Source organism: Chlamydotis macqueenii, chromosome 2 (assembly GCF_036417535.1).
Source record: "Chlamydotis macqueenii isolate bChlMac1 chromosome 2, bChlMac1.mat, whole genome shotgun sequence".
NCBI lineage: Eukaryota > Metazoa > Chordata > Aves > Otidiformes > Otididae > Chlamydotis > Chlamydotis macqueenii.
In genome coordinates this window covers 62,725,063-62,984,464 of record NC_141557.1, presented here as the reverse complement: position 1 = coordinate 62,984,464, position 259,402 = coordinate 62,725,063, and the positions used below count along the sequence as shown (strand labels likewise).

Below are 259,402 nucleotides of genomic sequence, written 5' to 3'. Positions count from 1 at the left end.
AGCGCGGCAGCTGTCTCGTAGTGCTTGTGGAGTGATTCCATACATGTAAAGTTTGAGAAGCTTTGCGGTGTGAAAGGCTGTATCCTTCCCAGTTTTATTTTGTGGCTGACGCATTTGGTTTAACTGGTGGTGTGTGTTTCTGGGCAGGAGTCCTAAAAACGATCAGCACTCCACTAGACCCAATATCATCTGGACTCCTGTGTAAACACCGAGTGCAGGCTCTCCACCAGACTGAGAGCTGCATCTACCTAGGGGTCTGGTGCCAGTGAAGACCCCCTGCCTCTACGGGAGCTGCCAAAGCCTGCACTTAGCACTGCACACAGGGGCCCAGGGAGCAGGCAGCAGGCTGCCAGAATTAAAGCCAAGCAGTTCTCTAACAACATGAATTTTGACATGAATTTGACATGAATTATTCTGTTAGCTTTCGTAACTCTTGCTCTCCAGTCCTCAGGGCCAGGGGGCACCTAGTACAGAGCGGTTTGAAAGGCACCAACGCATTGCTCACTGCCACAGCAACCCAGCAGGCATTGAGCTTGCTTTCCATCTAGAAGGAAACTCCTGCTCCTTCGGGTGGCTGTATCTAGTAAACCCGTCACCAGCCTCTCTCTCTGCACAGGCAGGAGAGACGGAAACTGAAAATTTAATTCAATGCCCTGACTAACCTGCCAACAAGAAGTCTTTTGATGTATGAAGTTGTCATTCACTCCAACTAACTTAGCTTTTTTCAAGATGCAGGAGCATCCTAGGAAAGGCAACAAATGTGCTTTGTGAAATGGCTTTTAACTCTTTATTAAGTGACCCACAGCTCTTGACTAGTTGTTTTATCCTATCTTCTTGACCTGCTCCTGTATGCTGGGTATCTAGCAAGAACCTGCTGCCCGGAAGGGCTGTCTCAGAGCAGAAGCAAAGACTGGGCTCCGACTGAGGCTGTGGAACTTACTGGGCAGTGCTGGTTTCTGATGGGGCACCAGGCGTGGAAGTGAGCACAGAAGGGGCATACAGGGTGTGCCTTGCTTCATTAAGCTTTCTTAGTGTGTATTATCGCTGCTGTCCAGGAAAGATGGCTCCTAAGGTCTGGCAATTGTTTATAAACAAGTAAAAGCAGACATTTCCATTTAAAGATCAGCAGTTTTACTTTTTCTGTCTCAATTTGCCTTCAGCAGTTCTTAAGAGAATGGGAAGACAGCACAGCTCTGTGTAGGGGATGTAGTTTGAGCCATGGTAAAAGCAAAAAGCATCATGGCCAAGCTTTTCTCTTTGTGCGTGTGTGCTGGGAAGGGGGGAAGACGAGGGAACAGTGTCGCTTAGTGCTGAGATGTGAAAAACTCCAAGCACGCAAATACTTCCACTATCAGGTTTTGCGCATATGTGGAGTGGGCCCCCGAGTCTTCTCAGTGTTAGATAGTAACATCCTCTGCGGAGGGTGGAAAGTCGCAAGTTTCCTTCTTGGCACTACTGCTTGCAGAATAGGTGACTGTCTTACAAGCGTGAAAATCCACAGACACACAAACCTGGAGCTGTACCTAAAGATTTCTCAGCTCTGCCTATTTTTACTACAGTGAAGATTGCAGTAGATGACAAGTTGAAGAATGAATATATAGCGGTCCTGTTCAGGAAGTGGATCTCTTCATGTAGCTGAAAATTCAGCATAAGAAGTCTCCCATAAATTATTAAATCAGGCTTAGCCAAAAGGAAAACATTTGTGAATTATTTTTAATTGAAAAACAAAAGCATACATAGAAGTTCTTAAAAACAGATTTTTTTTTTTTTTTAAGTTGGAATGTTCCCTGGTAGCTAAGCCTTCAAGTCAAATTGATACCGCAAAAAAAAAACAGGTGTGTTTAAGTGATGATACAAAAATTAAAATGGGAGGAAGGCTGTGCATGATTTCTTTTGCTTCTCTCCTCAGCAGAGCCTCCAAATCCTCTTTCTTTTCCTTCTCTAATTCAAGTTTATGTGCACCATGTGGGCCACTCCCACATGGGCTTGTCTCCTTCATTTCTTCACTGAACCCTAGCCATTGCGTGCCCAATTCCGTCGCTGAAGTAACATTTTCCCATCCTATCCAGTAGGTCCCAGTTCTTACTACCTGCACACAAGCTTTTTATACACTTGTTTTTCCTGCCCAATATCACCTTCTGTCGTCATTTCAGAAGTGTTTGGAGCCCAGCACCCAGCACAGCCTCTTCCCCCTCCCTCTCAGAGGAAGAGGAGGCAGCAGTATCTGATCCCCCAAGCAGCATCACCTACAGCAGGCTGGTTTGCTGCAGCTGCATACCCTAGGCTCTTCCTGTTGATCTGGCTGGATTTTGTCTCCATTTTCTTCCTAACAAGATCTCCCTTCCTAGTCACACATTGTTAGTAGATGTTATTTGTCATATTGTTCTGATCATACCAGCCTTTCCACTCCGCATCTAAAGCACAGTGAAAGAACATGCAGCTTATGCAGCGCCTCTTCTTGCAATCACATCACCTATCTGATCTCCCCATAAAAATTCCAAAATCAGCACTAGATGTAAAGTTTTCTCCCCCAGCAGAGCTCCATCAACAGGATTCTCCTTATCCTGGTGCACTGCTGCTCTCCCAGCTGCCAGCCCAGCAAAAGCTTTGTGTTCCCCAACCGTGAACCCTGCAGATACACAGGCAGCTCTCAGGCATGGCACACAGGTAAGGTATAGAATCATAGAATGGTTTGGGTTGGAAGGCACCTTTAAAGGTCATCTAGTCCAAGCCCCCTGCAAGGAGCAGGGACATCTCGAGCTAGATCAGGTTGCTAAGAGCCTCATCCAACCTGGCCTTGAATGTTTCCAGGGATGGGGCTTCCACCACCTCCCTGGGCAACGTGTTCCAGTGTTCTACCACCTCATTGTAAAAAATTTCTCCCTTGTATGTAGTCTGAGTCTACCCTCTTTTAGTTTAAAACCATTACCCCTTGTCCTATCACAACAAGCCTACTAAAAATTCTGTGTCCCCTCTTTCTTATAAATCTCCTTTAAGTATTGAAAGGTAGCCTTGCTCAGGAGCAGGAGGAGTATGAAGGACCCAGTGCTCTACCTGTTGTATACACAGTCATTACCTGTGGTGCCAGAGGCTTCACAAAGCTCATTTAGGTAAGTCTCAGTTTCTTCCAGGTGGGAAAGTAGCTACCACAGTTGTTTTAATCAAGAGTCTTTGACTGGCTTTATTTTATATATACAATCTATAGTAACAGAGCAGTAACATATAGCGCAGATAAGTGAGACCACTGCCTTTCTGCAGGCTGGGTGTGAGTGCTTCCATGTGGAGGGAGGAACATCTTTCATCTAGGGAAGCTTTATTCCTCAGTGTCACACAGCTCATAACCATAAATAAAGAAACTCACCTTTGATTCTGGTCAGGGCTCCCATGTGAATCGTTTGGCTGGCTCATTCCCAGCAGCTGTAAGATCATTTTCTCCAAGAGCTAGGCCAGCTGCTTTCCTGAATCTCCACTGGGTCCACATGTCCCCCTGTGATCTTTCTCCTCCAAGGAAAAAGACTGAGTCTGTTTTCATTTAAACAGAGAAATTCACAGAATTGCAGAATGGCTGAGGTGGGAAGAGACCTGTGGAGGTCATCTAGTCCAACCCCCTGTTCAAGCAGAGGTGCCACATACAGCTGGTTGCCCAGGACCATGTCCAGTCAGGTTTTGGATGTGTCCAAGAATGGAGACTCCACAACTTGTGCTCGGTCACCCTCACAGTAAAAAGATTATTTTTTTCAAGGGAATCGGCAAAGGAAAAAAGAATGAGCACAAGGAGCATGATTGCTATTGTGTATGTCATACAAGCTCCTTAACTATTCCATGCTGGCTAAGACAGAGACATAAGGCAGATGTGGTCCTCACTCTTGAGTTTCTCCAAGAGCTGAAGCTCTTGGATCAATGATTGCCAGAAGCCTGTTGTCTTCCAAGTCCAATACTAGCCACTGTACTGGAGAATTCCCCACCATGTGTTAAGGAGAGTGTGGACTTTAATGTATATGTGATGGGGTTTTTTGAGCCACTTGAGATTTTCATATGGGAACAAGGTTTGAGAAAGATACCAAGCACTTGGAATGTAGGAGAAACAGAGATGGCCAAGGCACTGTTTCACCCAATCTCTGCTTCTGGTACAGCCAATTATCCCTCTTGTACTTCTAGTTCTTCATCACTTTCTCATTTTGCTAGAGGAGCAGAGATGATCTGTGGTCTGATCCCAGGGTATGATGGGGTTGTTCATATACCCCAGCCCCAGAGCACTAAAATAACTTACTTGGCAAAGTGGGGGCTGATTCGGACACAGATTCTGTGCAGTGCGTGCTGAGTAGAGGACGGGTTGGATGTGTTCACATCACTCTACATTGCTGACATGCACAGGCACTTTTTAACCCTCCCTAGAGTTCTATCACCTCTGCAGGTCTCTTGCCCACAGAGCCTATGCTGCCATGTTAATGAAGCCAAGCTGCCCGCGTGATGCAGAGCTCCCTTGGCAGAGGATGTCTCCCCACTTTAAAGGTTGAGCAGATGCTAACCTGTAACACCAGAGGTAGGAGAAGTGCATTTTGCTGCCATACCTGTGGGATGGACAGTTGTGCCCACCGCTTGCTCTATCCATCGTCTGCTGAGCTCTCCTCTTTGAGTCAATGTGTCTCGCCAGGAGACCGAGGAAGGGAAAGGAGCCAGGCGTTCCTCCTGAGTCAGCCTTCTCCAGCCTGCCCACTGCTCTCTTCCTGAGCCAAACTCTAGCTAGAGTTGGCAGACAGTAACTGTAAAACCCCAGCCAATGGGTTTAGCAGGCAGTGACAAAACATCCACCCTTCTCTAAGTTTGTTGTGAGACATGAGCGATGCAGATGTTTCTCCTCTGTGCCTTCCACATCTGCTACAGAACTCTTGAGAAAGCAAATCGCAGTGACAGATCTGTGCTCACAGGAACCATAAGGAAGAAACCCTGGCCCAGCCCTCAGAAGGGCTGTGTCCTCCTCCCTTTCCCTTCTCTGCAGGAGACCAATGTCTCTAAGCCCCCAAGAATGTTTGCCTGCCTTGTCTGTCAGATTTTGGATGCTGTTGCTCTTTCACAACAGGCAAGCTGTTGTCGCTAAAGCACAACCTACCATTGCTGTTGATCAACTGTCAGCGGCAGAGCCCGTAGGCAACAGCCTCCTCCTCATCATGCTGCCTTCAGACCAAGCACCCGTGCTTTTTGGCAGGGAGTACAGCAAGAAGTCAAAAAAGCTTTTTATCTTTTCAGATCTACCGCTACGGATACGTATGACCCTTTCAGGACAGAAGTATTAAATGTGTCATTTAGTGCCAATATAAATGGTCCTTGGGAAGTTCTCTGTTTTAATTAAGCAGATGCGTTTGGTCCTCAGAGAGCTCAGCATGTACTTGGGTGAATAAATGTTTTCATAATTCAACTTTGTCTCTCCTAATCTTATAGCTGCAACCCACAGAAAAGCTTTCTTTTCCTTGACACTGAATACCAAATAAAGAATGCTCCATTTTATTTTTCTGCTTTTTTCCTTTCTGTCCTTGGATCCAAGTTCTCAGCCACCCTGAGAGACCACAGGGAAGCCCCACCACAGGACCCACGTGCTCCGCAGGACGTGGCCATCAGCCGGCATCCTCCTTGGCTTTCCCTCCAAGGGCTGCCTGAGGACGCTGTGCCACCTCAGAACATATCTCAGAGGCGTCTTCCAGTGTCTGTCTGCTTCACCAGCCATCACCTTTCCCTCAGTGGTGGAAATGCCCTTTCATCTTGCCTGCGTGAAACCCTCACAAGCTTCCCCTGCAGCTGGCTCCTCCTGTCAGTAATTGAAGCCATTTTTCTGCACTTTGGTTTTGCATTGTGTTTTAAACCTTGCTTCCTTTTTAAAATCCAGAAGGCAGCTGAGAAGGTGAAAGCAGGCCCCAGGTGGGCTGTGGGACGGAAAAAAAAAGAAACTCCACAGTCTAAAAGTTGTGCATTGCCAGAAGAACTCATCTCTCACAACGGAGGCTGTGCTTAGCATGCATTTAATATGAAATACCCATCAGGCAAGGAAAGGTGTCAGTCATTTTTCCAGCTCACAGTACAATCTGCAGCTGTTCCTGATGGCCCTAAGATGTGCATTGGATTTAGCACTGCCATTTTGTGATGCTGGTGTTATTCTGTAAGGTTGTAAGGCTGCAATTTGAAACAGCCTGTCTGCACAAACTGTGCTTTTTCTGGGGAAATATGGAACGCATGCCCTACTCCGCCACGCTATACCCACCTGCATTTATAAGACACCAAAACACAGATGTGTGGTCCCATGTTACAAACCTGGGATGCTTTTAAGGATGGGAGGAGGAGGAGAAATCTGGCGTGGTGAACAAAGGCTGGACTGTTTCATTGTGTGAGAGGGTCATCGATCTGTAGAAGAGCAAAGGAAGGAAGGAGAAGTGAAGGAAGGAGAAGTCTCCAGGGAAGGCGGGAGAGTGGCAAACCAGCAGTTCATCGGATGAGAAATTGTCCTCTACAGCACGTGCCCAGGGCTGCTTGCAGCTCAATGAGACTGCACCAGCCCAGCACTGATTGCTGCCCTTGTGACTTGCACTGGAGCCCGTGTGCAGGCCACCATCGAGGAGAGGCCCCTCATTTGCTTCATTACGGGAAGGTGGCTCCGCTCGCCTGCGTGCCCCCCACCTGCAAACTGCTGTGCGGCAGGGGTTAATTTCAGCTGGAACCTTACGTAACCTTCATTTTAATTGCCTGCATTTGACATCTGTGAGGCAAAGGCACTAACAGCTGCAGTGGAAGAGCCAGGAATAAGTCCGTGAATAATTCCTGGTTTATCCCCAGCTTATATCATCTACCTCATTATGGTACTGCCTGCAGCTTTCAGCTGCTCCTTGCTTACTCAGAGTTAATAGATTTCACATGCCTCTGTGCCACGTCCCTCTCCGCTAAACTCACTCTCCGTGTGGGCACACCAAATAACTTCTCCTGTGTCCGCTGCTGGTGGGTTAGGGTGAAGACAACCCCAGTGCTCTGTAACTGGGATGCAGCAGCAGCGCACTGAGAATCTGAGGTGTTCAAAGAGCCACCCCTGGCCACAGTCCTTTGGCGTGACAGAGCACACCCTGTGATACAGGCAGCAATGCAGAAGCAACTGCTGCTTGTGGAGAACAAACACTGAAAAGGCCACCCGTGCAGGAGAGGAATGGATTGCAACTGAGCTGCACCTCGGTTACCTTGGCCTGCAACTCCCCTGGAGCAACCCCAGAGCAGCGCCATGCGAACAGAAACTGCCATGGCTCCCTTGACGTGAACCTTGAAGCCCTCCAAGGAGTCCACACTGCATGAGGAGGTGCTTTCTGGAATCTCTGGAAGCTGTCATGGACCATATTCTGGATAAGAAGTAAGAATTCAGAATGAATTCAGGATCCTCTTTGGTGTCACTGTGGAAGCATGCGGTATTTGGAAACCTGGAGAGCACAAAGGAGAAAACACTTTCATTGCTCAGAGTTTCCTGATGCGACATTGAAGACTCAGTGCTTGTTGCTCTTGTGTCATGATGTTCACTTGGCTTTCTTGGAAGACATTTAGCTAATCAGTATAATTTAATAAATTTGTATCTGTAAAAATAGCTGCACAACTCTTGGGACGCACTTTTGCTACAAAGCCAGCTGTTATCAACCCTTGTTCCATTTAAAACTGTGGTTTCTGGAGTCTGCTAACTGCAGGAATTTCAATTTGCACTTTAAGAAAATGTAAATTTTTTTCTGTTCTCCTTCAGGTTGTGAAGCAAAGTTTGAAAGCCTGTCTTGGCTGCACTGTGAAAAAGCACAGGAAGAACAAGTAATACCTGGTGATTTTTAAGCTATGCTTACAGCTTTGTGAGGGGTTACCTGCAATTTTGAATGCGAGGGGCTGTGAATAATAATTGTGGTCTTGAGGCAATGAGGTGTAAAGGTGTAAACAATGTGAGATTTCCCCACTGGGCTGAAATGAGACTCCTTCAAGTCTTTTGTGAAATTTCGACACAGCTCAAAGAAACGTTTTCTGAGCAGCATGTGGGCTGCAATATTGGGAACAGGTTCTTCCAGTTTTAACGAGCCAGCATCCTGCCTCAGAAATTACATCCAAGCGTTTTCAGAGCAGAGTATCTTATATATTATGTTCTGATATGTGAGATTGGGCACTGGAGGATGCATCTGTTTTCCAGCAGAGAGGATCTGAACAATGTAGTTCGAAGAGAAGAGTTAGAGCTGAAAAAAAGAAAGATACTTTTTGCTATGAAGTAGCCTACAAAACAAGAAAGCTAGACCAAGATTCAGAGATATTTAGGATGAGGTGCATGCAAATCACCCATGATACCAATGACTTCAATGTAGTGGCATGAATGAGAGTCCTTCACAGAATTCATGAGCATCTTTCATATTTCAGGCAGTTTTTGTGCCAGTAAAGACTACCCAAGAAGCAGACTCTCAGTGAAATTCATTTAGGGCAATTAGACAAATTTTCACTTGCTATTTGGTATCCACTACCCAGGCCTTTCAGGCCAAATGTTTTAAAATATTTTTAGTGTCTCATCTTGAAATTGTCAATATGCAATTCTTCATCGGTACTTTCAAGAGGTCCGAGTTAAGCTGGCTAGCTGTGTGCACACAAAGCAACTAATGAAAACAACGGTATATTCTTGTTTGCATCTGCTGCTCGTCAGTCTTTTCAGGCCCCAAACTGGAAATCCAATGTGGCCAATTGTGTTAAAAATTGTGCAAGGTTCTGCACCTGGGTCAGAGCAACCACCGGTATCAATACAGGCTGGGGGATGAAGGTGTTGAGAGCTGCCCTGAGGAGAAGGACTTTCTTGGTGTTGGCTGATGAAAAGCTCAACATGAGCTGGCAACGTGTGGTTACAGCCCAGAAGGTGAACAATATCTGGGCTGCATCAAAAGAAGCGTGGCCAGCAGGTCAAGGGAGGTGATTCTCCCCCTCTACTCAGCTCTGGTAAGACCCCACCTGGAGTACCTCCAGAGCGTCCAGCTCGGGAGCCCCCAACATAAAAAGGACATGGACCAGTTGGAGAGGGTCCAGAGGAGGACCACGAAGATGTTAAGAGGGCTGGAGCACCTCTCCTCTGAGGACAGGCTGAGAGAGTTGGGGCTGTTCAGCCTGGAGAAAAGAAGGCTCCAGGGAGACCTTACAGCTGCCTTCCAGTACCTCAAGGGGGCCTACAAGAAAGATGGGGAGAAACTCTTCAGTAGGGCCTGTAAGTAGGACAAGGAGTAATGGTTTTAAACTAAAAGATGATAGATTCAGAGTAGATATAAGGAAAAATTTTTTTCACAATGAGGGTGATGGAACACTGGAACTGCTTGCCCAGAGAGGTGGTGGATGCCCCATCCCTGAAAACATTCAAGGCCAAGTTGGATGGGGCTCTGAGCAACCTGATCTGGTTGAAGATGTCCCTGCTTCTTGCAGGAGTGTTGGACTAGGTGACCTTTAAAGGTCCCTTCCAACCCAAAGTATTCTACGATTCTATGAAAAACATCAAGGCCCTGAAGCTGAGCTGCTGCACCAAGTTGATTTGAAGCCTAAATTTTGAAAACATAAAAATAGGCTTTTAGCAGCCTGCCTGACAGAGGCAGAGACACTGTGTGGGCAAGCTGTTCCAGAAGACGGCTGTGCAATGGTTATTAACAGTGCTGGGAGGTTTCCTTAGTAAAGAATGATAAGCAAATTTTGACTTCTTCCTCACTGAGACCTGGAGGCAGCACTGTGTTTGGTTAGCTCTGGTGCATTATGCTTTAATAGCTAAGCAATATACTTCACTTGAAGGATGAATAATAGGGTGTTTTCTCTCCCCGTGCCCCCCCCACCTCCATCACCACTTTACTTTCAGAATAGTGTCTTCCATTGTTGGTTACCGTCATTATCAACTGATTTCCCCAACCACTGCGTTAACAATCATTTCCTAGCTTCTGGGCATTAAGCAAAGATCGCTGCAGCATAATTGGATTAATTTAGAGACTGACTTTGAACAGCATAATTGATTTTAATTTTATTCTGTTTTCTCTAGCCACTTCTTTCACTAAAATTCACAACATGGCAAGGCCTGTGAGCCCGGGCATGGGCTCTTCTGCAGGTAAAGCCCTTGAGAGCGGGAGCCCCTGCTTGCTAAGTGGGTATCTCCAGTCATGCTCCATGCACCTCACCTCCGCCTGAGGGGTCCCCGCTGGGCTTCATCCCCTTCCTTCTGCCTGCCTTTGCAGGGCTTCGGGTGCCAAAGCACTCATGAACGGACTTGCTTCTCAAACATCACTGCAGGGACTGGGTTTATTGTTGCTTGCAGAGGAGAAAACAAACTGCAGAGGAAGTGAGAGCCAGGGCCAGGGTGGCCGCAGTGTGACTGCAGTTACCTTTTTATGATGAGGACTGCAAGTCCCTCAGGCACAAGAAGGAGCAGCCCCATTAGCATGAACATTTCAAAGGCTCCTCTTCCAGCACCACCCTCACCATGCTCATCCCAGCACTGCCCTTCACTTCCTGCTTCTGCCTCAAGCTCATCAGTTCTGCTTTCAGGGCAGTGAGGGCTCTACAAAGTCCCAGGGGGTGAGTGGTGCCAGTATTGCCAATGGTAGTGCTCATCAGAGGAGGAAGGCCACAGAGTTGAAGAGAAACACTTTTATTTTTTTTCCCATCTGCTGGTAACTACTGCCATGTGCTTGCGAGCTGGTGGGACTGAGGTGACCCAAGGCCTGTGGGGCTCTGAGGTACCTCACGCTGCATAAATAGTTTTGTTCTCCGGCACAGTAACGTCATTACTGTGACACGGGGCACGGGCGCTGCTACCCTCAAGGAGATGCCTTGCCTGGCTTTCCCCACGTGGAGACTGCTTCAGGGATGCTCTGCAGTAAACTTGACTCTAACATCACAGCAAGCTTTCCAGGCATTGAGCTGTGTTGCTGCTGTACCCAGCAGAGGAAATGCTGCATTTTGCCACGATTCCTTACTGGGGTTTGATGCCCTCTGTCTCCCGCACACAGTTGTGGAGCAGGGGTGCCCTGTGGATGCTGCTGAGGGCCCCGCAGGTGCTTCATCAGGTCCCTGAAGCAGCACATGCTCACCAGGGATCCCCAAAACAAGCTTCCCATTTCACTCCCAGAGCTTAATTTTTCTGTGTACAAACTCGGCTCTTGATTTTTGTCACGCATCTTCACTGGCTGTTAGAGAAGAAAAAGCTTTGGGGTTTTAATTATAAAGTAGAATAACTATGAAAATGCCAGCCGAGCAGCATGGCTGCAGCCCGTCCTCCCAGGTAGCTCTGAGCTCCCAATGCCATTTCAGCTCCTCTTGGCTGACTGCAGAGTTTTGCAGAGATGCTCAGCCTGTGCCCTTCCTGCTATGGGAAGGGGCTCGTCTGGGACATCCCGGTGGTGGGATCCTAGCATGAGTCACTCAGGTTTGTAATATTACATGTCATGATTTAGTGGATGGGACTTTTGAATTCCCACTAAGCCCAAGGCTGCCATCCCACTAATTTCAGCAAAGCCGGGATGTCCCTGCCATGTCTTCAGGGAGTTAAATGCCAATACTTGCAGCCTGACAAGCTTTGCACTCACTGCAAATTGTTTGTTTGTTTTCCATCTCTGTTTTCTTTTCTTCTGTTGTTCTCTTAAATATTTTTATTAATCTCAACCCATGAGTTTTGCTTTCTTTTCTTTACCAATTCTCCTCCCTATCTCCCTGGAGAGTGCAGAGAGAGAGAGAGAGACTGTGTAGCTTGGTTCCATGTAGGGCTATGAGACATCCTATTTTGAAATACATCAGAGGCAGCAGGGATGGAGACAAGTCACCCCTCCATCATCCAGTGATGCAGGGCACTCTCTTACAAAGTCAGCTGCTCCTCAGTTGTCAGTAGCTCCTGCTGCAGGCATCAACCTCAGGGTGCATGCATCCCACCTGCACTGCTGCCTGTAAATGCCGCAAGACAGAAAAACGCCTGTCCTGGTGTTTTTACATACCAAACTGCATATGTGCATCCACAAGTGGAGTTCATATCTTTTAGCTCATAAAGGCCAGGATCGTTTTAGAAATGCTCATAAAAACATAGTTACTACAAGGCACATAACTTTTTACCTACTCCTTCTCCTGCTCAATATTCTCCTGTAATAAATTTCTTAATAGTTTGTTGAGTTAGTGGAAAGAATCCAGAATAACGACATTAGCCATTTCCTTAGAGTAATGTTTTGCTGGGGTGGCCTCCAGCAAACTGATGTCCAGGAAACTTTGCCTCCCAGTATCTAAGGGGTCAGCTTTGCCAGCTTTTGCTAACCTTACTGCTTGCAGTCCTCAAATGCCAAGAATGCCACAGCCACAAACACTGCAGTCTTTTGTGGCTCTTCAGCTCTCAGACTTTGGTAGGAGACACACCTCTGTGATCACGTTTAATCACTTGCCTTTTAACTTTTGCTTCCAGCTTTCCAGCTTCTCCCTAGTAGCATAAAGCCAAGAAGAGAAAGGAGGACTCCAGAAGTGATACTGCTGGGCTCATGCAGCATCCCTCCCTTAACTCCTCTTCCAAGTAGTTAATGTAGAATCATAGAATAGTTTGGGTTGGAAGGGACCTTTAAAGGTCATCTAGTCCAACCCCCCTGCAAGAAGTGGGGACATTTTCAACCAGATCAGGTTGCTCAGAGCCTCATCCAGCCTGGCCTTGAATGTTTCCAGGGATCGGGCATCCACCACCTCTCTGGGGAACCTGTACCAGTGCTTCACCACCCTCATTGTAAAAAAATTCTTCCTTACATCTAGTCTAAATCTACCTCCTTCTATTTCAAAACCATTACCCCTTGTCCTACTGCAACAGGCCCTACTGAAGAGTTTCTCCCCATCTTTCCTGTAGGCCCCCTTTAGGTACTAGAAGGCCACTATAAGGTCTCCCCAGAGCCTTCTCTTCTCCAGGCTGAACAGCCCCAACTCTCTCAGCCTGTCCTCAGAGGAGAGGTGCTCCAGCCCTCTCATCATCACGTGGCTCAGCCGTGCTCATGCCACCTGTTTGCCAAGGCAGAACTGGAAAGGGGTGGGTTTAAATCCCTGAGACAATGCTTCTCTTTCTGTCACTGGGTAAGCTGACATTTCAAGCATCCAGCCCATCCTTGGCTGTTGCTTTTTAGCATCTCACTGTGCTCCAGCAGCTGCCCCCATCCCAGGCTGCCCTGCTGACATCCAGGCCCTGCATTTTGTCAGGCCATCTCTCGGCCGGTGCTTTCCTCCTGCGGCATGGCCTCAGCTGGGTGCAGGCACCCCACAGTAGGTCAGGGTGCTTGTGCCCATCGCAGTGCCTTTCCCAGTGCCTGGAAAACTTTATCACTCCCCTGTGTGTTCCTCTTTCTCCTCTGCCTCAGTTAGTCATGCTCCCCTTCTCACATGCACTCTCTTTCCATGCCGATATTACGATTATGCAGGCTGTAACGCACTGGAAGATTTCTTTTCCCTCCTCCATAAATATCTAAACTTACCCCTACCTACCTAGCTAATCTGTCTGTCAAGATCCAAATGTCCCCAGCGTTTGGGGGTGTTTGGGTTTGGGATTCTGATTCAGGCTTATCCAGAGAAAACATTGAAAGGTCGCTGCATTTTACTTCATGCAGCAAATGAAGCTGAAAGCCGCTCAGTGCTACTGTATGAATGCGCTCCCTGAAACCAAGATCTACCTGCAAACACAGTGTGACTAATTTGGGACTGAAAGAGTTTTATGTAAGTATTGTTTTACTTTTAATGTTATCTTTACTTTTCATCACTTATTTAAATCCCACCGAAGGCAAGCTTTCTCCTGAGATGATGTCTTGGCATTTTCACTCAATGATACTGATTTCCTAACGGCAGCGAGGGAATAAACCAGTAGATTAAACTGTCCAATCAATTGCCCTCCTGCCTCTATTATGTGCGTTATTTCCCACCGCACATATTGAACATTACACGCTATGATCATTAACACAGTGGGTGCTGTTAGACAATGAAAGCCAGCAGCATGCTAGTAAAAGGTTTAATGAATAACACCATAACCTTACCAATAGCTACAGAAAAGTTGTTTTAGGGAAAGAGGAACTGTGTACCGGGGCACATCGTACATGAAATAAGGTTGTCTGCGCTAATAAGTGAACACTGCTTTATCACAGGACTGGTGCTGAAATGCCAGGCCAGAGAGAAAACCGAGTTTGAGGGAAATATCCCCTTGGATCAGAGAAGTGGACAGAGCAGACATTACCTCCCAGCAACTCCCTTTCTATGCTATATGGCTTAACTGCTCAGCAGGATATTAACACCAAGAAATTTAACAAGCATTTTTCCAGTTTCAGCACTGCCAGGTTGCTGAGCCATGGCATCACTCTTTGCTCCCTAAATTTGTCATTTAAATCTTACCTGCTGCTCTCCTCTGCTTTGTGGAACAGGATACAAAGCAGCACTTCTTCCCAAAGAGAAGGTCAGCCTTGCAGCTGCCTGGTTAGAGCTTCTCATTCCCAACTGACATCCTTTCCTACCGATGCTCTTGCACTTGCCAGGCTGAGAAATCCCGTGAGCGTCTGCTGGACAGGTTGGCTTTGGCACGGCTGGATTTGCACAACAAACAGTGCCGTTCTTCCAGAACAGACTCATTGTATGACTGAGAAACAGTTGAACCAAGGAAGGCGAAGACTGACTTCTGGTGGGATGGAGGTTAATTTATACCTGAAAGGGTCTCACAGAGAGTGAGAAGCAGTTAACCAGCTGTGGGCGGGGCTGTGACATAGGGATAGCATCGACCAGGGTCTACATATACGACTGACTTGGTACTGCCTTGTGATGTCCCTCTGGCAAGAACCAAGGGGCCAAGGGAGGGCAGGGGAACATCAGTCATTTCTAGCTGGGCAGCTGAATCTGCACACTCCTGGCTGTCTTCTCTCACACATATTTTCTCAGGTTTTGAATGGCCCAAGTGAAGTTTCTTTCATTATGTCTCCTGCAAGGTGACTGCGCAAGCTAACAGAATGGGCTGTTATGAAAGGAACTGTTGGCGTGCAGTCTGAACTCCTCCTTTCTTAGTTTCACCTATTTATTTATGTTTGCTTTGAATTTGCTAGTTAAGTCCCTTTATCTACATTGTTTATAGGTTTTATGTATTTCAAGACTGTTCCTTTGTTCCCAGGCTGTACTTGTCTCTTAATCTAACTCATCTAATATGTTTTGAAGTCTCTTCATTCTTCCTCATAAATCAGAATTTGGTCCTTGATGAATCCGTTTGCTGAGCTGATCTGAATTCTCTCCCATTTATCAGATCTTCTTCATCTGATAAAGAAATAAACAGCCTATTCCAGGTGTGACTGTGACAAGATTATATCTGTATATTCCAGCCTCGTTATATGTTGCTTTGGCTATTTTACATTGCTATCCTGTATTGCAAATACAGTCCTCTAAGATTCTTTCCATGTCATTTCTTTGCAGGTTTATCTGATTGTGCATGTCTTAGATTGTTCTTTCCTCTTGTGAATTAGAATAGCTTTTCATTTTGATTGGGTTTTATTCCATAAATGGTATCTCATTTTCTCACTTTCTCCTGTATTTTTTATCTGAGTCAGTTATTTTGTATTTTTTTTGTGTCTTTTTTGTATTAGCAATTTCCCTAAATTTAATATATCTGGGACTTTCATTAATATGTTCTTATCCTCTACTTTATATAATTATTAAAATCATAAAAGAACAGATGCACGTTATTTAACAAATATCTCTGCTAGTGTCCCTGCTGACCTCTAAGTTGTTACTTCAACTATTTGTTTATAATGTTTAATTTTATTTTTAAAAGACATATGATCATCTCTTAACTCTAGCAAATGATGCTGAGATGAAGATTCAATGGAGACTCTCATAACAAATTCTACAAATAACTCCCAATATAATAGTAGGAAGAACTCATAGGAGATGACCATTGCAGTCTCTTTTGTCTGCAGAGTCTGTGTTACATATGTTGTTTTCCCAGAGCTGTTTGTTTTGGAATTTTGCTGTTATCTATTAACCTTCACAAAAAAGGGTGCTCATAAAGACATGACATTTCTGTGCTTTGCATTATTGACTTTTTTTTTATTATTTTAAATTAAATTCTGTAGCTCTGAAAGGACATTACCTTTCAAAGGAAAAAAAATAGATTGTCTTCCTTCTGTGACCAAACTGCACCAGACTACTGGAAACTAGGAATTACTTTTTCTGGCTTCAGAAGCTCAGCAAAGCCTTTTCATGAGTATTTGTGTTTCCAGTGAAATGAGTCAAAAATCAAGCCCAATACTGACTGCATATGGAAATCACCCTCATGAAAGGTAAAATCCTGGGTTTTACAGCATAAATCAGGGTCCTGTTTTTTTAAGCATAATTCAGTTTTCCAATAACTTATTGGAAAATGATTGATGCCCTCTATTTTTCCCTGTTTCAAATCTTAGGTACAAGAATTTAAAAAAAAATGTGCAATGCACTGTGAGCATACTGTCCTAGAACTGCAAAAAGGGTATTTAAATCCAAGTGCTTCAAGATGAATAAATTATTCCTGTTTCCCCATTTACCTTTGTATTTTCCTAACTGGTGGACAAGCACTCACTCTTAGATTGCTCTAATTTCCTCTCCTTGTGTTTTTGTGGCACTCCCTGCTTATGACATCCCCGCATTCATGCTCCCAGAAACACTCTCCAAGGATTTCAAGACCTTCATGCTTGCATGCAGAGTGGTTCCTCCTCTCCTGGTGTTCACACCAGAACCAGGCCAGAGCAGGAAATGAGACCTCTTCTGAAAATCCTGTATGGCTTTTACTGATCTTTAGCCTTCTAGAAATCCTTGGGCTGTGCCAAATTTAAAATGTTTAAATCAGTGATGTTGGCCAATACTAGCAGAGCCCAGTTGGGTTTCATTGACTCTTACTGTTTAGTGGGAGAAGGATGACACTCTCAGACGGTCTCTAAGACACTCCCCCCTCTGACAGTGGAGGACTTCTGCAAAATCTCTAGGTGTTTGCAAATCAATTCCTTATCAATATTTCTTTTAATAATGTTTTTCTCCCTGCTCACTTAGAAACAGCCTAAAATAGCCCACACATCTCACATTACCATAGTTTACTTATTTAGAGATCACACCTGCCTTTTGTGTAAGAACTGTACATGTACCACACTTTTCCTTTGTTTGCTTTTCTTCTTTGTGATGGAAGATTTTTCTACACAACTATTCAGCATCTCAGCCATTCTCCATTCATCATTAATTTCATATCCTTCATAATCCGTAAATAGCATTGCAGAATTGCTTGTAAAACAGAATGTTTAAAGTACATAAATGTCTCAACTGAGTAATCTCTGACTATACAGATAGTTGTAACAATGGTAGCTTTGTAGGCCCTACAACTGCCTCAAATATTTCCAGAGAAGACTTGATTTGTTTCTGCAAAGTCAAGCTCACAGCAAAACCAGTGTCAGAAGTGCCTTGAATTAATAAAAAATAAACAATGACACTGAAAAAATGTCATAGTGGTACATGATTGGCAGTATACAACTAAAGTGCTCCACAGGCAGTGAGTGGCTGTTGGTGTACATAAATTCATTTGAGCCTGTAATTACATAGACTATGTGGATTGTGACAAAAACCCCCAACCTGTTCTCCCTCAATCCAGTGAATATTTCCTGATGAAGAGGGATTATTAAGTGATAGTGCATAATTTGAAACTTGAACTTCGTGCTCATTTCTCAGTAGTAATAAGCAAAGCCTATGAATCCCAAATGTTGAGCTGATGAGTAACGGTTTCTTTTAGGAACCAATGATGTCATATGCCCCTACACATGCCAGCACTCTCTTAATCTCTATCAATCTCTATCAGACAGTTGACTGAATTTTGTTGGTCAGCAAGGTCCACATCAAGTAACTTCAGGTGGTTTAAAGCAGATGTTACACAAGACGGCAAGACTAAACAACAAAAACTCAAGACTACTCCATCAATTAAATCTCCAATTAAATCTAATTATTATACAGCACTAGTGCAAAAATGTAAAAGAAAGCTTCATCTTAGCCTTGAAAATTGTTTTTAAATTATGTTAGCTGTATTTTATAACACAAAAACCTTAAAATTTTTTCCACATTGTAACTGAAGAAAAATATGTACTATAAAATCACAAGCACCTATACCTACAAGACATTTTCCTAAGAAGAGTTTCTGAGGTTTATTGACATTTTCTTCTATTTCCCTCACCATAAAACACAAGTGAAATTTTAAGGGTACTACAGAAAGAACATCAGAGAAGAGTGTTGTTCCCACTAGATTGAAAAAACAACTCCCTCTATGTCACTTTGACCAAAGCACATCAGCATGCAGTGCAGATGGGATTGCAAATAGTTTGGTCTGTGCTCTGCTTCTTCACAGCTTTGGAGCTTTGGGTCCACCCTAAGGTGATGCCCCTGAGGAGGTTGGCACACCCTTCGGGGTACCCAAAGCTGACCACGACCTTGCCATGCCTTTGTTCTGGCTGGATCAACTCTTGTTTAAGGGCTTCCTGAGCTTCTGGTTGCAAATCTACTCTTGTCCTGATGTGTCGATGCTCTGCTCAATGTGTTTCTACTCCAGTGCTAGTGCTGCTCTGACTCCTGGCCAAGCCCTCGCCTGCTCTGGCTGACCAATGAGCCTTGCTCCCAGCTCCCACGTGCCTTCCTGCAGGCCCGCCACAGCTCCCCAAATCCTCACCCCAGTCCAATCTCCACTCCTTACTCTGGTAGCAGGAGCATCTTCAAAGCCCAAGAGCGGCAGGTACTGGGCAGCCCTGCACACCAAGGTCTCTGCCTGTGCTGGGTCCTGCCCACAGCTTCATGAACAACCCAAGCCTGCTCAGCCCGGCGCCCCATAGCCCTGGATTGCTAAAACATGGCTTGAAAAACAAAACGACACTGTAAGTTGAAGCACTAGCTGGAAAATGAGCCACGCTGCATGCAGACCTGCCTAAGCAAGCCTGTGTTGAGCTTCACTCCCAGCTCCACGCAGCTTAATGACTGATTTGATTGGAAATCTGCATCCATCTGCCTCTGAGGTGCCATCGCACCCATCTAGAGGCTGCCTTGAGAATGTAAGCGCTCTCCTTCACACACAATGTTTTTATTGCTCACATGCTCTCCTTTTGGAAAATAATAAAATATTTAAGCTAGAAGAAAGAAAAGAAGTGGAAACGCATTCATTAAAACTCCAGAGGCTGGCATGCTTTGCCTTGTACGTTGGCGGATGAAATTTCTCCGCTTAGCTCTACTGCAGCAGCTCTGGTAGCACGCAGCAGCCTCCTCTTTTCTCTTTTCAAATGTGAAATCCTCTTCTGGATGCAGGGTACAACTACTGCTAGTATTCACTTAGATAGCATTTTCTGACAGAGCTGGCTGCCAGGATGTGCAAACGCCAAGACAGAAACACACGCTGGACCTCAGCATGTGCTTTAAAACAGAGCACGTGTGCAAGGGCTCTGCTGACCCGAGACAGGGGAAGGAGAGTAGCAATCACAGAAAGCAAGACTTTTAAAACTGCATCGGTAACTTGCATCACACTGCAGCCCGCTGCACAGAGAAATGGCTGGTGGGTCCATGGTTCCCCTAGACCATGTTGTGAGCTGCTCAGAGGCAGCTGCCTCTCAGAGCTCCTCTGTGACCAGCAGCGAGCAGCTGTGGAAGTTATCAGTCAATTTTCTGCCTCGCTTGCCCTGGCAGTCTGGTAGTTACGATGGTGAAAATCTGAACCAGGGAGGCCAGGAGAGTTTCTGAAACAGGCAGGCAAATTCTCTTTCCACAAGTTTCTGGCTCCTATTGTGGAACACCTTTGTGGTTCACAAAAGAGCTCAGCAACCAAGCAGTGACCTAATTATTAAACACCACTCTCTCAAAGGCCCTGTCTCCTGTTTGCTGTTTAATGTGGTTTTGGTGAATTCTGCTTTAAGGGCATTTGCTTTCCATTTTCTTGACTCGCTACTCCGGCTTTGTGCGTATGCCAACAGCCCTGCAGCTCTGTCTATACTGAGACTGGAAATCTTTCTTCCCTTCTCCCCAAGCCAACCACGTTCAAACACAGTGCTTGTGGAGAGGTGCTAATGTGTTTCCCCTGGCCTCTTCACACACAATTTAAGAGCTGGTAGTTAAAGCATAATGTAGAAAAATGCATTTGCAAAAGGATACTTTTTTCTCCAACTTATTTTTTTTTAAGCAGAACTATCTAATTTTCTCTGAGAAACTGAGCCAGAATTCATTTTACTTTGTGCATACTTGGTTATAACTGAGTTACAATTTAATTGCAAATGTGTTTTATCTTTTTTTTTTTTTTTTTAATTTCCATTTCACTGCTGTTTAAAGGTCTGTGATGGCTCCTCTTCAGACTTCACCTGGGTCACCTAATGTCCTCTCCACCATGGATCAGTAATATGAGTAACATGTGACGCATAATGAAACTGCAAGGGGTTTAGGTTCCATTTGGAAGATGGTGCCTTCCATTTTAGAAATAAAATAGTTTCCTGATGTTTCACTGGCAGTCCAAGATTTTCTGTGATATCCAGCTCTTCAGACATTTTGATCTTTCTTTTGATTAACTCTTTCAGACCATATATTTTTCTGTCTGTAACTATAGTTTCCTGTTTAGCTAATATCTTGGTATTCAGTCTTCTGCAGAAGAATGCTACTTTACGGTCAAGTTTGCAACTTTCAGAGATTAAATAACTCATTCTCTCTTAGTCCATCGAAAGCTTGGCATTTATTTAACTCCTTTCTTTCATTCTGCACCGTAGCCCCTTAATGGCATTTGTTTTGGTGATTTTTGTTATTTTTGTACCTGCCTTTAGCCTCCAGACATAGACCACTAATTCCTTTGCTATCCAGCCATTTGTGTCAAAGCGTTGGTGACTCACTGCTGTCTTACGGCTAATCCAATGGACTGAATACAGCTTAGGCTATGCTGGAGGTTGGCTCAGTGCCTGTCAGAGCACAAGCATCTTGCATCGCCACAAGCAAATCACTTATGATGAAGAAAATAAGCCACCTATAAGTTTAGGTGTCTCGATCCCAACCTGAAATTCATCAGCTTTCATCCTTAACTCAGCCCTCACTGAAACTCTTCCTGCAAGGAACAGATCTGAAGGTAACTTCCAGGGTCTGTGGTGAAAAGCTGAGCTGCAAATGTTGTTCTAACACTTTGCCTGAGACTAGTTTGATCCAGGTTCTTGAATATGTTCAGCCTGGAATAGAATAGGTTGCACTTGCATATTAAACACTTTCTAATGTAAAGTGGAACAGTTTGGAGTAAGTGCCATCTGTACAGCCTAGACTGAGAAGTGAAGGAGAAGTATCTTCTTGCAGTCCCTGTTTCTGTAAACTTGTTAACCAGACTTGCCTGACTGTGTGTGAATTTCCCAGGGTGGCCTCATTAGGCACGTGCTTCCACTGTCCCTTCTAAGGTGGCTACATGCCGCGTAGGTGAGCAGATATTTCCTACTTGGTAGCTAATGACCCATAATTCATCTGCAAGAAAGAGCTACTACAAAGTATTGGCAGATAAAAATTATTTTCTTGTATGCTGTAATAAACAGCATGGGTTTGTATCACAAATAACGTAGTGCTGGGGAGGGCGCCTTAAGTATAGGCTTTTCACACAGGTATCTTTTGTTTGATGATGGTTCAGAAGATGTTATTCTGGGAAAAAAAAAATTTGGTTTGTTTGTTTTTGTCAGTAATTTGCTGAGCTAATTTTGCTTCCTGCACATAAACATGTTCATGCTCCTAGGCAATTGCTGTATTATAATAAATTGAATTAAGTAGTAGGATGAAAAAAGCGTTTGGATGAATGTTGCTTATATGTGCAGAACGTATAACAATCTTGAGCTTTATTATGCTGCATTTTTTTAATTGATATCCAAGCTGAAAGTGTTTTTTCATTTTTTTTTTTCCCCATTGACAAGCTAGTTGCTAGATGCTGTAGTAGTGTAAGGGTTAAGCCTGTCCAGTAACGGGGCTCTGGTACACGATGTTCCTTGATTCACAAAGGTGGTTTCTCTCTAGAGCTTCTGGTCAGGGGGCAGCTTATCAGCTGGCAGACTGACAGTGGCACGAATTCCTAGTCAAGACAATTGACTCAGCTCCAGCTGTGGGAGCTCTTCTTTTCCCCTATGATAATGTCCCAGGCAGAATGACCTGTAAATTAACTGAGGGGGAAGGGGTAAGAGCTGGTCACGTGGAATTTATTTATTTGGTGTTTGAAAGTTATACAGAGTGCAGAGAAATAGGAAGGTTTTAGCAGCAAGGGGAACAGCACAATAAGAAATGGACACAGAATTGGTATAATTCCTTGGTGTAAGCTCAGAAAAACCTATTGACTTCAATGAGATTATAGCAGAGCATGGCATTTTTCTCAAAAACAGAACATGAAATGAGGAACAGCATCTTTGGTAATATCATAAATGGAAAAAAAAAGTAAACATATTTCTTTTAAACATAAACAATTATAATTAAATGTGACTCTTCTTGGAATAAGCCTAGGGAATACAGGTAGAAGGAAAATAAGCTCTGAACCTCAGGTCTTTGTAGTAACTTCTGGAGCATCATCATCTCCCCTGCACCTCAAGGACTCTGTGGGGCATATGCTGAGCAGAGAGTGTCTTTTTTTTTCTGTGCTCCATCAGGGTAGTTTTTTCTTATAGTAAAACTTCAATGCTTTGTTTTCTCAGTATTTCAGCTTAAAAGACAGTGGGTACCAAGAGGTTAAAATGCAATTGTTTGCTACAAAAAAAAATAAAAAAGCCTGCAAAAAAAAAAGGAAACTGGGGAAGAAACAAGAAGATAGACCTACTTGATCTACAGCCTGCTTTGCTTACAGCTCAGGATCCCCATGGAAAATAAGATAAGGGTGCCTGACTAGGACAGCCTTGATAAAATAAGAGAACTACTGTTCATGTTTTCAGAAATGTTACTGTTATCCTGAAAGGGTTAGATTAATACCTTTTTTTCAAAAATGCTAATGAAGAATGCACCAAGGGAATGATCATAGAAATTACAAATATTTGGAGGATGGATGAAGAAAGAGAAACACTGTCCTTGTCCCGCTGTACTGACTTCCCTAGCAACACAGAAAAGTTATCAGTACTTCAGATGGCTTTCTATTCTGCATGGACAAGACTACTACTCTCTCAAAATCACCAGGGACAGCACTGCTGTCCCAATGGAGCCTGCAGCCCACTAGCTAGGAATTGGTTCTCTCTAGGGCTTTGACCTGAGAGATCTAGCCATCCAGTTTCATGCGTAATGTGAGAGTGAAGCTTGCTTAGACTTCCTAGCCAGCATCTTTGTAAACAAGGGCGTCCTTCCTTTGGACTCTCCTAGGCGTACAGAACCTGTTATTAGAAGACATCTTTTTAGAATAATGTTTCTAGCTTCTGAAGCTACTCATGCTCAATTTTCATGTAGCTTTTGGCAATGTACTGGATGTTTAATCAATTTTAATTTCTGTTTCGGTTTTGAAAGGATGTTTTGTGATGTGTCCTGTAAGGAAGCAATAGCACCATTGAACTAAAACAGTGAAATAGGATTTCATAGCAAATTACTCATAATAAAGATGAGTCTTATGTGTCTGCTGATTCACTCAAAAAGCTATTAATTAAAAGGAAAAGTGCAAAGGTTGTTGATGGCACTTAATCTGTCACCTTGGTTTTACTGAAGACAGATAGCTAGGAGAAGGAGACTGCTATAGGACAGACATCCCACTACAGCATGACCTTCTTCAGCCAAGCAAACTCCCTGCTTTCACACTGTACCCAGAGCTGTCTCAGCTGGAACTCATTTGAATGTTTCAGGCATGCTCTTTGGCTCAAAATGAACTGCTGCTTCCCCATTAAAAAAAAAAAAAATTCCTGGCAAGACCTTTGTGAACCGTTTAGCAAAGATGCCTTCTCAATGTGCACTATCAACCAAAAAAAGCTTATGGGATGCTAATTTCTAAAATAAGAGCTAAAAAAAACCAACGTGAAAAGGATTGTTGGCTTCTGTTTAAATTAATACAACTGCATCTTCAAAGTGTCTGAAAGAGAGCAGTAGAAAATGAATGAAATCTTTGCCTGCAGTGATTCAGTGCAAGAATGCCCCAGCACGAAGCACAGTTTGATTGGGCTGCTGTGAATGCTGTTGGTCAGGTTATAACTTGTACAAGCAAGTTAATTTTGCACTTCCCAGCAGGTTCATCTCTGTCATGTCTATTATATGACAATAAGCATTTTACAAAGAAGCAGCCTCATCTTCTAGCTCAGGTTAATTACTGATTGAGGAGGGGCAGCCTGCCAGCTTCCAAGCACCCTAGCACCTACTTTTTCCAGAGAAACCTTTTTCCTCTTTCCTACATTTTCCTCTTTCCTACTTTTCTCCTCTGAAACTGGCTGCACTTCAGCAAATGAGCCAAAGGCAGCCAAGACGGCTGCAGCTCCTTGACAAACGGCCTCCCTCCCTCTCCTTGCTTGTCTGTCCTTCTGCTCTGCGACAGTTCCCCCACTGTGGAAGTGGAGAAGGTTCCTTCATCACAACGAGGGAGAAGGAGCCAAAATCAAACGGCTCTTTTGTGACACCTCCCGCTGATGCAGCACCCACTGGTGCTTCTGAGTGATCGCCTGAGTCCTGCGAATACTGAAAATCCTTGGTTTTGGTTGGTTTTTTTTTTTCGAAAAATACCACTGGCAACTCTGGGCATTCATTACGTGGTAATGCAATCACTCGACTTTCCTGACAATTTTTTGTTTGTTTCTTTTCAGCAGCTCCATTGCTATTAAGCAGTAAATGTGATAAGCAGTGTAGATAGGACATCAGTCTTGTTCTCATGAAGACTAAACACTGTGAGAAAAGCCCCAGTTATCACACAAATCTGCTTAAATAATTCTGCAGGTACCATCACTGGAATTACTCATGTTCTTCACTGCAGGGGCTTTGTTCTGCTTTGTGCTATAGCTCAGCGACTGGCATTTGCAAAAAAAAAATAATTTAAACATCATTCAACTTAACAGCTGATGTGACATACATCAGATCTTCCTTTACAAGTCTTAGCAGCATCCTATTTTGTTTTCAAAGACACACTGCTAACGTGAGCCATGCCAGAATTAATGGAATAACCGCATTCCCTCTCTCTCCTCCAAACCACCCTCCTCTGGATGTCAGCATCCACACTGTCATCCGCAAATTCTAACTCTCCCTTTTATTTAAAATCCATAACTGATGGGGTTCACAGATGACACAATGTGCATCTTGCTGCCCTAACCTTCCCTTTCCAGCAGCCATTCCCACCTCTCTCTCATGTGCTATTGTCATGTGTAGGAACAGGCTAGTATCCACGTGAATAATTTACAAACAGCTCACTGGTTGTTCAAAAGCCACTTGAATCCCAAAAGGTGACTGTGCCATAGGTGGATATTTGAGGTTTGTGTACAGCTACTTGGGATCCATCTGTGGCCATCTGTTTCTCTCCCAATCTTAATTGCTATGTAAAGAGCAAAAGCACACTCGCCAAACCTCACAGTTTTTCTCTAATTTATGTAATTTACGTTGCAAGCTGCTGAAACAGTAGGTCTGTTGTTTTCTTATGAAAAAGATGCCACACATATCAGCAAGATGACATTAATCGCAACACGAGCAAATCATTTACCTGATTCTTTTCTGTTCGGTGGCAAGTGGATCCGAGGCCAGAAGATGATACTCGCGGCAACGTACATAGCTAATAAATGCAACACTGAAGTCAGGAATAGCACATCCCTTCCCAAACCCTGAAATGTGTTTCAAAAGTTCTGCAGTAACTTCAGCTTGCACAGAGAAGTTGAAAATGTTATTAATAATATGAAGTCTTTAAAAAGACCCAGTCAAATTCATTAACCCCACTGACCTCTTGCTTAGTGAATCCTGTGGGCTGCATGGTCATTACATATAGGAGTCTGGCGTTTCTGATGCTATTTAATTTATTGTTTCTCATGGCAAACAGGCTAGGGGAAGAAAAGCTTCAGGGCCAGTTCTCAATGCAGTCTTTCTACTGTGGTTTTCGTAACAGAGTGCTGTGCATGTTCTGAACAAAGTCGCTTTTACTTCTGCATCAAGTGCTGTGACAGTCTGAATGGTGCCATAGGCATCCAGATGAAGAGTGCTTTTCTGCACCCTTTTTTAACATAGAATGGAAAATACCAACCTCTCTGCTAACTTAGGGAGTCTCCCAGCCATCCTTTAGCAGGTCTCCAGAACACTGGTCATCCCAGGTTCACAGTGCACCCGAGCTGGCATCAGAGTGGCCCTTCTGTGGAAGACATGCCCTGCTAGGATTGCGGTTCAGATTAGAACCATGCTTTTGAGATAGTTTCTTGATTCTCCCCATTTGCTGTGCTTGGGTTCACACTGCCCGACCTGGGGTCCTGCTGCAGGAGTTAAACAGAAAGATGTGCTTCAGCTACTAATGGACACTGAGTCCACGGGAGCATGCTACAGCTACTGTGAGAAAGTTTTTCTGAAGTGAAAACTCTCGAAACACACAGAGCGCAGATGTTGGGCCCTCAGCACCATTTTGCTCCATCATTCCCTGTTTGCGCTCTGATCCGTTTTGCATCCGAAGTGCTGCAATGTGTGCAAAGCAAGCTGAATAATACGTAAATTCCACCTATCTGGATGCATGTCTATAGAGGAAGTTACTGTGAAGTTAGTGAGTGGGACTGTAAACTCACTGTACACTAACTCTTTCTGTAGGCCGCTCCTAGTGGTAGTTTACTCTTCCCTGAAATGGGCGTATTCTCCTTCAATGAGAATTTAAAAGCTACTTTACAGCACATTAAGTTTCCCGTGCTTGTAAGCCTTCAGATGACAGGAATGCTGGATGATTAAATATTAATCTGAATCAACTTTCAGAGTGGTTTTGTTAAATTGTTTTAAATTTCTGTGTATTGACATTCAGAATTAAAGGTGATGTACTTTTTTTTTTTTTCCAAAATGAACCACAATTTACTGAGAAAACCTTAGTTTTTAGTTAGAGAGTCAACACAGGAGCTTAGCTTAGTTTAACGATCCATTTAAAAAATCTGAAACTAGTCAATTTGGATATTTTTTTTTTCTGAGAACCACAGTGTAAATAAACTCCACAAAGATCATCCTGATATTATTCTTCTCTCATTGTCCTTGATTTTCATCCAAATGGCTTAGGAGAACCCTTCAGACCGCAAAGCCTGTAATACAGCAAATATAATACCTTTAGGTGCAATATTGAATTTACACAATGAATTGTATTTAAGAAGCATTAGCCCTTGAGGTTTAAATTTTGACCAAAGCAGGACAGGATCAAGCTTAACTGTTGGATTCTTTTTCCATTTGTTTGGCTGCTTGACCATGTCTTTATTCAGCAAGTACGGTTTCATCTCAGAGGCTTCGGTGCTTATGTTCGGTTTGAAAGACGAAACCTCATTTCCAAATTGCTTGCAGTTTATGCTCTGTATTTCTTCCCATTCATAGAATATTTTCTGCCTCAGTATTTTGAGTGGGCAAATCCTGACACTAGCAAAATATCTTTTCAGCCTGAGCATGGCTGCTGGGATTTGTTATACTAACGTGGAAGCAGACATATGTAGATTTTTACATACAAACCTTTTGTAGACAAGCAATTTCTGAATATGTGGTGTGGTCTACAATCAGGAGGATAGCGTTGCTGCCTGGGTGTGAGGTACACTGCCAGCCACCTGGGTTTGGCAGCTTGATCAGATCTCTGCAGAGGGACAGTTTACAGTGTAAGTTTGCATCTGCTCTGGAAAAAGTAGTTGAAATCTATACCTGTTGATTTCATAAGGTTCCTGTTTTGATAAATGCTGTTAATATGTATGCCTGGGTCTCATTTTCAAATCAAAGAGCCAAGTAGCTAACAGTTTCTTGCTTGGCAAAGTTACTCTCCCCTCCACTGCCCCCATGACTCTGGAGATAAACACAACAAGAAGAAAATAAACACCTTTGTACATAACAAGCTTAATGAGGTTTCTGTTTCAGGGTAGATTTGCATATACTACCTTAAAATTGAGTTTAGCTTTAATTGGAAGGTGGCTTGGATGCTGTTCATTATGACTGTGCTCTTGCAACCTGATTCAAGAGATTATAGAGACCCAAATTCATTGCTGTGATTCTCAGCAAAGCTGTAGTAACATAACCTGATGTCTAATAAAAGAGGAAATACCAGAGCTGTAACTCTCAACAATATTATTGCCACACAAAAAGGATACAGACTGTTTATAAGCCATCACCACAGGAGCTCTATGATGTCTTCTGTGACTTTCTTAATTTCCCTTGTTTATTTAACTCTTGTGATTTTCCAACCTGGGTAATTTTCCCCGAAATAATTTGAAAAATTGTCTTTAATATAAAAAGTACATCCTGCTTGCAGCAGGTTATATAATTTCTATATATAGTTTGCAGAAAACTCTAAACACTTCTTCTTATACAAAAGAACATAAATACACAGAAAATGTTATATTTATGTAATATATACACATGGCCACTGTTATAATAGATCATTAATATCTTGCACATGCACACAACCACTTTACTCACAAATAACTCGAAGGGAAAGCTCCTGTATTTTCTCCACTGCTGTCATTGATACAATTACATTATCCTTCCCCACTGCACTGCTATCTGCAGTATAATTTCTTAGCTCTGAGAACTTTGTTTGTATCAGCTGCCCTGAATGGAATCGGTTGCAGTCACGTAAATAGAAGTTCAGCTTAATCATTTCCCTGTTTGAAAAATCACTCTTACCTCAAGCAAGCGATGCTTCATTTCCCTTTCTTGTTTTTCCCCCATCCTTTTCCCTCCCTACAGCTACAAAAATAATTATCTCCATGACAGGTACCAAAATTTTTGCTATCTGAATCTCTCCCTTCAAAAGCACACTCAGCAATGCTTTGTGACAATCGATCAAAAATATTACAATAATAGTTTTAAACACATTCTTCACAGACACATTCACTTACCCATCTCTGGGATTTCTGTTTGCTTTTAGAGCTGAGGAGGGGCACTCAGGCTCCCAGAGGCTTTCTTTTATCCCTGCCACTGATTCCGAGGAGTGAGTTTCTATACCCATCTCCACAGTCTACACACACCCCAGACACTCAAAATTCACCGTCACCATCACCTTCACTCCCTTTTTTTGATTCCACTTTTTACATGGGAATAACACATAAACCTCAGCTCCTGCCTCCTGCCACTGTTTCTAGGCACGTCCCCTCCAAAGGCTTCCAATTCACCAACTCATTCCCTTCCAGACAGATGGAGACAACTCTTTTATAACCCAGTTTGCAGCTAAAACAACTTGGCTGACTGGCAAACCACAGTGAAACTACAAAATCACAGCTTCAGTACAGGTTCTTACTGCCTACAGCGATGTTCTGTTTCTTTGGTCACCAGTGAAGTAATTTAACCATGATTGCTCAGTTTTTCCATCTGTAAAACACAGGTACTGATACATACATAAACCCTAATCCCTAATACTGCTTATTGTAAAAGAGTCTCAAGAAGCTGAATATATTTGAAGACTGCTTTCCAACACCCAGCTGAAACATCTTACTGACCTGTAAAATCCTTTCTGGGTTAGATGACACAAATCATAAACCAAACTCATCATGACAGTAATAACAACTGAGATGACAAAATAATCCAAAGAAACCAACAAAAAAGGAATGCTAAGAGCCATTCTATTGTAATTCTAGAGGAAAGAGTAGCATTTTCCGCTTCACAGCTCTGGGATAACAGTCCAGCTTTTCTCAGCTTTCAGATAAAAAACCTTTAGGTATTGCACTTAAAGCTACTTTTTTTTTTTTGCTTTATGAAAGTACCTCTCAGTGAGCACTGCAAGCATGTGAAGTCTAAGTGCTTTTAAGTTTATTACTTAAAAAAAAAAAATCAAACATATTTAAGAAATTTTAAACTAATTGAACAAGTTAAACTGAGGTGTTTGGGCTGTCGCTGCCATCTGTGGAACAGAAGCAATGGCAGCACTAGTGCGATGGATCAGGAAGAAATGGGTAAACACACCTGCAAAGCATTTAATCATACTGTCTTTGACACAGTTGGGACTTCAGATGGTGATTTCATTAGGAGTAGGACCAGGTCCAACTAGAAACCGGCATTTTTAAACTAGAAGACTGATGAGGCTCTGCCTACACTCCCATATGAAGACCACTCCTTGCAGAAACCCATAGAAATGTCTTTTTAATTGCAGTAGGAAGGCTTGATTGTCAACCAAAGTCAACTCCATTTGCTCCAGGCAAGCCCAGGAACAAGAGTAAGAAGGAATGGTAGCCATGCTTTCTACAGGTATGGGCATGAAACAAAGCTGCCGTTTTACCTTTTGTGGCCCAGTTTTGCTGTCATGGTCTTCAGAAGGATTGGAAAGGAGCCTGTAGCCTCACTGCTGCAGCTGTGGGTGCTGTGTGAGTCAGGGAATGGCACACATGAGGTGGCCTACAAGGAACATGAGCACAAAGCAGCACAACAGCAACGTCACTGCGTGAAGAAGCCTGGAGCCAGAGTCTTGGCTTTCTATGTCAGTTTTGTCAAGAATGTACAAATATGATCCTGTCCAAAGCACTTAACTGCTCCAGGCAACCTTTTCTCCATCTGTTAGAAGAAGTAGAATTGTATTATTCTTGAGGGTAAATGACATGGACCTCATAAATAGCATTCTGCTGTTGATCTTCACTATCCCTCTTCACCATCAGAATTATTGCATCTAGTAAAGAATCTGCAACTCAGTGGAACTGGGGGTGGGAAGGGGGAAATATTGTTTAATACTTTTTAGACATATTCAAAAGTGGAATTACATCTGTGCAGTCATATTCACTTCTGGGGACATGCAACTAACCACACACAGCAGGGCTTCATCTAGTGCAAGCAGAAAGGTAACCCCTGAAGAGAATAGTACCACATCAGTCTGTGAACGGAATTGGGCTCCTAATGTCATAACCGTGGCAAATTACTGCTTAGAAATTAGTGGGTAAGAAAATAAACAATAAAGGTATACCTCAGTGGATTTTAAGGCATCTAGCAGATAAATAAACAGGACAGGCACAGAAAAGTAAATGCATTAAAATCTCATGCCAGTGGAAATATGTCCCAGGCTATGTGTGCTGTCGTGCAGTAAACAAATTAAAATAAAAAGATCTTGCTGTACAAGAAAGGCAAGTGGTTTCAAATAGTTCTTTAGTATTGGTAAAAACAAGGTCGGGTGAGACAGGATGCGTGTCTCACTTCCACAGACTTTAGTGGGAGAGCTGAGGGGAGTGATTCACGGAGAGCAGGCAAGAAGCAGTGCCAAGACAGAGCTGAGAAGGACATAAGCAAGGTTGAATGGGTGGTCCTGTTTGTTTTCTTTTCATAATGCAAGAAGAACAGAATATTAAATGAAATTAGAAGGCAATATATTTAAATTGACAATTACTTCTTCAATGTTATCTTGAAAATCAAACAGTTCAAGAGCAATGAAGTGTTCCCTTGAAATTTGACAGATTTTGTAGTGAATGTAAGCAATAATCAGTAAAAGCATGAGATGTGTAGGTACATACAAAGAAACCCTCCCCAATATCTACAGACAGTATCAACAAAACTACATGCTGCTTTCTCTGAGACGTGCAGAGTTGGCTCCTTGCAGAGACAAGGGGCTGCCTGGGATTGGCAGTGCTTATCAAGCTTGACTTGAGATATTCCTGCAGCTGATCCACTAACTGAGAAAAGACACTAACTAATATGTACCTAATCTTTGCTTCAGTCTTAAAAGGCAAAAATCATGACAGATGCCAGAAGTTTCCCCAAAAAGGGGAAATGAAATGTATTTTTTTTAAATGGAATGAATGCCAGAATATATAGTAAATACATTCAAGGCCCGGTTGGATGGGGGTCTGAGCAACTTGATCTGGGTGAAGATGTCCCTGCTCCTTGCAGGGGGGTTGGACTAGATGACTTTTGAAGGTCCGTTCCAACCCAAACCATTCTATGATTCTATGTAGAGACTAACAAAAGCCTGGAACCAGATACTAGCCACAAGCATTTTGAAGAAAGTGGTAAGAGATAAAGGAGACACCAGAGAAAATTTATTTATTTCAGTCTTTGCAATTAAGTTGTAACTTGATGTAGTACCCCGGGTGGCAGTGGGCGGGGAAGCCCAGCAAGACATCCTCGTTATTAAAACCATGGAAGTTACCTGTGCGGGCAGGCCCTGAGCACACGCCAGCATCCAAAGGCTTCACTTTTTCCCAGGTGCCCGCTCGCAGATCGGAGACACCTGGCAGGGAACGGGCCGTGGGCTCCCCACGGTGCCCGCCGACGGGGCCCCGGCAGGCTCCGGCACACGCAAACCCCACTCGCGTCCGGGCGAAATCCCCACCTCACACCGGCGGCGGGGCTGTCGGGCACGGCGTCCCGATGCGCCCCCCGGCCGGGCTGCAGCCGCGCTGGAGTTCGGCAGAAACCGGGTAGAAGCGCTCGCCCCGGCCGGAGCCAGGCTGCGGCTGCCGCCCTGAGCCGGATTTTGGACGGGTACGCTTGCCGGGGACCGACAGCGCGGCTGGGACAAGCCCATCGACCGGGAGAGCGCGTTCGCTGTGTGAAAGTGCCTTAAAATTACGGCTCGGACTTCGCTTTTGAGGGGCAACTCACGCCGGCTGCTTGCGGGAGGGGGCCGCTGGCCCCGGGGCGCCATGGTGCACGCTGCCCCGCGGAGGCGCGGGGGGGTTGTTAGATACGTTAATAACGTTATGGAGGTCGTTACCTCCCCGGTGCCCCGCTGCGTGCACACCGCCGCCCGGCGGGAGCTGGCCCCGAAAGAGGCGGCTGCCCCCCGGCAGCTCCAGCACCGCGCAGGGTAGGGCCGCCCCCAGCCCCCTGCCCCCGGCGGCAGGCGGCGCTGGGCGGCCGGCGCTGGGCCTGGCAGCGGCGGCGGGACCGAGTCGGGCTGGGCAGCCGGGATGGAGCGGGGCGCAAGCCGGTGCTTTCCCCGCTCCCGGCGGAGAGGAGGCAACGCCTGAGGTGAGTGAGGGGTTGCGGGCCGGGCGGCGGGGGGTGCTGCGCCGGTGCCGGTGCCTGCGCCGCACGCCCGCTCTGGGTGGTGGCAACTTCGCCGGTCGCCGGCGGCACCGGCCGCCAACTCGCCGGGTCCCCTCCGCGCCCCGGGCCGTGCGGGGGGCGAAGGGCGGCCGCCCCTTTCCGCCCGGGCCCCGCAGCCCCTCCGCCCGCGGCAGCCGAAGGTAAGGGGTCCGGTGGCGGGGGGTGCGGAGGGGGCGTAGCGCCCGCCCCTGCCTGCGCCGCTCGGGAGCACTCTTTTTGTTTGCTGCCTCGCTCGGTTTTTTAGGGTGACGTTTCGGCTTAGTTACAGAGAACAGGGGGTGCTGAGCTCATGATTTCATGCTGGCATGTAACAGCACGGGAGCCCCAAATCCTGTAGTTTTGCTTAGGCAGGTTCCCGCTGGGTTCTCGGGTCTTCCTCCAGCTTTACACAAAATTAAATCTTTAGTCAGGTTGCAACATCTGCGAAATAATATGTATGGCTAACGTGATTATGGATTTCGGTGTGGATCCTAAGCAAAATTTGCTCTCAATATGCATGTCAGTCATAGTTAATGTTTGCTAAATGCATTACTAAAAATTAGAGTGCATATGCTCAGTAAGATCGGACCACAAATCGTGAAGGAATATCAGGGGTCTGTCTTGATCCACTACCACACTGTACGGTTCTTATACACCAGCTTCAGCACTGGCTCTGAGAACAGGGGTTAAGGTTTGTCCCGAGGAAGAAGGTTCTTGTCCCCAAGACTCTTGACGACCCTGATCGCTTTTAGCAGAGTCTTTCTGAAGAGGCAAACTGTCCTTTCTGGGCAGTGCTTGTGCTGGAGTTACTTTAGCAAAAAGAACTTCTTACTGCATCTTTCTCCCTGGAGGAGGACTGGCTGGGTCCATAAAAAGTGGCAAACCTCCACCTGAAGATGTGTTTTTAGTTCAGCCTGCAGCACCAAAGTTATTTCAGAAGGAAGGGTGTCTTTTGAGTTTGCTCATGTCCCCCACGGTTGTTTCCGTGGTTCTGAAATGACTTCAGGATGACCTTCAGAGAAGGAAGTCAGCTTTGCTCGGAGGATTTCAAACCTCTTTTATTTGCTTTTCTTAAGGCTTCCCTAAAACAAACAAGCAGAGCATTTGGAAGGAAACCTATGATTGAATATTCAGCACTTCCTTTCCCTTGGGTAAAAGCCGATAGGTGTTCCCACTTGTTTTGGAAAGGTTTCTAGCCAAGCGTGAAAGATCAGATTTGACACTGCTAAAGTAAAACATGAGGTAAGGCAAAGGAGGGTAGTTGGGTTTTTTATACATCACTCCTTACGTGGGGAAATGGGGTTAAAAGCTAGGCAAATTATCTCAGTTTTTTTTTTTCCATGACACTTTTATTTTGGTGGATTAATCAGTGTATCAGTTTCTGTGAAAATCCAGGACTTCTGCCTTTTTAAAAAAATATTAGCAATATCACCGGCTATTTTCAGGCACTATATATCTGAGACACTACTGGATTCACTAGGAGATTAACATCACTTGGCCTTGTGCCTCTGGTCTTGTGCCTAATAATACATCGTGGGAGCACTGCCATTAACTGTCAATAAGTGTCTATCGTCTCTTTAGGCTTAATTATGGAATGATTTTAACATAGCACACAAAGGAAAGTTTCGGCTCAGCTTTTAAATATGATACAGCCCTGTGTATGAATAACTCTTCGTGGTGTCCCAGTTAATAAAGCCCTGCTTTGTTTAGGTGGCTTCAGTTCTGAAGCCCTAAAATGTATGAGTTCTTTTTTTTTTTTTTTTTTTTTTTTTTTTTTCCCTTTTAGCAGCTCCATCTTGATAAAACAGATGAGAGAAGAGTTGCATTTCTTCGCTGAACACGAGACTTAGGCAGGATTGTGATGGTCTTTGGATGCTTCTCATCTTTCCCTTTTCTTTGTCGTCCTTGTGTTTGATTCTGGGAGAAATCCTTTTAAATGCCTGACTACGATTTCAGGACAGTCTAAGAAATTGCTCCCAGGTAATCAGACTGTGCCTTGCACTGAACCCAGTACTGTCTGCAGTCAGACAGGATCAGTAATCAAGCTGGTGTTGGATGGATTTTTATACGCTGTGGAAAGCCTTGTACTTCTGTAGCACAAGACCTGTCTAATTGGAGAAGCTAGAGCCAGAAAAGCTGGTGGGAACTGACAGTGCAGTAGCTAACCTCTGCTAACATCATGCACAGGCACTGCTGGTGCAGGGTAAGAGTACCCAGATGGTGAGTTACTCCAGAGTGCTGTCTTCTGAGTGCTCGGCATAGCTTCTAGCTTGTGAACTTGCATGTAGACAGCTATTTGATTGCTTGTTTGAGCAATCGTTGGAAAGATCGAACTGGATGTGATCACTGTGTCCTCAAATCGTTTGCAAGGCAGAAAGAGAAGCAGCATTTTAAGACTGAACAGATGATAAAAATAAATGTTCAACTTGAATTATATTAAGGGAAGAAATGGAAAACTGGGAGTAGTGAAAACTCTTAAACGTTCTCTGAAGGGCTAAGTGATTGAGGAGCCTTTCTCCTATTTTAAAAATGACATAAGCAGTCAAGGACTGGAGTTTTACATTTGTGACACAGCTGGGTCTCAGTAGGCGATTAAAAAACTTTATCAGATGTATATAATCATAAGGATTGAGATGATTTCTTTTCAAATTTTTTGTAGCTCTACTAAAAAATGAAGAAGCCATATCAGCTCTGGCCAGGTACCTCTTTAAATATTTGGTGTGCCTTATGTTGCATCAAGTAGCTTGTTTGCTTAATTAAGACATCAGTTTTGAGTTATGTGACTTGCATGTTTCCCTACTCGGATTAATGTCTTCATCAGATTGATTATGACACCTTTTATAATCAATGGACCTTAATGCTTTGTTTGCATTGGTCAGGCATTTTTACATACCTATTAATCAAGCCCGACAGCTTCAGGTTACTTTGTATTGCTTTCCTGGTGTATTCTTCTTCTGCATCGCCCCTGAACCCGTGTCCCATTTCATAAGGCCTTTTAGCCATACAGAAGGTCAGACTCTTGTTTGCTTCTGTGCCTCTTGTGTAGCATCTTGCCTGTGGAAGACCTTTTCATTGCTCCTTGCTTTTGTCTTTTTCAATGGGACTAAGATTTTAAGGCAAATTAAGATTCTGTGCAGTGTAGTTAAATGGTAAGCAGAATTTAAAAGTAACTTTTTTTAAGACTCTGGTGCTGGTCGTACTGGCTGATGCTAGAGGAGTGGCTTTCCCCTGACTTCCCAGCGGAATGGCAGATGGTCCGGTGTTACTCTGGATGAGAGAGGGGCTAGAGTGCCTCTTCCTTCTTCATACTGTCCTTCTGCCCTTACCAACTCAGAAATCATCTGTGATGTCTTACTAAAAGCTGATGTGCTTTGGGATGAGTGCTTTATATTTTAAAACTTCCACTAACCTTAGGTGCATGTATTCCACTGAAGAACAGTTTCTGGAGCGTTATTCGTTTTATTAAATATTTAAAATCTCATTATGTTTTTTTCACCCTGGAAGAAGATGAGATGTATACTGTCTCCCAGCTTCTTAACATGAACTGACATCTCTGGTAGTTATTCAGGTTATAGCAACAAATCTGCCATTTCACAACCATTTGGTGATAAAATCTGAAAGAGGTTTGTGGTATTTTTTCCAATAACAGATAACTACAGGAAGAGTTCAAGTTACTGTAATTGAATCAAGTCACTTTAATGTGTTCCTACTGCTGAGTAGAAAAGGTCCCAAATGATCTCTTTTTCATTGTCTTTCAGGATTCTAAATAGCTACATTAAAAATAAGGATAATTAAGACTCTTAACTGTGATGCCAGCTATTGGTAAAAATAAATGTAAAGCCACTATGTTTACAGGATATCTACACAAATAATGGTTCTCCATGCTCTTTGCTACTTGGTTAACTAGTGTCTTTCGTTTTCTGAGCTCTCTTGGTAGCACTCATGAAATTTGTTGAAAACAAGGGATCCAACTTGTTAAATTAACAAGTTGATCCAGCATGTTAAATTAAGAGTTCTACGCACCTGGCAGGAGGTAAATCAATGTTAGACAAATGGGAAAGAACATGAGCATTTAAAAGGAAAAATGTTGTACTCAAGATTCTAGGAATATTAAAGCAACTGAAATGAAACAAAAATAAGACATTACAAACTCATCCTTTCAGTGCTGTTTCAAAAGATGAAGAATTACACACGCTGGTGATTATGGAGATTATTCTTGTCTTCTTTTTCACAGCTTTGTGTTTCTTGAATAAGCAAATAGTGTTTAGACTGAGATGGTACCTACAAGAAACACTTTGTAAATATTAATGGTGTGGGGTTTTTTGACAATTGAGTTGAAACCATTTGTATCAGTCTTCTATAAATGGCTCCATTAGCAGAATAAATAGGCAGATATCAACCGGGGAGGGAATAACAGGTAAGATTTGGCATTGTCTGTGTGTAGGGTTGTCTTGTGTTAGGATGTCCACTGCTCATTCCTTCAGTGAATGGGAGCTTTGTGGGAACAGCTGTGGGCTTGCTGGTGATGCCCTTCTCTGTCTGAACTCCATTGTGCTGCAGGTGGAAAGGTCTGCTGACGCATAGTAGAATCATAGAATCATTTAGACTGAAAAAGACCCTTAAGGTCATCGAGTCCAACTGTTAACCTAACACTACCAAGTCCACCACTATGTTGGCTTTGCTTGACACACCTGGGATTTGAGCATGGTCCCCCGAGAACTTTGGAGAGGAATGATAAACGTGTTTATTTTCTGAGAAGATCCTTTCTGAATGTGTGTATCTCTTACCATCCTGTGATTTTATTTTTTTTTAATGTTTCTAGTCAGACACATTATTGGAATGAGCTGAAAATGAGGTTTCTCAGATGTACAGTAAAGCAGACATGATGTGTCAGCTGTGAAGCAAATTCCTCACACATGTCGTCATTTTATGCATATTTACCACACTGTCTGAATTACAAGACTTCTGCAATTTTAAAATGTTTGAGGAGAGACTGGACAGATGAAGGAAAAGGGAGGAGAAGTAAACCAGTCAGATTTAGGATAATCTGTCCTCCAGGGATTTGGCACAGCTGTGAGAATAATTTTTTGTGCCAAGCCTTGTACCTCTGAAAAATATACCTAACTTCTTCAAGCCTGGTTCATTTCTGAGACTTTGGGATTTTATCTGTCCAAGGTGTTGAATGGAACTGGATCCGCATTTCCACCCACTTTTTAATTTTTCCACTTAGAACTGGACCTAAACTATTGCTTTTAAATCTTTTCACATCAAACCAGCTTTGAATCAAGTAAAATACTGCTTTGTTACTGGGTCGACTGAGAACAGGTATCTCATAGGGCAGATCTGCTACTGTGGTAACTTTGAAGGTGTGACAATTTGCATCTATCTCAGTCTCTGTCTTCCGCCTCCTCCTCCTCCCCTTCAGTCCCTCCCTTGCCATGGGGCTCAGCAGCACATGGATCATGAGCCCTGGTTTCTGTACCTTATACTGCTGCTGGTTCAGGTGGGTTTGGGATTACTGTGCTGCTACTGGCCTGAGTTGGAATGATTTAGTTCACAGCTAAACTCAATTTGGTTACAGCTGAAGTGATACTGAATTAGGTGAACAACAATATAAGAACATCATATTCAGCATCAACAACAACAGGAACCTGCTGGTTTAACCACACAAGTGATGTAGATTACTGAGGGAAATGATAGGTGATCCCCATGATTGAGATGAGGTCATGTTGCTTGCATGGATGGTGTGAGGCAATGTCTGCCAGGAGCCCAGCCCGCTATCTGAAGTTGGTTGTCATGCTGATGGATGGATTTTTCATGCTTTGGAAATGAGGTGGAAGGAATTGCTGGGAAGAAAGTGCCTTGTGAACACTGGAAGTCATTGAATGGTCAGAATAATAGGATAAAGGGTAGACTAAGTTCGAGGGAAGACGAGAGGTTTTTGAACTTCTTGGAGTGAAGTGCAGGAATCCTAGATACTCCATGCTGAACAGAATGTGATGGACAGCAGGAGAAACAGTTGTTCCTTCAGATTATCTGTGCAGTTTTTTTCTCCTGGTAAAGCCAGGAAGCCAAAGCTTCTATGGAGACTCTGCAGTCACAATACAAATTCATTTAACAAAACTCTGAGTGAAACCCAAGTCTCTTTAGCTTAGAGCTTTTCAAATATTATTCCAAGGCTAAAGTCTGAATGGGTTAGGATTCTACTTTATTCTGACCTGCCAGGATGAAATTTTTAGTTGGCTCTCAAGAATGAATTCTCTTTCCTCACAGACTGCCTTTGATAGTGTTATTGAGTTAAGGAGGAAATACTTTTAAAAGGAGATATTTCCTAGGATGTGGAACACATCCTCAGAAATTTTAGTTTCTAATTCTGACATCAGAAATGATTGCTTTTGGAGATCACTGTAACGTGCTTCTTGTTAATCAAGATTATGATAGACCATAAAGATTGATACCATCTTTCCTTATTTCATCCTTCCTTTCCTCTTCTATTTTTTTTTTCTAGTGAATCTGCAGTTACATTTTGGTGGCAGAAACTTGCTATGTGTCTCCACAGATAGGCTAGTACCGCTTTGTTACCGTTACTGGACCTTTTGCTATCTTTTCAGGCTGCAAGACGTTGTTCAGCTGAGCTGTTAAACTTGTTCACAATAACACACGTTGAGCTATTTCTGAGCTTACTCCCATGCTCAGAATAATGACCAGTCTTACCTGCCAGACCTAAGCAATCAGTGAAGCCGCAAGAGGCTTGTTTGTGGTTTCTATTGATGTGTACGGGTGTGCTTACTTTGAAGGACATCATTTATATGATGTCTTTCAATACCCAGAAGCACACAGTGAAGTCTTGACCCTGTTACATTTTATCGCGGAGACAGATCCTGTGGCAGTACCCACGTTAATATATTCAGTCTTAGTTCCCAGCTAAGTTTTATATATCTTTTCCAGCTTGTCATTTAGCTGAAGTTGTGTTCATTGATTAAGGGAAAGTCATGGTACCTCAGTGCCTTAGGGACATCTGTGCTCTTCAGCCTACCATAAGGCAGGAACAACTCCAGTCATACCAGTTCCAGTTCAGATACAGTTAATTTGCTATAGGTTCTGTACCTAGAATGATTTTCTTGCAGTATTCTTGTCTCTCTATGGTTTTCAAGGTAATTTGTTCAGGTTTGCCTTTGAGCTCTAGTTTTTAATGTTACTGGATGTCTGTAAAGTCATCAAAGGTGTTTCAGGAAGGACTTTTCTGAGTATGACTCTAAAAACTGTGAAAACCTTTAAAATATATATGGATAAGGGAAGCTGATCCATAGACGTCTTTTCACGACAAGTTGAAGTAGTCTTGAAGCAGGTATAAGGCTCTGTTTTAAACCAGCTGATTTAGAAACAAAAGGTTGGATCCTTTGGGGCTTGGAAATGCACAGTGCACAACCTTTTTCTTTATCTGCAGAGAGCAGAAGCAGCATAACCTCCACGCTTTTGAAAGTCCCTGCATTTGGTAATTGTAAATTGCAAATCTTCCCTTTTGTATGTATATTCTTCAATGTAAATGTCACTAAAATATTTCTCGGTTTAGTATTAAATTTAGTGTTTCCTTAAAACCTGTACTCTGAGTTCAGCCTCCCCTGGTGTTTTTATGAGGCTTCATGCTGTGAAGGCTTCCTCTGGCTGTGGAAGGACTGGGATTTGTTCTGCAGGCTCCTGTTAGGGGCTCTGCAGTGGGAGCAGTTTTTGGATAGGTGGCAGAGGAATGTTCTTCCTGGCTATGCAGGGGTGAATCAAAGGAGCCTGTCCGGATCTGCTTTGGTATAAATGAGAGCACATCTCCGTCCTAGATGCTTGTTCTTGTATTTCTTTGTACTTGAGGTGTGGTCTGGAGTTCAAACCCCCAGTTATAGATTAATAATACATTGGCCTTGGGCTAAGCAAGAGTAAAAACTTCTGATTTTACTTCTTTCCTAACTTCAAGATAAAAAATTGTGAAAAGAGCTTATATTAAGTGCCTAATCCTGCCAGACTTTACCCTGTAGGGGGGCTGGACTATGTGACTCTTAAAGGTCCCTTCCAACCCTAACTATTCTGTGATTCTATATGAGTAATTCTTATTCACGCAATCATACTGCATATATTGGTTTTCTGAAGCTGATGGACTCATGTAAGTAAGGGGTTTCAAGAGTGGGTCCTTACAGAACATTTAATAACCTTTTATTTATCAAATATCATACATTCTGATTACTAGTTCACAGTTTGTATGCTTTGTCATGTTAATAAGTGTGGTGAATCATTTTTAATAGCTGTTGTGTTTCTCTGTAAGCTCTGATCACGTCTGTGGTAAACTGACAAATAACACCTGTTCAAATGCTGTACATGTGTATGTGCATGCTTCTCAGAAAGATGCTTTTTTGTTTCATATCAAACATGGCCCTTTATGCAACAACCTACTACAATTCTAAATGCTGGACTTTTTTTCTTTTTTTTTTTTTTTAAGATTGTCTAGAATTAATTTATTACCCAGTTGAAGGGATCCACCTTTAGCTTAAGTGAGAGAAGACCGGTGTATGATCCAAGACTCATACTTCAATATGTTTTAATGAACCAGATTAATTGAGATGCTATTAAAAAGTTTTAGAAAGGGGGCACATTGCTATATGCATGTATCAGTGTAAAAAAAAAAAACCAAGGTCACGTGAAGGTTTGTCATGTATGATGGCAGCAGCATGATTCTTTTCTGAAGCCTTCGGAGTCAGCATTTCCCTGGGCTTTTCTTGCCTCCTTCTTGATTGAGAAGATTTTCAAGCATGATCTAAAGATCAAAGACAGTTGGTGATGTGATTTTCTTCCCTCACTTTTTGCTTCCTTGGCATCCTTTGTTTTGATTATTCCTGCTTGAATATCCTTGCAAAAAGGACAGTGTGTATTTGTTCTTCTTTTACCCCTGGAAGTATGGGTAAATTAACCAATTATAACGGTAAGTTAAGGGTACTGTTTATTGTGGAAGGCGAACAAGCACAAGGAGTGAGATAACTGGTAGGCTCAATGGTGGCATGTGCAGTTGGTGAGCTGTGCAGATTAATACCTGTTTAAACAATGATTGCATCTCCCTGGAAGAAAGAAAGAAGACAGTTACCACCATCCTGGCCTTCATGGTGTTAGCAGTAGCTTAGACAGGATAGATTTCATCTATCTTGCCAGTACTCTTCAGCACCAACACTTCAGACATCTCTGCAGGGTCCTGGCATCGTACACTGCAGTCCTTGCCTTGAACTTTGTCACATGAGCTATATGAGGCCCATAATGACCTACTTAACGGGATTTTGATAGTGCCTTCCTTCTCAATAACCTAGTTATTGCCTGCGTACCTTCCTTAGCTCAACCAGCCTCAATTGCAGGAAGAACTGTTGAGGAGACAGAGTACAGATCTCGGAGGAATTCACAGAAATAATTTGCAATCCTAACAGAGAGAAATATTTTCTTAATTATCTTTTTCCATGAATCTTGAGAATCCACTGGAGTATGTCAGTTTATACCACTCTTGGCATTCTCAAAAGTGGACCATTATTAAAAAGAAAAAAAAAAGAAAAAAAATAATTATAGCACAGAAAGATCCTACTCTAGAATTTTTAAGTTATTCTATGCATCACTGGAGATTTCAGTGCAAAATAATGAAGCAAGAGACACAGCTGCAGTTATATTAAATAGCATAGAAAGGTATACAAGAAATCGGACCCCTTATTTTCAGAATATAAATGAAAATGCAGTGTTTGGGTTTAGGAGCAAACTGCTCCTAAAAGCAGGATATGTCATGATCCTACATTATGAGGTTTCTTGAACCTTCTGCTGAATTTTGTTGTATTGGCCACTGATTTTTCCATCCTATTTCCATTTATGAAAGCTAGTAGAGGTGGTCTGACTTTGAGCCATTCATTGCTGGCATTTCAGCTGACCATTAAATGCATTCAAATAGTCACAATATAAGCATAATGATCCACTTTCACTGATAATAAGTTACTGTGAAATTGCACAGATTAGTATTTTGACTTAAAATTGTACCAGGTCAAAGTAGAACAACAGTGTTCAGGCTGTTTATCCAAACATCTGGCATTATTTTCTGTCCTCTGTTGTTGTAAGCATTTCCCTTCATTTTGTGCATTCACTTACCTCTTATCCTCATGAGTGGGTATCTCCAAGAGCCACCTGAAGCGGCTTCACAGTCGTCAGCTCCATGTTTGTAGAGCTGCCCCTGGAAAAAAAGGTGTAGGTCCTTACAAGTTAGGCTCAGCAATGCCTGACGTCAGCTTTCTGAATGAACTCCAAAGTCCCAAGTTTGCTTTCTGTGCTGACCACACCATGTGCATGTGCTACAGATGAGTCCCTGAATAGATCCATTCTGTAACGCCCTCCCGTCCTGCTCCCCAGTTACTCAAGAGTTGTGTAGTGTGACCCAAAGCTTTTCTGCAGCCTGCACAGTGGAGCTTCCATTCTCTGGAAACCAGAGAACGGAAAAGTGAGAACAGACAGGAAAACAGGCATCTAGATATCTTTAGCGTAGATTCAGGATATGGCCAGATTTTGTGCAGTGCTCTGGCTGAGCGTTCCCTTCAGCTCCTATGCTGAAGCTGTGCCACCCATGCTGGAAACTCTTGGGGTTGAATTGAGAGGGCAAAGGTGAGAGGGAGCATGATACTGTGCCCTGTACTGGTGGTTGTATGTAGTTTAACATCTCATACAGTGAGAGTGAGGATGAAATGCAATGAATGAATGTGATAATGAAAGGGGTGTCCCTCTGCCACTTCCGTAATTTTATCTGAGCCAACTGGTAAGTGTTGGAGTGCCAGGAAACAACCTGTGGGTTTCCAGGGATCCGAGGATGGATTTAAAAACACTTTTATGTTGCTTACTCACCCGTGTTACATTTCTGCTGGACCAGGGGGTTCTCAACAGCACAGCAATAAGTACGGTATTAGTACAGTTATGGTTAGGTTTTTGTAATTATGTAAAAGCAGTTTCATTTATCAGTTTTTATTTCCTACCCTCATTTTCACACTGTGTTCTGAGATGCCTTAAAGTGTCTCTGAGACAAACAACATGGTAGCAGTAGAGGTTGTTAAATCCATAGCCCTAAAGGGAACAAAACATTTTTAACAGAAAATGAGACAAAGCTCGTTAATTAAATGTGTGTTTGTGTGTCAGACTTTCTTCCTTGCAGTTTCTGCTTTCTTTCTTGCAGTTGGACTTACTCACTCTGATACAGTTATGGCTGCTGCCATAGGACCATCAGCCTCTCTGCTTCTTGGGGGAAGAGAAGGAAGAAATGGACATGGTTTAGTGGACATGGTGGTGTTAGGTTGATGATCTTGGAGGTCCTTTCCAACCTTAAAGATTTTATGATTCTATGAAATATGAGACCTGATTCCTGACTTGCATCCTTTTTATTATTATTATTATTTTCTCGAGTGCAGTGGCAGACAAGGATTTGAGAGAGAGAGAGAGGCAAGTCCCTTGGAGCTTTGTGGAGGCAAGATGTGCGCAAAGTGATGCTGAAGTCCCTTTGGAGAGGCAGACAAGACACACAGGACAGGGACGTGGTGTTAGGACTGCCTTCTGTGACCTGACATGCAGGACCTGGTAGGAGTGGAAGCTTAGATGAGGTTGCAAGAGGGAGGTCTTGACTGGAGCTTCCGTGTCAAAGTTTTGGGAGGGCAATAGGTTTATTGCATCTGGGAAGGGCTGAGAAGCTAGTGGTTGGGTGCATGTGTGGCTACAGAAGATAGGGACCAAACTATAAGAGCTTTGAGTATTACTGCAGTAGAGAGTCCGGACTCCTTATGGGCATTGGTGTTGTAGAGCACTTTGAAGAGTCAGTCTTTACACAGAAGGTACTGCTCAGCCTTGATGACACTTAGTGAAGCTGTTGTTTTATAACACATATTACAGGAATAGATTTAGGCAGGGCCTAGCAGAGCTTTAGCTCTTCTCTCACTGCCTCTCTCCCCTGCTCCCTTGATGCAGTGCAAGGGAATCAGAACAACACCCTGGCTTCCGTCCACCTCCTCAACCTCATGTGCTACTCACAAAGAATTGGAAACAAAAAGACCGTGTCACACGCAGAGCGAGGAACTGTCACTTCTCCCCATCAGCTGCTTTGTGTCTGTCACTCAGCCTGCCACGGACCCTCGGAGGAGCCTGTGTCCTCGTTGCATCACTGGGTGCAACGTGTGTGGAAAAGATGCATCTGCTCCTTTCAAGGGTACCTAAAGCACTGAAAACATATTTCAGCACTTTGGAGTGGGGTGAGAAGACCTTAGCCTGCAATAGATACTGGTTGTAAAGCACACACGACTTTGGGGAAGAGTTAGCTAATGGATTGAAAGTACACAGAGCTGATTTCCTCCAGAGAAGATGTGAGGGAAGGAGGGGTAAACAGCAGCATCTGGCAGTTCGGCTCTGAAAAGACGCTGTGCAAAATGGCACCTCCTTATTTAGTGGATCAGCTTTCTCTGTGGGTGCCCTTACTTAATCTTGTAGAAGACCTAATTCTTTCTTTGATAACTGAACGGATTTGGTCTGGAAATAGAGAATCTCATGGTTTCTCTGGCTGAAGTTTTTTCCAAAGTGGAAAGACACTATCAACTTCAAGGGAAATAACATATGTTGGAGGAGAATTTTAGGAGGCAGCATACCAAGATTTTAGGCCAAACCTTGAGAAAACACTTGGAAGGCATTTCAGAAGTAACTAAATGGAGAAGAAAGAATCATGGGGGGGAAAAAAAGTCCATTTACTTTAATCCATTCCTGATCTGGTCAAAATCAAAGGAAAATCTTTGCTTGATCGTGGACACATCTTTGAGACATCTGCAGGCTGATACTTCAAATAACCTTCTTCCTCCTGCTCTGAAAGATCTGCAGGCTGGGAGGGGAAGCACAGGTAGGAGGAGACTGGAGCTTAGCAGCAAGAGAGGAGAAGTTGTGTTTGTTCTGGCAAGTTGCACATTTTATTGTCATTTGAAGCTACCTTAAGCTCAATCTCGTGCTCTGTGAATCACCTTGAAGAAGTAATGGAATACTGCCATGAGTTGGTGAGCACATGGTAGTAAGTCACTGACATAACTAGAGTGATGTGGTTGGAGTAGAGCCAAAAGGCCAAATTCGACAGAAATAGCTCAATGTAACTGACAGATTTTGTTTTCCTATATATGTGGCCCTTTTTTTGGCCACACACTATTATTTCTCATCTTTTATATCAACATAAGAAATACTAATTTTCAGACCAAAAGTTAAAGCAGGAGGAGTACAGAGTATTTGTTAAAATTTTGACTTTCCAGCATGTTGGTAGTCTGGTATAAAATTTGCTGGCCTCACCCTCCTGAAGAAAAAAAAAAAGAAAATAAAGATATGTTAAAATAATATGTATCCATCTACCTTTGGGAAAGGTAGATTGGTGTGATTTCACTCAAAGTAGTTGGAGTATTGTGAAAGTGATGAGGAGAAGGAAAACTTAGAAACATTTGTTTGTTCATTGACTAGGAAAGGGAAGGAAATGCATATTTTTCTAGGAAACGAATGCACTTTTGATTTTTATGGTCTGTGTAGTGTGCCCCAGGTATACTGCTGGGCATTGAATGACAGATAAAATAAGACTAGTCAAGGCTAACTAAGATATGTGCTCAAAATTTGTCATTATCTCTTGTCAAGGTTATAGACTGTCCCTATGTCATCTTGCACTGGTATTGAATTTCAGCAGACCAAATTTTGAAAGTTTTTAGAACTGGCAAGGGTAATGAATTGAGATAAATCTGCAGCGTGAAAAGAAGTTGAGAGAAGATGAAAGGTGCTGACAATGAGTTAACTTAGTAAACTGTAAGCCTAAGGGTTACATGTGCCATGTAGCAGTAAGAAAGAAGCCTAATAAAAAGAAAGGAAATGTGATACCAGTCTTTGTCCTAGAAAGTAAATATGAGAAATAAGGGCATATGGAAGGTTAAATGTAACTGTTGCAGGTACTTACTGGATGTTTCAAGCAATAAAATTTGCAGAATTAAACAAAAAGAAATGGGAGGATTTAAAGTAACATTTATTAGAGCCTAAAATAATTTATAGGAAAAGATTTTAAGAACAGTAGGAATGTAAGTCAGTAAAACAAAATGACTGAAATAAATTGTGAATGCACCAATTATACAGGTTTGCTTATTCTGTTTGTGGAAGCTTTTGCACATTCTGAATTTCATTACAGTCTCTGACTAGATTTATTTCCAGTGAATCAGATGTGATTCTTTTCATGCAGGAACTGCAAATGCATAAAGGGATACCATAACAATAATTTACAATATTAAAACTTAGAATATTTTACTTAATATGCAATATCCACTAGATTAAATTGCCTTCATTGGGCTTCTGGTTTGTGTGTTTACAGTCATTCAGATATGAACAAATCTACATTTTAGCATATACAGCTGCACTTGAAAAGGCATGTGAATAGCTGCATATCTAATTAGTTAAAAAATTTTATGTGAGTGCATTTTGTACATACAAATAAGGAGGTGGTGAAAATGTAACCTTAAATATCATTTATTTTTGTCACTGTTTTGATAATGAAAAAAGCTGTTAGTCATTGCTTATTGAACATTTCAGGAAAATTTCATTTGTTGCCCTCGTGTTCCGCATGTGGTAACTCACCAGCCCCCTTGCGTTACAGCATACAGCTGTCAGCAAGGACAGAGAGCAGATTACATCAGTGCGCAGAGCAGTACGTGAAAAGACAGGGTGAACCTCAACTTCTAAACCAAGTACCTAAGAAAAGTTTGCCAGATGAAAAGATGATTTAAGCATTGTTTCAAAAATCAATTTCAAGGCCTGTGGGGATGAGATCACAGTAGCTTTGAAAGTAGGACTTGGGTAAATAAATGACAAATTACTGTTTCCAAAACCCAGCGTCAGTAATCCGTATTCAGTCAACTTTTGACTTTGCAGCTTAGATTTGATGGCTAGAAATAATTGGGATGCAGTTCTGCAGTGGATAACAATTGCAGGTCAATTTTTTTTAGAATATATGACCATATGATGGGTGATTTTTGTATGCTATCCTGCGTAAATGTAATTATGCATTCCTCTGTGGAAGAGAAAATGGACTTGGGAATGAGGAGCTGGAGCTGATGCGTGGTGAGTTGATACTGTGAGACACTTATTTGGGGTGAATCCATAAAAAAAGGAAAAGTATGCTGCTCTAGTGGAGAATACGTTGGAGAGAGAGTAAAGAAACTACTTAAACGGAGAAGAGGTTTGCCAGATAATGAGAATGAAGAAAAGATATCACAAGCAACTCCTTTGCCTTTCCATTATTAGGAAAGTAGCAGAAAGGAGGCCAATAAATGGTGTTTCATTCACGCTTTAGTAAAAGTGGAGCTCAAGATTTGGTTGAGAGGAGCGAGCATTAAACACTGGCAGGGGTGTAAGAGCAGATGTCCATAAAGGAGGTATTCAGCAATGGCTATGATACATCCAGGAGAATTTGGAATTAAAATGTTGGTAACATCTATAAAATTCCTCCTGGCTGGCTGGCTGGGACGGCTTGGCTGGGGGTAGTGGAGCTTCTACAGGAGTCTTTCTCCTGTGGAAGTAAAGGCGTTTAGGTGTGTGAAGTGGGGTAGAAATGAGGATACATGTTGTCTGTTCTCTCACCTTATCCCCGTCTTGTCTCTAGAATTTTGGACTCGGTGTTCAGGAAGGCTCCTTTGTAGTGGTTTCCAATTCTTTGCTTTCTCTTCTTCCTCTCATTTGGTGCAACCACACAGGGTCCAATAGGTCTGCTGGAGATGAGGAATTGCTGGTTCTCTGTGTGCAAAATAACAAGCAAGCTGAAAGTCTTAACAGGTTTGCAAGCAAAAAGAGCGACGACGTTCTACACCATTCTGTATCCAGAATTAAAACAAGCCTTCTTAATTTAGATGGAAGTAGGCTGTCCATATTGCAAGACTGCATCTACACTTTGGGCATCTTTATTAGCTGTGTATTTATAACATTTTATGACAGTGTGACAAACACACAATATCCAAGCATTCTGAAATAGCTACCAGTTGATGCTCATATGATGCCTGTAAATACGTACCTTGCTTTACTGTCATGGACTGGTGAATTCAATGACCCTGATTTTCCTTTCACTGTAACAAATTCCCAGTTGTCTGAAGTCAGTGGGAATGCAGAGTATATGTAAAACAGGCAGAGGCCAGAAGTGTGAGATCTAGTATTATGGAAAGGGCTATCTAGGTGATTAGTTTTACTTTTTTTTTTTTTTTTTTATAGCTGGGCTTTGGTTTTGTTTAAATATAATGAATAGTAAAACCTCGATGATTTGGAGGAAACTAGCATTTTTGTGTTATGATTCCAGGAGCATGCAGTTTTCTTTGAAATCCTTCTGCCTCACTTTACCAGTCCAAGATCAGGAAGACTGTTTACTATTTTTAGACAACAACGTTTATCCAGCAGCAGAAGAGGTAACACCAACTGACATTGTTTGACCCTTTCACTGGCTTCTCTTTTGCCGTTTGGCTCTCCGGTGTGTGCCTGTGCCTTAGAAGGAAACGCATGAGTATTCTGAAAGGAAAACCACAGCCCTTTTGTTGCATGAGGACCATCATGTTTTCTATAACGCCAATGTGTGACCAAGGTATCTCCCCTCCAAAAGTAATGTGCTCTGTCAACTTAGATGCACGTTGATATTTCCATCTGGTTCCTATCACAAGTACCTCTGTATGAGCAGGCACCTGATCAAGCTACGGACATCAGAAACGAAGAAAAGAAAAAAAAAAAAAGAAAACAAAAACTGCGAAACCAGTATCTGCAGTGATCACCTTTAACTTGAGAATTAAGGAGTTAGGCTCAGTAATACAAATTGTTTAATGTGTTCAGCTTGGGTAAAACAGGAAGCATTTAGTAATAAGTATGTTGCCTAATGTGATTCTTATGGAAAGCTTCTTCCAGAATAGTGCTTAACTTTAATTACAGATGTTTCGGGTTTCCATCATCACAACACAGTAGAAATCCATTTATTTTTTTAACAGCACTTCTGCTGTTTCAGTGAGTGTCTTATCTCCATGGAGAGATCAGTTGATATGCAGTGCTGACTTTTGATGTAAGAGTGCCATACTTTAAAAAGTTATGAATATGGAGGATCTTTTGTTGCTGCCAAGAAATTACAAATAAATCCTCAAAGGCTCTGTGTGCAAAGATTTTTTCGAAGAACCTAAAGGACCCTGCTTACTTAGGACAGTTTTGGTTGCCCAAAGATGGGCATCCAGTGCTTTTTTAGATGTACTAGCACATCTTGCTTGGCATCCAGCTGTTGCCATCGTGTCACATCTGCCATCCTCAGATATCCTAGGGTGTCTCAGATTGCACTAAGTGCCTCTCTGCAGGCACCAGATTGCAGCTTCTCATTTCCACTGGAAGCCAGCGAGGGCTGATGGCTGGTAGGAGCCTTGGTGCTTCCTGGCTCTGCACCCCTGAGGGTTGTGCTTGGAGACTCACAAGCATTTCACGTCTCAGACCTCATGTCTGTAATTTCCCTGCCTGTTCAACAGAATATATATGTATATACATATGAGATATATATAGGGGGAGAAATACGAAATTTTATAGAGGAGTGTTTACATATGTTTAGATATAGTTAAGCACAGGCTTGGTACCAGTTACGCATTTACTTGGTAATGCCTTTCTTTAGTGATATTACTGACTAGAGTCCTGATTCTGAGAGAGGCAGAGAGCTTCTTACAAGCTGCTTGGCACTTGCGAACTTACATGAACAGTGCACAGATTCAGCTTGTGCTTGGCTTAGGTTCCAAAATAATGAAGTATCTGCTTTATACCATATTTGTCTCTATTCAAAGCCTTTTAGCCTTCCTTCACAGTGTTTCAGGAAATTACTTATTTCTTTTTAACTTAACTAGTTGTTATAAGCATAAAACCCGCAAGTGATCTTAGTTTATTATCATATTTTGTCTGAAAACAGTACAATTTACATTTCTTAGCTGACCACAAGAGGTTTAGCTAAGTGCTTTCTCTCTCCCACTCTCTTTCTATAAACTCTTCTGTGTTTGCTCATGTCTCATATTTATTTCACACTTTGTTTCCCTTCTAGATCACAAAGCTATCTTTTACAGCCACAAAAACATCCCTGTAATGACTGCAGAGACACAGAAATTTATATTATGGACTCGCTGTATAGTATTGGTAGGATTTTTCTTGCCAACTCGTTCTGTCCAGCAAGCCTTCCCAGGGGTCCCCTCTGCTCCAGCTCCTCAAAACCCTGAGGATTGTCCTCTCTAGGAGCCAATTTCCATAGCCACTTCAATTCCTGCTGACTCAGTTGAAGCTAGGGCCTGTGGAGTATGACGATACAGCATTTCTGAAACCAAATGGGGCTGCAAGTTCCTGTCAGCATATAGAAGTATTTGGCAGCCAAATACTTTTTTCATGTAGTTGTACAGGATTAAGTTTGGAGAGCAAATTTTTTCTCATTGGGAAGGGGACTGAATGAACTGGAGAGCAGCTGCTTGATCAGAGCTTAAGCTAAATGGTTGTGTGCCAAAGTGAGTGACTGAGACTGCTGAATGCATGAAATAAAATGAGGTCATTTAAAGTGTAAAATAAATAATACAAAAAGAATTATGCAGTACAAATCAGATTACATGCTTTCCTTTCAAGCATTCTCATTAAGGAGCTGTTAGCTACTTATTTACTGATCTTTATTCAGATTTTTAGATGCTGATACCCATGTTTACTTTTTACTTGATGAGAAAGCTAATGGGATATGAATTCATATTTTATGAGATGTTATTTGTGGAGAATTTTCAGGAGGAGAGAGAATGAAAGTTATTTTTGTGCATGTTTCTTCAATGGCTCTTCTGCGTTAACAGTAGAGATTGGCTGTTAGCAAGAGAACAGTAAACAGTAATAAAATAACAAAGGTTTATTTGGAAGTAATAGGATAACTAAAATTGAGGTAGCCAAATCTGGGATGTTCTATTGTACTGCATGATACAAATATCACAAAGCTGTTGAGCACATAAGCCTTGTGCCTTAGAAGCACTTCTACTCAGTGCTGTCACTATGGAGGAAGAGGAAAAGGTCTGTGTAGAGACCAGGTTTTAGTGCACCAGACATACCAAATATTTAACAAAGTGCAAACTTGAAAGTGAGCTGGAGCCTAGCTTTTTGTTAGTACTTGTGAACCTCCATTATCTTTCTCATTTAGCCAAACATCAAGCTTTTTGTCCCCAACAATGCCGGTAATGCAGTGCTCCAGCAGCCATGACCTGATGAGTTAGATAGGCTTATTCAACTGCAGTCGGGAAGTGTAGTCTGAAAGAAAAAAAAAATGTGCAAAATCATTCCTACACTTGGCAGTCTCCCGCTTCTTTGAGAGCCTGTTGGAGCTTCTGGCAATGCAAGAAAATGAGAGCAGTGTTCCATTGCTGAAGCTGACATAGTCATACATATCATCTCAGCCGCATAATGGACTGGCTAGCTACTATGCTGGCCCATCAGGTAAAGGTGGAATGGAGGAGGAGCAAACGTCCTGGAGCTGCAGAGTGGGAAGAGGGAACTTAGAGAAGAAACTTTCTTGACTCTTCTGGCCCAGATCACCATCTTGGTCACTTTCCTCTTTTCCACTGGTAATGGAGTTGCCCCATGGGCCTGTTAGCCTTTGTAGATCTAGTTGTGAGTCATCAGGGCAGGTGCTCAGAGTGACAGTTCTGCACAGAGAGACAAGGTAATCAAGATGCAGGGTAAATTGGTTTGTGTGATAAAACTGCTTCTGCTGATGTAAAGCCTGTTGGTGTGTCTACGCAGCACCACACAATAAGCCTACCTCTACAGAGCTACATGATATGAACGTTGCAGTGTGTCCTGGTTTTATTTAGTGAGGGAAGCCTAAGGTGGCAGCTTCTGCAGGAAGCTCCTAGAAGTTGTTCCCCTTTGTCCAGTGGACTCAGCCGGGCCTAGGGCAGACCCACTGCTGGCCAGGGCCAGGCCAATTGGTAGCAGAATGTTCCCTGATAATGCCTCTGTGATAACTTATTTAAAAAGGGGAAAAACAGAAAAGAAGAAGATGATGTGAAGAAGCTGGAGTGGGGGCAGAGAGGGGGAGGCGCGAGCCTTGTGGGCCTTGCAGGCCTCACCCTCTGGCCACCTGTTGGGTGGCCGACTGGGCCCGAGTCAGCCCGGCCTGGCTGCAGGGAGAGGAGATGAGATGAGATGTGAAGAGATCCTGAGAGGCATCTGCGTGCCAGTTGTGAAGAATTTCTTGTGAGAGGAACGGCTGCAGATGCCAAGTGAAGAAAGAGGGGGAGGAGTAATGCTGCTCCCAGCAGATATTCCCCTGCAGCCTGTGGTGCAGACCATGGTGAAGTAGGTTGTCCCCCTGCAGCCCATGGAGGTCCATGGAGGAGCAGAGATCCACCTGCAGCCTGTGGAGGACCCCACCCTGAGGCAGGCAGATGCCTGAAGGAGGCTGTGGCCTGTGGAGAGCCCATGCTGGGGCAGCTGTTCGGGAGGGACTGCACCCCATGGAAAAGGACACCACGCTGGAGCAGTTCACGAAGGACTGTAGCCTGTGGGAAGGATCCCACGATGAAGCAGGGGAGGAATGTGAGGAGTTCTTCCCCCGAGGAGGAAGGAGTGGTGGAAAGCAACGTGTGATGAACTGACCACAACTCCCATTCTGTATTCCTCTCCTGTGCCACTTGGGGAGTGGAAGGAAGTAGAGATAATTTGAAATTAAATTAAGCTTGGGAAGAGGAAGAGGTGAGGGGAAGTTGGTTTTTGTTCTCTTTCTCATTATCCTGCTTTGGTTTAATAATAAAAAAATAGTTTCCCCAAGTGGAGTCTGTTTTGCCGGTAACAGTAACTTTAAGGATCTCTCCCTGTTCTTATCTCAAACCTTGAGCATTTTTTTTTCTTAAATTATCTCTCCCTATTTCCTTGGAGGGTTGGAGGAGTGAGAGAGAGACTGTGTAGATTGGTCTCGAGTGGGGCTAAATGATGACATGGTGAGAGGTTAGAACGAAGTGAAAAAGCTGCTCCACTGGCAACGCTGGATGAGCCCTGGATGCTATAGTGAAATCTTAACATACCTCCTGAACAAAGCCATTGGGTTAATTAACTCCTAATTTTCCATTTTTAACTCATGGGCACCACAGACTGCAGCTCGTGGAGCCTTCCTCATGGGAGGGGAAGGCTGGGTGGCAATGAACTGAAGTAGCTTGAAGTTTCTGGTCATTTTTCTGATGGTAATAAGATTTAAAGCATGACAACATACAGGAAGAAACCGGCAGGCTTGGAGTGTGCCAGAGATACTGGGATCCGGCAGAGTGATTTATTGTTTGTAGCACTTGCAGAATAATGTATGCTTTATGAGTAACAACATGTCCTTTTTCAGCATGAAAATAACTGCTCAGAAACAGAGCCCCATCAGTAGTAGTGATACTGTAAAATGAACTCCATAGCTGTACTTTATCCTGATGTTTCTGTGTATCTGCTGGCATAGCAAGTAGAATGATCATGAGCAATTTGGCAGATGCTGGAGGTGCTCTGAACAGAGGAGAGCTTTCATGGAGAGAATGAACTGTTCATTTGCTAGCCCAATTGCAAAAAACAATTAGTAAATAAATAATGTCACTAAGCATCACCCAAAGGCCTGGATTATTTTCTTCATGTTGATCCTATTTTCTTACCCACTTTCATTGCCCCAAGAGCTTGCCTCATTCAGTGGCTCATACAAACCTATTGGGTCAAAAACTTCTGGACAGAGAGGGGACTCTTGTTAGAGTTGAGCTTCTGCCATTTCTATCACTGAAGCAGTTCTCTGGAAACGTTGTGGCAAAGCATGTGATCCTGACCTCTGGTCTACCAGTGTTCTCCAGGAAGATGTCAGTGAAATGTTTTCATCTATTGCACATATGATTAATTAGCCTGTCAGCCTACCTCTTGTATCTGTTCCAGTGTTTTTGAAAGGGGAGGTGTTTTTTGAAGGATTCAGCATGATTGTTGAAGATATTGCACGTAACTAGGTCAGTCATAGTTTATTTTAAAGCCATCATCTTCACTGTGGGACCCATTCATTGCCACTGCATTGTATAGGTAAGTTCACTGAAAGTACAAATTTATAGAGAACAAGGTCTTAAAAATGCTAACACCCTTGCTCTGTGAGCTGACTGAAATAACTACACTAGGGAGAGTGCAAAGTTTTCTAATCCTTTAGATTAATTATTAAACATTAAAATTTAATTCTGATAACATCAGATGATCCTTTAAGTGAGCATGTGTGTTCAGTGAATTGAAGAGTTTCTCTGCTGAATACAGCAATGGCAGTTCAGTGTAGGGGAAGTGGGTTGCTGGTGAGAGAAATCACAGAGATGCCTTAGACTATTTTAGGTCATTATCATCTTCTGGAATAGCAGGTCGGGAGTGGGGGATGCATCTGTAACTCCAAACAGCAAAAGGCCTCTGCTATCACTTGTTTGAGGGGAAACATCCAAACCATCTGCCTTTCCAGGAGCCAAAAGCCTAAGTGCTCCTGCCCAGAAGTTCTGACTTTGTCCTGTCAGCTTTTTTTGGGAAGGCTGATATTACCAGTACAGGCATCTGGCTAGGAGGAATTCAGAATAGAAGATGTCATGAAATTGAATGACATTTCAAGAGAGAATTGTGTTTTAAAATTAATATAAATACATGAAGGGCTACTTTGCTAGTTATATTACTAATTTTCATATTTAGTTTAGCAAAAATGTTGTTTTTTAAATTTAGTCAAGCTCCTGCAGAATTTTCAGTTCAGCACACCTGAAAGCTGCAAAATACAGGTGTTCCTGGGTAAAGACTGAGCAGAATAGAAGTGAAGGGCTCTGGGGTTTTTCTCCTCCCGGCAGGGAAGCTTGTTCATTGTGGAAATGCAGCTTGTGTACAGGGCGAGATCTGGAGCACCTCCTCATTTATAAACATGTCTGGAGGAGAAGATTCCTGAATTTTCCCCACAGAGTAGGACAGGCAATGCTCCCTGCATCAAGCAGCAGTTATTAGCCTTTGTGATTATTCCCAATGCTCAGTGTGTGGCATCATGCTGTAAAGTTAAGAACCCCCCTCTGTTTAAAGGTGACCTCATCCAAGGGCTCTGAAACTGCAGCCTTCTTTATCTTGTGCCAAAATATGTGTGTCCCTGTAAGCATGGATAGGGTTATTGGGACAAACAAGGCAGAACTGAACAACGAGCTCTGGAGACAGAGGAGTCTAATCCCAGATTTTTTGTTTACAAGATTCAGCTAGTGTGCATGTGCAGCGTATGAGCATGCAGGTCTCAAGGTTAAAATAGTCATTTGGTAGTGTACCGATGGTTTCAGCTGCTTGAAATGTCACTCAACTAGTACATGGGGTTCATTACCTCTAAGGGCAGTGCTGACATTTAAAACACGTTTGCTCCTGTGACAAGTATGTGCCTAGCATAGGTGGCCTAAGTAGTGTATGAACCATCTGCCAAGCTGCAAGGGCTTCGACTTAGCTTTTTTTCTTCTGAGCTGGCTTCCTTAAAGTGATGTGTAGTAGAACTTGTACCTGCTGTGTGTTCCATGGACGTTGATTTTGACTTTGTCAGACACTGAGTGGTTAGACAGCATCTAACTCCAGTCTTCATTTGTTGCTTTTTTTTTTTTTGTGGGGAAGGAGATATAATCTGCACACAGCAGAAAATGTAGAAAATACTCGTATTCTCACAAATCACTTGAGAATGCTTGCTGGGAAAAAGTGTGAGAGGGAGAGAGGGAAATGGGAAAGGGATTGGTACAGTGAAGAGAGTAAACAGAGATGGGATGAACAGAAAGACAGAGTAGAGAAACTGGGAAGCTTCATTAAGGTCAAGGACATAATACAGGGTCAACACGTGGATGAGTTAGGGCAAGTGGAAGAGCTCACTTTTCAGCTCCTGCTTCTCCTTTTGTCAGATTTGGGATCTGGCAGGTCCTATTCACCAGAAGCTGTTTGAATTCCCTTCCAGCTCCCCAAACAGCAGAGGATTTCCAGCATATGTGTTTTCTGGAGAGTTTTATCTGCTCCTTTCTCCTTTCTTCCCTTTTTAAAAAATGTGTTTTAAGGTTCCCTGCTCTTTTGGCCAGGATTTGGAGGAGGGAAGGGCTTACCATTTCACAGTGTCTCACCCTTCTACCTAAACACATTTGGGTCTGGGAACCTTCTATCAGCCCTGACATGAGTCAGTGCAAACCTAGCGCTTCTGGACAGGGAATTGAGACCCAGCATTGTGGAAGCATGCATCCAAACATGCAATGCAGAGGCTGGAGCGAGTAGCTGAGACCAGGCATACATGATGTCTATATTAGAGGCCCTGGAGTGCTGGCACAGAATTGTGGATTGAAAGTCCCTGGAGTCTATGTCTGTCAGACAGATGTGATCATTTCCGTAGCCGGTTGTCATTCAGCAAAATGGAGCACTGAGGTGAATGGGCTGCTTCAGCAGGATCCCAGTGGCAGATATGTCAAATGTCAGGTGTCTTCTCCAAGGTTTCAGGTTATCTTTTTTTCTCCCTCATTTCTGCTTTCTCTTCCCCTCTGACAGAGCCTAGCTCTTCTCTTGAATCTACCAACTATAACTGGATGGATGGAAACTATTTTGGCAGTAGCTTTTGGTCCCCGAAGGCTTAGTAATTTCTGCTGCAGGACTAGATCTCTTGATTTACCATGATCCTTTTTGTGGTGTCCATAATATAAGTTGTCTGTACCCAGGCTTGAATGAAAAGCTGAGGCTAATAGGACAAGTTCTCAGCAGGATCTTTATGCTGTATAGCTGTAGGCATTTGATTTAGCAGTTGGAATTCAGAATGCAGGCCAAGCCATAGAGGCAATGGTTGGGCAGTGACTTGCCCAAAATCAAGTTTCTGAACACATAAGCTGAGAGTTTGCTTCTCACTGACGAATTGATCGCTCTGATATTAGGCTACTGAAATACGTGTCTGAAATCCAGAGGGTGTGTATAGCTCCATGTGACAGTAGAAGCCATTTGTATATTGTAATGTTTTGACATCAAAATTAAAACTTATCATAATCACCTTTGGTTTTATTTTGCTTTCTCTGCTTGTTTTCCATCTTGCCTATGCTTGAATTGTATGTGGTATTTCTCTTTTGTCCCACTTACTTCACTGTTTTTTCTCTGGCCTCTGTTCTCTTCTGTCTGTGCTCCTCTGCATTCGTAGTGGTCAGAGAAATGAGAGCAATAGGATTGCAGTCTTTTTGTCTCAGGAATCTCCACTTCTCTCTCCTCTTCTCTTCATTGGAGGGAGGCTTGATACAATAGAAAGAGGGGACTATGTGTACTCATGGGGTGGGTTCAGTTTGAAACAGCTGTGTGTCACCCCTATCTTGCCTGTTTTGTCTCTGTGCTGATTTGACACCCTGTTCAAAAGGCTGAATTTGAAGAGTTCACAGTGCCTTAAAATTTGAAGTGCTTTTGCAGTGTGTTTCAATGAAGGGAACTGACTGTATCCTAAGCAATAAAAAACCAGCAGAGCCTGCAAAGATCAGGCAGAAAAGTTGTTCCCCACAGAATTATTATTACTTACAATAAAAACAGAGCAGCATGTTCAAACCATGCTTTATTTGATTAGGTGTATTAACCTTCATTTGGTTACAAGAAAAATGCATGTTTGCTTTCATGATCAGTTCATATTTCCTGAATATCTGAGCAGAGACATCAGATACGCACAAAGCAAGTGATGGGCTAAAGTGGACAGATTTTGGACAAGGAGCCGTACTTTAACCAGAGTCTGAGGAGGTTAGATTGTACTTGGAGATCTGTTTGATCCAGTTCCTGTTAACTGCAGCCATGGATTAAGTATACAGTCTTAAGAGTCTAAAATTAAAAGGCATTCTATGCAATGATGTTAATAATTAACTAAAATGTTGAATTCAAAGGGTAGACTTACGTTTAAACAGAGATGGGAATATTTTTTAGGTCAATGCACAATTCACATACAAAACACATGAGAGCAAGAACATCATCTGCAAAAAAACAATGGAGATGCATAAAATCCAGTGCTAACTAGTTAAAGCTAACAAAAAGGACAAAAAGCAGTCTGTATACAATTCATCTTCTCTGCAGAAGATTTCATGTAGAAGCTAAAAAGCCTAGCTCTACATCTTCATGAGCCCTTGATAAAAGTGTTTATTCATACAATCATAAAATCATTTAGGCTGGAAAAGACCTTTAAGATCATTGAGTCCAACTGTTAACCTGACACTGCCAAGTCCCCCACTAAACCATGTCCCTAAGCACCACATCTACAAGTCTTTAAATACTTCCAGGGATGGTGACTCCACCACTTCCTTGAGCAGCCTGTTCCAGTGCTTGACGACCCTTTCAGTGAAGAAATTTTTCCTAGTATCCAATGTAAGCCTCCCCTGGTGCAACTTGAGGCTGTTTCCTCTCGTCCTGTCATATTTAAACATGTATATTGAACAGCTATTCATACAAACCTGTGAACGGCCCCCAGAAGAGACGTAAGGACAAGTACACTCATCCATTTATTAGGAAAAGTGCCCCAGTAAATCATCATGAACATCTGACTGTGAAACTGGGCCAAGAGTGGCATCACACAGACAAACCTTCTTATTTCCAGTCAGAACTCTCATTGCTACATTTTATACTAAATCAGGCATATTAATCATCTGGGTGGGAAGCTGCTAAGTATAGAATTGCAAAAATCAGTAGGATAGATCAGAAATAAAAGATACTGGTGTTAGAGAGGGAGCAGAGCTCATGCTAAAAATGTCTTTCCCCCCCTGCAGTGATTTGCAGATCCATCAGAACACCTGAATGATAATTCTGTGATTTTCAAAGACTTCATAACTTGTTTGGTTTTTCATGCTTCCAGAATTTTGGCAACAGACATGAGACAATCTGTTTAATTTCCTGGGAGAGAGGAGTAAACAATGCTCTTTTAACGTGCTACAGTCTGTCAGTTTTGCATTTGATAGTGCACTGTACCTTAGGCCAGCTGTGGGTGCATAATCATGACTGGAGCAGGTATTTTGAAAGCTAGATTTTGATGTTTGGTTATTCTGAAATACAGCAATCTAAGGACATGGAAATAAGTATTTCAGATTGGCGACTAACACCATCATGAGTAGTGAAGTTTAGTAGCATATCTGAGTCTCTTAGACTGGTTGATTAAACAGGATACTAAAAGGATTAGTTGTTAAGTCTTCTAAAATAAACTTGTGTATGATTCATGGAGGGGTAGAAACTTCACCATCTCGTGGCTGCCAGTATTTGGGGTCAAGGGTACCCTGTTAGCAGGGTTCAGTCACTGGCCAAGCAAGTGCAGACGGAACACGTTTTAATTCTGGGCTTTGAGACTGTATACTTAATCCATGGTTGCAGTTAACAGGAACTGGATCAAACAGATCTCCAAGTGCAATCTAACCTCCTCAGACTCTGGTTAAAGTACGGCTCCTTGTCCAAAATCTGTCCACTTTAGCCCATCACTTGCTTTGTGCGTATCTGATGTCTCTGCTCAGATATTCAGGAAATATGAACTGATCATGAAAGCAAACATGCATTTTTCTTGTAACCAAATGAAGGTTAATACACCTAATCAAATAAAGCATGGTTTGAACATGCTGCTCTGTTTTTATTGTAAGTAATAATAATTCTGTGGGGAACAACTTTTCTGCCTAATCCTTGTAGGATCTGTCTAAACTTTGCAGGCTCTGCTAGTTTTTTATTGCTCGGGATACAGATAGTTCTGTTTAGTGAAATACACTGTGGAAGTGCTCTGTGTTTTAGGATGTTTGTGAAATCTTGAAGCTCGCTAGCCTTAACAGAATTCTGTAATTCTGGGGAGGATTTGAAAGCAAGGAGTGCTTCCTCTGTCTGTCCTTTATCTAGCACAGCTACCTTTGTCTTCTGGGCCACAAAAGTGTGCAAAGACCTTCATAGAAACAGTAGTTAAATTCTGTTTAGAGTACAAGGATAAATGGGGACTGAAAGCTTGTGAAAGTACAGAAAAAGACTGTTTTGTGCTATGAAGATACAAGTAAGGGTCCTATACCTTCAGGTGGTTAGTTGGACAAAATCTCTCATTTCTTAAAGATGTCACAGTGTTAATACTTTCACTGTACAGCTCTGGCAAGTGCAGTAACACTAGATAACTTACGATCTAATGTAGACAAATAACTATGGACGCATGTCAGAATAATTAGTGTTGAGTCACTTGAGTTGATTTGTTCATTTAACAAATTGAATTTTTTCAGCTAATTACAAAGCATGGCATAAATGCGATGAGGGATGTTCACTGAAGAAAACTGTTCCTTTTTTCCTCCACTAAATTAATGAAACTGTCAAGGAAAATGTACAGAGTATGCAAACAATGTCCAGCTTCACATGCTGAATTTTGCAACTTCCCTTATGGCATGACTCTTCCTGGGATTCTTGTCGGACTGTGCAGCATCCTCCTGATAGCCCCAAACTACTTTTTGAAGAGGCCTATCTTAGCTGTTCTGCTCCACTGTTACACAAGGAGCCTGCCTTTCTCTGTTTGATGGGGACATCTCAGCTAGGTGTGTAAGATTGCATCCCTGCCTCCTGTAACTCTGATGAAGAAATGGACAAAATGAAGGACTGTTCAAAATTCTAGTACCTTTTTAACTTCTTGGCCTTTTCTAAGCAGGAATGATGGTGGTTTAACAGGTTAGGGATATTAAAGTTTACTGATAATAAATACAGAAATATGTAAAATTCAGTTGGGGTTACATAGAAAATACTCTGTGTGGAATCAACCTGACTCCTTTTTGTCCTTTGTAGTGTATCCTTTTATAGATTATAGCAGTTTTACTCTGCTCTAATTTTAATTTGTAGGATTTTTTCCTGAATATTTTGAGAGTGAACCTGGCAACATACATAGTAAACAAGTTATATTTACATGTCTTCATAATTTTTAAAATCTAGACTCTTTCCAAAATGACTTTCAGCACTGCTTCCTTTACTTCAGAAAGCTTGCAGAAGAATGGTTTGATGCTTCTGGTGTAACCAATGTCACTTATTCTCATTTTCATTCCTTATGAAACAACTTTCATAACATAAAAGTACAAAGCAACGGGCAGAGTTCAGATTCCTGTTGTGCTTGGTCGGGCACAAATATACTTAGAAAATTTGAAACAAAAATTTGAAGCAAAAAGTGAGATAAATACTGTCCATATCTTTGTATAACGATGCTTTAACATAGATTGGAGCACTGAGGCAGAAAGTCTTGGATCTGTACAGCTGTGGTTGACCTCTTTCTAGTTTTGTGTCCAAGCTGTAGGCACCTGTCAGCCTCACTGCATACATCTTGGTGTGTACTTTGGTGCTACCTGGACACATATTGAATGGTTCCCTTAGCAAGGGAGTTTGAGTATAGACGTGACACGGTTGCCAGAGGTAGCGTAATGCATCCTTTAAAGTTATGAGTCCTCTATCTGCATGGGAAGGCATCAGGCCATGCAAAGATGTCCATGTCAGATCTAAATGTGTTAATGTGAGGGCAAGAAGCAATACAGTTGGATACTGTGGTGCCCTAACTAGGCTAGCACAGCCTGCTTTTTTTGTGTGACCAGGAGGAGTAGGGAAGTGGCCTTCCCTTTGTACTCGGCACTGGTGAGGCTGCACCATGAATACTGTGTTCAGTTTTGGGCACCCTCACTTGGTGCTGGAGTGTCCAGAGAAGGGCAACAAAGCTGTTGAGGGGTCTGGAGCACAAGTCTTACGAGGAGTGGCTGAGGAAACTGGAGTTGTTTAGCCTGGAGACAAGGAGGCTGAGAGGAGACCTCATTGCTCTCTACAACTATCTGAAAGGAGGATGTAGTCAGGTGGGTGTTGGTCTGTTCTCCCAAGTAACTTGTGATAGATGAGAGGAAATGGCCTCAAGTTACACCAGGGGAAGTTTAGATTGGATATTAGGAAAAATTGCTTTACTGAAAAGGGTTATCAAGCATTGGAACATGCTGCTCAGGGAAGCGGTTGAGTCACCATCCCTCGAGGTATTTAAAAGACATGTAGATGTGGTGCTTAGGGACATGGTTTAGTGGTGGACTTGGCAGTGTTAGGTTTACAGTTGGACTTGATGATCTTAAAGGTCTTTTCCAAGCTAAATGATTCTGTGATTCTATGGTAATGAGTATGTAGGGAGCCATATTCGTGTTCAGTGTGCACAAACTCAGAAGCTAATTCCCCTGAATCAAGTGAAGTCTACCTTCTTGCTAAGCTGAATTTGGGTCTGTTTTATTGTTTCCATATCCTCCCAGTTTCATTTTCTTTTTTTTTTTTTAAATCAATGTGTTGATTGCACCCCATCTGTTCCATATTTTGTGAGCCTCATGGGGAGGTGCTCTCCTCTCTTCATGTTTCCACAGTGCCTGGCAGGGACTTATAACTGAGTTTCTGGGTTCTACTGAAATGTAATAAGTACAAGAGTAACCTAGATCTCCTGAACCTTTTTGTCCAAAGCATTAGCTGTAATACCACCAAATGTATGGTCAATTGCATGTGTAAGCTTTACTATTAAAATAATTGCGTGCCTTGTAAATTATAAATCATGTCACAATAAGAAGCGGGAATTGCTCTGGTCCTAGGCAGCAGTGTCAGGTTCCAGCATGTCTCTGACTGGAAATGGCTGAGCACTGCAGAATGGATTCACTGACTCAACTCTCATTGGACTTGAGAGAAAACAAAAGTCACCCTAATCTATGTTTCATGTCTATGGCTTTAAATTATGACAAAATAACCTGTCTTTGTCAAAGTGTGCTTCATCTCACAAGGAAAATCTTAAAACATTAATTGCTAAAAAGCCTCATGACTTCTTGCTGCTGTAGCACAAATGTAAACCTTCAGTACTTTGTAACTTACAGCAGCAGTTAAAAAGAGACTATTCACAAAATCATGGAGTTGTTGAAGTAGGAAGGCACCTCCAAAGTTCTAGTTTAACACCCACTGGTCAAAGCAGCATCAGCTTGAGCAAGTTACTCAGGACTGTGTCCAGATGGGTTTTGAATATCCCCAAGGATGGAGACTCCATGACCTCTCTTGGCATCCTGTTCCAGTGTTTGACCACCCTCATAGTACCAGTTTCTTCTGTGCAATTGCACACAGACCTGTTAATTCCTCCTGTTTGCTACCTAGCCTGCATGCGTTCGTGTACAGGCACTTCAGAGGCACCTAGTCATGATGATTTCCCAGAAAAGGTATAAGTGCTCTGCCCATGATACTTTCCTGAAGGCATGCCCTCATTTAGGTGCATACGCTTGATGTAGTCACCCTTCAGCCCTCTGCTACTGATCACGCGGTCTCTTCTGGCCATGTTGCCCTGCACTCTCCGCTGCACTGCTTCCTCCTCATCATCACTAGTTTAAAGTCCTCCTCACCAGGCCTGCCAGCCTGTTGGCAGGGTTGCTTTTGCCCCATTTTCCTTCTTATTCAAGGCAACTTGAGACCAGTGGAGCCACATGCAAAACCATCTATGACTTAGATGCAAGAATGCTGATAAAACAGGATGATGAGGAATGTTTGTGAGTAGAAGGGTGATGAGAGCAGGCAGGGTGAAAAGGCAGTAAGCAGGGAAATAGCCCCCTTTCCTCTGAGAAAATAATTTAACAAAAAGGAGAATATGAAGTGTTTATATTCTTCTGACATTCATTTAATCTTTGAAACCTTCAGAGAGTGTGTGTGTGTGTGTGTGTGTGTGTACACATATGCATACATAGATGGCCAAAGAAAGTACTTCTTAGTGAGTAAAAATTGTTTGACTCTACTTAAAAAAGAAAATAATTCGTAATATGTGTGACCCACCCTGTGTATGATCATCAAACTGAAACATTTATGCAGCACTTATCCCACAGCGTTTCAAAATTATGAACAACACATATAGAGTCAAAGTCTGTCCTGTGTCCCTGCAAGGGGCAGTTTTTTACAAACTGTGTTTTAATAGTCTTTCGTGCACCCATGTGTCAGATTAAATGGTAGAAATGCCAACTGGATGATAACGTGGTATCATTTCTGGAAGTATTGGCTTTTAAAGTTAATATTGAATGGGATACTTTACTGTAGGCATGTGCATACATTAGATAACCTTGGCATGCAGAGAGTATTTTAAGACCCACATAATTTTGAAACACCCTTTAATATCCAGTGAAGGTCGTGACACATTCCATGCACATAAGATCAGAAACAGACCTTCCAGGCTTATTTTACTTCTCAGGATAGATGCCAAATTGGGACCCTACAGTGGTGTATTCTGTTTTTCTGTAGGACAGTTGAAGTGGCATGACAAGCTTTTCTGTACTGTTCCACTGAGCCCTGGTGTAGGGTAACCACCTCAGAGGTGCCAAGGAGAATAATACACACAGTTCTCTTTACATGCTTATCTTTCAGCTGAGATTTCCAAAACAAATGCTGCCAACCAATAATGTATATTATTATGGATTCTGGGATCTTGGAGTGTTTGCCTGCAAACAAGATCGAGGTCAGAAAATTCACTTTAGTAACTAAACTCCAGCAGTCTGATGCTGCCAGTACTGTCCAGAAGCAACCTTTTAAACCAAAGGTAACACTATCCATAACTACTTCTATTATCACTTTCTATTTATCCATTGATAAAAAAAATTAATATCTGCTTCCTTAAGCTTTACGTTTAATCAGCATCATTTTATATCCACAAAATAAAAGGCTATTCCTCTACAATCCAGAGAGTTTGTAATAAACAACATGCTTACAGATTTTCACACTGAGTTAGCTGCTTCTTGGAAGAAGTGCATGTAAGATGAGATTCAAAATAATTCTGTGAAATGTATCTGTCCCCTTTATACAACAACCTGTGACACAGGGGAGAGGAGAAAAGCAAATCTTGGCATTGATGTCAAAACAATGTAAACTACTTTTTGTATGTTGACTTGTGTTACAAGTGAGGCATGAAAACAGAAGTGCAGTGCCATAAGTAGTGGCAGTGAATATTTTATCTTACCAACAAAATGCAACAAGAGACTAAATCCTTAAAGCATATGCTGTGCTGACAGTGCGCTCTCATTGTGACAGTAATGGTATTTGCAATCCCAGCTGCACTCAACCCTGTGCTGTAAAAGCACCCATTTCTCCGAATGCACGTTGCTGCATCTTACCCATTACTGGCCCTCAGCCAGACAAAGGAGCTGTTGTTCTCTGTTGTTCATGTTGCGCCGTATAAACTAGTGTTTAAACAGTTCTTTTGCCCAAAGTGAAACTGGGGACATTTTGGCATCGTTAGTTCTTCTGAAATTGTCACAGTGCCAAAAAGTATCTTCAGATGACTTTAGGTTTTTAGTATGTAAACCGGCCTTTCTCTGACTTTTTACAAAAACTGGTTTTTATCTCAGCCCAGGAGTTTGCCTTCTTTTATTTACTGATTCTCCTCCCTGTCCCACTCTGGGGGGCGGTGAGATGGGGCAGTGAGTGACTGTGTGGTATTTTAGCTGCTGAGTGGACCTAAACCGTGACAGTTCTTTTGGTGCCCAATATGGGGACACCAAGGGTTGAGGTAACTACAGATCTCACCAGAATGGCTAAAATTTGCTATACACACTTATTATTGTATCAGTTATTAGTTGCTGGTCATGATGTTGCAGTGGTTGGTTGTGTTGTGTTATATACACTCTAACATGTACTATGTGTTCCCAGTGGTGCTGTTTATCACCTCAGGGAAAATGATGACAATTATCATTTTGTTGTACTATGCAATATCAGTTTATGGTATGGTAACATCAGTTTCCTTAAAGATAAGCTGGTGTCTCTATGCAGATGATTTCCCCCCCACTTTTTCACCCCCAACGTAGTTACAACAGTTTTTGAGAACTTTGAATATCCAGGGGATATTCAAGCCAGCATGATGTTTTCGCTATGTCTCTTGAATGTGTGCCAGGTCTTGTTTAGGGTTACAAAACCACTTTTTAGGAATACCACCCAGAGGTTCACCCTGAGACAGGATAGTAATGTGTGGCATGGCATGTGGGAGAACATGGGCAGGTATCTAGAGAACTTCTCACCTCCCATGGTTTGGAGTTTTAGTCCTGAACAACTAAAGTACACTGATAAAGTGACAGAATATTTGAAGAAAAAATGTTGTGGCTATTCTAAAGAAACACAACTTACTGCACTGTTCTGGGCCCTGGCTAGTATCTTCCAAACACTGCTTGATGTTATGCAGCACCCTCAAGGGAAAGAAAGGGAAAACAGACTGACAGGCACTGTGGCTACTCAAACCCTGGTGACAGGTGCTGCATCTGAACCGGTGAACGAACCTGTACTGGTATCAGTTGCCCCTGTACACAAGAAGAAAACTTGGAAGTGGAAGTCAGCTTGATTAGTAAGGGATGAAGAAGCTGCTTCTAAGAGGGAGCAGGAGGAAGAAGCATACTGCCCTATCAGCAAGGAGGCAGACTACTCTGAAACAGGGACATCACAAAAACAGGAGGAGGAAGAGGAAGAATTACTTGCTTCATGCCAAGGAAGAACTCAGCAGGAGGGCTCCTCCTCTTCCTCAGAGGAAGAACTCATAAATGAGGCTGTACCCACACGATCTCTATCCCTGAGTGAGCCGCAAGACATGCGAAAAGACTTCAGCCATCATCTGAGTGAGCATATTGTCAGCTGCCTGCTCTGGTGCTGGGATAATGGAGCCAGTAGCCTGGAATTAGAGGGCAGAGAAATTAGGCAACTGGGATCTATTTCTAGAGAAGGGAGTATTGACAAAACAATTGGAAAAGGGACACAAGGCCTCAGCCTCTGGAGGCAACTCCTGTCAGTTGTGAAGGAAAGGTATCCTTTAAGGAGGATGTAATGTGTCACTCAGGCAAGTGGGCTACCATGGAGAAGGGTATCCAGTACCTGAGGGAATTATCTGTGTTGAAGGTCATTTATGATGACCTGAACAATGAGCAGTTATCTAAAAATCCAGATGAAGTCAAGTGCACACAACCAGTGTGGTGGAAGTTTGCTTGAAGTGCACTGTCGTCATACGCCAGCTCATTGGCAATTACGACCTGGAAGGACGGAGAGGAACAAAAAGTGGATGAACTGGCTGTCCAACTCTGGCAATATGAAGAAAGTATCACTTCATAGAATCATAGAATCATAGAATGGTTAGGGTTGGAAGGGGCCTTCAAAGGTCATCTAGTCCAACCCCCCTGCAAGGAGCAGGGACATCCCCAACTAGATCAGGTTGCTCAGAGCCTCATCCAGCCTGGCCTTGAACATTTCCAGGGATGGGGCCTCCACCACCTTTCTGGGCAACTTGTTCCAGTGTTCTATAACTCGCATCATAAAAATTTTTTTCCTAATTTCCAATCTAAATCTAAACCCCCCTCTATTTTAAAACCATAATCTCTCGTCCTATTGCAACAGGCCCTACTAAACAGCCTTTCCCCATCTTTCTTGTAGGCCCCCTTGAGGTACTGGAAGACCGCTATCAGGTCTCCCCGGAGCCTCCTCTTCTCCAGGCTGAACAGCCCCAACTCTCTCAGCCTGTCCTCATAAGAGAGGTGCTCCAGCCCTCTTATCATCTTCGTGGCCCTCCTTATGGGCCTATGTCTCGACTGTGGAGAAATTGTCCTGGGAGTTCCAGCAATTCAAAGAGGACATGTCCTGTTCCCCATCAGTACAGGCCAATATTTCAGCTTTTAGGAGTAAATATTTCCCTGCTCAAGAGAGGTGGTACATGTGGTGAGGTAACCTGTGGTTTACCTTGCGTGACCAAGGAGAGGACATGAGGAAGTGGGATGGGAAACCTGCCTTGGCCCTAGAGACACAGGTATGTGAGTTGCAAGGAAAAACAATTGTAAATAGCAGTTTTCCATGGAAAATTGCTGCACCAGTCTCCAATAGGCAGAGGAGAAGGAATAGCCTTACTTCTGACTCTCTTGAAGGGACTTCTGATGCATATTTAAAAGAAATGAACAATGAATACTGTGGCCAGGATTAGAGGGGCCCTGCTTCCAGCCAGGTGGAGGAGAGGGACAACAGAGTTTATTGGACTGTGTAGATCTGGTGGCCTGGCATGTCAGACCCACAAGAGTATAAAGCTCTAGTGGACACTGATGTGGGCACCTTAATGCTGTCAAGGTATAATGGGGCAGAACCCATCTGTATTTCTGAAGTGAGAAGCCAAAGGGAGCCTAACTGGGAATGAGTGGTGAAAGCACCCTGTTGTGACTCGCCTGGATGCTCTATGCATTCTTGGCATAGACTATCTCGGAAGAGGGTATTTCAAGGACCTGAAAGGGAACCGGTGGGCTTTTGGTATAGCTCTTTGGAGATGGAGGAAATTACACAGTTATCCACCTTGCCTGATCTCTTGGAGGATCCTTCTGTTGTGAGTTTACTGAGGGCTGAAGAACAAGTGCCAGTTGCTACCACGACTGCGCACCGGCAGCAATATCGCACCAACTGAGACTCCCTAATTCCCATCCATGTGTTTGAATGTGTGTGCTCTCCAGTTTTCCTGTCACCCACTTGTTCAGTGTTCTCTCCAGGCTGAGGCATGAGGTTCAAAAGAAATTGGAGAATGTTGCTTATAAATTATGGAGCTACTGCCTCATGCTTACCGTCCTGTCATCAACAACATCAGACTAATCTTCACAGCTCAGCTTTTTCTCTTGTCTTTTGTCAACTTGTAAGATTTCTACATCCCCTGCTTAAGATTGTTCCCCATCACTGCATCCATTCTCAGTCCAGGTCTTCTGTGTGGAGCCCAAACAGTCCTACACCAATTTTTTTTTTGGTTCCTACTTCACATTTGAGCAATTCAGGAAGTTTTGGATGATTCACTAATGCAATTACATAGTAGCATTTCAAGACATCCTAGTACTGCTTTGGAGGGGCAGCTTTGGAGAACCTGGATGGAGAGCTTTAGAGAAAGTGAGGAAGCAATGTTGCAGGTGAAAAAATGTGTTCAGATCTGTGAATTGTGATGTGGTAAAGAAAAGGTAAGCAAAGGGCACAAATTAAATCCTGGAATTATGCATAACGTGCATAATTCCTGCTAAATGTGACCGGTTGGGTTCTGCATTACCTGGAAATAAGAGCAGCACACCAGGCTGCTGGGCACCCTGTCCACCTCCCACAGTCAAAACTGCAGCAGAGCCTCCAGCACCTCCGGGGCACACCTCCCTGCCGCAGATGTCACTAGCTTGCACGGCAGGCACCCCAGCATGAGTACAAAAGCTTTTCTGCCTTTTGGAAGTGGAGCTGTTCATGTAGACATGCCAAATAGATCTTTAATCCAGTTAGTTTGGGTACCAGTAGCAAGTGATTCTTGGTAGCACGCACTTTGTGCTCAAGCACCCAAACCTGCTTAGGTTGCTGGCTGCAGACTGGATTTTCAGCTCCCACGTGCTCATTGCTGTTGGTACCTAAGCTTGATGAATTTAAATTGGGAATGATCAGCATTGCTGCAATCATATTTCTGGCCATACTGTACACACATGTTTTATCTTCACACTATAGGCATTTTTGCAATAGATGCATTACACAGATGGGCCAAGATCATAAAAAACCCATTTGCAACTAAGTTGCGTTATTAAGCTGCTAAAATGTAAACTGCTAAAATGATAAAACACTGGTTTTGTTTCCGTTCATTCACTGACTAAACCCTCTAGAAGTACCAGCTTGGCTTCTGACCTTATTGCAGTTTAAGTTCTTTCCCAAATGACTATAAAACAAAGGTAGTCTTAAAACGATAGGGAAAACAATAACACCATGGAGAAACATTCTTGTGATTGAGAGGATAGAATTGCTTTTCATCTAGCAATGCCCTAATTTGTAATTTTAAATTTGTAATTTTAAAATTCTGTTTTACAGATTGACTCTCCAGTCAAGCTCCAGATGCATTTGTTTGAGTAGCCTTGATCTCCCTGTGGACTCAATAAATGTATCACAAAATGGCATTGCTTACTGGGAATGCAGATCCTGAGTTCAGCTCCTACTCCTTCAATAACTTGGAAAATCTCTGTGAAGTGCCAGCCAAGAAAGGGTTCTTCTACAAAAAGGCCAAACTTCTGCACCCTGGGGAAGACTTGTGCTGCTTAGCCCGCCTGGATGACCGGACCAGGTTTGTGATCATCAACGTAGGAGGTATTAAATACAAAGTTCCATGGACGACCTTGGAGAACTGCCCCTTGACCAGGCTTGGGAAGTTAAAATCTTGCAACAATTATGATGAGATAATGAACATCTGCGATGATTATGATGTTAGCTGCAATGAATTTTTTTTTGACCGTAATCCTAGTGCCTTCAGGACGATCATGACTTTCCTGACAGCTGGGAAGCTGAGGCTTCTCAGGGAGATGTGCGCTCTTTCTTTTCAGGAGGAGCTTGTGTACTGGGGGATAGAAGAGGACCACCTGGAGTGGTGCTGTAAAAAGAGATTGCGACAGAAAGAGGAGGAGGCAGCTGAGGCCAGGCTGTATGAAGGGGAGATGGTATTTAGTGAAACTACGCAATGTGCCTTCCAGGACAATAGCCGATTGAGTTTGTGCATGCGAAAGCTCAGGGATATGGTGGAGAACCCCCACTCAGGGATTCCGGGAAAGATCTTTGCTTGTATTTCGATCTCTTTTGTTGCCATCACTGCAGTCAGCCTCTGCATCAGCACCATGCCAGATGTCAGAGAAGAAGAAGATCGGGTGAGTGAAGCTTTTCTGAGAGTAAAGTGTGTTTTGCGTTGTTGTTTCCTCAGGGAAGGTGATCGGCAAAGTCACCCCAGTAATCATACAGGTATTGCATTCCATGTTTATGATGTGGAGGGCTGGCCAGGGTAGAGCACAGAAAGCATTATGTCACTTAATATTGAGGGAAGATTGGGTCAAACTCTGCCTTGCCAGCCCAGCTTCGCCATTTCACACCAGCAGGCAGCTTTACCCAGCGGATTTGTTTTCTGACATCTCTAACCAGATGACAAAATAGCTATTGTGGGTATAAAAATCAGCCTTTCTTGAGGCTTAATGTTTTGAAGTTAGATTAAGAGCTGACAGATCAGTTTTCCTTAAAGGTACTTTAACATACTGCTTTGGATGAACTCTCAGTACCCCACTGTAAAAACCACATCTAAAATATTTTTATGCTCTAGTTGAGGTAAAGGACAGGGAAGCTGAGGCAGGAGTTTAACAGTGGAAACAAAGCAAATGTCCCAATTTTCAGATATGCTTGGTATTCTCATGTGTAAGCTGTGGATGCTTCATGCCCTTGAAAATCGAGTCGTATGGATATTTTGTTTATTCTTTTACTTCAGTGGATTTCCTAAGGGTTTAGTCCCTTATTTGTGCAAGCAGTTCAGTTTCCCAGGATTAGTTGTATGTAGGCCAGTGAGGGCTCATCTGAAGATCAATAGAGGAGAACATTCATGTTTTTGTTAGATATGTGCTGAAGTGCAATCTAAGGAGTATGGGAGTTGGGGACTTTTTAAAAAGAGTTCATGCCCTCTTTATTTTTACTCAAATCCAAGCTTGACACTAAATATTTGGGCTTATTTTCTAGCCTCAGGGTCATTAAATGCAATTGTGAACTTCACCCTATCAGGTTCTGCCTTGCAGCTGAAGGCAAAGCTCACCTGAAAGCAGAGCCCTTCTTGTGGGCCATCACCTGGGTGCTGAATGGCTCGTTGCTCACTGCCACTAGCAGAAAAGAGAGTGGTCCTTCCACGACAGGAGGCATTTATTGTTTTGTAGAATCGAAAGTAAAAAGCATGCTGATGGAAAATGGGTGCAGCAACTCCAGAGAGACCCCTGCGTTTGAGTACCTCATTGTGTAGTAAAACCCACGCTTTGCTTGCAAAGTATGCTTTGGTTAGATACCAGTTGAGTTGTTTGATTTGGAATCAGACTCATTCAGTAGCAGCCAGGAAAAAAGACAAAACATTTGGTATGTTGTTTGATGTTTGATTTATTATAAGATCTTTATTTTAAAGGCTTTTTATGATGTAAAATCTGAGGATAGTAATACTAGGTACTAGTTAAAACTGTATTGCCCTACTCATTTTAAAGAAAAGATCATTTCCAAAACACTTGCCTTATACTGTAGATAACCAACAGTGCTCCAGTATTCTGGAATTTTAAGTGCAAGGGATATTTTACTGTTGAAAACTGAAATGTATTTAGTGTTTAAATGTTCCTAGGTTTAAGTGAGAGCTGAACAATTACTTTCAGAACTACCAGAGTTTAGGAGCCTTAGATTTTTACTAAAGATCAGAACATAAATAGAGACTCATAATAATAGGCTACTAATATTTGTTGGGTGGAGCAGGGTAATAATGAGGATAGAGCTAGCATATGAGAGAAGCCTGGATTTCTTGATAGGCTAGGGCCATTAAAAGGAGCACATTTTCATAGTTGAATGCAAAATTGTACAGTAAAGATTAATGTAGACTTACTCTTGCAAAAGCAGAGTCTGATTCTCAAAATGAGACTCTAAATAGGATTTAGGGTACAAGCAACTGAATGTAAGTTCCTATTGCAGCGTAAAGTCAGAAGGGTTAACGTGATCCATGAATATTGAAGCTGGGGAGTAGTAATTAGAAGCTGGAAGATTATTTTGTGCCTGTATGTGGCATTGGTGAGACTGACACTAGAATACTGCAGTCAGATCTCGCATTTGTATTTTCAAATGGTGTTTTGAAAAATTGGAGAGGGTGAAAAAACCTATAAATATTAGACACCTGGAGAAAATACCATACAATAAGAAACCCGAACATTTCAGTTTATTTAGATTATACAAAGGAAGGTGAGTGGATTAAGCAAATAAGTAATTTTTATAGAGGGAGGAGAACTGTATCATCTAAAAGACCTTTAAATTAAGTAGGGAGAGGATGCATGGTTAAAAGCTGAATCCTGATAAATTCATATGGGAAACTAGGTGCTGTTATTTAATACCAGAGTGATTAATTACTCGGGCAGACTGGGAAGAAAATTAGTGGATTTTGTATTTTTTTATGCTTTCAGTTCAAAGCTCAGTGCCCTTCTGGAAGGTAGCCTTCAGCTAAACACACTCTCCTTCAGTCGAAAGTAAACTGCTGGTTTCAGTTCAAATTAGAAGGGTGAAATGCTTGCAATACAGAGAAGATCAGAATAAATGATCTGATGTTTTTCTGTGCCCTTAAATTCTAACAGCACAGAGCTCCTGCAAATAGGCTTTGTTCTGCCCTTTGCACGGAGAAGCTCTGTGGACAGAGTGGAAATGGTTATTTTCTTTGAGACAAAGGTGGTTCTTTAGCGCAAGGGACAGATGAAGGATCACTTCTTACGTAGCTTAGTTCATCTCCAATGTTCCTCACCTGCTACTGAATCAGTGCAGATTAACACTCTATTTGAGTTGTAATTAGTCATGCCAGGAGTCATACACAGTGACTGATTTTGGTCCTGCACAAATGGATGTCAATACTCATGTAGGTCTTTTCGGCCTCAGTCGGGCTGGGCAAGGAGTCAGGCATCTGCTCACATGGAATTGCTTGTAGGATCAGAGCCCTAGGCTGCAGGCTCCTTGAGTGTCGTCTGTGCATGGCTTAGCCAGCCGATGCAGCTCATCAAATAACAGGTGTAGAAAGGACAGAGCTTATGTGAATTTGAAGTCACGTTAATCATCTTGAGGTGTATCCCTAGTACCTGGTTTAAAGTTCGTGCCCAGGGATAGCTCTTTGGTCTGGTTTTGCAGTCTCCTGACAAGCAGAAAATGTATGTGCATCCCTCCTGGCTAAGGAACAAATAAACAGTAAATATTATTTCAAGGACGCACCATACTTGGTGTGTACATTTTCCAGGCTCTCTGGCTGGCATTACTGCTGCTTGGGTTCCGTGTCAGAGGTGTCATAGATAGTCTGGCTAACAAGCAGTGGTCTTTTCCTTGAGCTGGCATTTTTCAGAAAACAAAAGGTTTATGTGCCACCTATCTGTCCTGTTATTGCTTCAGGGAAAGAGAGGGGAACCAATAATGAAAAAAAAAAAAACCAAAACAAAACATGCTGGAGAGCAGTTTTTCATACCCCAATCCTTTAATGCCATCTGAGTGGACCAGCAGTTACACCCAGTGATGTCCTGCAGAGATGTAAGTGACCTCAGACAGATGTAAACGTGGGACCTTAAAAGTTAGAAGTGATTACCAAGTGGATGAAGAAATTATTTTAGGTGCATGCCTATCTCTTTTAAAATATAGAAAAAGAATCAATCATACTTTTTAAAACTTTATTAACTGCTCTAGATGTTCTAGATGGCAGTGACAATTCCTAGTAGTTTACCAAGAGTGGGAAGGATCATGTTCCCATGCACCGTAGCTGTCTTGTTCTTACTAATGGTCACCCTGATTCGTCTCGGGTGTTACTCTTTTTTAGAAGTAGTATCATCTATTTCAGATGCTGTGCAATTGTCAGTTAAGCTAACAGAATCAGATCCTAAACAACTTTTTACTTGCCAAACTAGGACATATATTTTATCTTGTCAATTTTTTCTCGTTTAGCTTTTATTTGTTGATTAAATTAAATAATAACCACTAATCCAGTAATATGCATAATAGCTGCTTCTGGAAATTTCAAGAAAGGGACACTTTAAACGTATGAAGAAAATAAACCAGTGAAGAGAGTCAGATTCTTTCATGTAAAATAACAAAGCAATAATTAATTTATAATTTAAAAATTTTCAGAATAGGAGATTCCTATGCAAGATCTAGATTTAATGGTGAAAAGTCTCCCCTTAAGGCAAAACACTGCTGAGCAGGAGCCCTCAGGCACTGAGTTCTTTCAAGACCACCACAAAAATGATCTCCAAGACATAGAAATAGCCAGAGACATAGAGCATCCTTAAGGCATTTTAGGCATATGATACCTTTAAGTGGGCTTCTCAGTTCTCTAAACAAATGGAGTGACTCAAGGAAAGCAGCTAATACATCACAGGAGTCTTAAACCAGTTGGGGATACATTACAGCCAAAGCTTTAACAACGCAGCAAAAGCTGAAAAACCGTAAGACATTGAAAGATTCAACTGAAAGCTGGATGATCATCATACTAGATTCTTCCTTTTTCTTCTTGGTGAAAACAGAAATGTCAGCCATTTCTATCTGAAGAAGAAAGCTTCTTTCTTTTGTTAGACAATCTTCCTCATCACAGAAAAAGGTGGTCAACTCAGAGAGCATCAAGCATTTTGTCCTGATTCACAAAAGCGTTTATAGGCCTGAGTCCCACTGAGCTCAATCATTTGTAGTACCACAGTGTAAAACAGGAGAAGATCAGAGAGTGCTTCCTTCTTCACCAACTCTGCTTTCTAACTTACTGGGAAAAGCTAGTCTAATTAAAGATGCTCTGATAGGAAGTTACAGTTCAATAACCTTCAGCTGAAGAGCGTTACAACAAAGAGAGAGACTCATAAATAATGAAGTTAATAATAGCTCATAAAGAAGCCTGAAACTATTTAACCTTCTAAGCTTAATTTACACACTGTGCTTCAACTTTCATATTGGTGAGGATAGGGAATAGATAAATTGTGAATGTGCATTTTAAACAATCTTGTGACTAAGGATTTCATTTCACAAAGGTACACACCAAAGTAATTTCAGACAAGGTTGAGAGAGTCTTATATAATGATTCTCAGTAGCTTTTCATACACAAGCTATTGATGTAGGGGCTGGATGAGCAGTGAGATCAGTTGAAAGCTGACTGAATGGCCAGGCCCAGAGAGTGGTGATGACTGACACAGTCTAGTTGGAGGCTGGTAACTAGCTGAGTACTCCAGGGTTCCATACTGGGTCCAGTCCTGTTCAACATCTTCATTAATGATCTGGATGATGGGGCAGAGTGTATCTTCAGCAAGTTTGCAGATGACACAAAACAGGGAGGAGTAGCAGATAGGCCAGAAGGTCATGCTGCCATGCAGAGGGACCTCAACAGGCTGGATAAATGGGCTGATGGGAACCTCATGAAGTTCAGCAAGGAGAAATGCAGAGTCTTGCACCTGTCGAGGAACAACCACATGCACCAGATATATGCTGGGGCCACCCAGCTGGAAAGGAGCTTGGCAGAAAAGGACAAGGGGGTCCTGGTGGACACCAGGTTTACTATGAGCCACCAACATGCTTTTGCAGCAGAGAAGGCTGCCAGTCTCCTGGGCTGCATTAGGCAACGTATTGCCAGCAGGTTGAGGGAGGAGATCCTTCCGTTCTGCTCAGCACTGGTGAGGCCACACCTGGAGTCCTGTGTCCGGTTCTAGGCTCCCAGGACAAGAGAGACATGAGCATACTGGAGAGAGTCCAACGAAGGGCCACAAAGATGATGGACTGGAGCACCTCACATATGAGGAAAGGCTGAGAGAGCTGGGACTGTTCAACCTGTAGAAGAGAAGGCTCAAAGAGAGCCATAAATACCTGAAGGGAGGATGCAAAGAGAATGGAGTCAGACTCTTTTCAGTGGTGTCCAGTGACAGGACCAGAGGCAATGGGCACAAACACAGAAGATTCCATCTAAACATCAGGAATCACTTTTTCACTGTGAAGGTGACTGAGCACTGGCACAGGTTGCTCAGGGTAGTCAGAGTCTCCATCCTTGGAAATATTCAAAAGGTCTCTGGACATGGTCCTGGGCAACTAGGTGGCCCTGATTGAGCAAGTTAAGGGGGCTGGATTAGATGACCTCCAGAGGTCCCATCCATCCTCAACCATTCTGTGGTTTAACTATTAATTTGTTTAGGTTTGTAATCTAAATAAGTAGCTAAACAGGAAGAAATATAAGTATTCAGGGCCTCAGTGTGTCAGAAATGCCAAACATTTTGTTGAATGAATGATATCATCTTGTCTCAAAACTTGCAGTTTGAGGTACTTCTGGGTGGGGAAAAATGTCATTTTTATATAGAATCATTTACTTATTTCAGTGAAAAGTGATGTAAAGGAGTAAAACAGTTGTTATTGTTGGTGCTTTCCATCCTGAGATGGTACTCTGGTCAAGACTCTGGAATGAAGCTTTTCATTACTGGAGAGCTCATTTTTAGCACTTTCTGTCTTTTGTGACTCTTCAGCTGTTTTTCTGCATGTGATACTGAGACCTTCTTGATTTTAACTTGGAGCCACATGTTTATGTGGTGCATAGATGGTGTGTTTTCATGAATGAAAGTCTTCATAAAATTGCAGCTTGTGTTTTTCCTTTACTTGCGGAATAAACTGTTCTAGAAATTACAATACAGTCAACATAAAACATGTATTTTAAAAAATCTCCCAGCTGGTATTACAGATAACTATTTATAGTATACAGGCACTCAGGGTGACTTTTTATAAAAGGAATCTTGGGGAATTGGACTAATTTCCCTGGGGATCATCTGATAATTCATTATACCATTCTCTCAGCTCTGCTGTTTAAATGCAAAAGCCATGAGCTGTAACAATATCACCAGTTACAGCATCTGAACCGATCTCCTGATGTACTCATCCCCTGCGTTGCTGGCTTGCATTTTGTGTTTGCTTCAGGCAGTTCAGGCCACAGCTGGCTGGAGGCCAGGGGAAGACCAAATGACTCAGTAACAATTGTCACCTGCCTTTTCTACAACATTGTGCACAAGGACGTTCCTGTAGACACAGGAGATTCATGTTCACTTTCATATTCACATGCCCTTACTTAAGGGGTGTAGGATTCGCAGCAGTGCAGAGCTGTGTTTTAACTAACAGTAAGATGCTGCTTATTTTTTCATTCATAAGCTTAAGGTAGGTTTTCTGCTCAGATGGTACTTAAATCAAAATGGTAATACACAGTCCAAGTCACAGGCTTTGAGAACATCCTTTACCCACAGCTTTGGTCATCGGCAATAAGCAAAAGTTTGCTTTATTTATGTGCTCAATCTGCCTCCGGTAGTTTCATCACCTGTTCAGTGTAGTCCTGCACTTAGATTGTGAATGCTTTGGGACAGAATGCCTTAAACACAATGTCTATGACCATCATCATAACAGAAATAAAAATTACATCTACACTGCTATTCAGATACATGGACACATGCCTCAGGCTGTGAGATAGGTTTCTAAGCAAGGAAATTTTTTTTCATGCAAGATGCAATTACTGTATGATATTCTCAGAGTCCAAAACTGAGGAGTAAGAGCAAAGTTCTGCAGTGCAAGTCTGAGTCATCATAGTGTGGTCTCCCAGCTCCACAGAGATGGTCAGAGAAATTTGCTGTGCATGTTGCCTTTCAGACAGCTCAGGCTTGTCTGAAAGCAGCTGAAAGTTATGAGGTTTGAAAGATAAAAGTGATGTTGCTTTTGTGGGTCGCACAGAGAGCTTTAAAATCAAGGAGTCAAGAACCACTGCACTGCTCAATCTAAACCTTAAATGTGGAGTTGGGTGGGTTTTTTGAGTGGTGTGTGTCTTTTATCTGACTCGCATGGAATTTCAAATATAAGACTAATGGCAAAATGTCCTTTGCAAATATCAAGAAGTGGTGATCATGTCCTTTGATCATTTTACTGGGAACTGTGCTTGTTACAGTCCTTAATGTAAAAGAAATACATGTATTAATCTTTCCTTTGTGGATCTGAATCAAAGTCTTTCCTTCACTGGTTGTTGAAATCCATCTGTTAGAGCATATCTTGGTGTCAGTTTATTTTACTGAATTCAGGATTGTTGTATTCACACACTGGGGAAACACATTTGGTGTTATGCACCCTCAGCATCGCTGTTGCCCAATGCAGTGCCCAACGTACCTGCTCTACCCGCCGCTGCCCAGGACTCCAGCTGCCTGGAAAGCCCCAGGTCAAAGAGCAAACCACATGCCAGCTTTGCCAACTCTTTTCAAGTATAGTCCTTCCCCTTTGGAAGGCTACCTTAAGCTGCTAATGAGTAGAAAATGTTTGAAGGAGTAATTGGTTATTCTTGATATTCCTTGTGTGGGCAGAGTGCTGGATACAACTGGTTGTATTTAGTCGTGACTACTTTGGGAGAGCTCTTGTCATTTGTTCTCCTTGGCTTGCTTGCCTCTCTTGGTAAAAAAAAAAAAAATAATTACTTTCTGCAGTCCTCCCTCACTTGAAAAAAAAAAAAAATCCAGCCTTGTTGCTTGATTGAAGCTATTTAAACTTTAGCAGACATATCTAGCTGTTCTGTCATGGCAACCCCTTCAAAAGATAAAAGAAAACATGGTCCCAGTAATAAAATCTTTCTCTGTTTTATCAGAGGGGTTAGGGGGAATGTTGTATTTTCTCTCACTAAGAGGTGCCTTTGGATTGGTGGGGGAGGACACGGCAGGGTGAGGACACCTGTGGAACAGGTTTGCACAGAGACCCACAGTGAGCCTGCAGACCCTCTGCTCAAAATTCCCCATCTTGGCAAAGTTACTGCCTGAGCTGTTCATGCCTGGCTCTTACCAGCTTTGGGTCTCACTGCAGCATCTTTTCCTGAGCTGCCTTTCCCAAGTAAAGAGAGAAATCCTGTGAGACAAGGAGCTGCCCTGGAAGATTTTGAGGATAGTAGGTTGCAATATAGACTGTGGGAACCACCTGAGAGTCTCTGCAGTGTTTTAGGCTTAAAAGTCAAGAAATGGAGAGAGTATTGTTAGCTCAGGGATGAGCTGTTAGCTCAGGGATGAGGCAAGAGTTGGATAAGATAAAATTCCTGTTGACTTCTTAATAACTTTGTGCTGTGCTAATGAACTCTTTCAGTCTACAGAATATCTTCTCAGGAATAAATAGAAGGCTCAGGTCTTCTTTTAAATACTGTATATACATGCTGCAATTTAACATTAGTGATAAATAATTAAACAGCTAAGACTCTTCCATAAAAGCACTGGAAGAAACTGTCACATTCTTAACTGGTTTATGTTTGGTGCAATGTATCTCAACCAGCAAAACGTGCTCTGTATTTTGTTTCTTTTACTATTTCTCTGGTCCATCACCATAACTATTTATACCTACCATTGGGTTTATTCTCCTAAATTCCAGGTAAATAATCCAGGGAGTCTCTGAAGCAATGTCACAATAATAGTTGCTTGGCCTTCAGTTGTGTTTGTAAAATTGCTACAGCTACTCCGTATAGCCTACTTTGTAATATCCTGAGGGTACAGCACAGCTTCTTTATTCCATAGATTGCTCCACTGCCTTTTGCAAGAGAGCTTGTGCTGTATGGGCTTATTGAGTACTGTCCTAGTGTTCTGAAAGAGAGAAATCTTTCATTTATTTTAATAAAAATGTCATCTGGAAATTTCATCTCAGAGCTCCAGGATATGTTGCTATCAATTCTGGAGATCTGGAATGAAAGAAAGCAACCAGATTTACATTTGGCCAGACCTCATATAGCTAGGCTGAGGTAATGAGCTGATTCATGTGTACAGCACTTAGAAAAATTGCATTAAATCATTTAACATTACAAATGCTTACATTTTCATTGCTTAAAATGCAGTGATTGAGATGAAATATGGAAGTTTTTTAAATTGGGAACTTTTTGCATTGTCCATGGAGACATTTAGATTCAAGACAAATTAAGACAGAAGAGTGGTATAGAAATGAAAAAAAAAAAAAGGTTTAAAAGTTTTGCAATAGGTTTTTAACAAAGGCTTAGGAAAGAACTGTGAGAAAACGATAAGGTTGTTGGATTTTCTAAAGGTAAGCATGATATTAGTTCTAAGTAAAAACATGAAAAAGATGGTACTGATCAATCAACAACATTTTTGAGCACAACAGCATAATTAATTCTAGTCTATGTAGAATACCGCTCATTAGTCAAACTTAATATAATTTTTATAAGGTTATGAAGTTTTCTGAAAAAAAATAACTTCTGATGTAGGTACTCATACTTCTGTAAGATATTTGAATTAGTGCCATGCAACATCTTTCCTTAATAAAAATGTCATTTTAAAAAAACTTACCTCTCATTAAATGTTTTTAAAACTTCTGTTAGATCTTGAAGTGGCAGAAAACTAACCTGAGAGATCATCATCCAGTGACAGTGTACACCAAGGCATGCAAATGTCTCTGATGTTGGCCTAGAGCTACTTAGGTGTTTTGCTGGTGGTTTGGGGGAAAATACAAAACAATTGCAAATGAAATTTACAGGTAGCACAGAAATCACACACTAGTCAGGGACTGGAAGTGTCTGGCAGAGTAAGCTGAACTGATTTGAACATGGGGAGATAACTGCGTGTTCATCAGCAGAGTGCAACCTGTAAGTGTAGAGAGCACAGAGAGCCCACAGAAGACTTTTTTGGAAAGTAGGGACTAAGAAAGGATTTAGAGACCCTGGTGGAATATCAGCTGTACATGATTTCCCATCTGACATGCTAGTTAAGAGACAAAGCATGACGCCTGAGATACTGTGTCCAGATTGTGATCCTTAAGCAAGTCAATTGGAAAAAAAAGTTAATTACTTAAAATCTGAAAATTCTGCTTTATAGTGAGACACTAGAAGAGTTTTTAATGCAGTAAGCACCAGAAAAAGAGAATGTCTGTGGACAACAGTGAACAATAACTGAAACCTGCAGCTAGACAAACTCATGCTCTAAATAAGGTGTATTACAGTGTGGGTGATTAGCAGTGGAAACTGTTTATCTAGAGGTGCTTGAGTACCTCTCATAGATTTTAAATATATTCTGTTGGTCCTTCTGAACATGATGTTCTCAGCTCAGTTGAAACTGTGGGTGCAATTTATGAGCCGCTTGGTGAGGTCCTCTGCTCCCCAGGTGATGAGCTCAAGAGCCCCTTCTTACAGGTGGCAGAGCAGTTGCCATCCCCTCTCCAACTTGGTGGTGCAGGAGTGCTGGTCCCTTGTGCAGGAGGTGCCAGTGAGGATGCTGTACATCTGGAGCTTCCTTGGCCCTCATGTGTAATGAGACCTGAAGTCATCAGTAAGATGAAATGAGCAGTGGCAGTTCATAATTGTGATTAATGTGAGGGTGGCCAGAAAAACTCCGAAGGCTGGAAGCTTTCTGAAGAGCAGTGACCTGGGATGAGTCTGGCCCCATGAAGGCAGCATCCTGACCAAGGTATCTTGTCCAGCACTGGCTGTGTTTGTGGGGGTGCTGCCGGGGCTGAGGCATGTACCTGGCAGGGCTTAGCCCCAGTGTTAGCTGTGGTTCAGAGTCGAGCTTGCAGGTCACTCATGAGCAGGCTGGCTCAGCCGGAGTGGGCTGTTAACCAGGATACATGCCAAACCGGCCCTCTGGCCGCCGTTCACTGGCAGGGCCCTCATGCCCTCACCTTCCCATACAGGCACACACACACAGCCCCCCCGCCCCCTTTCCCTCTGTTCCAGCTCATTTTCTAAGACTGGATACAAATAGGAAATACAGAGAATAGTGTGAAGGTCCCAGACATCCAGTACATCCTGAGTCGTGTTGGAAACTTGGCAGACGCTGCACCGGGTAGAGATGATGACAGAAGAGGAATTGCAGCACCCTCCTGAAAGGCCTGCACACAGAGTGTCTGTGGGCAGAAGCTGTGGATATTTTCTCCCAGTCCACAGCCAGATACCTTCATACACAGTAGAAGTATTGGCTAATGTAAGGTAAGCCCTGCAGTGCTTACATGCTGCTCTGCTGTCACAGAAGACACTGTTACCATGGCCTTGAGCAGAAAGAGGGGAATATAGGAGAGTACAGGGTTTCGCGGTGGTCAGATCTGCCTTAGAAAAATTCACCCACGTTGCAAGCGCAGGAGTACAGCTTACAGCGTTTTCGTGCAAGGGCAATGCAGTAGCAGGCAGCTGGCTGCGACTGAGCCACTACCAGCGGGAGAGCAAATGTACCCACAGGCAACACAGGCGAATCCTTCACTTGCTTTCAGATAATAGGATAAAGGGAAAGAGAGGGGGGAAAAAACAGGTTTGGAAAAAAAATGTAAGAGGAAAAGAGTAAGCTTGACTCTGTCCTCCTTTCCTCCAAGCAAAAAAAACCAGACACTCACAACTTTTATCACGGGTTACAGGGTTGCCGGAACCAGTAAAGCTAATGTGGGTCAATAAAACAGAACTAGCAATAAGTGGGAGGGAGGCAGGAGGAGCGGAAGAGTCTCTAAAACAGGGATTAAAAGAAGGGGAAATAAGAGGGAAAATGTGCTTTAAAATGCTGTTAAGAATCACTTGTTCTTTTTAATACAATTAGAGAGAGAACAAGACTGAGATTCCTTTTTAGTGTGAGACAAGCTTGAGGAGAAGGAGAAGAAAAGAGGAGGGTGGGTTTAGAATGACCACAGCCCTAGACACTGTATATTGGTGTGTATCTGTGAGCACAGCCATGTGCCACCATGGCAGCATCTTTTCCCAGGTGTCGGGTCGGTGTGAAAGCATTGGGAATGCCACTGCTGTGTAACACAGCCCTGTCTGTCTTGGGCTCGTCCTTTCAGAGGAGAGCTTTGGGTCTACATGTTGTCATTCTCTGGGGAAACTGTTCCAACTGCACGTAAGTGCCCTTGGCAAGGACTCTGGTTCTGCAGTGTTTTAATTTATGCTGCCACTTACGGGAGATAACCCCCTTTTTTTGTTTTTGCGGTCCTGCCACGTTTATGAGAAGGAGGTGTGCTGTAAGTGCCAAGTGCCATTCTCAAGTTTTTTCAAGCAACAACTGAGTCTGTTTTGTTTTCAGAGCACTAGGATAGAAATTACAAGCTGGGATTGTTCTCCAGAAATCAGAAGATTTCTTAATTTGCAGGGTAACTGGGCTTCTTCACATAAAAGCTCAGGATCGAGCATTTGCTTAGGTTTACAGAGAATGGATTTTTGGAAAAAAAAAAAAGCATTGTAGTTTCCACACCTCGGGGGATATGATGCCTTTTATCAGAGCTAGAAGAGAGTGGGCTGAGGAGGAAGATTTCTAGTTCATGTGAAATCAGGGGGAGAGGGGGACACTTGTCAGCAAGGAACCTTCTGGTGTTCAGTTATTCTGTTGGGGTATTTTACTTTCAATTTCAGTGAAAAAGTGGGCCAAAACCAAGAAAAGCATTCTGGAAATATGGAAATAGAAAATTCCAAGGTAATTTTTACTCAAACACAGAGAACATCAGTATTTTTAAAGTGAAGCTGTTCTTTGGATGACATTATTGCTTGCTGAAATCATCATTCTTTTTCTGTGTTGCTGCCTCTGTCTGTGGCAGTGACTCTAATGAACACATCCTTTGTGCTGAGCACCTTAAGGTCAGGCTGTGCAGGTTCATGCCTGGTCCAAGCACGGCAGGCTGTGTGGGAGCCATGGACACACCTGAACTGCTACGTCACCCGCGGGTGTTTCCCTCAGAGAGGGTCTGCTGCAGGGCAAAGCTGCTAGAAAGAAAGCGTCGTGGGCAGCGGCCTGTGAAATTCTGCCTCAAATGCTGTGGGAGTTCTTGAGTTTCAAATATAACCTCTTGTTCTCGTGGACCTGTGTCTTCTTGTGAAGCTGTTTGTCTTCAGTTTCCAGATGGCACTGAGATCCTGTAAAATTGCCAAAGCAGACCCCAGATGCAGCTACCAGTGCTTTGATTCAGAGTATTTGTTCAAGCAGATGGCAGTAAACCTGTTCCTGTACATACAGGTTGTACTTCTCTATTATTTAGAGCCTACTTACCTCTTACACACATGCACAGACAAAAGCTGTGGACAAGCCAGGTAGGGATCTCAGACCCCACAAGGTCCAGCTCTAGCAGCATCAAGCGCATCATTTCCTTTGCTAGGTGAACATTATAGGAAGGTAGGACTTGCAGGGGTCCTCTGAGGTGAGTGGAGTCCCCTGTTGTCACGGGTACCACATCACATCACCATCACGGGTACCACATCACACCACCATTTCCAGAAACTGAGAAGCTTAATCTTAAGGTTTCTGGCCTTCCCTGTTCTTGCGGGGGGGGGTCTTTTGGAACCTCATGTGTCTTCTGGAGTGCAGATTCTGAAAACTGGTGTAGCTATTTCTTTTGCCAGCACTGTCCTTTCAATTAGTCATGGGTTCTCTTTGCAAATGGCTAGTGCAAACTGAGCATGTTAGGTCCCTCTCCTTCTCACTCCTACCTCACCTGCTGATTGCCATTACTTAGCTGATGGTGTTGCCCTTTCCAGCCACTACCGAACAAAGTCAGCTGTTGTAGCATGACCAACCAGTGAGTTATCATGTTGGACTTTGCACAGAAGAGAGCTGAGGAATTATCATATATCTCATTCAGTGGGATGAGCTGGGGACTGTAAACAGACAGGTAGTGGCTGGAGATAGCAGTACTTTCAGCATGTCCAGACAGACCTGAATGAAAACATTTGACCACGTCACTAAATAGTGCTTCTTTTCATCCCATCACAGTTTTGACACTGTCCAACATGATAGCCTTGTCTCTGAACTGGAGACACATGGATGTGATGGACGGACAACTTGGTGGATAAGGAATTGGCTGCATGGCCACATTCAGAGAGTTGCAGTCAACAGGACGATGTCCAAGGGGAGACCAGTGACGAGTGGCGTTCCTCAGGGGTCAGTATTGGGACGAGCCCTCTTTAACATCTTTGTCAGCGACATGGACGTTGGGATAGAGCGCATCCTCAGCAAGTTCACCGATGACACCAACCCGTGTGATGCGGTCGACATGCTGGAGGGGAGGGATGCCATGCAGAGGGACCTTAACAGGCTGGGGAGGTGGGCCCATGCAAACCTCATGGAGTTCAACCAGGTTAAGTGCAAGGTCCTGCACCTGGGTCAGGGCAATCCGAAGCACAAATACAGGCTGGGCAGCAAATGGATTGAGAGCAGCCCTGAGGAGAAGGACTTGAGGGTGCTGGTGGATGAGAAGCTCAACATGAGCCAGTATTGCGTGCTTGCAGCCCAGAAGGCCAACCACATCCTGGGCTGCATCAAAAGAAGCATGGCCAACACGTCAAGGGAGGTGATTCTGCCTCTCTACTCTACTCTAGTGAGACCCCACCTGGAGTACTGAGTCCAGCTCTGGAGCCCCCAGAATAAGAAGGACGTGGATCTGTTGGAGTGGGTCCAGAGAAGGGCCATGATGATGATCAGAGGGCTGGAGCACCTCTCCTCTGAGGACAGGCTGAGAGAGTTGGGGCTGTTCATCCTGGAGAAGAGGAGGCTCCGGGGAGACCTTACAGCGGTCTTCCAGTATCTAAGGAGGCTTAAAAGGAAAATGGGGACAAACTTTATAGTAGGTCCTGTTGCAACAGGACAAGGGGTAATGGTTTTAAAATGGAAGGAGGTAGATTTAGACTAGATACAAGGAAGAATTTTTTTTTTTGCGATGAGGGTGGTGGAACATTGGAACAGGTTGCCCAGAGAGGTGGTAGATGCCCCATCCCTGGAAACATTCAAGGCGAGGTTGGATGGGGGTCTGAGCAACCTGATCTAGTTGAAGATGTCCCTAGTCCTTGCAGGGAGATTGGACTAGATGACCTTTAATTGTCTCTTCCAATCCAAACTATTAGATGATCCTGTCCCCTTGGTTTATTTACAGACAGCAAACGTGTCTTTTCTCTGCCTTTATTTGATGATGGTAAAGAAGTCAAGTGCATTTAATTGTCTGTTTATAAGAAAGGTTTTCTATTTCACCAGCCATCCAAGTAAGCTTTAGTTACTCTCCCAAGTCATTCCAGTTTGAACCATCCTTGTTGAACGTGGGTGGTTTCTGAACAAATCTAATCCTTCACTTACATACTGGAATCTGTCAGTGAGCTCCAAATACAAGTGTTGGTTGTTTTGCATGTGTGTATTTGGGAAGCAAGAAGGAACTGATGTCAAGGCTTGTTTCAAAGGTGAAAACTGCAGGTTGTGAGAAGCTATGTGTGCTCATTGTAGTGAAGCAGATTACAAACAAGAGAAAACCAAAGAAATACAAAGTGTAGGGAATACTGGCCCATGAGGAGATCACTAGGCAGTGAGAATGCAGCAGAGCCTTAAGAAGTATCCTCAAAAAATGTTACCCAAGGTGCCTCACTCCTTCTTAAGTTTTACAGGATAGCCCCTCTCTCCTGATGTGTGGTATGATCAGATGGGGAGATAGTAGCAGATGGCTGCTGGAGTGCATACTGTTCCCTCAAGTTGCTCCCAGACGCAGTCACGGAGTCTGAGGAGTTTTAAGATGTTAGATGTCTTCACATCCCCCTAGACTCTCCAGGTGAGGTACTGTGCTGTTACTGATAGGCATCTGAAAATCTGCCAAGTTGATGGTGTTCTGTTTCATAGGCATTTATGGTCTGTTTTATTCTTTATGTGTTTCTTGCTTCTTGCAGATTTTAGGGTTTTGTTTGCTTTCCATAAAGTAGAGCCAGATAACATTTGTTTCCCTCTAACTAATACTGTTGTTTTTGGAGAAGTGTGTACTAAAAGTGGATGCAGGTGTGAGAAAAGCTAGTTGAGAAGACGATATTCATGAGGGGGCATTTTGTGCATGTCTAGCACTACCTAACCTGCTTTCCATTCTTCCCAGCAACTCTACTGGGGCAAAAGGAAGCAGGAGAGAGAAGAATATATCTGCATGTGGCAGGGACAGTAAGTGAAGGAGGCAGGGCAATGGAGGACAGCCTTGGGATCACAACAGTAGTCTTGCCTGGTAGGTAGGTGATTGAATCCCCCATGTCTGTGTCTTTCTCTGCAGTTCAGATATATATGCCAAATCCATGCAGTCAGAGTAAAGCTGTTAAGATATTTGTAGGGAAAAAGGTAACAAGACTCAATATTTATGGCTTAGAAACCCAAGTCCTACCTGGAGTATCTAATTTTGGTCATGCAGTTTGTGGCTGAGATGGCCCAAGCCAGCAGGCTGCTTTTGGATTGGGCAGCGTAACTCGAGGAGACACAGCTGGATCCTTCTGCAGCCTCTGGGCTCGTGAATGCCATCTCTTTCTCCCTCCTATTTAGTCTGCAAGGGTGGTCATAGGCTACCACAGTGCACAGGTAAACTTCTTATGCACTCCTAGTCTTCTTTTCCCTCCCATTGACTCCCAGAACTTTTCTGAGCTTTCCATAAATATAGCCAGACAGAAATGTAAGGCATGTGCAGGTATCTCAGTGACCTCTTGGCTGCAGCTGAATAGCACGGCATGTAATTTTACAAGCAGATTAGACTCTGGCTGTGGATTTTAGCACACCCTGAAGTTACCTTCTAGCAGTTGCCATAGTCTTTTGGCATCTCCCTTGTTCCTGTCCTTGTTCCATGTTTTTTTTGCAGCTTCACGGGCAGAATAAAAATGACAGGCTGAGAGGTTTTGAAAAGTGGTGACTGGGGCTGTGCTGTCTCGGGATCAAAGGAAATCCAGAGAGATAAGTCTAAAGTAGGTGTCCTGCTCACCTCCTTGTTCTTTCTCTTCAGCAAAGACAAGTTGTACAGGAACAATTGTATGAGAGCTATGCTGTGTCTGTAACAGGACTGCAAACCGTTAATGACAGCCCTCCCCACTGAAGGCAAGGCCCTGGTTACCTTTTCTAGCAGCTGGGCTGAAAGATGAAGCACGGACTAAGCTCTTCTTGCAGATCAAAGTGTGTACAGCAAAAAGCAAAGGGCTCTTTCATGGCCCCTTGGCAACTTTAAAAACAGAAACCATTACTTTGAATTCACAGCCAGGCAGCTTTAAGGACAGACTGTGCAGTAGCTGAATCATCTTTTCTCAGGAGCACAAGAAATACTCGGAGCAGGCTGGCTGCAAGTTCATCCTGACCCTGGCTTTAATGGTAGATGTACTGGATTGCTGTCACCGAGTCTGTAGGTGGTCAGTGGTGGAGGGAGCGTGCCTGCGCCCGAGGGCAGGGTGTGATGCTGCCCTTCCAACAGTGGGCCACATCGCAAGAGTCATGCACGCATCCTTACGGTGAAAATTGACTGGATGCTTTCATCAGAAAATCGCTTTTCATCAGAAAACTGCTTTTCATCACAAAGTGCCAGTGTGAGATCTTTGGGATTTGTTGGGCAGGCACATTTCTGGGAATGTTGCTGTTTTCCTGGAATTTTTCTCAGGGAAGGCTTCTTCATTTCACAGCGATAGCAGGGATGGGAGAGGTTGGTGACCCAGCACCCGGTGCTCCGGGCGCTCCCGCGGGCTGAGACAGAGCAAGGTACAGGCTTCCACCCTGCCTGCTTCGCAGCAGGGGCTGGGTCCCTCACAAGCCGGGCAAGTGCTCCAAGCGTTGGGCTGCTGAATAGTTGGAAGTGGGGGGTTTGTCCTCTGAATCTCTCTGCGGACATTCACTGAAACAGCCTCCAGCCCAAATCCGAGGGGACACCCTAAACTGCTGGGCTGGGGACTGTCTCCCTCGCTGCAGCACGGTGTCCAGGCTGTGGGCAGACCTTGTGTGGCAGCCTCAGGGACTTTGTCTGCATCCCTTAACACTGATCTCTGGTGCTGAGACCTCAGTTACATCAGCATTTCAAGTTTCACATTTTTGTTAAAAAAGAGTTTGTTCTAATGTGCACGGAGAAATACTTGAAGTACATGACCCAGAAGGCTCCAGTAAAAAGAAGCAATTGGAGGAGAAAAAAAAAAATCATTGTAGAAATGTCATGATTTTAAGGCTTATGTAAGTATTTTTGTATGCAGTGCCTCCTATGTTTGGTTGGGGTTTTTTTTTCTTAACATACACATTTGACAGGAAAATCTTCACTACAGGGGGGCAGTGGGCAGCATTGAAACTTCTTCCTTCAAAGTGGTGTGGAGCTGCTGACCGTACAAAAGTGTGTGTGCAAAGCAACACAAGAACTGAGGCAGTTAAAGGTGACCTGGCTTTTGACACCTCCTAATGCCAGAGGGGGAAGATGGCGTCAAAGTCTGCAAGAATCTAGAGGAGAGTCAGAATTTCTTCTCAGGAGACCAGAGGACAAAGGCAGGGTCAAGAAGTCAGTCGACACGCAGTGGAGAATTTTTCTGAGGTGCAGTGCAGGGAAGTACCAGTGAAAGGGACCCCGCAAGCCAAACCAAAACGTATCTGAAGGATGCCTGCAACTTTTAAAGAGAACATACAGAGCGATGAGTACAGCTGGATTTGAACTCCAGTGACACCGGCATTTCTTTTTGTAACTTTCCTTTTGCCAAATAAACCTTTGGCAAAGAAAATATTTCTCCAGAAGAAAGATACTGCAGTTGGCTTTTGGACAGCAAATTTCTGTATAACCTAGCGAAGGAGACTCACTTTAATTTGACTGCATAGAATTACTCACTGAGACCTTCCTTTGTTGCTTGTCTTGTGCCCTGAGTTGACATCAGCATATGACCCCAAAATCCTGTGCAACTGCAGATATTTCCCCACACTCAGGTAATTTGTGCCCAGGAAAAAAAAAATCTACTTTCTGTTTGAAAGAAACACACATACACACTTAAATAAACATATACATCTTGTAAAGAACTACTGTTTCCATATGTCTTTATTATACCACTGCTTTTTGTAATCAAAAGCCTAAGATATTGTTTATTTAATGGCATAGTTATTTGCACATTAAAAAAAAAAAGAATGTTAGTCTTAGTACGAGAGAAGTGCAATGGGGGTGTCCCTTATGATTCCCTTTTATGCTATTTTTTGTTTAGACCTCTAAAAGACAGAAAGAAATCAAATTGTTATGAAAACTACAAATGTTTTCCTGTGGCCCAGTTTCATAAAGCTAGATATGAAAATGTAATCTTAAAAATGTATCCATTAAATTACAAGACGAAGAACTCTGATTATTTAGTATGAGAGCTAACTATTTTGCTTACAAAAAGTAAAAAGCAGTATGTAGTTGTTAATGTACGTGTTTATGGCCATATAACTTGATCTTTTTTGAGAACATACAGATTTGCTACAGACCTATTTTGGGCAGGATGCTTAGGACTTGTTTTTCTCTTATTCCAATGGCTGATTAATTCTTGATTGCTTTTTTCCATCTATGTGTGTGTCTTTCTGTGCATTTTTGGTTTGTTTTCTTGAATGAAAAAAACCTCAAAACCCTAAGCATCCGGTTGGACTCGAATACATAGTTAAAAGTTTTAGAAAGAGAAGAATTGTGGTTTTTTACAATGCTGTAATCAAGGGGAAAAACTGCAAGGAAAAGCAGCTGAACAAAGCAAAGGGCATGGAACACGTTTTTGCTGTTACTGGTTTTGATTTCATGTGAGGATAATAATAGGTCATACCTTGATGATATTGAAACATGGTCCAGGGGACAGGAAGACATTTAATTAGTGAAAAAAAAGGCCTCTGGCAGGTTAATTGACACACAGGTCTGTTTTCTAAAAGCCTGTTCAGAGCCGCTTATTGTCAGGACAGCCTTCAGACAGAGCCGGGCTTGCTCAGATTGCAGTAGGTTAATAATGATGCTAAAGACTAGGACTTCGCTGAGGATAATTATGCATTAGCTAAAAGAGGGGATTGTTTCATCCTATTAAAGTGAACTCTGTGTAGCAGAGCATTATCACTCCACTCTACTGAAAGTAAACACTTCGGCATTCACAGTGCTAGCTGTCAGCTGCAGATAGTGGGAAGAGCCCACTAGAGAAAAAAAAAAGAGCCATTAGAGAAAAAAAAAAGAGCCACTAGAGAAAAGCCAGAGCCCACCATCAGCTCTGGATGGAGTGCATTTCAGCTCTTCATTACAGTGATGGGTAAAGATGCCAGCTTGGTTCTTCTGTGTTGGATGACCCCGGCTTCAGATATTTCCAAGCCTCTCGTGCTCAGCTGAGCGAAGCTTGCCGGGCTGCTCCTGCGCTTCAGTTCTTGATGTGGTTCTGCAAGCAGATTGGAGACACAAATAGCAAAGCTGTAGGTTTGTGAACCTACACAGGATAAACATATCAGAGTGTGGGAGGGCAGATAGAGACTTCCAAAAGTCATCTCCACTGGTAGTCTGTTAATGAAGAATGATTTTCACTCCTGTTTGCTCCCACACCAAAACTCATACACGGAAGGACTTCAGAGAGTTTCCTTATGCACCAAATAGAGAGTGCTGGGGAAATTAGGTGCCAAATTAGCTATTAAATGCCTTAATGTCTTTGTAGGTCTATTTCAAGGTTGAATTATCCATAGGCTTCACTGACTGTTAGTGGCACGAGAATGATATGCGTGCACCTCAGAATCCAGAATGCTTCCTGCTAAATTGGTCTCTTAAGGCAAGCTACATCCTAGTTCCTGTACATGGTGGTCCAGGTAGTAATACACCTTTCAGAGAAAGCAAGTCTTGCCATTGCTGCTGCTTTGCTCAAGCCGTATGTATTCTTCCATGGGTTGTCTTCCCAACGCTTGATCCTTTTGCCCACATGCAAGGACAGTATCAGGAGCTGCAAGTCACCTGCAACCTTAGGTGTGAAGTCAAGCATATCCTGATGAGTAGTTCCCAGGCAGCAGGGCTCTGGAGCAATATCAGTCTGATGGCTGGTTTCTTGGTAATACGGTCAGAAGTTACAGTGGCATAGGCTGAGTCCTTCCACTGACTTTGTGAGCTTTGGCTCCAGCCCACGGAGACAGATTTGTGCAGTGTGAAAGCATCTTGGTTCTGTATCTGATGGGAGATCCTGACAGCTTGCTTAATCATGCTGAATAGGCGTGAAGCCCCCAAAACAATATGTTTTGTCCTATGTGTTATGATTGTGACTAAAATACTTATTTGTGACCAAATTAGTTTGGTGAGGCAGGCATAAATTAAGCTTCTTCTAGTCTTCACACCTATCAAAATTAGGAAGTTAAAGACAGGCTATCTGAGCTACTACACTAGTAAAACAAGATCCTTCCTCCCTGCAATATGCTTAAGATCTTGTCAGCAGTTTCAATGGGACAAGTAATTTTTCTCTCTATATCAGCATGACTCCCTCGGAAACAGTGGGAGGTACATCATATGCCAATTGAAAGCAGAATACAAAAAAAAAAAATCTATAAATACAAGGCATTACAACCTTTCATCATGTTTAACAGAATCTTAGAATACTTTGGGTTGGAAGGGACCTTCAAAGGTCATCTAGTCCAACCCCCCTGCAAGGACCAGGGACATCTTCAACTGGATCAGGTTGCTCAGAGCCTCATCCAGCCTGGCCTTGAATGTTTCCAGGGATGGGGCATCCACCACCTCTCTGGGCAACCTGTTCCAATGTTCCACTACCCTCATCGCAAAAAAAAAAAAATCTTCCTTGTATCTAGTCTAAATCTACCTCCTTCCATTTTAAAACCATTACCCCTGGTCCTCTTGCAATAGGACCTACTATAAAGTTTCTCCCTGTCTATTGTGTAGGCCCCCTTTAGGTACTGGAAGACCGCTGTAAGGTCTCCCCGGAGCCTCCTCTTCTCCAGGCTGAACAGCCCCAACTCTCTCAGCCTGTCCTCAGAGGAGAGGTGCTCCAGCCCTCTGATCATCATCATGGCCCTCCTCTGGACTTACTCCAACAGGTCCACGTCCTTCTTATTCTGGGGGCTCCAGAGCTGGACTCAGTACTCCAGGTGGGGTCTCACTAGAGTAGAGTAGAGGGGGAGAATCACCTCCCTCGACCTGCTGGCCATGCTTCTTGGCCTTTTGGATGTGGTTGGCCTTTTGAGCTGCAAGGGTGCGTTGCTGGCTCACATTGAGCTTCTCATCCACCATCACTCCCAAAGTCCGTCTCCTCAGGGCTGCTCTCAATCCATTCTCCGCCCAGCCTGTATCTGTGCTTGGGATTGCCCTGACCTATGCGCAGGACCTTGCACTTGGCCTGGTTGAACTCCATGAGGTTTGCATGGGCCCACCTCTCCAGCCTGTCAAGGTCCCTCTGGATGGCATCCCTTCCCTGCAGTGTGTCAGCCGCACCACACAGCTTGGTGTCATCGACGAACTTGCTGAGGGTATACAAGGACCATAAGTGCTGTCTCTAAGGATTTCTTTTCACATTCTTTTTTCCTATTGATATCTCCTCAGTCATTGTCTCACTCTCTTATTAAGCATGAAATGAGAAGTGTGCCTTGGCATTTTTGTTATCGTATTGAGGCAACACAAGGCTTTATACTCAGTGTGATGACACTGCTCTTGCTGCCAGCAGTGTAGCAGCCCTTGAAATGTGTATCCAGTCACTCCCCCACATTTTGGGGAATGCTGTCGTTAGTGAAGAGGGCAAAAGTCTCATCACTCCTTTGCTGTTTTCTTTCACAACAGGGAGAAAAAGTGTGCATAAACACTTAGAGAAGGATGAAGTTAGGATGTGGTGCTGTGCAGTAAAAATTTCCCTGGCTCTGCCTAGCAAAAGACCTGTGGTGAGCGTGTGGGCAGAACTGTTTATAGATGTGCCAGATTCTCAGCTTCTCCAGTGATAAAATGGGGACAAGCTTGACGCAGCCTCGCCACTCTTGAGTGACATTTTATTGCTATAATTTAGCATAGGCGAGCAAAATGAGGTTTTACATTGGTACCTAATACCTGTTGCACCCAGTGGGAGTTACACAGCCCACCACCATGGGTGGACTCCTGCATGCTTACAAGAGTTTTCATGAACTGCTCAGACTGCCTCACCAAATAAATATACACTTCCCTTAAATAAATATACACTTGCCGTCCGCTCAAAGCCCCTGGAGCATTAACACTTTTATATGAGCGTTTAGAGAGGAAACAGCACTAGCCCTATAATCGTCCACATCAAAATTTGTTTATTTAGAGAAGCTGATTATTATTCAGCTGGAGTTACTAACAGCGATGTGGCAGAGAATTGCCATAGTGTTTGTGCTGTTGAATTAACAATCAGAGAGTGGCCATCCCCAGCATTATTGTTTATTGCTGTTCCAATGCACCCAGGCTGGCTTGTTTACAGGCACCGTAACTGGAGAGCCGGAGTTCTCTGTTCTCAGTGAGCCTGCAGGGAACAGCACCTCTTCCAGTGCCTCCGAAAGCTTGGGGAGGACATCGTGGTCATTAGTTGTTACAGGTGAGGTGATTAAAAATTCTTATAGCTCCAGACCCTCACTCTATCCTCGTGGTACTTTTTTCTTTTCAAAATACCTACATTTATTAGTACTTTATATAAGCTTTTAACTATAGGGCTATTATGTTAATAAATGTTCCCTGGAATATCAAAAATACTCTGTATTCTGTGAATAATAGATTATAGACGACACATAACATAAAATGCTGTAGGTGTTATGAGCCATTTATAAGCAATTTATTATTGATCAGAAAAGGAGGGAGGGATCACCCATTTATTAAAATCTGTGAATCCTGTCCTAATCCTTTCTAAAGGGTGTTAAAGGCTCCATTAGAAATGAGGTGTGAGCCACTGGCCTTTCAGCAGTGGGCTGCCTGGCGGATAGCTGATACCATCACACCAAATTCTTGGCAGTCTCAGGATCCTCCTGAGCGTCATTGACCTGTCCTGCAGCCAAACATGTAGCTAATAGCTCTGGTTTTAGTTATCTGTTCCAGCTGCTATTAGCAGCGATGATTTTTACTTTGGTACCTTGCAATTCGTATCGATTTCATGTGGTGGTTTCCTTTAAGAACTGCCACTCTCTGTTTCTTTGGTTCACTCCTTGGCTAAAATCTTTTCCTTCCCCTTTTCTGTGTTTCCTGCTCCTCTTCTCCCCAGGGTGAATGCTCACAGAAGTGCTATGACATCTTTGTGCTGGAGACAGTGTGCGTGGCGTGGTTTTCATTTGAGTTCCTGCTGCGATCCATCCAGGCGGAGGACAAGTGTGCTTTCCTGAAAACCCCGCTCAACATCATCGACATCCTGGCCATCTTGCCTTTTTATATCTCTCTCATTGTGGATATGGTCTCCACGAAAAACAGCAGCAAGCCCGGAGCGGGAGCTGGGAACAAGTACCTGGAACGCGTGGGCCTGGTGCTGCGCTTCCTGCGGGCTCTGCGCATCCTGTATGTGATGAGGTTGGCACGGCACTCGCTGGGGCTGCAGACGCTGGGGCTCACCGTGCGCCGGTGCACCAGGGAGTTCGGGCTCCTCCTGCTCTTCCTTTGCGTCGCAATGGCCCTCTTCTCCCCACTGGTGTTCTTGGCTGAGAGTGAACTGGGAGCCAAGCAAGAATTCACAAGCGTCCCCACCAGTTACTGGTGGGCCGTGATCTCCATGACAACTGTTGGCTACGGGGACATGGTTCCTCGTAGCATCCCGGGACAGGTGGTAGCCCTGAGCAGTATCTTGAGTGGGATTTTGCTGATGGCTTTTCCAGTCACGTCCATCTTTCATACCTTTTCACGTTCCTACAGTGAGCTGAAGGAGCAGCAGCAACGAGCAGCAAGCAGGGAGATGCGCCAGCTAGAAGAGAGCACCAAACTCCCAGGTGGTAACAGTACACAGCAGTTCCATGTTACCTTCCCATTGGATGCTGCTGGGCAGGAGGATCAGCATGCAGTGGGCCAGGAAACCAAGAGAAGTTGTTGACTCTGAACAGCTGAAGACATATGTTGGCAGCACAAGAAGCAGTGGACATTGGGGGGGGGGGGGGGGGGGGGGCAGTTCTGTAAGAAGAACCTCCTGAACTGCATAAATGAGGGGCAGACACACACAAGGTTGTCCATAAAGACGAACTTTTGATCTTGAGGGCCTGCTGAAAAGTGCCCCTAGGAATTCTACCAAGTACAGCTCTGCTCCATCGCTTTTCGTAGGGCTTTTCTTTTCTATTGAACAAGTATTTTTGGCAACCTGCAAGGAGCAGCCGTTGAAGATAGCCAGCCAGGAGAACGTAACGTGAAGGACAGCCTGTGCCAGGGTGCCATTTGGCGGAGCAGCCAGCGGAGCCACCTCCTCCCTGCTCGGTGTGGCTCTGCATGCGAGGGTCTAAAGGAGGAGGCTCCCTGTGCTGCGGTGCCCCACGCACAGGGAGTTTGTTTCAACAGCTCCACCAAGGAACACAAACCTCAGACAAGCCAAGGGGTGAGGGGAAGAGAAGGGCAGAAAAACATTCCTTCAGCTTTACTGGGGCTTGGTTTTACAGATCAAGCAGCACAGCCCGGGCTGCCAGCTCTGACTTGTGCGCTAGAGCAGTATGCATTATTTAGTAAATAAGCGTATTTACCACCCTAAGCTTTGTATCTTAGCCCTATGACAGAAATATACATAGACAACCTTCCTGCCTATGGTACTGAATGTTAACTTGTTTGTTTTTTCCTTTGCTAACAGTTGAATATAAGAAATACCTTTACAAATCACCCCATTTCTCCACTTTCTGTTAACTATTTCCATCTCTCGAGTATCAAAAAATGTGTTTATCAGGTGATTAAACCTGAACTACATGCATCCCAGGAAGGGGAGGGTGATGTTAAACCAGCAGTGACTGCCCGCTCTGCGTACTCTTCCTCAGTGGTGGTGACTGCACTCATGTGCAAACAGGCGTGGTCCAAGCCCGGTGAAGTCAATGAGACGCCTTCCGTGGGGTCTGGCTCAAGCTGCAGCGTAGCAGCTGTGCTGTATGCTAGGAGTAGTCTTTGTCTTTTTTCCTTCTAGGAAAAAGACAATCCTGTCATCAATTAGAATTATTGTTCTGGCTCTTCTTCCTAATTCTCAAAGGATTTAAGTCACTTTAAAGGGAAAATGCATTGTGGTGGCATCTGCATGTTTGTTTACTGATACCAGCCCCCTGAGCTCTCCAACCTCCTCCCTGGGGCAGCTGGGTACCCGGCCCAAGTCAGCGCCGTGTGTGGGTCTTTCAGTGCTCCTGCAGATGGAATACAATCGGGGATGGAGGGAAGTGGAGCACAACTGCCTCTTGAACGTATGCCCCCATTTGTATTAAAGCCGTGCAGTGTCATGCTCCATATTCTCCTCCTGCCAAGAAGGGAACAAAACATGATGTATTGAAGGTGGAGTTTGTCTGGTTTGGGTGGTGGTTTTTTGCTTCAGCATATGTTGTAACACCAACCCTGCATTAGCAAGCTCCCATATTAAGCCATTCCTTATGAGAATGGAGCAAGGGAAAAGAAAAGGTTACACTTTATTTTAATAAAAATTAGCAGCTTTATTGCTGAATGCTTGCCTCTGACGATTCTGGTGCGGGGCAGGAGGCGGTGTTTTGCTGTGCTGCTGTGAAACCACGCGTGCTGGTGCTCCAGCCAGGGTCCCATGCCATTGCAGGCCAGGCAGCCCCCAGCAGCTCAGCGGGGTCACGGGGCCAGGTACTGCATTTCGTTATGCAGCTACAAGCAGCCCTTGTGTTACACACACAGCGCACTCGCTGGCAAGTGCTGTGAGAGACGGAGGCAGCAAACCTCAGCCCCCTACCCAGCAGGCTGCGTCTGGGTCTCCCCACCCCCACATGTAGTGAACCGAACACAGCCGCACGCATCAGGGCTCTGTGCATCGTTCACAGTGCATCCGCTCCTTGTGCAAGGCGAAGAGGGCCAAGGGCTGGTGGATGGTGCCTGGGCTGACTCAGGCTCCTGGCAAAGCAATACCAGCACTGGGTTGCTGTGACTCATGAGAGATTTTAATTTCTTTTTTTTTTTAATCCTGATGCAGGCATTTCTTGCATTAAGGCTTATTACAGTTTGGCATCAGAGATAACAGCTTTGCAGCCAGCTAAATGCAAACCAGCAAAGTGAGCAGTGAGTTGGGGGCAAAGCGTGCATGGTGCTGAGGGGCAGCAGTGCATTTTATGGTGGCATTCGGGTGCTCAGTCTTCAGTTGGGACCCAACACATTCACCAGGTGAACCCACAGGGTCACCTTTCACGGTACTTTGGGTCATGCGCACACATGCTGTTTAGGGCTACTTCTCTGGTGGGAATGCAGTGATCACAGCTAGTGAGCACAGAGGGTGCAGAATCCATCTCCTTGGGGTGGTGAGGCTCACGAGTGATCAGCAGCATTAGCTTACTCGTAGAAGAGCCATCTTGGAGTAGACATCTGTCATAGTTCAGCCCTGATCGGGACCAGACTACGCAGTCTCTCTCTCACTCCCCCCACCCTCCAAGAGAATAGGAGGAGATGATATAAGGAAAAACGGCTGGAGGTTTGAGATAAGGACGGGGAGAAATCCTTAAAGTTACAATCACTGGCAAAACAGACTCGACTTGGGGAAAACTATTCGTTTATTACTACAAACAGCAGGAGAATGAGACAGGGAACAAGATAACATCCCTCCCCCCCTCCCTCGTCCTGGGCTTAACATTATCTCTACTACCTTCCCCCCCCCGAACGGCACAGGGGGGAAGAGGGAATGGGGGTCGCGGTCAGTTCATCACGCGATGTTTTACACCGCTGCATCATCGTCGGGAGAAGAACTCCTCACATTCCTCCCCTGCTCCATCGTGGGGTCCCACCCACGGGCCACAGTCCTTCGTGAAACTGCTCTGGCGTGGGTCATCTCTTCCACAGGGTGCAGTCCCTCCAGAACAGCTGTCCCAGCAGGCCCTCCATGGGCCACAGCCTCCTTCAGGCCTCCACCTGCCCCAGCGTGGGGTCCTCCCTGGGCTGCAGGTGAATCTCTGCCCCTCCGTGGACCTCCATGGGCTGCAGGGGGACAACCTGCTCCACCATAGTCATCACCACAGGCTGCAGGGGAATCTTGGCCAGGAGCCGCATTACTCCTCCCCCTCCTTCTGAACTGACCTTGGCGTCTGCAGCCGTTCCTCACAACAGGCTGGCAGACGCCTCTCAGGATCCTTTTTACATCTTATTCATTTCCCATCTCCTCTCCACTTCTTGCAGCCAGGCCGAACCGAGTCAGGCCCAGTCTGCTGCCCGGCAGGAGGCCAGAGGGTGAGGCCTGCAAGGCCCACAAGGCTCGCGCCTCCCTCCCTCTGCCCCCACTCAGCTGCTTCACATCTTCTCTCTTTTTTTTTTTCTGTTTTCCCCTTCTTAAATACCTTATTGCAGAGGCATTATCATGGAACATTCTGCTACCAATTGGCTCGGCCTTGGCCAGCAGCGGGTCCACCCTAGGCCCGGCCGAGCCCACTGAACAAAGGGGAGCGACTTCTAGCAGTTTCATACAGAAGCTGCCACCTTAGCCCCGCCCTCGCTAAACAAAACCAGAACAACATCCTTGCAGAATGAAGTTTCACACTGGCAGTGCTAGCAAATAACTGTCAATGAATGCCACTTTTGGCCCCGCATCATGAAAAAAAAACCATCACCAAGACATCGAACTGCAGCTCAGCAGCTGTGTAGAAAAACAGACTGATGACACACACCGTATTATTGCAGTGCTCCATCAAGTTTCTATTGTCCTACAATAGTGAGTTCTTTATATTTTCAAAAGGCACATAATTAATTCCAGCACGCACAGAGTTTTAATAAAGTGACAGAACCCACTCATTATGTGTGTTAGTCAAGGCCTGGCTTTTAATACAGTTTCATTTTATCTATTGAGATGACAGATGAGGAAACAAATATAAACCAGGAACCTTTTAAACAAATTATTTTTGGAAGCTCTATAAAGTTGTGATGCACACATTGCCAGACCAGAGGGGAGTGAGTTTCACCCAGTATAGCTGTTGTTATGAGTGATGCTTACCACTTTTGGTCAGCCACTGGAGAAGTGTTGGTTTTGTTGTGTATAGTGGTGGTGGTTTTTTTCTTTGACACAGCACATACATGCTTTAAGGCCATTTATCTCCAACTATAATAAATGCTACACTGCTGTCTGCATGCATGCTGGTGCCAGCAAGTAGTTATATCTGATTCTTTGAAACACAATCTAGGGCTTTGTGGTTGTGGCAAATTGGTTTTGCCCCAAGGAAAAAAAAATTCCTCTTGTATGGGACAGACTCAAAACACACGTGAGCAAAGCCATCTCTTCTACACAGCCGTCTCAGTGGCAGCACACATGAGCCTGGAATACAAATTCTGGCAGATGACAACAATAATAATCCGAAAACCACAGCTGTGTTAGAGCTAAGGATGTGGTAACTGGTAAAGGGAAGAGTTAGAGGGAACGGCACAAAATCAAACACAACTCCTTCTGCTTGTACGGCCCATGGGCACAGCCATCTTCTACCTCATAGCAACCTCAATTAAGAAAAAGCACTAATCGTTAAGAAAAACATGGCAGTGGTATCATCCCCTCAGCAGTAAGCCAGACAGAGGCTGCTGTCTCACGCTGATGGGGCCAGAACAGGAATGGTCTATGGCAGCCTCACAGCAGATGCTTCACAGGGGCAAAGTATCCTTGGCTGTCACAGGTCCTGGTGCCTACAAGCTACAGCCTTAGAGAAGCACGAAGCCGTGGTGCCGAAGAGGAAAGAGGTGGATGGAGGGGCTGATGGGTAGAGAAATCCAGTGTGGTTCTGCTGGCCCATCTGAGGCGGAGAAAAGCCCCTTGGTCTCCCAGGACAGCTAAGCCAGCAACTGCAAGAGCCAGATCCACATAAACTGAGACACAGAAGGGGCAGGATGGGTGTCTGGAAGGCCTAAGTCTGTGTCTGCCGTTGGAGCATTTCTGGATGCAGACGTCCACTCAGGACCTGGCTGCTTTACAAAGCTGTTTACGGGAGATCTGCCCCTGCTCCAGGGTGCACCTCACATTTTGTTCTAGTCTATGTCTCTTATTTACTGCTCTTGGCACAGGTATCCAGGCAGTGTGTTTATTTACTGGCATATTGTTGACTTGCACATTAATTTCTTCTTTCTGTTACAGAAAGCCACCAACAAAGCTACAGCTGTCAGTTAGGTCCTTGAAGCCTTCTTGGCACTCAAGCCTAAGCTGAGGATCACAACCAAATTTAACAAATAGCATCTGTGGGCCAACTTTTGCTTTACTATGCAGGTAGTGCTGAATTTGAGCTTTGCCTTCTGTCTCAAATGTTTTAATGCATGTAACTACCTATCTAGATACATGCACCCAAACATCTAACCATGAAATCTCTGTCTCTGTGGAGCACTGCCTGCCCTGCACGGCTGAGGGAGAGCTTTGCCCCGAGGCCAGGGCCAGCGCACCCAGCCCTGCATCAGCCAGCCCTGCACCAACCAGTGGGACAAAGGCCCTGCTGCAGTGTCCAGAGGTGGCCAGAGCTCCCAGTTCACTGAAGGGGCTCCCCATTGTTTCACTGAGGGCCAGTCCCACCATTAGCTTCCTCTCAGTGAGTGCCAGAGCAGTACTGAGTGCCAGTAACCAGTAACCGTCAATAACGTAGTAATCTGTTAGTAATTGATTTTTACTGTGAGCATCGCAAGCATAGAAGAGTTAAGTGGTCATAAGGGTAAGTTTACCTCAGAATGTATGGAAGAGCAGGGGACAGAAATCCAGAATCCCTGTCATGCACCATGACCTCAGGCCAATTTATGCCTTGTGCTTACCCACCCATCAGGAGGAAAAAGCACGCTAATCAACTCCTACAGACAATGCTCTAGACAAGATGAGTTATAGTAGGAGTTAAGAAGCACACATCTTGTATCTGAACAAAACAAACACTGCAATTTATATATAATAGTTAATTTTTATTTTAAAAAACATTGCAACTGACAGAGAAAATAAACTCCATGAAATGTGCCATACATTCAAAGAGATGTATTTAAAGTAATTGATTTCTTATTCTCTGAGGTGATTATTGATACAGATACTTCCTGACAATTAAAGAACAAAACCGAAGTTCTGTAACATTTTGTCCCTAAAGTATCTTGCAAGATGAAGTTCAAGCACTCCTGGCCAAGAGTCCTACCTTGCTAAATGCCACATACAGAAGATGACTTCAGACATGGTTTCACTGGCTTCTCTTCCAGCATTTGCAGCTCTGGTGTGAATGAGACTGGTCTGCAGAGCTCACTGGTTTGTGTACTGATGACAGACTCAAGAATCTGCCCAGAGAAGAGTCCCAAAAGGAAAAAAAAACAACAGTTGTTTTATCCTCAGTAATACCTGTAGTTCAAAGCCAAAGAGGTGGCCAAAAGTGTGCACTCCCAGGTGAAGCTACAACATACAGAAGTATATTTCTTAAGAGCCATTTATATCCCCGTTTCATAGAATATTAGAAAAAGACCACCATATACAAAAATCTTATCATTACAAGTTATTAAAAAAAAAAAACAACCAGAACTTCAGACCATTAAAACACACAAGAAAGTGTTTGTTTGCATACAGTAGAAATACAATCCTCATTAAAGCAGCGTACCGGAGAAGCCAGTTGTTAAGTAAGTTTTCAATTAAAAAAGACAAAAGCCCAGATGTTCCCGTAACACAACTAGAACATTGGAGATAAGAGAGGAACAAAACATTCATAGTCTGCCATGCCGAGTACATTGTCTTTGTAAGGTCACTTCAGGCCTAAAAGAGTACGGTATCAAAGAAAAAGCATGGAGTCAGTGCCTAGGCAGACCATTCTGTGCCCAGCCCTCGGAAACAGCAGCTCTCCTCAGCTCTGCTTTACTCATGCAGATCCAACTGGATCCTCCTGGGGCAAGAGGGACTTCCCAAGGATGTCCTTCCTTCCACCTCCAGCAGTGCCCCCACCAACAGGCAGGATGGCTTGGCCCCAGGGCAGAACTTCTGCTCGCAGGTTTGGCCCTCCGCCACCAACACGTCAGCTCCCAAACCAAACGGCACATGCAGTGGGAGTCCCAATGTCAGCTTGGGGCTACCTGGGGACTGAGAGGGGTACAAGTCTGTAAAGCAGCACAGGGACAGCCCACTCTTCCCTGTCTTATGATGGGACATTCCCAGCCGAGCATCATGCAACCACTGCCGCAGCCTGCTGACACTTCCCCTCCAGAGGACAGTTTGCCACTGATGAAGACAGTCCAAACTCAAATCATGAGGTTCCCAAATAAAACAATGTAGAGGAAGTATCTGATTTACACAGTGAAGTTATTAAACCTCAGACTTGCTGCCAGTGGTAAGAAACCATAAGCTCTTGGGCTAATCTTGGAGAAAAAATGATTCTCAAAAGTCTTGCCTGTGGTCAGATGGGATTCAGCCAGCAGCAGGGAGGGAGCCTCACGAAGAAGAAAGCAGCGCAGATAGAGCTGTTCTGGGACTAAGCATCTTGCTAGGGATGCCTCATACCAACCAGGGCAGTTTCATGACGGCAACTGGCAGAAGCCCAGGGGCTTGGTCACAGCCCCCTGTGCGTCCACACCACCTGCAGCTGCTAGACATGTGCAGTTCTCAGAAGGGGCACAATGACCTACGCTGGCAAACAGCCATTATAAACAACATCCCCATTTATAAATAAACTCTGTGCTTTTTCAGCTTTCTCAGTCCCTCTGTCTTAAGTACAGGCTGCTGATTCTTCTAAGAGCCTAAAAGATTTTAAGCAACAGAAAAAGGAAAACGTGGACTCCTTCCTTGTCGGGTCAATGCAAGAAACACCTCAAAACATAAACTGGTTCTTGTTTGGCATTGAACAACATGAACAATAATCTCAGCCTCAACAAATCAAGCTGTCAGATGCTAGTCCCACTCCATATGATACAGCTTTTTCTCTGTCTCAAGCTTTTTCACTTCCCCTTCTGAGGCAACAGAAGTGGAGTTGCTTCTACCTTTGTGGCTCAGTCACCAACTAGAAATACTTGCCTGGCAATACTGGCAACACACATTGGTTTGTGAAGGACGTCCTACAGCGCAGCTCTGTCTGGTGCACAGCTGCAGGACAGCTGTTCCCAAACCCCATCCTTTCAAAGCACAGCTACCTAAGTTACCCGCAGTCTCCTGTGAGCTCCTCCTTTCAGCTGACTGCTTGATTGGCTGTGCCTGCTCTAAACATGGCTCTAGCATCGCCAGTCCTCAGACCCCCTCCATCATCTCCTTGATGCGTCTGCCTGCCAGGCTGATCCCGCAGCAGGGGTGAACACCTGCCATTCACACTTTAGCACACTGATGCTTTACACTGTGCATGACTGGTTCATTTCTGACTGTTCACCTCTTTGCAGGGCCTCCTGCCCTCACCTTCTCTGCTTTTACCAGACACCCGTCTTAAAGAAAAGAGAAAGCTCCTGCATTTGCTCTTCAATACTTCTTCCTACATCGTGGAGATACTGAATGCTAGCATATGCCACAAACTTCCTGCCAATATACAGACTTTATATTATATAAATATGTAAAAGTTTCAGACAAAATATCCTATGATTTCTGTGGTGTAACATTTTAAATAGCATTAAAAAAACAAACCATCCAGCCCTTGTGATTAAATATACAAACATTTGTGAATTGATAAGGCTCATAGGTACCTATGCAAAAATAAAGTGCCCCTCCCCCCACCAAGAAATAGTTCTGTACAGCTAAGTCTGAAAACAGAGAGAGCACGTTTTTTAAAATGAAATCTCGCGAGCTGGAATTGCAGCCAGATTTTCAATCCTTGTTCTCATTTCTGCTTTCAGCTCGGCAACACAAGAGTATTTACAAGTGGAAGAGGAGCTGCCATGGCTGACTCCACAGCGCTGTTGACCTGCAACCTGTCCAGCTCAGTGCCTCACAGGGCCTTGGTGCTGGCTGGGTGTGCAGTGTGGGACACCGGCTTCTGAGGGTAGTAGCCGTACAAGTAAACCTGCAGCAGGATAGCGATGTCCACAAAAACCTGCAGGAGTCCACAAATGGAGAACTGGAAAGGGGCCTGATTCATGATGAAGTAAACTGTCTTGAACGTGTCCCCACTTGTCCACATCAGCACCATCTTGACACTAGAAGACAGAAAAGAAGGGAAGAGTATTTACTGAGAAGAACTTGGCTTGTGATTAGACCAGAGGATCCCACCTACTTCAGCGCGGGTTTATACTCAATGGTGGGTTGGGAATCCCCTCAATGAGGGCAGACAGCACATTTAGCCAAGACACGCAGCACTGTACTTGGAAAGGAGGATCAAATTCTCTACCCTACAAAATGCAGCACTCTTATCTCAGCAATTATAGCTCCAAATGCCTGTGGCTATGAATGTATCCAACATTTTAAAATATCCAGCTAGGATATTTGACTCAGTGGTGCTCTGTAAACATGACTGCCACATGCTGTCAGCCCTGATCACAAACCAAAGTAATACAGTGCATGGAAAACAAAGGCAATTAATCCCAGCAGTTACTTCTTGTGCGTGCAATTTTGTGTGCACACAAGGTGAGGTAACACATAGACTGCTCTCTCATGCATGCACAATTTTGCTGAAACAAACACTTCTAATAGATACAAGAAACGATTTCTTATTGTAGAAAATGTAAAAAAACAGGACAGATTGACCAGTAATACATGCCTGCAGCTGTTACTGGAAGGATGAACATCACTAGGGATTTTTATCAAGGATATATCAAGAGCAATGCTCAGACTTCCTTTTAACAGCCATCCTTGCTTTCATCTTGCTCTACTGCTGAGCCACCCCCTGTCCTGCAGCCCAGCTCCCCCCCATCAGGAGAAACTCTGGGGAATAGAAGCAAGTTCTTCAAATAGACCAAATTTTTTTCAGCGCCCTCAACAAAATATGAACAAACAGATCCTGAATGCTGTTTCCGAGCTTCACACACTTTTAACAGGAGAACTTTTTAAGCAGCTGGGTAAGCAGTGGTGGACAAAAGCTTTGTAGTTCACAGTATGAGCAATGCGCATGATTTGTCACAATTATGAGCAATTATGTTTTGCCAGCACTGACTCCAATTCATCAAGTGCAGTCAGGCCCATGCAGCAGGGTAGGACTTAATGCTCATTTCTCAAACATTCAGACAGGGAGCTAGCACAATTTGTATTTTGGACATAAGTACACAATGCTATTGCAAGCCAAATGCTGCAGCCCGCTCTCTCCCCATATGGGAAGGGTGGCCAAGAGCATCAGTTTATACTGCCACATCACATTACGGAAACACAAGCCTTTTTGCAAATTGTGTCACGTGACTGAGAGCGTAAAACAGGTCTACAATTGCATGGATCTTCCAAAAAGTCTCTGTGTGGAAGTGCAAGGAAGGACATGGGGTTGAGTGAGCAGTCATTCGCCACCCAAGGTCATTCTAAAAATGTAAATAAATAATCAGGGAAGGAAAACAACTGCTGAACCCACAATGTCATTTGTGCTCGATGCAAACAGCCTGCACTACCTGCCTTGTGCATGTGCCCAAGGCAGTCACCTTACATCAAGTTTACAGGAGGTTTACAGCCACAGGCAGTGGTGGGGATTGTTTGGGATTTTAATTAGGAAGGGTGATAAACTCTGCAGGTAATAAAACTGGCACCTTGCTTGCAGGCAGCCAACATTCCTCCTCTGATTTTAAGCTTACCACTGTTTGCTGCGGAACTGATCACAATTTAATTGTAAATCTGTCCTGGTGTGGTTGGGGACCTTCACTAAAAGTACATGCTAAACCTGACAGGTCAAATTAACTGCTGACTGTTGACAAAAGGGCAATTCAGGGATGCTACAAAATACCTGAATAGGAATTTAACATGCAAAAAATATTTGTCACATATTCCCCATGGAGAAAGCTAGCTGGGTTTTAAAAATGATCCCATGGTACTGTGCTGATGTGGAGGAGAAAATACATACTGTCAGAAGATGTACAGCCTACAATAGAGTTTACTCTCCCAAAGAAAGAATAATCACTGTGAGAAACCTTACAGACACATGCAGTTCAGAAGTGCTGTGGAGCCAAGCACTAGAAGCACACCTCTAGCTGTGTCACATGCTGTGCTGAGTTTGCCAGAGCAATTCTGGGTTTTGCCAGGAAGCCACCTGTGAACTCAAAACCCTGCAATACCGACTGGCTAACTTGGTGCATGCTCCAATAGCCTTTGCATGTTCCAAAGCCCTGCTCTTCAGCTCATACATCAGACACTCAAGGAAATCAGCATTGTGCCTGGGATTCTCGCTAGGACACAACAATGCTCTATACACAGGAAAAACGCAACTTATCCTCGGCAAAAATGATTTTTTTTTCAAATGTAATGGATAGTTTAAAGAGCTTATCCTACTCTGATTTGTACTGGCAATAAACTAAATTAATTTCCCCGAGTCAAGTCTGGTTTGCCCATGATGGTAACTGGTGAGTGATCTCCCTGTCCTTATCTCAACCCATGAGCCTTTTGCTGTATTTCTTCCTCCCCTGTCCAGTTGAGGAGAGGAAGTGACAGTGGCTTGGTGGGTACCTGGTGTCTACCCAAGGTCAACCCACCACAAGGGTGAAGCTAGGGAATGAGCAGAAGAGGTGTGCACCAGGACCCCCACCTCATTATTGTAATGTCTGCAAGCCTCCCTGAATGCCCCCAGCACTCTCTCCAATTTAGTAGGTGTCTCACTCCTCCAGCGCCTGCCATAGGGAGGCGGGAAAGCTACAACTGCTGTCGGCTCTTCCCGGTCTCAACCAGCACCCATTTGAATACACAACCTGGAAGTTTCAGCCTGCTGAGAGACCACTGAGTGTCTGCGTGGCATCTTGGGCGAGAATAGACCTGCCCCTGCCCCCACTACCGCATCACAGGCCCATGCTTCAGGAGGCCGGGAGAGGGGCTGAATGAAGCTTACACCATTAACATGGCTTCTGCCATGTCCTAATTTCCAGATACTCAGGTACAAGTAATGGTCCTTCCCCCTTATTTTGGGCTGTGCACTTGCCTTGTCCTCACTGCATACGCAGATACGATTCACAATAATGCAACGGTGCGTGCATGACTATGCGTGACTGACTGCATGGATACACCATCACTGCTCTCGTAATTCCAGCTACTGTGTCACTTCAGGACACCACACAGGATAGAAAAGTCAGTTCTTGTGTGCAGCTTCTCAACTCCACCCACTCACTTGGAGACGAGAGATAATTCTTGTATTTATTCTTACTTTTGGGGTAGAAAAGAAAGAAACCAACCAATCTTGGGCAGATAGCTGCCTCTTACCTGCCCCGCAGGAGAAAAGAGCTATGTTGAAGCAGAAAGGGTTTTATTGCCCAAAAGAAATGGAATTTTCAGTTGGTTGTGGGGAAGGAAGAGGAAAAAGGGGAGACCACACCTGAGCCCTTCTTTCACTTCCCTGCTGTAACCTCTATTTGCTGAATGAGGCTCCAGTCCCTTCCTATAAGACGTGTGAGGCTCATTTTTAACAAGCTACCAATACACCAAAGGGGGCAACCCTCTAGTCTCAGCTTTCTTCCCCTGTAGGACTCTGCACGCCACGTGATGGAAAATGTGTGGGATCACAGCAACAGCATGAGTCTCCCAGAGAGCCACATGATGCAGCAGTGGCTCCAATGCAGGCTGCCAACGGTGGTGAACAAGCCCTCTGTGTGCTTCTGCTCCTTTGCAATGCTAGGTGCCACCGGTTGGCAGGTCACAGCTCAATGCTGCACCTCTGACCCTTGGCTTCATGGTGCAAGAGAAAATGCTGTGCTGTTAACGTAGGTGAGTCTTTGCTGCAAGAGGCAGTCAGGGCCCACCATCAACTCTGCCTGAGACTGGATAGCACCGCGCAAGGAGGCTGCATGCAGCAGCCCAAATCTTTGTGATACAGATTTCCCAATCTGTATCACAAAGACCAACTTCATGCTGTATCTTCCTGACACCTGCAAAGCCACGTGAGCGAAGCTGTTCTGTGCAGCACTGGCTACACAGGAAAGCAGGACTTAGGAGCAAATAAACTGATATCTTTCCTGAAACAGCCTGAAACAGCTAAGCTGGGTAGATGCGGAAGGCAGAAAATGCTCGCCTTGTTGATATGAAGGATACAGTCTGGTAGGACAGCACAACTGCTCTTGGCACAAATGAGTAAGCGGGCTGGGGTGAGCAGTGCCACGGAACAATTTGGGGAGGCAGAAATAAACAAATGGTAGCATTTGGTTGTGTGACAACAGAGATGCCAACTGGAGGGGCAGGAGGCAGGAACTGCGCTGAAATAGCTGGTATTGCCAGAGGCTGAAGCAGACTTGCAGTAAAAATAGCACTTCCCAGTAACGTAAATCAGTGCTGCAGTATCCAATGACAACAAACCTCCTCAAAGCAAGCGCTTTCCTTACAGTTGAGCTCATTACAAGGAGTTGCTAATGTAGTAACAGGCAGTGTCAAGTTTGTGTAAATTGCAATTGACCACAAAGAGGAAAAACTGGTAGTTTTCAACTGCTCTTAAAATCTGAAAGAGCACTTATTTATTCTGCTGTTGGAATGAATTCTCAGAAAGACACCATCACTTCTGATCAGACACTAGACTAGGGGTGGGTTGCTAAATGCTATTTTTTAATATGGTAATAAAAAAATGCCCTACAGCACTGCTGTTCTCTACCACTGATAGCAGATTTCATGAAGACACTGTACAAATCTTCATTTGCTAAATAAATAAGTGGCATGCTGGAAAACAGCATTCACTTTTCTAAAGGAACAAACTCACTTCATCCACGTTCCTTGTATATTGTCTATTAATTCTGAAGTGAGAGCAACTAGAGGTCAAAAACACCTATTAGTACACCGTATCTGCAGTCAACCTACAAACTATAATTTTTACAAAATACTCCTGAAATTATTCAGATGTAGAAAGAGCTTGTAAAGTGCATTCAAAAATAAAAATAACTTTCTGTTGCTTCTCTTCAAGGAACTGTACTAGAGACAGAGTAATTTACAGAACAATGAGATTATCAAATATTTAAGCTCAACCTCCCATTATCCAGGACTTAATGCTACTTGAATCAAAGCTTTTCAGCATCTTTATTCCTTCTGCTCAAAACCTGGCTGTGACAGTCTCAAGTCTCTGATTTTCCATTGAAGCCTTTGCACACTCTGCTCAACATTAGTCATATCTTGGTCATTACACCTTTCTTCCTCCATCTGAAAGAGCAAGAACTACCAGAAAATAATGATCTTGTAAAAAAAATGAGATGTAAAGTCCTCTCTTCCTCCTCCCTGATAAATTAGTCTGTCTTAAGACTAGTTGCAATCATCCATCAAAATAACTTACAAACAGTAGCATCTTAGCAGAGCTGCAGAGCACTAGTGTGCAGAACATGGGCTGGTACTTAGCACAAAATCTACATGAGAAGAAAGAGAAGGCAGTACTCGCTTCCCGTTTGCACTGTAGAATTTCTCACATCAATGTTATGACTCTGCATGTTTGTAGCGTAACACATAAACCCAAAAATACCCTGCAAGCTGGAAGACACAAAGAGAATCAGACATTAGACAGTGACTTCCACTGAGAAATTCTGTAGTGGTTTGACCAGACATTTCAGTACAAATAGCAACAGGAGGTACGTGTTGCCCTGATGTAATTACATCCTGCTACAGTCACAAACTTAGTGCTAACTGTGCTCAGACAGTCAATGAACTCAAAAATACTAAGTTGTTTTCAAGAACAGAAAAATGAGTATAATTTATTGACCTTTATCTACTTTGAAAGTTGCTTTTTTTTTTCTTTCTATCCCAGACAACTGTAACTAAAAAGAGGAGAATTAACCTGGACTCTTTGTTCAAGAATCGGTAGAAGTTGACCACAACTTCCCCGCATCTCGGCCAAGTGCTAGACCAAGACACCGGTGACGCCAGATTCAAAAATCTGACTTTCTAGATTGCCACAGTTTCAGACATTTTTTCATATATTAGCACTTGACTTTCATAACACATGACTTTTCATATGCTAAAAAATAGTGACAGTTCTTTAAATTACTTGGGATACAAAAGCAGAATAAAATAATGGAAGAGCTGACAAGCTAATATTTCCTTCAGGAATAAGGTCCACATCGAAACAGCCTGTCAATGAGTATTTTGAACACTGCATTTGGTTTCGAGAAGCGAGGAAGAGGGTACAGGAAGTATCGTTCCTGCAACCTTTTAAGCTGTTACCTCCCACAAGCTATTTGCATGGGAATGTCTGGAAGAGAAAGCAGATTCAGTTATAACATCCTGACTTTGGAAAACTTTCAGCTCCCATTTGCAGCTCAAAAATAGTCTGCTTAGAGAAGACAGCAAGCATCCGTAACACTGCACTTCAATCAGAGGCTGGCCTGCCTTTAACAGTGAAACACAGACCAGAAAACATGAAACCTGAATGCCATGATATTTTTAACACTGCACCAAACAAACAAGAATTAATAAATAGAGCAATTGTTCCTAACAAAAAACCATATGGCTTAACAAAAAATGAGTTCTCCTGATGCTAACCAAATTGTTTAGCCTGCCAAAAATTATTAAAAGAAAAAAAAAAAGTTTGAAAATCTGGAAACTAAACGTGCATGCCCTGAGACAGGTCCTTCTGTGTGAGTAAGCATAGATCTTGTTTTTAAATACTGCACAGCCAGCTGAGAATCCAAGCATGAAACCGTTCACCAGTACTACGTGCTCTGCCTCAGCGAAGAGCGCTTTACCTCACTTCTCAACAATTCCTCTGAGGCTGGAGCAGCACTGACCATCTCCAGAGGGAGTCATTTGTCCAGCCCTGCAATGCTAGCAGGAGGCAAGAGGAGCGTGCAGCAAGAGAGATCCAGCATTTATTTTGGATCTCTGGAACTGAGCTAAAGCAGCTGAGTTAAAGCCACAACCATGACCAATGGATACCACAGAGAGCTCCAATACAAAAGGAAACTCTGAAAGCTCCTGCGATTTTCAAGGACCGTACACACGACACTGAGAAAAGAGGAAATGGAGGATTTAACCCTGGAACACCGTCAGGCACAAATCCAGAAAGACACAGTCTGAAGTTATTGTTTGTTGATGGCTTCTTTCTTAATATATGCATTTTATGCAGACTCACAAATAAATGACAAAGTTTTATGGAAAAATAGGGTAAACAGGTATTTGTCAATTATTTTTCCTCATGAACAGACCATCTGTTTTCTAAAATCCCAAGAGCTGCAGGGTGTTGGGAATTTTGACCCCACTTAGCACACCCACATGAAAGCCAGTATTTGTTAGCATGTCTGTCAAAGGAGAGTCAAGGGGAAACTACAAGACCTCCCATGCAACATGGGGCTGGGGCTGGTGGATAGTCCAGGATCACTGGTATGGCCTCTTGGTATATCAAGCAGCTATGCCTAAAGTATAGCCTGTACGGGTCCAGAAACTGGTAACCCTTAACAGCTACAAAATATTTCTAGCACTTTACAACTTATGCTGCAGAAAGAAGGGCAGCAGGTCTTAGCCTCAAACATCCTAAGTCTGTGCAGCAGGTATGAAAATAAATCTCTTCTGTGGATCAGAGGAAAGACTTGAACCACAATTCACATCAGCACCCTTCCTGCCAGGAGACACAAATGGATGCTGGCCAGACTGCAAAGCTCAGGTCTGCTCAGACGTGTGGTATAAATATGTAAGAGAAGGGCTCTGCTTCTGCTGCTAGAGGATTTAGAAGTTTCCAGACCTGCTGCCATGATAGGAAGCAGCTTTTCTGAGGTGGCAGCAAATCGTGCCCTGCACTGCATGCAGTAATACCGTCAGCCACCAACACACACCACACGGTAGTGTCAGCGTAAGGGAAATGACGCAGAGCACACCTGAATTGCACCACCCTTCAGCATCTCACTCATGAAGCTGTTCTTCAGTGTCTGTCCCCCTTTCCCTGTCTCTCACCTCCCACTCAAGGCATTACAGTCAATGGAGCTGTAGGCACAGCTGCTAGCTAATGTTGCTCTAGATGCTCTCATGCTGCCCATCTACCCTCCAGTTGCTTGACACAGCCAGCTGAACTGGTCACCTTGCCACCCCCCGGGGCCCCACACCACCCACTGAAAGGTGGGTGATGAAAGGGCCATCCCCACGCCCCTGCTGCCATGCAGCCAGCCGGCAGCAAATCCCAGGAAGCGGCACTGCTTCCCATGGCTCACCTCCATGGCAGCAAATCCCAGGAAGCGGCACTGCTTCCCATGGCTCACCTCCCTGTAGGGCGAACTGGACTCCCACGCCCCAGCTGCTGCAGCCTGCCCACTGCCAGGAGGGACACCACTGCTGCACCCCGCAGGGCCACTGATAAGAGATGGCAAAATAATGTCCCTGTGTAACACCGTTCAGTGTATTTCCTTCTCTAGTTCTAAATAACTTGGGACACGTTCAATTTAAAAGTAATGAAAAGACAGGAGGGAATAGAGCTTTGCTTCAGCGCAGCTGTGTATCCCAAGGCTCAAATCATAACACTTCTAAATCTTCCTTTCTTCCTCCTCTAGACAACAAAGAAATCATCAGACTCTTTACCCAATTTGACTTGAGGTAATTTCAGCACATTTTTAGCTTCATTTTCATATGGTAACGAGTACATAGCCTGAGCGCATTTTCAGTATTCCAGTTCAGTAACTGCAATTATCACTTTGGTCAACATACACAAGACCACAGTCCTAGCTCTAGTGCTTACTCTGTCCTAGATGCCTAGCGTTCAGTGGTTGCTGCAAAGCAAGCATCACCAACGACAAAATCGAATGATATTACAGCCATTACTTTTAATGAATTAATCACATCCTTCAGCTACTAAAAAGCTTCTCACATTCTAAGAAAACACGGGAGAAATGAAAACCTCAAACACACTACTGTGTAAATAAGAGTGATCACTCGGGGACAAAGTCCTACCTTCTAGTCAGCTGACTGCCTGGAAATAAGGTAAGATTTTTGCAAAAAACAAAGTTCACACTCTTCTCAAAAACCCTTTTATAAAGAAATCATAGAATTATAGAATAGTTTGGGTTGGAAGGGACCTTTAAAGTTCATCTAGTCCAACCCCCCTGCACAGAGCAGGGACACCTTCAACTAGACCAGGTTGCTCAGAGCCCTGTCCAGCTTGGCCTTGAACACTTCCAGGGATGGGGCATCCACCACCTCTCTGGGCAACCTGTTCCAGTGTTCTACTACCCTCATTGTAAAAATTTTTTTCCTTATATCAAACCTGAATCTACCCCCTTCTATTTTGAAACCATTACCCCTTGTGCTATTGCTACATGCCCTACTAATACGTTTCTCCTCATCTTTCTTATAAGCCCCCTTTAGGTAGTGGAAGGCCACTATAAGGTCTCCCTGGAGCCTTCTCTTCTCCAGGCTGAGCAACCCCAACTCTCTCAGCCTGTCCTCAGAGGAGAGGTGCTCCAGCCCTCTGATCATCATCATGGCCCTCCTCTGGACTTACTCCAACAGGTCCATGTCCTTCTTATGCTGGGGTCTCCAAGCTGGACACAGTACTCCAGGTGGGGTCTCACCAGAGCAGAGTAGAGGGGGAGAATCACCTCCCTCCACTTGCTGGCCACGCTTCTTTTGATGCAGCCCAGGATGCGGTTGGCCCTCTGGGCCACAAGAGCACATTGCCAGCTCATGTCGAGCTTCTTATCCACCAGCACCCTCGAGTCCTTCTCCTCAAGGCTGCTCTCAATCCATTCTCTGCCCAGTCTGTATTTGTGCCTGGAATTCCCCTGACCCACATGCAGGACCTTGCACTTGGCCTTTTTGAACTCCATGAGGTTTGCATGGGCCCACATGTCCAGTCTGTCAAGGTCCCTCTGGGGATGCCAATCCCTTCCCTGCAGCGTATCGACCGCACCACAAGTCCAGGTAGATATAACCTGGACTTGTAAATAACCCCTTGCAAGCTCTCTATTAAAGTATGTCAGTGCCTAAGTCTTCATGTGAAATGACAGGCTTTCCCCTTTCCTTCCACACACACATGAACGCACAGAGGTACATAAATGAAGTTCATAGTGACACCTGTGTGCTGTTTCTCAAAGCAAAGTCCAGCAGGAAGGCTGTGCTTTGTCAGAAGGTGCCACCACAAACCAATGCTTTTTGAGCCACTTCTCACATGCAGCACTACCGCTGACACACAGTGGCTGCAGACTAGTGCTTTAAAGCTCTGTTGTGGACAGAACTGAATGCTGTAGGGAGGAAATAAAAGCGTCACAATCACATCTCATACACAGTAGCATGACACAAAACTTAAAATTTCAGCGCAAGTAGGGTCTTTGCAGTTCAAAAAGGACAGACATCCCCTAGCCTATCTTTATTTCCAAACTCTTGCCATCTGCCCCTTTGCACACTATGAATCCTCTTTTAAGAAATTCTCTAATACAAGATTTAGTATCTGAAGGGACAGGGCTTCCATCATTACACTGAAATCTTACCCAGGATGTGTTGCTTGGCATATAATTCTATTCCCTTATGTGGACATATATCATTCTCAGCCATCCTGCCTGGAACAAATTAAAATCCTACCTTTCAGTCTTGTTGAAACAGCTTTTTCTGACACTAAGATTTGTTTCTTTCTACATCCCACTCAAGAATGCTACAAGCACTTCCTCCCCTGTCTCAGTTTTCGGGTAGATCATCCAACATGTTAGTCACTGCAGTTCCCACTCTTCTTCTTCTGTTTGCTAGTCCTTCCCTGTCTGAGGAGCAGGGGACCAAATGCACCATTGCAGGTTTTCTAACAGAAAATCTGTTGTCTTTCTGGACCAGCCTGCAAAATCACTTCCCAGCCTAAGTTCCACCAACCTCTTTCTCCTGCTGTTCTAGCTTATCTGTTAACCACATAAATTACTCACCACTCTGCTCACTTTACAGATCTTCATCACAGTCAGTATTACCATTATGGATGTTTGTATCTTGCATCTCAATCTACATTTCTCCAAACCCAAATCTCATGTTACTTCCATTCCATATTTATAATCCTACTCAGTCCTACTGCATTGAGGGAGACAATTCTGCAACTACATAAGTAGATAATTTATCCTTCTTACACAACTGGCTGTGGTGAACTCTGGTAAAATAACACAGGTGCTGGAATTCCAAGAATTGACACATTTTCCACCCAGATTTGTTAAGTAACAGAGGAAAAAGACATTTTTAGAAAACTTTAATCTCTCAGGTGCCTTCATTATAAGCTCAACTCTTGACTTTTTGTGACTTGGCAAGACCTGACCTTAACTACACATAATACTTTGCATGACACTTCCTTGCCAGCAGAAAATGGAGTGCCTGAACTTAATGGAATGTTTTTGTAACAGAAGTACAATAAATTTTCTCTTGTATTTCAAATTTTCAGGGCACAGAGAAAAGTACCAACTGAAGAGAGCACTGATTAGACATGCCAGCAATGCTTTATTCCTATTACTGTAAAGAAGCCTTGAACTATTTGTAAAAGATGAATGCTTTTGGTCATTTGCTTTGAATTTACATTTTGAACTGATGGGATGTGGAGTCAGGGGAAGAGAAATCAGAAAGAGGTTCAATATGTGAAAGAGCTTTAGTAGTCCACAATCTGAACGATACTTAAGGGAGGTGGATATTGCTGCTCACACTGTTAAAAGCACTGGAAGGGTGAAGGATGGAAGGTCTCCCACTCCCCTCCTGGGTTTTTCCACCTGCCTCTTCCTTCAGTTCCTGAAATTCTCAGATGTGTTGAGTGCAGAGGGCACAAAGAACTGTCTTTGGAGCCTCATACTGTGCTGCTGCAAGCCTTGAGAGAACAGCTCTGGGGAGACACAGCAGGCAAGCATGGAGGTGAATGCAGTGCTTCCAGCACAGCAACCCACAGGCCACATGTTTGCAGAGTGTCAAGCAGAAAGTGCAGGTCCTTGAACCTGGAACACCGAACAGGGAAGGGAAAGAACGTGGGATGAAAGGCAGAGAGAGCACACGTCTGCTGTAACTGAAAAGAGGGTGTGGAGAAGAGGAGAGAATCTGCTTCCTGGGATCAGAACAAAATGGTTTCAATCTGTCCACATGCTGACAGGACTCTGCCCTCATTCCAAGTGCACTAAAGAGAGACTAAGCCTGTTTACTTCCCTGATGTAGTAACACTTCAAAGGGAGAAGAAACTAGAAATCTTCTGAGGACTAGAGCCCACTTTCATCAACCTCTTAACTTTAAAACAGTGAGATTCAGGAAGGCAATCTGATGTTCCCGGAATCTATTAAAACAACAAATGAAAAGGGGAAGAGAGAAGAGAAGCTCTAAGTGGTAAGCTTTACAGTTGTAGCAAAACCTGGTCCATCCAGTCATGAAAATTATTTACTGACTACTCCCAAACTCCTGCAAACCTGGATGTGTATGCAAAGTCCAAAATTGAGAAACACCAGACATTTTATATAAAGGACAACAGCAACCACCTATCAGTGCCACAACAGTGCAAGAAGAAATATCCCCAAAGCAAAATAATGAAACAAGTAAAACTTCCCCAGAAAATTGTATGAATACTGGCTAGAGCCTCAGAAGCAATGACAATGATTTTGCAGACCCACAGAGAAAAATAAAGATCTGGGTACAAAGAAAGTGAATTTAGGAAGACAAATTAATACAATCACAGAACCACAGTAAATGATAAGAGTAGTTTAAAATAGGCAATTTGTAAGCAGACTCACAGACAGTTTTAATTAACTTAGTGGAATAGGAAGACAGTGAAACTAAGGAACGGCCCTTACAACATTAAGTATGAGTACAAACCATTTTTAAGTAGTGCTAATAATTTTGCATTTACCCATTGTATTTCTGGCTTACACTCAAGGCCTTGATTTCTCTATTTGCCAGGGTCCCAGACTTGCCTTTTAGTTCCTAATTATTCTCTTGAAAACCACTTTCTCTTTTATAACTTAGTCCCTTATGATTGTCTATACAACGTAATGAAAAACTGCTTCTCAGCTGGGTCAGATGATTTGAACCCACAAAGCCATTCTGCTTTTAATTCTTAAACTAAATGGCCCCCACTTCCCATACTTCTCTTCCACCTTCTCTATTTTGACTGTTTGATATATAAAGCAGCTACTATTTTAAGAATAAGAGTAGACACTGTTATATCAGCATCTGGAGGCTACAGTTCCAAAGTCTGAGAGAAATAGTTCTCTCTCTTCAGTAGCTTCCTTGGTGTTAGTCCCAGACCAGACATAATGCACTACTATCTCAGCTCACCACTGTACTGGCCAGTGTCTGCTTTATGTATATGGTAAACTCAGAAAAGGAAATCTCTCATGTAGGTATCCACTGTCCCCACTCCTATTTCTTTGATTTTGCTCTCATCCATGACATTTCTGTCAGTGAGAAACAAGAGCTGGGAAAACAAAGAATAAAAAAAATCAATACTGCCATTGCCTGCATCATCCTCTGTTAACTTTCCTTCTTTTTAGCACTTTTGAAGTCCTTTTCCAGCTAGTTTCTCTTTCTCCTTTAGGGAACCTCCCCAAAGAAGCACAGATATGTAACAAAGTTGCTCTAACAGGTGTCAATTGCATCTAACATCTCTTTTCAATGGAACTAAATTTATTCTTTGGTTTAGAAGCTAATGCGTAGTTAGTGCCTAAGCAGAAACTCTAGCTTAGGGTTTTGTTTTCTTTTAAACAGCAGAACTCCAAAGGAGTTCTGGAGCTGTTTTACCTATTCACTACTCAAAAATTCCCTCAGGCTAAAAAATCCCAAGAAACCACAGCAGTGGCATTTTTAGAGCACTTGCCCAATCTCCTTAAAGCTAAAATCTCACTAGAGGAGGTGGCCAGACATTGGTTAGCCATTCCTGAATAAAGCCTTCTACATCTGTTCATCACAGCACCTGGCTAATCCAATACAGGCAGAAAAATCTAGCAGCTCGCATTAATCTTCACAGAGCTTGAATAAAGCCAGGATTTGTGTCTGGGACAAACGCTGTGCTCAGAAGTCAAAAGCTTATCTTAAAAAATTTATATATAAAGAGCTGTATGTGTAATAAAGGAAAAAGCTATAGAGCAGTACTAAATAAAAGCACCCCACAACAAAATTTTATCTCCCTAAGAAATACTGTCTTCTAGTATTTTTAATATTATCTATAAGGGAAAAAAGGAAACAATATCTCAGGATATACATTTAATAGTATTTCTTTCTTTCATATATCTTTACACTGCGCTTACTTTCACTGGGTACATTTCACATAAATGCCCACTGGTAACTAGCTCACAGCTGCAGCGCACCTCATAAAACACTTCCGAATGGAAAAGCATTCTTAAAATTTGCAACTCTTGGCTCTAGCAGCTTCTGAGACAATAAATGCTGACTGTTTCTTCCTTCGGTGACTTGTGGTTTTTCAAACAGGATAATCACAGTGATCGACCCAGTACTGCCCCAGAAGGGACTTTATTCTTTATTTTACCGCACAATATTCTGATTGAATGGACTACTGAGATTTTCCTCATTCAGCCTTTTCAGGCTCGATTTCTCAGGATAGACTCATACCAACATACAAGCAGGGTAACTGATTGTGCCTGTTGTCTCTGGGTGGCAAAGTTTGAGCCTTTGACCCAATGTCAGCCAAACACAACAGACAGAGGATGTGCAGAAAGGGGGTTCTTTTTCTTGATAGGTATTAACTTGTACCATAGTTCATTAAAAAAGCACTTCTGTTAAGGTTAGTATCATAATTAATAGACCTATGACTCTACTGTTTAGGTTTACTGTTGAAGTACATTCAAATGTACTTAAATGCCTGAACAGAGCTCTACATTTCTATAAATCACTAATTCCAAAAGTAATCATGAAAATTTATGTTCCATTGACTGGCTTAGTTCTGTTTACTTTATCACAGGAAAATTTCCACCCTTCAACCATCAGCCCACCTGGACATACTACACTATCTTCCCTCCAGAAAAGCTTTTACTCAGCATGCATCTCCTTTCTGCTTTTATTGTTTCGATCTCTTTCCAACTTCTTTGGCAAAGCAGAGGCTCTCTGAGAGAACAGAGGAGGAAACTACAATACCTAGCAGTGATACTGCTACAAAAAGAAGGAAAATGGATAATTAGGGAGAAATTAAGACATAAATAAAAACAAGAAGTGAGAAGCTCTATCCAGCAGAGTAGAGATAGCAAAGAACTGGAAGACTCATTCTCAGGAGTACTACAATACACATAACTGTGATTCTTTCACTCCAGCCACACTCTGTTACAATAAACATTACAAAAACTCATCTGCAGATGAGATGCTAGTTTCCTGTTTGTCACGAAATGACTGCTACCTCAAGCATGAGATAGCCTCAACTTCTCATTTACACAGAAAGGGGTGATTGGGGTGTGCAGGCTGTAGGGTTATTTGTTTGCTGCCTTTTTACAGAAACAACACAACGTTTGAGGAGTCTGGCAAGATAACCTGATCAGATGTGGCCAAATATTGTAACCTTATTCTCCATTTCTGTCACTTCGCATTTAGGAAAGGAATTATTTGCTAAAGTAGAAATAGACTTAACGTATCAGCTGCTGTGTCCCATTCTGCCACAATTCAGAGACAGATGCATGCTGCTCCTTTTCTCAGCCAAACCATGAGGACCTCCAAACAACCCCTGCTCTACCAGTAGTAAAGGCTGTGAAGTTTATGAGGGACCTGGGCCCCACTCATGCACCACAGGTGACAGAACTACTGTGGTTTAAGAAGTTACTGCCTCCAACCAGGATGTGAAAAACATCCAAAAGGTCACTAAATAGAACAGCTTAATTCTCATTGCTCTCCCCATGAAGCGTAAAGCCACAAAGACACTTGAAAACCATCTATTTTACTTTGCCACTGAGGTTTGCTGAGAGCATGTCTGGCAGCCAGCCACTATGGCCCAGTTAATGGGCAGAGGATCGCCAGTTCAGTCGCTTCTGACCAGTGTAACCATCCACACGCATGTTATTTCTGCACTCAGCAGTAAATCGCTGCACAGAGCAGTGGGCATCAACTAGCCCCCATCTGGTAAACACCCATGCAAGTTCATAAGCTTAGTCCTACAAGTAGCCTGGCTGGACGGTTACACGCTCCCTTCAGTGCTGCCAAGACTGGGGCCTCTTTGATGTGCTTTTATACAGAAAAGCAGGCACAGGAAGAGAAGTTCAGAGGAAATGTTTCCAACAGCTCCTTCAACAGAAGGTAATATGCTAGCAGAAGTCACTTGCACAGTAGGAACAGCCCAGTAACGCTCAGAGACCATCAAGTCAACGCAGGATTGCATGGTGCTAGAAAGCATACGTGGTACCTGCAACATACATAAAACTGCAATATTACCTGAAAAAAAGAGAGTACTAACGTGCATTTGCCTGAACATACTCCAGCTGCAGTAAGGCAGCATAAGCTGTTTATTGTCTCATCAGTTCCCAGACTGATGAGTCCAGTCCAATGCCAAGCAAAGTACTTCATGAGTAGAACCAGAGAAGGGAATGCACTCTGGAAAACCTGTGGTAAAAGCCAGTAAGGAATCTGGTTCTGTTTGATGGCAAGGAAATGAGAGCTTTTATGCCATTTTTTCTTGACTAAACACAGCACTCTCTTGCCAAGCAAGTTTTAGATGAGAATTCTGCAATCCTATGCTTAATGCTTTACAAATAAAGTGTTGTTGTGAAGCACAAAGAGGGTTTTTCCCCTTTTGCATATATATATGAAATTGGAAAACTGAAACTCGGGTCCCAGAGAGGAGCTAAGGAAAAGCAAAACACTATCTGGCACTGGCTATCATAACGTGGCATTATGATTCACAGACAAAAAATATGAAGGGAAAAGTCAAACCAGAGCATAAGGAAAGTCTTGTAGGTAAATTGTCTTCTGGATATCACAGGTACAGAATTTTCCAAGGCACTGGTGCATAAAAAATACTCCAGTATTTTGGAAATAAATCCTGACTCACTGTACCAAAGGGGCTTCCAATCCAAAGAAAGGCCTTAAGCATCAAAGCAAATTTCTGAACACTCCTTCAACAACATTTCAAGCTAGAAAAGAACTTGAAGTAGCTAGTAGAAGTGTCTCCAAGCCAAACAAGTAAAGGGAACAATGTCAAAAAAGGACAGAATTGCTTTGGTTTAGGAGTGGTGGGGAGTGGTTATTTGTTTTGACCAAAATAAAAACTATCCCAGCAAGTTTAAAAGCAATAAAAGAGAAATCATTTCAAAACAATGAAAGAGAAGACAGTTAGACACAAATGATCACAGCACTCTGTGAACTGAATTTGCTGCTGTACTGTTTTTACAGACCAGTGCACTGATGTACCACAGTGAACATTTTCTCTCCTAAAAAGCTTTACAAGTTGCCTTTGCAATTTGGAAATCTTGGTGTTATGATTGAGATGAAAAGTTCAATATAGTTTAATGCTCCAACAGTGGGCACAAGATTAAAGTTTTCTGTCCCACACTTGTTTACAGAGGGTTTCCCAGTTATGACTGTAAACGTCTGGTTTGAGCTTCCTTAAATGTCAGTTACAAGCTTTTACATATAAATAAATAGTGATGTCATTTGCTACATAAATAATAATGTATTACAAAAAAGTTATGAGTGTGAGTGTGATATGTGAAAAAAGTTATGAGCTAATCTGTGAATTAGACTGAGTTATTCACCACAGGCTCAAAATATTTTCTTCCTCTTACTTTTGATATGCAAGATCTCTTTAGTCCATTTCTAATTACCAGTGTAGCACAGCTTGAGTTGAACTACAACATGTTGCTAATGGCAACAGCAGTAGTTTTACATGTTTATTTTACTAAAACATGTTTCACCTCAGAAATGTTCAGCTGGACTTGGACAATGGGTCAGACCTTGGAGGTGTAACAGAGCTCCCATTACCTTAAGCAGTGCTGCACCAGCTGCTACTGACAGAGAATCTGTTCAGACAGCTGTTGTATTTTCAAGAAAATTTAGAAAGATGACATAGCCTTGCCTAGAAAAGTATTCTCACACTACACAAAGATTTACTTCATGCACATGCAAACACTTACTTATTTTACATAAGACAAACACCGTACCTCATTCCTTCTGTAGACCTATTTTGGTAGTTACGGTAGAGCTGTGGAACTCCTAACATCGCCTCGGTGAACACTGCAAGGAAGCCCAGTGTTTCCACAAAGAGAGATGAGTCAAGCCAGAGGTAAGTGATGTAACCAGTCACACCAGTGAAGGTCAGGACACACTGCACGTAGTCTGTAAACTTGCTCCAATGCCAAAAATAGTTCAAGTCAAAATCTGCAACAGAATAGGAATGAAAGAAGAATAAAATATGTTTTCCCAACTGGACTCAAAGTTAATCAGGGTGGAATTGAGAACTGGGAAGCGTGAGAGTGCCACTATCAGCAGGGGAAGGCAGACAATGAGGGAAAGGATTAAAACAAACAAACAAACAAACAAACAAAAATCCACCAAACTGAAAATAAACAAACAAAAAAAAAAAAGGAGTTTTTATTTGGAAAACATTTTTTGGTGAGAGTGTTCAATAAAGAAACAATAAAAACATAATAATAAACCATAATAACAATAATAATCAAGAAAACTTGCAAACTACCAAAATATTTACAAAGATGACTTTTAAAGAGAAAGCATTGACCTTCAAGTATCAAACATGAAGAACTCCGGATATGACTCCAGCAGAGTTGGTATAGCAAGTTTTTCACAAAAAACTTTAATAAGTACAGGCCCCAAGCACATCAGAGCAAGTGCTCTCTCTCTAGGTCATTATCTCTACCTTCAAACTGCCTCAATCCAAGCTGCTTAGAAGGTCACCTGAAGTGCACAGCTCTGTTCCCTGGTGCAGTCCAAGGGCCTGCGGTGAAGGGCAAGCTGCCACGTGCAGCTGGTACAGGTTTACAAAGATAGGTGCAAGACTGTGACAAGAATCCTCCCTGGAACACCACCTCCCACAGACATCATCACTTTTCACTCCAAGGGCAAAATCCGCTTGGCTCTTGCCTTTGCCAGTACCAGTGAGTAGAGGGTGCACATCCATTTCTGCATGCATCAGAACAAAACACAGTATCACAAAACACAATATCCTCTCTTGAGAGAATGAGAGAAAGAACAAACCAACCGTGCCATTAACAGCATACCGCTGGAAAGTATGTAGCTCTCATTGATGAATAATACAACCCCATGACCATTGATGGTATAGCAAAATAACAACATAATTTTTAATAAGAACACTGAAATAACTGTTCATTAGCTGGTGCTGTTCATGTCTTCCTTTCTTAAAAGCACTTGAAGTTAAAAATACTCACCTCGGATGAACTGGAAGACGATGAACCATTGTTCTATCAGCTCAAATACGTGCAACACACCTGCACATCACTAGAAGATTTCTGGCACTGCCTCCTCAGCAGAAGTACAGAATGCTACCAAAAGTCCTACTGTTAACTCAGGCAAGGAAAACATTGACCTCCGCTGACTAACACTAACAACAAATTCAGTGAAATGGGAATAAATCTGTACAGGCACTCAGCTGCCTAAGGATATGTATGCATGCCAAATAATTGTTTCATTTTCTGCATCTTTTCACACTTTCCTATCATTATCAGTCTAGTCCTCACTCTTTATTCAACTAGTCTTCCCTTTTTAACATCTGGCAAACCCATGCCTCAAGACAACCACTTGACTGCACCCAGCTTAATCGTTTTACTTTGCTACACAAAGAAGAAGGCAAAAGTGGTCAGGAGCCATAACCAACCTGTAGCATTGTCAGCCAACACCCAGAACTGAATTAAATAATCTGTGGCAAAGCCACTGTCAATGTAATGTTGACCTTCGGTATTTTATGGCAGTGGCTCCTCAGCCTCAGAATTCAGGGACACAAGACTAAATAAAAGGTAGACCCAGTGCTGGCACAGCTCACACAGTATGTGAGCATCACGCATTTCTGGAGCTTTGTGAAAGCCTTCCTTTGTGGAGATGAAGGAAGAACAAAACAGAATGAAGCAGAAAAAAGAAGGCACAAGACAACTACAACCACGAAGGCAGGAAAAACATTATCCATTTTATCTCTATTGCATTTTCTGGAGAGGAGCAGAGCCAATGAGAACCTCTGACAAGGCAGAAGGAATAAGAAACACCCGAAACTCCCATTCCTTTCTTTCTGACTGACCTACATCTGCATAACATAAAATAGCAAGAGGCGTAACAGAGTAAATTCATACCAATTTTGCCTGCTTCATCAGCAGTACCAAGCAAATGACCTGACCCAACACAACAAATCTGACACTACACCACTGTTATATTACCAAGAGATACTCCTGGGACAGAGGCATTTGGGCTTACAATGGGGACACAATCATGAATAGCAGAAGAAAAGAAGATTAAGAGAAAGATGACGTTCGTGAGGTTACAGGCCATTTTAAAAGCAACCTCCATTCTGGAAAAGGAGAGCTATGGATGGCTTTTGAGTAAGACGTAACTGCTACTTTTACCAGATTATTTCTTTAAACCTTGAAGCTAAGATGTTCTCACACAGTCTTTAGTTTCTTCAGAGACACTTAAAGCACTTAACTAAACACATCTTAAAAGGGCAAGTGTTTCATTTTAATTCTGAGCTCTCACATTCAAACAAGTTGGGTGGAAAACTTGCACTTACTTTCCAGCAAGGGTTATTCAACTTTGATATAGTGTTCAACAGATACTGTCTCAGACCAATACCTGAAAACTAGGAGCTGGTGGCAGCCATAGGCAAGAGCACATGAAGTACACTCTTCCAGACAGTTCCAGCCCTAGAAGAGACCCTCTTGGCTCTCAAGATAGCTGTATAGTCGTTACACCTCAAATTCTGGACTCAACAGCGTTAGTCTGGATCTGGCCGCCGTGCTGCCCTGGGCACACAGGACCCTTGGCCCCTCACTCATTAAACCCTCCCACCAGCTGTCAGGGCTGCCCTACATACACTGTGTTTCTCCTCCACATTCTCCACATGCTCGAGGATCCTTTTTTAAATACCCATCCCTGTACACCAAATCCTTATTTCCCCAACTTCATTTTCATAATAGAAATGAAAGAACTAAATCCATATGGGGGCGTGGGAGTTTCAGAAGTTCATGGAACAAAAAAAGTCCACGGTCACACAGCTACTGTGAGGCCAGCAACAAACCCATGGATTCATGCAAACACTTAAACACGCAATTACCTCCCGCTATGCCAGCTGTTCACGTGCGTGTTCGGTACTGCTGCACTGAAGTCCATTTCCATTCATATAAGTACTAACGTACATGAACCTAGTATTAGGCAGTCAAGAAATCTAGTAATTATGATAATTTACTCATCATCTTTTGTCTGAAAATCTTAAGTATACTATTTCTATTATAACAACATATACAGATGAGAAAACTATTGTGTGAAACAGGACTTCAGCTGAAGCAGGAGAGTTAATTACTAGCAGAGGACAAAAATTGAGATTCTCTTTTGCTCAAAACTATCATGATGCTATATAGTCTCCATTTCACTATACTAGGTTATCATTAAATTCTAGTTTCTGCTATAAATTTTGCTTGCTAACGTTTTCCTGAAAGAAAGACAGACAAAATGAGGTAAGAACAATTACAAACTTGGTTATAGCCTTACAGAAAAACTTCTGAATTAATTTTAAAACAACCCAATACCTAATCATTAATTGCTCTACTTAACAGAAGTATTTTCGAAACGCAGAAGTCTATTTTAGGAAACCACACATCACCAAACTCTGCATTACCAACTACTTCCAGGAAGTACAAGATTCACTGAAAGGGGGGGCGGGAGGGCGGGAAGGTAGAGAACAGCATACCTGATCTTTCATATGGGTAATAGTTTCTCTGACCCTTACTTGAACTGCTAAAATGTTTTACCACGTGATTGCTCCTTTTTAACCAAGGCTGAAGCATATAATCTCTGACAAATGGTTTCAAAAATTCAGAGGGGAAAAAAAAAAAAAATCACATACTCATCACTTCAAGGTTTGGAAATAAACTGTGACTTATTTTTCCAAGTGGCTCCCTTCTCAAGGGGGTCCAGACACATTAGTTCCGTAATAGGAGCTATATACATTCAAAGAAAAAAAAGTTAGTTATGCTGAGTACTGTGACAGCTATAGATAAAAAAAAAGAAAAGGCTTTTAAATGGTTAAAAACAAAAGGGAACTGTTCTTTAAAAAAAAAAAAAAAAGGAGGAATTTTAAAAACAGAACAAAATCCACATCTGTGTGCAGACCAGTCCCATCCCCCTCCATAAACAGCAATCTGCAGCAGGGGAGAGGCAGATATAGCCACAAGTGTCCCAAGAAGACAGAAAGAGGACAACAGTCAGTGCCCTGGGCCATGTCATCTTAGCTGCAAAACTGAAAAAAAAATTATAAATATTATTGCAAACATTATTCACGTCTGAAGAAAGTTATGACTAATAGGGACGATATTGGGATTTTTGCTCTCCCCCCAGCAAACATCACCCCTTTTCTTTAAAAGGACAAAACAAGAAATCCTACTGCACCACATTTCTATCAAATGTCTTAAAATCTGTCCAAGTTAAATCTGGATGCATATATTTCTGTTCACTGAAATAGGAAGGCACTGCTTGCAGAGCTCACTCCATTCACTGGCTCCCCATCCTGCCCAGAGAGAAATTCATTTTGTAACCATACTCAGTTGATGTAGTTCAAACAGTAACTCCCAGTCACTAACATCCCAGATTGATCTGAACTGGCGTGACTGCAGTGAAAGGCACTGTATCTTATTACCCACGCCTGAGCTCTTTAATCCACTCAGAGAGTTGCATTTTAAACACGCTAATCCATTGATAGATGAGAGATTTATATTGGAAAATCCTATTGATGCTGGGGAGGGCGCAGCTCAGTAGGTTCTTTGTGCACTGACTGGAGAAATGTCTACACAGCTTGAGGGTGAAGAAAGATGAGGTTAAAAGACCTCCTCTGGGAGGTGCATTGCATGCCCAGTGCACATACAAAAATATGTAAAGTAGACAGAGACAGCATTGCAAATAACCAAGGTTAACACTAGTCAGGCCAAAATGCAAGTAGAAAATTCAGTATTCTGGTGGGGGATAGATGGCAAGTGACACAAAGAAGAGTCCACAGTATCAACTTTCACTTAAGGATGACACACAGGTCCAAACAGTTAGATTATTTTTAGTCAAGAAGCATTTATACTAAGTCAGCTACCATGTTAGTTCCTTTTGGGAAAGTGAAGCAAAGACTTTGACATCCTAAAAATTATTTACTGTAGCTCTCCATTTCTCATGCTAGTTGCATCTCATCTTCTGCCTTGACCTTTCTAATTCCGTACCTAAATCCTTGCGCTACATTCACTTATACTTGTCTTTAGTCATTTGACTCGGTTCCCACTTTTTGTTTGGTTCCTTCTTGCATTTGAGGTCAATGAAGAGCCTGCAATTTACAATCCCTGTCTTTGCGAGGTGGGAGAGTGTGCATTTCAGCCCTTTGTCTAGTTTCACCAAGGAAATGAACTCTTTCCTTCTTATGAAGGCTACTGGTTTTATTTCACAGTGCTCCCTCACACTCCTTATCAACAGCACCAATTCATAGCCACTCATCCAAGCTGCCTCTCAAAATCAAACCCTTGACTTCCTGTATGAAAAACACTGCTCACTACCTCATTCTAAGAGCATGCTAGATAGTCTCTACCCCTGAGTGCCTTTCTAAACAGATGCTTGGGTAGTCAATCCTCCTCCCTTCAGGTTACAGCTAAGTCTTATGCTTTGGGAGACTACTGTTCAAAGAACCTCCAATTTCCATCATCTAACTCTGGACCACAGTGCCTGCCCACCTGACCTGGCTATTCCTATCACAGCCTACTTCTGCAATAGATCAAAGGAGCCCAGTCTGAGCACTCAGATCTCCAACGCTTCCCTTACAATACTGGAATCCAAAGCCTGAGGGCTTAGATGCTGTGAAAGAGCCTGATAACGGTAATTCAGCCAACCTGGAAGAGTTACAAAATGCAGTCAGGGCTGGGAATTATTTCAGGTTATTATCCATGGTCTGTTTACTGTAAAATATACACACAGTTCAAGGATGCAGGAGCTGGAACCTACAACTCTCTGCCCTGCCTGTGGGTCTTAACCGCTGGGCTACGGTACAGCAGGCTCCCCCTCACTTCCTCTTTTGCTTGTCTCAAGAAGCTCAAAGTGTCTGCTGTAAAAAGGGTTCAGCTCTGAGCAGCAGACAAATACAATGCCCCTCCTCATCTCAGCCTGGCAACAAGGGCAACTCTTTGGACAGTTGGAAGATGCAGACTTGTATCCCCATGCTGACAAGAGAAATTAACTCAGACCTCTCACAGCTTGAGTGGGCGCTCTAAGCTACGCACAGGCGCCGCACTCGGCAGTAACATGTTAAAATGAATAAATTCTGCCACATCCTCTGAAGAGGACTTGGGAGGCACCTGCCGCAGGAAGTGGGGCCTGGGCAGTGGATTCTGAAAAGGAGGCTTTTACACTTGCAGTCCTGCAGCTGCACCAAATCCTCAAGCATTTGCCTCAGGCATTATGCGTCTCCCTGGCAATCCTGATTTCAGATGCCTCATCTCAAGACAGCAGCAAGATTACAGAGAAGCATGCTGGACAGCACTTCCCACCTTGCTCATTCTGAGCAGCTCCCAGCCAGCAGGTGAGTTTCTCTGATGTTCTGTTCTGAAACTCCTGCGTACCCCACACAGCACCCAGGAAATAAGTGGGGTGACAAGAGCAGGAAGGCGCTGCATGACTGTTACCAGGTGAGCCATAACATCTTCTCTCATTCTCATCAACTACCTATCCAGTTCTTCTTTCCTTCCAGAAAGAAGGAAGGAAACAGCATTAGAGACAGACTGAGAACTGATACATTTAGATTTTCTTTCTTCCTTTTTTAAAAAGTGATAGAAACCTGCAAAATGCTGTCTGAAGACAGCATTTATTTTACAGTTACTGGGACTGAAAAGGGACTTGTTATGTTTCACTCATGGTACAAAAGAGAAGAAATGAGAGCTTAGCACCAAAAACTTCTGGCTCTAATCCAAACTGCTCTCCTTTTGAAAAAAAATTAAGAAATCCACCATCTTGCATATTCTCTAGCATATAAAGATGTTAATATCACCCATCTCCATTTCTTCACGCCTATGACCTAGGAATTCCTGCATCTCTGTGTACTTTTAAGTATCTGCACAGCCCTGCCACCACAGTACTTGAGCACCTCTCCACATGCCTTTACCTTACAACATTTCCGTCTACAGCCTATTGTCATCTGGCCTTCACACTGGGTAGTACCCAGACATTGTAACTTCTTCCTCCCTAGCACATCTAAGATGGGAGCAAAATATTCCAGAGGATCTTGAACCTTCTGAAAATATCACCCGAGCCTATACTAAACAAGTTACTGTCATTTTTGACACTCTTTGGCCCATCATCTGACCTTGGCCACATCTAGACTGATGTCAGAGTTTCAATTGAGCCAGTCCTCTTAATATTTTACTCTCCTTAAAGCCCCAGCATAAAGTCCTTCAGTTAACGAAAATTAACTGGTAGATTTTCATGTGAGAGGAGAAAAACATCAAATCTTAATTGCAGACCAAAAGGTTGAAAGCCTGACCCAAATAAACCTTGAAGATTCATACAAACAACTTTTGTTTTTAAAAGCTCATTGGAGGTTTTGGTACTTGGTGGAGGACTGTTGAAAACCTGAGCTTAGAAGCTCAAGTCTGATGAAACTTCTTCTGCATCAACATTATCTCTGTCTCCCACAGTCATCTCTAGTTTGAGGGCAAGTACTTGCCTTGGTTTTCTTTGCCTCATTTTATGTTGTGTCATCAGCTTCTAAAATCTCTTATGCTGGGTCCCTGTTTTGTCACATCAAGTTCATGTTTCTCTGTACCATCAAGGTTACCACCCACTCCTCTTCCTCCTTCTCAAAAAAATTACACATAAGTGGGCTGAAATTTTTCCAGCACTGTCTCCCACTCAGGGCTTCTCACTCATCTTCCATACTGTCCCCCAACACATCATACCTCCAAGCACCAGCAACTGCTCTGCCCTTCCCCTTCACGCCTCATGAGGTCCACTCTACCTCCTCACCAAAGGGAACTAGTAATTGCGAGATTAAGAGACACATGTTAGTTACATGTCAAAAAAAAAAAATCACACAAAAATGCACAAATATATATTAAAAAGTCAAACAATCCACACTCTATTTCATAACACACTGCTATTCCCATTAATTTGCTACTTTCCTGATTTTACGGTCTTTGATTTAAGGGAAACCTTTGAATACCACATAGCACAGTGGTCTTGACCAGAGATAATTAGTAATAACAGCTATATTGACCACCTTGTGAACCTCAAAGAACAGCCACTAAAAAGCTACATTTAATCTGAAAGTTTTACCCCTGCTGCTTACAACACACAGGAGAACTATGAATGAAAACAAAATATTCATACCCTGGGCACCTCCTGTGCAGCTGACAGCCTTTGCTGTGCTATCCGCAGTGTAATTTGCTTTGTACACAGCTTCAGTTTACGACAGTCTCACAGTAAAGAGAAAAAAAAAAAATTTCTGAGAAAAATGCAGTTATATAAACCCACAAAATTAGGTTGACCTTTAACTCATCTTTGACATTTTCCCTTGTCTTACAAAAAGATGCAGAATTGTTTACATCACCTGCTCTACACTGTTACCAGCCCCTGTCAAAATTTTGTGTGTTTATATATACACCTAAATACACTTGAATACACATATATACGTCTTCCTCACAGTACAACTGTGAGGCAACTGTTATAAGCATTAAAAAGAAAACAAAATTATAAAAGCAAGTAGGGGAGAACAAAGGTTTTTTTGTTCCAATAGAGAGGAAGTTTTAGCCAGTATGGTATCTGTGAACAAGGCTCCAACTGTTGGGCTCAGACTGCTGGCAATGCCAACTGAGCTGGGAAATCCACATGGAGCAGTACAGCTCAGCCATCCCTGCACATTACTGCAGAAAAAGTGTAACAAATTTTGGGTGAGCCAGAAGCAAAATCCTTCCCCACTCCACCCCCCCAAAAAAACCCTGCAGAAGTGTTCTCTGGACTAGTCTCTTCCAAAGCAAGGACGTTTCTTGGACTTCATCAGACGGCAGACACTTTCAAGGCAATCTTGCAGGGGGGTACACTTGCAACCCCCTACCAATTTACCTTGTGCAACATATGCCATCCAAATTTGTTTTCTTCCCAAGTCCAGCTGCGAGAAAACACCATAGGAGAAGAAAAAAGACAGACAACCCTTACCACAGATACATACCAATATTGCTGCTATGGCAAGGCACTTAACAAGCCTAGATGTATCTAAATCAATGTAGTTGCCTCTGTATTTCCGATTGGCTTCCTCAGTAACACCACTACTGAAATTATCTACCGTGCTACTGCTACTTTTGCCTGCTCAATACAGAAGTCTCTCCTCTTTCTATTACAATGTATTGACCATTCTTCTTAGTCACTGTCTCCATGAGATTGTCTCAGCTGTAACAGCAGCTATTAGCTGACTTACAATATGACTGATGAAGGAGAACAGCCCGATACCAAGGCAGATCATGGGGCTAGGAAAGCCATTGGAATGAGGCAGCTGTAGCCCAAAGAAATTATGCTATGGCAAGTAAGCAATGTATTTGAAAGGTGGAGTGAAAGGAGCATAAACCATTGTTGCAGTTCAGCCCCAATTGGGACCAGACTATGCAGTCTCTCTCTCACTCCCCCCATCCTCCAAGAGAACAGGGGGAGATGATATAAGGAAAAACGGCTGGAGGTTTGAGATAAGGACAGGGAGAAATCCTTAAAGTTACCGTCACGGGCAAAACAGACTCGACTTGGGGAAAACTATTCATTTATTTCTAAAATTAGCAGGAGAGTGAGACAGGGAACAAGATAACCTCCCCCCACCCCTCCCTCTTCCCAGGCTTAACATTATCTCTACTACCTTCCCCTCCCGAGCGGCACAGGGGGGAAGAGGGAATGGGGGTCACGGTCGGTTCATCACACAATGTTTCACACCGCTGCTTCATGGTCGGAAGAAGAACTCCTCACATTCCTCCCCTGCTCCTTCGTAGAGTCCCTCCCACGGGCCACAGTCCTTCATGAAACTGCTCTGGCGTGGGTCATCTCTTCCATGGGGTGCAGTCCCTCCAGAACAGCTGCCCCAGTGGGCCCTCCACGGGCCACAGCCTCCTTCAGGCCTCCACCTGCTCCAACATGGGGTCCTCCATGGGCTGCAGGTGAATCTCTGCTCCTCTGTGGACCTCCATGGGCTGCAGGGGGACAGCCTGCGCCACCACGGTCATCACCACAGGCTGCAGGGGAATCTTGGCCAGGAGCCGCATTACTCCTCCCCCTCCTTCTGAACTGACCTTGGCGTCTGCAGCTGTTCCTCACAACAGGCTGGCAGACGCCTCTCAGGATCCTTTTTACATCTTATTCCCTTCTCATCTCCTCTCCACTTCTTGCAGCCAGGCCGGGCCCAGTTGGGCCCAGTCTGCTGCCCAGCAGGAGGCCAGAGGGTGAGGCCTGCAAGGCCCACAAGGCTCGTGCCTCCCCCTCTCTGCCCCCGCTCAGCTTCTTCACATCTTCTCTTCTTTTTTTTTTTTTCTGTTTTCCCCTTCTTAAATACCTTATCGCAGAGGCGTTATCATGGGACATTCTGCTACCAATTGGCTCAGCCTTGGCCAGCAACTTGGCCAAGTCCACTGAACAAAGGGGAGCAACTTCTAGCAGTTTCCTACAGAAGCTACCACCTTAGGCCCCCCCTCACTAAACAAAACCAGAACAACCATGTAAGACAGAAAAAGCACAGATTTCAGGAAGAAGTCTTCCTCTGAAGGCACAGCACAGGAGTGAAATGGGAAGCCCAGTGAGCACTACACAGAGTTTTGAGGACTTTGGGCAGCCAGCGCTTTCACTACAAACACTCCCAATTCTGCTTGCCTCCTTTGCAAAGAACGTAAAAAATCCCAAAGCAAGTCAAACTAAAGAAACAAATCCCCTAGCCCTTCACCTGCACGAACAGCTGTGAAGTAAGGCCTTTGCTCCCAACTGCGCTAATGATGGAGGCAGCAGATTAGAGCCAAGCTCACTCTTCTTTTGGCTAGATACGCCTTCCTATGCCAACTCAAGAAAGAGCAAGCTAACAGCAAGCTAAGCAGGGATGATAAGAATGTCACAGCAAGAAGAATGTGTATCACCAAGTTACTATTTTTAAAACCCTTTTAACAATATTTTACACTATCCTCAATCTGGTTTACCTAAGCTATCATCCACAGCTCTACAAAAAGGCCTCCTGCAAAAGACTAGAACAGAGTAAGTTAAGCACTGCAGAGCAGGCAGCCTTGGCTCCAAACTCTTGTAGCTGGAGTTATAAACTCTCTATGAAAACAATTTAATTTATTTTTAATAATATTGAAACTTATTCTTTGAAGTTTAAGTCTCAGAAAATAGCAAGACTACTATAATATAAGAAACAATATGCACTTATCATACTCCTCCTCGTTCAAAGACTGCAATTAAAGTTCTTCTAAAGATTAGAAAACCAAGCTGTGCATTAGCCCAAATGCAGGCTGCCCCAGATAACACCATGCCAGGAATTACAATGCCAGGCTGCATGTATAACACAGCAAGTTACTCCCAGAAACTCTGGAAGTAACTGTCAGGTACTTCACCCTGCCTTTTGAACTGTAGATCTCTGGGGAAAATGCTGCATAGCCAGTAACTTGCTTAAAGATAAATAATCTCTCTCTTTTAAAGCTTTCTCTGAGCTTAACATACCTGAGACCTTATCTCCTCTATTGTGAAGACACCACAAAAATAAATAATTTGTGATTATTTTTCAAATACTGAAGTCAGGCATGCATACGTGCATGCGTAAGTATGTATACAACACAAAGATAAACACTCGTCCTAAAAATATAAACTCCTCTCCTTATTTAGGATTTTTTGGGGGAAAGTTTAATCCTTGTTTCCTAGGTAACCCATCACCAGCCAAGACAAACTCTAGCCCCCAAACTGGCCCTACTAATTTAGCATCCAAACAGAATAATGCCTTGCATCTCTTGGCAATTGTCTCAGTTAACCTCAGAATGACCCATTTTAGTATCTATAGTTTAACGCTTCAAAATCATGCAGGAAAGTGTAGGACACTTTCCGGTCTTTTTTTCAGTTGACTCTCTCCTCTGCCTAATTCCTGCTACACACATGAAAATGTCAGACATGTTTTCTTTAATTATCTGAACTACATTACAAAAATGCTAATATTTCAAAATGTGTGCACAATCTACTCCATTTCATAGGGCTTCCTTTCAAATACCTATTGTAGTTAAGAATAATAGGGTAGGCTGGTGAACAAGAATCCCATTTTGAAAAAAGAAACTGGTATTTCTGGATTTTTGTTCAAAAGCAAGACTTTGGAAAATCTGGAGGAGGATGAAGAGGGAGGCAAACATACAGATGGGATTTGGGAAATAGGTCCAAATTTTTAAGATCCCTGGTTTGAATTAAGGACTTTCTGCCTAGGTTTTTCCATGTCCTAAGGGAGCACCCAGTCATGAGGCTATTGCCCAGCTAGCTCAGGAGGCGTCTCCTCTCAGCATAAATTCTGCCCTTTCCAGAGGAACAATTTTGATCAAACTCATTGAAATCATCTATGTGTGTGTTTGTGAAGATGTGACCATTCACCAGTGACAACCCTTATCCCAAACAATCAATTCACAAATTTCTGGCCAGTAGTAGCAGAAAAATCTCAACTTATAATTCCTCATTTGCTACCATAAACATTATTTAAGCATACTGACATTTGTAAAGTTGACTCTAGAAATTCATCCACTTAGATGAAGCTAGGAATAATCTCAATCTCCATATGGCTTTCAAGGGAAAGTGAAGAAAAAAAAAAGGCTTCTTGTTGCAGAAGGTTTTCTAGAACCTACATGCCTGCAGTGTTCTCTCATAGCTTTTAAACCAAAACTCACTCTATTTACAAAAAGTCTGCACAGATCTAAATTACTGTAACGGGTTACAAACATGAGGAATTTCAACACAAATCACTTATTTGCATTAGAAGGAAGAATTTATAGGGAGGGAGACCAGCACAGAGTTTCACTTGAGTGCTTGCAGATCGCCTTACTGATTACAGCACTTGTAACGGAGGAGCCAAACAAGACAGAGCTCCCCGGAACAGAATTTCCCCTTCCACTGTAGCTTGACCACAAATAAATCCCTGCTTTGACATGAACAGCGGTTGTTACACATGATGAACTTCCGAATACCAGAGTTTCTGAACACCTTGTGTCTGCAGTTTAATGCTCCATAGTCAACATATCTTCAAGATCTGGAAAAAAAGGTAATGGTAGTAGATGTAAGTAAGTTGCTCTGTCATGAAGAGTTTGGTGGTGACATAAATGGGCATTTATAAACTGTTCACATTTCCCAGCAGAAGTTTAAGCTGCTCTCATCCTCCTCAAGCTACAGCAGGACAACTGTTTAGGTCTCTGAAGCGTTTCTCATCAAAGCCACAAAATGTGGGCTTTTCTTTTTTTAAGATTTTGCACACACAAAAAAAAAGAACAACTCTGCATTTTAAGCCAGATCTGTTCCCTTATTTGGTTCAAAACACAATCCCACAAAGTGCTCTGTCAGTACAACTGAGGGGGCAAAGTGGGAAGGGGGGGGGGAAGAGAAAAAAAGAGGATCAGGAATATCTTAGACTGTCACTGCTGCCAAACATCCTGGCACCCAGCCGCTGCTAGAGGGAGAAGATTTCGGCTGTTATGCCCCTTTATAAATACAATTAGTTTTAAAAAGGACAACAAAAATCTCCACACCAAAATAGGCAGAAGACAGTGCACTGGCAGTGCTCACCAGTGAGATGACTTCGCCACCACAAGGAATGGTTCTTTTTTTTCTGGCCGAGCGATCCAGGATTTGCCCTCCATTGCTGTGTCCCTTACGCATCCTGTACTCAGGAGTGCAGGGCACGCAGAGAATGATGACAGGTGAACCATAAACCACAGGCTCCTGAACAACAGTCCTATCCACAAATTCCTTATTAAATTTCTGTGTTCCTCTGTGTAGAAATAGTAGATTTCTTCAAAGACTGAGCAGTTCTTTGACATCTACCGCACACAGAAATTTAATGAGGAATTTGTAGATAAGAATATTTTAAGCCATTTTGATATTAAGTTTGCTCTATTCCCTGAATGCACACTTACTTTTCTTCTAGTACAACCTACTCCCAAGAGGGAGTGAAAAAAGGCACGAGGGACTAAATAGCGTCTCTGAAGACATAATAAAAAATTTAAGGCAAAAGAAATTTTTGAAATAACTGCTCCTGATTTTTACATGCCAAGGGGTGCAAGGACAAGAAAGGGCAGCAGTGTAAAAACACAGGCAAGGACTCATTCCAAGTTTTTATATTATTCCAAGTGGTTTGTATAAAGGGACAAAAAAAATCGGGGTGAGAGGAAGCAGAGAATTTCAAGACCAGCAACCGTTTCTTTTCAAAGGCTATACAAACTGGACATAAGGAGGGGAAGAAAAAAATTACCCAGCGACAAGTTCACAGTTTGTGACATTTACCAAGCAACCTGTTAAAAAGTCAATTAAGTAAGGAGAGGATGGCAAAATTTGCATTATCATGAATATAAAGACAGACTTCACATTTTAAAGATTAACTATGCACACATGGACACACAAAAAAATGAATCAAGTTTGCAAAGGCTACTGAAGCATGTATAAAAACCAAAGCAGCCTATGCATTTTAGAAAAAGATTTTTATGGGAAAAAGTCCTGAAACTCGTATACCTTAAGTGAAGAAACAGTGATGTTCTGAATATTTAAAATGTTGCATCTCCCAAGTTATTATCAGGCTTTTGAGTTGCAATGAGCAACAGTAAAAAAAAGATAGCTTTAAGCAGCTATTAAAAATAAAAAATGTTTCCCTGAAATACTTAGGATCTGTCTTCCTTTCACTAGTTTCTATGTCTCCATGGAATCATCCAGGAAGAACAAGACTCATTTTTTAAAATGTACAATGCAAGTAAAAATAAATCTGTCAGAATTGAATTCTGGAGTTTGGATTTTTCCCCCTGCCCATGGGAGGGAAGATAGGATCCCAATGCAGTAGATGTAATGCATACTGATCACAGAGCAGAGCAAAGAGAAAGTAGGGCACATAATAAATAGGAAAGGAGACGTTGATAACTTCAGGAATACTGGTGGTATAGTTCCCTCCTCAAGAAGGAAAATATGCTCATTACTAGCAATCTGAATGTCTGGAGGGAGACTGCACACCCTGACCCTCATCATAAATCCATGATTCACTGAAAAATTACACCTTTTCTGCCCTTCATTCAAGAGGATACAGGAAGCACCTTCACGTGGACAGCCAAGTTACATCCTTTCTTCCCCAATCCCACTCAGTATTATGTCATCTCCTCATGCAGATAGAAACTGTATGTCGTTATTTTAGTAACCAGACAAAATAAGATTTTGAATTTAAAAACATTTACTCTGAAAAATAAAACAAATTAAATTTTTCAAATGTGATTATGCACACTTCTAACAAGGCCTATGTTTGCCAATCTTAATATAATTTAAATCATTGAGCATCTGCTGCACTGCATTCAACAAGTCAAATACTAGATCTAAACAATTACTGGCTGATGCACTGGAACCAGAGTGTAGAAAGTTTTGTCTACTTCTGCAAGAACAATTTTTTCCTTTTTCAGTTTAGTTTAATAAAAATATCTCACTTATTCAAACAATAAGAAACTAACTGGGAGTTGAGTAACACTTGCTTTGTTCTGTGTCTTTGAATAATGACTGAGAGTATAAAAGAAAGAGACGACTAGGAAAAAAAACAGTAAATGAATGTTATTACAAATTTATCTAAAAATAATACTTGCGTTATATGGTTTGTTTTAAAAGCATGTTTTCACAAAATGGACATTCATTACAAATACTGCAGTTCATTTACATTTTTTAAATTTAAATGTTACTCCACATTTCTATTTTAAACCAATTTTCAACCAAAACCAGCCTGATATAAGTTACAAGTAAAAGTAATCTAATACATGACCATGTCATGTATTTTTAACATGATTTTAAAATGTAATTTGAAAGGATTACGTACTATATCAGTACTAAAATGCATAGGTATTACATTTCCTTCATCAGCAACAAAACCTACTTCAGCATAACGACTCTAATTGCTCCACACATCACCATGTGAACCAAGCTTTCTTTAGTAAAGTAAATGAAAGATACAAAATAATTTCTTTTATTCCCATATTTCTTGTTTAATAACTTAAATCATGATTTGCAAAGGCAGCTCCAAACCAAATCACCCTCACAAGAAAAAAAAAGAAAAAACCTTATACAATATAAAACTTGTTCATCACAGCTTCAATGAACTAGAGTCTTTGGAAGTCAAAGGGAGATAGCTTGGGCCTTAAAGCAGGAACAACTGTTTGTGGGACAAGACTCTGAAATTAATTCAGGAACTGATATGGCTTGCAAAAAAATCCTTCCACCTTAATCCTGTCTCTCCCTTCAGGCAATGTACTGTACAACCCTCCAGCAGTCCAGGAACGGGGCTGTAAGCCAGCGCTGCTGAACACTATGCACTGTCACCCCACTAAATGTCTAAATAATTTGTCCCAATATCTAATGTAATAATCTCTTCCAAAATAACCTATTTAGGGTGCATGTAATAGTAAAAAGTATCAAGCTGGAGGGGGGGGGCGGGGGCACAGGGAGAAGATGATGTCTATCTTCAGAAGTTTACTATCATGTCTCAGTGAAGATGAGATAGAGTGTGGGCACAGGAAAAAGATACTTAAAACACAAAGTTTGGAAGAAACAAATTTCTTATATTGTCAAAAGTACAACAGAGCGGGAGTGTTTAGTTCTTAACTTCTATGCATAGGTCGGGTCTGTCCTACTGCAGCATTCCTGTCAAACAGTCTCTGCACTAACTACCAAGGTCTATGCCATTTTGCATAACAATGCCCATCTCCCCAACACACAGGAACAGAACCGACAAATAACTCATAAACAAATGTCTTCTCATTCGTTGGGCACCTGTTAACTGCCAAACATCAGAAGTGACAATTTGGCATTCACACCGGAGGGGTGTTTGGTTTGGCTTTTGTTCTTCAGCATGCCTTGGGCCTGGAGGTTCATAAAAAATGACCCAAAAAAAAACCCATAAAAAAGGCAACTGTGAACTTACTGTCACAGAAGAAAATTAGTAAGTAAAGCTCGGTAAGTCAGAGGGAAGTTTTCCATGAGGCAGTGCTGATCTCGGCATGACAGAACGCAGTATTCATCTCACCAGACTTGGGAGATCTCCGGTCCAATCCACCAGCCTGAGCTGGAGATTCAGGCCCTTGGCAACCAAGAGACTGACCTGCCTTCAGCTTCTGTGGAGACAAGGGTAGAGCCAGACAGGAGGCCTTTTTCTTTATGGGAAACACTGAGATGTTAGATGTTTCTCCATTCCAAGTCAGGAGGAAATCACTCTTTCAGATACCAGTATTCAAAGACAGGAAGCCTGAGTACCTAATTAGCCTAAGGGCTAGCGGGCTTGCTTCAGGCTCCTACTGGGGACCCCCTCTCCTGCCTGCAGCTTGGCATCCTGAGAGAACATCAGAGCCACTTTGCTCAAACTGATACACTCTGAGATATCTGGAAAAGCAGGAACCTCCACCTCTGTCTCTCATATCTCTGAGTGCCATGGTACTGGTTTACAGCCTGTGTAACGGGACAGTTTCAGCTCCGGCCTTTACAAGGCTAAAAGCACTCCACAGGCAGAAACAAACTAAATGGAGGGCAAAACAGAGCCAACTGCATGTGTGCTTTTAGTGATGGCAACAGGGGATCAAGAACATACTGGAAAGCAGGAGCACCTAAACTCCCTGCCCTGATTAATCCTTGCTTAGCAGTCCCATGGGACACAGATACGGAGCACCTAGGTTCCACTGCTTCGTCTTCCTGCTTCAGAGCTGGGATATAAAATGGAACATCCTGTGTCATCTCCCAGAAGCAAAGAGCCTGGGGAGACTGGCTAACTGGAATGTAGCAAAGGTCTTTCTTCTTTCTCACTTGAAACATCCATCTAGGGATTGAAAACCCTTTTCCAACAAATGTATCTTGGGTGCATCACTGCTCGCAAAGTGGGAGTGTGGAGCAGGGGGAAGGCGGGAATCTTTCAGTAAAATAAAGCTATCCCTAATTCTTTTCAGTCAAGGATGGTCAGTGTAGTGCATTACAGGGGAAAAGCAAGATATTTGTGTCTAAATAGAAAAGGTTTTATACAGCAGTGAAAATGGCAAAGAACTGATGCTTCAGTGGTAAATGCCTTTCAATGCCCAGCATAAGGAAATGTCTTGTTAATATCTCATTATTTATAAATAAGAGCTTCAGAAACATAGACTTATTAAATATATTCCCTATTTCTACCTTAGTAGAAACTCGTAACTTCCTATTTCCAGTGCATTTTAAATAAAAGAAGGCTAATAAAACATATAGGACATAAAACGTAGTGGAAAAAATAAATCAGGCTGAGTGCAACAATCGGGCTGTACCTTGAGCATCACCCCCACATATAGTTCATAGAGCATATTATGTCAGCTCAGACATCCTGCTGTCACACCAGCCCCTTGTAACACCATTTTAACTGGGACCAAGTGAGAGCTGCCACCCAGCTCAGCATTTCTAAGTATCAGACTTCGGGTCACTTCATTGTCCATTCCTCCCACTCTGTACACTGCAGTGGGTATGGTTATCTCAGTAGGCTCATTTCCAACAGACTAAGACAAACTGTAAACAGAAGCAAAAGTCCTGAGCAAATGATGCCCACAGGGCCTCAACATAGGAAATGAGCAGCTTTCCGGAATGACAGTATGTCTGTCTTTCATATGGAGTCCGTGTACAAGAGTCAGCAGCAGAAACTTGAGTGTAGGCGATGTCCTCATCTCTTCTACTGGACATAACTCTTGATATGCTGACTCTGGTGATGTGATCATGTTTTGAACTGTTGATTCTACACCACTTACATAAATGCAAACATAACATTCTTTAAAAATAAATGAAATCTACAAAATGTGGATGTACCGGGATCTGTAACAGGATCCTCAAAGTGCGCTGCAGCCAGAATTTTTTTCCCTAGCAAGCTGTCTAGACACTCCATTATGTCTGAGCGGGCAGCACTGGGCAACAGCGCTTCTTTAAGCACGCACCATGTCATCCAGTGTTACAAATCACTTGGAGGCGAGGGGAGGGGGGGGGGGGGCGGGGGCGCGTAGGGTGGGGTGAGCTACCAATGCATCTGTAGTAACAACTAGAACCACCTCAGCTCCAAAGTTTATTCTGAAGTCTGTGAGTAGTTGCATTACCTTTTAAATGTTTAATTACTTGTATTTTTTGCACTGAACTGGCAACTTGGCCATCAACTAGCAAATCATCACTTCTTTTCTCACCTGTTTGCTTACAGAAAGTGAAAGACATCAGATAAGCAGTAAAGCAGGATATCACATGAAAGCTAGACAACTAATTCTCACCACGGCTTTAAACTTACCTATTGCCTTCTGGCATTACTAATGCTTTTATGTGCTTGCACTGGTAAGGTCTGCCCCCTACAGTTCCTGAGCCCTACTAGCGAAGTTGAGGGAGTGAAGCGATAACCACAGAACAGAAAGGTATGAGTTTGGGAGCACCTAAATTAGTGGATTTATGCAAGTCATGTGACACAGATGGGAAGCATCTGAGGGTGTTGAAGGTGCTGGCTGATGTCTTTGCAATGCTGCTCTATCATCTCTGAAAGGTCATGATGATTGGGAGAGGTTCTCTATGTCTGCAAGCAGGGGAAGGAAAAGAAAAAAAAAAAAAAATCACACCCGTCTTCAAGGAGGAGTGGATATTGTTTGCAGTGCCTTTAACAAGGGTGTTGTCAGTCTCCTACAGTATCTTTATCAGCAAAATATCAAGAGGTAAGTAGACAATAGAAAGAGTAGATAATTAGCTGGATCATCAAGCTCAAAGAATTTTTCCTCTCAAAGAAAAAGTATACAATTTATGACGAGTTACAAGGCAGCCCACAGCAACTGATACTACAGCCAACATTTTAACATATTTTATTAACAACCTGGGTGATGGGAAGTTCATGAATGATACCAAATTAGGGTGAATGCGTGATAAGCTGAGGGACAGCACTGTTATTCAAAGGGATCATATCTGGAGATATGGGCTGACAGGAACATCATGAAGTTCAGGGTTATAACACAGCTGGGAAGGAATAACCCCACACCACACTACAGGTGCAGGTAGCTAATTCCCTAGAGAGCAGTTTTGTAGACTGGTGGAGGGTAGCCCAGCAGACAATTTAAGCATGAGTCAGCAGTATGTTCTCATGGCAAAGACAGTCAATCACATACTAAGCTGTACAGCTGAGCAAGTGTGTGGCCAGCAGACAGAGAAAAGTGTTTATTCCTCCCTATTCAATACCCGCAAGACTGTACCTGGAGTAACGTGTTCAGTTTTGGGTTCCCAACTACAAAAAAGACATTGGCCTACTCGAATGAGTCCAGTGGTGGGCCACCAAGATGATTAAGGGCTGAGGTACCTGGTTTAAAATAAGAGGCTGAGAACCAACTTTGTTCAGCTCCAAGCAGCAAAGGCTTCTTGCTGCCTACAGCTATCTAAGGGGAGAGTGTAAAGAAGACGGAGGCAAGGTCTTCTTGAACACATACGGTGACAAGACAGGAGGAAACAGACTTGAGTTCCAATAAGGGCAATTCCAGTTAGGTGGGATGATGGTCAGACACTGCCACAGGTGCCAGAGAGACTATGGAATGTTCACCTTTGGAGATACTCACAACTCACCTGAAAATGGCCCTGAGCAACCTCATCTAATTGGACCTGCTTCAAGCAGGTGAATGGACCAAATAACCTCAGAGGTCCCTTCCAAGCCAAATGTTGTGGGTTTGTTAGTGAGAGGGGGCCTAAGGTGGCAGCTTCTATATGAAACTGCTAGAAGTCGCTCCCCTTTGTTCAGTGGACTCGGCCGGGCCTAGGGCGGACCTGCTGCTGGCCAAGGCCGAGCCGATTAGTAGCAGAATGTTCTGTGATAACACCTCTGCGATAACGTGTTTAAGAAGGGGAAAACAGAAAAAAAAAAAAAAGAGAGAAGAGAAGATGTGAAGCAGCCAAGCGGGGGCAGAGGGGCAGAGGGGGAGGCGCAGGCCTCCCCCTCTGGCCTCTCGCCAGGCGGCCAACTGGGCCTGACTCGGTCTGGCCTGGCTGCAAGAAGTGGAGAGGAGATGAGAAGTGAATAAGATGTGAAAAGGATCCTGAGAGACATCTGCCAGCCTGTTGTGAGGAACGGCTGCAGACGCCAAGGTCAGTTCAGAAGGAGGGGGAGGAGTAATGCGGCTCCTGGCCAAGATTCCCCTGCAGCCTGTGGTGAAGACCATGGTGGAGCAGGTTGTCCCCCTGCAGCCCATGGAGGTCCATGGAGGAGCAGAGATCCACTTGGAGCCTGTGAAGGACCCCGTACCGGGGGAGATGGATGCCTGAAGGCGGCTGTGGCCCGTGGAGGGCCCGCTGGGGCAGCTGTTCTGGAGGGACTGCACCCCATGGAAGAGATGACCCATGCCAGAGCAGTTTCACGAAGGACTGTGGCGTAGGGGTGGGACCCCACAACAGAGCAGGGGAGGAATGTGAGGAGTTCTTCTTCCGACCATGAAGCAGCGGCGTGAAACAACGTGTGATGAACTGACTGCAACCCCCATTCCCTCTTCCCCCCTGTGCCGCTCGGGAGGGGAAGGTAGTAGAGATAATGTTAAGCCTTGGAAGAGGGAGGGGTGGAGGGAGGTTATCTTGTTCTCTGTCTCATTATCCTGCTGTTTGTAGTAATAAATGAATAGTTTTCCCCAAGTCGAGTCTGTTTTGCCCGTAACGGTAACTTTAAGGATTTTCTCCCTGTCCTTATCTCAAACCTCGAGCCCTTTTTCTTACATTATCTCCCCTGTTCTCTTGGAGGATGGGGGGAGTGAGAGAGAGACTGCATAGTTTGGTCCCGATCGGGGCTGAACTACGACACCAAATTATTCTGTGACCTTGTTTAAAGAACGAATCTCACCATTTGGGACTAGAGGTAACCAAGTATACATGTGGCATGTTCAAGAAGCAGGCATCTGCAAAAGCTTCTCACATCTACCAAACTGAACAACAGCTTTGCTGCATACATGTTCCCTGATCTGCAGGACAGGCAGACAAATCAATTGTATTTGAACATTTAGATGTTTCAGTGCTGATGTTATTAAAGCAACTAATTATTCTGTCTCCCACTACGAAGGAAAATATTTTTTTCAAAATCTCTGTTTATTCACTATTTCTATAGTGAATACTGCAGCCCTAAAAGCAAGATCAGACTCCTCTCCCAGGTTCCAGTTGAGTGGCTCAGCAGGCAAGATTTGGAAACCCAAGAGTACCCTCATGTGGCTAAATGTTGCTATGAGCACTCTTTCCTCCAGTTAAAATACAGGCATGCCAAGCAAAATTCACATTTTATTCACAGATTTATTTCTCCACCACACCACCAACTAGAAGCAGTACTTGTGCCAAAAGTAATATTTCTGCTGCTGTACAATTCTTCCAACAAAACCAGCTTAAACAAGCCATCTTCTTTTCACAAGACTACAGCTGAGTGACAGGCCTCACAGGGACTGACAGCCAAAGGGCTGGGCAGGGCACCAGCAGTCAGAGCCACAGAGAGCCTGAGCAGGCACTCCAGAAGCACTGCGCTGAGCCTTGCCTCCTGTGATACCTCCTGCTATTACTACTCATGCCAAGCTGGAGAGCCCCCTTTACCACCTGCCTCTTTCTCCCAGTGCTAAAGGACAGTTTTCCCTCAATTTAAGATAAAACCACCATTTCCTGGTAGCAGACAGGGATTTTTTTTCTTTTCCCTGTCCACCTTTTTTGTTTAATAAAGAGAGGCTGAGAGAACAACAGCTGCACTCCTCCTTCCCAGCTTCCCCAACCACTGCAGTGTGCGCTTCACGCTGCATGGCAAAGCAAAGGCCTCCCCACCGTACGAGCCTCGCTCACGCCACCTAACCCGCACCCACAACCTGCCTGTCCATCCCCATCCAACCACCCTTCCCCCAGCTCTTTCTCCTTGTAGCGGGTAGGCTTTCAGAACAGGCAGGGGCCCCTCACCTGGCAGATCAGTTTAAACTGTAAGCACAAGCACGATAAACTACATTAGAAGTAAATTAAAAAAAATGGCCTGCTTCTGTTTTCATGCTGAAGACGATCAAAAGCAGTAGCAAGGCTGGTGCAAAAGGAGGGGTTAGAAGGCTCCTAACTCAGGTCTGAACATATCACTCTGTCACCAAATAATGTCTTACTGAAAACATTCTGACTCAGAAGAGATTTTACAAGTCTCTGGCTGGCTGTTTTCCCTACTGCCTGTAAGCTGAAAACTTAATTTTAAAATGTGGTAGCCCCAGAAACAACACCATCCTCCAAGTTCCCTGCCCCTGATCACTAGTAAACACATGTAATACCTTCTTCTCAACTCCCTCTTTTAGGAATAGAGAAGATGTATATTGTTTGGTTACCACCGGTGACAGGAGCCAGATGAATTAACATGTGTGATGCAAAGCATTACAAAGCTAATACAGCTGACAAAATTAATAACAATGTATTTCTGATTATTGTAGAAGTACTCTTCATTAGCTAATACAATACATATCATTCTCTGAAATGGAGAAGTGAGTAAAATGAACAAAAGAACTGTATTTTCAAATTGCATTGGGTGCTCTCACAACAAACCATTGGCAGAATATTTTATTTACAATCCCATAGTAGCTTGGATTGGAAGAGCCCTCTGAAGGACATCTGGTCCAGTCTCCTGTTCAAAGCTATCCTGTTAAAATTTAAAAGTGGACGACATTTCACTTTACCAAGTGGTACTTTGACCTTTCAGATCAAGAATGGGTAGATTTTTAAACTATGATGATGAACCAGTTTGACTACAAGTTATTGTGTACAACGCAATAATATATAAGCAAAATGTTACTGCCCACATTATGCATGAGATAAGAATAACCCCTTCAGCCCTTAAGGCTTTGGAGGTTTCAGTTTAAGAACCAAAATAAGTTGTGGATGGCAGCTCCAGTTTCTCAAGTCTTTTGAAAAAAACTTTTGCAATGACCCTTCCAATGTGGCCTTCAAAGTCCAGGTATGCTACTTACACTTATCACTGAATATTTCATTCAGTATATCAAATGGCCTGGTGGACAATATGCATCTAATATGAAACAACCACTATAACACCAACTCCCACATACAAACTCAAACAAGAGAAACGTTACCGGCCAGACAAGGTTTTCATTGTCAAAGATGCCATCTCTGGTCTCTCAGCGGAAGCCTCAAGGGAGAAATTCTTTTTTGTCAAGTTGCCAATTGACAAGCTTAGAAACTAGAACATCAATGGTTATCAAAAATTATAGACACTCTAGAACTGTTGGCTTTGTTGCATGCTAAGAATATTTCCTGAAATGCAATTCACCCATCCACATTCCATGGTGGGTGTTCAATCCATTCTCCATCCCACAGGGTACAACACCTGACAAGTGGCCGCTATTCTACTCACTTAACCATCTAACTACTAAAATAAACCAATTAAACTTGGAGAAAAGTAGCTTCCAAGCTGAATGGGGCTTGAATCTCATTGGTTCTGTTTCAGACCTGCACAAGAGCTTACACAGCTGAAAACTTTTTTTTCCCCAAGTAGCCTGTTAAAGGACATTACCTCTCTGCCTACCAATCTTAGTCTCATCTAAAAAGAAGATAAAATTATGCACATTCCAGTCCGAAGCCTGAAATCAGCAGGAACCTGTTCAACCATCATAGTACTAATCAAAATTCTGGAAATAGAACTAGGTGCTACCACCCAAACAAGACGCCTCTCCTAGACAAAGAGAACAGCAGGTCAGCAGCCAAGAGCTATTTACCTGGCAGATACATGTCATTCCACTTTTAGATGACAGTCAGACCCAGTAAGAAGTCAGCATGAACTGTGCTAAGTAATATGAAGTAACAGGCTCTCCATAGATCACACATATTAATCAACCAGAAAGCAGGATTAAGACAGGAGTCCTTGGCATTTCTTGGTCTCTGGAAAGAACTGGCCTTTTTTTGGATATAGACCACATTCCACCACCTTACCTTTCTCCAAGAGGAAACTCAAGACAAACCATTTGAGGCAAGAATTCTTGGATCTCTAAAAAATAACTACTCAGCGTAATACTATTTAGTCAGTCTAGACAAACAGCCTCTATGCAGATGTTCATCAAGTGATGACAAAAAGTGTAAGCAGCATGTTCAGGAGGAGCAAGGGGGATGTTTCAAGTTTGTCTTTCCCAAGTAACTGTTACAAGAAAGTCCTGCTTTCCTGGAAATGGCTGAACATTTGCCTGCTGATGGGAAGCAGTAAATAAATTCCTTATTTTGCTTTGCCTGTACAGGCAACTTTCGCTTTACCTATTAAACTGTCTTTATCTCAGCCCAGGAGTTTTCTTTTACCCTTCAGGTTACCCTCCATCCCACTGTGGGGGGAGTGAGCGAGCAGCTGTGTGGAGCTTAGCTGCCTACCAGGGTAAGCCCGCAACACAGGGACAGGTGTGTTATTCCCTGTGGCTTTACTACAACTGTAAGCAAAATGAAATTGTAAGTAAAATGTTTCACTAACATTTTTCTTTGAGAATAGAATAGGTCACTGTAACCTTTGGAATGTACAGGCACAGCTGGAACCTATCACCCTTGAAGAAAAGGAGGGATTGATACCAGACTGAAAGAACAAGTTAAAGACAGAGAAAAGATCAAAAGATGCTCCAAGCTGAGCAATCGCTGAACTTAGCTAGATAACAATGTTTTCTTTTTTTCCTTAGATAAGCAGCTCTTTGCTTAAGGCCTGAGCAAGGAGGATAAGGGTTTCAAACCAATTTGGGCTGGTAGATATTTGGCAACAGGTTTAGGATGTATATTGAGCATGCGCCAGCAAAGAATTCAACTAAAGGACACTGGCTTTTGGGGGTCTGCAACCACCAGAGACCCCCAGAGCACCACCGACCCATTTCACTATGCATACACAAAGGACATTTAGATACGCTAAATAGTTCTAGGAAATGTGATTAATATACTAATGATTTCTCAGAAAACTAATTAATATGTATATATAACCTCTATATATTTTCTTTGTTTTCAGACGATGGCATGCATGTTAGGAGGAATTATTCCCTGTGCATCCAGCACTGCAATAAAGAATGCCTGCTTCCTAAAACTCCAAAATTAGTCCTAGAGAGTTTCTTTTGACTGACTTTTACGGTAACACAACTACTGATATCATGTCTGTAGTTCATGAATGGAGCAATAAATCTGAAATCAGCTTAAGACTTCAAAGCTATTGCCTCATACTTTATGTATCACTCATGCAGATAATGTCAGTCTCTCCTCTTCCTACTGGTGAGTTCATCCATGTCTCCCATGAAAACAGCTGGTGATCGCCTTTACTCTCATGCATCTCGCCACTTGTCTCTCACATATAAACCTGCTACATGCCACGCATTCCCAGAGAGACCTGCCCACCTGGATCCCTCACCACAGCATCTGCACGTCTGAGGACAGATCTATTGCAAGTCTCTCTCTCTCTCCCTTCCTTGCTCCCCGACAGTTGCCTCCGGTGTAGGGAAATGAGGCAATAAAAGAAAAGCCAAGTAACATGCTTTCATATAGAGCTCTACATTCCACCCTGTAACAAGCACACAGGAATGTGGCAAATGTGGTCCCATCCCACCACCTCATTGTGGGTGGTAAGTGTGTGTGTTTCTGGGTGTCTCATGTTAAGGAAACAGCAAACAAACCACTGGCGGGGGGGTGGGGGGGTGGGGTGTGTCATAGCTGCACAGAGAGGCCTCAACAATCACCTACTATTATTTCTGTTCCTCCCTTCCCAGCTGTCTTTTCTAAAAGGAAAATGTCTCTATGGAATATAGAATTTAAGTAGATAAACTTATTCTTTCCTGCTGTAACTTCTGAATAATGCTAGATGCGCCTGCAAAAAAGGTATGCCCTCCTACTGAGTAACTGACAACACTTTCCAACAGGACAGCAAAGGCCACAGTACAACTTTTCATTCAAGGCCCATTAGCCCGAGGAGCTGAAGACAGATTTACACTAAATGGAACTTTGAAGTTTGAAAGGGAGTATCTACTGAGAAATATAACATTGGCCCTAGAAAACAGACTGACCCAAATCCATTTTTTCTTGAGTTTTCTGAAAGAAAACTATTTTAGTATTGGTTTTGAAATGGTTCAGGAGACATAAATTCCCCATGAAAATAAAAGAACAGTCTTTTTAATGAAACTATTCCCTCTGTCTGTATCTGTAGTTAAAAATAAAAGTTATCCATTCAGTATGCAAAAGATTTGTAAATACCTTTTTAAAAAATTAATAGTGTTCTATTTGAACTAAATTATTCTGAAACGCCTGAATAGTAACTTAGACCTCCTGGACAGACAAATTATTTTCCAGACTTTGTTTGTTTCATCTGCAATATCAACTAAAAAGAAATCAAAATTATGCATAAAAAAAACCCACAAAGATTCTACAGTTTTTAACTTAAGTATTTACTTATAACAAATTGAAAAACGCCACTTCATCCTTAGAATTTCCATTTCTTGTTTTCTTTTGTCTCCTGAAAAGGTCTAAATATTGATGCAGAGAAAGACAAGTGCAAATGACTGTTCCCACCATACACAAAACAACCAAAGTGCTGATGCAGCCAGGTGCCATTTCCTCAGGCAAAGTAGACCTCAATTCCTCAACAACTAGAACTCCATTAACAAACAGAAAAAAAAAAAAAAAAAGTATTTTCAGCATACTAGTTTCAGACCATGCATTCCACTCTTTAAACCATCAGGACATAATTCTGCATATACACTATATACAAACACCTCAAAACATTTCTCATTTGTTTACACCAGTACAGACTTGCCCAGCCCAGTCTTTAAACTTCTGAACAGTAGTCTAAGACTGTCCTGTTCCTTAGCAGTAATTCAACTTATCCCATTTTGCTAAGCAATTCCAAAATGAACTTCAAGTAACATTTATTAACCAAATGTTTCAGACTTAAGTCAGTTGGATTAAGAGGTATGGTGCTTTTTTCTACAAACTTCAACTTTTTAAGCTATCAAACTACCAAGCAAATGACTTTTTAACAAAAAAAAAAAAAAAAAAAAGGAAAAAAAACCTGAAATGAGTAAGAGGTCACATTAAGTTACTTATTTCTGTTTAATTTTAACCACTCAAAGCATTTTTAAATAATCCACTCAATCACAAGTAGCAGCATAGACAGCTGTTTCTAGCTCTGACACTGTAAATAAAGCATTGCTGAATACTAGTAAAAGACAAGAGGAATAAAGGCACAAGGAAGATAGGACTGCTTAAAGTTTACATTCCATTGGTTAGTGTTACAAGCCAGTGAGAATGACTAGAAACAAGAATTAAAGACAAACAGAAAAATAAAATAGTCTTGATACTAAGTCCAGAAAAAAAAAATGTTTTGGAAACACAAAAGGAAAAGGTGCTTTGCAAAATACTAGTATCACATCAAAACAGGTACGTCTCCCAAAGTGTGCATTTTGCCCCTAAATCTGAAAGAGGAGATCCAGAAGATGAATCATTAAAAGAGAGTCTATTTAACCTTAGCAGGAATGGACTTACGGCTTCAAGAAAGCACTCAGGTTAATATTACTCTTTGGTAGTGTTTCTCAGAGCTAATTCCAGTTTAATTAACTGTGTGTACTGACCAACATAGAAGCAGAGACTCTCCTTTTGCACCAGTAATATTCTTCTTTACCTTGCATTTTTTCAGCTGACTAACTCGAGAATTGCAACAGAGCATAACTAGTATCAATGTGAGATTCTTAATCAGTTCAATTAAAATCAGTCTAAAAGTTGACTTTGGGGAACTCCTGTGTATTGGTATAACTTCCTTAATGCCATACGCCAACTAATTTAAAACAAAACTTCCACACCTTGACTAAAACTGTCTTCCCAAACTACTAAGAGTTGAAAATACTGCAAAGCTAGTTTGTACCTAATATTTCCTCCTTCTTAGGCAAATAAAAGAAGGCAGATTCCAACTCTGAAACTGAAGATTGGAAGCTCTCAATTCAAGCGTTACTAATGCCCAAATAACAATTTTGAGGTCGCTCTAAGGAAAGAGAGGAACAAGCCAGAATATTTCACAAAGATGCCGGCATTTTGCTTGAATATCAAGTGTTGTGGGAAATTTCTTATCTAGCATTTTGAGCAATACTGAAAGATACTCCTGTATTTTTCACAGTTTCCTCCAGAGTCAGAGCTGGAAGAGGAGGAATATGAGCCTCAAGAGATGAATCCCTGTATCATGTATTATTTTGCTTGTCTAGCTTTGGGAAGGAAAAAGGAAGATATCATTGAGACATATAATGTGGTGAATTCAACTGTCTTCAAAAAACTGGTTTCTGAAATAGAGCTGAAAGCATCTTTTCCTCTATGAAAGTTAAAAGTGGGGAAGGGAAAATAAAATAAAATAAAATAAAAAATCATGCACCAGGTTTTAGTATATAAAGCTAATGCAAACATTCTCTATAGAAATGATCATACAATCATTTCCAAAAACGGTTACAAAAAGTAGCAAAGCATGAAATAAGCAGTTGAGAGGACAACTTCATGCAGAATGGGTTTGTACAGTACATACCCAGATAGGATCTCTTGGGAGGTGCTTTGATTTCTTCATCCTTACTATCTGCAGCTACATAAAAAAGTTGAGGGGAAAAAAAAAAAAAAAAGAAGGAAAGACAAACAGACTTGTATGATTAAATGCAACAGTGGGTCTTTTAGTCACAGTTTAGTCAGTTAGTACATTTTGCTTATAAAAAAATAATAGCCAAACAAAACATGCCAGAAATGTGAGTCTTCATGCTTTCTATAAGGCTCCCACCCCATGATGTTAAGATAGGGTCGAGCAGTAGGAAGTCCCAGAACAGTCTCAATGCACAAACCAACAGCAATGTACCTAGGGGGAGAAAATGAGGCCTTAAAAACAGTGAAATAGACAGCTTAACTCTTACTTTATATACCTTCCATGATCAGAGAAAACAAGCTGTTACCTCAGCAACACTGAGTGTGTAGATATGTATGTATAATCAGCTAAGACAATGCACAGTTGCCTGTCCTCCTCTGGAAAATGCTGTTCTAAAATAGTTTCAAAAGCCTGAGCTTAAGCCAATCACATCAAGGAGAGAGTAGACCCCATCTGCAACCATTCTGCATGCTACATTTTTTCACTCTAGCCTTCCCCTGCCTGTTGAAAACCATGTATTATGCAAGAGCGCTTTCCAGTGCCAGAAACAGCTCTTCAAGGGATCAGAGTGCTATAATAAGATACAAGTTATAAAGCAGGTTAAGGCAACCAGCAGTTGGAAGGAAGACAAAACTGGATGAATGACCAGAGGAAATAATCTTCATGTAAAAACACGAGAGCCCATGTTCTTCTTGAGGAGCCTGGGCTGTACTATAATAAGAAGAGAGGTCTAAGAGCCCGTTTTCAACAAACACTGTCCACTGGTTTTCAGTACAGTTCATACATTCAGGGTGCTCAAAATCTGTCACAATGTCTTGAGCATAATTGAAATTGTGTATTTTTTGGAGAGAGGTGGAAGGCTTATTTAGGAAAAGAGGGTTCTTCGTAGAGTGTCTGTCACTCCAAGAACATGAAGAGACTGCTCTGGCCTGCCAGTCACAAAAGTGACCAGATGTTTTTAGCTGTCTGTATCTGTGAGCACCTTGCTTCAGACTCCTCTTGATTCTCAAGTCAAGACATGGCACATGCACATTTTGCTTTTCAATGTTTAGCTCTCTAGCACCATTGTGTCTCAGAAATACTAGAGCGCTGTGAACAAAACAAATATAATAAAAGAAACTTACCACTGGACCTTGAGCCTTTCTGTACGAGCCAACAACACAGCATACATATGGCTGCACAGACACCAATTTGAAAGTGGGCAACAAATAAGGAGAGCTATTGTTACCACAACAATGGTACCAGGAGATCTGCATTAAAGCAGTCAAGATGCAATTAAAGTGGCATTAAACAAAGGATGAAAGATGAGGAGGTATTGTTCATGCCTGCTGATTTCATCTGAAGACTCCTCCACATAGCTTTCAAAGTATTCATATGCAGGAGAGAGAACTGTCCTGTCACTGGAGGTTCTAAAATAAAGTCAGGGTTTGTTGCTTTCTTGTTTTGTTTGCTTCTTGGTTTGTCTGTTTCCCCCGCTCCAATTCAGAACAGTTAAAAACAGGCCATACAGTCCAAGTTAAAAAAAAACAAAAACAAAACAGCTGGATATATAAAAAGGACTTACTCTGTCTTCAATTAGTACATGTAATTGCAGAACCAAGTTTATGTATCCAGAACAAAAAGTCAGAGAAGGCAGCAGAAGCACAAGATGGGCTCCGCCACTTTCAACTTACTTTCCCTTTGCAAGACTAAAAGGGAAGGGGAGAAATCCCATAACTGAGAAGTAGCTGAGAGAAAAAAATAAAAGATTATGCAAGTTTTCCTAATAAGTCCTCTTTATAGAGCCTATAACAAATAATCAAACATTACTGGAAAGAGTCCAGGGAGACTGTATTTTTCATGCTATGATAGTTACCCTATAAATGAACATACCAGCATTTTGACTGAATGGCTTTATGCCTATGTTCCGAATTGCTAGTGATACGTATTTTAACCCAGTAACAGCACAAAACAGACTAGAGAATACAGAACAAGCTTGTCAAGATTAGGAGAGACTGCTCCTTAATGCTTCAATAAATTTTAAGCAGATTCCTTCTGAAGCAGTTACGTAAGGAACCTTATCTGTGAGAATTAAAGAAAAAAAAAAGTAAAAAAGGCAACTCCCACATAATTCAAAACAAACTGGTAAACATATACTAATGTGACTGGGGGTGAAACACCACATTTAATAGTAACAAAAGAAAAGAGCAAACTCCCTTCCACTGAAATATTCTATTCTATTCACTTTCTAAATACGTTGGATTATTTTGCAGAAACATTCAGAGGGAGGACAGAAGTTAAAGAAGAAAAATGTTTAAATTGAGGACTAGACATGTGAGAAATAATAAATTATATTATCGTACAGAAATTGTGCACCTTGCACTCAGGATTCTGCAAGGTTAATCAAAAACAGTGACTTCAAACCTAGCTTCTAACTGCCCCAGTAAACTATGAGGAAAGAAAGTAAGTACACAGATTTATCACCTTGCCTAGATCACCATAAAACTTAAGAGATAAGATTAGGAGTAGGATTAGAAACATACTACTAGTCATACTGTGCTTGAAATACAAACCTATCTTTCTGTCTCCATTGAAAGGAGCTTTGTATGCATTTACATGTTTATTCTGAGCCGTTGTGTTATAGTTGGCCTTATTAAAAAACAGCCACAGGTAAGAAAAAGATCAAAAGATCTTAGCTGTTCTCAAAGTTTGTGGGAGGATGCAAGCCTTTTGATGAAAACAAATAATTACAAGTCCACAAGTAGGCAAAATCAGCCTCTCTAGCTAACATGACAAGTTGAGTTTCACGAAAAAGGATCAAATGACACAATGCAACCTTGAGGAGTTTACATCACCTGGCAAGGGAAAGATCAATTATCCTTTAGGAGACTGTACTGTCTTTTAAGGAAGAGTTGTTTAAAGAGGGCTATATACTGAACTCAATAGCCTTCCTTTTTGTCCAAAGGTTAATGAAGGAGCCTGCAACAGTGCGTGTGTAAATGTTCAAAAGGATCATTTCCCCTCAGAAAGAGCAAACAGAGAAACCTTTCTGCCACTTCACAAAATGCTAGCACAGACAGCAAAGGAGGGATAAACACACATGCCCCTCCTCAAATGCTTCCTGGATTTTAACTGCTGCTAAATCTGGCTGAAAGCAGTTTTTAAGCCATTCATCCTGCCAGACTAACAACCCTTGTGAACACAGCCGCTTCTGTTTGGGAGCTGGAGTGCAGCTCCTCTTCCACATGAATTCACTTACCTGCATAGTTTCACACTACATTCCACAATGAGCAGGAATGGAAGTAGATTTCTTAGCTATTAAATAAAATTACCCTACTGCACAGCCAGTAGCTGCTGCCTTCTAATGATGGCTCTGGATATCTGGAACTGGATCAGACCCTCAATTATTAGGGAGTGAGGGAAGAGGACAGATGGAGAGAATAAATTATACATCCATATTGGCAAAACAAGTGACAAAAAGCTGACAACATTAATTCTGTTCTTGTTGGTAATAAGCTGTAACACAAAATGTTGTAAGTCAAAGTCAACACAGAGAAACACAAAAACTACACCTCATATTTCTTATAATCTGGGAAAAACAGCAGATACTTTCTACAAAGCTTGAGCATTTGATTAAACAAGGAATAATACTCCAGCCCCAACTGAAATTATCAATGCCTAAAAATTAACAAACAACCAAAATAAAAAAGATGTGACAATTTCCCTAAAGCTCAACTAATCCCACACTAAAGCCCAAGGAAATAGTATACACAAAGACATCGTTTTGCAACAATGCTATGATAGCATTTCCTATTTTGACACCCAATAACTCAGTAAGTAGAAAATAAACTATGTAGAAAAGCAAGTGTTTGCAATTGCAAAGTAAAGTTTCAGATAATAGTGTATGATCATACCTAAAAACTTGGTAGAAAGTACAGCTGAAGAAAATAACTTCTTATTCTGGCCAAGATCTTAAAAAAAATCCAGGCAAGAACAATGACATAACAGCCAGCTCTATATTCAGAGCATGGTGTGAAATATTAAAAGAGAATTTTGATTTCTAGACTGAATCAAGACCCATCTGAAATAAAATTACAGCTTTACATATCTATCTCAAAAAAAAAGTAGTTTCAAAAAAGAAGTTCAGGAAGTGCTACACTGCATTATCAAGAAAGGAGACCGGATTGCAATTCAGACACAACTTTTGTCCAAAATACAGCGCACCTTGCTTTTAAAGATTTATCCTGCAAAAACCAGTTACTGTCACTAACCTGCAAAAGAGCGGCGTTTTATGTTCAGCTCGTTGGACACACGTACTTCAGTGCACAGTTTCAGCATCAGTAACATAGTAATGATCATGATAATGCTTTGCCACAAAAGAGGGGATTCAAAACGTCTTCCAAACCTAAAAAAAAAAATATATACATATATAAAAAACATCTGAAAGATAACAAGTGTTGTACTCAGTTACTTTCATTCCTTGATCCTATCTAAGCAGCTGAAAAGGGAAATCCTAACAGTAACAGGTATGAAAGGCTGAGGAAGAGAAAGTCACCAGCCAAATCCAAATGCATATACGGTAGCTCAGTCACAACCCCCTTGCAGGAGAGTCTGAGAACCTTATTACAACAGTCCTGTGGACTGATCCTAGTTATGCTGCATTAATACCAGTTACGTGTCCTCTCCACATACAGATTCTGTAGATTTCACAAGGACTTTTGTGCAAAACTTACCACCTTAACAATGAAAAAAATTGAGAGAGAAGTCATAAAAACAATAGCACTTGCCCTATAAAGAAATAAATATCCACATATGAACTTGCTAGGTTTAACATAACATCTTCCCAGGACAGGGTGTGGAAATTTAAAAAATTATGCTTTGTGTGCATTGTCTGCCTCTAGACATCTGAGTAGAAAGACCAGGTCTGTAGAATACACCAATCAATTCATCAATTTCTGTCTAATTTGGACCAAGGTTGGGGAAAGTAAGGAAGTCCATAAGATGTGGGAACCAAACACGCATAATTTGTCCTCTCCTGCCCTCCCTCCTTCCCCAGTTTAATTTCTGCTTGCTCACAGATGACGCTTGGTGGGGACTACTGAGCCCTTCTGGAACGTAACACAGAGAGGTGAACTTGGATTGTGGCCAATCTTGACTGAAGAGCCTACTCTTACGTGAGTGCACAAGGTTCTGCCACAGGAAAATGAGACCGTTCAGAGAAGACCGGTGATGCTCCAAGCTCTTCTTCCTGCATCACTTGATGAAAGCTCAGCAATCCCCACCAGACACTCTCAGTGTGTGCATTAGTGGTAAAGGGTGGAAGCTTTCATACGAAGCCCTCAAAGTACATAAGATTTACAATAGGAAGGCTGCACTCACATCCTGGTGAGCTGCTTCTCTGTGCTCAGTTGTGCCAGATTTTATGCCTTGAAGCAGAGATGCTGAGAAAGGGATTTCGTGAAAACACATTGCTATGCTCCCCAACTCCTTCAGCCTGCACCGTGAGGGACACAGGCTTTCTAAATTCCCTCACAGCACAGTTACCTAAGACCGTTTTGTCAGCATATCATGCTGCTGCAGATCTCAGCCTCAGGGCCATGGAAACCACTGCCCTCTTCTTGACAGTTCCTATTTTATAGCACCCTGGCAAAATCCAACTTCTTATGCTTGGACTACTTCCATAGCAGTACTCCGTGTCAGTAAAAACCAACTAGGTTCACCATCAGGCTCTCTCACACAATACTGCATTTCCACTACAGCTATTTCACCAGAGATATTTTTTTTTGAGTTATCTAAGAAGGAACAGGAGAGAGACTGGCAAGTCTTTCACTAGCTTCCTTGGAAATCTTCCTGTGCAGAATAGCTAAGCTGCCCACACCAATGAAAATGGCCACATATTTCCTGCCTAATGGCATACAGCTAAGGAAAACTATTACTACACCTTGAGCCTCCACACCACCGCCAAAGACACCACCAGTAGGCACTGGAAGAATAGCAGTTGCTAAGTTGTACCTTAATCCTCCCCTTCTTTCTACCATCGATGGATTTGTGGTGGGCCACATGAGAACCATTATCATCACAAATCTGGAGGACACTATAAGGAAGGAAATAAAGAACACAGCTGATGCATGGAATCACAGGCAGAGTGCTCTTTGGGTAAGGCTTTCACTGCATTAGGAAAAAATGCAGTGGAGAAGAGCTAAAGTTTGGCCCAGACTATGCCCCATGCCCATGATCCCTAAGCTCATTCAGCCTGTGTTGCTGACTGTGGCCAAGTTCCCCTGAACTACTGGAATTCACTACTGTTATATTTGTCTCTTATTCAGGGAATAAGGAAAATAAATGGGAAATACTTACTTAGAATTACAGAGCAGTTAAAACCGTTTACATCAGGCTTAGAAAAACCATCTCCAATTACAAATACATTTGTATGTAAAAATGTAGTAATGCATTTAAGAGGGGGCTGAGCTAGCAGCACAGTAAGCTAGAAGCTATTGTGATGATAAATGCAACGGAGGTCACTGCAAGGTTCGTTTCTCTCTGCTGATGCGATTACTGGCCATTCAGCAATGGGTGCCTCACAAAAGTATTGCTTGCAGTATAAACATCCACCCACTACAAACGCACATAAACATGGCTACCTGCTATCTGATCATAACTATTTGCCATCACCACAGCCTTAGTGGAAGTGAGATTGAAAGTATTGCTGCAGATCCTCTACCCCTTAAAAACTGAAAGAAAACTAAACCAAAACCTGCAACACACAAGAGAGGCAAACTGGAAATTTAAAAATTCTTATAGGGACTTCAGACAATGCACAACATCTGTAGATTTTTTTTTTAACAACCCTCCAGACAAAGACAAAGGTTACACAACAAAACATACTCATGTAAAATAAATCTCCCCAAACACCAATCCCCAAACTGAGCCCTACAGGCAACACAACCCTCTAAGCCAGGTCACATCTACAGGAAATCAAACAGCTACAGTGGAGACCAACAGGCAGACACCACACTACCATGACTACAAGACTGAAGGGAGTATCAATGTCAAGGACCACTGTTGGGATCTTGAGGCTTTAAAAGTAAAGTCAGAACACTCATTTTGCTCAGGATCATGGAAACACCACCACTCCAAGCTTCTTACTCTACTTCATATCCATATTAGGGCCTGCCAAAACAACACTAATCCAGCTTAAGACCCCTCATGCGAGCCTGAGCTCGGAGTGCTGCAAGGTGCAAGCCCTGCAGGGAGAGTGTGCTGTTCCACGTCCTGTTTACTTTCTGCCTCGCAGGGGTGATGCCTATCTTTGCCAAAGCAGGAGCCAGGAGGGAAGGAACATTAAAGTACAATATGAGAGAAAGATGAAGAGCCTTAGGATACTAGAATGAGCTGATGGAAAAAAAACCAACTTTGAAGTCCTAGGGATGAGGAGGTCACCATAATTACTCTGCATTTTCACCCCACAACTACAATGTTATGCAACAAAGTGAAGAACGGTGACATTTGTAGTATTCAGGGGACTCTGACTTCATATGGCAGATTGTAAAGAGACAAAGAGGTTTCCACTGTTTACTTAATGCTGAAAAACAAAAGAACTTGTTTTTTTCCTGCACTAGTCAGATGTGCAAACAAAGATTGGGGGAGGGAGGGCTTACATTTTATTAGTATCTCGACAGCCTTAGAACAATTAATGCATATTCAGGGTGATGAAGACAAGAGAAGTGAACATTCAAGCCAGAGCAGAGACTAACTAGTCTGGAGAAAACTAGGTTACTCCATTGGTACAACTCAATCCTGTTGCAATAATCCTGCTCTTCCAGTTCTGGGCCTACTCAAAACAGCAAATGCCGATTGCACAAAAGCAGCCCAAACTAGGCCAAAGACAAAAGGTTTGCTTATCTCCTTTTCTAAGACATCTCTGAAAATAAACTGCTGTTGGTGAGACCGGATCACCACCACACTGACCACGCTGTTTCCTCCTGCGCTCCTGGACGTCATTTCAGCTTCCACCCACACTGGCTGCTGTCCCAGGGGCTGCCCCATCTAGGACAGGGCCTCTGGCCTGTCCTCAGCCATACTGGGAAGCTCTGAGATGGCACCACCTCTGCTCACAGGACATGGAACTGCTTACGGGGGCGGTTCCACTCACCGCAAGAGTGGAAACCACCCACATTACTACAGGCCTCACCACTCTGGGTCGACTTTTCCAGCTCTTTGGGACATTACAGACTGTAGGCAAGATGGGAGAGCGTGCGAGGTACTGCACACCCCACCAGGACCATGACACGTAGCCCGGTGTAGCAGCATGGCAGCTGTACTGGAAAACAGCCCACACAATGACAGGACTTAATCAGCAGCAAGAACAGGAAACAAACTAGTTTTACAACAGGATCTTGATATGAGCTTTTTCTTGACACATAAACTTCAAGGACTTTATAGAGCACCCAAAACAAGCTTCTTACATGGGTATAAAAAAAAAAAAATGAGCAGTACATTTTACCCTTGCTCTCTGGCATTTATAAAAAGGAGGAGGGATTGCTTAACACTTTTGCTGTCAATATCTGAGCAAGATTCCACCATATGTAACGCAATTTTTCAAAGTTGCAGTCACTCTGTCAGCTTGGTTTATAGCATCATCCCACTTTCCCCACATGGTAAAACCTGGCAAGATTCATTTTAGTAACAGAAATCTTAAAAGTAAAAGTTTCTTCTTCCCACAGGAAGTCCTACAGACAGATCTCACTGTCCCACAGAAGCTAAAGCAACATCTGACAGCAGGGACCTAATACACAAGTAGCACTGTAGGTGTTACAGCAAAACAAAGAAATATGTAGGAATCTCCCCCATACAACAGCAAGCCCAACATTTTCCTATAAATTACCTCCAGTTCTTGGTAAACCTCTACTCGTAATAGGGAGCTTATTCCACTGACTCCATCCGGCACAGACAGCTCCCAGTTCTACTGACATTACAGTTTTCAGAACCCGCTTTGTTTCAGCTGAACTGATGTGGAATGGGTAGAGGGTTACTTTCGCTCAAAAAAACCCACACTGCATAGTGTTTGTTTGTTCCCTGACTGTCAGAACTTGTTTCCACAGTTTATCTTAAGGCAACCATTTTGTGAGAACAACTCCAAAACTGGACAGTTTTCTTTTGTTATTTGGATTTCTATGGTGTTGCTGTATGACGTTTAGGCCAGCGGCCCACAGAATTGCATCTCAAAACTTCTGGAAACAATATTGTCTTCCTGGAAAATATACAAATCATATTATACTACTACATAAAACATTTTATGGACTGCAAAAATTGAAGAAAAAAAAAAAAGTCCAGAAACTTCTGGGAATAGCAGGGAGCATAAGCACTTTTGGCTGAACTTACTCAAGATACAAATAAAAGTGCCTACTGCTGACTTCCAAGAAATCTGCAGTTCTCTTTCCTCTAGATAATTGTTCTGATTTTAATATTAAAGGAAACCATAACTTATCTCATCATAAGCTCTGTTTTAAAAAAAAGAAAGGGGGAAGAGAGAGAGGAGGAAGAGAGGAAAAACTCTCAAGTAAGTTCTTCTGCATTCGCCACCCTCAACTGATTACACAACTCTTGCCCACCTTCTTGTTCCTGTTCTTGATTATGACCATGCAAAGCTAGTCAGCTGGCAGACTGCAGGCTGCAAGAACCAAGCATATATGTCCATCTTGGTCACAAATGAGTTCAAGTGCCACGGTGCGCTCTGAAGCCAGCCCACGACTTCAAAACAGCCTCGGACAGCTTAACCAAATGATTAACCACCTCAAAGCTCAAGCAGCAATAAGACTCAGGGTATCCCTCGGACATCTTAAAAACCAGTCTTGAACAAGAAATCAGAGCTGACTCTAGCAAGTACAATAAGACATCAGCTAACAAAAATAGTAATGAAGTGTTTTATTAAAAATGCAGAGGGGAAAAAAATTGGTATCAGAATTTTTGGAGCATGCCATACATCTTCATATGTACCAGTTTTACAAATGCACTGAGTTTTGCACTGGCTCTTCCTCTTTACCTATAGCATAGACGTTCTCCAGGCTGACCAGTTCAGAAGTTGAACTGAGTGGAGAGCAAGAAACAACGATCTATGGGGTCTGGAGAAGACAGAGAGGAGAAGCAGTACTGACAACAGTAGGAGGACTAGAACAAAGGAGCAGCTGATAACCAATCATAAATCATGACCAGCAGCTACACTGGCACCCCAAAACAAACACTGCTTTGAAGTGCTATATAAAATTATAACAATAGATTATTACTAAAAATAAAGCTAACTTGATACCAAGTCTAGTCACGGCACAAAATCTACTTTTCACACTGGTAAACGGAGACTGCATTGTGTGATGCTGTGAGAACAGACCGTCTACTTTTGAAAAATTGTTTTATTCAGAATCTTCTTTAGAAGGGCCAAAGACTTAACATACAGTCAACACACTGAACCACAAGTCTGCACGGTTAAACTTCTACTTTCTTTTTCCTAAACAAAAGTCATGTGTGCATAAGCAAAGCAGAGTGGAATCATGCTCACTGCTATCCATATGCAGTTTTCATTCTTGCAGACCAGTTCTCTCCCACTGCTTTTCCATAAAGCTCTGGCATGTAACTCGTTGTTGGAACAGAGCACGGCCAAACACACATAAGTGAAAGCAGAAACATCTCTTCAAAGATGACATTTTGAGACATTGTGAAACAGAGAAGCATGACAAATGACTTAACGGATAATGTGTTATTGTCATCCCTAGGAAACAGAGAAGTTCTTTGAGCACACCCTGAAACTAAAGGACTAGGTGGGAGGAAAACAAGGAGGAGAGGCATTGCACTATGTCCTTCTGACTTTAAAAGATGGCTTACCATCGGAGACAGTTTAATTAGGGGAAGAGAAACTGTGAAAACAGGTAACGGGAAACAGGATTGTTATCCTTGAACTCAGTAGTACTGTGTCCATTGGCTACTGTCACAGTGCAACACACCAGCAGCAACTCTATTGACACATAAAACATGCCAAGAAGATTAGGAAGTAAATACTCCATTTAGAAGAGAGACAAAAGGTCAAACTTCACTCACTGAAAAAACAGACATTAAAAAAAACCACCACCAACAAAAAAAGATCTCTGAGATAACTAAGTACAGTTCTAGGAACATGTGGAATCTGCCAGTTCACAAATAGGAAATGAGGGAATTGCCTCCACAGCTGAGGTGAACAAAGTATTGCAGAGCCACAGGGGAAAGGTAGGACTGGGTCTGCTAAAAGTGACAGAAATACAGAAAGACCAGCACCATTCAAGACTGAAAATACAGAGGAAATATGGCATAAAAGGCAGGAACTGTCTTTTCCTGTTGCCTATGCATCTGAAATGTGCAATATTCCACTCTGTGAGCCTCAGATTCAGGAATATATGAAATTCAGGGAAAATCTGGAAGTACCAACAGAAACGAATTACAAAAATGTCTTTGAAGTTAAAAAGACAACACAACAAAAAAGAAAAACCTGATTCTAAGAAATAATTAAGGTCTGAAAAGTAATAATATTAGAACATGAAAGTTTTAAAGGACTACCACTTTAAGTACTTATTTTTGGATGAGGGTGGAGAAGAAGTCAGGAGGGATGAACGTCACACAAATCATATCCTTAATAACCAGGTGTAATAAAGAGAAACTAAAAACAATTGAAAACAGCAGTTGTATGTCAGTAAAGTTTTCAGAAGAGAGACTTGGATTAAGGTCTGGACTGGTTTGCCAAAGGAAAGGAGGAGTAATATTATAAACTGCTACTTTTAACATCAGATTGGGGAAAAATTATACACAAAACAAAATTACTTGTAGGAACAGTTCTATTCCAGCACAAGAATTAATCAAATTATTTCAAAAATTTCAAACAAAATTAAAAAACACCACCTCCCAATTCCCTCCAATGAATATTACATACACAATTAAAATAATTCTGCTGTTTATGTCGAACTTCCTAGAGTTCTGTGTCCCAGATAATATGTCAGCCATAGGTGACAAACAACTAACACAAAAATTGAATTGCCAGGCTGCTCTATGGGTGCATTTTAAACATGCTTACAGAAATCAGAGGCTCTTGCTCTGCTATCTTCTTTTAATCATCCATATGCCCAAGGATATTATCCACCCTCAACACTGCTTTCATGACTTACTGGTGTTTATAATGAACTACCAGGGATGCCTAATCTTTATAAATAGAGAAGCAAAATATTCTTTCTCATGGAACACTGAATTATCGTTATGCAAGTCTAGTTCAACAGAAAGTAGAAAGAGACAATTCACTGTAAGCACAGACAGAAAGATTTCCGCAGGCTCAAGCATGCAACTTTTCTCCATAGAAGTGGCTGTACCACAAGCCAGCAATGTGCCTTACACTCCCCAGGCACATCTATGCACATGCTGCGCAAAGCCACCCCATGCCACCACCGAGCTCCAAGATGAGCAGAGCCTACACAGAGGTAACGTGTGTCAGGGAGTGATACTACTATGCGGCTTAAATACTCACAGTAAAAAATTACATAATCTTATCAATGTAACTGCATTCTCTCTCTTTCAAAGTGCTGACAAATCTTTTAACACTGACATAGATTACAATTTTTTATTACTCATCGTATTTATTCTTTTGCACATCTCTTAAACAGACGTACTTAAAATCAATTCAAATTAAAGACCTTTCAGTTCTTCCCTAGTCCAAGTCACATTTAACAGATGCACTCGCTAGGTTTACCCAGAAACTGCCAGCATCTCCACTCAGGTGCAAATCATTTGTATATTTCAACTACCTCCAGTGCAACAAAAAAAATAGACAATTTCTATTTCTCAATCTGTCAGCTCAGGCTTTTCACTTCTCCTCCCTTTGTCTGTTCCTCTACCCTCTCTACCTTTCTCCAACAGCTGCTCTATACACTTCTCCCCAGGAAAACATAGGTCCAACGCAACAAATAGCTCTGATCTAGTGATGACTCCTCAGTTCCATCAGCTGCCGTCCCAAGAGAGGGTCCCTTGTTTCCTCCACTCCACCACAGCACTCGCATGCTGCACTTTGCTGCAAAAGAATCCAGAAAGTTCCTTATACTTAAAGAGTCAGAGGAGCTTTAAAAAGAAACTGGAAACCCACAAAAGGATGTAGCCTGTCACCTATCAGTTCTTTGTGGATTACAAAGCCATGTTTGGGAGTCAAAATATTCTTAGACCAGCTGTTCTTAGTTGCAGCAATTTCCCAGACTATTTCATCTTTGGTTTCTCAAGTACCTTTCCAGTGTTGTGGCACCTAGTACTGTAAGAAGTAATGAGGAAAGTAAGTTAGTAAAATTCATGGAAATCATGCCCTGATAACATTTTCTCAGTCCAGCAGCCCAAGACCTAAATATGGTAAAAAATTTGGTTTTAAATACTGAAAGCGGTGTTGAAAACAAGAAGAATCTGCTTTGAAAAATAGTCTACCTTTTGCCTGCTTATCAAAGAATGAGTAATTTCATCTGTAGTTGTGTGTGGAGATCTAGAACCGAACCCCCTCTGAAGCCAGTTGGCATCCCGGGAAAATGCAAGAACACATGGCAAGTGTCCCAGTGACATTAATACCAACTAGATGCTAGAATAAGCGTGCAGGACCAGGGCCTTCCTTCTGAGAACGGAGCTAGAGGGGCGAGGGAAACGTAAAACACAATCTGCAAGAAAAAAGACCTGACTTACAATAGAGCTGTTTTCTCTACCAACCAGTTTAAAAGTTGCATCTTGGAACATCAGAGCACTGATAAGCAGATCTGGGGAGGCTAACAGAGCATGCTCCTGAGCCCTGTTCATTTTCCTCAATCCAGATTCACCCACTCATGGAAAGACAGCGTTCTGATCTTCAAGGGAGGGGAAAAGTACGTAAAACACACTATTTCCTGAAATATTTCAAATGAAAGCTTTACAACTAGCAAGCGAGAACCTTTAGAACTAGGCAGACACACACACACAAGATCAACTTACCAAAAAAGTATCCGCAAAATGTTTGCGACCAGTAACACCAGGCAGACGTAGGTGGAGAAGCCCTCGGCGTTCTGTGTCCGCCGGATGTCCCGGTACTGGGGGACGTAGGGCACCACGCCCCCGAACACCATGGCCCCCGCGGCACCCCACGACACCAGCTGCCGCATGGGGACCAGCAGCCACTCCAAGCCGCCCGCCTCCATGCCGGGGGGCAGCGGGGAGGCAGCCCCGGCGGCTGTCAGGCTGAGGAATCGCCTTCCGCTGCGCTTCGCCGGCGGGGGTCGGCTTCGGCTTCAGCCGCGCAGGGGCTCCCGGACGGGGCGCGGCACCGCGACTGCGCCCGCTCTCGCAGGGCCGGCACCTGGTGAACGGGACGGGACGTGAGCCGGGCTCTGCCGCCGGCCGCTCCCAGCCGGGGGCCGCCCCTGCCCTCACACGGGGTCCCCCACAGGGAACCCTGGCCCGGCCCGGGGACGGCAGGCGCCGCCGCCCCGCCGCTGAGGGGACCTCCCGCCAACGGCCGGCGGGCGCCAGGCGGAGCACGAACACGCGACCCCTCCGCCGGCGAGGCACCCCCACCCGCCCCCCGGGTCGTTTCTCTGAGGGGGCCGCCTGCCTGCCTGCTCGCCCTCCCTCCCTCACCCACCCTCCCCCCCCACCCCGCCCGCTCCCCGCTCATCTGGAGCCACGCAAGCACGCGCATCTGTCTGTCTGTCCCCCCGCATCCCCACCTGCTCCCCGAGCTCCGGCCGCCGCCATCCCACACCGGCCGCCGCCGCTCCGCAACCGGGGGCACGCGCCGCTGGCGGCAGCGGTAGCAGCGGCGGGCCCCGGGCGGCCCGTGACGCCACGATGACCAGCCGCGTGCCTCCGCCAATGAGCGACGGGGCCGCCCCGCGCGCGCGCGGTCCCCTTGGCGGGGGAGGCGGCGGCGGGGATGCGGGCGCGGGCCGCCGTCCGGTTGCTTTGCCGTAGCCCCGAGGCGCTGCCGGTGCTGTGTCAGCGGGGAGGCTGCCCGCCGGCCTCCCTCCCTGCCCGCCGCGGCCGTGCGGCTCCCCAGGCACGCACGGGGAAATGCGAGCCGGCTGCGGCTGGCGGCACGCCCGCCCCCTCGGCTCGGAGGGAAGGCGGGGGGTGCTCGGCTCCCCCGGCAAAGAGGCGGCGGGGGGGTACCTGCGGGCCTTCCCCTCCCGTCCTCTCCTCGCTCGCTGTCCCAGAGCTGGCTTCCCTGCCTCTGAGTTCGCCCCTTTTTCTCAAGAGTTACATTTCAGCGGCTCTCAAAATTGCAGTCGCTCCGTAACTACAGGCAACACAACTGTAATCGGCACCGGGGTGGTTTTTTTTCCCCCGCAGTGGTAGAAGGTGGCAAGGGGAGGGAAAAACGTGCGTCTTCCACCCAAAGTGATCAGGGGGTCCCCGCTGCCCCTTGCGCTGGGCAAGTCCGAGTGCTGCGCACGGATGTTCCGAGGAGATTGACAGCAGAGACACCACGTCCTCAAACGGCTGCTTGAGGGGGTGGCAAACTTCAGCGATGCCAAAAAGTTCATCCATTTAACTTCCCAAGGGGCTGCACAGCTGTCTTCGAAGCCTGTTCCTTGGGCTCCCCGTAATGGTTCCCTAGGCTTGTTTCCTCCTTCCCTACACACGCTCCTGCTGCTCATCCAGCTGGTGAGAAGAGAGATGGGTTTTCCTGCAACGGAATTATTTTGTGTCGTATGCCAGCAACCATTAATGTTTGTTGCAAGTCTTGAATGGAAAGGAGCTGAATTAAAAATAGAAAGAAATGTTTGTTTCGGGGCTTCTGTTTACTTCCTGCACAGTAAGACCTTACTCAACTGCACCCATTTTTGCCATCTGGCAAGTTTTTGCAGCATGCATGCAGCTCGTGAACCTACACATTACTGCAGAGTGTATTCTTTGGCAACCATTTTTGGGGTACCTCCACACAAACGTCCAAAACACTGTCCCACGTAGATCAGGTGACCATGGCCAAAGTTAGGACTCAGCTTTCCTATAGGGAAGTAGTAGCTCTGCTGCTCAGACGAAGCTCTGCTTCATTCCACAGACCTGAAAGTTTGATTGTGAAAGTTAAAAACACAAAGTGCAAGTCTTTAATTCTGATTTTTGGGTGAGGAGCTTGAAGTTCTGGATTTCAGAGCATCTGACTCATTCAGAGGGAGTATAACAATCAAATTACGTTTAAATTGCATAATTTAAAATATTCAATTATTTAATGGCTCATATTCTGTATATCACTTGTGCATTGTTATTATCGTGCAGTTATGCCAACTTCTTTCCAGACTTTTATTGGGAGTTCTTGCCACATTATTTTTCCTTAAGCACAAAGGTCTCAACAAGCCTCAGGCTGAAAATAAGAGTAACCCAAATTAGGAAGCCAACTTTTGCTCATGTAAATATAAGTGTTTGGAGAAAACATTGAGAAATTATCTTGAAAAAAAATAGATATTTTGAAGTAACAGTGACCTGCATAGAAGAAGCCACCCAGACTGACACCAGTTCTCCAGGTTAGCTCCCAGGATAATTCCAGGATGCTTTTAAGTCTATGTGATAACAAATTTCGTACTGCATTAAGGTTCTAAAGTACTCAGCTGGAAAGAGACAACTGCCTTAACTTGGGTTGTTTACCTTTCCTTGAAATTGTAAGGGTAAAAATGCTGAATTCCAGCCACGTTGCTGTGTGAATGTAGTTACATTTTGGTCACTGAAAAAATGTCCTAGGCATTTGCGAGTTAATCCACTGATGTAAGCTAAACTGACTAATGATGCCAGACAGTGGGTGGGGGTAGGAATGACAGGTTGGCTTGAACTCCTGAGCAGCTGCAGGAAGGCTTGTGCCAGCACCAGGGAGGGATCTTTCAGGTCTCAGAATATTCTGAGCAGCCAGGGGCAACTTCCTTTGGCAGGCAGCCGTGCCATCCGAAGGTACTTGCTGACTTCAGCGTAACACAGAGCCCTGCACACAAAATATCCAACCACAACAGACCCAGCAAGACTCAAGCAGGAGAGTCCCCTGGAGAAAATTTATCTAAAGGTTGGGTGATACCAGGTGACTGAGGAGACTTTTCCTTGCCTCCTCAAGGAAAAGTTCTGCAACCTGCGGGTCTGACTGCAGCCAGATGAGAATGCTATGCCTGGTGAGGCTTTACCTCAAACTAATTTTCTTTGTCTGGTAGTTAGTAAGTGAGGAGGAGCTCAGAAGGACCGCTTCCTTGGTGTAAAAGCAGAGCCTGCCATAGAAACAGTACTGCTTCACTGCCAGACAGCAATCCTCTGGTTTTGAGTGAGGAGAAAAAGAACAGGTGCATCTATTTTTCCGCATGGACTGGCAACATTCCCCCTTTAAAAAAAAATAAATAAATAAAAATCTCCATTTGCTAGAACTGCATTACCTGCTCAGAAGACAGAAGCAGGCAGTATGTTTCACACCAGGTCTTTGAAGACTGATACTAATCTTTTTATGACAACTGCTGTAAGAGAATTGAAATCAAGTGTGTGAGCAGCTGTAGCCACCTAGTTACGAACTAGCTCCTAGCAGTTAACATTTTGCTGACAGCGTAGTCTCTAAACCTCCAATCATAACAGACCTTTGATTTATTCCAGATTAAGAAATCAGATAGAGATTAGATCTGTTAAGAACTGTTCCCATAGTATCCTTGGGTACAGTTTAAGCAAGCTAAACACGGTGAACAGACATGGGATGTTTTCAGAGAGATTTTAACATTGGTAGAGGTGGTAAAAATCATTATATACGGTTTTGTTTTGCAAATAGGTCCACTGAATTAGGAGAGTAAGCAGAGGACCATTTCTACAGTTGGCTCCATGAAGCCACATTCCTAGCAGAAAGACACTAGGGTCGGTAGGACACAGGAATCAACCACCCAAGTTGAAGCAGTTTCAAGACTGAAGCCTCAGCTACCTCTTTGCAGTTTTTTACAGAGGGAGGAGGGCTGGTTGTGCTTCACTTGTAGTTACTGCAGTAGCAAAAATAGCAGATTGCTGCTAGTCTTTTAACCAGTCTGTTGTTCAATTGATTTTGAAAGATGAATATTAAAATTATTTTATATTCTACATTAGAGAAATGCTGCACTGAAGCAAGCATAGGAAGTCCCGGCAAGACATAGGCTAAAGACATAGTGCAGATAAGCTCTAAATCACCCCTTGAACACATTGCACAATAAATGTTGTCATAAGAGTTATGTTAATTCGTATGGCAGCAAAATACCCTTCAATTATCACATTATATCTAATTCTACAACTATAGTCATGGAGAGATTAAAAAGACATATTCACTGTACTGTTCATAAAACAAGTAAATGGGCCTTAAGTACCTTGAAATGGGCCATTCCTACCAAGATGTTTTATTACTAAACCAGCTGTCCTTTTCTCTCTGCTTTCTAAAGCAACCCCACTGCAACTGGTGGCAGAAGCTACCTCCTGGCCCCTTCAAACACTGGACAGCTGGTTTTGCAACTGATGGAGAGAATCAAGCTAGCATTAACAGCAGATACTGTTTTATTGCACATCTGTACCACTTTTTCTTTCTCCTTGTGCACTGGTCTTTGTAAACAGAGCAGTGAGTGTAAGCATGGGTGGAGCACCCACCGACATGCGCAAGAACTCCCTCTCCACTTCCGAGGAAGACCTCTGAGAAAGGTGCTCAGCCTACAAACCCATCTCTGGGCAGCAGTGGCATGCTCTGCACCGGGGAGCAGGAACTGGGACCACACAGACTGAGCTGATTAGACTCCTCTCTGCGCTTGGACTGTGACCATCTCCACAGACAAATGAAGAAAAAGCCCCAAACCGAACATGACAGAGAAGCAGAGATCAACCTGACAGCTGGCAGAGACACATGAACCCTTCTTCAAACCATTGCAGCTCTGAAATAATGGACAAAGTTCAGGTGAGTGGAGAAATAAACAAACAACAACATATCACACAGGCAAGAAGTTGAACCAGGACTGCTTAACCCACAACTGGTTCTTCTGTCACACAGGTCCAGCTGACTACAACCATTCCTTCCCCACATGCTCTTCGTTTGCCGTTGCGTGTGTCCTGTGGTCGGAGGGTCACCTCAGCCAGCTGGTTGCTGGTTGCAGAGGGGCCTGCAGGCAGGTCCCACTCGGCACCTGCACATCCTTGCCCATGTCTAACAGGAGCAGCAAGAAGTTCTCACATCAACAATCTGTAGGAATAAAGTTGTTTTCTCATAAGAAAATATATAATAGCTCAAAGGACCAGAAACAAGGAACATCTCATAAGACAGGATCTGCATTGCGTGCTGCGGGAAAATCCATGCAGGCTTCCTCCAGTGCTGAACCAATGCATGGTCCCCAGCATCAGAAGGGACATAAGGTTTACTATCAATATTCCTCTTTTTAGTCTGTCTTACTAAAATGGCTATTTTATGAAGCCATTTTTTGTTGGACCTTTCTTGACAAAAGCCCTGCACCATTTCCCTCTCTCCTGCACTTCACCCCTCCCCGGGGCAGAATACTTACTAATTGCAGGATCATTGCATTCAGCAAGGAGCTGCTGATACTGGGGAGTGAGATGGAAAAGGATGAGTGTGATGGGTTGACACCAGCCAGCAGCAAAGCCCCTACCCAGTTGCTCACTCGCTCCTTCCCAGTAGGATAAGGGAAAGAATCAGAAGGGTAAAACTGAGGGGAAAAAAAAAAAACCCTCCTGGACTGAGATAAAGTCAGTTTAATAAGTGAAGAAAAATCACAAAAATAAGTGATGCAAAGGCAGTCACTCACCACCTCCCACCAGCAGATCGATGCCCAGCCAGTCTCCAAGCAACAGCTACTTTGGAATAAATTACCCTCCCCAGCCCATTTTTATTGCTGAGTGTGATGCTGCATGGTCCAGCATGTCCCTTGGGTCAGCTGGGGTGAGCTGTCCTGGCTGTTTCCCCTCTCACCCTCTTGCCCACCTCCAGCCTATCTGCTGGGAGGGCAGAGTGAGAAAGAGAGAAGGCCTTGATGTTGTGCAAGTGCTGTTCAGCAATAGCTAAAACACCGGCGCACTATCGACACTGTTTTGGTCACAAATCAAACACAGCACCGTATCGGCTGCTATGGAGAAAGTTAACTCCAGCTCAGCCAGACCAGCACAGGGAGTGAAATGCAGTTTGGGAAATCCTTAAGCTGGCTTCATCTCTGAAGAAGGAGTGAGGGTGCAAGTGCAGTCTCTTAAGTCTTACCAGAACTATCCCTACCCTTCTCTGACTCATTTTCTCTCCCTCCTGATGAACCTGTGGAGTGGCTTGGAAACAGAGAGAGAAAAGAAAAATTACATGGAAACTATAGCTTCAGCATGATTTAAAATATCACCATGTAATCTGGAGTCGATAGCATTACAGGACAGAGACTATTTTTTCTTTGTTCCAGGACAAGGACAAAGTGCTTCTGGCGGCATTTACACACTGTTGCAACACTCCTGGTTTGCTTCTGTTGAGATAAGCTCAGCATCTGGGGCACACATAAGAACATCTTCTATACATTTGAACAGAACAAAACAAATTTATGCTGCCCTTCCCAGGAGCAGAGAGTACAGCAGGAAAAAAAAAATCTGTACCTCAACTTCATTGTGTAAGTAACAATTAAGTCCAAGGCAATAATCTAAATGAGACAGACACAAATACCGCAGTCTGATTTTTCCTGAAACCTGAAGGAGCTGCAGTTATAGGTCCTCTTCAAATAGTACAATATTAATCTCAGAGAGAAGCTGAACATCCTTGCATGCCCTTTGAGCCTCTCTGGCCAGCCCCAAAAGTGAGAACAACCCTTGTGGGGCTCACCCGTGACCCCAGTGTGACTTGAACACACAACCTTCTAGATCTGGAGTCAGATGTGCTACCATTGCACCATGAGGCCATGCCCCTGTGCCCATTCCTTCAGCTGTGGATGGCCAAGTCCCCTCAGCTCTTCTGCCCAGGTGACATTTGTGCCAGCCATTGCCGGCAGTGTCCCTCAGCATCCTCCGGTCCCTCCACATCCTTGTCACTTCAGGTGCCTTTTGCCAGGCACGCTTGGAATACACACCCACAAGGCTCTTGCTGGCAAATGCCACATGAAGCACTAAACAGAGTAGGGGTGGGAGGGCCTCCTACAGCAGCCAAGCTGCATAAAATACCCACTGTACTCTTAGCACTCCCCTCTCTGTCGCAGATGTCTCACAAGTGAAGCAGACAGGCCACTGTCAGTAAAGGTCTCAGTCCTAAAAGAATATTTGCAAAGGATCTTTGTTTCAGACAAGAAAGCACAAGCTTTTTCTCCGAATAAAAATAGCCAAAAAAACCCCCAGATTTCCACGCTCTTTGAGTTTTTGTATGACCATCATTGCTCACTGATTCAAACCTTGCACTGTTAGAGCACATATCATTTATCCAACACCTGATGTTCCCCAGTGTCATTCCCCATATTTGCCCAAATCCACTCACATTTTCTGCAACTGTAGTAAGTGCTTTCCACTAATTCAAAGTGAATTTAAATTGCCTGTATCAGGAAAACCTCCAGTTGTCTTCTCTGGGATAAATTATCTCTGAAGCTGCAAGGAAGGTATCTAAGCATCAACATAGCTGCAGTTTGCTCACAGAAAACTTCAGCCATGGTTCTTTACAGCTTCTGGAAAAGCAGAATGTGGGTCTTCAATTCAACTATTCCCTCCTTTGCCCAGCTTCCAGCCTCTCCAGCACAGGATCTTTTATAAAATTTTATAGAAAAGTACTCTTTCCACCACCCCCACTCCCCCCACATGCCACATTTAATCTCTGTGTACAAAACACACATCCTGCTCTGGACCATGAGGTACCTGGAAGACAACTACACGAGGTTGTGGGATCTGAACAGGTGGGGTCGGATCATTGTCCTTGTGCCGCAGAGGCTGCCTCAGCTCACCCTCGTAGCGGAGGCTGGCAGAGCCTTACCTGTTATGCATGGCATTTTCTTCAAGAAAGCTCCATCACACATGTATGACACCCAGTGTAAGGAGCAAGACTGCAGGGTGATTTGCAGCCTCCAGATCCGGTGTCAGGCGTGCCACCAGTGGGCACAAGGCTGAAGAAACAGCCCCTGCTCCCTTTTCCACTCCGGACAAACTGCAACCTTTCAGAAGGGGAACTGCTGGATGAAGGCTCCTCCACCCTCATTGTTCAAAGAGAGCAGGAACAAGGCTGGAGCAGAAAGCAGCACGAGGAGTAGCATCTCTTACCAGCCATGCCTGGGAAACACAGCTAGAGATTTCTGGATGCCATAATGCCATCCTCTGTAGTCAAAGCATCTGCAGCGGCCTTTCTACTGCTCCTACAACCACACATTTATCCCCAGTGCAGAACACTTACAGGGAAAACTATACCCTGTTTTCTGTAACAGCTACTTAGCAATACATGGTGCCCATAGTACACACAAGGAACTTCTGATAAAGAATATCCTTATCCCTGTCAGTTTTCTTTCTGGATAAACTTGTAGAAAGGGGCTGACTGAATGAGTTTCACAACAAGGGGATTTGTGAGCAGCAGTCCCAAAAAGTAATACTTTCACTGAAGGCAGAGTATCTCCATGAGGGATCAGGTTCCCCAACTGCTGGAATTACCGTTTTCTCTTCAAAGATACAGAGCCTGAAATTTGAACCATGCACAAACACCAAAGTTTTAAATATTCACCTCAAATGACTTGCCTTTCAAAGAAGCAGTACAGTTGTCACACAGTACTGACCCAAATGCCTTTTCCCCATGCCTGAAGCATTTGCATTTCACTCACCACATCTTTCCATGCTTTTAAATAACAGCAACTTGTTACTTTTACTGTTACCAGATGAAAGAAAAGCGATGTCTTCACCAGTAAGTATTCCAGTGGAACAAGCTTTCAGTGAACTGCACTACACTGAGTCAAGAGAAACAGGTAAATGTTAATAGTTTGCAAGAGCCATCAGCACCATTTAGGATTTCAGCATATAAAAGCTGATGACCTAGCAAAGCTAGATAGTTTTTCTGCACCTTGTGTCCCTCTGAAGATGATTGCAAAGTGACACAAGAGAAGCTTCTTAAGAGAAAGGGAAAGACCAAGCACAGCGTGACTCAAAGACCCAACCCTACAATTTGGTAGCAGAAATACCATGACTGTGGTGCAAGAACTATCTTGTACCTAGCCCTTTTCTCTTCAGAGAAGATTTACAATTGACCATGCCTCAGACAGAAAGGGGGAAAAAAAAAAAATCAAACCCCAAAAATTTGCTGTGGGATTTGCATTCTGTCTTCTGATGTACAGCCAGACAAGCTGCCATGGAATACTTGCCTTCATGTCTCCTTCCAGGACTAAATTTCCTAGTTTTTTTTCTTACCACACACATAATATTAGCCTTTTATTTGACACGCCCTCTCTCTGTCCTCATCTCCATTCCAAAGTGGCCCTGAGCCAGATAGGCTTTGAGTACGTGACCGGAGGATTCCTAACCCCCGGTATATAAAATCTCATTTGTCAGCAAAGAGGAGAGGGACGGGACTTTATGTAACATCCAGACAACAGGAATAAGGCATTTCTACAAAACAATTCCTTTATCACTCCACACCGCAGGCTTGTACAGCATGGCATCATATAGTAGTGACATTGAGCTTGGGCTGTAAATGTTTAAACATACTTTTATTTCCTATCCTGCTACCCTGACTTCTCCTTCCAGCATTGGAGAGTCTGGAATTTCCCTAGGAAAGAGCAAGAGAAACATGCTTTGGATACCATTTCAGCATAAAAGCGCAATGTGAAGAGTTCACAGCACAGGCCTGGAGTTCTGAAATAGGATGGAAGCAGATGGCTCCCCAGCCTCTAGGTCACCCTGTTTTTTATTTATACCTCACATGCTTCATACCAAGAGGACATATTTAAATTGAAAGTGACTAAAGTCTAAGCTTTTTACTGGAAGAACGTAGCACAGAGTATATTATGGCATTAAAATTAATTTCAATTGTCAAATCTTCTCATTTGTTCCTCTCTCTAACCCCCTCAAGACTTGTTTTTTCTATTAATTGCCCACATGAACTTCTTGGTACTCTTTTAGGAAATGAATTATTCTTTACTTATTGCAGTAAATACACTTATGATCACCAGTAGCGCTGGTTGTTAACTGGTTCTGAGCTAAACCTCTGCTTTTGAAACCAACACAGGCAAAAAAAAAAAAAAAATTTTGCTGGGCTTCCCTTAGCCCATGGATGCATGCCTAACATGGATTACTGCTTTTAAAATATGGCTCATCTTGCATTCCCAGATTTCAGACCCTGGAAACGTATGTAACAGCTCAACTCTGGAAAACGGAGCCTTCTGAGGACAGACAGAATAGAGGGCAGCAGGGCAAAGCCAAAGCACCAGTTCTATTTTACACAAATTCATTGTTAAGCACAGTCTTTTTGGTCTTGCTGTTTGTTTCCTCTGTTCTTAGGTATTCTGAACTTTGGAGCTTTTCCACAACCATTTTTTTTTTTTGCTTTACAGACACTTCCATTTTTACTCCATAAACCCAGCTGTGGACTATTGGCCTAATTCAGGTCAAGATTTGAACTAGGAAGGCCATTCAAATTAGCTCTGGAGGCCACAAAGTAAAAGAACCAGACCTTTGAAGGGGGAAATGCATGGTAAAACATTTCCTTTAGTCTCCTTCATGCTTTTAATGGCCCTTGTTCTCTTGCTGTGCTGGCTAGATACCATGGGGTTGGGTTCTGACCCCACTGACCTGCCTCGCAAACAAGAGGAGCCTCTACCAAGTCCTGCTTGTTTTCAGTTGAACTCTAACCTAGCCATTGCTAAAATGTGGTACCACAAAGATTTAGTGCAATTCTTGCAAAGTCATTGGCTGTGTAATGCTTGCTCCTCCACATTTCCAGCTGTTTCGTTATCCTTGCAAACTCTTCACTGCAAATAGGATGGACTCTGACTTTGTTCAAGATGTCTGGACACAAGCGGACCGAGCCACATCGACTGCCCCCAGAGGAAATGCTGCTGCCTAAGAGGGAAGCTTATGCAGCTGTTCTGGCAGGAGGGAAAACCAGGAAGACTATGGCTGTTACCAGGAGTACAAAAGCAAAACTAGTACAGCTCTAGCCCTAAGTGAAAGGAGATACATTAGCAACAAATAAACAAGTAAGAAGCAATAATTGTTTCTTAGTATTTATGCAACAGAACAAAAAAAGCTGTGTGGTTGCAGCTAGTGACTACGCACAAAAGCAAAGTGTATCTGTATGCATATTACTGTTAAAATTGTTTTATCTAGAAGCTTTCTAGAGCAGTAACACTGCTAGAGCACTCAAGCACTGCAAAACTTGCTACAATGAGAACGGCAAAGAGGAGAATCTGTGAGAGGGGGAGGATAAGGATGTACGGGAAGAGAAGCCATGATTATGGGAAGCAGGCAGGAATGTGGAGGTTTGCTTTGATGCCAGAATCTCACCACAGAGATTAACACACCTTGCCAGATGAGGCAGGGAAGGTCAAGACGGAAAACAATTAAGTCTATTAAGAAAGATTCTAAGTGGTAGGCTTACAGGAGATAATCTTTCCAGCATTTGAGGTCACTGCTAACTCAGCAGAGAAACTTTTGTGGATGAAGGCACTGTTACATGTTTGGGATATCTATAAAGTAATAGACTAAGGAGAGCTATTGCCCAACAGTGAAATCCTCCTAATCATATAGGCACAGTAAATTGAGAACTGGAAGAAAACTGAAATTGAAAACTGGAAAGGGGTAGATTTAGATTAGACATAAGGAAGAAATTATTTACTGTGAGGCAGTAGAACAGGTTGCGCAGAGAAGGTGTGGATGCCCCATCCCTGGAAGTGTTCAAGGCCAGGCTGGATGGGGCTTTAAGTGACCTGGTCTAGTGGAAGGTGTCCCTGCCCATGGCAGGGGGGTTGGAACCAGGTGATCTTTAAAGTCCCTTCCAACCCAAACCATTCTGTGATTTTATGAAAACCTCTTCATTTACATCAGGCAAGAGTTAGAGCACTCGGGACATCTGCTTACACAACAAGACACCTCTGCAGTAGATGCACCAAGTGCTTTTTATCCTATGAAGCTGAAAACCGCAGGGATGACCTACATGCCAGCAGGACTGAGAGCGGCACCGCCCAATTCTCGCTGCTGCCTCCCGTCTTGTCTCTTTCAGACACTCTGATGCAATGAACTTCAGCAAGCACGCTATTTTTAGCACTCCCGTGTTACAGAACTGATTACACGGAGAAAAGGAATACCTCGGCTGGGTGGTATTTAACGATTCGCCCACTCCCCTCACAAGACCGCGGCGCTGGGCGGCTCCGGGCGCTCACCTGCCCGCCCCGCTCCGCCCCGCCCCGCCCCGCCCCGCTCTGCCGGGACCGCGGCAAAGGCGGGCGGAGGGGCTTTCGGCTCGGAGGCGGAGGAGATGGCGGCCGCTGACTCGCCGGGCGCCGCGGACCTCTCGCAGCTGGTGAGCGCGGGGCTGGCTGCGGCGGAGAGCGGGGGCTGGGTTTTGGGGGCACCCTTGCTGCAGGGCTTCCGCCGGGCGGGCGTCTGCCCGGTACCGGGGTGGCCGCAGCGAGCTGGGTCCCGCCGTGGGGCCGAGGCGAGTCCGCAGCCGGTCCCGGCGCCCCGGCTCGCTGGGCCGTAGCTGCTCTCCGTGCGCCGCCGCCCGGGGCTCCTGCTTTTTTGCTTCCTCTCTGTTTTTTTTCCCCACCCCTCCAGGCGGAAAATCTGCTGCATCAGCTGCAGGAAAATTTTCAAGCTCTGACGGACAAGATAACGCTGAGAAATATCCTCTTTTGAACCGGGGTTAGTTACCGGCTCCGCGGGAGGGGTTTCGTCCGGCTCCGGGGCGGGAGTGGTGGGTTCCCCCCCCGCCCCAGCCACCCCGCATTCCCGAGCGGGTGTAGAGGGGCTTTGCCTTTGGAAATCGGGATCTGCTTTTTTCTGAACATGAAATTAAGCTATAATGATTGGCGTTGTAAACACAGCTGAATTGCCCCCCCCCCCCTTTATTTTTTCCTTTACTAAGAAGGAAATCTTAAAAAAAAATTTTACTAAAAGTAGTAACTCCCAGTGAGCTAGTCTCTGTGTGGCAATTCTTGCTTTCAAGTAAAATGAGCAACAAATTACATGTAAAGATCCAGAAGGTACATTAAAAAAGCAACCGTCTTCAAAAATGCCACTTAAACAGGAAAATTGTCCGGTCGTGTTGTTGGTTTAAAAACAACTGTTAGCCTCCTGAGGGTGGGAAGATGAGCCCTCAAAAAGAGAAATCAAGACCTGAAGCGGTGCTGAGCTTTCTTATTAGGTGTACTTACAGAAACTACCTCTGCTTTCTGAAACTCTGGATTTATTACATCTTCCTTTTTTTTTTTTTTTTTTTCTGAAACTCGACCTTCCAGGAAGCAGTTGCTTTAGTGTAAGAGAAGAATGTTTTAGCAGTACCGATTGTGTAGGCTGACTGTACGGTATCACCTAAAATAGTTCCTCAAAAGAAAACACTCTCTTACACAGAAAATACTCCAGTTCACTCATGGGCATGCAGGAAGGTATTTGAAAACATTTAGAACTTGAATGCTTCTCTGTTGCAAGAGAAAGTGGGATTGTCTTGGAACAACACAACTTTGTGCATGTTTCATCTTGTGTTACATGAGTAAGAGGCTTGAGACATCTAGAGGAAAGCTTTCTGTTATTCTTGCAGAAGAAAAAAACTATTACATTTAAATTCTTCTTATTTATAAATAAGTTATCTTTAACTTTTTACTGGAAGAAGTGGGTGAGCGCATCGATGACCTTGAGAAGCATGTTGCTGACCTGATGACAGAGGCTGGGATAGAAAACACCAATGAGTTTCACAGTAAAGAAACTTAATTTTTACTGTATTTTATGTCATTTCCATTTAGTTTTGAACTAGGCAGCACCTCGCATGAAATATTGTTTTCATGTATATCATACCTACATTTCTTTGGATTTTAAAGTATACTGAGTTTATTTATTTTTTTTTTTTTTAATATTTAAAATTACCTTGGCTTTCTTTTTGCCAAGAGCCAAATAATGCTACTGCTTTTTCAAAATAAAAACTGTAGCCTGTTGCATCTGTTCCAGCCAAGTGCCACATACAAGGGATAGTGCAAACTAATCCCAAATATGTAAACTGAGGATCTACATTTGTAATAAAATGTGTGTGGCTTAAAAGCACTTCTGCCCACCATTCCTGTCGCTCAAGTATGCTAACCTACCTGAAAATTCTCCGTAGAGTAAATTTATGTACATCTGCTTTTAAACCTGCTTCAGCTTCCCAGCATGGCTCAGAGCACACCTCTTAAATAAATTCGCCCCAAACACAGCAGTTGTTTGTTCTTGAGGGAGTAAGAGAGGGGATGGAAGGAGCAAGGATAACTTTAGTATTATTGCCAAACACTCTGAAATATAAAATCATGCTACAGTTCAGGATTTTATACTAGATTATATATCACTGTCTGTTGCAAGTGCCACCCCTTTGCCCCGATGGATGCCTTAGTCAGTGTTCTTGGTATTTACAAGACAGTATTGCTTCCGTGTTCTGTGGGTGCAGGTGATGTCTTCTTCCTGTTGTTACACACTTTCCTGATTCAAACTGAGACACATCAATTATTTTGTCATTTAGAGACTGCTTACCCAGTGAAAGACAGGAACATCTAAACATACTGAAGTAATTTAGGCATCTATTGGTTCTCATGCCTTTTTCATGATAAGCTATGTAATAATGTTCAGAAATACAGAAAGACAATCCATGAAAATGTATTTAACTGTACAGAAATCTTCCTCTTTTTATGCTGAATCACATTCATAAATAATTAAAACACTGACCTACTTATTCACTGTTTCTCTGCAGCACTGAAATGAGGATGTGATCAAGAAAGGTAAAGGGAGAACAGCACCGCACTGAATCTGGGAGTTTACAATCAGTATCATTAGTCACAAAAAGCATCAGTGAAAACAAACATTCTTGTGTCATGTCACAACAGACTCTCAAAATTTTTTTTAAACCTATGCCTCAGGAAAAGTAGTAGAAAGATGGGTTTATTAATCTAAATGGGACACTATTTCCTGTAACTGGGCAAGAACTACTAGTTTCAGGGGAGGCAAAACCACTATTTTGTATAGAAAACTATATCCTATATAGTGAACTTATCCAGTCACAAACTTTTTCAATATATGAAAATGTATTTCTTTTATTTTAATAATATTAAAATTTTCATCATATTTCTTTGTTGCCTTTTAAACTTAAATGTTCTCAGAATAATGAGATTCTTCTGTGAAAAATCTTTTCCATTTGTGTGTGCCATTTTGATGCTCCTTTAAATGTTTTTACATTACAAAATGCGCCTTTATCTTACTTGGTATTATTACAAAGGTGCCTTTGCAAAACTTCATGGGTCCAATGAACATAAATTGTTCTGCACTGAAAGAAATGGCACTATTTGCAGAGATTACAGCTGTTCAGTTGTTACTTTTTCCACAAGCCCACCCAAAGCTGTGCGCACCTGTGCAGATAACATCATCCAGGTATGCATACTGTGCCAGTTTCAGTTCTTTAACATGAAGTTCAAAGGCAAGTGCCAGGCCTGGCCTCTAGGACAAGGTAAGGTTGCAGTGGTCAAGCAATGCTGCAGTGCAGTTGTGTGGGGCTGGCTGGCAGGCTGCTTTGCAGGAAAGGAGTGGGGTCCAGTGGACAAGTTGAAAATGAACTCAGCAGGGTGCCCTGGCAAAAAAGGCTGCAGCCACATACTGGTCAGTATTAGCACAAGTAGAGCCAGTGGGTCATTCCCCTCTATTCAACGCCTGTGAGACCACACCCAGAATACAGTGTCAATTTTGAATCTCCCCAGATCAAGAACTATATTGTTATGAGGCAGTTAAACAGAAAGCCACCAAGATGTGGTGGAGTATAAAGCATATGAGGGTTTGAGAGAATTCTGCTAGTTCAGCCTTAAGAAGAGACTATGGCTTACTTTCTGGCTGCAGCTACCCCATGGCTGTGGATGGGCAACAGTTAGACTCTTGTTGGAGATGTTTTACACAAGAGAGTTAATAGACACAAGCTGGAACACAGGAAATTCCAGCTAGATGCAAGGAACACTTTTTCAATTCTGAGGGTGCTCAGGCAGCAAAACAGGCTTTCCAGAAATGCTGAGGAACGTCCATCCTTAGAGATACTCAACACGGGATAGTCCAGGGCAACCTGATCAAGTGGGACCTACTTTGGGAGGCTGGACTAGACCTCTGGAGTACCTTCCAACACAAATGGTTCTATAATTAATAACCACTGTAAACCAGTTTAATTTTACTTTCTCAACTCATTCTAAATCTTCTATCTAAACTACAAAAAATGATAAAAAAGCACATTCCACTTTGTCTTGTGATAAAGTAGACGTATCTCCTTCCTGACTAGTTTGGCTTGTTTTTTCTTAATCCTGTAAGTATGCACATATCAGTTAAAAACAAACAAACAAACCCAAAAACACACACACAAAAAAGGCTCCATTACTGCAGAACAAAAGGTGTCAGAAATGCAAATGGAGACTTCAAAAAGCCATGCCACAGTGGAATCCAATCCAAGTCTCCTGAGTACGCCTTTTAGCATACCATTAGACAAACTGGAGGTCAAATGAGAGAAAGCACAGCTCATGCTCTCTTCAACTGTTGACTATGCAGCCAGCTCCAGAACTGCAATTACCCTTTGTCACTGCAGAATCTACTGAGTACTTCCAACTGAATACTGTATGCATAATCACCATGAAAAATATCACCACAAGTCAGTTAAGCTGGGAGGGAGGGAAGTCATGGAAGGTATGTTCTCTGAGTTCTCCTAAATATTAATAAATGCACCTATTTTTAGTGGATACAGAAAACCAAGATACTATGCAAGGAAATCCTGGCAGCCTTTATCTTCAACATTATGACTTTGCATACAATTACATTTGTCTTCATTCTCAAATTTAATTAGCTAAAGTAAATTAAGGTAAATAAGTGAAACTTACTTTATTCTTTTAAAAAAGCGATAGTATAGTTTTCACACATATTTGTGTAACAACAGCAAACAAACCCACTTGAAATGTTTCTGCAAACAGGCTTTTTGTGTACAAAAATACATCATACCAAAAGGAAAACAAAGTCTTTTAAAAATAAAAAAAAAAAAAACTAATCCAAACTTCATCTACAGTATTACTGCAGTCAGACAGTTCTGGCTTTGTGTCTTTTACTCTTCCAAACAGAATTCAAACTTTTTAAATAATTCAAAATATGCTCAAAGTTGAAGGATTTGTAGTTTTTTTTTCTTTTAATATATATATATGTACACACATACACAAGAATAAATTTAAGTAGACATAAGGTTTAAAAAAAAAAAAAAAAAAGGCAGCCCCAAAGAAATGTCAGTATCTGTATTTAGTGGAATAATCTTTTGGAGATACCACCAAACCTCTACCTTTGCGGGCTCCTCTATAAACAGTTTCTATAATGTCAATCATCTCTTGCTTATCTTCCATTGCCCAGTTGATCTTGTTGTTATTACCTGTACCTAAATCAATCATGATGTGTTTGTTCCTTTAAAGGGAGAGAAAAAAAAAAAAAAAAAACAACAAGTTAATAAGGTACTATAATTCAGAAAGAAACTTTATATCCCCCACAAGAATGCTTTGTAGGATTCAAAAGAAGCCCTTATAACATAAAGAGCCTTGCAAAATAAGCCTCAAAGAAAGAGTATCCACTCCTGTCACTCAAGTTGACATTTTACTGCCTATTTCTAAAGCAGACAGCAAACGTCCCCAGGATTGCTACTCAGTGCCGTTATCCTCCAGCATATTCCTCATTGTTCCTATTTCTTTCCCACTACTATCTAACACCAGAGAGTTCCACAGTTGTCAGTAGCACATTTTATCTCATCAATGTAGATGCCTTAGCTCCAAAAAACCTTAATACTTTGGGTATATCTTTAAAGCAAGTTTGACAAGCCTGACTGCCTTATTACTGCAGTGTTCTATGAAGGGAGTTGCATATTTAAAATGAAGAAAAAAAAAGGATAATAAAACCAGTTTTCACTGTCACTAATTTGTATTCTATTATCAAAACACAGTTACTAAGCTAATAGGAAAACAAGCCATTTTCGTATTTAATCAGATTACTCTTTTGCAGAGCAATGAGTATATCAGCAATATCAGTATGCTGATATGCATTTTCAAAATGATCTACTGAAACACCATATTTGACACACAAAAAGTTTAACTGAGTTACATTCTAGAACCATCATGTACCTGAAGAAAAACATGACAGTACAGGGATCGTACAACTCGTACATCTTGTTGAAGTCTGGTACTTCAGTGATATCCACAAGATAAATAACAGCAAAGTTTTTTACCTAAACAGAAGAAAACAGGAAATATAAAAGCAATGTATGTTACCAAGCCTTTGATTATTTGTATTACCAATTAAAAGACATAAGCTTTCATTATTGCAACATTTATTTTCCAAAATATTAAGTCATAAAATCACAGTAAACAGTCTTGCCATTATTTTTAATCACAACAACCAATTAACATGGAAAATATTTTAAAATATTGCCAAGATGCTCATTTTACATCCAGTATCAACTGGAAAGATACTATGCCAAATCAACATCGAGAGAAACAAATGCCCTTTATATACAACTGAGACCTCACAGTGACATGCACAGCTCTGAACAAGTAGAGTAACTGCTTTGTGCAAGCCAAGCTGACACATTTTGCCTCTGTCATCAGCTGCTTACAGACTTCAGAAAATTAGTGATCTAATATGCCCTGATGCCTGCCTCCAAGCATTTTTTCCCCTCTAAACCATCTAATTTGTTTAACAAAGTTAGTTAAATGAAAATAAAACCAGTAATTTAATAATAAAAACAGATAGCTTTTTTGAGAGGTGTAAAGATAAAACAAGAGCTTAAAAAATTAATTGATAATGAAACGAAGACCTTGATGAGAAGCTTTTCTCTGTGCAATTCTGGTAATTTTGCAGAGTTACTCAGTTAAATGCACAAGATTCCCTTCCCTTTAATATAATAGCTAACGTCTTCCTTCCTGAAAGAAAACATCACATTTTTGTTTCCTAGATGTAGCATATTTATCCTTAAGTGGAACTAGGGGAAGTTTTCATTTCTGAACTTAGCTTATACATGTACAGTAGAAATTACACACATGCATTAATATGTAAGTCAGTAGACATCTAAATGACACAAACCTTTAACTGCAAAGTATACTATCAAATACTGATGCATTATACCATGAACACACAACCTTGCTCCCCCATTCTTACCTACACACAAATACAATTTTGGTCCTTCTCATTTTACTATGCAAATTTACCAGTCTGAGGTAAAACATGTGGTCTAAGATTTATGACAAACTTCCTGTTTGTCACAGTACATCCCAGTTGTTAATTCTGCTATGAAATGTCTAGAAATGCTACAATGATTGTAATCCCTGCTTGATGTAAAGATGTTTTAGATTAGTCCACAAAACAGGATTAGATTGTAGCAGAGAAATATTACATATAGTGTACTCCGTACTTAAACAACCTAGCAGGCACTTTAATTGAGAAAGTATGGAGATGTTTGTTTACAAAAACCAGTAGCACACAGTAAATAAATTTTGATGTACTTTTGCTTCAAGACAGTTTCTAAATTACAAAAAATAAACACACTTCAAAGACATAAATAAGTATTAGTAGCAAAGTAAGTAAAACCTCTTCTGGAGTGAAACAAGATTTAAACAGTTTTTACTGTGCTTCGACGGAGCCAGTCATAATCCTAGACTGTCCATAACCTAATGAAAACACCCCATTTAAGCCATGTTCCAGAACTGGCAAGATGTAAAGCTTTGAAAATCCAAGTTAGTCATAACATCAAACTCTAACACCCTCTAAAGTTATCATTCATGCTCATTTCAATTCTATATGCAAGATTTCTAAGAAACTTTAGCGTCAACAATTTAGCTGAGAAGTGACTGAAGTTAAGCCTTAGGAGGCAAAAGACAGTTGTTGGTTTGGAGTTTTTGTTTGTATTTTGAGTTCTGGGGTTTGTTGTTGTTGTGTTTGGTTTTTGTTTTGTTTTGTTTTAAAACCCCAAAACCTGAAGAACCATTTTCATTTTCTCCTATCATTTCTTCTTCCATCCTGCTGACATTTTCAGCGTCAGCAGCACAGCTTCACCACGTGGGGAAATTTCTACAACACATTTGGAAATTCTGACAAACTAAGCTTAATCTTTGAACAATTATTTAATTTGAAGATTAGAAAATGCTTTTAAGTTAAAATAAGCATTAATAGAACATTCTTAGGACCCGCTTTGTTCACTGAAAGATTAGTCCAAGGAGATTATATGTTGCACCAGAAGACCACTACAAAAGCACTGCTAAACCAAAATTTTACTTCCGAGAACTGTATACTCCACATAGTACTGGAACAACAAAACTTTTAAAGTTAGTTTTACATTATCTAAGTTTAATTTAGTTGAGCTGTTGCAGAAGCAGAAATCCTTGTCACTAGCAATGAACAGCAGCAGCCTAAGATTTTATAAAAGGGAACAAGAGTTAATGAGTATATTAGCTTACCTTCTAAAACCCAGATACTATTCAAGTCTTAAATGTTATTACATATATCTTACTGAAAAGGTTGGGATCATTCACATCACCTTTGCACAGCATATATGCAAGTTATCACCATAATCCAAGTACTTCAGACATTAACTGAATCTTCTTTCTCTCCTACGTGGGAACAAAAGCACAGCTACCTACTTTTATAGAAGTGAAACTGATGACAATCGCCCACTCAAAAGTTGTATAAGGTCTAAGCAGATCTCAAAGCTAAATATTAAGTTTTGAGTGTATTTATTTCTGACACTCTGACTTCCTTTATCCATCTTTCAATTTTTCTGTCTTACCAGCCCATCGTAGCTGCTGTCCATGGGGACAGGACGGAGCAGGAGACTAAAAGCTAAACAGCAGCATGGATTCAAAATTTTATCAGGCTTACTTTCATGCGTTTGGCTTCAATTTTGGTTGGATTGGTTTTTTTGTTTGTTGTTTTTTTTTTTTTAAATCTTAATTACTGTAGCTTCAGAGATTAGTCTATGTTTCTCAACGCGCATATATGAAAACCAAAAGTACATTAATCCACAGGATCCTTAACATCAGATACAGATTCTGTATCCTGTCTTTATCAAGACCACACACTTAGCTGGTGAACAGGAAACATAGATGTAAGAAAAAAAAATCATATGCCAGATTAAATAAATCTCATTTGTCCTCCAAAGTTCTCCCTCCTGACTTTCTTCAGTAACAATGTCATTCAAAAACAATTAATGCACTCCTACAACATGAAATTGCCACAGGAATATGATCAGCAACTAGGAAGAATGGCAACAAGCATGAAGTTTCTTTAAATTTCTATTGAGGGTAAGTAATACTCTTTTTTTGTTGTTGTTGTTAAGATTTCATCTTTCTTTAAGAAGTAAATCTCACAGCCACGTTACCTTATGGCCCAAAGTGCATACAGCAAATACATCAAGGAAATCTGAGACAAGATCCAAGATTCCATCTTCTCGTCTTCCTAAACAGTTTCTAGACAATATTTTTTTAATGTTTAGATGTCTTTACGGACAAAAAATACCACAGGAACAAAAATACAGGAACTGAGACTAGCTTTTGCAACAACTCATTCAAGCTGAAGGTGGCTAGCAGACTTGCATTACTGAACTGAAAACACAGTAAGTACAAACTTGATAATCTGTACTGTCAATATTTATTTGAATTTTTCTTCTTGCTAACTATGCTGTAAGTTTAGGTGACATATTTCTAGGGAAAAAGAGAAAGACATTATCCTGCTGAGAGCAATACTTACAGCTAACAATTTTGAAAGCTATAGACATCACTAAATGAATTAGCTTTGCTCAATTTTAATTACAAACACCAGTATCTGTAATACAAATATGTCTTTTTATAGCTCCCTCTTTCCCCATCCCACTCCCTTTCTTTTCCTCTCTCACTTTTCATGTAACCTTAACAGAAAGGCAGATTCACAACTAATGTTTAAGCAAAAGCCACAGCTATTTACACTTCTGATTATGGTTAAATAAATGCAAAACATGTGAGCAATCCTCCCTAAATTCACATTGACCTAATACAATCTGTTGGTTAAAGTGACCTGGTATCATAAGAGGTTATCCGATTTACAGTATTCAGTCACAGATAAATCATGGTTCTAAAATATTTATTTCAAAAGGGGTATTAAATTAATTTAGCAGCCAAAACCCTGTATTTCAGGGGATGGGTTTTTAGAATTGTGAGCCTCCTTTTAAAAAGAGTGTATTGTTAAAAAAGGTGTTCCAGAGGAATTTTATGAAACTTGGTTCTTAGATGTTTGGGGGAAATCCTGACAAAGCAAAAACCTAACATCTTATAATTATCATTTGTTTTGAAACTCAGTGAAACCTTGCTTCTTTTTCATGTAACACAGGGGCTGGGGGAGATGGAAATAGCCAACTGTAAGTGGAGTGCATTTCAGTGAAAATAATCTGCTTTGTATTTTCATACCGTGTTCTAGTTTCTTTTCCCCTAAAGGGATTCAAACAGAAGAAAAAAAAAATATTGTTTTCCTGTCATGAAGTACAGTTAAATGGTACTGCCACCCAAAAATATGCTGCAGAGTAAAATAATATTGCACCATAGTAACAAAGGTAAAATATGGCTACATTTCATTCAAATGTAGCGTGCAATTACAGCATGTTAACATTCTGTATTATTCTCTAGTATAAACACCTGTACAATTGGAACTTTTACTCACTCTTTAAAACAGCAGAGATCCAAACATGGCTTGTAAGCAAGAGGATGAGGAAGGATCTCCCCCTTTAATTTGCCATTTCTGCAGAGGGAGATTTTTAAATAAGAAGTTACATTGTTCTTTCTTCCCCCAGTCACCCTTAACTGCCAATATGTCTGCCAAATTGCCAAACATCCTGCCAAAAGTCAATACTAACAGTATCTGAGCATAAGACACTCCCACCATGTTAAACACAAAATGACTAAATTAAACCATGTCATAACTCCTTACTGTATTCTGTTATGTCTTAAAATTTGGCTGTAGGTATAGATCTTTCATTGTAGGGATTTTAGAGACACAAGTTCATTTACTTAAAAATAAGATTAAAAGAGAAAGGACTACACCATGAAAATAACTCTATACCAAGTTATGCAGTACGCACACAATTCTACATGAAGATTGCCGACTTCTGTTCCTACCCAACCTACCGTTTCTGGTTCAGATTTTTTTGCTTAGTTTTCTACGTGGTTCAGTTAAAAAAGAGCGGTCAATTTCCTACATCTATCCCTATGCAAAGCCTTTACTAACAATGAAAAAGTAAATTATAGGTGACTGTGTATATTAACAGTCTAATTTTTCTTCAATATCTATCTTTCTTAAGTAACACCAGGTGACAGCAGGCATTCAGTTTTCATCTGAAAACAGATTCAGAGTTTGGCTCCTAAAGTTTAACTCAGCCCATGCAACTCAACAGAATGCCATCTGCCTCCACAAATATCATTGATAGATAAATCAACAGCATCCTGTACATTTTAGGATCCCATAATTTGAACGAGTCAAAATGAAAGTCGCTTTTAAAGTTATTGAAACACAAATCTAAAGCTACTATACATTCTTATTGTAAAGTGACAGTGCTGCACTACTTAGAGCCACAATAGTCCTACTAGCAAGTACTTGTTTCTGCTTGAATGCTGAGGTTGATTATTAACAGACAACGATTTTCAGTTCAGAACTTGCAATACTCTTCATCCCATTAAATACTACAAACATCAGTGTAGTCAATTACTTCAGTAGACATGCACGAAAGCAAACCAAACAGCTTTCCTGCTGCCTCCTAAAGCTGGAAGTCTTCTCCAGATACCGAGTTATAAGCTGCCTCTGGCTTTGTATAAACCATTTGAAACTCTGAGCAGAGAAAGCAACTGTCTCCCGTTACAACTCCAGCGCACCTTCTCAGCGATGCTGTATAAGACTTCATCCATTTTCATGCAGGTCGGGTCCCAGTCGTGCCCAAAGCGGATGACCACGACTCGGTCCTCTTCCGAGAGGATGGCCTGGTCCACCTGCCAGCCATTGTGCAAGTGCGGCAACATGTACGACATCCTGGAGGGCTGGCGGCGGGCCTGCGGGACGACAGCAACCACCCGGGAGCTGAGAGCTCGGCCTGCATTCGCAGCGGCACCCCCCGCCCCCCCGCACGCCCAGGCCAGCGCTCAGCGGCCGCGGCCTGCCACGGCGCAACGCTCCCACCACCCCGCCGGGCCCCTGCGGAGTGCCAGCGCCAGGGCCGAGCCCCCCCCGCCCCATCCCCATCCCGCCCCATCCCCATCCCGCCCCAACCCGCTCCGCCGCGCCCCGTCCCCGCCGCACCCCGCGGGCCTCCTTCTCTCAGCAAAACGGGGCGACGGGCTCGCGGCGTGAGCAGAAGCGGAAGTGAGGCAATACGTTATCACTGCCGCGCACGCCGCTGGCAAACGCGCTTCCGCCCCGCGGAGGGGGCGGGGCTTCCCTCAGTGGGCGGGGAGGCCGCGGGGACCATACCAAGTGTGAAGGCGGGCGGGGAGAGGGGGGAGAAGAGCTGGGACCGCACCAAGCAGGGGAGGGGAGCCGAGGTGGCCGAGGCCCGGGTGAGGTGTCCCTGCTCGTCGTCGCGGCAGTGACATGGCGGGGCTTGCGAGAGCCCCCTCCGTCAGGGCTGGAGCCAGGCGGAGGCGTTGTCCTCTCTCGGGGATCTCTGTGCGCCCATCCCACCCGCTGCGGAGCCAACCCGAAGAGAGGGAGGCCTGGGCCGGCGCCGGTCTCCTGGGTGGTGGCCAAGAGGGCAACCAAAATGGCGGGCGGCGCTGCGGGGGTGTCCCCTGCTGTGGGCAGAGGCAGGCGCACCCACGCGGGGGGGCAGGCTGTGCTGCCTGCCTGTCTGCCGCCCGGGGCAGCTCCCCTGGCAAGCAGGACGTGGGGGCGGGCCGCACAGCCGGCCTGAGCGGTGCTGCTGGGCGGCACCGGGAGGGCGAACCGAGGGGCACCGCGGCCCCCACCGCCCAGCCGCTGCTGCCGCCCACCCTGCAGAGCCGCGGCAGCGCTGGGGCGGCCGCCGGGCCGGGACCGGGGGCGGGGAGGCGGAACTGGGAGGTGTCAGCTCTTCCAGCTGCGGTGGGGTCGAGCTGTGAGAGAGAAACGTCGTCAGAAAGAAACCGGCCCAGATTGATTCTTTGGTTGTTATTCAGGTAATTCGTTTTCGTCTGTAGATAAGTCAGTGGGAGGAGTTTATTCTGGATAGCGCGTGCTATTAACTTACTTTAATTAAAAATGGAGCTAGGAAAAATTACAAAGGCTTCTTTTGCTATGATTTGGCTACGTGCAAAGCGATGCAGTGCCAGTCAACTAACCTGCAAGTAAGTAGTGAGTCAAGCTCCATGAAAGAAATAAGGCCAGCGCTGGAATGAATACTTAAATGTAGTCCTTTGTATTTGCCCCCTTGTCTCAATCTGAGTCATATTTTCAAAGTTTTCTCTGCAATGCAAGGACCAGAGCTTAGTATAAATACATTATATCAGTGTATTACCTATTATTATAGATGTATGCATACATAGAATCAGATAATCTTACGTAAATAGAAAATGTTTGGAGTTATAGCTTTAAAAAAAAAAAAAAAAAAGAGTTAGCAGTACTGCAGTTGATCCTAGTCCAAAACCAAAATTGTCGTATCCTTCACAGGTGTTACGTATAGCACACTGGACAAGACATCTGATACCTGAATAACTATGTTCAGGAGCAAAGCATTCAGTCTGTTAAGACCAATTCCCATGATGTTTGGCCAGTCAGATTTGGCTTATAAATTTATTCATCCAGCTATTGCTTCTCGTGAACATCGCTGTCACAGGACAAATGTGGATTACAGACAGAGGTACAAAACATGCTCAGGTAGTGCTGGCGGACGAACAATAAGTGCTCCTCAGACCAAGGTTGGTATCTGGAGAGCCCCCTCCCCTCTGCAAGGTTTCTTTAAGTGCTTTTAGTTTACTGCTATCAATATAATTTTTTAAGATTGTGCCTGGTACTAGCAGAACCCCAGTTCTTGAACCAAAGCTGCAGTCTGTTAATGGTTCACACACGCATCAAATGTGGCTGAAATCATGTCAGACTGAGCCTTTCCACACTAATGAAAATATTAATTGCATGCAACTAGCCTGTTTCTAGTGTGTCAGCTGGTATGTTTAAAGCTAAACCAGCTCTTCCTGTGATGCACTGTGGGTTCCTCGTGGATCACCTTTCTGCTTGTGAAGTTCAGGAAGTGTTTCTGGAATAAATGCAGATCTGACTCTGACCTCTGCGAGTGGTGTATTTTAATGGAGGAGGAAGTGGTGATGAAAGCAAGCGGTGTAATAGCGCTGCCTTGCTGGCATCTGCCAGTCAGTTGATGATATCTGGTGCCCAGTTTTCCATCACTTAACAGTGTAAGGTTCAGTTGCTGTTCAGTCTGAGTAAGTTGCTGCAGGAGCATCAGGTTGTGATCATCAAGAAGCTGGACAATGTTGTCACAATATGACATCAAATCTTGTATTTTCTTCTATGTGTCATTCATTCTGGAAGATTAATCTAGTTTTTCCTTCTAAGGTCATGTTGTGTGATACTCTAAGAAGTATATAGACTACAGCTGGGGAAGTTTGCACATTTTTGACAACCATATAGGCTGGCAGGTTCAAAACACTTTAGTTGGCAATAAATAGATAAGATATATTTCAGAACACAGTATTCTTTTGCAATACAGTTGCACTGTTCATCTCGTTGCTTTGTTTGCTGCTGTTCAGAACTTGTTAGTGTTATCAGAGTGTTCGTGGTGAGCTGCAGACCTGTCCTAACATGGAGGCTCCTTCCAGCCCGTGTACAGCAGCAGACTGGAACTGAGGCAGAAATGCAGGTCAAGGCCAGGATAAAGCAGGATTACTGGTGTTGAGATTGTAAGCATTTCATAGATGCAATTGGGATAAGCCTGAGTTTGCTGAGGACAAAGGTAAGCATGGTTTGACAGAAACTTCCAATCTGCATTGATGCCTTTTTGTCACAGGTTTGAGTTCTAGTTACTTGCTGAAAGCTTGTCTGAGAGGACTGAAGCAGCAGGAAATCTCTGCCTAGCACTGTGTGCCCAGAATAAATCAGCATACTCCTGTGGAAAATTGTCCTGTTTCAGTTAGCACAACATCAGGTTTCCTGGGCCCAAGTCTGGGACACTGTACGGGATAGAGACCTACAGTGAGTGGAGCACAGCAAACCGAGCTGTACGAAATTGGACACGACTGTTGTTACCATGTGCAGCAAATCTTCAGCTACCATTTTTGTCAATAAGAGCTGCCTCTAATTAGGTGTGTGGCTGTCTGTGGAGCCCCTATCTTATTGCAGGATACAGTACATCGGCATGAGCATTGCCGAGAGGACTGGGCTCAAAACTGTCTGGGCAGGGGAAAAGTTCTAGTATGAAGGACTGTGTTGTTCATGAGACTTACAGTATCACCTCTAGTGCTTTTTCACACTGGTTCAACATATACACATTGGTGTGCTAAATTTTGTGGGAGGTAAGTTCAGGTACAGAACTGGATGTTTAAAACGCTGAAGGCAAGAAATGTAGCAGCTGTCCAAGGATGGCCCTTCATTGTGCAAATTTTTTAGAACTAAACCATTCCTGACAGATGTTTGCCAGACCCATCTGAGCCTCAGTGCCTCCCTACACTACCTGCAGCTTCACCAACCATAATCAACAGGCAAGAAACTTTCCCAGCAGCCTCTGCTTTCCTAGCATACCACTGCTTATAGAAATTAATTTGTGAATAAGGTTGAGAAACCACCAGATTTGTATGAAATCAGTATTGATTCAGGACTAAAATGAAACTATTTGAGGAGAACACCTTGTAGGACTGGTTTTAGGTCTAAGTGGGTGGATATTCCTTGGTGTTACTGTCTAAATCAGAACTTAGTAAGTTGTCTAATGTACCATGCTAGTTACAAAGTGACTGTGGATTTATTCTGTATCATTAACAGCAGTGTTGAGTTCCATCAGTTTCGTGTTTTATAGATGTGAATTTAAGTGATCACTACAGCAACACTCCTTTACAGTTGTTCTCCTAAACAAAGGAGTATTTCTTCTATTCCCCTGTTGCAGGTCATGGCGGAAGAAGAGTTGCCAGGTGTTTTGATTCTGGATATAGGAGGAACTCATGGTGTGCTAGAAAACCTTGCAGCACTTTTGAAGAAACACTTTCACCTTATCACCATGAAGGAGTTTCTTGAAAACAAAAAAGAAATGAGCAAAAAAATCCAATCTGTTTTCGTGTTTGAGTGCAGGCCAACTATTGACCGGGAGCTTCTAGAAAGCCTGCCTAATTTAAAAGTAATTGGAAACTCTGGGGTTGGAGTTGATCACTTAGACTTGAAAATGATTTCTAACTTTGGCGTAAAAGTGACCAACACCCCACATGCTGTGGCGAACCCGACAGCAGACCTAGGAATGGCCTTGATGCTGGCCTCTGCCAGAAGACTAGTGGAAGGTAATGTTTTAATTTTTTTTTTTTAGCTACTTCTTTGACATATCTCATTTTACTATGATACAGATGATCTGTCCAAATCAATGTTTGGGATGCTTTTACGGGGAAATAATTTCTGAGAAGTCAATTTTCAGAGGTCTCTGCTTTTCCTATGTCCCAGTTCTTTTTAAGGCAATGGTGACAAGAGTAAGGCCTTTGTCTAAATTATGCACTTCGAAGTCACCTATGATATCCTGTTTGGAATAATATCTGGGGCTTAATTCTCCTCTGGCTGTTCACTGGGTGGATTGTTTATAGATCTAAAAACTGAATAGAAAATGCGTCCAAATAAAGTGTCACCAATTCTCCATTTCCTCTTGGAGTAAGTGTTATGAAATAGGGCGAGGTACAAAGCATTAATGGCCATATGCTCATCTCTAGAGCACTAGTTAGTATAACTCTTAATTTTTTTCCTGCTTCTGTGAAGAGTTTGCATCTAAACCAATTGGTTGTGTTTCCAAAAGAGCATCAGCATAATTACTGAAATAGCTGATAATCCTTTTGACAAAGTTATTCCAAACTGTACCACCATTAGTTTGTGTCCTTAAAGGTAGGCCTTTCCCCACATGCCCTTGCTACACAATGCCTTTCAAGGGAAGGAAGGTGTCAGTAGAGACTGTCACAAGAAGTTGCCTCTCTCTTCAGGGACTCATAGTCTTTCTGTCTCTGCTGCTCCTCCCCTGAGCATGAAATAACACCTCTTTCCCTGTGGTGTTTTCTCACTATTGCATCCTGCTGGACCTCAAGTTCATAGAATCATAGAATGGTTTGGGTTGGAAAGGACCTTTAAAGGTCATCTAGTCCAGCCCCTCTGCAAGGACCAGGGACATCTTCAACTCGATCAGGTTGCTCAGAGCCTCATCCAGCCTGGCCTTGAACGTTTCCAGGGATGGGGCATCCACCACCTCTCTGGGCAACCTGTTCCAGTGTTCCAGCACCCTCATTGTGAAACATTTCTTCCCTATATCAAGTCTGAATCTACCTCCCTTTATTTTAAAACCATTACCCCTCATCCTATCACAACACGCCCTGCTGAAGAGTTTCTCCCCATCTTTGTTATAAGCCCCCTTGAGGTACTGGAAGCCTGCTATAAGGTCTCCCTGGAGCTTTCTGTTCTCCAGGCTGAACAGCCCCAACTCTCTCAGCCTGTCTTCAGAGGACAGGGTGCTCTGATCATCTTCATGGCCCTCCTCTACACTCACTCCAACAAGTTCTTTGTATAAAAGCTCATAGAGATCCCTGGCTGAGCTGGAATTCGCAACCTTCACCTCCACTCAAGCAGTGGGGCTGCTTTGGGTTGTGATCCAGGAGAGAAATGGTGACATTTACCCCAGCTAAAAAAAAGTTAAGTCAATGCTTGCAGGGTGGTAAGTGTCAAAGAAGCTATTTTTGAACTTCAGGAAAATACTCCAGCCACAGAGGAGTTAATTGCCTGAGAAGCCATTCATCCCAGCACAGTACCCACCTGGAAACCCCTCTGTGTTACTGGCTTCAGCCCTGACTGCAGGGAATGGCACCATCCAGGCCCTTCTATAAACTGGTCAAAATTAGCAAGGATGTTTTGTAAGGGGTGCTCCAGAGCCCCACTGCTGTGATAATGAGAAACTTTTTCTTTCCCCCAAACTTACGATTATGGTCGGTTTGTACCCATTTAGCATGTATTTACATTCAGGCTGCCAGATTGCGGTTTCTCCAGACACGAAGTATTTTGCTGTTGACTGGCTGGGAGTGGAAGTAACCAGAGCAACGCTTGGGATCATCGGGATGGGCAACATTGGGTACAGAGTGGCTCAGAGAGCCAGAGCCTTTGACATGAGGATCCTGTACCATAACAGGAACCGAAGGTAAAAAAGATCTGGTTCCTGCATGTAATTATTCAGGGGGCTGTGATGGCAACTAGAGCTCTGCTCTGTGTCAAAGCCAGATAGAAATAGTTCTGTCAGTTTGGGCGTGTGTACATTTTTCCTTCAGAAGAAAGGAGGATGAAGAGGCAGTTGGTGCCCACTACTGTGAGAAGATGGAAGACTTGCTGCAGCAATCTGACTTTGTTATGTTGGTTGTGAACCTGACTCCTGAGACTCATAAACTGATTGGGAAAAAGGAGCTGGGGCTGATGAAACCCACAGCTACTCTTATTAACATCAGCCGAGGTAGGACAATCTAAAAGCACTATTTGTGGCTCCACGGTTAAGATTGTATTTTGTCTGATTATGTTGACATTCCCCTCTCCAACTTCAGTCTGTAGTATCCCTGTATTTTCTGAGTCATGAAGTAGCTGTCAAATGAATGACTTACCATAGATCAGATGCTATGTGTTCAAAGGCCCTATGGAATTTAGGGATGCTCAGATGTTCTGTTCTCTTTAGCCTTATGCTAAAGACAGCTCTTTTTTTTAGTGGAAATAACAGAAAGATTTATCATCAGTGACGATGAATGGAGTACAAGGAAAAGCTTAAGTTTCATTTTTAACAGCTATATAGAAAAGAAACCTCACATAGAATTACAGATCTGTTGGCACTGAAGAGGCATAAGAGAGAGCTTATAGTTTCAGTAAACAAAGCAGAGATAAAAGAGTGGAAGGCTTGAAGAGATTGAATGATTTGTCTATAATAATACATGAAGTCAGTGTCAAAATGAGGAAAAGACTGAAACCAGACTCATCCCAGTAAAAGCCTTATGCAGTGGACCATAATCCTCTAATTAGAGATTAATAAATAAAATCTCTGGTTTGTTTGGTTAATGGTTATTAGAAAGACATTCTACCTTCTAGCAAGACAAAGATCTTGTAATTGTTCTCACTAGACCCTTGAGACCTTTCCCTGCTTCTGGGTAAAAATGTGTTCATTAACTCATTACAACAACAAGATTTCATTTTAACGCAGGTGCAGTTATTGATCAAGATGCATTGGTAGAAGCTCTCCAGAATAAGGTTATTAGGGCTGCTGCTCTGGACGTGACATACCCCGAGCCTCTGCCAAGGTAAAGAAACCAGTTTTCCATTCTGTTAGTCTGAAATGTTTCAAAGTGTGTGCAAAAGTGCTCATAATCTTGATCTCTGTGGGAGTCTCTCTCACCGTTTAAGGGCAGAACCTCAGCCTATCTTGCACAGTCATAAAAAAATGACAAACTATGCACCTTTCCCACATCTGTCAGTTCTTTAGCAGCCTAACTGACAGGCAAGGCAACGAGACCAATAGAGAGGAAGAAGAAATGGGTAAGCAAGCTTCCCACAGCTTTCTGCTGGTTCTGTGCTTGCAGCCCTTTTATCTCAACATGCCATTGATGTTTCCTGAAGTTCAGTTCTTACAACTAGCGTGGCATAGCTGCAGAGTAAATTCCCTGTGTAATACATTGTTCTTTCTGTTTCTTACAGAGATCATCCTTTATTAAAATTAAATAACATCATCATAACCCCTCACATTGGAACTGCAACAGTCCAAGCTGTTCATATGATGGCAGAAGAAGCAATAGCAAATATACTGGCTGTTCTCAATGGCCAACCCATTCCAAGTGAAGTGTTTCCCAAATGATATGTGCCAGATGATGTCACTAAATCCCATATGAATGGGAAGGCACTCTTTTTTTACAGTACCACTTTTGAACTAAAAAAAAAGCGACCTGTTCCTGCGCTGCTCTTGTTGTCATGGTACTGCAAAGCTGTCGTCTTACTAAACTCGATCTGTACTGTTATTTACAATTCTGAAAAATAAAGTGGAACTAATAAAAGAGATTTGTTTGAAGATTTTAAACTGAGCCGTTATGACCTTTGATATCTTCTGTCCATTATTTCAATGAATACCTGTGTTCTGTTCCCAGTACTTGCTGTTGTGTAAGGGTAAGCAAGTACACCTTGTACTTGCACACCAAGTAATTTGTGTAACGCTCTCAGATACATTAAAGGTGAATTGAGCATTAATTCTCTGCAGAAATTTGACTGTATCCTGAAACACTTTTCAGCCAATATTGCAATATTCTATTTTTATATCAAAACACGGAAGAAAGCTGACTCCTTTGAAATGATCGTAAGCCTAAGGTTTTCTAATAGTAAGAAGAGCTCTGCTTCATCTTTATGTTAAATCAAAGCAAAGCCAATCATTGAAAAAGTATCTTTCATTTTCCTGAGGGGATCCTTTGAAAACCAGAGTAAATCCCAAGACATTTAGTTCCTTGGTGCAGACAAAAATGACACTTTTGTCTTGATTGGCCATGAAACGGTGGTAGATCTTCCACTGAAATCACATGAGTGAGGGGACAACCTAAAGCAAAAGTAGTGATCAGTCCTAACTTGCAGCTGAAAGCCAAGTTTTTTCTTAGATTCTCTTTCCCATGAGGAAGCAACAAAGTCAGAAAATTTAGTAAAGTGTTTGTCACCTCCATAAAACCAGAAGCCTTTCCATTATTTTGCAATATGGTCAGGCTTCTTGAAGGGATGGTAGAATGAAGTTTTGGCACAGGAAGCATAGACAGGCCAAGAGTTAGACATTCACATGCAAATAGTGAAATACTACTAACAAGACAACAGCAGGTATTGCTGTAGGGGATTCCAAGATCTTCAGCCCTTGAACAGCTCTCCTTGCAGCTCTTCCCAACATTCCTATGGAAAATCAGTGGTAGCTGTAAATAGTCTATTTAAAAAAAGGAAGAAAAAAAAAAAAAGCTGTCAATCCACAGACCCTCTGGGAACCACAAACAGGATGGTCAGTGATTCCTAAAAAAAAAACCCCACATTTTAATTTGAGTGTATAAGTCCTTTTTGGAAAACACTTGCCTAAGCATCTATTATTTTGTTAACTTATGATAGCCTCAGGAGAAGGCACTGGAGGTAATAAGTCACTGGTGTCTCTTCAGGACAGAGGCTGCAAAAATCTGTGCAATGAAGCATTTAAAGATTAACCTGATAACTCAAAGTTCATTGCGAAGCTGTGCAATTTATTTTCACGAACTAGATTTGATCCAAGATTTTTCCGAACTACTTAGACATAGTAATTTGTGATTTCAGGGTAGGGAAGGAGATTTACTGCACCAGAATATTCACGGTCTGAAACTTAACTAATTAGTGAGAAATAATTTTGTGTTATGAGCCTGGTGGCAGTGACATGAAACCTTATAGATCATGAGGGACAGAACTTGTTCAGACTTGATTATGTGAATACCTCTGTGTGTGTGTGTGTATATAATTGGTAGTATACATAAAATAGCTGCTTTCTTGTCTTGGTTTGTTTACCTTGCTCTCTAAATATGTGATTTATAAGATATGTTGTCATAGATGTCATGAAACGGGACATGAAAGTGATTATTCTTTACAATGTCTGTAAATAATTATATGTCTTTCTTCTGACACTTCCTGTCTGTCCTCTTTTTGCAGGCCATGGGAGGAGGAGAGCTACCTGGGCTTTTGGTTAATGAAATTGGTGGCATACATGGGATACTGCATGGCCATGTGGCATTCCTGAAGAAACATTTCTACCTCATCACCATGAAGGAATTTATTGAAAACAGAAAGCATATGAGTAAGAAGATCCAAGCAATCTATTTGTGGTGGCACAAACCAGTCATTGACCAAGAGCTCCTCCAGAGCCTGCCAAACTTGAAGGTGATTGCAAATTCGGGAGTAGGGATGGATCACCTGGATCTGAAACTTATAGCTAGCTTTGGTGTGAAGATGGCTAATTGTCCACATGCTGTTTCCACCAGCACTGCAGATACTGGGATGGCTTTGCTGTTGGCATCTGCTAGAAGACTAGTGGAAGGTAACAGCTCAGTTCTTCCGTGGCTTCTAAGAGTCATACAATAGTTACCTACCATTAAGTTGACTTTTCCTAGAGTTACCTGTAGTGCACATAGTTTCACAGAAAATGTGAAAATCTAAATATGTTGGGTTGGCAAATAGAATAATCGGTATTTTCATATATTTTATATAACAAAACATACATAACATATATTTCAATCAGATATAAATAAAATCATAGCAGTTTCATTTTCAGAGGTCACCAGCCTAGGTTGAAAATGCTTGGGCAGAATCTAATCACATTTGATTTGAATATGAATGTGTGTTGCTTTATGGACCAAGTGGTCTAAATTCCAAGCTGGAATTTAGTTTTTAGAATAAGTATGACTGTAGACTTAATTTAGCAGTTTCAGATGAACAACCCACTGAAGTGTGCTTCCTATGAAAACTTTTTTTTCCTATGAAAACTTCAAATTTAATTACCTTCTTCAGTAGCACATTTTCAGTGATGGTGACATTTGGCTGACATAAAACATGCTTCTTGATGTGATAGTGTTACAGTGCAATTGACCAAAAGTGGGGGATGCCAAAGATCCGACAATTGCTGCAATCACAGCCTGGCAGAAGAAATTAAGAGTGTTGGAGGCAAAAATAGAACAGAATAAGGGTATATGCTTGAAGCTGGGGCTGACAGTGGCATGGGCATATTCTCAGGGACTGAAATTGATTGGTGCGGAATTGGGGAATTTAAGGTGTTAGAGAGCAAGAAGGCAGCCTACTCATTTCTGCTAGTATCATCCTTTCTAGTTTCTTCCACAATTTTTTCTTGACCTACCCTTGGCTTGCTTAGAATGCCTCTTGCTTCAGGAAAAGGTCCTCCAGATTTGTCCTGTTAAATTTACCTGCCTTTGATTTGCCAGCTGTACCACAGGATTCATAGAAACTCAAAAGAGGCTTGTCTCTCCCTAAGTTTATTTCTACCTCACAAGCAGGAGACAGATTAAAAGGGATATTCATTTTTTGTTCCTATCTACATAAACTATCCCTGGTGGTATTTCTGATAGCTCTGCCCTGGGTTGACTGTGGCATTTTTTGATACTTCAACAATATTCTGTGTATGTTTTAGAAGAGCTGGCAATATCAGAAGGCTGAAATATCAGAAGCCTATCACCTTGCTAGCAGACTAGTAAGTGCTATCTCTGTGCATATAAGTGTATTTTCTGTGTTGTAGAACTATCCAAAATTTCACAGATTTAACAGATAATTATGGGAATTATGATTAGTGACTTTTAAAGAAGTCACAGTTTGGGTTTTTTTCCAAGGAGAGTGGCAGAGGTGAACAGGAAACCTGTTCTTATTGCAAATAGGATAACCAACATCTGGGTCTTATTCTCCACATGACATTTCCATTCCATTTCCACTCTGCATTGTTACTGGCAGTAATGATTTTTATTGTTGGTGCAGAACAGGGCAATATTTTTATGAGTTTAAAGCAGTAAAAGAATTTTTAGGGGAGATTACATCAAAAGGCTTTTTATAGTATGGTGAGAATAAATAGGAATGTCCCATACATGTTACAGGGAAAGATGAGATATTAGGGAGTCACCTAGGACATTACAGACACTATTGCTATTTAAAATTGTGTGTTTGTAACCGTTAAAAAAGTGTGCTATAGTGGCACAGCAAGCCTAGACTCTTTTGCCTTGTTCCTCTCTCATACTGGAATGTTTTTCTTGCAGGCTATCACATTGTGATTTCGTCATGTATGGAGTACTGTGAAGCCAGTTTTCTGGGAGCTGAAGTTACTGGAGCTACTCTGGGCATCATTGGCATGGGCAGCATTGGGTATAAGATTGCTCTGAGAGCCAAAGCATTTGAAATGAACATTTTGTACCACAACAGGACACGGAGGTAAAGATACGTCTTGACCCTAATTACAGCAGAAACTCCCTTTTAGATAGTCAGTATTTCCATTTCAAGTAATTATGTCAGGAATACAGCAAGAAATGAGGCAATAGGGCCAAGATTAAAAAAAAAAAAAAGAAAGAACAGTTGCCTCAAATCAGTCTTGTAGGGAATTACTTGGTGATTAAACACTTGGAAACTTAATTTAGGTTTTATGTTTAAATTCCAAGGTTTCCTGGAGCTGTGAACAGAAAAAGGAAAATCAAGCTTATACCTTTTTTATTCTTATTATATCTTACTATAGTGACACATAACTCTACCCTTTGTTTATTTTTTCCCTGTATTTTGAAGTTCAGGAGTGCTCTTGTTGAAACTCTGAATGACTAGGAAATGTATACTTGGCTTGGCACAATATGAAAGAAAACTGATTAACTTAAGAGCTGTTCTTGAGAAAACCTTGTTTCTCTTCAAACCAGTAGGAATTTTGCCAAGTATTTTACTGGATTTCACCCTTTATTTCTAGCCCTTCCTAACTTACGTATCTGGGAATCTGATCCTTGTTAGAGATTCCACACAGGGGCTCTTCAATGTAAAGGTGAGCAAGATCTCCATGTACAGCTCCAGGCCGCTGCACTCAGGCAAGGTGCAGCCCACAAGCAGAACAAATCTTTACTGCTATCAACCCTAATCTACCCTGAGACAACTTTACTCCTCCCTGACTGAAGGGAGAAGCTGCACTGCTAGTACGTGTGGCTTTCAGTGATTTTCTCCATATGCAGAGTGCAGGAGGAGGGTTACTGCTCTAGTTAGCAAATCACAAGGGTGGATGAGGACAGAAATTTCTAGCCTTGCTTGGCATTCCTGTTACTTCAGAAAAGGTAGCAGAGCAAACTCACATTAAAAAAGTACTAGTGAACAACCTTCTTAAGATCTCTCAGAATTTCTTCATAAGCCACAAAAAAAAAAGATAAAATAAGGCACAAATCTTTTTTTTTTGTTTCTTTTTTTGTTTTTTTTTTTTCCTGTGGATCATCACTAACTCCCTCTGTTTAGTATTTTTCAGTCTTTAAAGCAGTATTTATGTGAGAGTGCTGTGATGCATAATCAATGCACAGTGCAACAGAAATTAATAACCTGCTTATTTTAAAGTACATTTACACTTCAGTCTTATGTGCTGAAACAAGATGCACTCTGCATGCTGCAAAACTGGCTGCAGTTCCAGACTATTCTTTACCCACTTAATCTCTGGTTGTTGACCTGGACACTGAAAGAAAACAATGAGATGCATGCATTTGGAGACACGTGGTCGAAGTTACATTGAAATTATTTTCTTAGTGTGACTTCTTTCTTTATTTCTAGATTAGGGAGGAGATAATTCAAAGCCATTCTCTTGCAATCAGGAGCAGAAAATTGTACACTCCTGTCGTTGCTTCTTTAGTTCCCAAAGTTCAGGCAACTAAATTTACAAGAGCAGGAGAAATTGCAAATATTCTTTTCTATTGTGAAAAGTTCAAACTAAAAATCTCTCTTTACTTTGGTAACTTTTTGTGTTGTCACGCTTCATTTTGTGAAAGTCCAGAGGCAGCCAGGAGCCTGCCAAAGAGCTGCCTTGCTGATTCCGCTCATCAGGAAATGACAGGATCACTGGAGGATGCCAACAGGATGAGGACCACTGGCACGCTTAGAGCTCACATGGATGAGTTTTGGTGAATACCACTACTCTGGTTTGAGCAATTACTGCATCCTGTGAGGTGCGCCTTCCCCACAGGGCATCCTGGAGAATGGACCATGTGCTGCCGTCTGTTCCAATGCTTAACCTTAGTCCACTGGTAGACTTTAAAAGAAGGCCCTGTACCCTGCACTGCAGTTGCTGAGAACTGGGCATGCCATCCATCCCCTGCTGTAGGGCTTGAAGCCTTCAAGAAGGGCCTGAACAGCCAGCTGAGACTAAATTCACCTTTGTTTGCCACCTGTTTGCTGCATGAATATGATAATCAGATCCTCACTGAAGAAAATACTTTCTTGACTGACGCCCTTAAGTAGCGTGTGATTGTTTTTTTCCCCACCAGGAAAGAGCAAGAGGAGCAAGCTGTAGGCGCCACTTACTGCGAAAAGATAGATGACTTGCTCCGGCAGGCAGATTTTGTGATGGTGGTGGTGAGCCTGACACCTCAGACGCACAAGCTGATTGGGAAAAGAGAAATGGAGCTGATGAAACCCACAGCAACTCTCATTAACATCAGCCGAGGTACCATCCAGAACCCTTGGCTGGCCTGATGAGAAATTATGAGCCAGCTCCTGCTGTGTTACATGCAGCACCACACTGCATCCACCCCACAGCTGATGCATGCATTGAGGACAAATCAGGCATGGCGAAAATTCCCTCTCCCCTTCTCTTTTTGCTCTCAGAGCATTACCTGCAAGTGGCACTCAGAGATGCTCTTGTTCCCAACCAGGTGCAGTAGTTGACCAAGAGGCGCTGGTGACAGCTCTGCAGACTGGTGTTATCAGAGCTGCAGCTTTGGATGTCACCTACCCGGAACCACTGCCCAGGTTGCCATCTCTGCTTATTTCTCAGAAAGGGTGGGCAAGCCCTGCCAGAGGCCAGAGGCATCCCTGCAGCGGCCAGGGATCTGGCAGAGGCAGCCCCACCGGGCCCTGGGGTGGAGGTTGGTGTCCAAGTGCCCTGAATACCAATGGGATGCAGCCCAGATGTTGGGGCTGATAACAGGCCAAAGGGAGGCCTGGGTGCCAGGAAACAGCAGGAGGGGGCTCGTGTGCCAAGGGGAGCATTAAACCCCCCTCCACAGAATCACCATATGAAGCTGCAGCAGTGCTTCACTTAAAAATTGCTTTATCTGAAGGTGCAACTTGCCCTGAATGAGTGGAAGCTGCTTGAGTCATCCCTTCTTAGACTACATTGCCCCAAGGTTTCCCTTCCCACAGGCTTGTTTCCCCAATACAAGGCTGAAGCACTGCAGATCTCTTGGGCCCAGAGGCTAAAAAGACACCTCTACCAGAATGGTGCCTCGTGGAGTTAACTGTGCTGGCTGCATTTTGGGTTGGGGGGAGTTTGGTCTTGTTATGTCTGGGTGCCAGGACATCACTGCCCATTGTATGAGTAAGTACATAAGTACATAAGTACAGCTCAGACCATTGTGTAGGGTTAATGTGTCAGGAGGGCTTAATCCTCTCGTCTGACATAGTTCAAATTGCTGCCTAATGGCAAAAGTCTGTTTCTGGACAAAAGAGCACAGTTTAAACTCTTAACATGCTCTTCTAATGTCCAGAATTACTTGAACACAGGTGATCAGGTTCTGTGGATGTAAGTGGGGCTTGTAAAGTTATATTAAATTAACTTTATATTTAAATACAGTGCAAAAGCGAAAGCAGGACTCCTCTTTATTTGGATGAGCAATAGCGGATAATTTCACTATCACTTTTTTCCTTTCTTTCAGAGATCACACGTTGTTAAAATTGAAGAACGTCATTATAACACCTCACCTCGGCATTAGAACAGACAAGGCCGCCTACATGATAACAGAGGAAGCAGTTGAAAACATACTAGCAGCTCTTAATGGTCTCCCCATACCCAATGAAGTGCTTCCTAGCTGATGTGCAAAAGGATATCACAGTGCTCTTTTTATTCTTCTCTTCCCCCCACCCTCCATCAGCTCTAAAGATTTTTATTTTTGTGTTTTCCCCATTAAGAGAAACCTATTCCATATGGGCACAGAAGGACCTGGCTTGGTCTCACATGTCATTAAAAAAAGAACTTTTACATTTTAATTTCCTTGCAAATTGGAGGAATACATTACTTTTCACTTCCAGCCATAGATGGATGCGTGCAGGCTTTCAGTGTCTCTGGGGAAAACAACTACTGATTGCCAATGCACTTCTTGCTAGGCTCCCTAATCCTAAAGAAAATGTAACTTCAGATCACGTAATTCACTTTGTTCCCATTCTATTAGCTGTCAAAACCAGCAAATTGAGCTACCTGGCTAGAAATATTATTGACTTTCCATATGGAAGTCTCCATTTAAGTAGCTCCTGGGACACAAAATACTGAGGCTAAAGTCAATTTTCAGAAATGTACTCAGAAACACTTATTTAAAGCAGACTGGATTTTAGAGGACAACTTAAAGTAGTAGCATTAAGGAAAATTAATCTTCAATATGAACATGCTGCTATGTTTGTAATACCAAATTTATGTGCGGTCTACCTCCAGATTTTCAACTTTGTGGAAATATTTGGAAGAACACTTGGAACTCTCTAAGCCTCCAGCACCATTCTGTAAATTAGCGGGAACACAGAAGTCTATGAAAATACATGCAGCATTAAAATCCAAATCTATACATTTTCCTTTGTATCGCTGCTTCTGGATATTCACAAGAATAATTATATTTGAAACAATATATAACAGAGAAAAAAATACTTTGACAAATTGTTTTTCTTACTGCAATTCTTATTATAGAAATAATTGAAACCTCATGGCTTTCCACCACTAGAAATAGCACCTATATTGCAATTAATCATTCAAATTCCACAGAAAAAGGATCTTTTTAAACAGAAGAATGCTCATGCACCTCACTAAGGCTTTGTAGGAAACAGTCTGCTGTCCTCTCAGTTGTCTTTATGTGCTCTGTTGTCTTAATACAAGTCCAAAGCCAAATAAACCAATACACAACTCAAAGTGGCAGTGCTATGCATTTTATTATGTAGTATGATTTTATTAATAGTATTATTATTTAATCTACCAGTAAAATTTATAGCAAAGTTGTCATTAAGTGCAACTAGGATTTTGCCTGTTGTCTCATCTTTACAGAGACATTTCCACTTCCTTTTTATTGCAGAAGGTTTTCACTGGTGCTTGCAAAAAGACGCTTCCATCCACCAGTTTAAAATACGATGATGTTACCAACTCTTGCAGCTCAGGTAAACATGACATTGCAGGTTTTCAGGAGCAGCAAGTTGGCTAGCAAGAATTTGAAGGTTGTCCCAGGTACCTCCCCGTTCTCTGAGGTACAGGCGCCCGGTATGCCTGTCTTTGTCACCTTATGACCTTGACAAAAATAAGTTTATTCTTTCAAAATAAAAGGCTAAGCAATTAATTACAGAGCTGAAAACAAAGCTTCAGGAAGCTAAAATAGCAGAGAGAAAAAAAAATTCCTTTTATTAGATCAATAGCCTAAAACTGGAAAAAAAGGCAGGAAGTTTTGCACATGCAAACTTTTCTACAGACGTGAAGCAGCAAACATAAAATCAGATGTAGTACTTAATTTCACTTCTAGATAAAACAATGGAACATGCTTGGCATTTGCTTGCAGTTTTACTTCTACTTTTGCAGGTATTTCAAGAATCTGGGCTGGTTACAGAAGTGCTCCATGCCGGTGGAGTGCTTTAGACAGGAAGACATAGCGCGAGACAACAGGATTCCTGTCAGTCATTGGAGTGATGGATGGGCTCACTCACAACGCCTAACAACTTGGCATTCCAGACTGAAAATCATCCCTTGAAGGACAACTTCCCAACATGTCTTCAGGAAGCAACTACCTCTCTTTTCAAATTACACTGCAAAAAATGGCCCCTTGTTTCCTGTCTTTCCTTAATCTATAAATACATATTGAATGGTATCAAATTAACTGGCATACAGTTAAGGAAACCTTCCTGTGCTCACTAGATGCTGTTTCCCATCTCTGCTGTTCTGCTTAGATTGTGCTTGGAAAAAGCAATACATCCAATCACATGATTACTAAAAATGGATCAAAAGATGCAGTGGCCACATGAGCAAAGAGATGATCCGTTACAGTTCACTCCATTCATTCAGATTTATTTGAAACATTTTGACAGGCAAGCAATACGTGATCTGGAATAAAGTGCTGCTGCAGTAGTCTACTGGGAAAGCTGGCCTTACCTGCAGCAATCGGACGGGTTAGTGAATAGACTTAATGATGGTTTAGAGACAATGAAAACGAATACATTGCTTGAATTGGCTTTTGCCTGAAACAACAAACTTGGGCATATAGATTTCCTGGCTCTGCTTTTTTTTTTGTCCTGTGAATCCTGGTCACATAGAATCATAGAATCATAGAATCTATGATAGAATTGTTATAGTTGGAAGAGACCTTTGCTTTATAACACATAACATAGACATGGCAAGTGTATATCCATATCCAGTTTCGTGCTTAAGCTAGTCTATACATCCCACCTGGGAAATGTAGTACATTACATTGCACAAAAGTCTTTTAGGCTAACGCAATACTTCAGAAGTCTAATCCCAAGGAACAATTTTTATGCAAGTACCTTTTTGATACTGCAGGCGTCAGCTTGCCCTGCAATATTACGTGGACATCAACAGCAATATTTATTAATAGGAACAAAGTTCACAAACTGTGCAATACTTCTCTCCCCATACCCACAGCCATTATTAATTTCAGAGAACTTTGTCATGATGCTGGTATAATAGATCCCGTGCTATAAGAGAAAACTAACAGCACAGTGCAACACTTTGTAATTCAGCTTAAGACACCACATGGGGTCTGTGAGGTGCTCTACAAATTAAATCTCCTTAGAACATGATAGTGCACTGGTGTAACACCCTCATCTTGTTCTACTTTAATCAGACTTAGCTGTTGTTAGTTGCTGCCCATACTATCACTCTGGCATTCTTTGTCCTAATGATTTGAACAGCTCTTCAGTCACTCAAAATATAAATGGCTTCCTGACCTCTTCTGTCACATATATTGCTATACAGATGTATCTCCTGAACCATAACTTGAAGATTAGATGTTCAAGTTACACAAAAAAAAAACTTTGAAGTCATCTGATTCCCTCCACATAAGCACTTAACACATCAATTTTCTTGATATTTGATATGTATGTCCTGGATTTTTGCTTAAAAAAGAGTAACATTCCTTTGAGTATTTTTTTTTAGCTCCTCTGACTAATTGCTCCTTCATTTTGTTCATTCAAATTTGTTGATTTGATATACAAAGGAAAAACTACTGTGTTGTCCTTCCAAAGTTTTTTTATTATTATTTTTCACCTTCACCACTAAAATGTGGTAGACCTCCTTCCTGGATTCCTAGCGAGAATGACTTGTGTCTTTGAGAGGGGCTTTACGATGGTCCTTTGATCTCAGGTATTGTAACATGAGCAGTAAGTTAAAAGATCACTCATTATGTCTTATCAGCAAACTTGGAAGCAGTTGATCTGAAACAGGGAATGTGTAAGCATTTTAGGTTTGTTGTTTGTTTTTTTTTAAAGAAGAAAATTCAAGTAGACTTAACTAAGAATCCAGTTAATATGCTGTAACTCCATCTTGCTGGTTAATGAATTTTCGCTTTAAAGTTTAACTGTCTGAACTTGAAATCTGTGTAAGCAAATTATATTAAAAAATCATCACCTGGATAACAAGAACAATTTATGTTTTTGTATAATTATGACAACATTTTGTTTTGCTTTATCTTTTCGTTAGTTATTTTACAGAGGATTTGGTGTTAAACTTGAATGTCTTAATGTTTAGCATATCAAAATGTGTTTGGCAGAATTCAAGAAGACACAATTTTGTAATCCATTCTTTTGCAAAGTGCTGCTGTAGTCAGGAGAGACACAGCAGTGTGCAACTGCTGGCTATTCCATAGTGTGGAAGGAGAGAGATCCCTGGTGCCCACCGCAGCGGCATTTCCTGGCTCCTGAGCTGTTCTCCCCACAGAAGCCAGGCCACCCTCTCCAGTGTCTGCTGGCCACCTGCACAGCAAGGGGGATCACTCCAGTATACGTTTAGTGACCAAAATATCAAAGCTGTGCTTGGCAGCCTCCATCCCTGGGGATTTATGGTCCAAGTAATTGTGTTGGGAAAATTTCCATGCATTTCGCAGCTGAGATAGGCGCAGGAATGCCTGTAGCTGGGATAACGGCTGGCTGCAGTGGCTGAGCACCTGAGCCCGCCCTAGTTGCTCAGCTCTGGAAGAGAGGTTTTAAGGATATTCTTAGTATCGTTTAGGTCAGAAAAGACCTTCACATGTGCAATGAGATCCGGTGTCTGCTGGTCAGAGACAACTCTTTGTGCCTCATTAACTCACGTGCAAACATCGTAATGACCAACAGAGAGACCAGAGCACTGCCGGTATTCCAAGGCGGGATGGAAAAAACTGTGTGCTTGATGTTAGTGCAAAGTCCCCATTAATTTGAAACTACTGCCAGGGCAGAAACACGACACATTTTTTAAAGCACACAATTCTTTGTGAACACCCGTGGCTCCCCGGGCTCTCCAAGGGGTCTGAGGTGCACCTCCTCTCCTCCCCATTCCCCCCCTGCCACCGGCCCCTCTCTGCCCTCACCTTCCTGGGGCCCCAGCGGCAGCGTGTGGCACCAGCACGGTTCTGGCACCGTGTGCCTGGTGCCTGGCAGCTCTGGCGCTGGGGGTCAGGTCCCTGCCCCGGCTAGGAGGCAACACGCTGGTCTTGCCTCTTTCCCCTGAGGTAACAGACTCCGTTCTTTCCAGAGCCGGCAGAGTGAAGAGCTGACAGGGCACGGAGGAAGACCGAGGGAAAAAAGGGTAAGCTCATGCTCAGAAGGTAAATTGATAACCCCAGCATCCATGGTTGACAAATTATAGCTCTGTTGTATTAAACAAGGCCTTTCCTGAAGTAACGACCTTCTTACTTAATATGGTTGCATAGGTGGCAACGAAGGGCAGAACTTGGGGGCTAAAAGATACCCTTCCCCACTCACATGGCCACATTCTTAAATTATCAAGACTTTGGCCATTAGATGTTGAACAGCAGTAACATCTGGTAGCTCTTGTTCCAGTCTTAGTATAGTGGATAAGCCAGAAACAATGCTTTCTTGTCTTACTAACAAGACTGTATAAAAAATTGAACATCCTTCTGAATAGCACAGGAAGAACACTAGAAAAGTTTTCCATGTGGGAGGGAATATCTTTATCCAGCTCTGTCATCAAGTGGGAAAACTGCGTGTAATGGATCCAATCAATTCCTGGTTTTTTAAAATGTATAATGGGTCACTTAAGGACATGTCCTTTTGCTTTCTCATTGCTTTTGTAGGGCATGGAGGGTCAGGAACTGCCATATGTGCTAATTGACTGTATAAGAGGGAAGCATGGAGTACACGAAGACTATGTTGAATTTCTGGAGAAACATTTTCATCTCATCACCATGAAAGAATATCTTGAAAACAAAGAATTTCTTAGTGAAAAGATCAGAGCCATTTTTATGTGGTATCACAGACCAGTTATTACTGCAGAGCTGCTCCAGACCTTGCCTAACTTGAAGATAGTTGCAAGCTCTGGAATGGGAATAGATCACTTAGACCTGGACCTCCTCTCCAGCTACGGTGTGAAACTGTCCAACACTCCATTTGTTGTTTCCACTGACACAGCAGACTTGGGGATGGCTTTGATGCTGGCATGTTCCAGGAGGCTTGTGGAAGGTAATAACTGAAATGCTTTTAGTCTTTTCATAGAAAAGGTGACTCTTCAAAATATGCAGTTAGAAAGTATGTGCTGATGCAAAGGTAAGCTTAAAAATAGAAATACAGTGTTCAAAAAAAATGTAGACGTGGCACTTCAGGACATGGTTTAGTGGACATAGTGGTTTTAGGTTGATGGTTGGACTTGATGATCTTGGAGGTCTTTTCCAAACTTAAAGATTCTATGATTCTATGAAAACACAGGGATGAGGAAAAAGTTAAGACAAATCTGCCACGTTGACAATAACTTGCATGCAGTGCATACCATTTCCACACAAGTGTGTCAGCAAGGTAGATGTGTTCCTTCTTCAGACAGCCCTAACTTCAGGCCTTCTCCCTCAGCCCAAACCTGCCTACTCGTTCTACTTGTTCACAGCAGTCTTGCTTTTCCAGTTTTAATAAAAGGGGATTAAAATTAGATATTTTCAAGGAGACTTTAAACCTGTCTTTGCCAAGCTGACCTGTATCTGAGTCATTTTGAACAAGCTGTCCAGAAATCTGTCCACCACACTCTCTCTTTCTTTTCCCTGCCAACTTTGATGTATCTGCAAGGTAGCTGGGAGTAAAATTTTGGCCTTATTGAAAGTCTTGATGATACTACAACTGATTCACCAGTTGCACCATTCAGTGCTTACAATGTAGGTGACACCCGTGGCGCTGGCAGTTTCATTAGCCCTGCTGATGAGTGAGCAGCTGTGTGGCCGAGGTGCATTTCAGCAGTGTACTGCAGGCAGAGAGGGTTGATGGGCAGGTGTGTGATGTACATCGAAGGGAGGGAGGTTGCTGCTTTGGCTTTACGTTCCTTGTCTGCCAAAGAGGGGCTGGATATGTTTCTATCCTGAGAAAGAAATCCATGTCAGAAGTCATGTTGGCAGTGCAGCATTATTAACTTCTTGACCAGAAACACAGTAACGTTATGTTACTTCTCCTCTGCTTCTGCCTTGTCATACAATAAGAAGTGGAAAAAAAAAGTAAAACCAGATGCCAGGACATCCTTTATATTACATTTTTCCTTCTTTTCCCTCCTCCAAGGCTACCAGATGGCAGTCTCTCCTGATACGGAGTACTTTCCCAGTGACTGGCTGGGGTCTGAGGTTTCTGGGATGACCCTGGGAATCGTGGGAATGGGCACCACTGGCTACAAAGTGGCCCAGAGAGCCAAAGCCTTTGAAATGAAGATTTTGTACCACAACAGGCATCAGAGGTAAAGCCGGTTGGCAGCACCATGGAAAGTCTATTTTATTGCTGCTTTTAAACGTTATTTGTGCCTTTCACTGTCAAACTGATTTCCTGTTCTCTCCGTGTTAGGGTAGGATGATGTGCTCTTTGCACTATTGTTACTAAATATTGTGCCAGGAAGAAGCAGGGCCCATAGATTGTGGCTGGGTTCACCCAAAAGTCCAAATCATCAGGCGAGGTCATGGTGGTAAGGCAGGGCAGAGGCCAGATTGGGGCTGCAGGGAGTTGGAAACCAGACCTGCTGCAGCATCGCTGGGGCAGGGGCTGACAGCCCCAGGGTGGGCTGCCATGGGGTGTTGGGATGTGGAGAAGCCCTGAGGGGCTGGGCAGCGACAGACAGGTCTGGTGGTGCCCTCAGAGCCATGACAAGGGGTCACTGCCTTATTCTTGGCTCTTTATTTTAAGTGGCAAAGTACATACACTTGCTTCAAAATGGTCATTAATTTCCCAATTTATACAGAAACAAAGTCAGGGAGGAATGGGAGAGATACATCTCACTGGTCTCCCTGTGAGTCAGGGCTCCCTTGGCCTTCCTGTCATGTTGGTGACATTCCAATAGACTGGGGAAAGGAGAAACAGGCTGGGAGGACATAGCTCCTGTGACTTAGGTGAGGCAGGGAGGCAGGCAGAGACATCTTGCCCTTCCACAGCTGACAGTGAAGAGCCAGACTTGCCAGTTTGCTGTTTTCTAGGTGAGGTGTATCTGCCCTTCGCATATGCCACAACTCCTACCAGGCCCATCCCATCCTCTTCTTTTGTGGGAATCTGATGGGAGCTTCACGCCCCCAGATCTCCTGATAGGGATTGAATGCTAGCCGGCGGGTCCTGCAGCATGTGATTTCAGTGAACCAGCACTGATGCACAGAGCACACAGACTGCTGCTGAGACAAATTTCAGAAGATTTAACCCCTGCCCTGTCTTGTGGGTTTCCTCAGTAATTTTCAGACAAGTTACTTTTCACAGGGAAAGGAATTAATGTCAAACCTCAGTCTTGCTTTTGTGTTGGAAAAGAATCCCTGTTACAATGAGAAGCTGTGACACAAATGCATTTTTAAATTATTTAAAAAATGCATATTTAAATTATTATTCTCAGTTTCCATCCCCATAGGTATAGTACTGCACATTTGTGTATAGTGCACTTGGTATTGTGGGAAACAGCTAAACATTTTTCTTTACTGAGTTTCAGTCAGATAACTGGCCAACTGCTTTGCACTACAGAGTGAAGAAAACAATTAAGAAACCTTTTCTCTAATGACAATTTGAACTTTTTCTTCTGGCTTACTCCTGAAGTTTGATTTTGAGTTTTCCCCTTAGAAACAAGGAAGAAGAAAGTGCTGTTGGAGCTACGTACTGTAAGAAGATAGACGACTTGCTCCAGCAGTCAGATTTTGTGTTGCTGTCTGTGAGCCTGACTCCACAGACACACAAGCTGATTGGGAAGAGGGAGCTGGAGCTGATGAAACCCACAGCGACTCTCATTAACATCAGCAGAGGTAGGGCGCAAAAGAATCAAAACTGCATTATGGTTTGCTGGCATAAAAAGTCCTGGGAAAATCCAGCCCTAATATAGAGTCTGTTACTCTGAAATTTCCAGTAAATTATCTGATAACTGGATTATTTAGATGTCTGTGGTCATATCTCAGCAAAACATTTAAGCATTTCTGTAATTATGAGCAAGTAGGTCTCTAAAATGTTAGTGAGCTTGGAGAGTTAGAATCTCCTACTTAAGCTTTTTCTTTATTTAGTGCAGCATTGTTGCTAACACACATCAAGATGGCACAACCCACCCTGGAATCTGGCACTGTGCTTTGTTTTATGGCACTATGCACAGCCTCTTACAATTCCTGACTGTCCAACTCTGACGCACGTACCCAAGCTTTCTCCTCTTGCTTCACTACCCTCTCCCTCTCCCTCACCTGCTTCTGCTTTGTGAACATCACTAGCCCTGCTGTTTGCCTGACCACCATGCCCAAAAAGATGGTGAGAGAACAGTACGGAATATGAAAATAAGAGTATCTTTCTTACTGTAACCCAGGTCTGGCTGTGGATCAGGACGCTTTGGTGGAAGCCCTTCAAAACAAAATTATTAAGGCAGCTGGTCTGGATGTCACATATCCTGAACCTTTGCCAAGGTAGGACATGTATTTAAGTTAAATAAAACTGAGTGTTTGTGTGTGGTTCAAATGAAGTACAAGTTTGTGAGCATGCGAGAAGTTACACGATTTTGTTAGGAGTACATGATGTACCTGCACTAGTCCCACTGAAACGATGTCCCCAATCCTTCCATCCTAGCCAAACAAAATTCAGACTGACTCACTTGGAGGCATTAAAAATGCCTGCATGTGGCGTTAGAAAAACACAAGCTAGGGAGCAGTTTGAACTCCTCTGAGTGTACTTGGGTCATGCAATTAGTTTTTATTTTTAATTATTATTTAAAATATTTCCCTGGCTCCCTTCGGGTGTTGAAATAACCGATGAATGCACTGTGAGCGAGTAGCTCAGTGTTTCTTTTCCTTCCTCAGGGATCACCCTTTGTTAAAGCTGAAGAATGTTTTAATAACTCCTCATATTGGAGGTGCCACCAAAAAGACACACCGCCTTATGATGGAAAACATGGTGGAAAGCATACAAGCAAGTCTGGCGGGTCTTCCTGTCCCTAATGAAGTATTACTGTAAAGCAGCCTGCATTTAATGTTAATTGCCATTAGAGTTTATCTTGGTGTGAGGAAAACACAGTAATTTGATCACTCTTCATGTAATGAACCCATGCATATTAGACAGATAAAATGTATGATGCACGTGTTTAATTTATTTAAATAATTAAAAGGAATATTGTGTGTAAAACTGCAGTGTTCTGTCATGAACTTCAGCGAAGAACTGAGGAGTGCATAGTCTTACATCAGAGTAATTTATTTTGCTCCCATCCAAGGACGGAGCCAGTGGCCAGCCAGGCCTGCGCGGCCTGAGCCTTGCCCCAGCTCGGGCCCTCAGGGCAGCTCAGACGCCTTCCCCCCGGCCCGGGGCCGACGGGGCCGCCCGCAGCCGCACACCGGCCCGGCCGTTACCGCCGCCTCCGCTGGCGCGCTGCAGGCCCGGGCCGCCGCACCGCCAGGGGGAGCCGGCACCGCCCCAGCCGCCGCGGCCGCCACAGGGAGCGGCGGCCCGGGCTGCAGCGGCCGCATGTGGAGCGCCCGGGCGGCGGCAGTGCCGGCATGGTGCCGGGCGCTGCGCAGCTCCGCCGCCCTGGGAGGCTCCAGGGGCCTGCTGAAGAAAATGCTCCGCAAAAAGAAGTAGGTGCGGGGGCGCCGGCCGGCACCGGGGGCTGGTGAGCAGCGGGCCCTCCCGCCGGGCTGGGCCTGGCTGAGGGGTGAGGCGGCCGGGGCCGGGCGGGCTGCCGGGCCTGCACTGCCTCCGCCGGCCTGGGCCGCCAGTGCTGCCGCGGGGCTGCCTGCGGCCTGGCCGGCCCGCTGCAGGCAGGCGGTACCGCAGCCGGCCTGTGCCCGCACCGCCGGGCCGGGCCGGGCCGGGCCGGGCCGTGGCGGGGCGGTCGGTGGGCGCTGGGTGAAGTTGCGTGAGAGGGGTTGTGGGGCTGCCGGCAGCCTAGGGGCGAGCCGCCCAGCCCGAGTCGCCCTGTGAGCGGCGCCTCCGGTGTCCGGGGGGCTCTGGTAGCGGTGCTTCAGTGTTGCGCCGGGTTACACCCGTCTCTAAACCTGCACCGTTGTGCTTTCATCCCCTTCCAGGGGCAGTTTCGGCCGTGGGCGGGAAGCATTACCCCCCGCACCGCCCCCGGGCCGGTAACTGCTGTGGGGAAAACGACCTGGGGACAGGAAAACCTGGGTGTTGTCGTGTTTCTGCGGGCGGGTGGCATTTTAAGTTGTTTCTCTGAGCTGCCGAAGGGTAAAGCTGTTTTCCTTTCCTTTTTCTAAAAGAAAGAAGTTCTGGTATGACAGCCCTACCCTGGGATCTAAAATGGTAAGTGGAAGCTTTTGAGGTGCTGTGTTTATCTGTGGCAGCAGGAACAAGCTTGTGCTTCTGCCATTGTGTCTAACTTTGGGAAAAGCATTTTCTGGTGCAGAAAGAGCAGGTTTTTTCGAAGGAGTGCTAGGGCTCCAGTGTCACTATGACATGCCAGCATTGCTGTCAAGAGAAGCTGTTCAGCTCCCCATGGCCATTTCCTCTTCCATGCTGATCTTTCATCCGTGCCAGCACCAATTCTCTTGCATGCTCTTGAGCCCATAGCAGAGAATTGATCCAGATTAAAACTTCTGTATACCAGCTTAGTTTTACTTTTATGGAAAACAAGTTTTTATGTTTGTTTTTCAAACAAGCAATGCTTTTCACTTAATACATGTTGTATTTTAGAAGATGGATTTATTGAGCTGTATGACTTGCTACAAAATAATAAACTAAGAAACCTTGACTGTAATACGTGAAGGTCAGAGATTTTGTGAACAGAAACATTCTTTATTGAAACACCTCATACATAAGACCTATATAAAGCCATCATAGCCACAATAATGGCATTCTAAGAGCATACTTAGTAGAGTACACAAAAGTGTGTATAATTGCCTAATACCAGTTTGTAACTGCTGATTAATGTTTTGTGGTTTTTTTTTTTTTTTAAGATGTATAAACCAACCAATTTGACCTCTGTAATGAAAGATGACCAGACAAAAACTAGGAAAGAAGATAACATACGCTGCAGAGTCTTGAATGGTCTTATTTATAAAGCTGTGACAGAGATGATTACTACCTGTGAAGTTAATCAAGAACTTTATGATCTCAAGCTGGAAATCTGCAAGGCAAGTCCCAAAGCCACAGCTTGTGTTGAGCTGGCTCTGACTACGCCTTGAGGTTGGCATGGCACACCAAAGGAGCTCCCCTGGGTGTTGTGATGTGTGCAGGAGGAGTATTGCTGCGTTGCTTCTGATGAGGCGCAGCATAGCAAGATGAGGCTCTGGATTCACCTTGCATAGTAGGAGAACTTTGCCACTGTTGTACCTGGCTTAGTAGACCTTTGCCACTATAATACAAATGCAGCTTAGGCCAACTAAGTGGTGATTTTCCTGGTATGACCTTTTTTTTTTTTTTTTTCCTGTTACTCAGACATGTGCTATTTGCCTTGCCCTTTCAGAAGGACGAGCCTGGTTTTGCCAACATAAGTGTATCTTTCCAAGAGTCTTTTCTTCATGCAGCTCTGTGAGAGCTGATACCTCCTTGTGTCCCTCACCAGAATCTTTACACAGGTAGAACACCTAAGTGGGACATGAGCTTAGTTAAAAAAAAGTGGCATTGGCGAGCAAGGTTCCAGAAAGAATTGGAGTTTATGTCTAAGTGTAGCTAGTATTGTCATAATTTATGGGTTTGAAAGGGATGTTGAAGCTCTGATTCAGGAACTAAGTCAGTCTCCACATTCTTGTTTGTTGTCTGTAGTTTTTTCTTCTATGTTTTCTTTAAGATTAAATGTTTGGCTTAAAAGCTTGATGGACTTAGTTTTGCTAGTTAGAAACATAGAAAAAATTGCACATCCTAGCTGCACTTGTGATGAGGGGTTTGTCATTTATGATTGAAACAGATCTTTTTGCCAGCTGAATTCATTCTGTCTTCAGGCAAGTGATTAAAATTACGTGGGCGAGATAAATGTTTTGGCTCTGTATGTGTAGTGTCCTTCATACAGTATTTCTCTCTAGGGCTTTAAGATTTCTTGTCTAACTAGGATGGCGTGTCTGCACATAAAAAACACTGGCTGGTGTAGGCAAGCCACAGCACTTTCAGGAGACACTGCTGTAAATTAAACAACTTATGAGAGAGGGAAAGAAACAGCCTTCTTGCAAATGTAGTACGGATTTTATAATAACTGCGTAGTGCTTAGTATTCGTGCTGCACTGGCACGTGTCTGAGACGCAGTCCTGATTCACTCTTGGGCAGATTCTGATCCAGTATTGTTACTTCCTTTAGATAAAGAAATATCCTAGTAGGCTTTCTGCAATCCATCAGAATTTGTAAATTTACAGAGCAGTAATACAGGTAAGAATCACGCTTTAGGCTTGATACATCAAAGTTTTATCCACTTGATAACATTACTCATGTGATGGTGATGAACTGGCTTGTGTTAGATAGAGTTTTTAATGTGCTTACATTAGACTCAGTGTGGGAGATGGGGAGGGTTGAACCTGCAGTAGAAACAGCTGGTTAGTGATTACTATAGGTTTTTTAGTGAGTGATGGGTTTCCCAAGATGAGTTATTTGATGGTGGAAAAAAGGAGTATCTACTTTGTTTTTTTGGGGACAGTCCATTCTGCCCTCGGAAAGAGTAGCACAGTCAACAGTAGACTGTGATGTAGTTTTCAGTCCTGAGAAGACTCCAATGGAGTTGTCTTTTCCTGCTGATGTCTGTAGACACCTATGTATTTGAAGAGTTGGTTTCTGGATTAGATGACCTCTGAACTGTGCCTCCCAGTGGGTAGTTTATGCTTTCTCCTCCCTCTTCCTTGACTCCTTCCTTCAGTTGAGCCAGATCAGTTCTTACAAGTTTGCTGAGGGTACTCTCGTAGTCAGAACCTGTTCTGTAGGACGCTGCTAGATGTGATGAAGGGTGTAGAAACCTTTCAGAATCCAGTTTGTGTTTCAGAAGTTTATTCTTCCGGAAGATTGTCAGTCTCTCTCATGTGTGCTTTAGCCCCTGCACACCATGTGTTTCCAATTGCGTGCATGACAGCTATGAATATTATCTGTTAGTGAGCTGGAGGTCCAGGTGCTGGAGGTTCCCAGCAGGCTTTAGAGCTGGAGAGTCTTACATTACACTGGAGGGTGTTGTCTTTTCTGTGAGTATCAAAACTAAACTTTAGGTGACAACAAACTAGGCAGTGTCACAGGTCCTCCTTTAGCGGATACTTACACTTTCAACTATATTCCAAAACAGCATGCCATAAATGATAATTCTGGACTATTTGTGGTGGTAGCACTGTTGCACTGTGTTACTGACAGTGTAGCACTGTCAGTAACATACAGGTGTTGACAGACTTCTACATTTAATTTCAGTTGAAGAGGAGATTAGACAGTCACTTGCCTAAATAAAAATGTCCTTTCAGGTACTGAATATGAATCTTACTTGGTGTTAAGCTCTACCTCTATAAAGGCACCATGTAATTATGGTTCTTAAGAACAGAGATGGAAGAAGAGAATTCTAAGAATTTACATATCCATTTTGGGTCATTCTATGCTTATTAATGAATTAGAGGCTTTGTTGTATATGAAGTGTGTGTATATGTAATTTTAAAGAAACAGTTGTCTTTTTGCAGGTGTCCCTGGCATCAAACTTTTCAGCATGTCGTGTATACTGGAATCCTGGTGCTACTATGGAGAAAGAAAGTTATGTTGAAAGTGTACTGCGGAAGAGTGCTCCGCGTATACGGTACTGCTATGGGATAAACAGACCACTTCATAAGTTCATGGCCATGTAGTCGTACCATTTCTTAAGTATTTCTAACAATCTATGTCTGGCCTGTAAGGATGCTTTAGGTTTTTAGGTATTTGGAGTCAGAGCATCTCCTGTGATGAGCCTCACAGGGAAGGATGGCTGTGTCAGACCAGGTGTATATTCTCCTGCTGGAGCACAGCTGGCATATTTGGCTTCTGTGCTTTTCTAGAATTGGACTGGGCTGAGCAGAAAGAAAGAGGAGTTTGGATGAAGTTTCACTTCATTGGTGGGCTGGACATACTGTGCACGACAGCAGGCCAGAATATGATGCTCATTGCTAGGGACAGTTTGGACCTCCAGAAAACATGACTGATATTACAGAAATTCTTCACAATACTGTTGCAAAAAAAAAAAAATGTTGGGATGCTACTGCGTATCGTGATGCTTTTACTCATTTTTGGCAGAGGGTCCAGTGAGTTTTCAGGATACCACAGAGATTTTTCTGTTTGCCTCTTCCCTTGGCTTACCTTCTGCTATCCAGCCAGTCTGTTGGAGGATCAGGACTTCAGCCCATGAGGAAGGTGACATTGAAGTGTACTTGTAGAGCCATTTCCTTTCCCCCTGTTTCCCTAGGCTGTGTAATTCCTGCTCCAGCACAATACTCTCTTCTACTCCCAGCAGCTTCCACTCTTTGAGAAGGAATGTCACTGGCTGGGAAGAAGACGAGGGGAGCCCTGTCAGTCCTTCCTGCAGCTGGTGTGTTGGACTGGTTGTCTTGCTCTGCTGTCAGAGCTCTGACTGCTCTCACCCCTACAGTGGGGATAAAGAAGCCAAATGAAGCGGGGAAAGAGTCGTGCCAGCCTGTGCATATAGGAGACAAATCTCATATAATCAGTACTCAGAGGGAGCTGCAGCTCCCAGTACTCAGAGCTGGGATTCTGCAGTGATCTATTGCTTAGCACTAACCTGAATGAATACCCATGTTGTGGTTTTGTTTAGCGAGGGGGGGCCTAAGGTGGTAGCTTCTGTAGGAAACTGCTAGAAGTCGCTCCCCTTTGTTCAGTGGCTGGGCCTAGGGCAGACCTGCTGCTGGCCAAGGCCGAGCCGATTGGTAGCAGAATGTTCCGTGATAACGCCTCTGCGATAACGTATTTAAGAAGGGGAAAACAGAAAAAAAAAAGAGAGAAGAGAAGATGTGAAGAAGCTGAGCGGGGGCAGAGGCGCAGAGGGGGAGGCGCAGGCCTCATGGGCCTTGCAGGCCTCACCCTCTGGCCTCTCGCCAGGCGGCTGACTGGGCCTGACTCGGCCCAGCCTGGCTGCAAGAAGTGGAGAGGAGATGGATGATGTGAAGAGATTCTGAGGCGTCTGCCAGCCTGTTGTGAAGAACTTTTCTTGTGAAACAGCTGCAGACACCAAGGTCAGTTCAGAAGGAGGGGGAGGAGTAATGTGGCTCCTGGCCAAGATTCCCCTGCAGCCTGTGGTGACGACTATGGTGGAGCAGGTTGTCCCCCTGCAGCCCATGGAGGTCCACAGAGGGGCAGAGATTCACCTGCAGCCCATGGAGGACCCCGTACCGGGGGAGGTGGATGCCTGAAGGAGGCTGTGGCCCGTGGAGGGCCCGCTGGGACAGCTGTTCTGGAGAGACTGTACCCCATGGAAGAGATGACCCACGCAGGAGCAGTTTCACAAAGGACTGTGGCCCGTGGGAGGGACCCCACAACGGAGCAGGGGAGGAATGTGAGGAGTTCTTCCCCTGACCATGAAGCAGTGGCGTAAAACAACATGTGATGAACTGACTGCAACCCCCATTCCCTCTTCCCCCCTGTGCCGCTCGGGAGGGGAAGGTAGTAGAGATAATGTTAAGCTTGGGAAGAGGGAGGGGTGGAGGGAGGTTATCTTGTTCTCTGTCTCATTAACCTGCTGTTTTTAGTAATAAATGAATAGTTTTCCCCAAGTCGAGTCCGTTGTGCCCATGACAGTAACTTTAAGGGTTTCTCCCTGTCCTTATCTCAAACTTCGAGCCGTTTTTCCTTTTATTTTCTCTCCCTGTTCTCTTGGAGGGTGGGGGGAGTGAGAGAGAGAGACTGCGTAGTCTGGTCCCGATTGGGGCTGAACTATGACAACCCATCAGACTATAAGTTTTGCAAACAGTATCATTAAATTTGCAGTACTGCTGGAATTAATTTAACGTATTTTATCTGTTGTGGAGGTGCTGTACTGTTACTCATACTGGTGAATGCTGTATTTTTGCCAGGTATCTTCTGATGAGTCAGCAGATTATAGGAAATGTGCCCCCAATAGTATTTGTAAAAGACAAAGAAGCTGCAGCTGTAAAAGAGGTAATTGTAATCTGGCTCAAGGTACAAATATACTGATATGCAAACATGGCGGTGTAGCATACCCTCATATTTAGGAATACGGAGGGAGCTGATCCAGCCAATCTACATTAAAAATCAGTATTTGTCTGTACCCTTTCCTTTTCATGTTCCAAAGCATTTTAGCAAAGAATCTTGAGTAAGACTGATGCTTTTATACAGTGTACAAGAATCCTTGTAGCTATCACCTCATGAGCTTTTTTTGATGCTACTATGAAAATTTCTGAAGTGAAGTTTTCAGAGAAGCTTGTAGGCCAGATCATTGGGCCAATAAAGAATTGATAAAAAATGAAATTACAATTTTAATGAATAATATAAGGTAGGCAGTTGTCTGTTATACATGATTGTAGATTGTTATACATGATTATAGAAATGGGGTCTGAGGAGCTGTCTTCCACATTTTAAATGTTAATGTGTTTTTTTAAATGTTTTGAATCTAACCAGTAGTTTTAATTTTGTTTTTACCCCAACCTTTTTCCATCTGTGAATTGTTAAAAGGTTTCTAGGGAAGTGCAGATATTTGCATAGAGGATGTAAGCTCACTCGTGCTACTTTTTTTTTTCCCAGTTTTAAAAGTATCTTTACTATTTCACATTTTCTCTCAAGGTGTTGATAGTGTTAACTAGTTGAAATATTGCTAGAATAATGATGTTTTCTAGGAATTTGCTGTCATTAGGACTGCGAAGTGAGATCTCTTAAACACTGAGATTTCGAAAAAGTCTCCTCAAGCTGTTGATGTGAATGGAAAGAACATTAGTTGAAAAGAGCACGTTCACATTCCTGTGGCCTGAAGTGCCTTATTCTTAGAACATTAATTGAAAAGAGCATGTTCATATTTCTGTGCCCTGAAGTGCCTTATTCTGAGATGTGTTACTATTACAACCAATTACTGTTGGTGACTTATGGGCTCATGTGATGTGCATTAGCAGAGCTGGAAGGGATAACAGGAACTTCAGACTGTCTAGAAATGCAGTCAAATGCTTGAACTTTCTGTGGTCAGAAAAATTCTGACCACAGAAAAAATTAATGCCAGTATACTGATCCACAGTGCAAATGTTTTTCACCTGCATTAGCATCAACAAAAAGCACCAGAATGGGACTGAACACTTCTGAAAGCTGTTTATATTCGTTATTATGCTCCTCCTTATCAACACAAGAAATTCTACACAACAAGTAATGAGTGATTATGAAAGCACTTTGTCATTACTATACTACTCCTATTAACATACCTAGATTGAGCTACAAATATCTACTCTGGCAGGTCCTGCCTTTCAAGTCTGTTATTGTGGAACCTGTTCCATTAATCACTGTTTCTCAAACTTTCTTAAACGAAGAAAAAAAAAAACCCTGGACTACCTTACCTTCAAGTTCAGTGCATAGGCACCAAGAAAGTTAACCACACAAGACAAGTAAAAACCCTCCTTGTGTTGCTTCTGTCAGTGAATGGCACTGGGAAGCACTTACATAGATCATTTTTTCACACTTTGCAGATCATCAGATTTATGTAATCCACAGATTCAAATAACAGGGCTTGAAATAACATAGCTGAAACCGATTTTTCAGTATTGGAAGACAGGGTATGACCATACAATTCAACTCCTAGAATAATATGCTGAATTAGAAGGGAAGTAGTGTAATGAAAAGCAGGAATAAAAGTTTCAAATGAGATAAAATTTTCACAATTAGGTACAGTCTATAAGCACCAAATGTACTAGATTTGTAGTATTTACTGGTCAGGTGCCATGTTAAAAGGGAGTTGGGAACTCAATATTTACATGTATTAGAATACAAACTTTGCAGAAAGTGGGGAGGAGTGAAAAAAATATCAGTGTAAGGATGTTACGAAAAAGGATTTGCAAGACTGAAGTAAGACCAAATAAAACAAAAAAAAATTACATATGTCACACACTCCCTAGCCAATTGTTTGTAAGGCTAAAAACTTTTTAGAATTACCTGGGTCAGTTATGCTATTTGACATGAACTTGGCAGGCAAGAAGTATAAGCAGTTGCATGTAAATGGAGGAAAAGGCTATTTTGAAATGGTTTTGCTAAATATTCTAAACATGTAGAAAATAAAATATTTGCTGTTAGATACTTGTCTGTTTCTTCTGTAGGTATGAACAAAGTAAACTTAATACAGGACCTTTAATGTGTATTGTTTTCATGTGTTTACAGATTGAGGAATTACTGTCAGTTGCTGATTTTGGACCTCCGGAAGAAGAGGAAGAAACCTTATCTCAAAATGATTCTAGGTGAGTTTTTTGAATAAGAATTGTACAAGTGTACATTTTGTCTCTGTGGTCCAACTTAAATTGGATATTATTTGACATACAGAAAGTATATTTAAATTAGATATATACATTGTTGTTATCTCAGTGTTCAGCAAATAGCGTTATGAGGGAGTAGAAAGTAGAAGGGAGAAGACTTCTTGGAAGACGTTACTGAAAAGGCATCTCAGTTTTTAAAGAGATGAGTTGGGGCCTTTATTAACAGAAAAGGCTACAGAATAGCGTCGGACAAAACTAATATGTAATCATCCCAGAAATTAAATTTAGAGGATGGCATTTTGTGACTTAAGCTTTCTTTATCATTTATCGTTGGTACTTGTGCACAGCTACCTTGCTGCAGACCACAGATTTGCAAATATGGAAACGGGAAGTTTAAATTATACATATATATATAAGTGGACCTCTTTTAAGGTGTGGAGAATGACTGAATTGTCACTTGTAACAGCATAGTGTATACGCTTTCAGAGGCAACTAATGCATAAGGTGATACCAGAACACAATCAGCTGTGTTTGATGTCTTTACTCTGAGTGACATAGTCCTCAGACTTGTTACTTGCAGACCCAAATATTTACTTTTGTGAGGGAAATATTTTTAGAGTTTCTAAGAATTCAAGACTCAATGTGTTTGTGATAATTAAATTCTAAAAAATGCTTTGCAGCAGTAATATTTGTTTCTTACTGGTAATTTTCTCATTACGATAAAAGCGTCACACTTACAAGTACTCCTCTACTTGGCCACTTTTTTCTGATCTAAGTTTGGTTTGTTTTACATGAGTTATAACTTTACTGATAAATCTTAAAAAAGGTAAGTTAAGTTAGCATTCTTCTGTGAGGAATTTTTGGCTACTGAAGGATAGGGCTGAACAGTCTATTGGGATAATGATTCTGTGGACTGGATGCTCTCAAAGCCAACAGCCTTGCACTTGTGTGCTGCAGTCTGTTGGTGGAAATGCCTTTTGTGCCTTAATGTTTCACAGGACTGTTCTTCAGGTGCAAATCAGAAATAGCTTCTTGGGGAAGATCATTGTTGTGACAGAATTTCCCACAAGGTGCCTAATATCTTCCTCTGTTTGTGTCTTGTGGAAATGCTTAAGCCCAGCTTACGGGGCCATACACTGCCATTCATACGTCTGTGTGACACGTTCTGGGCACAGGCTACTGCTTCTCACTTCTTGGAAAAGCTGGGAGAAGTCTAACTTAATTGGGGCTCCCAGATCCAGTGCTCACTCTGTTACTTATGCACACCTTTTCCCAGAAATAAGCAGTTTCATCTGGAGTGTAGTTGCTTTATTGGCTTCCTCTCATTAAATCCATTGACACGCTGACACGCTGGGTACTATGTACCCAGGCTGTCTTTGGGCAGATAGTACGGTGATATCTCTTCCTCCTTAACATAGGGAGAACAATGCGGAACACGGTGCATTAATAAAGTGATACTGAAAACTCCAGTTTATTTCTCTGTTACTCAAGTTGTCACAATTAGTATTGCCCCTTAAAATATATATGGGGGAAAAAATCCACAACATTTCTTTTCCTTTCCACAGTAAACTGTTCTCTTCAGCGACTCAATCTTCAGATTCACCCATGCGGTCTAACCTTTTTGGTATTGATCATGAACTGCTGAATAAGCAGATAATGGACTACAAAAGACTGAAAGTGTCAAGAGATATAGAAAGCATTGCCTGGACAGAAGAGCAGAAGCAGCAGCTTTCTAAGATTCAAAAGAAAATGAAAAAGAAAAAAACAAGGAATCCTCCTGATGATGACATTACACCACAGAAATACTTACTGGATAGATACGAAGCTGAGTACTGGGATGATAACACTGAATCAGTCTCAGACTATGAGCTGGAGGATGAATTACAGGAAGATGAAAACAAGTTGGAGGCGGATGATGGCAAAACTCGAAGTCAGCCTACTGATAAACTGAAATGAAGTGAAAAAGCCACTCGCTTTAAAATGGAGGCTGCCAACATAAAAAAAAAAAAGACTGCCATAGATACTGAAAGATTGGTTTTGTACAGCCTGTTTACCACTTCCTCTTTCAAACTGATAGGTTTGCCATGTGTGGGGAGGTTTGCTAGCACAAGGTATGTAAGAAAACCAAAAATGCTATTTGTGATATTCTGTTAAGCAGCTTTCAAGCTGCTGCAGTTGTAGGACTTTAAGCCAGAGAGCAGTTTTGTAATAACAAAATGTACATAGTGCAGAACTGAGTTAAAACTTCTTGCAGTTCTGTTGATTATTTCCCGTAAAATTATGGTTTCTGTGTTGAAATAAAATGTCTAGGTTTTTGGTTGGTTGGTTTTGGGTTTTTTTTTGGTTTTTTTTTTGTTTTTTGAGTGATCTGGATAAAAATAATCACAAAGTGATGGTGTTTGTTCTTCTAAGATTGGGAAGGAAGAGGGATGCAAAATACTGACAATGCACAAAAGACCAGGACAGGGTATTATCCAGAGGACCTAATTCTCATAGGGGAACTCTTTCCACAAGAAGGTGAAATGCATTGAAATTATGGCCAATAAAGTTACAACACTGAAAGAAAATAAATATATTTATTTTAATATTCAGAAATTTCAGTTATGCAAGGGGAACTGCTAACAGAAAAAAAATGGAGAAATGGAGAACTGCTCATCTGTTGGGTAAAATTGGGCAAAGCTTTGACCATGACTGAAAAAAAGTATAAAAAACTCAAAGGTGGAGAAAAAGCATCAGGGCAGAATGCCCCAGTAACTGTTTGAGATTTGGAAATGGATGGGGAATCATATAAAATGTGAGCATAAAGCTTTCTGGCTCATAGAAAGTAAAAAATAATAGCACGAGTGTATGAAGTCAGAAGGGCTGAAGCTTCAAAATAAGTTAAAACTAACAAGGTAGTAAAAAGGAATTCTACCAGAAATAAGGAACATTTAATTCCATTAGTTAATGGGGGAGTAAAGAAAGATAATGCAGGGGAGGTTGCACTACAATATGTTGCTCTAGTTTTTAAAAAAGATTTAAAAGACAGTGAGTATAAGCTCCAAAACATAAAAAATAGTCTAAAGGATTTTTAAATTGGAGGGAAAAGTCCAGGTCAGCAAAAACCACTGAAATTCACTGCAGGTTATTTAATTATTCCCCCTGAAGTACAGTATGAAGGTTGATTGACTCTAAGCATATGGAGAGGATATGGGCTATGAATGTCCGTGGGATATTCTTATAAGCTGCTTAGAGCTTGTACTGAATAAGGGTCAGGATCTTGTAGCTGTATGCATCACTTTTACTAGGATACATTTTGAAGCTGTAGCTCCCATTAGTACTTGCCTAACTTAAGTAGTTGAATAATCCCACAAATTTCAGTGTGCCTTTTTCAGGCTTTCCAGGAGTTCTTCCTAAATTCCTAAAGGACACGCTTTGAAGAAGATGCTTTAGTTTGTTTTCAAGTGAGTGAATGTATTTATCATATCAGAAACTTTTCATGTGCAGTATCACTGTCAATCAAACCTAGCCATGAATTCGTTGCCAGTTGGCAACAAAGCTCTTAACTTTTTGAATGAACAACAGGAAGCTGTTAAATGGTACTCGCTGAATGAATCCGCAGAATACTAATATCTCCATTTCTTCACTTCTGGTGTATAAAATGTGGTACTGTCATGACTACCTAAAGGTTAAAAAAGGGAAAAAAAAATCAACACCCAAACAACCTACATATTAGGCTTTTGAAAGAACAAAGAGAACAGAGTTGATTACCTCTGCTTCTTGTTTAGTTTGAACATCTACAAACTACGTTTGCAGTTCATGGATTAGATTTAATCTAAAAACAACCAAAACCATTCTGTCAGCCCTAATACCTTTGCTCCCTTGTTAAGCAAGTGAGGGTAGTTGACCTCTTCTGCTTATCTCAGCTAATGTCACAGAAACCAGGCTTTGTTCCAGAAGAGAGATGGCCTACCACTTAGGATGTCCAGGGATGGGACAGACATTCTGAACCTGGTGATGAGGAAAACTAAGCAAAAGCAAACAGATTTAGAAGAGATGAAACCTTAAAAACAAGCAGGTGGGACAGACTGGAAAGAGAAAGCGCCCAGGGGATGGATATCTGGAGAATGGCACATGAGCAGGTGGGTGGGGAGCAGCTGTGGCCCTGTCCCCAGCCTCCCCCTCATCAGTGCTCTGCCTCAGTGTCTGCTGGCTTCCCAAGGAAGCAGGGTGGGAAGTTTTTTCTGCTATGCTACCAGTGTAATAGTAACCTCAAGACTTTTATAGTTTGTAAAAGACAATAAATGAATGTTACACTATCTGAGCAATATGAACTCTAATCACTTGCACAATCCCTTGATTTTGTTTTAATCAATTATATAAATACATAGATGCCCATCCCTGGAAACATTCAAGGCCAGGTTGGATGAGGCTCTGAGCAACCTCATCTGGTTGGAGATGTCCCTGCTCCTTGCAGGGGGTTGGACTAGATGACCTTTAAGGGTCCCTTCCAACCCAAATTATTCTATAACCACAGATGGGGGAGGAACTTCTGGGGCCTTCAGACCTGGTCCCCTACCTTTAACAGCAGCCACTTGCTGCAGTCCTGTATTCCGCTGTTAATCCTTGTTAGGAATACACAGCTGGGAGTAGTTGTTATTTAATATTGGCAGAATCAGACGTGCAGCTGAATTTAAACGATCGGTGCCCCTTGCGAGCATGTGCTACACTGTTCATTTGAATCAATGTGATTAGTCAATGACAGTTTTAAAAAACACGAGCTTTCATTGCTTCCTATGACTGTCAATCCAAATTGTCCCAAACAGTATATTTGACTGTCAATCCAAACTGTCCCAATTTCTATATTGCCCAGTGCTTTGCCGCTTTGTCCTATATCTAACTGCAAGAAGATAAGTGAAGACAAAAATGTTTAGTTTTAAAGATTTCAAAGCTCTATAGAATGTGCCCTATCAAACCAAAAGAAAATCTTTATTAACTAGGAATAATGAGTTGCATGGAGGAAGCTGAACCCTTTCAAAATAAACGCTATGTTTCTTCATCTAACTTTTCACAGTTCATATATAATGAAAGGGCCACCAAAACACTTGCTTCACATATTTTCTTTCCCTAGGCAGCACAACAGATTTGAAGAGCTAACATGTGGAGTGGTACGCCTGTAGCTAGTAGTACTGGTTTTGCTTGATAGATCCCACATGGCTATTACAGCCTCTGTGAAGAAATGTTGAATAACTTAAACAAATATTCAAAAGCAAAACAGTAAGCAGTGATATGCTCAGCTACCGTCTCCTCATTAAGAGGCATGAGAGTCAAATCATTCATCACTGCTGCAGACTCATGTCGCATGGTCTCTGCCACCGGGCAGGACCTCAAACACAGTGAAAGAAACTTGGTAAGAACGCGGGGTATGGAAGTGGATGTGGGTGGTGGAGCTCAGAGCAGACTCACAAACACAGTTATGCCAGGCTGTGAGGTGCTGCACCTGCATGCCACCACACACATGGGCAAGCCCTGAACAGGAGATCCTGTTCTACACTGAAGCTCCCCTTTCCCAAGTGGGAACAGGGTCTGGCTCCTGGCTTGCAGGAGACCCCCATTTCTGCTGGGGGAAAGGAGGTGAGGGGGGGGACAGGCTGTGGGGTTGCTGCAGAGCTACTGTATCCTGCTAACATAGGCTTTGCTGCAAAACTGAAATCTAAATTTGGCAGTTTAGTAAGTTCAAAGAGTCTTTGCTGAAGAACATGATTCCAGCAGCTGATAAGCAGCAAAGTTGTGCACGCTTGGTCAATGGAAAGTCAGTTCAAGTATTTTTCTTCTTGTCACCGCTGAAATGTATTGCAAGAAAAGGGGAAATGTCTTCCAGTCTGTCCTCTCCCAAACTCTCCTCTGTTTGCAAAGTTTCCACTGGAAATTAGACTTTAAAAAATAATGTATTTTTGGCAGTTTGTAGCAAAGAATGGCAGAAAAACCCATGAGGAAGCAGGCTGGGTCAAGCTCTACGCACTCATGGGTGTTTGAAAGCTAACAGAAGACAGCCAGGTGCTCTCTGTGTGTCACTCTGATTTGGATGTCTGAGCTTTAACTTCCTCCTTGGTACCTCTGATAGCTTTGTTTAAGAGCTTGACATTTTGTGCATTTCTATTTCTGTCACAGCAGCAGCAGTTAGTGGGAGTCAACACTTGTGCTAGAATAGAAATGAAGGCCTATCCCTCAATCAGTCCCAGACGCACGCTGCCGTTTACCCCTTGGTGTATGACTCCTGGTAATTGTTTCCCTCTTGTGTTAAGATCTGTGGGATGGAAATCTTTAAAAATCAGTATTCTGAGTGCATCCCTTATCGAATTCTTACTTTTTATTTATGTTGATAGACTGTTTGCTGGCAGATTCATAAGACACTTATCATCACAATTTGCAAGCACAAGTGGCCAGACTTGCTTCTACTTTTCCCCAGAGGTTTTGCCTTTCGGTTTTATGAACTTTGGGATCCCAGTGAAGTGAGAAGAGCAGAGGCAGAACAGAACTGGTCTATAAAACAAACACTGTGTCTGATGGTGTTGAGTTCATTTCTAATTTCCAGGTCCTAACATTTTTGATATCTGAATATGTGCCACCTCCAGGATGATTCTTAGCTGTAACAAAATTTTGTTTGATAGTGCCCAAATAGCATTGTTTCACACTTATTTCACATAACTGTTTTTTTTCTCTTTTTGTTTTTGAGGCTATGTTCCCACCTTACCTTATCTTTACAGATTATTTGCTTTGTCACTATTTATTTTTTTCTCTCCTCAGACAGGTCAGCAATTTCAGGGGAAGCCAGATATTATAGAAGGGTTGGTGATACATGGCTGTATGTGTCACCTGCCATGCAGCCTGTTTAAAAAACTGAAAAAATTCTCTGAGTAACGGCAACTCAGAGAGAGTTCACATTGGGTTAGTATGGGTTATGTTGTCCATGCTTATTGCTGTGGTATTGGACAACAAGTTCAAGATCTGTTTAATCTACAGAGGCTCTGTTTCAGATCCCTGGCACAGGGAGAGGCTCCCCTGTTCCCTGAGGTTGTGCTCAGGCCCCTGTGGTATCTGTGGGACCTGCTGCTACTGCAAGATATGGGTCAGTGAAGCAGTGTGGGATGTGCTTGACTTGGCTGTGACTGCTTTGCAGCCTGGAGTTAGACATAGTAAACATACCATGAAATTTTACAGGTAAGATGCTAAGAACGTGTGAAAGGACTGGGGAGAGAGTGAGAAAAGAGGTGCCATTTCCTCATTAGATGGTTGTTTAATTTTTTTACAGGGGCATATCCCTGTCAACTAACACATTAAATCAAACTGGTAGAACTTTTAAAAGTTTTTTTAATATCTCTGTCTCTATTATACCAGTAGACAGTTTAGGGAACTATGTAGTCACATGGCACAAGTCAAAATTTTTTAGGAGTGTCTTCTTTAAGCTATCAGTCTGGACCTTTACAGCATTACTTCTTGGATTTGAATACCACTTTTATTACATAGAATCATAGAATCATTTGGGTTGGAAGGGACCTTTAAAGATCATCTAGTCCAACCCCCCTACCATGGGCAAGGACATCTTTCACTAGATCAAGTTGCTCAAAGCTCTGTCCAACCTGACCTTGAAGACTTCCAATGATGGGGCACCTGCAACTCCTATGGGCAACCTGTTCCAGTATCTCACCACCCTCATTGTAAAGAACTTCCTCCTTATATGTAATCGAAATCGACCACCTTTCCATTTAAAACCATTACGCCTTGTCCTATCGCTACATTTAAAGAATAGTACAATCATCAGGCACAGTCAACATGGATTCACCAAGGGAAAGTCCTTTTTAAATAATTTATTGTCCTTCTACGATGAGGTCAGTCACCTAGTGGATGAAGGGAAGGCAGTGGATGTAGTTTTTCTGGATTTTAGTAAGGCTTTTGATACTGTCCCTCACAGTATTCTTCTGGACAAGTTGTCCAGCTGTGAGATGATCAAGTAGATGGTGCACTGGGTGAAGAACTGGCTGAATAGCAGGGCTCAAAGTGTTGCTGGCAACAAGTCACCAGTGGTGTTCCTCAGGGCTCAATCCAATGGCCAGTTCTGTTCAATATTTTTATCAATGAGCTGGATGCAGAAGTTGAATGCACCATTAGCAAGTTAGCTGATGTTACCAAACTGGGAGGTGTTGACTCACTCAAGGGACGAGAGGTCTTGCAGAGGGATCTAGATAGACTGGAGCACTGGGCAATCATCAATGGCATGAAATAGAACAAGTGCTAGATTCTGCACCTAGGACAGAGTAATGCTGGACACAAGTCTAAATTGGGAAAGGAGTGTCTGGAGAGCACCCGTGCAGAAAGAGATCCGGGGGTGCTGGATGGCAGCAGGCTCAACAGGAGTCAGCAATGTGCCCTGGTAGCCAAGAGAGCAAACTGCACCCTGGGGTGCATCAAACACAGCATAATCAGCTGGCCAAAGAGGTGATTATCCAGCTGTATTCGGTGTTGGTGTGGCCTCACTTTGAGTACTGTGTGCAGTTCTGGGCCCATCATTTCAAAAGGAAGTCAAGGTCCTCGAACATGTCCAGAGGAGGGGACCAAAGCTGTCAAGGGGCTGGAAGGCATGGCCTATGAGGAGCGGCTGAGGACATAGAGTTTGTCTAGTTTGGAGAGAAGGATACTGAGGGGAGACCTTCTTGCTCTCTCCAGTGTCCTGAGGAGGGGAAGTGGAGAGGGAGGTGCTGATCTCTTCTCCCTGGGATCCAGTGAAAGGACACATGGGAATGGCTCAAAGCTGTGTCCCTCAGGGGAGGTTCAGACATGACATGAGGAAACATTTCTTTATTGAGAAGATGCTCAAACCCTGGAACAGGCTTCCTAGAGAGGTGGTCAATGTCCCAAGCCTGTCAGTGTTGAAGAGGCATTTGGGCAACACCCTTAATAACATGCTTCAACTTTTGGTCCTGAAGTGGTCAAGCAGTTGGGCTTGATCATTATTGTAGGTCACTTCCAGCTCAACTCTTTGATTCAATTTGATTCGCCTCTTCCTTCTCCCTCCTTCTTTCCTTATGAGTATATGCCAAGGAAATATCTCATGATATTTCTTCCCAACCCTACACTAGCAGAAGGAATTTAATGGGTAATCATGTCCCAGCCTAGGCATTGGCACTGTCACTTTCTGGGAAGGAGGCATGTACCTTCTGATGGGGCTGAGAACTGTGGATCGTCTGAAGATCATTTGACTACCTGAGCAAATTTGCAAAAAGCATGTGGGAACTTTGGGTTTTGAAAGTCTTCTGTGTTCATCCAGTTTAGCTGAATTTCCACAGTATGGCAAAAAGCCACATCTCTGACACTAGTGAGGCTCAGAGATCAAGCCCTCAATCTGAAGTAGGAAGGGCTCTGGAATTAAATGGCTGCAAATCTTTTTTTTTTTTGTGGTGAGCAATACCGGTTCATTTCCCCATGGATTTTTTTTTCTTTTTTTCTTCATTTTTAGAAATGCCTGACCTGTTCCCGTTGGAAAAACATGCCAAACTAAAAGAGCCAGAGAACAATAGTACTGCATCAGAGCAAAGGTCCATCTGGCACAATACTCTGTCTTAAAAATGGCCAACCGTCAATGTCTAAAGGAGAGTATATGAGCAGTGCAGGTCTACTTCTGCCAGGGTCCTGGGCGTGCTCATAGGCCTCAATGGCTGGGACCAGCCTGCCCCCTAGGCCCTCACCCATACCCACATCATGTCCCACCAAGGGCCCAGAGGACATAGCTCAGCCTGGGGCCTTCAGCCCCTGCACAGCATAACTATGCAATAAAGCTGGTGAAGAGTCTGGAGAACAAGTCTTATGAGGAGTGGCTGAAGGAACTGGGATTCTTTAGTTTGGAGAAGAGGAAGCTGAGGGGAAACCTCATTGCTCTCTACAACTATCTGAAAGGAGGTTGTAGGGAGGCAGGTGTCGGTCTCTTCTTCCAAGTAACTTGTGATAGGAAGGAAATGGCCTCAAGTTGCGGCAGGTTGGATAGTAGGAAAAATATTAGCAAAAATTTATTTACTGAAAGAGTGGTCAAGCACTTGAATAGGCTGCCCAAGGAAGGGGTGGAGTCACCAACACTGGAGATATTAAAAAATGTATAGATGTGGCACTTCAGGACATAGTTTAGTGGACATGGTGGTGTTAGGTTGGACTTGATGATCTTGGAGGTCTTTTCCAACCTTAAAGATTCTGTGATTCTATGATTCTATGAGTCTATTCTATGTGATGCTATGCAGTGCTATGCTATCCTATTCCTTGTGTTCACCATCAGTCTAATAACGATGAGACTGTTATTTGCCTGAAATGCCAGGGGGTTTTCAGCTCCAAAAACACTTTCAATGACACAAATCAGAAAGGTTACAAGTGGAAACAAGATTTTTTTTTAAATGTCATTTAATGTCATTTTATGTTATTTTTCTGAATCTGTTTCAGAGCTGATGCTCACAAGCATTAACAAAACACGCATGTGTAGCCAGGAGCAAGCTGATGCATTCTTCAGTTTAGCCTGAAAAAACATCCCTTGCAGTCTGGCAAAGGCCAGCCACAGAGCTACAGAAAGGAGCAGCAGGAACACAGGCCAAGCAGTGCCTGTTTCCTGAAGAGCCAGAATGTGAAGAATAAGGATCAGGATCAACCGCACACAAAAGAAGAAGAGGTGTGTGGTACCATGGGGTATTTTCCAAAGTAGGAAGCATAGCAATGACAAGCATCCTTTTTGTCTTCCAAAACTTGCTCTGCTGTGCTTCTTGGCCAATGATGCATGAAAAGTGCTCTCACGCCTGCCCGGTGATTGTACTGCACGCAGGGAGAGCTGAAAAGCGGCACCTCCTGATGATGAAGCAAGCCTGGAGCCCTTCCAAGCACAGGCTGTTTTGCACATGCAAGAATCCCTGGGGAAGTGGAGCCAAGGGAAGAGCAGAGCTCGCTCCTGTTACCAACTCACAATGAGCAAGAGAGCCCAAGAGAGCCTGGGCACAAGTGGCACCTTGGAGGTGCAAGAGCAGCAAACAAGGACGGAGCCGAAAGGGCCCAGAGGAGCCCTGACAAGGGACTGTGCTCAGTGCTACAGAGGACAAGAAGCAAGTCCTGGGGGCTATCCTTAGGGCCTGCCCTGGGAGTCTAGAAAGCTTCCTCCCCCACATGCAGGGCACAAGGGCTACCTCGATGAAGCAGGAACAGCAGGCACCAAGCTAAAATGGCCCAAAAGAGCCCTGGCGAGGGGCTGTACTCAGTCCTGCAGAGGAAGGCAAAAAACCTCCAGAGACACTTGCCAGCCCACATTGAGGGAAAAAATAATCCTTCCTCCCCCAGCTGCAGGGCACAAGAAGCCATTTTTGTGGTGCACAGCAGCAGGCAGTAACCTCGTTGAAAGGGACAGGCCAGAGGAGCCCTGACCAGTCGTCATGCTCAGTGCTGCAGAAGAAGGCAAAAAACCCCCAGGGGCCAGTGCCAGTCTGTACCAGGGGAAAATTCCTTCCTGACCCCAGAGCTGGCAATTGGCTGTTCCCTGAGCACGTGAGCAAGACCTGCCCCCTCGTCCCACAGGCTGGTCACACCTCCCAGGAGATGCCCAGACTCTACTCTCTCTCTATCTGGAGCCATCTCAGGGCTTCCCAGAGTGGCCAAATGCCCCCGGCCTGATTGATCTTGAGGGGAAGAATCCTTCCCACACCGGGCAGGGCACCAGTGGCCACTCCAAAACACTGGGACCTCTTGCAACATCTCTGCATCCCCCTTCTTAGAGCTGTTGCCCCTGGCTCTGCAGGGGATGAGGATGGTGAGCTCTGCAGTGCTCCTCAAGAAGGCATTCCTTTGCTCTTGCTACTGCTATCTGTCTAAAAAAAAGGCCTGATAGTCTTGGGCACCTCTAGCTTTTGCTGGTTCTTCTCCTCTCCAGTGGCCTTGTCCAGCCTTGACAAAATGTCCGCCAAGTCATTTTGCCAGTTCCTGAAGGACTTCCTCTCAGATGTCTGTGGGCTGCTCCAGGGCCAGTTCTGTCCTGATGGCAGGAGGATGCCCCTTTTATCCTGCCCCAGAGCATTGTGACTCCTGCATTGCCAAGTGGTCGCACTGTGACAAAGGGGTGATGGGGCCACTCATATGCAGCCCTGCCCACCGCAGCCCCTCCCACTGCCTCTCTGCCCAGCATCCTTCAGAGGAAGGCCTTTGGCGTGCTGGCCCCAAGGCAGCCCAGGGGGATGTCCCCGCCCTTCGTGACCATGCACCAGGCACAGCTGATGGGTGTCTGACGTGTCCTCTGCCACTTGGCTCCCAAGGACAAACCTCATGCTGTTACACTTCTCTCAGGTCATGGCAGAAACCAATCCTGGAGCCTGGAGACCACCCCTGTTAGCTGCTACCTCTCTGCGCCAAAGCTAACAGTCATAAGGTCATCCAGCAAGGAGGACCAGGGACTTGATCTGGTTGGACACAAACCCTTTTCTAGGGGCACAAGGTGGGGTGATTTCAGCAGCCACAGCCTGGAGGAAAGTCAAAGCATAACCACAGCCATAGGTTGGGATGGACGCTGCCAAGAGACCACTACGGAAATAACACAGGCTATGTAAAACAAGGGAGCAGAGGTTACACTGGTATGGTGGAAAGCTTGGTCATTTTCAGATCCAGAACATCTATATCTGTGCCCAAGGCACAGCCAGACAAATGACTCTTCCAAACTGTAAAAACAGCCCATTGCTGCTGTTGCCCCCACATCCCCTTTCCCCACTGAAACCAAGCTGCGTCCTTGGCCATGTTCACAAGGATACAAAATGCACTTCAGCCATGGGGTGAAACTTTCAGAGCTCATTGGTGACAAACTTTTCTGTGACTTATCTGTCTCCCTCCATTTATCAGAAGATGTTCAGATCTTATCTAAAAGCCTGGAGAATCTCTTTTTCCTTTAGCATGTAGTATTTGGGGTCCTGAAAGAAGAACAAAGGTACTACTCTTGTCATTTTGTAGGGTTGTGTCAAAATCACTGTGTACATTCAGACTACGTAAAGAAGGGCATTTCTACCCTGTACATTCATTTGGTTGTGGTGATGCAAAGGGTGAAAGACAGGGTTTTGGTTCCCTGTGCATGAACTCAGCAGAGATGTAGAGAGCATGCATGATTTCCTCACTACTCCTTAGCAATGCACCAAGGGACATCTGCTACTACACTGTTGACAGTGAGGTCTTCCTCTTTGAAAGAAGTCCTGAACTGTTTTCTGTTCTTGACCATGTTTTTCCTTGCTCTTCAGTAGCTCTTTTCCTTCTTTGGCCTTCATCCTTGCTGCCATTCTTGAAAGTGATGACAGCCCTCTCAGCCTTTGTCTTGCTCCTTCTACTTGTCTTCTTCTTCCATAGGCCCTCCATGCCCCTAATAAACTGCTTAGTCTTAGATGGAATTTCTCTTTCTTGAACCTGAGAAATGAGAAATGTCCATAGTGATACAAATGGAGTCTCACCAGGGCTTTGCACAATGCTTGCCTGTCCTGCAGAAATACCTTGTCTGACACACAAGAAGGCATTTGCCTCTATCACATTGGTTCCTCATAGTCACCCTCTGATGTACACATGCCTCCAGGAACATTTGCCTACTCCCATGTTTCTAGTCTGGAGTAGAAACTCACGGTGCACCTCCTGACCTTTGGTTACCTATTTCTACAATGCAGTTCTTCCCACGTGGTTTATTGATGTGGGGACTCTCTTCTGTCAGAGCTTCAGCTGGTCTAGACTATAGGGGCTGTAGAAATAGACCATGAGATACAGCTTCTTCTGGTTCATGGATGCCATGAAATCCAGTATATACTGTAGACAAGAAAACCTAAATTTCTTGAATGATGGTTTTCTGTAATCAAAATTCAAAAGATCTGACCATGAACTTCACCCTTTCATACATTTGATGACATCAAAACCTGAAGGGTGGAGCCTGAGAGACGTGTTAAGGAGGCTTTTGTCCATCAGTAGCCTTCTGGAGTCCAGCTCCACACAGTCACAACCAGCAGATCCAGTCCTCCACTGGCTAGGTGAGCAAAGGGTGCACTGTGTGGGTGGGCTCTCAACAGGAAGCTGGTGGTGTCAGTCCAGTCACTTTAGAAATGGATATCTCCTCCTAGGGAAGGAAATAACCACAGCTGGCATGAACGGAGCCTCCATTTTGGAAGTTTCCTTGGAGAAAGTGCCAGACACTGGAAAAGCTCCAAGGGATGAAACACTGGTGGGCCAATGTGATGCAGTTAGTGGCACTGCTGTCTGAGGGGATAAGCTTTACTCTACAGTAGTGTGAAGACAGGTCTCTGAGTTTTTACATGAATTCTGCAAGTCTTTAGGGAAGAGGAAGGTTGTTGCTGATCATGCTAATGTGGGTAAGGAGGTGGCTGGCCAGGTGGCCATCTGACACCAAAAGGCAACTGCTTCTCTTTAAGAGTCCCTACACAGCTGGAAGATAGCTGCAAATGAGGACCAAGGATTTTGCTTTTTATATACCCACCTAAAACCACCCGAGAACATCGGTGTGATGGGATAACTGATGACTTTATTCACATACAAAGGAAATTCATTATTTGTTTTTCGTTTTTTTTTTTTAATTGATAGAAGAAATGAAGAAGAACACTCTTCTAGCACACACTTGGTAATTAGTTTGAAAAACTGATGCAATTAGTGCGGAAAGCCGCCAGCATTTGTCCATTTAGTTAAAGAACCTCAAAATTTTGTTGCCAGCTCAGTGGGAAGAGACAATAAACCCTTGCATGTGCCCAAATGTGGATCTAGTGGATCAGCAGGCAGAGTGAGGCTAGAGACGAATTCCCCTGCCAGGTGCACCCCCTGTCCTGAAGGCTTTTAGGAAGAAGACAGTCTTTAAGGAGCAAGGATTTCCAACAAGATGGAGTTTGTAAGCTAAAACCTATGGTTTGAGTTATGCTTTGAGTTATGAACTGGTAGTCAGTGCATTTTCAGGCCACGTTTTTCTCCTTTCAAAGGGCCCCACAGTGAATGCTGAAGTAGCATATCCTGAAACAGGTTGCTCTAGCTGTCCTAATCGCACTCCTGTACTGTGGGGGTACACAGTACGAGAATGCAATCCTGTAAATTTGAAAAGGAAGGCAAGGTCCTTGAATGTGTCCAGAGGGGACCAAAGCTGGCGAAGGGGATGGAAGGCATAGCCTGTGAGGAGCGGCTGACGACATAGAGTTTGTCTTGTTTGGAGAGAAGGATGCTGTGGGGTGACCTTCTTGCTCTCTCCAGCGTCCTGAGGAGGGGAAGTGGAGAGGGAGGTGCTGATCTCTTCTCCCTGGGATCCAGTGAAAGGACACATGGGAATGGCTCAAAGCTGTGTCCCTCAGGGGAAGTTCAGACAAGACATGAGGAAACATTTCTTTATTGAGAAGACGCTCAAACCCTGGAACAGGCTTCCTAGAGAGGTGGTCAATGTCCCAAGCCTGTCAGTGTTGAAGAGGCATTTGGGCAACGCCCTTAATAACACACTTTAACTTTTGGCCAGCCCTGCAGTGGTCAGGCAGTTGGACTTGATCATTGTTGTAGGTCCTTTCCATCTCAACTATTCTATTCCTGTTCTATTCCCTATTTTATATTCTATTCCATTCCATAGTATTCTATGGGCCCTGGCAAAACATCTGTCTTTGTCTTTCTTATAAGTCCTCTTTATATATACTGAAAAACAGCAATAACATCTCACAGAGCCTTCTCTTCTCCAGGCTGAATAATCCCAACACTCTCAGCCTGTCTTCACAGGAGAAGTATTCCATCCCTCTGATCATTTTTGTAGCCCTCCTCTGGACCTGCTCTAGCAGGTCCACATCTGTCTTGTACTGAGGACCCCACAGTTGGATGCAGTACTGCAGGTGGAGTCTAATGAAAGTGGAATCGAGGGGGAGAATCGCCTCCCTCGACCTACTGGCCACGCTTCTTTTGATGCAGCCCAGGATGTGATTGGCTTTCTGGGCTGCAAGTGCATAGTGCTAGCTCATGTCCAATTTTTCATCCACTAGTATTCCCAAGTCCTTCTCTACAGGATTGCTCTTGATCCATTAATCCTCCAGTCTGTACTGATACTGGTGACTGCCTGGACCCAGACCAGTTGTTACTGATCTCCATTTGGAAATTGAGCCATTGACTCCAACTCTTTGGACACCACCATCCAGTCACTTCCTTATCCATTGAATAGTCCGTCCATCGAACCCATATTTCTCCGATTTCAAGGCAAGGATGTTCTGTGGTACCATGTCGAAGGCCTTATGGAAGTAAAGGCAGATGATATCAGATGATAGAAGTTGCTCTTCCGCTGTCCACTGATGCAGTCCCTCCATTGCAGAAGGCTACCAGATTAGACAGGCAAGCTACCAGATTAGTCAGGCAGCTGTGATGTAGTCATACACTTACTAAAATACAGTCACTATACTGTGCTACAGCTAACTATCCTAATTGCAGAAAGGTTAGAATAAATATTATGTAGAATATGCAGAAGTTGAAGGCCTAATGTTCAGGTGGCCAATGTCTGTGCTACCATCTTTGACACTTCACCTCAAGTTACAAGACAGTAAAGTTCCTTTAGGTGGAGAATCCAGATTACATTAGTGGAAAGAAAGGTTTTAATGCATGGGTTTACCTTATGGAGAAGTATATTGATAAAATTTTGTCTTCAAAATTGAGTCTTCCATTAAAAAAAATTCAACACAGTGCAGCTTCCCAATACCATTAGCCTCCTCCTGATAGTTATATTCTGAGTATGGTGGCTGGTCAGATGAAAGTGAGAATTGCAATAATCTGTAGAATTAGCATGTTAATTGTCTTATTCCTAAAATTAATTACTTTTATTGCTATCTCTGTCTATTGTTACCTTTTTTTTTTTACTGGAAGTGTCCATTCTGTCTGATTAGCTACAGAAAACACTGCTAATGCTCTCCACTGGCCTCAGCTCAGTAGTTTTAAAGCAGAGCAATAAATGTGTAATTGAGGTGTGCTGAGGTAGCATGCTTGGGTGACTCGGAGGATTGTGAATACAAGTAACTTAAATTCAGGAGAACCATCTCCACTCCTAATGGGTTTTTGGTTTTTTTTTTTTTCAGATGATGATTCAGTAAAGAGATTCCACCAGTTGTTTCCTCTCAGGAATGCTAATGATAACTAGATTTGTACCAGTCATGTGTTTAGAAAGGCTCTACACAACTTTGCTTGAATTATTTGTGTTGTCAAATGATCATCCCTACAGCCCTTCTCAAATCTGTCATTCACAGATAAAAACACAAATAACTTTAAATGTCATAGAGCCTTGCCCTGTTTTGTGATGAACTCACTTCTGCTGTTTTTCCAGATATGCAAGATCTGAGGTGGAAAAAGTGCTAGCTCTTAATAGAAAATGACTACATTAATTATATTAATTTCCTACCCCTACCCTAAGCATATCGCTGATGTCTACCACTGCTTGGACTGAGACTCTCTAGATCAGTGGCTGACAAGGCAAAAGTGCTTTGCAGCTTTTTAGTACACCTATGAGTGATTGCTGACCATCAGAAAATCCTGCAGTGTTGTGCTTCGCAGATGTGCCTAGAAAGCTCCATTTGCAGAAGAGCAGACTGGAATTTCATATGAACAGGATTAGAAAACGACCCATCCCTTGCTTTTCTTTCTCCTTTTTTACTGCTACTTGCATCCTACCCCTTTCAGCCTAGTTGTAGCTGAAGTGGCTGAACTAGGAACTGATCACAAAATTAACAACAACAATAAAAGAAACCTGACTCCTTTCTGTTTGAAAAGGAATAAAATAAAAGGAGTGAAATCACAGAAGGGACAGAAGGTGAGCAACAGGAGTTCCTTAAGGAAAGAAATGGACAACCTTGTTTACGTGAAGCAGAATGAGACCCAGGATAATACTGGTTTTACTTAATGGGGAATGGGTGGATGGGGAAACCTGCAACTGCAATCCTGGCACTGTCCTGCTATAGGGGTAGTGTGGGCCATATTGAATAAACAGTTTAAAATATTCAACCTAACAGGTCTTGAGACAAGAGCGTATATGACTACAACAATGAACGTTGTCATGAGCCATGTTGTTATCTGTGTGCTGCTCTGCACATATCAGGCTATGCATTTGCGTCTTTAAAAAAAGGAAGTTAATTGCACAACTGCCTTTTAGAAGCTAAGTTGCAAAATACTTATTATGAATGTCATATTAACTATGTGAATTCCTGTAAAATAAACAAAGTAACATTTGCTGTAAGTGTGAGCTGGCTCACAGCAGGGACAGGAGCTCTTCCACCAGAATCAGTGGTGCACTGGCTGTGGGAAACAGTGACATGTAGCACATCTTCCTGTGAAGTATTTCACTGGATGCAGACTACAGCAACATGAGGAGGACACAAGACCCTCATTGTCTGCTCTGTAGCTCATTGTGGCATATTGGGTACTTGTAGGTCCCAGAGAGGTAGAAAGGGTGAGTGAGGGCTGCATTCTTGTTATCTTCTGTGTCCTCTGGTAGCTTACAAACCACCAGAGAAAAGGAAAAAAAACAAGGAAGGCAATTAAGACTTTTGTTTCCCAATGGAGACAAAGTTTTGACTTATTTGTGAAATGGAATTTTCAATTAAAATAATATTCTCCATTTGTTGTTAGAGGTAATGCCCAAACTTCCTACAGGTGCAGGAAAGTTAACCTTAGGTACACAGCAAGCTTTAATTCTTTTCCCACTTTCTATTTGGAAAAGTTCATCTAAGTTCAGTAGCATTCAAATTGTGGTAATTGTGTTATACTATTCCCAGGTAGTATCCACTGTCTTTTTTCTTTTACAGGAAGAGGGCAATTGTTTTCCACACTCCCAAGGCTAATAGAGATGAACTAAAGTAATGCTCTCATAATAGAAAAACATCCTCCTGCCCCAAACTCTGATAGCAATGGAGACTGTGATATGTGGAGTCAAGAACCTAGAAAAAGGCGTGGCAAAGTATTTTGAACTTTGTTTGCCTTGTATATAAATTTGCAGTACTATACAGTATCAACAATTAGATTGCCTGCAAATAAGCACAACCATCAAGAGATTATAAAACCACAAAACCTTGCAAAAAGTGGTAAAGATTAAAAGAGAAGTTCTTGAAAGTGCCTGTTCCCAACAACACCACTTGCTCCCCAAAAGCAACACTTCAGTCATCAATTCTGCCTTTCTCAGGTGAAGTTTTTGAGCTTTTCAAAGTGAGCACTAAATTCAGACACATCCCTCCACAGGACCTGTTGTTGTCTATCATGTGTTCATTTTTAATTGCAATCAGAGTATAAACATGGACCACTGACAATTAGGCCAGCCATGGCTCTGCGTGTTCAAGCCTTGGAAACCTCTAAGGATGGGAGTGCCACAATCTTCCTGAGCCAGTTCCAGGATTGGGACAACTTCATATTAAGAAAATGTTTCTTAATGATCAATCTGAACATCCTGACCTGCAACTTGTGGCCATTGTCCTTCATTTTACTGTCTGCCACTATTGAGAAGTGTTTGGTCCTTTTATCTTTGTAATTAACTTTGAAGTAGCTCTAGACTGCTATTAGATTGTCCCTCAGGCTCCTCTTCAGCAGACTGAGCCAACCTAGCCTTCTGGCATCTTGAGCATACCCTATCCAGCACCACAGATTTGACATCTAGCTTCTGTTTTGCTCTCCGTCCCCTTCACAAACTGTGCTAGTATGTGCAGAGATCTGACAGGAGTCTTCACTTGGGAAGAGTGAGGTTAAAAGACATTGAGTGCTTCAGCCTTTTCCATATTGTCTACCAATAAGTTGTAAGCACCACCCATCAATGGACCCATATTTTCTCTTGACCTCCCTGCTGCTAATATACTTGTAGAAATCCTTCTTGTTGACCTTTTTATCCCTAGAAAGTTTTAGTTCCAGCTTGGCTTTGGCTTTCCTGATTTCATTCAGAATACCCTTGCACTTTCACTTTTCCGTTTCTGCCTGCCATTGTCTCCCCTCTTGTACACTCTCTTTTTGCCTTTCAGTGCAATAGCAAAGCAGGGAGCCTTGCCTACCCTGCATCTTTTCTACCCTGAATAAGCCAATGTCCACACACCCAGACTCCAAGCCCCAACTGTGCCGCGTACCTTCCTAGCCTTTCTCCAGATCCTCATTTTGATCATCTGGTGGTCACAGCAACCCAAATTGTTGTCTACAGCCATATTTGCCATCACTTCCCCCTGATTGTGAGAAGCAGGTCAGGTACCTCATTATCTGGTCAGCTTATCTAGCATTTGCATTCAGAAACTGTCGTGAATGGAGCCTGGGAAACTCATGGGCTACCTGCACAGTCCTGTTTTACTGTCCTAGAAGATAGGAGTTATTTTTCTGTACGCTTTCCTATGTAGCTATCTGACTGCTGTGTCAATACTATTCCACCACACAGTGAATAGTTATTCCAGCGTGGAAAAGTGTTGGCAATCACTATCTGTCAGGATCCACTGAGATCTTCGTTTAGGAAAAGATATTGGAAAGAGAGACAGGCAAGCTGCAAGAGTGCTTACAAAGCTGGAAAGAAAAGTCATTCTCTATTACTCTTTAAAAGATCTGGGCCTTTTTAAGTACAGCATCTCTGTGCAGGCTTAAAGCTAATCAGACCATCCAAATGTGTGCCTGACTGGACACATGCTTGTACTGGATTGATCTCTGAACCGGCTCATGCTAGCAGGGACAAATATGAAGAAACAACACAGTTTGTACCTATAAACAGCCTGCTGGCTTCATGACACAGCTAACAATGTAAGAAATAATTTATATCCATAATGGTTTTGTGCATATTGAACTAATTGCGGTAGAAGCTCAAGTAACCTGAAAACATTGTTTTCTATTCATAGATTTGACATTCTTCATTTTGAAAAACTTCTGATACATCCTCCAAGGATGCAACTCTGCCACAAATAACAAGCAGCCCTTCAAAATTTACTTATTTTCCCCCATGGCTAGCTGCAGCCAGGAAACACTTGGTACCCATAGATGACAGTTCCTCCACAAAGTACTCTTCCCTTCCAGCTCCTCATGCAGCTAAGTAGAAGAGTACTCTTTCACTGGCTGAATGGCTGAGGGAAGAACATCAGTGGTCATGTATCACAATTACAAGGATTAGCATCACAGAAGAACTGAGCACTGTAACTCCCACCCCTTTCCCGAAATCACCCTTTGGTTTTAAGGTTAAGGTATGCATGAAGAAAGTGATCTCCTTACAAAATGTACGCACAAACACAGGAGGTGCAGAATCTAAGGAAACAATTAAAAACAAATGAAAAGAGAGCTTTGCCATTTCTGTTTCTTCCTTCAGCATCCAAGCTTCTTCCCATTTTGAAGGTGATGGGCTGCTTGCTGTTCACAGCCTCCTGACTGATAAGCCAGTCAGCAATTCTGCACCCTTAGGTTACCCTTCATGGGAGATGATCTAGAATTAGAGATTGTCACTTCTTTTTGTCCTCTAGAAATGGTTATGGCTATTTAAATTAATATATTCTGCAGTTCTCTGGAGACTATTTTAATCCTTCCATTAAACAAAAAGGATTTTTTGAACTTTGTTCTAAATGAGGGACTCTCTGGTACCCCTGTAGAAGCACTTAACATATCACAAACTTGAGTTTGCTAATAACTGACCAGATAATGTCTGCGGCTCTCCTAAGCAGATTGTTAGCCCACTGTGGGACAGAATTTCTTGACTATTATTTAACTCCTGTTTAAAGCTGTTTTATATGAACCCTATATTATATGCAACCATGTATTTTTCAACCATGTCTAGAATTAATGCACACAGCACATTTCTGGCTTGTGCTGAAGATCAGACACAAAGGTGGTGATGGAAGTGTGGGTGGCTGAGAAATATTGTGACATTTCAAAGTGTGTAAGAGAGACCACACTTAGCGCAGTGGTTCTGTCTACCCACAGAATAGCCTTCTGTAAATCAACCCCCGCCCTGCTCCTTGCAGATGACCTTTAAAGGTCCCTTCCAACCCTAACTATTCTCTGATTTTAAACTAAGGTTTATTGGATAGCTGTACAGAGCTCACGGACACCGATCACATCTGGATCCCCTTTTGAAGAGTCCAGCCCAAGGTTTGAAATTCAACCCTGGAGAGAAGTGTCTTATTTTCAGGAGGACATGGACAGAAATTGCTGATTGAAACACAATATGGTGAGCAAATGCAAAAGGCAGCCTACAGGGCTGCCCTCCCTTGCTTGTGGTAATGTAAAATATATTTGCCAAATTATATATTTTATGTTAGATATGTGGTTCTAGGGATAAACAAGCTTCCCCCAGTGAACTTCATTGGATCCTGTGCAGAGTAAAAGGATATTATCTTCTCAGTGGGTTAGTGATGTGCTTGTAGTTTAACTAAGCCCTAGGGAAACTGCTGAGTACATATACTGTCCAGATAGCTATTAACCACTTTTAACCATGCCAAAGGGACATGAGCATTTCCAAAGAGATGAAGGCTGTCAATTATGTAAGGGAAAATTATTAAAAGCATTAAAATTACCTCCCAAGCATTATTATATCTCAGTAATCTCTAGGAGAAGGAAGAGAACGTGACCGGACCCTGTGAGTTTAAAACCAGCCTGATAGAGGAGGGGAAATGCAAGAGAATTCAGTTACAGACCACGTGGATCAGGTAAGAGGCTGGTTCCTGGTAGTGTCAGCTGGCTAGAAGCAGAAAAATAGAGACCTTTCAGATTTCTTCTAAGTGGAGGCAGATAAAGCATGTTTTTCTTTAGTTACAGCACTTATAAAACTTGTGTCTGTGTTGCCTTTCTTAAATCTTGCAAATAAATCCTCTGTTTGTTTTAACTGGCTGGAGTAAAAGGTGATTTGAAATTGGTACTTTGAGAGCCCTCTCCTCTCAGGAGATGGCAAGCCTTTTCACTGGGCATCTTGACCATGATGCAGAGCACCGACATGAAGGACTGATGTGTGGGTCTCTTTCTGAGCTGGATGAACCCATCTGGGAGCAGATAATGCAGAGATCTGAGTGATAAAAAGAAATCTGAAAGTGACCAAGATGAGTCAGGAAAGCTATCTGTCATGTTGAGAGATAGAGCAAGGTGTTCTGCAAGCCCTCGCTGTGGAGAAAGCTGTGAGGGATGCTTGTACCTTATTAGACACTGAAACCCAATGATAAAATATTGTCTGTAAGAAAGCATACTTCATTAGTCCATCTATTCCCAAAACTATTTGATCCTCTTTACTTGCATTATTCTTCCCGCTCCTTTTTCACATTTATATAGGTGTCAAGCGATGTCCAGCTTGGCTGCAATGATTTCGAACTCTTCTCTTCTGCATCTGACCTTGCATTACATTAAGCTTGGACATCCATATCAAGTCAAGTTCAAAGTGTGCCTGTTCACTACAACGCTGCCAATGTCATCATCATGGATTTCACTCCAGAAATGCAAGTGCCTCGCACACAATACTGGGTTTGCTTCTTCGTGACCATGTGACCACATGACCATACTTCCATGTAAGGTCACAAAAAGCAGAACAGTTACAGCCTTCACCAAGGCCCCTGGGACTGCAGGTATAAACTCAACAACTATCCAGTCCACTATGTGATTCTCTCTTCAAACCTTTTGGAACATATTTGGTGAAGAAATTCTACCTAGCTCCATGTTTTACACAGAAGAAATTAAGCACTGACTCGGCTGATGAAGTGAAGTAAGCACCTTTGGGCCAGTTTTAAGTATGTCTCATGCTCATCTAGGCTTTTTCTCATCCAGGATATTGACACCCTTTCTTCTGATGGGGAATCAGGAAGAATAGTCCTTTAGCCCAGACATAGAATCATAGAATCATTAGAGTTGGAAGGGACCTTAAAAGGTCATCTAGTCCAGCCTCCCTGCAAGAAGCAGGGACATCTTCAACTAGATCCTGTTGCTCAGAGCCTCATCCAACCTGGCCTTGAATGTTTCCAGGGATGGGGCATCAACGACCTCTCTGGGCAACCTGTTCCAGTGTTCTACCACCATCATTGTAAACATTTTTTTCCTAATATCTAATCTAAATCTACCTCCCTCTACCATTACCCCTTGTACTATTACAATAGGCCCTACTGAGAGTCTTTCCCCATCTTTCCTGTAGGCCCCCTTTAGGTATTGAAAGGCTGCTATAAGGTATCCTCAGAGCCTTCTCTTCTCCATCCTCAACATGAATTTCCCTGACACTAATTATCTCACTGATGGCTGTTCTAGCAACCTTGGGACTGGCAGTTTTGGTACCTGCTTCCAAACACAACTTTGATAGTTGGATTAAACTTAGAAATAGCTCTAGAGTCTGCTAGCTAGATGTGAAACATAGTTCCTTAAAGGAGAAGTTCCTAAGCAGCCAGGTGGGATCAGAACTCCAGAGATCTGTGAGGAGGCTGAACAAATTATATGTCTGGAGGGCTTTCATATTGGCAGCTCAGACACATTCCTGGTATTAAAAACATAATCAGAACTAGGTTCCTCAAAATCACCCTTAGATACTGTGCTTTGAAGAAATACACACTTCCTGACCATCACCATGCCGCTCCTCCTTTGCTGGCATTGTATCCAATCGAATCTGTTCAGCTGTATTAAGCCTAGCTTCACAACAATCTCACATTTTTCTGCCTTTCTTGAAGAGTTTTTTTGGTCATGAATCTGCTACTGTCTGTGACCTGAGATTCCAGCAGCCTTCATTTGGACCTCTCTAGCCAAACCATGGCATGTGGCAAACTATCAGGATAAGATAACATGAAGACTCTAATCTTGATAAGGCAGTCTTAGAATATCATCTAAACTGGCCTCTTCATCTGTCTTCTTTTCAAGCAATACTTAGAATTTGAAGAAAAGGAATTGTGTGCACTTGAATTATTCAGAATTTGCTTTGATACATTGATAGAACCAATCAATTCTTTTTCCAACCCACATATTTCTAGTCAAGACTAGCCACCAAAAAGTTATCTCCTTGCTGTACTGTTAGCTGACCTGTGCACCTCTCACACTCAATTATTTCAAGTATGTATGCGGCATGCTAACTGGAAAAATGAGGCAGCAATTTATTTCAAAGAACTCCACAAACATTGGGCTGGGACTGGCCAAAGTCAGCCCAGCTTCTCGGAATTAGCGGAAATATGTTGATTTGTAAACCTGGCCAAGGACCAGGCGTATTACCTGTTTAGTTGGGTAATTAAAAAAAAGTCCACTTAATGTTAAATCTAGTGACAACAAGCCATTAATTATTCTCTTAGACATTAGTCTGCAGCTCTGTTAAACATCAACTATTTTATGTTTTGTTTTATCTTATCTCTCATCAAATGTCCAGCACACCATGCTGAGCCGAGATGGGGTACACTTCCTGCAATATTGCCTTTCCTTGAAGACTACACCCTAACTACTGTGGCTATATAAATAAATACACACAAAAATTACATTCTAAGAATTTACTAAGCGTTATTTCTCAACGAAGAAAAATACTTAATATGTGATACAAACATAATTTAGAAAAACTATATGATACTGGCTTATAGCTTTCTCAGAATGCTTGCTTGATGGAAACACTGTTTTTACTGGAACATAACAGAAAGGCAGAGTAGGTTAATAAGAATCTGCTTATTTATCACATAAATTACATGTGACACCAAGTAGTACAGGAAACTTATTTGCTGATAAAACTTAAAAAAGGAGAACGTGCAGGTGAGAAAAATATAGCTCATTCTTTGAATATATTCTCCAGTTTAATAAAGGTCAAAATAATGCAGAAATGTTGAAGTTCTAGTAGATTTCATTAGCCTTATCAGCCCTAGTATGTGAATCAAGTACGTACTCCTACAGAGTTATTCAGTTTCCTTTGATGTTGGTATACATACACTCATGTACTTCCAGAACAACCTAGGGAAAATTGGACCAAACTTGAAGGAATGTTTGACATTAAAAAGGCAATGATTGGCAGCACCTAACACATTGTTATAACTGTTTTTTTCACTAGTCTTCTAAAAATAGGGAACATCTGAAAAATAAAATATCAGAGTTGTACATGTAAATTTTTGTCAAAAGCCGTGGTGATTGTTTTTTTTCCTAACATTCCTGAGCAACCTGATCTAGTCAAAGATGTTCCTGCTCCTTGCAGGGGAGTTGGACTAGACAACCTTTAAAGGTCCCTTCCAATCCTAACCATTCTACGGTTCTATGATTTTCTTGTTTGCATTTCCAGACTGCAGAAATTATAAAAAGTAGACTAAATTGTGTTTCCCAAAGGAATTCTCAAAGTACAAATATTTGCACCCATTAAGGAACTGATCTCCTGCATTACTGAGCACATTTTCCTGCTTGACCAACCTGATTGCCTTCTATGACCAGGTGACCTGCCTAGTGGATGATGAAAGGCTGTGGATGTTATCTACCTGGACTTCAGCAAAGCCTTTGATACCGTCTCTCACAGCATTCTCCTAGACAAGCTGGCAGCTTATGGCTTGGACAAGTGTACCGTGCGATGGGTTAAAAACTGTCTGGGTGGCTGAACCCAAAGAGCTGTGCTGAATGGAGTTAAATCCAGGTCACAAGCAGTGTTCTCCAGGCCTCAGTTTTGGGGCCAGTCTTGTTTAACATTTTCATCAATGATCTGGATGAGGGGATTGAGTGTTCCCTCAGTAAGTTTGCAGATGACACGAAATTGGGTGGGAGGGTAGGAATGCTCTGCAGAGGGATCTGGACAGGCTGGATCAACGGACGGAGGTAAACTGTATGAGGTTGATCAAGGCCAAGTGCTGGGTCCTGCACTTTGGTCACAGCAACCCCATGCAATGCTACAGGCTTGGGGAAGAGTGGCTGGAAAGCTGCCCAGTGGAAAGGGACCTGGGGGTTCTGGTTGACAGCCAGCTGAACATGAGGCAGCAGTGTGCCCAGGTGGCCAGGAAGGCCAACAGCATTCTGGCTTGTATCAGAAACAGCGTGGCCAGCAGGAGCAGGGAAGTGATTGTGCCCCTGTATGTGGCACTGGTGAGGCTGCACCTCGAATACTGTGTTTAATTTTGGGCCTGTCCGTACAAGAAGGATATTGCCTTGCTGGAGCACGTCCAGAGAAGGGCAACGAAGCTGGTGAAGGGTCTGGAGAACAAGTCTTATAGGGACCAGCTGAGGGAACTGGGATTGTTTAGCTTGGAGGAGAGGAAGCTAAGGGGAGATCTCATTGCTCTCTACAACTACCTGAAAGGAGGTAGTAGGCAGGTGGGTGTTGGTCTCTTCTCCCAGGTAACTAGTGATAGGATGAGAGGAAATGGCCTCAAGTTGTGGCAGGGAAGGTTTAGATTGGATATTAGGAAAAAATTCTTTACTGGAAGAGTGGTCAGGCAGTGGAACAGGCTGCCCAAGGAAGGGGTGGAGTCACCATCCCTGAAGGTGTTAAAAAAACATGTAGACATGGCACTTCAGGACATAGTTTAGTGGACATGGTGGTGTTAGGTTGACAGTTGGACTTGATGATCTTGGAGGTCTTTTCCAACCTTAAAGATTCTATGATTATAATTTTTTTGACCAGATAATCTTTCTAGACATAATTTTTCCAAATTTGGTTAAAGTGCTTCTAATGTAAATGAAACTGAAAATTTACTGATGATATTTGAAATTCAGATTATTTCTAAAAATAAACTGATTAATTTTGAGTGTGAATTAGTGCCTGAGATACTAATTAGTGGATGGACTTGGAAAGATTAATAGTTCTTTTCTGGTTACTTTTACTTCTTAGTTTGTCTGAATTATTAATTCTTTTCTACAATATGACCTGGATTTTTAAGATCCATCTTTCTTTTAGCCAAATAAGTCACATAGTTTAACAGTAATTTTAAATCTATTTTTCTAGGTAAAAACATCTTGATAAACATTGTTTTGTTTAGCAAAGAAAGTGATCTTACTTCAGCTATAATTTACAAGTAATTGTGATAAATGTTTCTGCTGGAAATCTTTGCATTATGCTCATATAAAAACATATTCATATAGAATATGAGGAGGGGTAATTTCATTGAGTATACAAACTAAAACAACTGATTTAGGAATAAATATCAAGGACAAGTTAGTTTGGCCCAGATATTGTATTCTGGTATAAGACATTATCTATTGATTTTGTTAATATTACCTAATGAAGACTGAGGCTAGAAATTGGCACACATTCATGTTACCATTACTAATGTGTCTAATTTTAGCACAGAAATTAAGAATGTGTACTTTCCAAATGAGAGCTTGGGTTTTAAAGAGTTCTCAAGAAAGTCTCGTGGTAGTCAGTTTTTTGACACAGTCATCCTTTTAATTTCTCCACCACTGACTCAGCAATGTGCTTTAAGCTGTAAAAAACCCCAGACTTTCTGAATACAGTTACTTTTTGCGTGACTTCTGCTTGCCTGGCATTGTGCTTTGCCTTTTATTTGTGCTTTGCTTTTTGTCTTCCTTTTCTTCTTCTAGAAGAGAAGCTCCTTTGTTCTTGATAAAATCTTGTTTGAAAATCCATTGCATTCAGTAAGAGGCTTTCTAGACTTCAGTGGAATTTGGGGCTGATCTAAGGGAAAAGGCTGTGCCAGCTTGCATCACCAAACCCCAAGCACAGTAGATATCCTGCTATTTTAATTGGAATTAAGTGGGAAGTTCTTTACCTCTTAATACATAATTTTTTTTCATTATAAATTCAGGAGTCATAACTCCACGGTATTGTTACTTAGGAAGAATGGATTAGAGAAGATGTCCTGCAGGGAGCAGAAGAATGGTGTGGCAGCTGGAGACCGGTGCATGGCTCCTTTGGAAACTCTTCCCAGGTCTTCTGTTTCTCCAGAATGATGGCAACACTACAACAATCAATGAAACACCTCTTTCTGACAAATTAAACATATGGACTATGCAAAGGGAGAACTTGTAACTTCTGTTTGTTGGGACGAGATTTTGTAAAGTAATTACATTAATCTTTAAACTTCTAGAATAGGCCAATGAAAATATTAAACAGGCAGTTTTGAAAATGATCACTGAGAATGGTATGTGCTGTAGCATCTGCTTAAAAAATGAGGAGAATCTTGCTACCATTAAATTAATATAAGTTGAGGTAGAAATGTACCGAAGAGTTGAAGAGAAAATGTATTGGCTGAAAATCCCTGAAAAAAGACAGAACTCTCCTCTGTCCTCTTGCACTTCCCCGCAAGAGCCATCTTGGTCAGTACTGGTTTGAGATCTTACTCCAGGACCTGGAAGGCAGCTATAGAAGTTAATTCTCCTGACTTTTCCATAGACTCTGAGGAGCCCCTTCCGCCAACCCAACTGTTGGCTGTACAGATGTAGGTAGGTGCTCTTTGTTCCTGCTGTTGTGCTTGGAGAGAGCTAACGGGAAAGAGCTGAAGACGTGAATCTCGCCCACAGGAAGGAGGAGACAGGGCTAAGGTACTCACAAGTCACTATGAGCTGCCAAAGCACTGTCTTTCTGCTGTTGTCACTTCTTCCAGACCTAAACTGTCTAACATTATAAGCCGTGTGACAGCAAAGCTACGTGTAATTAAAACACAATCACCAAATTTCTTTATGTCTCCTCGTTGGAGAAGTACTTGTTTTGAAATACATTTCCGGTGCAAATGACTAATCCCATGCGATTTAGTGGGTCAAAGCTACTACTTTTATCTAAGAAAAACTAACTGGTCTTTTTACTTTTTACTCTTCTTTACATTGTGTGTTTCTGACTTCTCTCAATTCTGTTGCCCTCAAACCCACTTGTTTTTATATTTCGTAATTGTTGTTGCCTTATGGGAAAAATGAACAGATACATTGCTCCTCCCTTTTAATCCTATCATTTTTTTTTCTTCCAAGTCCTCCTCGTAAATTTATTTTGCGTGTTGCTCTGCTACTTGTTATTCACAAAGGGAGGAATTCAAAGCCTACTCACAGGTTTCACTTTGGAAAGTCTTAAGTGTGTGCTGTAGGCTAACGGACCTGCTTCCAATGTGTACAAGTTAATGCTGGTCCCACAACGTGAAAATGTAACCTCCTTTCCCAAGTGAACGAGCACTAACTCTGCTTCATTTAAATAGGACCCGAGTTTGCTGAGCACGTTGTACGATTTGACAGGTGAAGATAAACAGATTACAGGCTTACAACTGAAATTATTATGTACGTACATTTAATTTACGCACTTTATAAAGTAGCTCCCATTTTTAGTACTGTGATAAAAAACACCGGGTGATTTCAAAAGCTGTCTGGACACAGAATCATAGAATGGTTTGGGTTGGAAGAAACCTTAAAGATCACCTGGTTCCAAGCCCCCTGCCATGGGTAGAGACACCTTCCACTAGACCAGGTCATTCAAAGTTCCATCCAGCCTGGCCATTAACACTTCCACGGATGGGGCATCCACAGCTTCTCTAGGCAACCTCTTCCAGCGCCTCACCACCCTCACAGTAAATAATTTCTTCCATATGTCTAATCTAAATCTACCCTCTTCCAGTTTAAAGCCATAACCCTTTATCCTGTCCTTGTCAAAAGCCTTTCCCCATCTTTCCTGTAGGCCCCCTTGAGGTACTGGAAGGCCACTATAAGGTCTCCCCAGAGCCTTCTCTTCTGCAGGCTGAACAGCCCCAACTCTCTCAGCCTGTCCTCAGAGAAGAGGTGCTCCAGCTCTCTGATCATCTTTGTGGCCCTCCTCTGGACCCTCTCCAACAGCTCCACATCCTTCTTATGCTGGGGGCTCCAGAGCTGGATGCAATACTCCAGATGGGGTCTCACCAGAGCAGAGTAGAGTGGCAGAATCACCTCCCTCGACCTGCTAACCACGCTTCCTTTGATTGAGCTCATGATGCGGTTGGCTTTCTGGGCTGCAAGCGCACATTGCCAACTCATGTTGAGCTTCTTGTCCACCAACACCCTCAAGTCCTTCTCCTCAGGGCTGCTCCCAATCCATTCTCCACCCAGACTGTATTTGTGCTTGGGATTGCCCTGACCCATGTGCAGCCTGTCAAGGTCCCTCTGGATGGCATCCCTCCCCTCCGGTGTGTCAACAGTATCACACAGTTTGGTGTCATCGGTGAACTTGCTGAGGGTGCACTCTATCTCACTGCCCATGTCGCCAACAAAGATGTTAAACAGGGCCAGTCCCACTATCAACCCCTGAGGAATGCCACTTGTCACCAGTCTCCACTTGGACATTGGGCTGTTGACCGCAACTCTTCGAGTTGATGATGAGTTTGACATGATCTTGGGCAACTGGCTCTGCGTGGCCTGCTTGAGCAGGTGGAGTTGGACCAGATGGCCTCCAGAGGTCCCTTCCCACTTCAATCATTCTGTGGTTCTGGGAAAATCAGGATATATTCCACTGTTTTGCTGCAATGTTCATTCGTGAAAGACTCTTTCACAACTGTTTTCTCTTAGCCTTTCGCTTAATCTTTTTAATATATCCATTGCAATTATTTGCTGATGCTTTGTTGCAGCAGAAATTTAATGTTGTTGATTACGTGGGAGCCAATGACCATTTCCATTTTGTCAGAGCTGTATTTAAGTATCTTTCTTTATAAATTATTAGACATAATAAGTAACTTGATTTTAAATGTTACATTTTAACTAAATGGGACATATGCCTCCTTGCACTGCCTAATAATTTTTTATATTGTGGTCATATATCTACTATGAATAATTTATCTTTCATAGATGGCTGCCCTTTTTTCCATTGATGTTTTTGAGTCTTGGCTTACCCACCCCCTTCCTGCACATACCACGGTGCAGAAAGTACATGGCTAATGAACTCATGTCATATAAATTTTTAATAACAGAAAGTCGCCACACCAAAAAACTTAGAACTAATTGTGTTTCAATGTACTTATTAGAGTGTTGACTACAAAGGTAAATAAT

General features: G+C 42.9%; 8 protein-coding genes and 1 non-coding gene across 16 annotated transcripts; 6 read left to right on the top strand and 3 right to left on the bottom strand.

Moving 5' to 3' along the window:
• Positions 1 to 32,971: 32,971 nt before the first annotated feature.
• On the top strand, positions 32,972 to 98,117 carry KCNG2 (potassium voltage-gated channel modifier subfamily G member 2). 2 transcript variants are annotated; one of them, XM_086743126.1, is made up of 3 exons: positions 32,972 to 33,045; positions 71,008 to 71,831; positions 96,596 to 98,117. In XM_086743126.1, exons 2-3 carry the CDS (start codon positions 71,076 to 71,078, stop codon positions 97,406 to 97,408), a joined length of 1,569 nt encoding a protein of 522 aa, XP_086599252.1. In that variant the 5' UTR covers positions 32,972 to 33,045; positions 71,008 to 71,075; the 3' UTR covers positions 97,409 to 98,117. The 2 variants fall into 2 exon arrangements, with proteins under 2 accessions (XP_086599252.1, XP_086599253.1); XM_086743127.1 differs by lacking the exon at positions 32,972 to 33,045 and adding an exon at positions 33,127 to 33,263.
• A 5,263-nt stretch (positions 98,118 to 103,380) lies between these two features.
• Positions 103,381 to 169,230, bottom strand: SLC66A2 (solute carrier family 66 member 2). 3 transcript variants are annotated; one of them, XM_086743130.1, is made up of 6 exons: positions 169,148 to 169,230; positions 168,417 to 168,777; positions 158,684 to 158,817; positions 154,329 to 154,382; positions 124,522 to 124,738; positions 103,381 to 106,575 (listed from the first exon to the last, which is right to left on the bottom strand). In XM_086743130.1, the coding sequence occupies exons 2-6, from the start codon at positions 168,617 to 168,619 to the stop codon at positions 106,368 to 106,370; spliced, it is 816 nt and encodes a 271-aa protein (XP_086599256.1). In that variant the 5' UTR covers positions 168,620 to 168,777; positions 169,148 to 169,230; the 3' UTR covers positions 103,381 to 106,367. The 3 variants fall into 3 exon arrangements, with proteins under 3 accessions (XP_086599256.1, XP_086599258.1, XP_086599257.1); XM_086743132.1 differs by lacking the exon at positions 169,148 to 169,230 and adding an exon at positions 168,135 to 168,292 and having other exon boundaries at positions 168,417 to 168,529; XM_086743131.1 differs by lacking the exon at positions 154,329 to 154,382.
• Positions 169,231 to 175,245: 6,015 nt separating this feature from the next.
• Positions 175,246 to 175,318, bottom strand: TRNAW-CCA (transfer RNA tryptophan (anticodon CCA)). Its single transcript has one exon. It is a non-coding gene; the product is annotated as a tRNA-Trp (tRNA).
• A 5,381-nt stretch (positions 175,319 to 180,699) lies between these two features.
• On the top strand, positions 180,700 to 183,675 carry HSBP1L1 (heat shock factor binding protein 1 like 1). The gene is made up of 3 exons (XM_086743124.1): positions 180,700 to 180,891; positions 181,146 to 181,212; positions 182,191 to 183,675. Exons 1-3 carry the CDS (start codon positions 180,847 to 180,849, stop codon positions 182,295 to 182,297), a joined length of 219 nt encoding a protein of 72 aa, XP_086599250.1. The 5' UTR covers positions 180,700 to 180,846; the 3' UTR covers positions 182,298 to 183,675.
• A 1,760-nt stretch (positions 183,676 to 185,435) lies between these two features.
• Positions 185,436 to 192,973, bottom strand: TXNL4A (thioredoxin like 4A). Of its 2 annotated transcripts, XM_086743122.1 has the most exons (4): positions 192,906 to 192,973; positions 192,485 to 192,658; positions 186,722 to 186,825; positions 185,436 to 186,014 (listed from the first exon to the last, which is right to left on the bottom strand). In XM_086743122.1, exons 2-4 carry the CDS (start codon positions 192,635 to 192,637, stop codon positions 185,843 to 185,845), a joined length of 429 nt encoding a protein of 142 aa, XP_086599248.1. In that variant the 5' UTR covers positions 192,638 to 192,658; positions 192,906 to 192,973; the 3' UTR covers positions 185,436 to 185,842. The 2 variants fall into 2 exon arrangements, with proteins under 2 accessions (XP_086599248.1, XP_086599249.1); XM_086743123.1 differs by lacking the exons at positions 192,485 to 192,658; positions 192,906 to 192,973 and adding an exon at positions 191,280 to 191,357.
• Positions 192,974 to 193,278: 305 nt separating this feature from the next.
• On the top strand, positions 193,279 to 200,863 carry LOC104478474 (uncharacterized). 3 transcript variants are annotated; one of them, XM_086743119.1, is made up of 7 exons: positions 193,279 to 193,759; positions 194,250 to 194,497; positions 196,690 to 197,074; positions 198,783 to 198,954; positions 199,085 to 199,260; positions 199,993 to 200,089; positions 200,484 to 200,863. In XM_086743119.1, exons 2-7 carry the CDS (start codon positions 194,297 to 194,299, stop codon positions 200,638 to 200,640), a joined length of 1,188 nt encoding a protein of 395 aa, XP_086599245.1. In that variant the 5' UTR covers positions 193,279 to 193,759; positions 194,250 to 194,296; the 3' UTR covers positions 200,641 to 200,863. The 3 variants fall into 3 exon arrangements, with proteins under 3 accessions (XP_086599245.1, XP_086599244.1, XP_086599246.1); XM_086743118.1 differs by having other exon boundaries at positions 193,281 to 193,759; positions 199,082 to 199,260; XM_086743120.1 differs by lacking the exon at positions 194,250 to 194,497 and having other exon boundaries at positions 193,286 to 193,759; positions 199,082 to 199,260.
• Positions 200,622 to 210,327, top strand: LOC104478475 (uncharacterized). The gene is made up of 6 exons (XM_086743121.1): positions 200,622 to 200,756; positions 202,476 to 202,860; positions 204,578 to 204,749; positions 206,813 to 206,991; positions 207,200 to 207,296; positions 208,202 to 210,327. The coding sequence occupies exons 1-6, from the start codon at positions 200,754 to 200,756 to the stop codon at positions 208,356 to 208,358; spliced, it is 993 nt and encodes a 330-aa protein (XP_086599247.1). The 5' UTR covers positions 200,622 to 200,753; the 3' UTR covers positions 208,359 to 210,327.
• A 3,487-nt stretch (positions 210,328 to 213,814) lies between these two features.
• Positions 213,815 to 218,150, top strand: LOC104478473 (uncharacterized). The gene is made up of 5 exons (XM_010118820.2): positions 213,815 to 214,196; positions 215,268 to 215,439; positions 216,789 to 216,967; positions 217,510 to 217,606; positions 217,997 to 218,150. The coding sequence occupies exons 1-5, from the start codon at positions 213,815 to 213,817 to the stop codon at positions 218,148 to 218,150; spliced, it is 984 nt and encodes a 327-aa protein (XP_010117122.1).
• Positions 218,151 to 218,604: 454 nt separating this feature from the next.
• Positions 218,605 to 229,857, top strand: RBFA (ribosome binding factor A). Of its 2 annotated transcripts, none has more exons than XM_086743128.1 (7): positions 218,605 to 218,764; positions 219,404 to 219,446; positions 220,100 to 220,276; positions 222,776 to 222,888; positions 225,149 to 225,233; positions 227,445 to 227,521; positions 229,102 to 229,857. In XM_086743128.1, exons 1-7 carry the CDS (start codon positions 218,655 to 218,657, stop codon positions 229,490 to 229,492), a joined length of 996 nt encoding a protein of 331 aa, XP_086599254.1. In that variant the 5' UTR covers positions 218,605 to 218,654; the 3' UTR covers positions 229,493 to 229,857. The 2 variants fall into 2 exon arrangements, with proteins under 2 accessions (XP_086599254.1, XP_086599255.1); XM_086743129.1 differs by having other exon boundaries at positions 218,609 to 218,764; positions 219,408 to 219,446.
• The last annotated feature ends 29,545 nt before the right edge of the window (positions 229,858 to 259,402 follow it).

Bases quoted from the DNA above. Each gene is read 5' to 3' on its own strand.
- HSBP1L1 (XM_086743124.1), top strand. From the start codon at position 180,847: ATGGCGGCCGCTGACTCGCCGGGCGCCGCGGACCTCTCGCAGCTG. The intron at 180,892-181,145 runs GTGAGCGCGGGG...CCACCCCTCCAG, and splicing joins CCGCGGACCTCTCGCAGCTG to GCGGAAAATCTGCTGCATCA. The intron at 181,213-182,190 runs ATATCCTCTTTT...TTAACTTTTTAC, and splicing joins GGACAAGATAACGCTGAGAA to TGGAAGAAGTGGGTGAGCGC.
- TXNL4A (XM_086743122.1), bottom strand. From the start codon at position 192,637: ATGTCGTACATGTTGCCGCACTTGCACAATGGCTGGCAGGTGGACCAG. The intron at 186,826-192,484 runs GTGCGCTGGAGT...TCTTCTGTTTAG, and splicing joins TATACAGCATCGCTGAGAAG to GTAAAAAACTTTGCTGTTAT. The intron at 186,015-186,721 runs GTACATGATGGT...CTCCCTTTAAAG, and splicing joins ACTGTCATGTTTTTCTTCAG to GAACAAACACATCATGATTG.
- LOC104478474 (XM_086743118.1), top strand. From the start codon at position 194,297: ATGTTCAGGAGCAAAGCATTCAGTCTGTTAAGACCAATTCCCATGATG. The intron at 197,075-198,782 runs GTAATGTTTTAA...ATTTACATTCAG, and splicing joins TGCCAGAAGACTAGTGGAAG to GCTGCCAGATTGCGGTTTCT. The intron at 200,090-200,483 runs GTAAAGAAACCA...TGTTTCTTACAG, and splicing joins TACCCCGAGCCTCTGCCAAG to AGATCATCCTTTATTAAAAT.
- KCNG2 (XM_086743126.1), top strand. From the start codon at position 71,076: ATGTATCACAAAATGGCATTGCTTACTGGGAATGCAGATCCTGAGTTC. The intron at 71,832-96,595 runs GTGAGTGAAGCT...TCTTCTCCCCAG, and splicing joins TCAGAGAAGAAGAAGATCGG to GGTGAATGCTCACAGAAGTG.
- LOC104478473 (XM_010118820.2), top strand. From the start codon at position 213,815: ATGGAGGGTCAGGAACTGCCATATGTGCTAATTGACTGTATAAGAGGG. The intron at 214,197-215,267 runs GTAATAACTGAA...CCCTCCTCCAAG, and splicing joins TTCCAGGAGGCTTGTGGAAG to GCTACCAGATGGCAGTCTCT. The intron at 217,607-217,996 runs GTAGGACATGTA...TTCCTTCCTCAG, and splicing joins TATCCTGAACCTTTGCCAAG to GGATCACCCTTTGTTAAAGC.
- SLC66A2 (XM_086743130.1), bottom strand. From the start codon at position 168,619: ATGGAGGCGGGCGGCTTGGAGTGGCTGCTGGTCCCCATGCGGCAGCTG. The intron at 158,818-168,416 runs GTAAGTTGATCT...TTTTTTTTTTAG, and splicing joins ATTTTGCGGATACTTTTTTG to GTTTGGAAGACGTTTTGAAT. The intron at 106,576-124,521 runs GTACGGTGTTTG...TCTGTCTTCTAG, and splicing joins AGGTCTACAGAAGGAATGAG to TGTCAAGATGGTGCTGATGT.
- RBFA (XM_086743128.1), top strand. From the start codon at position 218,655: ATGTGGAGCGCCCGGGCGGCGGCAGTGCCGGCATGGTGCCGGGCGCTG. The intron at 222,889-225,148 runs GTACTGCTATGG...TATTTTTGCCAG, and splicing joins AAGAGTGCTCCGCGTATACG to GTATCTTCTGATGAGTCAGC. The intron at 225,234-227,444 runs GTAATTGTAATC...ATGTGTTTACAG, and splicing joins AAGCTGCAGCTGTAAAAGAG to ATTGAGGAATTACTGTCAGT.
- LOC104478475 (XM_086743121.1), top strand. The intron at 202,861-204,577 runs GTAACAGCTCAG...TTTTTCTTGCAG, and splicing joins TGCTAGAAGACTAGTGGAAG to GCTATCACATTGTGATTTCG. The intron at 206,992-207,199 runs GTACCATCCAGA...GTTCCCAACCAG, and splicing joins TCTCATTAACATCAGCCGAG to GTGCAGTAGTTGACCAAGAG.